Genomic DNA, 232,831 nt, shown 5'->3' with positions numbered 1-232,831 from the left:
TTCCCACGGGGGGGCCAGTACAGAAAATGAAATGTATGTAATGTAAGTCGCTCTGGATAAGAGCGTCTGCTAAATGACTAAAAAATGTAAAAATGTAAAAGCATTACATGTATAATCGCATTTGCGGTCACTTATAATAATAGTGTTTTCTGCTAATGGAACATTCACGCTTATAGCCTACTACCATGTGCGCATTGTTGCACTTATAATGTGAAGGAATAGTTTATCAACATTTTAAGCTTTTCATGTCCTGACCAGTAAAGGGGTTATTTGTTATTGTAGTTTGGTCAGGACGTGGCAGCGGGGTGTTTGTTTTATGTGGTTCGGGGTTTGTTGGGATATGTGTTTATGTAGAGGGGTGTTTGTTTAGAGTATTCCGGGGTTTTTGGTTATGTTCTATGTTTTGTATTTCTATGCTCTGTCTATGTTGTGTATTTCTTTGTGTTGGCCTGGTATGGCTCTCAATCAGGAACAGCTGTACATCGTTGTTGCTGATTGGGAGTCATACTTAGGTAGCCCTGTTTTCACCTGTCCTTTGTGGGAAGTTGTTTTTGCACTGCTGTGTTTAGCCTGTAATACTGTGCGCTCGTTCGTTTTCTTGTTTTGTTTCGTTAAGTGTTCTAATAAAAGTTAACATGAGCACTCAACCCGCTGCGCCTTGGTCCACTATATACGACGACTGTTACAAAGCTAAACGTTCTGATCTGTTGCGTCAGCCACATTGTGTAAAAAAGTGTTTTTGATGATAGTGGTTGTATTAATTTGGGATCTATCTCATCCCACAACTGTCCCAGACTATGTTTGGAATATTTATTTCTCACATAGAATAGGTGGACTTTTGTACTACTTTTGTACTAGGTGGACTTTTGTACTATGGGGGATAGTAGATTGACATAGGCTCGTGCTTTGCTGTTCGTTAGGCCTACTCATCTTGTTGGCTGACGAAAAGTAAATGTGGACAGTTCTTCCAATATCTTCAATGTGCACCTCGGAATTGGATAAGGACGAGCGCAGTTGCGTCCCCGATGTGCCTGTCTTCACTTGTAGCCTGTGAGAAAGACCTGATCACGTGACGGAGAGCTGTGTGAGTGAGAGATGCTTTGGATTAAGCAGCACACTCAGGGAGAAGGGCACAATGCAGCACTCCAGGCCGCAAAAGACATGGATTTTTTAAGGGTGCATTACAGCCATAAAGGGGATGCCGCCGTGAAATTCGAGGCATTATAGGCTTGTAAAGTTGTGAATGAGAGACTATTGAAGTGTGTACAGCCTGCGCCCAAAAAAAACAAAGCAAAGCTCATGCCTTTCACGTGACTTTTTCCAAATCATCATTAAGAGTCTCATCATGCAGCCTTACAAAGTATTACAAATCTAAACATATAGCCCAACGTTTGTAGAACAACTAAAGTTATATTAATAACTCTAAATTCAGCATATAGTAGTGCATATTTCATACTTAACCGCTCAAACAAATCGTTTGGAGAAAATATTTATATTTTATTCAGCTTTGTTCAGTTGTATTCTTCATACTGTAAAAATGCCATGGAATTCTAAGCAAATCTTGTCTGCTAAATGAACTAGTGTGCTCACAGCCATTTGGCACAGCCACATCAGGACCTAACATAAGGACATCTCAGAGTATGCTATTCTTTTCTTCTGAAATAGACTACATTTTCTTCATGTCCTGCTTCTTTAGACCTGTCTAAAATAAATAATGGATTTAATGTGAAGGTGTAGGCTATATTACATGGATTTATTAGACTTTTTAAAATGTAGATGAATGTGTGGAAGCCAGGAGATGCTAAACGTGTTTATGTTAATTAACGATCACTTACCGTGAGACCGACAGTTATTTGCTTGACAATTACTGGCTGACGAGATTTTGTGACCGCCACAGCCCTACATGTTACCAGACTAATAAACCATATGCATCGAGTGCATGGTAGGTAGGGCCTTAATGAACCCTACTCCACCAACACCACTCTGCTGCTTCCAGTCCCACACACAGGTACCGAACAGAAAATGGCAGCTGTGGTTCTAGTGCCGGTTTTAGACGGACAGTGATGATATAGGCCTACAGTACAGGGTGACTTCGTGCACAAACACACATCTACACATAATGGGGGGGTGGGGTGTTAACTGAGGTCGTGCACCCTTGAACACGTCCATTGTCAACAAACAGACGTCTATGAAACTTTTCTTCAATGGTCCTTCTGGACAGGGGCCTCTTAGACCACAGCAAACACACACGGTTCATTACACAATCAAACTCATGGTCTCTAACTAACAACTCTAACTCACTGTATGTGACAGATGAGTAGAAGTTTAAGGGGAACCTGTATGTGTGTGTGTGTGTGTGTGTGTGTGTGTGTGTGTGTGTGTGTGTGTGTGTGTGTGTGTGTGTGTGTGTGTGTGTGTGTGTGTGTGTGTGTGTTGGTGTGCAGCCTGACTTGCCTGTGGTCTCGTAGTGAGGAGTGAAGACCAACCGTAGCGTTTAACCCCAAAACTGCAGGGCAGCTATGTTCGACCCGTCACCACACATCTACCCCAAATACAGACTGACAGGCCTGGGTTTCATTTAACAAACACAGACCCAGACACACAGACACACACACAGCAGACCACCCCGGGTGCCTAACCCACCTACCCACTTTAGAGACCCCCTTCCAAAAACCTTCAATACACACACACACACACACCCACACCCCACCTGCCGACACAGACACACACACACACCCCTCGCTCTCTCCCTAAACCATGCAGCTTTCTCCTCTAGCCTCACTCCCCACAGAAACTCTTACCACAGGTCCCAATAAAATGAGACCACACTGTATCAACCCCAAAGAGCTCGTCATCCTTTAAACAACAAGCTCCATTCAGATTGAATTAAAGTCCCCTGCCTGCCTGGGAATACAGCCACCAATTGAAACCCATCAAATGAGGAGGGATTGAGGAAGGCAGTGAAGGCACCAGGTGGCCATTAACTGGATCAGTTGGATGGTTAAATAATGTTGGGATTTATTTTCCAATAGGAAGTGGTATGAACAGATGAGGCCCTGCAAAGGGAAGGAAAGTCCATGTTACATTAAAGTAACTTTAAAGGTGCACTATGCAGAAATTGATCTGCCATTTCCTGGTTGCTAAAATATGAATAGTTCGCATAATTTCAGTTTATGTGACAAAACAAGCAATGTATAGTGTAGAGAATCATTGTACAATCTAAACCGCTGTGAAATACCTTTCCATAAACCAAAAAATGGTGTTTTCAGCTGTTTGAAGATGGTGTACAAAACCAAAAGTAAAAGATGCAAAAACGAAACTTATGAACGGGAAGCATAGAAATAGCGCACATAGAATCGATCTACCGCGTCTTAGACTTGCTTTCAATGAGAACGACAGATCTATAACTCACATTTCTATGTGAATTTGTTTGGGTCGCCCAAAAAGTGACATATTGCAGCTTTAATCTGATTATTTAAAAGGACGTTGAACTGTTTTGACATTTTACTATGAGATATATATAGTCAGGGACGAAGGGTGACACCTTCGCTCCATCCCAACACCAACACACCCAATTAAAAGTGTGACACCAAGAAGGCCTCTCGAAGACCGGAGCTTCTGAACTTTGGAGCTCCTCTGTGGGGGTGCAGCAGTTGAGAGGAGAGGAGCAGCTCCTCTGTGGGGGTGCAGCAGTTGAGAGGAGAGGAGCAGGTCCTCTGTGGGGGTGCAGCAGTTGAGAGGAGAGGAGCAGGTCCTCTGTGGGGGTGCAGCAGTTGAGAGGAGAGGAGCAGGTCCTCTGTGGGGGTGCAGCAGTTGAGAGGAGAGGAGCAGGTCCTCTGTGGGGGTGCAGCAGTTGAGAGGAGAGGAGCAGGTCCTCTGTGGGGGTGCAGCAGTTGAGAGGAGAGGAGCAGGTCCTCTGTGGGAGTGCAGCAGTTGAGAGGAGAGGAGCAGGTCCTCTGTGGGGGTGCAGCAGTTGAGAGGAGAGGAGCAGGTCCTCTGTGGGGGTGCAGCAGTTGAGAGGAGAGGAGCAGGTCCTCTGTGGGGGTGCAGCAGTTGAGAGGAGAAGAGCAGGTCCTCTGTGGGGGTGCAGCAGTTGAGAGGAGAGGAGCAGGTCCTCTGTGGGGGTGCAGCAGTTGAGAGGAGAGGAGCAGGTCCTCTGTGGGGGTGCAGCAGTTGAGAGGAGAGGAGCAGGTCCTCTGTGGGGGTGCAGCAGTTGAGAGGAGAGGAGCAGGTCCTCTGTGGGGTCTGGGTCACATTTAGGAGACAGAACCAGGTGATGTGTGCATCTAAATGGAAGCAGCCCTGTGTCGCCTGACATAATCATTCATTCAATTGTAATGAAATGATGAAATTGAATCTGTGTTGAATCAAAAAAAGAATCAAATTGTCATTAAACTTCCACAGGGCTAGTACACTCCTATTCATCATATTTACTCTTACTAAAGTCTGTGGGAGAGGACATGTCAACAAATGTTATCTGCAAACACACACAGACTCTCACACACCAGACACACACACACCAGACACACACACGCCATAAAGTGTAAAGCAGATAATTGAGTTCAGTGGCAGGCACACACACATGTAAGAACACACACTGTCTGTCTGTCTGTCTGTCTGTCTGTCTGTCTGTCTGTCTGTCTGTCTGTCTGTCTGTCTGTCTGTCTGTCTGTCTGTCTGTCTGTCTGTCTGTCTGTCTGTCTGTCTGTCTGCCTGCCTGCCTGCCTGCCTGCCTGCCTGCCTGCTGCCTGCCTGCCTGCCTGCCTGTCTCGCTCTCTCTCACTTTCTGTCTCTCTCTTACTGTCTATCTTTCCCTCTCTCTCTGGTCATCAGGCCTCTTATCCATGACAACAGTAACATCAACAGCTCTCAGCTGCTCCTCTCATTATGTCATGAGCAACAAACTCCACCGCAAAACACCCACAGTGAATTAACAGTCTGTTAGTGTGTGTGGTCAATTTCCTGCTACCGTTATAGAGTGATGTTATAGAGAGCTGTTATAGTGACGTTATAGAGAGATGTTATAGAGTGATGTTATAGAGTGATGTTATAGAGTGACGTTATAGAGTGATGTTATAGAGTGACGTTATAGAGAGATGTTATAGAGTGATGTTATAGTGACGTTATAGAGAGATGTTATAGAGTGATGTTATAGAGTGACATTATAGAGAGATGTTATAGAGTGATGTTATAGAGTGACATTATAGAGAGATGTTATAGAGTGATGTTATAGAGTGATGTTATAGAGTGATGTTATAGAGTGACGTTATAGAGAGATGTTATAGAGTGATGTTATAGAGTGATGTTATAGAGTGACGTTATAGAGAGATGTTATAGAGTGATGTTATAGAGTGATGTTATAGAGTGATGTTATAGAGTGACATTATAGAGAGATGTTATAGTGACATTATAGAGAGATGTTATAGAGTGATGTTATAGTGATGTTATAGTGACGTTATAGAGAGATGTTATAGAGTGATGTTATAGAGTGATGTTATAGAGTGATGTTATAGAGTGACATTATAGAGAGATGTTATAGAGTGATGTTATAGAGAGATGTTATAGAGTGACATTATAGAGTGATGTTATAGTGACGTTATAGAGTGACGTTATACAGTGACATAGTGATGTTATAGAGAGATGTTATAGAGTGACATTATAGAGAGATGTTATAGAGTGACGTTATAGAGTGACATTATAGTGATGTTATAGAGAGATGTTATAGAGTGACGTTATAGAGAGATGTTATAGAGTGACGTTATAGAGTGACGTTATAGTGACGTTATAGAGTGACATTATAGAGAGATGTTATAGAGTGATGTTATAGAGTGATGTTATAGAGATATGTTATAGAGTGATGTTATAGAGTGATGTTATAGAGTGATGTTATAAAGAGATGTTATAGAGTGATGTTATAGAGAGATGTTATAGAGAGATGTTATAGAGTGATGTTATAGAGTGATGTTATAGAGTGATGTTATAGAGTGACATTATAGAGTGATGTTATAGAGTTATGTTATAGAGTGACGTTATAGAGAGATGTTATAGAGTGATGTTATAGAGAGATGTTATAGAGTGATGTTATAGAGTGATGTTATAGAGTGATGTTATAGATGACGCCTGATGCTTAATAGACATCAAACAGGCCTGCAATGAGTCATCCTGCCAATTACCACAGAGAGAGGATAGAGAGAGATGGAGAGATGGATAGAAAGTTGAAGAGAGAAGAGAGGGAGATGGATAGAAAGTGGAAGAGAGAAGAGAGGGGGATGGATAGAAAGTGGAAGAGAGAAGAGAGGGAGATGGATAGAAAGTGGAAGAGAGAAGAGAGGGAGATGGATAAAAAGTGGAAGAGAGAGGGAGATGGATAACAAGTGGAAGAGAGAGGAGAGGGAGATGGATAGAAAGTGGAAGAGAGAGGAGAGGGAGATGGATAGAAAGTGGAAGAGAGAAGAGAGGGAGATGGATAAAAAGTGGAAGAGAGAGGGAGATGGATAACAAGTGGAAGAGAGAGGAGAGGGAGATGGATAGAAAGTTGAAGAGAGAGGAGAGGGAGATGGATAAAAAGTGGAAGAGAGAGGAGAGGGAGATGGATAGAAAGTGGAAGAGAGAGGAGAGGGGGATGATAGAAAGTGGAAGAGAGGAGAGGGAGATGGATAGAAAGTGGAAGAGAGGAGAGGGAGATGGATAGAAAGTGGAAGAGAGAGGAGAGGGAGATGGATAGAAAGTCGAAGAGAGAAGAGAGGGAGATGGATAGAAAGTGGAAGGGAGAGGAGAGGGAGATGGATAGAAAGTGGAAGAGAGAGGAGAGGGAGATGGATAGAAAGTGGAAGAGAGAAGAGAGGGAGATGGATACAAAGTGGAAGAGAGAAGAGAGGGAGATGGATAGAAAGTTGAAGAGAGAGGAGAGGGAGATGGATAGAAAGTTGAAGGGAGAAGGGGGGGAGATGGATAGAAAGTGGAAGAGAGAGGAGAGGGAGATGGATAGAAAGTGGAAGAGCGAGGAGAGGGAGATGGATAGAAAGTGGAAGAGAGAGGAGAGGGGGATGGATAGAAAGTGGAAGAGCGAGGAGAGGGAGATGGATAGAAAGTGGAAGAGAGAAGGGAGGGAGATGGATAGAAAGTGGAAGAGAGAGGAGAGGGAGATGGATAGAAAGTGGAAGAGAGAGGAGAGGGAGATGGATAGAAAGTGGAAGAGAGAGGAGAGGGAGATGGATAGAAAGTGGAAGAGAGAAGGGAGGGAGATGGATAGAAAGTGGAAGAGAGAGGAGAGGGAGATGGATAGAAAGTTGAAGAGAGAGGAGAGGGAGATGGATAGAAAGTGGAAGAGAGAAGAGAGGGAGATGGATAGAAAGTGGAAGAGAGAGGAGAGGGAGATGGATAGAAAGTGGAAGAGAGAAGAGAGGGAGATGGATAGAAAGTGGAAGAGAGAGGAGAGGGAGATGGACATGGACATGATCAACGACACAGACAGACAGATGAGAGACCGCCTGGCCACGCCCGCCTGCCTCTCCTGGACATGCTCTCTCAACTCCATAGTCTCCAGAGACTAACCTGTCTCTCAGCCTGACAGGGCTTTAAATCCTCCCCCTTATCACAGTCAGAATAAATAAGCCCCCCAGGGACGTGGAGTGACGGGTGATCCCACTTCCTCTGATGTGGGGGGAGCTGGTACAATGAGTAGTCGGCTATTCAAAAGCTTTAACGATCAGAAGAGGCGATGTCAGTCAGCACTCAGCAGGGGTGTAACACCATCCAAAAAGCTTCACGAGGGCTCTGTTGCTAGGCACGAGGGGGGTCTGGTTGCTATGCAGACAGCGGAGTCGGGTGGTCGGATGGTTGGGTGGTTCGATGCTAATTTGCTAATGTGTGGCGGAGAGAGGAGGGTTAAAATAACTTAAGACCAGGGTAGATCTGCCTCTGTAGACACCCAGTCTGTCCATAAAGAGCGAGAGAGAGGAATTGTAGGAAAAATTCCCAGCAACAGGCCATGCCTTAAATAGCATAGATCATTAGATATAACGTGACACAAGAAACCATAGTTGCTTGGGGCATTCTGTTATTCCATGCATAAAAGCTGACTACACAATGGCTTAAGGATAAGGGTACCAAAGCATCTCACTCATACAGGAGATCACATGCAGCTCTGTTGTTGAGAGCAAGGTTACTCATGACCATGAACCAACCAAGTCAGTAGTGGGCGGAATGAATATAGGCCTAGGCTGCTGTACCCGTGCCCTGGTGGAATACTTAGCCTGTAAAATGCTTCCTTCCTCACTTCTGTGAGATAATCACTGATCTAAGCGGATTGCATGGGTCAAATCAAGTACTCAACCATCCAGTTTTCACCCATCCAGTTGTCACTGATCAGTAAAGTAAGTGACACAGGGAGGACTCTAAAATGATTCAAAGGTAATGTGTTGGATTAACATCTGGCTGACATGCCGTGCCTACTGAAGATGTCCAAAAGTGTGCGGGTTTTTTCTCTTTACTCATCTTATTATTACCGTACAACTGCAACAAAGACAGCTCAGATGTGCGAGTGCCTTTTGAACATCTTAACAAAATGTATCCAGTCTTCGATCAAGTGGTTGAACAGTTCCTACTCTACTTTGGACAAAACTCTGGTTGTTGACAGCTGATCACTGACAGACTGAGCCTCAGCCACCATAAGAATGGGAGGGCTATGCTGCTGCTGTACTTATCATGTGACTGGTCTCGTTTGGATAATCTGTTTACGGCCCCTTCTATTCTCCGGGGTGAAACCTGATAGCCCGGCTCAGCCTGCTTTAGCCACACGCTAATTAATCGACACCACCAAAGCCTATTAATAACGCCCAAGTGCCACAAACAAACTCAGATACCACTGTAATCTGTCTGGACAACATTTCAGAGGTCTGTATGAAATGTGTGACGATATTAGAGGGAGTGGGTGTAGGTTTGGGTCGTCTGGTGTTTTGTACTGTAGCGTAGTTGCTTTGAAAGAGAACAGGAGTATTGTCTATGTGTCTGATATCGATGGTGCTAGCCCGCAGCCAGCTGGTCTCCAGATGAAGCTTTTTTACGGTGTTCGTTCTGGCGATTTGAGGGGTTTTGTTCTCCTAATCCTCTCTGGCACACCATCCATCCTGCTTGAACAGAGGATGTGGGCCTCTCTCTCTCTCTCTCCCATATCACCTCTCTTTTAGCATATTTTTTTCCTTCCTTCTCTCTCTCTCTCAATTAAATTCAATTTAAGGGCTTTATTGGCATGGGAAACATATGTTAACATTGCCAAAGTAGATAATAAACAAAAGTGAAATAAACAATACAAATGTACAGTAAACATTACACTCACAAAAGTTCCAAAAGAATAAAGACATTTAAAATGTCATATTATGTGCAAATAGTTAAAGTAGAAAATGGAAAATAAATCAACATAAATATGGGTTGTATTTAAAATGGTGTTTGTTCTTCACTGGTTGCCCTTTTCTTGTAGCAACAGGTCACAAATCTTACTGCTGTGATCAGGGAAAGGGGGATACCTAGTCAGTTATATAGGGAAAGGGGGATACCTAGTCAGTTATATAGGGAAAGGGGGATACCTAGTCAGTTATATAGGGAAAGGGGATACCTAGTCAGTTATATAGGGAAAGGGGGATACCTAGTCAGTTATATAGGGAAAGGGGGATACCTAGTCAGTTATATAGGGAAAGGGGGATACCTAGTCAGTTGTATAGGGAAAGGGGGGTACCTAGTCAGTTGTATAGGGAAAGGGGGGTACCTAGTCAGTTGTATAGGGAAAGGGGGGTACCTAGTCAGTTGTATAGGGAAAGGGGGGTACCTAGTCAGTTATATAGGGAAAGGGGGGTACCTAGTCAGTTGTATAGGGAAAGGGGGTACCTAGTCTGTTGTATAGGGAAAGGGGGGTACCTAGTCAGTTGTATAGGGAAAGGGGGGTACCTAGTCAGTTGTATAGGGAAAGGGGGTACCTAGTCAGTTATATAGGGAAAGGGGGGTACCTAGTCAGTTATATAGGGAAAGGGGGATACCTAGTCAGTTGTATAGGGAAAGGGGGATACCTAGTCAGTTGTATAGGGAAAGGGGATACCTAGTCAGTTGTATAGGGAAAGGGGGATACCTAGTCAGTTGTATAGGGAAAGGGGGATACCTAGTCAGTTGTATAGGGAAAAGGGGATACCTAGTCAGTTGTATAGGGAAAGGGGATACCTAGTCAGTTGTATAGGGAAAGGGGGGTACCTAGTCAGTTGTATAGGGAAAGGGGGGTACCTAGTCAGTTGTATAGGGAAAGGGTGATACCTAGTCAGTTGTATAGGGAAAGGGGGATACCTAGTCAGTTGTATAGGGAAAGGGGGATACCTAGTCAGTTGTATAGGGAAAGGGGGATACCTAGTCAGTTGTATAGGGAAAGGGGATACCTAGTCAGTTGTATAGGGAAAGGGGGATACCTAGTCAGTTGTATAGGAAAGGGGGATACCTAGTCAGTTGTATAGGGAAAGGGGGATACCTAGTCAGTTGTATAGGGAAAGGGGATACCTAGTCAGTTGTATAGGGAAAGGGGGATACCTAGTCTGTTGTATAGGGAAAGGGGGATACCTAGTCAGTTGTATAGGGAAAAGGGGATACCTAGTCAGTTGTATAGGGAAAGGGGGATACCTAGTCAGTTATATAGGGAAAGGGGGGTACCTAGTCAGTTGTATAGGGAAAGGGGATACCTAGTCAGTTGTATAGGGAAAGGGGATACCTAGTCAGTTGTATAGGGAAAGGGGGATACCTAGTCAGTTGTATAGGGAAAGGGGGATACCTAGTCAGTTGTATAGGGAAAAGGGGTACCTAGTCAGTTGTATAGGGAAAGGGGGTACCTAGTCAGTTGTATAGGGAAAGGGGGATACCTAGTCAGTTGTATAGGGAAAAGGGGATACCTAGTCAGTTGTATAGGGAAAGGGGGATACCTAGTCAGTTGTATAGGGAAAGGGGGATACCTAGTCAGTTGTATAGGGAAAGGGGGATACCTAGTCAGTTGTATAGGGAAAGGGGATACCTAGTCAGTTGTATAGGGAAAGGGGATACCTAGTCAGTTGTATAGGGAAAGGGGGATACCTAGTCAGTTGTATAGGGAAAGGGGGATACCTAGTCAGTTGTATAGGGAAAGGGGGATACCTAGTCAGTTGTATAGGGAAAGGGGGATACCTAGTCAGTTGTATAGGGAAAGGGGGGTACCTAGTCAGTTGTATAGGGAAAGGGGGGTACCTAGTCAGTTGTATAGGGAAAGGGGGATACCTAGTCAGTTGTATAGGGAAAGGGGGATACCTAGTCAGTTGTATAGGGAAAGGGGGGATACCTAGTCAGTTGTATAGGGAAAGGGGGTACCTAGTCAGTTGTATAGGGAAAGGGGGTACCTAGTCAGTTGTATAGGGAAAGGGGGATACCTAGTCAGTTGTATAGGGAAAGGGGGATACCTAGTCAGTTGTATAGGGAAAGGGGGATACCTAGTCAGTTGTATAGGGAAAAGGGGGATACCTAGTCAGTTGTATAGGGAAAGGGGGATACCTAGTCAGTTGTATAGGGAAAGGGGGATACCTAGTCAGTTATATAGGGAAAGGGGATACCTAGTCAGTTGTATAGGGAAAGGGGGATACCTAGTCAGTTGTATAGGGAAAGGGGGGTACCTAGTCAGTTATATAGGGAAAGGGGATACCTAGTCAGTTGTATAGGGAAAGGGGGGTACCTAGTCAGTTGTATAGGGAAAGGGGGATACCTAGTCAGTTGTATAGGGAAAGGGGATACCTAGTCAGTTGTATAGGGAAAGGGGGATACCTAGTCAGTTGTATAGGGAAAGGGGGATACCTAGTCAGTTGTATAGAGAAAGGGGGATACCTAGTCAGTTATATAGGGAAAGGGGATACCTAGTCAGTTGTATAGGGAAAGGGGGATACCTAGTCAGTTGTATAGGGAAAGGGGGATACCTAGTCAGTTGTATAGGGAAAGGGGATACCTAGTCAGTTGTATAGGGAAAGGGGGATACCTAGTCAGTTGTATAGGGAAAGGGGGATACCTAGTCAGTTGTATAGGGAAAGGGGATACCTAGTCAGTTGTATAGGGAAAGGGGGATACCTAGTCAGTTGTATAGGGAAAGGGGGATACCTAGTCAGTTGTATAGGGAAAGGGGGATACCTAGTCAGTTGTATAGGGAAAGGGGGATACCTAGTCAGTTGTATAGGGAAAGGGGGATACCTAGTCAGTTGTATAGGGAAAGGGGATACCTAGTCAGTTGTATAGGGAAAGGGGGATACCTAGTCAGTTGTATAGGGAAAGGGGGATACCTAGTCAGTTGTATAGGGAAAGGGGGATACCTAGTCAGTTGTATAGGGAAAGGGGGATACCTAGTCAGTTGTATAGGGAAAGGGGGAAACCTAGTCAGTTGTATAGGGAAAGGGGGGTACCTAGTCAGTTGTATAGGGAAAGGGGGATACCTAGTCAGTTGTATAGGGAAAGGGGATACCTAGTCAGTTGTATAGGGAAAGGGGGGTACCTAGTCAGTTGTATAGGGAAAGGGGGATACCTAGTCAGTTGTATAGGGAAAGGGGGGTACCTAGTCAGTTGTATAGGGAAAGGGGGATACCTAGTCAGTTGTATAGGGAAAGGGGGATACCTAGTCAGTTGTATAGGGAAAGGGGATACCTAGTCAGTTGTATAGGGAAAGGGGGATACCTAGTCAGTTGTATAGAGAAAGGGGGAAACCTAGTCAGTTGTATAGGGAAAGGGGGATACCTAGTCAGTTGTATAGGGAAAGGGGGATACCTAGTCAGTTGTATAGGGAAAGGGGGAAACCTAGTCAGTTGTATAGGGAAAGGGGGATACCTAGTCAGTTGTATAGGGAAAGGGGGGTACCTAGTCAGTTGTATAGGGAAAGGGGGATACCTAGTCAGTTGTATAGGGAAAGGGGGATACCTAGTCAGTTGTATAGGGAAAGGGGGATACCTAGTCAGTTGTATAGGGAAAGGGGATACCTAGTCAGTTGTATAGGGAAAGGGGATACCTAGTCAGTTGTATAGGGAAAGGGGGGTACCTAGTCAGTTGTATAGGGAAAGGGGGGTACCTAGTCAGTTGTACAACTGAATGCATTCAATAAAAACGTGTCTTCCGCATTTAACCCAACGTCTCTGAATCAGAGAAATGCGCTGCCTTAATCAACGTCATAATCACAGTTGTTGTTAGGGGTTAACCTCCTTGCTCAAGAGAAGAATGGACAATTTTTCCACCTTGCCGGCTCAGCGATTCAAACCAGCGACCTTTCGGTGACTGGCCCAATGCTGTTAACCGCTAAGCTTCCTTATCTCAGAGAGAACATCAGGGTCTTTGTGTTTGGTACAGTCAAAACGGCAGTAAAGAGGGATTTATTTTGAGAGAGAGAGAGAGAGAGAGAGAGAATGAGTGAAAGGGATAGGGAGAGAGAGAGATAGTGAGAGATAGTGAGAGAGAGCGAGAGAGCGAGAGAGAGAATGAAAGGGAGAGAGAGATAGTGAGAGAGAGAGAGTGAGAGAGAATGAAAGGGATAGGGAGAGAGAGAGAGATAGTGAGAGAGAGCGAGAGAGAGAGAGAGAGAGAGAGAATGAAAGGGACAGGGAGAGAAACAGAGGGAATGAGAAATGGGTGTAGTATAATGTAGATCTAAACCAAGCACAGCTGCACAGCCTCTAAGGCAGGGTTTCCCAACTGGCGGCACGCGGGCGGAAACTTGGCCCCCCAAGTTTTCTGAGCTAAACAAAATGTCATTGTTGGGCATAAAAGACTGTCAAAACACCAGGAAATCTGTTCTTAAGTATTCACCAGCATTATAGAGAGACGTGTGATCGTACACAAATAATTAAAATGTATAATAATTGATTGGATTTATTTAGCACTTTTCTACCAACTGAGTCACTAAAAGCTCTTTAGGGGGAAACTCACCTCATCCACCATTAATGAGCTGCACCCACCTCAGTGATGCACGGACACCATTTTTGTGCCACAAGGCTCACCACACATCAGCTATCAGGTGGAGAGGTGAGGAGTGATATATGCCAATTAGGAATGAGGGGGATGATTAGGTGGCCATGATGGAATGTGGCCAGATTGGGAATTTAGCCAGGACACCGGGGTGAACACCCCTACTCCTACAATAAGCGGCATGGGATTTTGAATGACCACAGAGACAGGACTCGTTTTAACGTCCCATCCGAAAGACGGCAATCTACGCAGGACAATATTCCATATTGTAATCAAGGTTTGAAATTAATATGTTTTAGTCAAATATTATATCTGTTTAGGCTTCTTGTGGTCAATTGGCAGTCTAAAAATATATTTTTTCATTATGTACTGGTGTCACAGGGGTCGTATGAAGACACCAAGGCGCAGCGTGTTGAGTGCTCATCTTTTATTTTGAATGAAAGCACTTCACAATGAAAAACAAACGACAGCCAAACAGTTCTGTCAGGTATCCTCACATACTAAACAGAAAGCAACCACCCACAAAACCCAAAGGAAAACAGGCTGCCAAAGTATGGCTTCCAATCAGAGACAACGAAAGACATCTGCCTCTGATTGGAAACTATACTCGGCCAAACATGGAAAACGAAACAAAGAAATAGAAAACTAGAACAAATTCCCCTAGAACCAAAAAACCCCAAAACACACAAAACAACCTCCCTGACCATTCTGCTATGGCAAATGACCCTTTTCACTGGTCAGGACGTGACAACTGGCCCCCCGACCGTCTGCTCAATAAAAAATTGGCCCACGGCTGAATCTAGTTGATGATCCCTTCTCTAAGGCCAAGCAAGGAGAAGCAAGGAGCAAGGAGAAGCAAGGAGCAAGGAGAAGCAAGGAGCAAGGAGAAGCAAGGAGCAAGGAGAAGCAAGGAGCAAGGAGAAGCAAGGAGCAAGGAGAAGCAAGGAGCAAGGAGAAGCAAGGAGCAAGGAGAAGCAAGGAGCAAGGAGAAGCAAGGAGCAAGGAGAAGCAAGGAGCAAGGAGAAGAAAAAATAGAAAACACTGTTCAATGCCAGTCAGGTCGATAAGGACAAAGCACATTTTTTTTCCTCAAAGTGGCAACTTAAAGTGGAGCACTAGTGCTGATTCTGACCTAAATATAGCAGAGAGAGAGAGAGAGAGAGAGAGAGAGAGAGAGAGTGAAAGAGAGTGAAAGACAGTGAAAGAGAGAGAGAGAGATAGAGAGCGAGAGAGCGAGAGCGAGAGAGAGTGAGAGAGGAGGAGAGAGAGAGAGAGAGAGAGAGAGAGAGAGAGAGAGAGAGAGAGAGAGAGAGCGAGAGAGAGGAGGGGAGAGAGAGAAAGAGAGAGAGAGGAGGAGAGAGAGCGAGAGAGCGAGAAAGAGAGCGAGAGAGAGAGTGAGAGAGAGAGAGAGAGAGAGAGAGTCAGAGAGAGAGAGAGAGAGAGAGAGAGAGAGAGAGAGAGAGGAGGAGAGAGAGTGAGAGAGAGCGAGAAGGGAGAGAGAGAGAGAACGAGCGAGAGAGGGGAGAGAGAGAGAGAGCGAGAGAGAGCGAGAGAGAGCGAGAGAGCGAGAGAGAGCGAGAGAGCGAGAGAGAGCGAGAGAGCGAGAGAGAGAGTCTTGAAAGGTTGTTTCAGAAATAACTCGTTACTTAGCCCCGAGGAGGACAGCTAGTAACCTCAATGCAAACTGGCTCCACTTTAACCACATCATCGATCGTATCTGTACCACAACCTCATCCCTCATCCATCCACATACAGTAACCTTGTCATCCATAATGTAAAACCTCATCTGTTCACATAACCTCGTCCACATTATCTACATGCCATGATCTGAAATCTCATCCACGTTGAGAAAGTAGTGAGTGGCACACCTGCAGATCTGCTTAGTTCAACACTCATTACATGTTTACTACAGTGGGATGAAACATCTCACTGAGCTACAAGCCCTGTCTGAGGAATGCCACACGGCCACAATACCATTTCTAGTATAAACATGACAGAACTGTGTTAGAGCCACGTAGTTCAAAACACAACAATATGTGTACACATCTATCATCCATATCTCACACAAGTAAACACTGTAGTAGATGCTGAATACAAGTGTGTGTGTGTGTGTGTGTGTGTGTGTGTGTGTGTGTGTGTGTGTGTGTGTGTGTGTGTGTGTGTGTGTGTGTGTGTGTGTGTGTGTGTGTGTGTGTGTGTGTGTGTGTGTGTGTGTGTGTGTGGTCCAGACTCACCCTCAGGGCTTCTATGACCAGGTCCCGGGCCTCCAGCTCTCCCTCCATGATGCTGAGCAGAGTCAGGAGCTCCGGCTTGCTCAGATTATCCATGTTAAACTCACATTTCTACAACACACACACACACACACACACAAATAAATAAATCTTACTTATTAACAGTGAGAGATGTATTAAAAACGTTTTTTGAAATATAGCTGGGACACACATTTTTCTCCAGACAATATTATACTCTGTTTTTAGAAAACACTCATAAATATGCATGTTTGTAATCAAATCCAAGGGAAATGACAAATGTTTTGGCAAAGAAGGACATGAAACTTCAGAGCACCAACTTACTGCAAACTGCATCAACAGCAACAAAACAGTAGAGTTAGAAATGTGCATGATGACTAACAACACTCCTCAGATGGGTCTCATTAAGGCTTGTTAAAATGATGCTGAATGTCTGGCTGTACATTGAGGCCATTAAGGTCCAACTACATTTAGCCACATCATTAAAATCTGATTTGGCCATTTGGACCCACAGGGACAACGGATGGTTTGGGAAGTAGGATGGCGGTAATTGTGAGTGACCAGACCACTTTCTGCTTTTGCGTCATCAATCAATTAAAAGCTTTTCCAACCTCTCTGAGAAATGGCTGGCTATACATTCCTGGGTTTACCGGTAGAGTGTTTGGCGAGGAGAGAGAACATTGGAACGGTGGCTGCTTCTGGTTAGTCTACATTCCATGATAGAGACGACAGTATCAAACTGACTGACAGATGACAGACTGACGACTCATTGTTCTGATTGAATAAGACTAACTTGTCTGGTCATCCTCCTTCCACAACTTAAGATGATATTGGGAGCTTAACTAAATTCATATAGGTGTACAATGAAAATGATGCAACCTCACAGGCTGAAAGATGCACTGAGATAAGATTGGAGGTGATAAAGTTACTTGGCAAGAACATCTGCAGAGAAACCCTCTCTTATAGCACTAGATACAGGGGTGGGCAATTCCAGTCCTGGAGGGCCTGATTGGTGTCACACACCTGACTCCAATAATCACCTAATCATGATCTTCTGTTTAGAATGACATTTGATGAATCAGCTGTGTTTGTTAGGGATGGAGATAGAAGAACATCCAATTCCATTTTTCATTCTAATTTCTTTCAGCTGAGCTTTTGTTTTTGCTCAGCAATTTGTTCAATAAAACAATAAAGGAAAATAAAATCTGGAGAGGGAGGGAGACGAACTCCTAGCCTCTAGTCACAAGCATTCTATTTTATCTCTGCTAAGGCAGATGTGTTTGTACCTGTTCAATTTGGTGACGTTCAATCACCCTGCCACAGATACGTGATTGTCTATCATTCTTCTGAATCCCTGCCAATGTTTGTCCATGTTCATCATCGATCCAGCAGCCTCCTTCATAAAGATCCATTAAATCACAGACAGAATATATAACCTATGAAACCAGCCTGGTCTTTCAGCAGGCTGCTGGAGTTCAAAGTGTTCCTAAATACTAGGCATTCACATACTGTGTCTGGATGACAAGACATCGTAAGACTCTAGTGGCTTGAGATACCGGTATGTCAACTTTTGTGTAAATTATAGGCCAGAAATTGATACATGTTTTATTTAGTCTAATATAGATTTGTAAAATCATTTTAGTCGTGCAAGCAAGTAAACCAAGTTACAGTAAGATTGAAGCCCTTAGAAAGTATGGCACTCTATTTCCTTCAGAACAGCCCCAACCAAGCCAGGATGGGGTTAAAAGTGAAGAATCCAGCGATTGATTCACTCTGTTTCAAGCTTTCAAATGAATTCCCAACCCCTACGCAGCATTCTCCCCATGCTGTGCTGCTGCCAGTGAGCCATTTGGAGAATTGGAAGTCTTCGAAGGCTTGCATGACACTATCCCAACCAAAGCCTGTACACGCTGCTGTCAAGTGGGCCCCCGGTCTTCGTCAATGTACTCGGGTGGCATTTCTCCCTCCTGCATTTCTGCACAGTGAGCAGGTGAGGGAAGCTAAGGCTAATTTGTTCCATGAGCCGTGAGTTAAGTTCCAAATGGTAGCCTATTCCCTATATAGTGCACTACTTTTGACCAGAGCCCTTGTAGTTCACTACATAAGGAATAGGGGGTCATTTGGGAGGCAGACGTGGTGTGCTGTGCTGCCTGCAAAGGGCAGGAGCCTGGCTAGTATTCAGCTAACTCCTCACTGTACTGGAGTTAATCAGGACTATGTCACTTCCCATTGGGACACACTGAAGAGGACAAGACTGAAGACCAGCTTCAAGCTTTAAGGCCTCAAGTGTTTTTGTTACATTGGAAAATGTTACTGCATATGCTTAGAAACTAGGGCTGTGACGATACCAGTATTTTTATTTATTTATTTCACCTTTATTTAACCAGGTAGGCAAGTATCGCTGACCAGTGTGGCCCTACCACCACCATTCATCAACCTCTGACCCCTCTCTAAACCAAGTGAATCGGTCCTCAAGGGCCCTTCACAAAAGAAACTCCCTGACCAAGGGCCAACAAAAGAGGGTGTTGCAGGCAGGACTCTATAATGCGACTAAATATTTTGCTGTGCCACCAGGAGTTGTACTTTGGGAACACAATGAGCCTAGAAAAACTTATTCCAGATAATAATTGTTGTAATGATAAGGCTTCGCTATACCATTGTTTCCGAGTCCCTAGAGAAAAAGGAGAGTGCATATTCGTTAGCATCATGGTTGTACCATTACTACAGAGAAAACGGCTTCTAGCCCAAACAGGTCAAAAGATCTGACCCCTATTACTGGAGAGGACGGATAGTTGGTTGATGTGCTGTCCTCAAGGCACCTGTTCAGCTGAACGCTAAGTGTAAACTAGCCTCCGGGCCGTTAAAGCAAGGGAAGGAGTGCAGTGTGCACTGAACGCGCTCAGTAGAGCTGGGCTGGCTTGGCTGACACGGTACTCTGAGCTATGCCAACTGAATCACACGTCTCCGGTGTACATACCCCCTCCCCTTCTCCTTCTCTCACTCTGCTCTATCTCTGGCCTCCTTCCTTCCATCTCTCTCTTGCTTTCTTTCTGCCCCCTTCCATTACTTTCTTACTTTCTCTTGCTTTTCTTGCCTTCTGAGTCATTCCATGTCATTTCAGCAAGCCATGACACCCACCATCTCATATTGTTCTGAAATCGTTCCTGTGGTTGGAAACAGGTAAGATTGGCATTCCTGAAACATCATTTTGTTGAAATTTAAGCTAATTAATTACACCCAAATTGGCTATTTTAATTTATAGGATTCAGATCCTATTCAATAAATATATTACCCAACATCAGATTTGTACCAAACATCTTCCTACCAATGAGTAAGACATTTTTTGGTCAAAAACCACCAACGGACCCTCCACACCCCACGCCAATCCCACCCCAACAACCAGTATACAGTATCAACTCTCTATGTTTGACAAGTATAGTATAAAGCTGTGGCTTGGAGTATTGCTTCTTCATACTATGTAATATATTCCCCTGTGAATCAGGTGATGTTTTTTTCGCCCTGTTCAGAGACATTTTTCATTGAAGTTGCTTGCATTATTTACCATAAAGAAGTGTGGAAGTACCCGATTTTGACCACTGGATGCCTCTGTTCCTGCTATACCATCAAACTCTATTATCCATTTTAGTGTGCTACTTTGTATAGAAAACCAATAGATTTTACTCATGATGAAAATAAACTGTGTGGTCATCCTCACAAGTCAAGTCAGTCCTCCATGAAAGCAATTCAGTTTGTCCGTCTCTTAGCAACCTAATACTTAAACCCAACTCCCCTTGAATGGTCCAATAAGTGGCAGCTCTCAGAGGGCTATCACTTTGACTTTTCCTACAAGCCCAAAACTTTGATGGAGAAATGGGCTAGGGACTTCCCTAACAAAACGATACATTGCATGGCAGTATTGTGTTTTTCAACAAAAATAAATATCATGAATAAGCTCTATATACAGTATATATTATGATATTTACCATTAAACCCAACCCAATACCATTACCATTGTAAAACACTATACAGTGTGTGTTGGGACTTTTACCATTGAAGACCATAACATGGAAACCATTTTAACTGCTGTAGCCCAATGGTTTGCTTGTTCACCAGGAATAGTCTAACAGTAACTAATCCAGACCTTTTTTGATGGGAAAAAAACCATACACAAAGGGGACGTTTCTTGGACACAGATTAAAGGAAACTGTCAAATATTTTTCAACTTCATATTCATTATCTCCAGCGCAACTCCAACATCAACATAAACTCAGCAAAAAAAGAAACGTCCTCTCACTGTCAACTGCATTTATTTTCATCAAACTTAACATGTGTACATTTTTGTATGAACATAACAAGATTCAACAAACTGAGACATAAACTGAACAAGTTCCGCAGACGTGTGACTAACAGAAATTGAATAATGTGTCCCTGAACAAAGGCGGTGTCAAAATCAAAAGTAACAGTCAGTATCTGGTGTGGCCACCAGCTGCATTAAGTACTGCAGTGCATCTCCTCCTCATGGACTGCACCAGATTTGGTTGTTCTTGCCCACTCTTCTCAGAGTGGGCAACTTGCAGGAACTCACCTGCAAGTTCCCAGACATTTCTGGGGGGGGGAATGGCCCTAGCCCTCACCCTCCAATCCAACAGGTCCCAGACATGCTCAATGGGATTGAGATCTGGGTTCTTCGCTGGCCATGGCAGAACCCTAACCCTAACCCTCTTTAGTGTCCTAAGTTTTCATAACTGTGACCTTAACTGCCTATCGTCTGTAAGCTGTTAGTATCTTAACGACCGTTCCACAGGTGCATGTTCATTCATTGTTTATGGTTCATTGAACAAGCATGGGAAACAGTGTTTAAACCCTTTACAATGAAGATCTGCGAAGTTATTTGGATTTTTACGAATTATCTTCGAAAGACAGGGTCCTGAAAAGGGGACGTTTTTTTGTTGTTGCTGAGTTTATGTGAAAATTGCACGTTTCTATGTTAGATAGAGGAATATAAGTGTTTCCAATGAAATCATCGGTGTACATCATGTGATTTAAACCAATTATGAGTAGGCAATGCCTACTAATTGCCTAATAATTGTCTACTAATTTTCTACTAATTGGTTGATGATATCATTGGAAACACTTACCTTCCTCTATTTCGTTTACTACAAAACATAGAAACATGCCATTTTCACATATGTTGATGTTGGGGTGGTGCTGGAGATGAATATGAAGTTGGAAAAAATCATTATTTTAAAAGTGTAAGAGAAGGTCAAACTGAATTGCTTTCATGGAGGACTTGAATTGTGAGAGCGATCACACAATTTACTTTCATCATGTGCCAAATGTATTGGTTTTCGACCTAAAGTTGCAAAGGAAATGTTGCACTCTTAAGTGATAATGCCCGAGAAGCCGGTGTTTGGAGGATATATTGGCATGCGTGTTGTTAGGCCCAAGACGAATTCGAGGGCTGGCAAACTGTGCCAATATATCCTCCAAACACCGGCTTCGAGTGCATTATCACTTTTATACAACGGGTTAGCAACATATTCTAATAATTATTTAAAAATTTTCATTAAAAACGTTATTTGGATTAATTTATTCATACTATTTCATCCTTCCACAAGATATAGTCCTGACCCAAATCTGGGGGTCACGTCCTGACCAGTATAGGGGTTATTTTGTTATTGTAGTTTGGTCAGGACGTGGCAGGGGGTATTTGTTTTATATGGTTCGGGTTGTATGTGTATGTAGAGGGGTGTTTGGTTTATGTATTCCGGGGTTTTTTGTATTGTTCTATGTTAGTATAGTTCTATGTTCTGTCTAGTCTATTGTAGTTCTATGTTTAGTTTATTGGGGTTGGACCTTCAATTGGAAGCAGCTGGTAATCATTGCTTCTGATTGAAGGTCCTATAATTAGGAGTTTGTTTTCATGGGGGTTTTGTGGGAGGTTGTTCTTGTATTGCTGTATGTTGCCTTAAAGACTGTTTTTCGGCGTTCATCATTTTCTTGTTTTGTTGGTTATAAGTGTTCACATTACAAGTTTAATTATGAGCACTCAACCCGCTGCACCTTGGTCCATTCCTCACGACGAACGTTACACTAGGGTTGCTAGAGACGCAACCCAGTCGTTCAGTCTTTTTGTTCTGTATCTTTGGACGCGACCCAGTCGTTCAGTCTTTTTGTTCTGTATCTATGGACACAACCCAGTCGTTCAGTCTTTTTGTTCTGTATCTATGGACGCAACCCAGTCGTTCAGTCTTTTTGTTCTGTATCTATGGACGCAACCCAGTCGTTCAGTCTTTTTGTTCTGTATCTATGGACGCGACCCAGTCGTTCAGTCTTTTTGTTCTGTATCTATGGACGCGACCCAGTCGTTCAGTCTTTTTGTTCTGTATCTATGGACGCGACCAAGTCGTTCAGTCTTTTTGTTCTGTATCAATGGACATGATCCAGTGTTCGTGCTAAATGTTCTATTGCCATACTGGCTGGCAACGTTCTTATCCCTTGCTTGCTAGATAGCCAACTATGGCTAGCTTACAGTCATGTCAAAAAGTGCAGCCAGAATAACAGCAAAGTAGCTGCATTTGCATATGTTTAAGCTGTTTTCTAGTGACATTTATTTGGATACACCCATAACAATGAGTTAATGAGGTACAATTTTGCCTGGCATAGAAAATGTGCTCACTTGTCAGGACACTGTTGTTCTGAGGAGCTAGCCAACAACACAGCTACAGTAACACAACCACTTCAAACTCAAATCAAATCTTATTAGTCACATGTGCCGATTACAACAGTGAAATGCTTACTTACGAGCCCCCAACCAACAATGATGTTTAAAAAAATACGGCCAAGAATAAGAGATAAAAGTAACAAGTAATTAAAGCGCAGCAGTAAAATAACAATAGTGAGACTATATACAGGGGGGTACCGGTACAGAGTCAATGTGCGGGGGCACCGGTTAGTTGAGGTAGTATGTACATGTAGGTAGAGAATTTGAAGTGAGTATGCATAGATGACAACAACAACAGAGAGTAGCAGCGGTGTAAAGAGGGGGGTGGGGGGGTTAATGCAAATAGGCTGGGTAGCCATTTGATTAGATGTTCTGGAGTCTTATGGCTTGGGGGTAGAAGCTGTTTAAAAGCCTCTTGGACCAAGACTTGGCGCTCCGGTCCCGCTTCCCATGCGGTAGCAGAACTGAAAAGCTGGAAAGACTGTAAATTAGCTGCGTTTCGTTTTACCTTCTTTCAATAAATGTTTTTTGTATATATCCATTCAAATTATGCCAGCTGATTAATGATTTCGACTGGCTGAGAAACTCTGCCTGTCTGTCTCATCCTGACTCCCGACACGTTCATTACTATGGGACAGCAGGAGATTGAATTTGAATATTGAAACAATGTTGAAATGTCGGAGAGACAAACAGCAAGGTTTATACAAATCTCCGCTGTTGAAAACTAGATGTTAGACTAAAAGAAATGTGAGATAATGTCTAGATGCTTTTTATAGTGGAGATCAAGTTTATAAAGTACCTGGCTGGGCTGATGAGACAGTGGATTGGCAGTCTAATGGAACAGAGTAAATAGGCATTTTAACGTCATAGATTTAGCCGGTGGCAACTTGTGGAATAGACACCGTCTGGAATGCAGTTTTAACCAATCAGTATTCAGGATTAGACCCACCCGTTGTATAATATGTAATAAACACAAGGAGACCAGCAATATTGATAAAATGGTGAGGCGGTATAGCAGGAACAGCAAATCAAATCAAATTGTATTTGTCACATGCTTTGTAAACAACAGGTGTAGACTAACAGTGAAATGCTTACTTGCGGGCCCTTCCCAACAATGCAGAAAAAAGAGAAATAATATAAAAATAATAACACAAGGAATAAATACACAATGAGAAACAATAACTTGGCTATATACACGGGGTACCAGTACAGAGTCGATTTGTGCAGGGGTACAATTACATTACATAGTATGGAGAAGCAATACTCCAAACCACATCATCATACTACTTGTGAAACATACAGAACTGATACTGAATACTGCTTGTTAGGGTGGGAATGGCTACCCAGACTATTTGCATTGCCCCCCCCTGTATATATTCCTGCTATTGTTATTTACTCCTGCTCTTTAATTATTTGTTATTCTTATCTCTTATTTTTGGGGGGCATTTTCTTAAAACTGCATTATTGGTTAAGGGCTTGTAAGTAAGCATTTCACTGTAAGGTGAACTGTTGTATTCGGCGCATGTGACAAATACAATTTGATTCGATTTTGATTGGTGTGGGGTGTCCGTAGGTGGGTTTCATTTTTTTGTCTTACTCATTGGTAGGAAGAAGTTTGGTCCAAATCTGATGTTGGGTACTATATTTATTGAATATTATCTAAATCCTATAAATTAAAATGGCCAATTTGGGTGCAATAAAAAAAAAATACAAAAAATGTGCAACTAACAACACAACCGATTTCAGAACAATCTGAGATGGTAGGTGTGGAAACTCCTCTCTTATGTGCTTTTTGAGGTGGAACGACCCTTGTTCTTCTACCACCACCCACATCTCTTCTCTTCTTCCCATTTCAACAGCTACCTGCCTGTCTCGCTCCCCCACCCCAAGGGGATCTTCCGGTCAATATTTTCAATAGCCTTTGAACCTCAAACCCAGAACAGTTATTGTATTTCCTGTGCCCTATAAGAATATGCAAATGCTTTAGAAATGCTCAATTACATATAAACATATATAGAATAGGCGTAGTTCATGGTAAAGTCAAGTGGCTAATGGGAGACTGGCCAGCCCAGTGCCTATTCTGCATGAATTGACTGACTGGTCGATAGACAGCAATGGTCTGACTGAACAGAGCACATGGAACTATCCAAGCATACCACGAACAGGGAAAGGTTCCACGGACCCCTCCCGCGGGGCAAAATATTGATTAATTTGCACAGAGGGGTAGCAAGCTGCTGCCCTGGCACATATGTTGCAACCTGCCTGTCTGCAAGACGAGGGGCCAGTGTGAGAAGTCCCAGATAGATGAGTGTAAACAAGTGCAACTCAGCCTGATTAGTCAGGAGACTGCAGACAAACAAACACTCACTAAGATTCAACATTTCTAATACTGTTCTATTGGTCACAGGTCAAATCTAAAGTATTAGTAGGCCTACAGAATACGGAAAAGTTTTTTGACTGCAAATAGCCTATGCTTTATGTTCAGACAAGTGCTGCTGAATATTGGATTGTAGTGGTTTGGTTTGGGGGTCCTCATAGGATAGCTTTCTTTCTTTTCTAACCATAAAGGCAATATTTTTCAAACGCAAATTTGCATGTAGGCTACATCAGATAACAATATATTCACATTAAAGCCACAATGACACAAAGCACAAACCAACCATTAACATATTTTGTTTCAACTTAGAGCTTTGATGTATAGAGAAGAATTACAGCATTGTGCATTGAACAGCCATCTCAAAAGCAGCGCCCTATCTCGTAGCCTATTCAGAAGACGAGCCAGTGCAAACCTATAGCCTAAATTGTGTTTCAAATGTAAGTAGCCTACACATTGAAACCACAGTTGTAACCACATTGTAACAACTGTATTACAACACCGCAAATCAGTGCTTTATAGCCAACTACGCTTGCCCATATCGGCCGTGCCAACAGACTGAGCTTTTTGAGGTGTGAGAAATATATTAACCCAATTCCTTTGATTTTAATTCTCATAAGAGACTTGGATCATATGTATGTAGTCTATTTGGAGAAAAAAAATCTGAGAACCTTTGTTTTGCTGTTCGCTACATTATCACAAGAATAACATCTTGCTGTTGCTTCAAGATGAACACAGGTTCATTGAGAAATGCACCGTCTTTCTGTATTCATTGTTCCTGTGCCCGGTGCCTTTATTCCAAAACGAATCATGAAAATATAGAAACATATAGACCTGGCTATAATATAAAAAGGTCTTACCGCTTCGACACTTCCAAGCACTGTTGTTGCCAGTGTTTGTATCGGAGGACGCTGTTCCCCGCTCGCTCCCTCCGACGCCATCTTCCTACTGTAGCGGTCTGTTGGAGTGAGGGCAACACACAGAACATAAAACAACGCATTCGGTACCACTTTAACTACTACGCTGCTGAATGCAAATATCACATACGACTGAAGCCTCAAATTGTAAAAACACGCGAGAGAAAAATGTGTCTCCGCGGATGAGACAGTCTAGACTCGACCGGACCATGGCATTTCGGGGAGCGCAGGTTGGTTAAGGGCAGTAGGCGTGGACCTAGGCGTATTCCAGATGAGAATGCGTTCTCAGTTTGAAAGGAGGTGCGTTGCGCCGTGGCTAAAGAGAGACACAAATATATGTGGTGGGGACAAGTGTAGCCAAGGCTGTGTCCTATTTCTGCCTAAACCCATCGTGCCAAAGCATACAACCTAGGCTACCTATTACCCTTTCTATGACTGTGTGGAATCGGTGGATGTGTGTATAACATAAACTGATGAAGGATGGTCTTCATGTTGTGTTGTAATGAATTATATTAACATGCCGACAGTCAGAGTAACGGTTTCGGCCTATTGGGATAACGTATGCCTAAGAATGCACCACAGATACAGTAGCCTGTATCATTCACTGTTTTGTATAATTATATAATTATATCAAATATTCCAAGTGCATAATGTCAGCTAAAATATCCAGGATATACACCTTTTTTTACAGGTTATATTTTCCTGCAATTATTACCTCATAGCCTAAACGTTTTTGTTAAATGTAGGCCCAAAGACCTACAGGCTTGTAATCTAGATCTGCGGCCTGAGCTATGCCTTTGGATCGATAGATCATGTATCATTTCTGTCACCATTTATTTCAATGCTGTCAATAATGGCTCTCCATTCTCGACAGACGATCGACCATGGATGTGAATGGATTTTACTGGGGTTTCCAGATGTGCCATTTAGAATTACAGAGTTGATCCCTGCTGCCTGGTTATTTATTGCCTTGATACACTATTTGGGTGAAATAGCATTGTGATGATGTACAGTAGGCCTGCGATAATTACTGACGGGCGCTTGGGTTTGGACTGTTTTATAGCTGGTGCCATTGCTGCTTTAAATTACACGCACAGTGGAATATCTTGGTGACGTCACATCCACAGTGTGTCCCATTTCTCTGTTCCACAGACTCTCTTAGCTTCATACTGTATGTCATAGTTTGAATTAAGTATGTATAGTACAGCACTGTGTTGTCTCAATTACCACACCTACAGGCAGGGGCGGAAATCCCGGGGGGGGACGGGGGGGTACACGACCCCCCCATCCTGGGAAAAATATGATTTGTCCCCCCCAATATATCACTGAAACATAAATATGTAATTTAAATAATATTAATAATACGCAATGAAAGCAATTGTGCTGATTATAGACACTTCATAGCACGTTTTTAAGTTTCAAACTATTGCAACCCCCCAACCTTTGCCTCACAATGGTTTGATCCACTGCCAGTTCCTTAGTTGGCAAGGTAACAGAGGGGTCGTGTCTACTGTCTGAAAGGCACTCAATGAAAGTAACTGACGTGAGGTTAATCTAGTCAATCGCGCACACACACTAGCTGAATATGCAGAGCTAGCACGCAAATATTAACTATTAAGCTAGCTAGTACCTATTCCATTTATGTGGCGTCGTCAAAGATGGAATCTTTGCTATCGTCAATTTATTCCAAGATCAGCATGCAGATGATGTAAGTTAGTGCTTCAAAGTCCCTGTGATAAGGTTAGCGATAAACTGAAGTCCAAACTGAACAGAACTACACTCTCTTCTACCATTGTCTTAAATATATTTAACGGTCTCGTTGCAAAAGCTAAATTGTCGCAAGGGAACTTTTATATATTTATTTTATTTCATAAATCCATACCTTCAGGCTCTGATCAGGCCCTACACCCAAACAAGGGCACTGCGTTCATCCACCTCTGGCCTGCTGGCCCCCCTACCTCTGAGGAAGCACAGTTCCCGCTCAGCCCAGTCAAAACTGTTCGCTGCTCTGGCACCCCAATGGTGGAACAAGCTCCCTCACGACGCCAGGACAGCGGAGTCAATCACCACCTTCCGGAGACACCTGAAACCCCACCTCTTTAAGGAATACCTAGGATAGGATAAAGTAATCCTTCTAACCCCCCCCCCCCCCACCCCCTTAAAAGACGGACATCAGAGTATTTTTCAGTACACCAAAACGCATAGTAAGAACCCTAGTAGCCTAATATCTCAAAGACTAGTTGATAAAATGTTCATAAGAAAGAAATGAAATTCTAATGGAAATGTTTCACAATGATGTCAGTTGGCAACAGTTGGCACACAGACAGCAGAGTTGGGGACAGATATGCAGGGACAGACTGGCAGAGACAGGGAGTCTCAGGTAAGTTTGTTGAGTCTTTGTTTGGCAACATTATGAAAGGTTCTCAATTTTTTTTACTTGTAAAATAGGAACATAATTGGAAAATGCCATGGATACCCCCACTCTCAACTTAAACTGGTGACTGAACTAAGATTTGTTAAAGGCAATGGTATTGCTGTTGTGATTATTTGTGTAGTTTTGGGTACCGGTAGTTAGGAGTACGGCAAACACCTTATTTCTTTGGTTCCTCAATATAAATTTACCATATTACAATGTAGGCTATGTGTTACAGCACTACTTTTGGTGTCCCCCTCAGGAATTGCTCTTGAGAAAATTTCATGTAATTGTCCCCTCCAAAGTTGATATCAGATTTTCGCCCCTGCCTACAGGTGCAATCAAAGTGGACAGCTGCCAGTCAGTCTGTGCGCTGTTAATTTATGATGTGGCCCAAGCCCTTGGCTCGTAGACATAGCTTATTATTGTCCTGGCTCCTGTCATGCGTCAAATCCAAAACTCATGTCTAAATCAGATGCAGATCGCTGGACATTGCTGGAGATGTCATGCAGAGATAATCTTTTCCATGCATCCCTTTCTCAATCATGGTGCTGAAGGGAAACGTGTCATTAGTTGGGGATTATGGGGACTGTTTGGATGAAAGGGGCTCAGTGCCTTCACAAAGTATTTACACCCCTTGACTTTTCCACATTTTTGTGTTAAAGCCCGAATTCAAAATGTATTACATTTAGATTTTTTTTGTCACTGGCCTACACACAATACCCCATAATGTCAAAGTGGAATGATGTTTTTTCGAAACGTTTACAAATTAATTATAAATGAAAGCTGAAATGTATTGACAAAATAAGTATTCAACCCCTTTGTTATGGCAAGTCTAAATAAATTCAAGAGAAAAACTGTGCTTAATAAGTCACATAATAAGTTGCATGGACTCACTCCTTGTGCAATAATAGTGTTCAACCTCCTCTCTGTACCCCCACACATAAGGTCCTTCAGTCAAGCAGTGGATTTCAAACAGGAATTCAACCACAAAGACCAGGGAGGATTTCCAATGCCTCGCAAAGGGCACCTATTGGTAGATGTGGTAAAATTTTTAAAAAGCAGACATTGAATATCCCTTTGAGCATGGTGAAGTTACTAATTACACTTTGGAGGGTGTATCAGTACACCCCAGTCATTACAAAGATACAGGCATCCTTCCTAACTCATTTGCCAGAGAAGAAGGAGACCGCTCAGGGATTTCACCATGAGGTCAAGGGTGACTTTAAAACAGTTACAGAGTTTAATGGCTGTGATAGAAGAAAACTGAGGATGGATCAACAACATTGTGGTTACTCAGCAATACTAACCTACAGTAAATGACAGAGAGAAAAGAACCAAGCATTTACAGAATACAAATATTCCAAAACATGCATCCTGTTTGCAACAAGGCACTAAAGTAATACTGCAAAAAATGTGGCAAAGCAATTCACTTTTTGTCCTGAATACAGAGTGTTATGTTTCTGTCAAATCCAATACAACACATTACTGAGTACCACGCTCCATATTTTCAAGCACAGTGGTGGCTGCATCATGTTATGGTTATGCTTGAAATCGTTAAGGAATGGGGAGTTTTTCAGGACAAAAATAAATGAAATGGAGCTAAGCACAGGCAAAATCCTAGAAGAAAACCTGATTAAGTCTTCTTTCCACCAGACACTGGGATATTAATTCCCCTTTCAGCAGGACAATAACCTAAAACACAAGGCAAAATATACACTGGAGCTGCTTACCAAGAAGACAGTGAATATTCTTGAGTGGCCGATTTACAGTTGTCGTGTCTGGACTATCATTAAATGTCAAGACTTATTTATATCAAATCAGTTCGCTAGGTTTAATTATTATGTGATTAAACTAATCATGTAAACATTAATTAACTAGGAAGTCGGGGCACCACGGAAAATGTTGAGATTTACAGAGTTATAATTTTCCGAATATAACTCTTCAGATATTTAACATTTTATCAATTAGTCATTCTCATGAATGTATTATTATTACCTCATCAGTTCTCATTACTGAACGTCGCAAACCCTTGGATATCTGCATGAACCCTAGCCTAAATCATGAATCAGCAATATACAAATTGGCTTAATTATTTATTTACTAACTAACTAAATAATCACACAGAATTACATAACAAACAGACAGTAGATATTTGGGTTACTACATGATATAAATAAAAAGTCCCTAGTGGACAAAGCCGATATGACGGCTTGGTAGAAAAGGAAAGGGGTGGGGACTGAAAAATATAATCATTGAAATGTCGGTTGTCGGTATTCTCGTACTAGACTTATCTAATTTCTAGCTGCAGACTAGTAATTATACGTCTAAGATTTGCTCTTATTCTGTAGTGATCGATAGTCTCAGAGTTTAACTATTTCCAGCAGTGTAGCCAAAACTACAGCTGTATGGTCTAATGGTCTATAGAATTGTAGCCATTCCAACGTGGGGACTCGCTCACTGACTTAATGTATATTTTGTAGGAAGTGGGTTTTATACTCTGTGGAAAAATTGGCAGTTCTATGACGCCTAATGTTATGTCTGGGCTCACGGGGGTGTGGCCACTGACTAGTTAATCTTTGTATGAAAATCCAAACTCTCATTTAGAAGGTTAACATCACATTACATCTTTTCACAAGTAGTTTCATGTTTAATCACATACGTACGTTTCACAATATTTAGATGTAAACCTGACAGCTGGGAAATGTACACTGTAAGAGATACAGTTATGTGTGTTTCCTATCCTTCATGAGATCACCAAATGAACTTCAGTCGTCCCGACTGTCCCTTTAAGTGTCCACGAACCATTCCCACATTCTCAAAAGTAGAAACATTGTTTAAATCTCCCATTTTGGAGATTAAGAGTTTTGAACAAAGAGAAGCTCTTTGTTCTGGTAGACTCTCTCTCTCAATACTGCATGGCAGTTTCTACCAGGTATTTATGACCATTCTAAAACCTGACGTGCGAGAGAGAAGGAGAGACAAGGAGGGGGGGAGCCATGATATACACCAAAAGGCCACGTTATGACAGTCCCCCTCTGGTGGGTTTAATCTTGTGATTATCCTGCAAATTGCAAACCAACATAAAAATAATGACCACGTGATGTCCTGGTTGTGGATCATCGTTGCAGTCCCCCTCTGGTGGTTGACCTTGGTAGGCTCTCTGAAAGCGGAGCAGTCCACTACAAGGATGGGCAGTGGATGTCCGGCTGGTGATCGCCGTTGCAATCCCCCTCTAGTGGTTTACCTTGGTAGGTTTCCTGGAAGCTGCAAAGTACCACAAGAATGGCCAGGGGATGACCTGGTTGATGATCGCCGTTGCGGTCCCCCCTCTGGTGGTTTACCTTGGTAGGCTCTCTGAAAGTGGAGCAGTCCACCACAAAGATGGGCAGTGGATGTTCGGTTGGTGATGGCCGCTGCAGGCCCCCTCTGGTGGTCGACCTGGGTAGGATTTCTACAAGTGGAACAGGCTGCCACAAGGATGGGCAGCAGATGTCCGGATTTGGATTGCCGTTCCGGACCCGTCGTCTGGTTGTCCAGACTGGAAGATCTGGGCAGTAACTTAGGCAGATGCTAACAACGCACGCACACTCATGAAATATATAATTGCATTTCTTTCCAAATGAGCGGCGTTGTGGCACTAAGTAATGGTTGTATGGGGACTTTGTTTATGGCTCTATTGCTTCCTAAATGTCAAAGGAACTGAAACGAAAAGGAATGAAAGCATAAACAAAATATATGCAAAATATAGTTATCACAACAATCATCTAATTGGACTGTATTCTACATACGTTCAAGATCTTGGCAAAATGACCCTATCATGGCATTGTCTAATGACCAAAGTTGGGGCTGAAAATTTGTTCTCATTTGTTACTGACAGTTACCCTCTGTGTGTAACTTACTGTGTGTAAACTGTGGACACCGGCGCAGCTGTAAGCTACACAAACACAGCTATTTTTAAACCGCTGAAGGGGGCTACTGTTCCTGTTCACTCGGCCTAATTGAAAACTGACTCCGGGCCAAATCTGGCTAATCATATTTAGGCTAATTGGCCGTCCAGTGTTCCCAGGGCCAGGCGGAGGCTTGGCTTAGGTGGGGGCAAGGAGGGGGCCAGGAGCATCACAGCATAAACTATGGTTATGGGACTGGCCAGGTCTGGATAGTGGGGGTTAGGGAACAGTAGACCTGACCTGCATCCCAAATGGCTCATTATTCACTTTAGAGTGCACTACCTTTGAAATAGGAGGCCATTTGGGAGAAGTAGACCTGCCCTACCTCCCATGGAGGACCCCATATGAATGGTAATCTAACGAAGCCTTGTTTTAGAAAGTTGTTATGGGATGCTTATCATTTTTTGAAGAACAATATTATGATGGAGATAAATGCATCATAGGAAATGTGTTGTCGTACACGTTATATGCAGTAAACCAAAACAGGTCCTTAGGCCCCACAGGCTTTAAGCCTTGTGTAATTGATATCCTACCTAAAAGAGGTGATTAAAAGAAGTCCTCATGCATGCCCCTACATATTGACCCAAGATCAGTGTTGCGTTACTAAGGTAAGTATTCGAGGAGGGTAAATCTGATCCTAGATATGTTTCTAACACACAGTATAAGGAGTGTCTTCCCTGGGGGATGTGAGGACACTCAGGACAGCCCACAGAGGAAGTAGCAATCAGAAAGAGAGAGAGAGATAGGGAAAGAGAGAGATAGATAGAGAGGCCTCTGTAACTGGAGATGTGTGGACTGGACTGATAGTGATAGATGAGGCCAGCTATGGGGAACTGACCTGAGGCTAGGCTACATGCCCCTCTTCCTCTCTCCCCCCAGCCCTCTTTGGGGACTTGGCTCACAGTGACTCGCTCATTGTCGGGACACACAGCAGGCACAATAGTTTCCTGTTGGCGACGAGGTGGGAAGGAGTGGGAGGAGGGGTGGGCACTGGGCAGCAGGGCAACCATCACTAGGACCAGTGTGCTCGTGCGTTGGGTCATTCGGCAGACAGACCAGACGGCCCAGATAAAATTACTCTGTCCCGGATTAATTGCATGTCCTGGCGAGAGCTTCAAATGGGGAGACACAGAGGGTCCGGATAGTGACTAGTGACCAACAGAGAGAGAGAGAGAGAGAGAGAGAGAGAGAGAGAGAGAGAGAGAGAGAGAGAGAGAGAGAGAGAGAGAGAGAGAGAGAGAGAGAGAGAGAGAGAGAAAAGGAAGAGGGGATGTAGGGAGAAGAGGAGGAGGGGATGGAGAACGGAACTGGGCCACATCTCTTCCTGAGAAGAGCGGCCCGAGGCTGAACAAAAGTCACCACTGTCCTCCTCTCTGCCCGCACTTTTTCCTCTCTCTCTAAAGCTTTGGGCCAACATCTTCTGTTTGAGGAGCAGGAGGAGCAGGCGAAGCAGGAGGAGCAGGTGGATTAGGTCAAACAGATGGAGCAGGAGTGTGTTTACCCATAATAGGGCATTTTGTAAATAAGAAATGGTATTTATCATAGCAATTACCCATTGCAAGATCTACATATACTTCTACAGATCAAAACACAAACTGGTTTGAAATGATATGACAAACCACAAAGGAATAGAAAACGATGACAGGTTGCTAGGGAGATAAACGTGTAATACCCTTGTTTGAACTAGGTATTGAGTTTATTTGTTATAATTAATTGGTATTATATTTAAAAGATGATTGAATTTCTCCTAAACTGTAATGTTGTTAATGCATTATGCTTTTTGAAGAAATATTTATTTAATGTATAAGTGAACAGTTTGGTTTACTTTGAAGTTTAAGTTTTGACCAATAAGGTCGCTTGTTAAGCTGTGGCCAATGGGAGTTGACCTGGTTAATGGGAGGCCTGGGAAAAAAGGGAGTGAAAGAGACGTTGATAAAAGGTTTGACATTAGGACCGTTGGCGAAGAAAAATGATAAAAGAAGATGACGAAACTAGAACAAAACCCATACCTACTAAGGCATGAAGGAAAATACAAATTTTATTTTATAAAAGAGTTGTTATAATTTTGTTAAGACTTAGTATATTTTTGGGTGTTGTCATTTTTTTTTTGCTCCAACGCGCACCAACGATTTATTTAAGCAAACTTGAAATAATTAGGACACGGGTTGCGCACGACTCATTGGGGTTCATTATTTTTATTTCCTTTGATGTTGTGTCTGAAAATGTATTTGTGTTTGAAAATGTATTAATACACATATGGAACGTTATGTATGTTGCCTTGGTGGAGTCATTGATTGTTTTAATTTAATTTAATGCATGGGATAGTTTATCCTGATTCAATAACAGAAACCTATAATCATTTCATCTGAAGTTAATACCCTATTGTCATAACCCTAGATAGTTTACAATAGGAATTCTTATTGGAGATGTCCTTCTTACCTAACATCTCATGCTGTTGAGACACTATACATAAGTTAATATTGTGAGAGTCATATTCGAGCCTGGTGAGAGGGTTACAAACGTGAGGCATGCAGCAAGAAAATAAACAAGTCTGACTGTCAGGGAGAGATCCCAGCATATATTCTATTTGGAAGGAGGTGTGGAAAACGCTAGGTCTGCACAATGGCAAGTATGGGGTAAAAAAATATGCATGCTGTCACATTCACCAGATACGCCGATAGAACAATGAGCCAGATGTTTAATCGGATGTATAAATCTGAAGGATCCGGTTGGCATTTCCACGCACCACCAAATATGGTGATGAGAGGAAGCACAGGGGCCGGCAGTGGGAGAAGATGGAGGGAGATGGATTTTTTTCTGACATTCTGCAAATTTTCTCATCGATTAAACATTTTATCTCAATACAGTTTTCTGTTACCAAAACTAGAATCTGTTATGAACAGACTTGAACAAGTTTTGGACACCTTACCCTTTGCAAAAGTTTCCAAAAAAATTGTTTTTTTAGAAGTGCAAGGTCGAATTGAATTATTGCACAAGAGCACTTCACAGAGTAGGCGTTGCCTAACAGAAATATGCAAATAAATGCTAGAATGCGCCAATAGGATCTCGCTTGCTTGTGCTTGGCTCTGCCCACCTCCTTGCTTGGTCTGCCCACTATGATTAATTTTCTCTCATTGGAAACGACAGGCTGTGGTCTATCTTGGGTTAGTTATAAAAACCTTTGCCGGATAGGTGCGGTGAAATGTCATGTTTTACAGGGTCAACCATAGTAGTACGGCACCCCTGAAGAAAATTAGGCTTAAGTGCCTCACTCAAGGGCACATCAACAGATTTTCCAGTTACTGGGCCACAGCTCTAACTGCTAGGCTACCTGCCGTCCATACATGGACTTGAGAGGGTTTTCCGCCCCCTCCTTCGCCCCCCCCAACCACCCACTCAGGCTTTCAGGTTGACTCCTAGCCTAGGGGTTGTGACCCTGATACTGGCACCAAGCGTCAGAGAGAAAGACACCCTTGTTCAAAAACGGTCCCGATATCAGTTCAAATGGATGTAGAAACTTGATGACTTTAACACCGACATGGCATGGCAGTCAACCCTACCGGAAAGTTACATGTTACAGACAAACCCATTCAGGCGTTGGCCCACAAATACTATTGTGTAGATCAATGATCCTGAATAAAGTTATGTGTAACACTAATTTTATCAGATTTCAACTTTGACTCTATTTAGCATTTCAGAACAAACCTTTTGAATTAGAGTCTGTGTCTCTTTCTCAAGTAGACGGAAGAATGGAACAAATGTGTTTATGAAGAATGTCCGTTGGGATCCAAGTCAAAATGCAGACAGCCATCAAACTCTCATTTGTAATTACAGTAAGCCTATAACCTATACTTTCACAGCAAGTGATAACCTATATTTGGCTTAGGCAGGTAATGAAGATATACTGATCCATCTGGTCAGCTCTTCATCACAACCACACACTTACTGGTTAGTCTCTCTAGACATCCGCCTCCCACAATTTAAAAACGCTCGGGCCTAGGGTCTGGTTCTTACTGGTGGTGGTGTGTGCTTGAAGTGCAAACAACTCTATGCTTACATTAAGTAATACAGATAGTAGGTTCTCTTCCTTACAAACATTTAAACAGTTTGAGCACTTAAAATCAGGGATGGTGATGTGTTCTGTTGAATATATGTTATATTTATTTAACCTTTATTTAACTAGGCAAGTCAGTTATGAAAAAATTCTTATTTTACAATGACGGCCTACCCCGGCCAAACCCTCCCCTAACCCGGTCTATGCTGGGCCAATTGTGCGCCGCCCTATGGGACTCCCGATCAAGGCTAGTTGTGATGCAGCCCGGGATCTAACCAGGGTCTGTAGTGACACCTCTAGCACTGAGATGCAGTGCCTTAGACAGCTGTCACTCTGGAGCCTGGGAAAATAGTGTCTAAAATGTTCATGCATTGAAACATCATCTGGATTCAAATTCATTCTAATGTGGGAGATGGGGAGTCTGATGACACAGGAGTATACTCATCCATGGGATCAATAGTGGATGGCCGGGGTAGGCCGTCCACTGCAACCCGTCGATGAGAATGGGGGCGTGCTTGGTCTGCTTTTTCCTGTAGTCCACAATCAAGACAAAGGAGATGATTGTGGACTACAGGAAAAAGAGGACCGAGCACGCCCCCATTCTCATTGACGGGGCTGCAGTGGAGCAGGTTGAGAGCTTCAAGTTCCTTGGTGTTCACATCACCAAACAAACTAACATGGTCGAAGTACACCAAGACAGTCGTAAAGAAAGCACAACAAAACATATTCCCCTTCAGGAGACTGAAAAGACTTGTCATGGGTCCTCAGATCCTCAAGAGGTTCTACAGCTGCACTATTGAGAGCATCCTGACTGGTTGCATCACTGCTTGGTATGGCAACTGCTCGCACTACAGAGGGTAGTGCGAATGGCCCAGTACATCACTGGGGCCAAGCTTCCTGCCATCCAGGACCTCTATACAAGGCGGTGTCAGAGGAAGGCCCTAAAAATTGTCAAAGACTCCAGCCACCCTAGTCATAGACTGTTCTCTCTACTACCGCACGGCAAGCAGTACCGGAGGGCCAAGTCTAGGTCCAAGAGGCTTCTAAACAGTTTCTACCCCCAAGCCATAAGACTCCTGAACATCTAATCAAATGGCTACCCAGACTATCTGCATTGCCCCCCCCCCCCCCTCTCTCTTTTACACCGCAGCTACTCTCTGTTGTTATCATCTATGCATAGTCACTTTAATAACTCTACCTACATGTACATATTACCTCAACTAACCGGTACCCCCGCACATTGACTCTGTACCGGTACCCCCCTGTATATAGTCTCGCTTTTGTTATGTCCTGTTATGTCCCGTGTGGCTCAGTGGGTAGAGCATGGTGTTTGCAACGCCAGGGTTGTGGGTTTGATTCCCACGGGGGACCAGTACGGAGAAAACATTTATGAAATGTATGCATTCACTACTGTAAGTCGCTCTGGATAAGAGCATCTGCTAAATGACTAAAATGTTATTTTACTGCTGCTCTTTAATTACTTGTTACTGTTATTTTTTATTCTTATCCGTATTTTTGGAAACTGCATTGTTGGTTAGGGGCTCGTAAGCATTTTACTGTAAGGTCTACACCTGTTATATTCGATGCATTTTTGATTGGAAAGACAGTTACTGCCAAAGCTCTGTGGTAATGTGTCGCCCCCTTTTGGTCAGCATTGGGTCTGACTGCAGTTGGGACCTCAGCAGCCAAGTGATAGAGCAGGGCTAGTGTCCAACAGTTTGAATGGTGAAAACATCTGTATCTACCAGTCCTGGGTTCAAATACTATTTAAAATGTTTCAAATGCTTTGAGTGTTTTCTCTAGCCTCCCAACTGTCCCAGTTGGGCGGGGTTTACAGTTTCGAGACTATTTCATTGGTTCAATTGGGCCACGCATGCTCAATCAAGCCCAGGTAAAGTAGGCTATTTAATATGATTTCAAATAATATTTTAACCCAGGACTTTAATCCACACTGTAGAAAAATATATTAAGACTTTAAAATTATGAAACAAAAATACAGTATATTTTTACATGCCGATTTATTGAACTTTACTCTGTGCTTATATCAACACTGAGTCATTGACACAACCTTGTGAGAGAGGACAGAAACACAAGATGTCTGTTTAACAGTTGTACAGCCTGTTGAGACGGATGATGTCGCTCTGGCTCATCTGGGAGGCGTTGCCGATCTCCACGTTCTGGTTGGGGATGGGAACCATGGTGGGCTGGTTGTTCTTGGAGAAGGCGTACCTGCAATCACATCACACCATCATGAACACTTGGGATGAGTGGGGGTAGGCTTACTATATTATTATATTTTTGGGCATGGTTTTATGCTTATCTAGACAGGTTAGAAGTAGAGGGGGTCAGATAGACGAAAGGGACACAGTAGGAAGGGTGGATCTAAGAACATAAAGTTAAATTCCACATAAATAACATGTGCTAGGAGCCGGGTGTCTTACTGTTAGACCACAGGCTCTGTACAGAATTAGAATTCTATGAGGCTGCTTAGACAATTATTCAACTGACTAAGCATCTACTGGAGTGAAAGTGGTAAAACAATGGTGACTAACCTGTGGTACTGCATGACGGAGTTGTAGTCATAGGCCGTTCCCTGGTTCAGGGTGGCGATCTTGTTGAAGTTGTGCTCCATGCCTGGAAGAGAGAGAATATATTAGATTCACCTTGCCCTAATAAATAAATGCAACGGTTGGTGACCGATGCAACAGTGTGTGTGTTTGCCTGCATATGTACTGTACATGTTTGTGTGTGCATGTGGACATTCATAGAATATAATAGAGTGTATGTACATGGCTATATGGGGACATGTGAAAGGGATCCTACCGGACTGGACATTCTGGAGGAGAACACGGATGTGATTGTCACGGTCGCTGCGGGTCTGCTCGTGGTTGAAGCCCAGGGCATGGAGGAGCTCATGCTGGGTGGTGCCATGGTACACACAGCCGGAACGGCTCAGAGACACAACCTGGGCATTGCCAGAACGACCAACATAGGACCAGCACCTGCCATGAATGGGTTGGACAGAGTTGTAACAGTGCAATTAGTTTTAATTGTCTCTGTCAGACCCACACAAATGTACTTACACACACACACACACACACACACACACACACACACACTGTTACCAGAAGTGCGTCATGCCTTATAATGCAGTTTCATGTCTCACACTGAACTGTCCTAACCAATAATGTATATAAACCCTGGATGACTGACACTGGGTGTTGTATTGAAGGCCCCCGCAGCAATATTGATACTCGTCCTCCATTGTAATTACTTGGGGGAAAAAATAGAAATGCATTTATTAAAGGTGCAATATGCAGAAATGGCTCTGCCATTTCCTGGTTGCTAAAATTCTAATAGTTTGGCTTATTTCAGTTTGTGACAGAACAAGCACTCAGCGTGTAGAGAATCATTGTACCATCTAAACTGCTGTGACATACAGTGGGGGAAAAAAGTATTTGATCCCCTGCTGATTTTGTACGTTTGCCCACTGACAAAGAAAGGATCAGTCTATAATTTTAATGGTATATTTATTTGAACAGTGAGAGACAAACTCTCCACCATGGCCAAGACCAAAGAGCTCTCCAAGGATGTCAGGGACAAGATTGTAGACCTACACAAGGCTGGAATGGGCTACAAGACCATCGCCAAGCAGCTTGGTAAGAAGGTGACAACATTTGGTGCGATTATTCGCAAATGGAAGAAACACAAAAGAACTGTCAATATCACTCGGCCTGGGGCTCCATGCAAGATCTCACCTCGTCGAGTTGCAATGATCATGAGAATGGTGAGGAATCAGCCCAGAACTACACGGGAGGATCTTGTCAATGATCTCAAGGCAAGCTGGGACCATAGTCACCAAGGAAACAATTGGTAACACACTACGCCGTGAAGGACTGAAATCCTGCAGCGCCCGCAAGGTCCCCCTGCTCAAGAATACATATACATGCCCATCTGAAGTTTGCCAATGAACATCTGAATGACTCAGAGGACAACTGGTGAAAGTGTTGTGGTCAGATGAGACCAAAATGGAGCTCTTTGACATCAACTCAACTCGCCGTGTTTGGAGGAGGAGGAATGCTGCCTATGACCCCAAGAACACCATCTCCACCGTCAAACATGGAGGTGGAAACATTATGCTTTGGGGGTGTTTTTCTGCTAAGGGGACAGGACAATTTCACCGCATCAAAGGGACGATGGACCGGGCCATGTACTGTCAAATCTTGGGTGAGAACCTCCTTCCCTCAGCCAGGGCATTGAAAATGGGTCGTGGATGGGTATTCCAGCATGACAATGACCCAAAACACACGGCCAAGGCAACAAAGGAGTGGCTCAAGAAGAAGCACATTAAGGTCCTGGAGTGGCCTAGCCAGTCTCCAGACCTTAATCCCATAGAAAATCTGTGGTGGGAGCTGAAGGTTCGAGTTGCCAAACGTCAGCCTCGAAACCTTAATGACTTTGGAGAAGATCTGCAAAGAGGAGTGGGACAAAATCCCTCCTGAGATGTGTGCAAACCTGGTGGCCAACTACAAGAAACGTCTGACCTCTGTGATTGCCAACAAGGGTTTTGCCACCAAGTACTAAGTCATGTTTTGCAGAGGGGTCAAATACATATTTCCCTCATTAAAATGCAAATCATTTTATAACATTTTTGACGTGCGTTTTTCTGGATTTTTTTGTTGTTATTCTGTCTCTCACTGTTCAAATAAACCTACTATTAAAATTATAGACTGATCATTTCTTTGTAAGTGGGCAAATGTACAAAATCAGCAGGGGATCAAATACTTTTTCCCCCCATTGTATCTTTAATAAACAAAAATATTGTATTTTCAGCTGTTTAAAGCTGGTGTACAAAACTGAAAGGCGAAGCATAGAAATAGCACACATAGAATAGGTCTACCGCTTCTTAGTGTTTGCTTTCAACGAGAATGACTCAAATCTCTATGTGAATTTGGTCAGATTTCCCAAAAAGGTTTGACACATTTATTATTTTACAGACGGCTTAATGCATCATTTTTAATTATATTGTGTGAGCTAAATATACAAATATATACAAACATTTTGCTTAAAGTAGAGAGTGCTAATGTTACTGTCCCACTGCAAAAGAATACTTAAATACATGTAATTTTGTCGAAAGAGGAGGAAGGGAAGCGCTACTAAGGTACACAATAGTAAATGTTGGTAGACAGAAGGTGCTCTTTGGTAAAAGGGGTGAGTTGGTCATCAAAAAGAAAGGAGGACCAAGGCACTCTTCTTATAATTGATTAAAATGCCTTTATTAGTATGGCATGTTCAATGGAAACAATGTTTTTTTTTTTAAACGACGTGTTTTTCGGCTGCATGGCCTTCGTCAGGGAATACAAAGAAATAATACAATGTTCTCTTTTTAACAGCGTTTCCAAATTAACCCTAATTTGAAGAGGGAGTGGTTAAAATTGATTGGACAAACCTAGTAAGCAATACTATACACACATGTAATTTTGTCCTTGAAATATTTAACTGAAATACTGTAGAATTCTATCATTCCTATTGAGGACTGCTCTAACTGGGGAGGGCCAATATGGCCGACCAGTGGCTTCAAAGCTTCTCACTGGCCAACACATAGCATCTGCAGTCCAGGGTTCATATATATATATATATATATATATATATATATGATTGGTCCTAACTCAGCCTGGTTCTGTACGTCATAAAGATCCTCATGTAGAATAGTAGGACCTATGAATTATATGTAATTCCATAGTGCACGTACCCGTTCTGGGACTGGATGTGCAAGAAGTCTCTTTGGGTAGTGCGCTTGATGAAGTTGATGCAGGAGAAGCCTGCAAAGGACTGCAGACCACGCTCAATGACTTCCAGCTCCCTGGTGGCTGGCAGGACACAGATGGGACAAGAAAAACTACTGTTAAAAAACGACTACTGTATCATGAAACTTGCTACACAACACAGTTAATGGGGAATAATAGATTACATGTAATCCGTTACATGTAAGGGATTACAACAACCTGTATCTGTAATCCGTTACATTGCCAGCAAAAATGTTGTAGTCTGATTACAGATATTTTTGAAAAACCAAATGATTACTTCCAGGATTTCTTTAAATTCAGAAAGGATGTTTGCAAAAAAAAATCATTGACACTTCTCTGTTTTCTCAATGACATTCAAATCAGCATTGAAAAAAGGCGCAAGTTTAAATTTATTCCACCTGAGCGAGTCTGACCACAAATCAGAGACCACTATGATGACACAAAATCTGTTTGATGGATCACGAGAAAAGAGCAGGAATTGGCTTTGTAGGCTAAAGTCCAAGCTCTGTCTTCCAATGGTGCGATTGCTGTCGGCATCCAAATATTAGAGGTAAGGATGACAGCAGTGGTGTAGTCTACGGCGATACGGATATCCCTTATTATTCATATCTACATAGCGCATTGATGTGAATCACACTGCTGCTTTTTCATGTAGCTAAATGCGCCTTGCGGATTGTGGTTGTTGAGTATGGCTGTTCACAATTCTAAATATGTATTTGAACCCAATAATGGTTGAATTCAATAAGTTTACGCTGCCTATCAATCATTGTTTTTGAAACCAGTGAAAAATGCGCTCTTGCAACAGCTGCATAGTGCGGATCGCAGCCTATGGAATGAAGTGGGGCTTTTATTGCTCAATCTAATTCATGTTGATAAAAAAATCCATAGGCCTAATGGACACATGCTCAAACTCGCACACTTTTGATAGACTTAAAGAGGTAATCTGTAGTTGCTACATTATTCTTTTTAACATATAAATTCTATGTATGTATATATATCCATTGATTCTTGAAAAATATAACTTATAAATGCCGTATGAGCTTAGTTCAACTGTCACACTCCATGAGATCCCAAAATATAATCTTGTTTTTCTCCAATGTTTGTAAAAAATTCTAAATGTGAAGAAACACTGTATAGCCTCATAACATGGTTAAAACAGTAATTTTGATATCATGGATGGTCAGTCCTTGCATCCATAGCTCTGTCTATTAATCCGAGAGGTTACATTTCTCCAGGCCCATCCCTCAGCTTTTTACCAAAACATAGGCGGGGCGAACGTTTTGTTATTGTTTCATCTGTGGATTTCCCTTTAAACAGCTGCATATTATCAAGATAGAAAAGTGCCACCCACTAAAACATAAACCATAGGCCTACAGAAAATGCAGCATATTGCATTTATTTTTCACATGTAAATAGTACTTTTCAGTAGTGCTCAAAGCATGCCATTCCATGAGCGCAGCATTTATTTTTTTACTTGAATCAATGAGCCCAATCAGTCCTCCATAAAAACAAAAGCATAAACAACAGAGTAGGGCTTGCCAATAAGTCTTTCGTTTTGGGGTTATGCTCAGATAAAACAACATGGCTAATCTTTTATTTACATATTTCCAAGTCATATTCTTGAAGATCAAGGGGTACATCATGTATTGTAATGACTGGAATTCTGATAGACTTTCTTTTTAATGTAAAGATATCATTTAATCGTATTATTATATGTAGTAGAAAGCGATGGGTTAGAAGCCTACATAACCAACCCATAAAGTAAAATGTAACATCCATATATGGCCAGCTATGTAAACTTTAACATTGATTTAGCCTGCAATAGATGTTGTTCAACTGGTAACATACATTTTTGTCTTCTTCTAATGCCTCTTAAGGGGAAAGTAATCTAAAAGTAACTGAATGTAATCAGATTACAATACTGAGTGTTTGGGTAATCCAAAAATTACGTTACCGATTAGAATTTTGGACAGGTAATTAGTAACTGTAATGGATTACATTTAGAAAGTAACCTACCCAACCCTGGCCAGTAATGATTAGTTGTTACTTATACGGCCTACTTATATAGCTTTATACAGTAGTTTGGGACTCATGTACAGATGTAGGATCTTAATATGTATTGTAAAAGGGCTTCTGAAGTTTATAACTTACACTTTAAAATGTAAGACTTGATTTGCGCTTTTTTTTTATATCAAACCCTACAAAAGAAATTCCATTAATTACAATCCACATTTGCTGTTGCTGCAGGATTATTTTCCTGCTCTAGCAAACTAGCTGAAATTAATATCCAACATCGTTAAATAAGATATCATCATGACATGGTACTTACAGTACTGGTTGGCGATGACGTAGGGCACATAGACTCTGCCGTCGCTGGACTTGGGCCACATGCAGCCGCGAGATGTGCAGGGGTCGGCGTTCCTCTCAGCCTCGTTGACGTAGGCGATGTCATCCACAATCAAGGGCTCGTTGCGGGTATGCACTGGAGGGACGGGGACAGGACGTCAAAGTGTGACACCTTGGATCAGTTTCCCTGATACTGATTAAGCCTAGTCTTGGACTGAAAAGCAATGCGATAATGGATTGTTTTTTCTAATAAATCTTGATTTAATATTTCATATCACTCATAATGTAATCTGAAAGTGTTGGTGGGTATTGTATATCACAATTTAAAAACTGTCTTACCAACATTCCTGTTGGCTTTCTCCAGCAGCTCAGAGACAGAGAGCTCCTATGGCACCATGCAGCAAAGACAGAGAGAAAAAATGACTTTGACAAATCAGCAAACACCTTACTATGAATAGTTAGATTGTTTCACAAAATATGTATGCATACGTCCATACTTACATGGACGAACACACACACACATGCATGGATGCAGACACGCAACACATACAGTAGAACGTTTAGTAGAGTTTTACTCACCTCCTCGGCCCAGGCGGCCACTACAAGCAGGGCCAGAAGACCCAGAGAGTACTTCAATGCAGACATGTCAACAAACAACCTGCAGGGTTAGACACTGTCAATAACTCTGAATACCACCACAGAAAGTAATTGACTTACTGTAACCTTCCTGTAGTACAGGTGTAGGATCTTAATTTGATCACATTGTTGTTACAGGAAATGCAAACATGTAGTATTTTCAAGGCTTATAAGGCTTCTAAAGTGTGTAATTTCCACTTAAAAATGTTAGACTTGATTTGCTCTAACATAAAATGTATCAACTCCTACATACATGTCCATTAATTATAATCACCTTTCCTTTTGCTGCAGGATTATTTCCTGCTGTGAGAAACTGGTCAAATTAAGATCCTACACATGTAGCTTGCATGACATAGCTAGAGAATGCAAAGCACATGAACAACACTCTTACCTTTCGGGAAATGAAGTGAAGTTAGTTTACTGGTCCAGACACTGCACCTTATATAGTGGAATCTACCGGAACATTATCCATTTTTGGACAGTTTGGCAATGACATTGAAAACACCCCTTTCTGCTGATAAGATGCAGGTATGTTGTCTCGATGACATATGGCTAATTCTCACACCAATCAGAAAAGGTTAGAAAAGCCTTTCCTAACTTCTCTATTCCTTGAAAATGCTATTTAATATTTTGCAAATACCCATGGCCTGAGATATGTCACTAAGATAATCATGAAACCAATAATAATCATGAAACCCCTGTGGATTACTTGTTGGCTATTACTAGCAAAGCATCCAGGACTTCTATTTCTGTAAATAGCCTAAACGAAAAGCTTTGGCTATAATTTCTCTGGTTATTCAGCAAGTTTCCTCTATCAGCATCCAGCCCAATATCATTGTGAATAGGCTTAGAAGTTCTGAAAAAGGTGGCAGTACTCATTTTGGGTGCCAGGATTGTTTATATTTATGTGCAGGAGCTCCACAATACTTTTGAGCTAATATTCTATAAGAGGAACAGGAGCTCAAGCAGTAGAACTTTGAGGTGCCGGTACTCAGCTCCGGTGAGCTCCTGCCCAAGTCAAGCACTGCTCCTGAACTTATTTAGGCTTGCCATAACAAAGGGATGGAATACTTATTGACTCCCAAGACATTTCAGCTTTTCATTTTTTTGTAATTTCTAAAAATTTCTAAAATCATAATTTCCACTTTGGTTATTGTGTGTCAGCTAGTGACAAAAAAAATCTAAATGTAGTATGTTAATTTCAGGCTGTAACACAACAAAATGTGCAAAAAGTCAAGGGGTGTTAATACTTTCTGAAGGCACTGTAAGTAAGTAAGTAAGCCTTGTGCGAGCCAGAACTGCCCACAGTTTTACAGTACTGCTCAATAAAATTATTGATATGAGGTAAAATCAATTAAATGAATATACATTTAGGTTCATTAACCAATGTCAGCAAAGAGTTGAGCCTAATCTTTATCATTTGAAACTTTGACGTTATGACATTGTATAGACCTAGTATACTGTATATATATTCATATGATATGAGTCATTAGCCAAACTATGCATTTTTTTGATAAGCAGTCACAACTGTTTGCCCTTTACTGTGACAGATTTGACTGCACAACACTATGGAAGCCAGTTAATCTGCGACTTCAAGTTGTGTCTTGAATGTTGGCTAATGCTGTATATTTCATATACATAATATTACGTAATTTTTTACATTTATCTCAGATCAACAGATCAACAATATAATATGGCTCAAGGGTGGGTGGGAGGTGTGACCTTTTCTGTCCAATGAGGACATTTCTGTACAATATTAACTATTAGGGGAACCAATTAGACCCTTCTGACACATGCAGAAAATACTTGGATGTTGGTGTAAATGTCAGTGTGAAGCCAAAGGCTCAGAATCACACGACAATAACTTTTCTATTGTGAAGAATTGGGACATTTGAGTGTCCTAAATCACTATTATTTGTGAAATGTTTTTTAAATTCCTAATACTAGCTATACCTAGTATTATTTTTCTTATTTTACTGTAGCTAAATGAATAGGTCTTATATTTTATAAGAGCCAGAGAGGTTCTCTTTGGAGAAGCTAGCTAATACAGCTTTAAAATGTTGAAAGGCCAGAAGAGAAGGCGGTACATTTCCTTGTTAATCCCACAACGCGGTGCGGGGAAGATGGCGGCGGTTTTAGAAAGGAGTTTCATAGAAATAAGTGGGTTTGAGAGGGAAACCCTACCAACATTCCGGGAAATAACTGTAAACCTAGGTACATCTTCATGGATATTAAAAGAACGATCCGCTCTTTATTTGCTCAAATGAACGGTTTATATGACAAACTGTGTATAGAATGTGGTCGTGAGTGACTCACCATGCATGCTAACTATTGACATGTAGCTGGCGTGTGGCTAACAAGCTATATTGCTAGTTAGTATGATAACGGTGTCCTCTGCAGGTGCATTTTGTTACCCCCGAGCTCCAACCTAAACCAAAGTTAGCCAACCGTACTGTACGCCGCTTTAGCTACACCTTACGTCGAAATCATGATCAAGTATCGGTATCCTGGTGCATGAGTTGTTGTTAGCAGCTTTCCATAGTCTGCACGTTTTACAGCGTAGCATGAGTAGCGTTAGCTTCCAGTTCATGAAAGTCAATGCTAGACAATTGGTTTTATAGTGACATGCAATCTAACACAAATGATTTAACTCATTTATTGACAGCTGTCTTTTAGTTATCGGGCAAAGAGAGCGTTGTGATGGTGCAAACCTAACAAGTGGTCAACCACCTGTCAGACCTAAATAGTTTGAGACTGTCAACAAGCCAAGCCACCATGTGAAAGCTTCTATTGGAACTGACCAGAGGTCATGTGTGGTTTCTCGACAGGTCTGAATGCTCTTCCTGGCAGTGTGATATACCCAGACAGCGCAGGAGGCTTTCACTATGAGGGAAGTGGAAAACTCCTGTCCATCACAAGCAACAGATTCATACACTGGTGAGTTAAAAAAAATATACCTTTATTTAACTAGGCAAGTCAGTTAAGAACAAATTCTTATTTTCACTGACAGCCTAGGAACAGTGGGTTAACTGCCTTGTTCAGGGGCAGAAGGACAGATTTTTACATTGTCAGCTTGGGGATTCGATCTTGCAACCTTTCGGTTACTAGTCCAACGCTCGAACCACTAGGCTACCTGCAAGTTGTGCTTGGTATGTATGTATGTATGTATGTATGTATGTATGTATGTATGTATGTATGTATGTATGTATGTATGTATGTATGTATGTATGTATGTATGTATGTATGTATGTATGTATGTATGTATGTATGTATGTATGTATGTATGTATGTATGTATGTTATGTATGTTATGTATGTTCTTATATACCTTTGGTCATGTAGTGTATGTGGACACCTGCACGTTGAACATCTGATTCCAGATTCATGGGCAATTATGAGGTTGGTCCCCCCCTTTGCTGCTATAACAGCCTCCACTCTTCTGGGAAGGCTTTCCACTATATGTGGAACATTGCTGTGGGGACTTGCTTCCATTCAGCCGTGAGGATAAGCGAGGTCGGGCACTGATGTTGGGCGATTAGGCCTGGCTCGCGATCGGTGTAACCAATTCATCCCAAAGGTGTTCGATGGGGTTGAGGTCAGGGCTCTGTGCAGGCCAGGCAAGTTCTTCCACACCGATCTAGACAAACCATTTCTGTATGGACCTCACTTTGTGCACAGGGAAGGGCCTTCCCTAAACTGTTGCTACAAAGTTGGAAGCACAGAATCGTCTAGTACAGTGGTTCCCAAACTTTTTATAGTCCCGTACCCCTTCAAACACTCAACCTTCAGCTGCGTAACCCCATGCACCAGGGTCAGCGCACTCTCAAATGTTGTTTCGTATAATAACACACAGAAATATGAGCCTTAGGTCATTAATATGGTCAAATCCGGAAACTATAATTTTGAAAAGAAAACATTTATTCTTTCAGTGAAATACGGAACCGTTCCATATTTTATCTAACGGGTGGCATCCATAAGTCTAAATATTGCTGTTACATTGCACAACCTTCAATGTTATGTCATAATTACGTAAAATTATGGCAAATTAGATCGCAACGAGCCAGGCGGCCCAAACTGTTGCATATACCCTGACTCTGCGTGCAATGAACGCAAGAGAAGTGACACAATTTCCCTAGTTTAATATTGCCTGCTAACCTGAATTTCTTTTAACTAAATATGCAGATATAAAAATATACTTCTGTGTATTGATTTTAAGAAAGGCATTGATGTTTATGGTTAGGTACATTCGTGCAATGATTTTGTGCTTTTTTCGCAAATGAACTTTTGTTAAATCATCCCCCATTTGGCGAAGTTGGCTGTCTTTGTTAGGAAGAAATAGTCTTCACACAGTTTGCAACGAGCCAGGCTGCCCAAACTGCTGCATATACCCTGACTCTGTTGCACAGAACGCAAGAGAAGTGACACAATTTTCGTAGTTAAAAGAAATTCATGTTAGCAGGCAATATTAACAAAATATGTAGGTTTAAAAATATATACTTGTGTATTGATTTTAAGGAATGCGTTGATGTTTATGGTTAGGTACACATTGGTGCAACGACAGTGCTTTTTTCGCGAATGCGCATGTTAAATCACCCATTTGGCGAAGTAGGCTATGATTCCATGATAAATTAACAGGCACCGCATTGATTATATGCAACGCAAGACAAGCTAGATAAACTAGTAATATCATCAACCATGTGTAGTTAACTTTTTAGCGACAGGGGGCAATATTCGGAAATTCTGATGAATGACGTGCCCAAATTAAACTGCCTGCTACTCGGGCCCAGAAGGTAGGATATGCATATTATTAGTAGATTTGGATAGAAAACACTCTGAAGTTTCTAAAACTGTTTGAGTGATGTCTGTGTATAACAGAACTCATATGGCAGGCAAAAACCTGAGAAAAAATCCAACCAGGAAGTGGTTTGTAGTTTTTTTCAACTGATTGCCTTTCCAAACTACAGTGTCTGTGGGGTAATTTTGCACTTCCTAAGGCTTCCACTAGATGTCAACAGTCTTTAGAACCTTGTTTCTTGCTTCTACTGTTACTGGGCAGAGAATAAGAGCTGTCTCAAGCCTGGGACCAGTGAGTTGTTTACTGCGCACTCACACAAGCACGCCGCTCCTTCTTTTTCCACTGTAATGAATACGCTATTGTCCGGTTGGAATATTATCGAAGATTTATGTTAACCTGTTAGGGCTAGGGGGCAGCATTGACACGGCTGATAGAATACTTAGAATTTTATTGTCACGAATTGCGCCAAGCGCGTGACACTTCTTTACTATTTCGGATAGTGTCTGGAACGCATACGAACAAAACGCCGCTATTCAGATATAACGATGGATTATTTTGGACCAAACCAACATTTGTTATTGAAGTAGCTGTCCTGGGTGTGTATTCTGACGAAGACAACAAAAGGTAATGACATTTTTATAATAGTAAATATGATTATGGTGAGTGCTAAACTTGCCGGGTGTCTAAATAAGCGAGCCCGTGATGCCTGGGCTATGTACTTAGAATATTGCAAAATGTGCTTTCACCAAAAAGCTATTTTAAAATCGGACATATCGAGTGCATAGAGGAGGTCTGTATCTATAATTCTTAAAATAATTGTTATGCTTTTTGTGAACGTTTATCGTGAGTAATTTAGTAAAATGTTAGCGAATTCCCCGGAAGTTTGCGGGGGGTATGCTAGTTCTGAACGTCACATGCTAATGTAAAAAGCTGGTTTTTGATATAAATATGAACTTGATTGAACAAAACATGCATGTATTGTATAACATAATGTCCTAGGGTTGTCATCTGATGAAGATCATCAAAGGTGAGTGCTGCATTTAGCTGTCTTCTGGGTTTTGGTGACATTATATGCTTGCTTGAAAAATGGGTGTCTGATTATTTCTGGCTTGGTACTCTGCTGACATAATCTAATGTTTTGCTTTCGTTGTAAAGCCTTTTTGAAATCGGACAGTGTGGTTAGATTAACGAGAGTCTTGTCTTTAAATAGCTGTAAAATAGTCATATGTTTGAGAAATTGAAGTAATAGGATTTTTAAGGTTTTGAAAATCGCGCCACAGGATAGCCGTGGCTGTTACGTAGGTGGGACGAATTCGTCCCGCCTAGCCTAGAGAGGTTAAAAAGCCCCTAAGGATTGATTGTAAACATCGTTTGACATGTTTCTACGAACGGTAATGGAACTATTTGACTTTTCGTCTCGGGTTTTGCGCTCGCGCATTATGCCTTTGGATTAGTGATCTGAACGCACTAACAAAACGGAGGTATTTGGACATAAATATGGAGTTTATCGAACAAAACAAACATTTCTTGTGGGAGTCCTGGGAGTGCATTCCGACGATCAGCAAAGGTAAGTGAAGATTTATAATACTATTTCTGAGTTTAGTTGACTCCAGAACTTGGCGGGTAACTGTATAGCTTGCTTTGATGGCTGAGCTCTGTACTCAGAATATTGAACAATGTGCTTTTGCCGTAAAGCTATTTTGAAATCTGACACAGCGGTTGCATTAAGGAGAAGTGTATCTATAATTCTTTCAATAACTGTTGTAAATTTTATCAACGTTTATGATGAGTATTTTTGTAAATTGATGTGCTCATTCACCGGAAGTTTTGGAGGAAATACATTTTCTGAACATCACGCGCCAATGTAAAATGGGGTTTATGGATATAAATATGAACTTTATCGAACAAGACATACATGTATTGTGTAACATTGAGTCCTGGGAGTGTCATCTGATGAAGATCATCAAAGGTTAGTGATTTAATTTTAGCTGTATTTCTGGTTTTTGTATTTTAAATGTTTTCTTGTTTAGGCGCTGTCCTAACATAATCTAATGTTATGCTTTGCCGTAAAGCCTTTTTGAAATCGGAGAATGTGGTTGGATTAAGGAGAAGATTATCTTTAAAATGGGATATAATAGTTGTATGTTTGAGAATAGAATTGAGATTTTTGTTGTTTTGAATTTGGCGCCCTGCTATTTCACTGGCTGTTGGCAGTGTGTCCCGCGGGTGGGACGCTAGCGTTCCACATGTCCCAGAGAGGTTAACTAGTGATTATGTTAAGATTGATTGTTTTTTATAAGATGCGTTTAATGCTAGCTAGCACCTTACCTTGGCTCCTTGCTGCACTCGCATAACAGGTAGTCAGCCTGCCACGCAGTCTCCTTGTGGAGTGCAATGTAATCGTCCATGATCGGTGTCCAAAAATGCTGATTACCGATTGTTATGAAAACTTGAAATCGGCCCTAATTCATCGGCCATTCCGATTAATCGGTCGACGTCTAATGGAGAGAGCTGTGTTGTCCTTGTTAATGCAGACAGAGAAGCGCTCCAACTTCTTAATCGTAGCCTCAATTTTATCCCGCACATTGAATATAGTTGCGGAGAGTCCCTGTAATCCTAGATTCTGATCATTTAGGTGAGAAAGAAATCATTACCCAGATAGGCCAGTCGTGTGAGAAACTCATCATGCAAGTGGTCAGACAAGGGAAATTATGGTCAGTATTTGTAATTTTTTTTTATTGAACCTTTATTTAACTAGGCAAGTCAGTTTAGAACAAATTCTTATTTACAATGACGGCCTAGCAAAAGGCAAAAGACCTGCTTCGGGGACGGGGCTGGGATAAAAAATTATATATATACATGCATACATACATACAACGTCTAGCTGCTCGAGAGCACCCTTACCTGCTGATCTATAAATTATGTCTCCGTAATCTAGCATGGCAGGATGGTCATCTGAATCAGGGTTAGTTTGGCAGCTGTGGTAAAAGAGGAGCGATTACAATAGAGGAAACCAAGTCTAGATTTAACTTTGGCCTGCAGCTTTGATATGTGCTGAGAGAAGGACTGTATACTGTCTAGCCATACTCCCAAGTACTTGTATGAGGTGACTACCTCAAGCTCTAAACCCTCAGTGGTAGTAATCACACCTGTGGGGAGAGGGGCATTCTTCTTGCCAAACCACATGACCTTTGTTTTGAAGGTGTTTAGAGCAAGGTTAAGGGCAGAGAAAGCTTATTGGACACTAAGAAAGCTTTGTTGTAGAGCGTTTAACACAAAATCCAGGGAGGGGCCAGCTGAGTGTAAGACTATCGTCTGCATATAAATGGATGAGAGCGCTTCCTACTGCCTTAGCTATGTTGTTGATGTAAATTGAGAAGAGCGTGGGGCCTAGGGTTGATCCTTGGGGTATTCTGTTGGTGACAGGCTGTGGCTGAGACAGCAGATCTTCTGACTTTATACCCTGCACTCTTTGAGAGAGGTAGTTAGCAAACCAGGTCAAAGACCCCTCAGACACCAATACTCCTTAGCCGGCCCACAAGAATGGAATGGTCTACCGTATCAAAAGCTTTGGCCAAGTCAATAAAAATAGCAGCACGACATTGCTTAGAATCAAGGGCAATGGTGACATCATTAAGGACCTTTAAGGTTGCAGTGACACATACATAACCTGAGCGGAAACCAGATTGCATACCATAAAGAATACTATAGACATCAAGAAAGCCAGTCCGTTGATCATTGACAAGTTTTTCCAACACTTTTGATAAACAGGGCAAAATAGAAATAGGCCTATACCAGTTAGAATCGGCTTGATCTCCCCCTAAAAATAAAGGACGAACCATGGCTGCCTTCCACGCAATGGGAACCTCCCCAGAAAGGAGAGAGAGAGGCTGGTCGATGATAGGGGCAGAAACTTTAAAGAAGGGTCTAAACCATCTGACCCAGAGGTTCTTTTGGGGTCAAGTTTCAGGAGCTCCTCTAGCACCTCGAACTCAGTGACTGCCTGCAGGGAGAAACTTTGTAGCGGGGCAGGGGGAAAGAGGGAGAAGCATCGGGGATAGTCACATTAGAAGGGGTGGGAGATGAGGAAATGTTGGACGGGCAAGCAGGCATGTCTGAGTCAAATAGGAATCCTGACTTAATGAAGTGGTGATTAGAGCTCCGCCATGTGCTTCTTGTCAGTAACAACCACATCAACTTTAAGGGACATGGGCAGCTGTGAGGAGGAGGGTTTATTCTCCAGGTCTTTAACAGTTTCCAGAACTTCTTGGGGTTGCACCCACAGAGAGAGAGAAATGCTCCTTAAAGTAACTAACTTTGGCCTTCTGGATAGCCCGAGTGCACTTCTCATTTGCCTGAACGAGAGCCAGTCAGCCTGAGTATGTGTGTGCCGAGCCTTTCGCCAAATGCATTTCTTGAGGTGGAGTAACTGCAAGATCACGGTCGAACCAAGGGCTGAACCTGTTTTTAATTCTCATTTTCTTTATGGGGGCGTGTTTGTTAACAATACCACTGAAAATATAAAAAAAGAAGGTCCAAGCGTCTTCGACAGAGAGGATCAAGCTGATTCTATACCATTTTAGAGGCCAGTTCGTGAAGGAAGGTTCGCTCATTAAAGTTTTAGGTGTCTGACAAATCAGGACAGGTCATTTCACTGTGCAGCCATTACGAACACAGGCAGTAAAACAGTGATCACTAAGGTCATTACAGAAAACACCAGACTGATACCTATCTGGATTATTTGTGAGGATAACATCAAGAAGAATAGCCTTTTCTGGGTGTTTGGAGACATACCTTGTGGGATTGGTAATAATCTGAGGAAGATTTAGGGACTCCCATTGCTTTAGCACTTGGTCAGGTGGTTTAAGCATGTCCCAGTTTAGGTCACCTAGCAGGACAAATTCAGACTTAGTGTAAGGGGCCAAGAGAGAGCTTAGGGCAGGTAGGGTACAGGCCGGTGCTGACGGAGGACGATAGCACCCAGCAATAGTCAACAAAGACCTATTTGAAAGTTTAATACTTGAAACCAGCAAATCAAATTGTTTGGAGACAGACTTGGTGGAGACAACCGAGCACTGAAGGTGATCCTTGGTAAAGATTGGCACTCAAGATCTGTCTTGCCGAAAAAGGTTATAACCAGAAAGGTTAATATCAGTATTCAAAACACTTACTTAACCACGTCTCAGTAATGACCAACACATCTGGATTGGAGCTGTGAACCAACACTTTCAATTGATCCATTTTAGGTAATAAGTTTCTAGTGTTAACCTCTCTAGGGAACAGCCAGTGGAATCCTGTGGCGCGTTATTCAAATACCTTAGAAATGCTATTACTTCAATTTCTCAAACATATGACTATTTTACACCATTTTAAAGACAAGACTCTCGTTAATCTAACCACACTGTCCGATTTCAAAAAGGCTTTACAACGAAAGCAAAACATTAGATTATGTCAGCAGAGTACCCAGCCAGAAATAATCAGACACCCATTTTTCAAGCTAGCATATAATGTCACATAAACCCAAACCACAGCTAAATGCAGCACTAACCTTTGATGATCTTCATCAGATGACACGCCTAGGACATTATGTTATACAATACATGCATGTTTTGTTCAATCAAGTTCATATTTATATCAAAAACCAGCTTTTTACATTAGCATGTAACGTTCAGAACTAGCATACCACCCGCAAACTTCCGGTGAATTTACTAAATTACTCACGATAAACGTTCACAAAAAGCATAACAATTATTTTAAGAATTATAGATACAGAACTCCTCTATGCACTCGCTATGTCCGATTTCGGTGAAAGCACATTTTGCAATATTCTAAGTAGATAGCCCGGCATCACAGGGCTAGCTATTTAGACACCCACCAAGTTTAGCCCTCACCAAAGTCAGATTTACTATAAGAAAAATGTTATTACCTTTGCTGTTCTTCGTCAGAATGCACTCCCAGGATTGCTACTTCAATAACAAATGTTGGTTTGGTTCAAAATAATCCATAGTTATGTTAAAATATCCTCTGTTTTGTTCGTGCGTTCAAGACACTATCCGAAGTGTAAAGAAGGGTGACGCGCCCGACACGTTTCGTGACAAAAAAATTCTAAATATTCCATTACCGTACTTCAAAGCATGTCAACCGCTGTTTAAAATCAATTTTTATGCAATTTTTCTCGTAAAAAAGCGATAATATTCCGACCGGGAATCTGTGTTTTAGTACAAAGAGAGAGAAAATAAAAACATGGGGTCGCCTCGTGCACGCGCCTCAGTCTCATTGTCCTCTGATAGACCACTTACCAAAGGCGCTAATGTTTTTCAGCCAGGGGCCGCCTCGACATCATTCAGCTTTTTCCCGGGTTCTGAGAGCCTATGGGAGCCGTAGGAAGTGTCACGTTACAGCAAAGATCGTAAGTTTTCAATAAAAAGAGTCAAGAAGCCCAAGGAATGGTCAGAGAGGGCACTTCCTGTACAGAATCTTCTCAGGTTTTTGACTGCCATATGAGTTCTGTTATACTGACAGACACCATTCAAACAGTTTTAGAAACTTTAGGGTGTTTTCTATCCAAAGCCAATAATTATATGCATATTCTAGTTTCTGGGCAGTAGTAATAACCAGATTAAATCGGGTACGTTTTTTATCCGGCCGTGTAAATACTGCCCCCTAGCCCTAACAGGTTAACGTGCAGAAAACCCAGGCTTTTACGGGAACAGAAATCAGTGAAGCACATATCAGAGCACAAGTCAGAATTGGGGCTAGCAACAGTAGATGGGCAGGGTGTGCATGCACATTTCCAGATATCATCAACAGTAATACTATCCTCTCCTGTGCTGGTTTCCAGTGGTTTCCAGTGGTTTGCAGAAGAGGATGTCTTCCTTAATTGACCCCCCCATAAACGTAACAGACATATACCAGGAGCTGTGCCAGGCCCACCTTGTCTGTTGACTCATCCAGCTGTAACGCATAGAGTTCACTGGCTTGTATGCAAAGCAGTAATTGTTTCAAAATATCTCCTGCCATGTCACTGATGTGTTGTGAAACAGTGTTGTTTGATGAAGGCATTGTCTGTATAGTTTTTGGGCCTTTCCCCCCCAGCATTGTACCAGCCATATCCACGGCAGCAGGAAGAATTAAGTCCTCCACAATAGTATGGGGCTTGCCTGTCCTAGCCAGTTGGTAGCTCACCATAAAAGACTGTTCCAGCCCCTTCTCATTAAAGGTATCTGTTGATTTTAATCATGTCTTACTACTTGAAAGTTGTCTTAATTCTCGCTCAAAAAACTAATGTGGCTTATTTTTTGAATTGGCATGTTTTGTTTCTAAATGTCTGCGCAAGAGAGAAGGTTTCATCGAATTGTGAAATAGTACTTTTGCACTTATAACACACTGTGGCTGAGGAAAGGCACTACTCCCGAAATATGTGAACCCCAAATCAATGTAATTCTCATCATATTTGCGCCTCTTCGATGGTCCAACGTCCCTGTCTGTTGTTCGGTGCTTTCCCGGGTAAGGGGGCAGTAGCTCTTCGGCTGCATCAGATTCACAACTGTCAGTGTCCATGCTAGCTGCGCTAACAACAAATGTAGAATTACTGATGTTAGCGTTTGATGTGCTTGTGGAAGCAGAACAACTTGTGTCGTCAACATGTGCAGGTGTAGTACTGCTGGTAGTAACAGTACTACCAGTAGAGCTGGCATGTCTATGGACGCGGGCCTTACTAAATGCACTGTTTGAAAATGTGAAGAAAAAAAATATATATATATTTTTTATTAATCACATTTTTATGGGCCGTACCCCCGGGGTTAAATGTGGAAGACCCATTTCAGTTGAATACATTGTTGGACAACTGACTAGGTATCCTCCTTTCCCAATGGCGGCGAGCTTTACGCCACTCCAGCTGATGCTTGGCATTGCGCATGGTGATCTTAGGCTTGTGTGTGGCTGCTCGGCCATGGAAACCTATTTCATGAAGCTCCCAACGAACAGTTCTTGTGCTGACGTTGCTTCCAGAGGCAGTTTAGAACTTGGTGGTGAGTGTTGCAACCGAGGACAGACGATTTTTACGTGCTTCAGCACTCGGCGGTCCTGTTCTGTGAGCTTCTGTGGCCTACCACTTCGTGGCTGAGCCGTTGTTGTTGCTCCTAGACGTTTCTACTTCACAATAACAGCACTTACAGTTGACCGAGGCAGCTCTAGTAGGGCAGAAATTTGACAAACTGACTTGTTGGAAAGTCAGCACCGTCCTGACGTCCTATGACGGTGCCACGTTGAAAGTCACTGAGCTCTTCACTAAGGCCATTCTACTGCCACTGTTTGTCTGTGGAGATTGCATAGCTGTGTGCTCGATTTTATACACCTGTCAGCAACGGGTGTGGCTGAAATAGCCAAATCCACTAATTGGAAGGGGTGTCCACATACTTTTGTATATATAGCATACTTCTGATGTACTCTCTTTTGTTTCTGTTCTGTCTTTTTGTGTTTTTATCAACGCTGGCATGTTAAGTATTCATAGCCAGTCTCTGTTCTATGACATTAGTCTTCCAGACTGTCGTAGACCTGGACTAGTCATGAGGGACCACTGCTTTGAAGTAAACTGCTTAGCGATTTCGACGCCTGTCTCGAGGCTCCGGTATCAAACATAACATCACTATGTACTGTTAGGTTCTAATTCTGAGTAAAACACTCAACGGACATTATGAAAGCTTAACCAAGTTTATTCTTCCCAGAGGATCAATACAGCTGCATTAGACAAAACATGTTTCCACCACCACAAGTGTACATACTCCAATATAGGCCCTCCTCCTCCTCTCCAGTCCTAACATCAATTATGGTTCGACAGGAAGAGGGTAATAGGGTATTAAACCATCATTTCTCCCTTAAGGGGATTTGACCTGACCTCAACCCCTGATTTGCTTAATCCACAGATGTACACCCGTATCCCCTATAGCAATCCTATGACTTCCTCCCGTCCACCCAGCACATCCCAAAGCCATCTGGCTCCTACAGATAACCATTAACTTCTGATGTAAAAACCAGTCTCTAGGATAGCCATGTTCCAAGTTTAACCAAGAATCTAACAGTACCACTGTATGTGACACGGGTTCTATCACACAGCATCCAGACTGAGAATCCATACAATGCAGCTGGCACTGACCCAGGCTAGCTTTCATATGTCAATGCAGAATTGAGGCCTGAGGCCTTTATTGGGATTGACGTACTGTCTCATCTACGTCTTCTCTCCAGGTCCACCTCCGGGGACACAGTGCAGCTGGTGGAGCAGTCTCTGGACACCAACCTACTGAACAATGCTGTTAAACTCAAGATCACACACTGCCCTCTGCTGCCCGGAGGCGTACACGTCCAGGAGACCCTCAACAATGTCACCATCCTCATCGTCACCAACCAGACTGTGCACCGGTTGGTGCTGCCACACCCCACACGCATGTACCGCAGCGTAAGTCCCTCATTAGGATGCTTTTACACCAAAATGCATGAATCGTATGTCCGACGCAGTGGAGTGGGGAGAAATTATTTGTGTGAAACATTCTGTTTTTAATTGGTTGACGTAATCAACGTTCTTACTTTTCTGACAGACAGAGCAACACAACCTTTTCCCAGCACACTGTGCTGTATACAAAGATATTTTTTCTCCCTTACCTCTCTCCTACAGGAGCTGGTGACAGAGCTCCAGATGCAGTCCATATTTACAGACGTGGGGAAAATGAGTCTGCAGGACCCGGCCCACAGCGCAGTCATCCCCAGCCCTGTGGGCCAGACAGTAGGCCCCACCGCCTCAGCAGCCTGGCTCAGCCACCAGGGAGAGGCCCATTACGCCCTTGCATCACCTGCAGGGGGTATCCTGGTCGTCACACTGCCCCAACACGACACAAAGGCCAGCTTGACCATTCTGGAGCTGAAGACAAGCTCTGTGATGCAGAGACTGGCTGGCTGGATGCCAACTGCCATCAGGTTAGAAGACATGTTTTTTGCTTCATTAATAGATTGAGTCTGGGTCCATGTAATCACCCCGTTGTGTAAACCAACCCTGGTTCTTTTGTTCGTGTGTGTGTGTGTGTGTGTGTGTGTGTGTGTGTGTGTGTCCTGTCCAGAGGTGAGCAGAGCCCTGGGGACCTGGCCCTGAGTCTGGCTGTGAGGGAACTGGAGGACGACACCTTCATCTTGGCTCTGTGTCAGGACCATAAACTACGCATGTGGTCCTATAGGGTCAGTCCCATAGAGAGATTGTTCTATTGAATTCTGTTGTCAGAAGCATGGCATTTTGGGGTCCCGAGTGGTGCAGCGGTCTAAGACACTTCATCTCAGTGCTAGAGGCGTCACTAAAGACCCTGGTTCGATTCCAAGCTGTATTACAACCGGCCGTGATTGGGAGTCCCATAGGGTTGTCCGGGTTAAGCTTTGGCCGGGGTAGGCCGTCATTGTAAATAAGAATTTGTCTTAATTGACTTGCCTAGTTAAATGAAGGTTAAATAAAATAAACATCCTGTTAAAGCTGAGATCTGTGAAACAGTGCCACTGGTCTCCCCAAGAAACGTAGAACAAAATAAATGGTAGTACATACATACTCTGCCGTTTTATCCCATGTGCAATGATTTCTGAGGGAATAAGTGTTATTTTTTTGTTAAAGTGACGTCTCTGTTGTAATATCGCAAATGGACATAGCAGTTTCACCCCAATGGATTGCAACTTTATGTCCTTTAGAGGAAGGATGTTGAACTTTTTCATTTGGATCTAAAAGTAGGCCTAATTGATTAAATGATGAGGAATATTAACCTGGATATCAACAAAATAAATAATTTTAAAAAATCTAACTGAAACCGTTTTTTGCTAACATGGGAAGTCCCTCCTTCCCTCACCCTACAGGACCAGGCATGTCTGATGGAGGCTGACATGTTGGAGTACATGCCAGCGTGCCGGGGGGTGAAGCGTTCCTCAGGACAGGGCCATCGGCTGCGGCTAGCCTTCTCCTCCACGGGGCTGTGTCTGGCCATCTACCTGGCCGTACCTTCCAGGGGACAGTTCACTGTGCTGCAGCTGGTGGCCACAGACAACAACCGCTACAGCCTGGACCACATCTCCTCACTGTTTTCCACACAGGTAACTGAAGGAGAGGTCTGGAGGGTGTGGGTAGGGGTTGTCTTTGCGGAAGAATGTGTGTCGGTTTGGAATGTGTCTGGAATTTTGATATTGTGTGTTAGTTAGCGGAAAGTCTCATCTCAGTAATATAATGTTTTGTCAGCCTGACTCCTCTCCTGTGTGTCCTGGTGTGATTAGGAGACACTGGTGGACTTTGCTCTCACTTCTACGGACATCTGGGGCCTGTGGCTGGACGATACCAACCAAACCGTGGTGAAATACATCAACTTTGAACAGTGAGCATGACATGTTTCGATTATCCTTTGGATAGTATAATGGACTTGTATGCCTATATATCAAGAGATGATCTCTGTAACATTGTGAATTTAGTTTTCTGGGGGGAAATGAATATAATTTGGAGTGTTGTCCATTTCCTACTCTGCTTACCTCCATTGTGACGTTACAGTTCCACGGCAGGTCAGTGGAACCAGGTCTTTGTGCAGCCTGCCCCTGAGGAAGAGGTCCACATCGGAGCAGACCAGGACCCCAGGGTAAGACAGCACCACATCATTCATCACTGATATCAAATGGGATTTGAATTGATTAATCTGATTTCATTTATTAAATTAACGGATTAATCAGAACCTGATTTGATGACATCGCCCTCTATCCAAACATCATTGCAATTTATCAGTATCCTCCTATTCCATATTGTCACTATTGTGCCTACCCACATCAGAAAAAAACTCATATCTATTGTGTTATGACAGGAGACCTACCTGGACATGCTCTTCTCCCCCCTGAGATTCACTGCCTCTGCTCTAGTCAAAGCCCTACAGATTTACAGGAGAGGCACAGAGCGAATCACTGATCTCCCCTGGGAGACCCTCAAGAAAGAGGTGACGGTGGCTGTGGAGAAGGAGGTAAGCTAGACCAGGCTCCCTGCTTTCTGCGTATTCTCTCTCCATCTGACTCACACACACACACACCGTCTCATTCTGACTTTTTTCTCAGCTTGTTTCTGCTACGTTTCCTACATGTATGACTCTCTCCCGCTCTAGCTGCAGAGCAGTGTGACAGAGTTTGAGTTCAGCCAGGAGGAGTACAGGCAGCTACAGGTGGAGTTCTGGTCCAAGTTCTATACCTGCTGTCTACAGTACCAGGAGGCTCTGGCCACACCGCTGGGCCTGCTGCTCAACCCACATACACACATGGTCTGTGTGCTGAAGAAGGTACAGATTGGAAGAGCGACTACATTCTTGCATATGTTTAGTTGATTTGGGACCATGTGACCCAAAAGGGGACAAAGGAAACCTGGTCATTTAAAACATACTTTTTTCATGTTTCATATTAAAATAATTTTGCTGGATTGCAGTCAATAATTGACTGTGTTTGATCCAGGGCTTTGTGTCATTCCTGGTGCCCTGCTTTGCTGTGGAGCACCTGTACCTGTCTTTTGATGAGTACCTGTTCTCAGAGGAAGAGACACCCGTGGCTGAAGGTAAAGACCTCTCTCATTCATCTGTGTCTACTGAGAATGTATAGTAGCCATTTTAGATCCAGAGAGCTCTTTACCTACTGGGTTTTTGTCAAGTGTAGCCATTCTGGCTTTAAGTGGTTCAATGTGAATTTGTTTCTCCTTGTTGAAAAGGTAGACATTGTTTGCCATTTTGGCTCTGCAGGACTCCCTAACTCATCCCAGTTTCACCTCGTACCATGTTTCCCTATGTCCAGACCCGGAGGTTGGTCGTGACGTGCTGCAGCTGGTGCAGTGTCTGAGGCTGGTGAGTGACGCGGTGCCGGGGGACATGGCCTATGAGATGGAGAAAGCCCTGGAACATCTCCAGTCACCTGAGAGGGCTGCGGAGATGGTGCTGGAGAACTTACTGGCCAACGACAAGTCAGTACGCACACACCTCAACAGTTTTTGAAAATGACTATGTACTGTCTATGGAGGCCAGTTGAAAGTCAATTAATGATTTGGGAAAAAATTGTCATAGGAAAAATAATTTCAACCAACAAATGTTCTTGACCTCCTATGGGTCATTCACATGCAGGCATTGCCGTGCTATGTGGAGTTTCGTGACTGACTGTTATGCATATTTCATTCCCATCGTAGTGAGAATGTGATCGAGGACATCCATAACAAACTACAGGATGTCCGTAACCCTTTGGCAGCCATGGCCGTGCTGATCAGAGAGATGGACCTGGAGACTGACTCGGAGCCAGGAGAGGGGTCTCTCACCATAGGTAAGACCTATATAATATTATACCATGCTATACCTACCACACTATACCATGGCTAATATACAGTACCAGTCAAAAGTTGACACACCTACTCATTCCATGTTTTTTTTATTAAACATTTATTTTTTTTAAAAAAGATGACTGCTATGGTGTGTGGTCATCCACACCCCCTGCTATGGTGTGTGGTCATCCACACCCCCTGCTATGGTGTGTGGTCATCCACACCCCCTGCTATGGTGTGTGGTCATCCACACCCCCTGCTATGGTGTGTGGTCATCCACACGTGGAATCATGTAGTAACCAAAAAAGTGTTAAACAAATCAAAATATATTTCAGATTCTTCAAATTAGACACCCTTTGCTTTGATGACAGCTTTGCACACTCTTGGCATTCTCTCAACCAGCTTCATGAGGTAGGCACCTGGAATGCATGTCAATTAACAGGTGTGCCTTAAGTTAATTTGTGGAATTTCTTTCCTTAATGCATTTGAGCCAATCAGTTGTGAAATTAGCCCTATTTAGTAAAAGACCAAGTCCATATTATGGCAAGAACAACTCAAATAAGCAAAGAGAAATGACAGTCCATCATTACTTTAAGACATGGTCAGTCAATCCGGAACATTTCAAGAACTTTGAAAGTTTCTTCAAGTACATTTGCAAAAACCTTCAAGCGCTATGATGAAGCTGGCTCTCATGAGGACCGCCACAGGAAAGGAAGACCCAGAGTTACCTCAGCTGCAGAGGATAAGTTCATTTGAGTTATAAGCTTAAGAAATTGCAGCCCAAATATATGCTTCAGAGTTCAAGTAACAGACACATCTCAACATCAACTGTTCAGAGGAGACTGCATGAATCAGGCCTTCATGGTTGAATTGCTGCAAAGAAACCATTACTAAAGGACACCAATAAGAAGAGACTTGCTTGGGCCAAGAAACACGAGCAATGGACATTAGACAGGTGGAAATCTGTCCTTTGGTCTTGAGTCCAGATTGGAGATTTTTGGTTCCAACCGCCATGTCTTTGTGAGACGCAGTGTAGGTGAATGGATGATCTCTGCATGTGTTTTTCCCACCGTAAAGCATGGAGGAGGAGGTGTTATGGTGTGGGGGTGCTTTGCTGGTGACACTGTCAGTGATTGTATTAAGAATTCAAGGCACACTTAACCGGCATAGCTACCACAGAATTCTGTAGCGATACACCATCCCATCTGGTTTGGGCTTATCATTTGTTTTCAACAGGACAATGACCCAACACACCTCCAGGCTGTGTAAGGGCTATTTGAACAAGAAGGAGAGTGATGGAGTGCTGCATTAGATGACCTGGCCTCCACAATCCCCCCCAGCCTCAACCCAATTGGGATGAGTTGGACCGCAGAGTGACGAAAAAGCAGCCAATAAGTGCTCAGCATATGTGGGAACTCCTAAGACTGTTGGAAAAGCATTACAGGTGAAGCTGGTTGAGAGAAGGCCAAGAGTGTGCAAAGCTGTCAAGGCAAAGGGTGTCTTCTTTGAAGAATCTAAAATTATATTTTGATTTGTTTAACACTATTTGCTTACTTCATGATTCCATGTTATTTCATAGTTTTGATGTCTTCACTATTATTCTACAATGTAGAAAATTGTAAAAATAAATAAAAACCCTTGAATGAGTAGGTGTCCAAACTTATGACTGGTACTGTATATCAACACAGATTAGCCCTAGATAATGCTATATGGTGTCATTTATTGACTGGTAAGTTTAGTTTTTATTATTATTTGAGTAGGAACTTAAACTGAATGTTTGAGCTCAGTTTGTATGAAAATGGATCGGTTTAAACTGATGTGTGTGCCCCAGCAGGCCAGTCCCTGTCGTGGCGGATCAGTCTGTCCCAGCTGTATGGTAGCAGTGTGGCGGTGGCTGTGGTGTGTCAGGCTGTCTGTCAGATGGCCATGACCAGAGCCCTGTTCTGTAGGGACCTGCTCATACTGCAGCAGCTCTACCTACGTCAAGGAGACAATGTAAGTAGTAGTACACACACACTGAGACAGAAATACAAACGCATCACACTAGGGCTGACCCCAACAAAAACAAATCTTGGTTGACTGAGAGGAGACTGTTCTTTCGACCAATCGGAATTGTAAAACTTATTTTTGTAGACACAGCCTATGTGTTTTAATCAAATCAACTATATGCACTGAGCTTGTCTAATTCTAAGCGCACTGTTTGAAATAATTAAGACACATTAATGACCAGAGAGAGACTGACAGCAATTGCAGACTTGCTATGCTGTGTTAAAAGAATTAGTGAGTGACCGTGTGACTAGCACCCATTTGTCTCTCTCCTCCATGCTGCAGCGAACACTACAAAACTTTGTTTTATCACGCTGTCCATGTTGCTGAAGCTGCAACATAATTACAGCCATTTCTGACTGAATTTTTGTTACCGAAATCCCTCATTTGTTTAGGAAAAGCATTCCCTATTCCCTCAACCTTTGCTCTCTTTACTTGACACGTATGCATTGCATGCACGGGACCAATGGGGCCTGACCTATAGCATATCATAATCGCATCAATAAATTGGTTATAACAAACACAGAACACATGTGACAGCAAAATGAATACAAAGGACGTGACAGACCAACTCGAAACGAGGGAATCTTTACTGGTTGTTCAGGAGGTAAAGGGAAAGTTGGATGTGTGGAATAAATGACTAGTTGTGGAAAATACTGGATAAAGAAAAAGAAGGTAAGGAGCAAGCACTGCATGCATATTATGTGTGCCAAACAGGTGCTGTTAGATTACAATATCATTTTTCTGACCATTTGGAACAATGTAAACAACACAAAATAAATGATAAGAATACCAGAGTCTAAAGTTTTTGTAAAGCCTTTATTACAGTTAAGACTAAAAACAGTCTCATTCATTCATGAATGCAATTTCCAAAATGGAACGGTTTATTTATCGTTTACGCTAATTATTCATGTTGCTTTATTTTATTTTAAAACAAATTCTTGATTGCATTTAATCTCTTGAATGACTCATGCTGTGTGATGACATGAATGATTGATACAGTAGCCTATATAAGCATTGAAATTAGGGATGCATGATATCGGAATTGATGTGCAAAGCCGACGTCAAAGCTGACGTGCATACCTATATAACATAGGTACATGACGTAATGACCCCACGTAAAATTTTGCGCTACACATGCAACACAGCATTCCTAACCTAGCCCACAATGTCTGCTGTGTGGATCGAGCAGTCAACATGTTTACATTTTAGTCATTTAGCAGACGCTCTTATCCAGAGCGACTTACAGTAGAGTGCATACATTTTTACATACGGGCCCCCCGTGGGAATCGAACCCACAACCCTGGCGTTGCAAGCACCATGCTCTACCAACTGAGCTACAGTGGGACAGTCATTTGAAAGAGTAAGAACATTTCAGTGAGAGAACTCAAAAGACGAAATCCATTAACGCCAAGATAATGGAATACATTGCCCTTGACAATCAACCGTTCTCTGTCGTGGGTGATGTTGGCTTTCGCCATCTGGTCGAGCACCGGTACACACTACCAAGTGTGCTATTTTTCAGACGTTGCTCTACCGGAGTTGCCCAGTAATAGCGTTACTGCTATTAGCTTCACGACATACATACTATGGAACACCGTTTTGGGTCTTTGCATGCCAAAAAAAAGATACAGTAGCACTGTCAAAGCTGTACAAAAAAGTCTGCAAACACCGGCCATGAACGATGTGTTTTCAATACCACGTTGGTAATAAAGCATAATTTGTTTGACCAACTTCTGGAGTAGCTAGCTTTAGCTTGGTACCTTGCTAGCACCAATACAACCAGCCTGAAAACAATGACCAGTAGAAACTGCTGTCATTTTCATTATTCTTAGCAATGATTTAGGAATCCTTGTAAGTATTGTAGTTCGCTTATTGAAATTGAACTTCAGTTCATGAAAATAAATAGCTAGCCAGCTACTTAACCCTGTTGTCCAAAGCTAACGTTATAAGCAGCCAGCTAGCTTAGTCTGGCTAGTGAGGCTCGACCGGACCGGGTTATGTGTTGTGAAGCTAGCCACAATAAGGATTAGGCACAATAGTGGACTTTGCGGTTAGCCTTCAAAATAAGTGTCATTGACAGTGATGCAAATTAATACAAATAGTAGAATTATGCCATACGTTTATTTTGAAGGCTTACCGCAAAGTCCACTATTGTGGCTAATCCTTATTGTGGCTAGCTTCACATAGATGGGTCCGACCACCATTAATCAAATAAGAACTCTTATTAATTAGGGCTATTTTAGATGAGACCTAGCTATATAGTTAGGTAGCTACTGAAACAGATTGTCGTTTTGCTATGGTTTTGGGGAAGAACATTGTTTGCATTCATGAGCTAGCAATTATTATTTTTTTATGACCAGCACTGTAGGTGCGCAAGACAACTTTAACAGCATCATAGCATACGTATCGATGAATCGTTGTGACATATGAAATACAAGTGATTGTGTAATAACTACATTAAAAAAATTATGAACGCGTTAAATTGTGACGTGCAGCTATATTCAGGTCCTGATTGGTCAACAAGCTTAATTGACACGTTAAATAGTATATTTTGACACGCAAACGACATTCCATCGCAAAGATCCAAACGGCGTTCCATATAAATTCTGCTTGAGACTGAACAAATGAACAACGAAACAGCAAGTTGGTGAAAGAACTAGGTTGATTGTTTTACTGGTAATGGGGACCCTACGTAAACGCCAACAAAATAACTGTGTGTGTGTAACCTTTTATTTAACTAGGCAAGTCAGTTAAGAACAAATTCTTATTTACAATGACGGCCAAACCCGGACGACGCTGTGCCAATTGTGCGCCGCCCTATGGGACTCCCAATCACGGCCGGATGTGATAGACTGGATTTGAACCAGGGACTGAAGTGACGCCTCTTACACTGAGATGCAGTGCCTTAGACCGCTGCGTCCGTGTTAACTATTTAACTGTACTAGAATACTTAAAAGGCCGCTAAAATATTAAGTATCGTTTTTGTTTTGGCAAGGAAAATATCGGATATCGGTATTGGCCGAAAATGTCATATCGGTGCATCAATAATTGAAATATATGCTTAAGTTACAGTATTAAGACTAAACAGGATGCGCTCTTTGGCCTACAGCTCGATGGTTGTCATACAAGGCTGCTATACTAAGCCTATTGATGATAATGACATTACTTATTATAATGATGACAATAATATCAAGAAAAGGAGGGTTATTATAAATATTTTTTCAGACAATTTGGAAGTGTAAACAACACTAAATAAATTGTAAGTAATACCAGAGGCTGTTCTAATGGAAAAAAGTGTAAAGCCTTTATTACAGCATGGCAAAGATTTAAAAACAGCCACATTTGTGAAATTGTTTGACCGACATGTAGTGGCTGAGGCTTGGTGCTCACGGAATCAGTAGGCTATTAAACAAACACACAAAACCGTCTTATTTCGGTGTATATGTATGATTTATAAAGCCAGGCGCATTTAAGTTAAGCTATTCATTATAGACCTAATTAAGTTGGCGTTTCCTCTCACTTTTCTTCGAAAATTAAGGTAAGTGCTTTTTTCTCTTCTGCTAACTCCAACTGCTGTCTTCGTCGCATTGTTCTCAACACCAATATGCTGATTAACTTTGCTATTATGCACATAGCAACATGGTCTAGGAAAAGGCGCCAATTCAACAGCACATTGATGTTTCAGAACCGTGGACAGTGACCACTATCCAACGCGGGAGAAAGTGCATTTGTTCTAAAATATTTGTATTAGTGTTGCACCATTGTTCTTAGGTAATATAACCATATACAATTTCAATAGCGCATGTCTTAGTGATGGACTGCCATCCTCACGGCCTCCACAATAGATTAGTCCACAGACAGGCGCACAGACAGACAGGTGTCTTGTACACCATGAAATACGTTTTTTGTTACTGCTCGACTGAAGAAATCTTGGTCGACCAACAAACAATTGACCTGTCGACTAAATATGGTCCGCCCTACATCACACACACACGTCAGTCTGCTCTTTTGACTTAACTGTGTGTTCTCCAGGTGTTCCCGGGTGGAGGGTCTCAGCTACAACAGGACCTGATCCCCCGCTCCTCTCAGCTTCTCTCCTCCTACTATCTCCTCAAACACATCACCCAGAGCCTGACCACCACCGTGCCTCTTGACATCATGTACGCACACACACAAACACACACAACAGACACGCATTCCAACGCAAAGCAACACAACACACAGTATTGAATTCAGTGAATTCTGCCTGGTTGACGTTGTGTTCTCCCTCCAGAGATGCCAACCTGCAGCACCTGTCAGTCCTGGAGCTGTCTGATTCTCCAGCTATGGCCAGCAACAGATCAGGTCAGGTCCTATGTGTAGCCTCCGTGTTGACTTCAAGCCTCTCTCTAAGCGATTACTTTTTTTCCTGCTTTTCTGACATTGCCCTCTATTCATACATCATTGCAATATGCCTAGCTAACCCAAACCAATATCATACTTTTGTCTGAGTTTTCTTGATTGTCTATATTGTCCTGATCACATCCCTGTATCCAACTCCGTTTTCTTTCCCCCCTCAGTCCGGAGCCCCCAGACGGTGGTGGAGCTGTTCTACCAGAGCGTAGCGCGGAAGGCCATCATTACCCAAATCTACTCAAAGCAGCACAGCCTCTCCCCGGGCACAGCCCTGCTCCACTGGCCCCACATGGTCTCCAGCGTGGTCACCCTGCTGGCTCAGCAACTGTATCCTACTACACCTACACACACACACACGACTGTGCTTGGCTAAGCAAAAGTTGATGTTTCCCTAGGAAAGGTTATCTACACAGTTGGCATATTTTTAAGCTGGGCGAGCCCTAAAATTGATATTTAGGCAATGTTATTTCTGTCCTCATACACGGCTAGGCTAGACGAGGCTAGAGTTAATATGCTTTACGCAAGGTTATTACATACCACATGGCTAGCACATGCTATGCTATTAAAGCGAGGCAAAGCTACATTTGATGTGCTTTAGGCAACGATTTGACTATTAGTCTTAGAGGGTTGCAATGAGGTGTACTGTAAATAATGTCAAGGTTGGCCCTTAACACTATCTCGAAAGCTGGCCCAACAACCTTGGCTTCCAGTTCCCTGAGTGTCTGATGGGCAACTGCCAGTACGCACAACTACAGGTGAGACGCTTCCCACGGACTCAACAACCCTCTCACACACTATTTGTGTTGCATCATGTTTTTTTTTTACCTTGACTGCATAACCAATGTCCTAATTGGGACAATAAATATATGTATTTATTGATTGAAGCAGATTTAATTAAAAAGCCAACTGATGCATTTTTAAATAGAATATTTTCTTAAGCTCTCCTTTTCTCTCTCTTCAGGAGTATGTGCGTCTCATTGGGCCGTGGTGTCAGGTTAACGTGGGCTCCTGCCGCTTCATGCTGGGCCAATGTTACCTGGCCAATGGAGAGGGACAGAAGGTGTGTGTTTTAAAGTGGAACTGACAGCGTTTTAACTTATTTTCACATATGGAACAAACAGACAATCATATCAGTCAATATCAAATTCCCAATTTATGCTACAAACCTTTAAGATAAAAACAACAAAAAAAGGTTCTATTTGCCTCAACATTCCATAGGTAGGCCTAGACCCATCCACTTGGGAGCCAGGCCAAGCCAATCAGGAGTCTTTCCCCACGAAAGGGCTTTATTACAGACAGAAATACTGTTTTATCTGCTGTCCGGGTGGCTGGTCTCAAACGATCCCGCAGGTAAAGAATCCAGATGTGGAGGTCCTGGGCTGGCTTGGTTACATGTGGTCTGCGGTTGTGAGGCCGGTTCAATGTAGTGCCAAATTCTCTAAAACTACATTGGATGCGGCTTATGGTAGAGAAATGAATATTAAATTCTCTGGCAAAATGTCTGGTGGACAACTTGAGAAATCTGTGGCATTGTTGTGACAAAATGCACATATTAGTGGCCTTTTATTGCCCCCAGCACAAAGTGCACCTGTGTAATGATCATGCTGTTTAATCAGCTTCTTGATATGTCACACCTGTCAGGTGGATGGATTTTCTTGGCAAAGGAGAAATGCTCACTAACAGGGATGGAAACACATTTGTGCACAAAATTTGAGAGAAATGTTTTCTGTACGTATGGAACATTTCTGGTATCTTTTATTTCAGCTCATGAAACATGGGACCAACACTACATGTTGTGTTATTTTTGTTCAGTGTATATAATTCACCAGTACATTTCTTGGTAGTCAAAAATGATTGCTATCAGTGTAAATCACAGCTGGCCTGGTACAATGTTTGCTGCCTTCATTCAGGGATGCACTGTTTCAATGGCTCATCATTTTGTACAAAAACAGATGAATGTAACAAAGGTTGGGAATGACAATACAATCAAACTAGCAAGGGCGATGATCACAAGTCGGTCATAATGTGGCTAATAGGCTATCGTAGCTATATGTAACAGGCTCCGTGTTTTTAGCTTAACGTTAGATAGCTGCTAGGAAGATGTCATGTCACTGGAGGAGTGGGTCGAATTACTTTTTCCCCTCGTATCGTTTTCCGGTGGCTATACACAGCTAGAGATGCAGGTGTCATTTGGTTAGCTAGCAAGAACTTGAACGACTTATCCAGTTAGCATATCTCTTGCGTTTGCAAGTTCACTCTGGCTATCTACTCCAATTTCAGAGTACTCTCATCTGAGTATGCCAGAGCTCAGAATAACTGATGAATTTACGAACATCAACACCTGCTGAATGTGGCCGGTGTCAGTAAACATAGGCAAAGTAAGTTAGTCACGAACGTTCTGGATAACATGTAAACAGCCTAACCAGCTCTGCTAGGGTGAGTAAAATGGTCAAAGTAAGGCATTCTCTCATTTGTGTCTGGAGGTACAGTGAGGGGAAAAAGTATTTGATCCCCTGCTGATTTTGTACGTTTGCCCACTGGCAAAGAAATGATCAGTCTATAATTTTAATGGTAGGTTTATTTGAATAGTGAGAGGCAGAATAACAACAACAAAAAATCCTGAAAAACGCATGTCAAATATGTTATAAATTGATTTGCATTTTAATGAAGGAAATAAGCATTTGACCCCTCTGCAAAACATGACTTAGTACTTGGTGGCAAAACCCTTGTTGGCAATCAGTGGTCAGACGTTTCTTGTAGTTGGCCACCAGGTTTGCACACATCTCTGGAGGGATTTTGTCCCACTCCTCTTTGCAGATCTTCTCCAAGTCATTACGGTTTCGAGGCTGACGTTTGGCAACTCGGACCTTCAGCTCCCTCCACAGATTTTCTATGGGATTAAGGTCTGGAGACTGGCTAGGCCACTGCAGGACCTTAATGTGCTTCTTCTTGAGCCACTCCTTTGTTGCTTTGGCTGTGTGTTTTGGGTCATTGTCATGCTGGAATACCCATCCACGACCCATTTTCAATGCCCTGGCTGAGGGAAGGAGGTTCTCACCCAAGATTTGACGGTACATGACCCCGTCCATCGTCCCTTCGATGCGGTGAAGTTGTCATGTCCCCTTAGCAGAAAAACACCCCCAAAGCATGATGTTTCCACCTCCATGTTTGACGGTGGGGATGGTGTTCTTGGGGTCATAGGCAGCATTCCTCCTCCTCCAAACACGGCGAGTTGAGTTGATGCCAAAGAGCTCCATTTTGGTCTCATCTGACCACAACACTTTAACCCAGTTGTCTTCTGAATCATTCAGATGTTCATTGGCAAACTTCAAACTGGCATGTATATGTGCTTTCTTGAGCAGGGGGACCTTGCGGGCGCTGCAGGATTTGTCCTTCATGGCGTAGTGTGTTACCAATTGTTTTCTTGGTGACTATGGCCCCAGCTGCCTTGAGATCATTGACAAGATCCTCCCGTGTAGTTCTGGGCTGATTCCTCACCGTTCTCATGATCATTGCAACTCCACAAGGTGAGATCTTGCATGGAGCCCCAGGCCGAGGGAGAATGACAGTTCTTTTGTGTTTCTTCCATTTGCGAATAATCGCACCAACTGTTGTCACCAAACTGCTTGGCGATGGTCTTGTAGCCCATTCCAGCCTTGTATAGGTCTACAATCTTGTCCCTGACATACAGGTATACAGGTAACAAACTGAGATTAGGAGCACTCCCTTTAAGAGTGTGCTCCTAATCTCAGCTCGTTACCTGTATAAAAGACACCTGGTAGCCAGAAATCTTTCTAATTGAGAGGGGGTCAAATACTTATTTCCCTCATTAAAATGCAAATCAATTTATAACATTTTTGACATGTGTTTTTCTGGATTTTTTTGTTATTCTGTCTCTCACTGTTCAAATAAACCTACCATTAAAATTATAGACTGATAATTTCTTTGTCAGTGGGCAAACGTACAAAATCAGCAGGGGATCAAATACTTTTTTCCCTCACTGTAGCTAGCTAGCAAGCTAGCCAAATTATTGCTATCAGGTTGTAAATCACAGCTGTCCTGGTACAATGTTTGCTGCCTACATTCGGGATGCACTGTTTCAGTTTCAAAGGCTCAATATTTTGGATAAAAAAACGGACGACTGTAACAAAGGCTGGGAATGACAATACAATTGGTTAGCTTTGGGTGCTTGGTTGGGACAAGCATGCGTTGTTAGCAGGTAAGCTGCAGAAGAACGAAAAGGCAACAATTTCCTATCAATTATCAGTGCAATTTTGACGGCCAACTAGTTGAAGAAGTTTTGGTTTATCTAATGTTCCTTCGTTAGATGTTAGCTCATCTTTCTCTGGCTAGCATTAGTTGTTGATATTTTTGTTGATGTCCATAACTGAGGGAGAGAGGGCCTACCTTTTCATGTTTGTTTGTTTATTTGAATAGGACTGTCAAGTTCCCAAATGTAAGAGGACTCCCAAGTGGTATTGACATATTTGCAGAAATCCATGCAGGTGTATTTTGAGGCTTTTGGCGACTGCGTTCTAATGATCAAAAGTCATACTGTTGTAATTGCCTGTAAACACACAGTCCAGTTCATAGTGAATGATGCCAGGCCTGTGGCAAATAAAGGCCTACTGTAGCTCCGAATTGGCTATCGCGCACCAGTCTGGGTAAGCTCTGGTCCTGGACAAGAGAGATGTTATAGTTACTACAGTTAATTGTCCAAACGCATGGCTGCTTTCCCACTCTATATTGCTATAGAACTTTCACAAATGCCTTAGATATGGTCATTTTCAAGTTTACGTATACTAAGTGCTCGCTTGTCAGAAAATGTTTAAAAAAGTGTCATGCTTCCTGGGGGTTCACAATAACATATTTTAATAAGATATCATGTTGCTCAAATGCAGTCAGTTCCACTTTAAGAGTTGCGGTTGCATTTCAACGTGCCATTATGACTATGGGAAGAGTTGTTGCGGTAGTACAGAAGGTGTAGTGGCTGAAAGCATGAAATATGTAATATTTCTGAGTTGTTGCTTCACAGGTGTTTATTTTATTTTACCTTTGTGTTCTGAGTCAACTTACCTGGTAAAATATTCTCATTTACAGAAACGACCTGGGGAATAGTTTCAGGGGAGAGGAGGGGGATGAATGATCCAATTGTAAGCTGGGGATGATTAGGTGGCCGTGATGGTATGAGGGCCAGATTGGGAATTTAGCCAGGACACCAGGGTTAACACCCCTACTCTTACAATAAGTGCAATGGGATCTTTAATGACCTCAGAGAGTCAGGACACCCGTTTAACATCCCATCCGAAAGACGGCACCCTATACAGGGCATTGGGATATTTTTTGGACCAGAGGAAAGAGTGCCTCCTGGCCCTCCAACACCACTTCCAGCAGCATCTGGTCTCCCATCCAGGGACTGACCAGGACCAAACCTGCTTAGCTTCAGAAGCAAGTCAGCAGGGTGGTATGCTGCTGACGGTGGTGTGACAGAGCAGCACCAGTAGATGTTTTTTGACCCCCATTTGTGGCATGTTGTGTCCAGGCACTACAGTGTTTCCAGGAGGCGGCAGTGGAGGTGGAGAGGGAGGAGTTTCTTCTGAGATTGACAGGAGCCAAGGAGAAAGCTGCGGCTGCACCGAGACTACAGTACTACAACAAGGTTACTAAGGGAACCCGTTCTTTAAATAATATATTATTAGATTATTTATTAAATGTAGTCGGGTGCTCGTGCCCTACGAACCCTTTCAAACACAGTCTGGATGCACCTGTGTGGAATGAGATTTTTTATTTGTAATTTTTTTTGTACAGTGTTTTTACTTATTCTCAAGTGTGTGTTAGGTGCTGCGGTTGCTGGAGGACGTTGGTCTGCCAGAGCTGGTCATCCATCTAGCCACTCTGGCCATCACGGAGGCCGTCAATGACCCCAGGAGTCAGGCTGCCCTGTGGACCCGCATCTTCAAGCATCACCTGGACCTAGGACACAACAGCCAAGCCTACGAAGCCCTCACACAGAACCCTGACTCCAGCAGCCAGTTAGACTGTTTGCGTCAGCTTGTTGTGGTTCTGTGTGAGCGTTCTCAACTTCAGGACCTGGTCCAGTTCTCCTACGTCAACCTGCACGATGAGGTAGACACACATACAGTCGTGGCCAAAAGTTTTGAGAATGACATTAATTTTCAGTCTGCTGCCTCAGTTAGTATGATGACAATTTGCATATACTCCAGAATGTTATGAAGAGTGATCAGATGAATTGCAATTAATTACAAAGTCCCTCTTTACCATGCAAATTAACTGAATCCCCAAAAACATTTCCACTGCATTTCAGCCCTGCCACAAAAGGACCAGCTGACATGTCAGTGATTCTCTCGTTAACACAGGTGTGAGTATTGATGAGGACAAGGCTGGAGATCACTCTGTCATGCTGATTGAGTTCGAATATGACTGGAAGCTTCAAAAGGAGGGTGGTGCTTGGAATCATTTCTTCCTCTGTCAACCATGGTTACCTGCACGGAAACACGTGCCGTCATCATTGCTTTGCACAAAAAGGGCTTCACAGGCAAGGATATTGCTGCCAGTAAGATTGCATCTAAATTAACCATTTATCGGATCATCAAGAACTTCAAGGAGAGCGGTTCTATTGTTGTGAAGAAGGCTTCAGGGCGCCCAAGAAAGTCCAGCAAGCGCCAGGACCGTCTCATAAAGTTGAGGGATCGGGGCACCACCAGTATAGAGCTTGCTCAGGAATGGCAGCAGGCAGGTGTGAGTGCATCTGCACACACAGTGAGGCAAAGACTTTTGGAGGATGGCCTGGTGTCAAGAAGGGCAGCAAAGAAGCCACTTCTCTCCAGGAAAAACATCAGGGACAGACTGATACTCTGCAAAAGGTACAGGGTTTAGACTGGGGTAAAGTAATTTTCTCTGATGAATCCCCCTTTCCGATTGTTTGGGGCATCTGGAAAAAAATCTTGTCCGGAGAAGACAAGGTGAGCGCTACCATCAGTCCTGTGTCATGCCAACAGTAAAGCATCCTGAGACCATTCATGTGTGGGGTTGCTTCTCAGCCAAGGGAGTGGGCTCACTCACAACGAGAGCAACTTCTCCCAACCATCCAGGAACAGTTTGGTGACGAACAATGCCTTTTCCAGCATGATGGAGTACCTTGACATAAGGCAAAAGTGATAACTAAGTGGCTTGGGGAACAAAACATCGATATTTTGGGTCCATGGCCAGGAAACTCCCCAGACTTTAATCCCATTGAGAACGTGTGGTCAATCCTCAAGAGGTGGGTGGACAAACAAAAACCCACAAATTCTGACAAACTCCAAGCATTGATTATGCAAGAAATGGCTGCCATCAGTCAGGATGTGGCCCAGAAGTTAATTGACAACATGCCAGGGTGGATTGCAGAGGTCTTGAAAAAGAAGGGTCAACACTGCAAATATTGACTCTTTGCATCAACTTCATGTAATTGTCAATAAAAGCCTTTGACACTTATGAAATGCTTGTAATTATACTTCAGTTTTCCATAGTAACATCTGACAAAAATATCTAAAGACACTGAAGCAGCAAACTTTGTGACACAAATATTAATTTCCATTCTCAAAACTTTTGGCCACGACTGTACATTCTCTTTACATTTGGTTAGAGCGCATTATGGACTATATAATTGTATCAGATCAAGTGTTTGACCTTGTTTCTTTTCTGGCTGCAGGTGGTTAGCATCATAGAGTCCAGAGCCAGAGCAGTGGACCTGATGTCCCACAACTACTACGAGCTGCTCTACGCCTTCCACATCAACAGACACAACTACAGGAAAGGTGAGAGGAGCCTGGGACTCTGTCACATATTAGCACTTTGTTTAGAAATGTGGCTGGCGGTATTTCTTTTTACTCTCCATTTTGTGTGTTTTTATTTTGATGTGTTTGGCCCTATCTGTGTCCTCCAGCGGGTACGGTGATGTTTGAGTACGGCATGCGTCTGGGCCGGGAGGTGAGGACACAGCTGGGTCTACAGAAACAGGTCAACTGTTGCCTGGCCTCCCTCAACTGTCTACGGCTCATCAGATCTGACTACGCCTGGATTGTCCAACCCACCTCTGGAGCGGTGTATGTGAGGCCCGCTGCATCACCAAAGAGGAACTACGATGGAGAGTTTACTACTGGTCCAGGTGAGATACTATAGGCATAGGTAACGATTTGTGATTATTATAATTACCGCTATAAATGTTCCTTTTTGGTCATTACCATCTTTACACCACTATGTTTGGGACATGGTGGGAAATGTGTATGATGACATGCTCTTTAAATTCTACAGTATTGTAATTGTTTGTCCGTTAAGTTCATGTTTTAAGTATCCCTATATTCCTGTTATTACGGGGCTATTACTCTGTTATTAGTGTGCCGGTGTTTCGTAGTTGATGATCCTGGCCTGAGTGCAATGGCAACCGTGTATTGTGCTAATATGGTTGCGTAAACGTTGTTAAACTGGAACCTTGTCGTTGTGTCATTTGGAGTTAACATCCGTGTCCCTGCAGTGAGTGGTCAGATAGACATCCTGGAGCTGAAGGACCTTCAGAAGGAGTACGCCCTGGCTCGTAGCCGCCTCACCCTGGCTCAGCATCATCCACCCTCTGCTGCCATTGCAGGTACAAACAACACTGATAACATATTCTCAAAAGTGAATGGAAAGTAACTTGTCAGTAAGCCGTCACCAATGATGTTTTGCCTTGATACCTCTTAATGTGATCATTTAGAGGGGGGAACATTATTCCTGTAAGGAAACCCCTAATCGAACACCAGAAATGTAACACAGTTCTGTGTGTGGTGTTGCAGGCAGCGCCTCTGCAGTGGAGATGGTGTCCCTACTGGTCCAATCAGGACTGTTCGACTGTGCCCTCTCTCTCTGCCAGACCTTCAAACTCTCCCTCACTTCAGTCTTCGAGGGACTTGCCTTCAAGTAAGTAACAGGCTCAGTTAGGACAGAGTCAACTGCATAGAGTGACTTGAATTTCTACGCATATCTCTCGTTGACAATGCATGATTTACGTGAATTTCCTAGTTATGCATGCAGTTAGTATTCAGCCTGTAGTGATCACACCAAAGTAATCAGTCTTGCCTTGTCTGAACTAACATGTAGATACAGGGGTTTCCTTCCTGTGGGTTGATAGTGGTGTGGTGATGCTTGCCGTTTGTATTTCCAGGTGTATAAAGTTACAGTACGGTGGAGAGGAGGATCAGAATGAAGCCTGGAACTGGCTGGCTGCCAATCAGCTGTGTACCATCACAACCAAAGAGTCAAGGTTGGTTAAATGTATGAACTCTTCATGGTACAAATTGGCTAGTGAATACCACATTGTCCACCTTGTGGTGCAGTTGGGAATATTAAAAAGGTCAACTTGAACAATAAAAATAGAAGTGAAATCATGTAAAATATGACTTTCCGCCAGTGCGACAGATGAGGCGTGGCGCCTTCTGGCCTCTTACCTGGAGAAGCATCCTACTCAGAATGCTCAGCACCATCGCTGTGTCATCAACAAGCTGCTGTCACACGGTGTACCACTGCCCGACTGGCTGGTCAACGCCTACAAGGTGAGAGAGTGCAGTATTTGTGCATGTATTTATATTGCGCTAAATGCAAGGCATATTTTCTGAGAAGGACCCCTAGATATGAATTAAATGGACGAGTCCATAAATGTACCTTTCTGTAGTTGTATTTTCTCCCCATGTATAATAAAACAAGCTTGTTTTGTTTTTAGGGGGTAGATGCTGCAGCGTTGTTACGGCTCTACCTGAACTACGACCTGCTGGAGGCAGCAGCTGGGCTGGTGTTGGAGTATGTAGATGCCCTCCTGGGGAAGGGACACCAGTACTTTGGCATCGAGGTACACTATACACTGAGTGTACAAAATATTAGGAACACCTGCTCTTTACATGACAGACTGACCAGGTGAAAGCTATGATCCCTTATTGATGTCACTTGTTAAATCCACTTCAATCAGTGTAGATGAAGGGGAGGAAACAGGTTAAAGAAGGATTGTTAAGCCTTGAGACATGGAATATTTGTGTCCCATTTAGCGGGTGACTGGGCAGGACAAAAGAACGGTATGGTAGGTGTCAGGTGCACCTGTTTGTGTCAATAACTAAAACGCTGCTGGGTTTTTAACACTCAACAGTTTCCTGTGTATCAGTAATGGTCCACCACCCAAATGACATCCAGCCAACTTGACACAACTGTGGGAAGCATTGGAGTCAACATCGGCCAACATCCCTGTGGAACGCTTTCAACACCTTATAAAGTGCATGCCCCAACGAATTGAGGCTGTTGTGAGGGCAAAAGGGGATGCGACTCAATATTAGGAAGGTGTTCCGAATGTTTTGTACACTCGGTGTACGTCACTTCCCATGTTTGATGCATGGTTGTTTTACCCATCTTAGTTGAACACACTTGATTCTTATCTCTAGAGAAGGGTCTAAAATGTCAATATAATGGATTGAAAAGTCAAATGTTTGTCCTTTTTTAAATTGTTTCTCTCTGGTAATGGTGTGTTGTACAGAGGCCCCTCTCAGCCACAGCGCCGTTGGTGTGGCTCCCATACACATCCATCGACCAGCTCCTCCAGTCGCTCAACGAGACCCAGACCAACGCCAGAGTAAGTTGATTCGAAATACTATTTTTGAAATCGGTTTGACAACCTGTGCTGACATCAAACCTGACATGACTGTCCTCAGTTTAAAAGTTAACATGCACCACCACGCTCCTCATTACTTGTCCTCTCCATCTCAGATGTACAAGAAACTGCAGGACAAGCTGAATGACTACCACAAACTGGTGGACCAGACGACGAGGAGAAGGCTCCAGGCCCAGTAGAAGCACCGTCTGTCAGTCAAAACACAGCACTGCTTGCATCCAGATTCTACTCTGCTACCAAAGTGTGCACTTACACACTCAGTCATGGATTTCAAAGCATTGGATTGGTGTAAGAATTGGCTGGGGGATGTTTCCGCCATTGCTAATTCCATGACGGGGAAGATGGAGGTGCACACTTTAGGAGGTGGGTGAAGAATCGGGTACAGCATCGGGTAGAGCCTGGCCCCACTGCCCCTCCAGGTGCTGACTCACAATGTCCATGACTCTCTGGAACACAAAACAGACTCAATGGAAGAAGGGAAATGCATGTATTTTTGTACTAAGGGTAAATTAAACTGACTTATTCGTATGCACTTTGCCAGATTGTTTTGTGGCAGACATTTTGTGTTGTCTAATTTCTGGCAAACGTTGAGAGTGAGGGCTCAAGAATATGGAAAAGAGGAATGGGGAAAAAGTGTCCGTCTTACCTGCTTGTTGCATTTACATCTACTGTATACACTCACTGGCCAGTTTACTAGGTACACCCATCTAGTACTGGGTCAGACCACTCTTTGCCTCCAGAACAGCCTGAATTCTTTGGGCATGGATTCTACAAGGTTTCAAATGTTTGTTGCTCAGTTGGTCAAGGGACCTAACATGTGCCAGGAAAACATTCCCCACACTAGTACACCACTGCCAGCAGGATGGATTAATACTGTTTACGCCAAATCTTGACTGCCGTCAGCATGATGCAACGGGAACCAGGATTTTTTTTAGTGCCCAGTTGATAGGAGTGGGCGTCTGCTGCAATAGCCCATCCGTGACTAGGATCGACGAGTTGTGCGTTCCGAGATGCGACGTTATGTCTGTTTGTGGCCCTCCTGTTAGCTTGCACGATTCTTGCCCTTCTCTTTTAACATGTCTCATCAACAACCTGTTTTTCATCCACAGGCAGGACTGCTGCTGACTGGATGTTTTGTTTGTTGCACCATTCTCGGTAAACCCTAGACCCTGTCGTGCGTGAAAAGCCCAGGAGGTTGGCAGATACCGGATCCGGCACCAATGGTCATACTACGCTAAAAGTCACTTAGGTCACTTGTTTTGCCCATTCTAACGTTAAATCGAACAGTAACTGAATGCGTTGATGCCTCTGTGCCTGCTTAATATAGCAAGCCACGTGACTGGCTTTAGGAGCCATCAATTTTTGTGAACGGGTGGTGTACCTAATGAACTGGCCGTTGAGTGTAGATTGTGAGTTCCAACTAACAATTTTAATGTGTATTTTTTTATGGAGGTACATTGTGATAATTATTGAAACATGTTGTTTTGTACTTTACTGCCTGTGAACTTTTACAATGCAAGTAAAGTTTTCCTTAGTATTAAGAAGTTGTCCTGAAGGCAATTTTATTAGTACTTGAACAAACTAAAAAGGTAGACTTGGCAAAATTACATCATACACAACGAGGCAACTTCCTGCTTAAAATCAACAAGAACCCTGCACTCAAATACACAGGGAAGTATATTCAAGACTGACACTTGGCTTTCACCAAATGTAAGCAACTCTCAAGGAAAGGGAAAAATTGGGAAGACGAGCCAATAGTGTCAGCTTTTTTTGGCAGAGTTAAAGGGGAACTGCACCCGTGCATTTGGCCTCGTTTTTTGGCTTGCTCAAGAAATGCGGGTGGCCACCAAATTTATTCGCCATGCTTCGTAAACGACAAGTGAAATGCTTACTTGCGGACCCTTCCTAACAATGCAGAGCAAAAAATAAAGAACTAAAGCAAGGTAATAGATAATGAGTAATGATAACTTTGTATATAGCAAATGGTAACAGTACTGAGTGTATGAGCCTTCCTCTGACACCGCCTGGTATAGAGGTCCTGGATGGCAGAGTTAGGCCCCAGTGATGTACTGGGCCGTACGCACTACCCTTTGTAGTGCCTTGCGTTCAGATGCCAAGCAGTTGCCATACCAAGAGGTGATGCAGACAGTCAAGATGCTCTGTGGTGCAGCTGTAGAACTTAAGGATCTGAGAGCCCATGCCAAATCTTTTCAGTCTCCTGATGGGGAAGAGGCGTTGTGCCCTCTTTATGACTGTGTTGGTGTATTTGGACCATGATAGATCCTCAGTGATGTGGATACAGAGGAACTTGAAGCTCTCGACCCGCTCCACTACAGCCCCGTCGATGTGAATGGGGTCATGCTCAGCCCTCCGTTTCCTGTAGTCCATGATCAGCTCCTTTGTCTTGCTGATGTTGAGGGAGAGGTTGTTGTCCTGGCACCACACTGCCAGCTCTCTGACCTCCCTATAGGCGGTCTCGTCGTCGGTGATCAGACCTACCAGTGTCGTGTCGTCGGCCAACTTGTTTTTGGAGTCGTGTGTGGCCACGCAGTTGTGGGTGAACAGGGAGTACAGGAGGAGACTAAGCATGCACCCCTGAGGGGCCCCCGTGTTGAGGGTCAGCGTGGCAGATGTGTTGTTGCCTCACCATCTGTGGGTGTCCTGTCAAGGATCCAGTTGCAGAGGGTGTTCAGTCCCGGGGTCCTTAGCGTAGTGATGAGCTTGGAGGGCACTATAGTGTTGAATGCTGAGCTGCAGTCAATGAACAGCATTCTCACAGGTGTTCCTTTTGTCCAAGTGGCAAAGGGCAGTGTGGAGTGCAATAGAGATTGCAATCTGTTGGGTCGGTATGCGAGTGATGAGTAGTTGGACAAAATGAGTATCGTAACTGATATAGGAAATTTTCCTGATATGGTTGTCAGAGTATTGTTAGTAATTATCCGCTATCGTAAAGATATTTTCGGGGGGCCTCCCGAGTGGCATAGCGGTCTGCTACAGACCCGGGTTCATTCCCGGGCTGTGCCACAATTGGCCGTGGCCAGGAGTCCCATAGGACGGCGCACAATTTGCCCAGCGTCTGGGTTAGGGGTGGGCTTGACCAGGGGGGGCTTTACTTGGCCTCGCCCTAGCGACTCCTTGTGGCGGGCCGGGTGCCTCCCAGGCTGACCCCGGTTGTCTGTTGAATGGTGTTTCCTCCGACACATTGTTGCAGCTGGCTTCCGGGTTAAGCTGGCGGGTGTTAAGGAGCGCGGTTAGGCGGGTCCTGTTTCGGAGGACGCATGACTCCACCTTCACCTCTCCTTTGCCCGTTGGGAGTTGCACCCCCGTTGGGGTGGAAAATATTTTTGTGTGCCAGCTCACCTCTTTCAATAAAGTGTGAGGTGCTACGTGGTCTAACTAACTCAACTGGGTAGTTTGCTTGTCTGTAAAGAGAAGGGTGGGCTGTAAGTTGATCTTGCTGCTCTGATTGGATAGTGCAAAGGCGTATTTCTCGGTCTAGTCGCTTCATAATTTCACCCCATCACTTCTCGCATATTTCTGTCTGATCCTTTAGATTGCTGCTACCTCCTGTTAGCCTAGCAAGCTATCAATGTGCATACTATCTAACAAGTTGGGTGAGGGTTGGAAAAAATATTAACTACCGATGTGCATTATGACAGTGACAGCAAAGTTGTCTGACAGCTGAAAGTTAAGGACACACACCCCTTTGCACACTGCTCCTAATCTGCATCTTTTTTGGTCTATAAATGTGCAGGGAGGCGTTTTGACCTCGACTTAGGCATAAACATTTAGTATCATCCAATCCGACTATCAACTGTCGGATAACATCACGAGTATGGCCAGGTTGGCACACCCAGGTCCAGTGTGTCTGGGATGATGGTGTTTATCGTTCACTGTTGCTTGCTTAGAAGTGAGCATGGAAGGCATTTAGCTCGTCTGGTAGGCTCGTGTTGCTGGGCAGCTCATTGAGTGCCTCACTGGTACTTCTTGAGTTTTTGCTTGTAAACAGGAATTAGAAGGATGGAATTATGGTCAGATTTGCCAAATGGAGGGCGAAGAAGAGCTTTGTATGCGTGTGTGTGTGTGGGGTAAAGGTGATGAAGAGGTTGTTTTTTTTCCCACCTGTAGTTGCACAGGTGACATGCTGGTAGAAATGAGGTGTGACTGATTTCAGTATATCTGCATTAAAATCACCGGCCACTAGTAGTGCCGCCTCTGGATGAGCATTTTCTTGTTTGCTTATGGCCCTATACAGCTCATTGAGTGTGGTCTTAGTGCCAGCATCGGTTTGTGGTGGTAAATAGACAGTTACGAAAAATACAGATAAACTGTTGGTAAATAGTATGGTCATAGCTTATGAGGTATTCCAGCTCAGGCAAGCAACACCTAGACTTCCTTAATGGAAGCACACATTTTCAATAGTGCGCACCAGCTGTTAAGACACCACCCTCCTTGAGCTTACCACACGCTGCTGTTGTTCTGCCAATGTATAGAAAAAGCAGCTAGAATATTATCCATGTCCTTGTTCAATCAATTTTCCGAGAAATATAGGATATTAGTTCTTCAGGTCCCGTTGCTATGAGTCTGGAACAGAGCTCGTACAGTTTCATCTCCAATAGAACAGGCGGTTTATTTACTCGCCACTGTATTTTCATTAGGTTGCCCCTATATCACCATCTCTTACTTGTGTCGGGGATGAGGGCCTGGTCCGGGGTGAGCAGTATGTCCTACAGACTCATTGATGTAGAAATCTTCATCCAAATCTAGGTTAGTGATCACTGTTCTGATATCCATAAGCTCTTTTTGGTCATAGGAAACGATGGCAGAAACATTATGTACAAGAAAAGTTGAAGACAGAATAGCAGAATTGGTCAGGAGCCCGTAAAACGCCCGCTGAAGATTTGAGTCATTTAGCAGACGCTCTAATCCAGAACGATTTACAGAAGTGAGTGCCTACTTTTTCATACTGGTCCCCTGTGGGGATCAAACCCACAACTCTGACGTTGCAAGCACCATGCTCTACCATCTGAGTCACACAGGACTATACATTCCAGCACCAAGATAGAAGCCAAACATGAGTTGGTGTGGGGTGTGTCTTTGCCACCACCAAGACACACCCATCTGTCAGAACCTTTCCCAAAGTGGATTCTCCCCTCTCAATCACAACAAACCAACCTCAATAACTACAGGCAGATGTATGGTGAGATGCCGGAGGAAGCTTTGAATAGGTCCGTAGCCTACAGAGTAATATCAGAACGCAATTGCTGAATTTATGTAGATAATCTATACTAAGCGTTTTGATAACTTTCAAATGTAGAATAACCAACCCTTTACATAATACATTACATTACATTTAAGTCATTTAGCAGACGCTCTTATCCAGAGCGACATACAAAATGGTGCATTCACCTTATGATATCCAGTGGAACAACCACTTTACAATAGTGCATCTAAATCTTTTAAGGGGGGGGTTAGAAGGATTACTTTATCCTATCCCAGGTATTCCTTAAAGAGGTGGGGTTTCAGGTGTCTCCGGAAGGTGGTGATTGACTCCGCTGTCCTGGCGTCGTGAGGGAGCTTGTTCCACCATTGGGGTGCCAGAGCAGCGAACAGTTTTGACTGGGCTGAGCGGGAACTGTGCTTCCTCAGAGGTAGGGGGGCCAGCAGGCCAGTGGTGGTAATACCATAGAAGCAGTATTCTGCTAATATACCAATGTGCATCTTTCATCGTCATTCCCAGCCGATACAGATACTGTGACTATCGGCATTTTGTCTGGTGGTAATGGGGCTACCTTGACCAACGTCTGTGTGGTGTCCTGATCCGGTTACAGAATACACAGGGTTTCTACCTCCCCATATTGACTGATACCATTCAATTCAATATTTTTTCAAAGTCAGTAAAAGTTGTCTAGTAAAATGGTAATGCAGAGTGCCAGGTCTCTTTCCATTCAGAGAAATCAGTATCCAGACTGGACTTCATCTTGCAAGTCTCCATGTACTGGCGCCATACATGTTTCTGTGAACACACACAGTCACTATTCAATTCCCAATGGCAGGTTGGATAGCTAATGACACAAACCGGTACTATGGGCTCCCGAGTGGCGCAGCAATCTAAGGCACTGCACCTCAGTGCTAGAGGCGTCACTACAGACCCGGGTTCGATTCCAGGCTGTATCATAACCAGCCATGATTGGAAGTCCCATAGGGCCATGCACAATTGGCCCAGCGTCGTTAGTGTTTGGCCGGGGTAGGCCATCATTGTAAATAAGAGTTTGTTCTCAACTGACTTGCCTAGTTAAGGTTAAATGAATAAAAAAAATTGAGGTTTGAACAAGTCAAGACTGCACTTCACAATTACTACTAGTATCTGCTTGGCTGGGTAATTAACCTACTCTTATCAAGTCGGGTATTTTTTTAATGCAACTTTTCACATAACACATTTACCTGTTGACGAAGCCGTCTGTCAGAGGCCTTATGATGGTGTGTCCTTTTCATTGGAGTCGGGATACAAAGGAGGTGTCACAAGGGTACTTCTGAGGTCGTAACTGACAACCTTTTGAAAATAGCAAGTGAACAGTGAAGGAAATTGTTTTTGGCGGTCACTAAACCATTGCTGGACATTTTATGATATCCATCTTTTCTCTTTCTGGTAGGTCCCGGCCTCTGTTCATAACCAGGGGATCAGTCTGGCACTCAACTGTGCACTTTGTCTTAAATAAAAACTGGGTCAACAATTTGTCATTTAGGTTCAAGGTTGAATTGATTTGCATCAAAGAAAACACAAACGATATTAAAAAATAAACCATGTGCAGGTGTTAGTCCAAGAGCTGATATAAAAACCTCACCACAAAAATATAAAAATAAAAGGTTAGTTAAAACACACTAATCAAATGTACAAATGACCTGATAAACAATCACAAAATGTAACAAATATATGTTTTGTTTAAATGCGTGTGTGAGTTGGGCTATATGGAGATTACTGAGTAGTTTGGCTCATCAGGCTGACCCAGTCTTCGCTTGAAGTTATTGAGGGATGATGAGGTTTTGGCAATGTGAAGATAAGAATTCCAGAGTATGGTGCGGCAGTGGGGAGGGTGAATGTTATCGCAGTGTCTTGTGTTATATAGGGAATGGAAATGTCCCTTAATGTAATCCACCAACCCTCAATTATAAACATAGCTCGAGAAATAACGGAATCTCATTTGGAAGCTAGACTGATAGGCTCCAGGCCGGTGACGCCGTTACACTACGCAACCAACTGTGACATGTTTGAGTTTCTGCTGCTAGTTAGTAACGTTACACTGTTGTAGTCATACATGAGTTAGCTAGTACCACCAGCTGCAGACAATATTTATTTGTGCCCTAGACATGGATTGCACCTCGGAGGATAATGTAATAGTGGCATGGAAATACGATGACACTGCTAAATAATTAGTATCAAACAACTTTGCAATATTATGTCAAATTTACTGTCGAGTTACTGTTGCTAGCAATGCTAATGTTAACTAGCTAAAATATGGTGGTCCCCTGAATTTTAGTAAACTGGGTAAAGTTATAATGCATCTAAAGTCAATCTGGCAACATCACAATCACGACAAAAGGGTGTCCTACTAATGATTTGCCTTCTTTTGAAACGTCAATGTTTCCAAGCCAAATCGGAGTGGCATTGAGGCAGAATAACGTTAGACAGCTAGCTAGCGATAATGACCATATACATAACCATAGTCTATGGTCTAGCTACATGTATACAGTACTCACCACCACTGGGGACCAGCGAACTACAACCACATATTCCGCATGATAGCTTCCTTCGCAGGGCAGCGGTTTGTTCACCGACACCCGGGCGCTGAGCGGTCCGGCGGTGTCACAAACAACGTTTTAGAGGAGACTGACTGTCAAAAATGATCCCAGTTACAATTTGGACACTATAATACATGTTTCTGACTCGTTTAGATGCCACGTAGGTCGTTTTCAAATGGATGACTTGGTTTTGAGGGGCAGTGCCTCTGCTTGCTGAAGTGTTACAGATGTATGTAAAGGTAATTTCCGATTGAGCTGACATATGCTGCGTTAGCCTTAAATGCAGAAACATTGCTTTGAAGTTTCAATCACACTAACTTCGAACTTCCGCGATACAGATCGAATAGAGCCCTAAACAACGTTATATTGCTGAGTCTACCTTTTGTCAAAAACATTTTTAAAAAGGCACCCTGTTGTGCCTAGCTCCTTCACTATTGGTTACATCTTGAACAATCAGTTGGCTAGTGAGTTGACTGGCTCATCATTTCTTTTGTGATGGGACAGCTCCACTATGAATACCCACAAGAACCTTGTCGCTAGAAGAACATCATACATTGAAGGGCTGACAGCCAAATTAGAACTGCACGGATATCAGACGGAATAATCTGATTTGTTCAAATAGAATTAACAAGAGGGATATCGAACCACATCCAGTCATTTACACATCGAGTCGTACCCAATACCAAGTCTCAACACTGCATCAAAACTTTGGTTGCGTTCCCCGCTCAGACGCTGCATGCATCAACCAATGATGGCGTGCCACGTCATCTATCGTGCCGTCGTGCACCAGATTGTTAGAACATATGTGGTTTGCCAATATGTAAAATACCTATCCAGGCGATATAAGATCTGGCATGTGTCAGCAATGCCTAGACAGAGGGACATGCCATATCTAGTTTAGTACTAGATTCAGTGCTAGGTCATCTAGGACTAGAGTTGAGGGGGGGGTATTGATTGGTTGAATACATAAAAACAGAACAGACATTTATTGTGCCAGAATCTAGTGTACATTGTCAGAAACATGTAGTGTACCATGTAATCCTCAGATACTGAAATTACAGCAGCAATGCATGTAGTGAATCATATCATTCAAAAAGGCTAAATGGAATGCTTTGTTCAGTAATACTGATTTGTACCAGGGGTTGGGTGAGGAGGAATGCAGTCCAGTCTTATTAACATAATAAACAACCCAAATGCACTGTAGAATGAGTGAAGGAGAAGAGGTATTATATTACCATAGGAATAAATTGGTATATCGCAAGTAAGTACCTACTTTGGTAACCAACCACACACACACACACACACACACACACACACACACACACACACACACACACACACACACACACACACACACACACACACACACACACACACACAACAGAAAGTCTGTTTCAATCTAATTTAAGACCGATTTCTGGAGTCTCTTTGAATACATTTCCAATGTCTCCATGGCCTGTGTTTCTCTGTCTTTGTTTATTAAGAAAGTCCCCTGTGTAGACTGCCTTCACATTTTTTCATATTTCTTTTGAAAGGGGTTCATAGTAGAAACAGGTGCCAGAAGGATCCGTTCAGTCAGACAGTGCTTTTGGTGGGCAGCTCCGTGCTATTGTGCCGCGTTTTCCTCGACGTTCCGTCGTCGCGCGGCCGAGCCTTCTGCAGGCTTGACATGGCGGCGGTGCGCTCGATGTCAATGAAGGCATAGAGCTCGGTGCGGCGCGTGGGGGTGGTAGGCGGTAGTGGCGAGGTGGGGGTGCGGGGCGTGTGGGGGTTGCTGGTGTCCGAGGAGGCACCCTTGGCAGCTGCGGATGAAGAGGTGGTGGTAGATTCCATCTCCACCTCGATGTAGTTGAGCGTCTTGGGAGGCTCCTGACACAGCAGCCCCAACGGCCGCCGGAAGTCAAAGTTGAAGATGGTGGGTCCATCGGTGCGGCGGCGTACCATGTCGGGGGCACAGCGGGCGCTGAGAGGAGCCGTCACATTCTCTGTGTTGACGTAGTTGTGGGAGGGTTCCATGGGCGAAAGAGGGGGGTAGGCTGACAGGGGGTGGGAGTAGGAGTGGTGGAGGAGGCTGTGGTGGTGGTGGTTGTAGCCGTTGAGGGATGGCGTCTTCAGCCCCCCCTGGCCGCCTCCATTGTTCTCCACCTCCTCGTTGCTGGGCTTGCGGGTCTCCCAGACGGGCGGCAGGGCCGGGAGGTTCTCATAGTCCAAGAGGGCCGTGCGTCGCTGGGCTGAGTTGTTAACATTCTGCAGGGTGTCGGGGGGCGTGCGGTGGAGGCGGGGGGCTGTTATTGGGGCAGTAACCCCGACAGAGGTGCCGTTGGAGTGTGTGTGGGGCAGCTGAGGCTGGCCCTCCAGTAGGGCTGGGGCCTCTGTGGCACAGTGTGTGTCCGTGTGGCTGTTAGTCTCCCCCTTTCCAAGATCCGGGGACTCTGGGTCCTCCCCTGCCTCCTCTCCATCTCCACCCCCAGTAGACTGCTTCCCCTTGGTCATCTTCTTCTGCACAGGGGTGGGTCCCAGCACGAAGCGCACCCCCAGGGGCTCCAGTAGTACCTGGGGCTCTTCCTGGAGCTGGGGCATGGGGGGCAGAGGCTCTGGTCTGGCTACCCGTGGAGGGGGGGGTGTAGGGGGACACTGGGACTGGCCTGAGTCGGGGCTGTCCAGAGGGGCTGGAACAGTCAGAGGGCTAGGCTGGTCATCCAGCAGACCTGTGGTGTTCACATAGGTGTGGATCTGTAGACGGATCAGGAGACGAGGTTAATATAACATCGTCATCACACCAACTCGGCAGCTTTTACATAAACTCATTATTACCCATCAATGTCACAAGTGGCACAGTGGATGTTCTCTTTAGTCTAGGACAGGGTTCTCAATTTAAATGAATATTATTTTGGCCAAGGGATCCATGGAATAAGTTTAGAGGCATACACACAATCCATGTCTCAATTGTCTCAAGCCTTACAAATCCTTCTTTAACCTGTCTCCTCCCCTTCGTCTACACTGATTGAAGTGGATTTAACAAGTGACCTCAATAAAGGATCATAGTTTTCACCTGGATTCCCCTGGTCAGTCTCCGGCAGTAAAATGTTCCTTACCATGGCCTGAGCCTTGGTTCGTCCAGCCATGCACTGCCGGAGTAATAGTAAAACTCCTTATATGCCATTTTTATCTAACACAAGTTGTGTTCTGATTTTGAGGGAGTCCCTGTTCAATTTTCTTTCACAAAAAGGTGCCCCCAGACACAAAAGGTTTGAGAACCCCTGGTCTAGGATACCTCAAAATGTGCTCTGCCAAACAACTCCAACATTTCTATTGAGAGGTCTTGTTTCATCTACACTGTGTGGAAAACATGAGGAACATCCGTTCTTTCCATGACAGACTGACCAGGGGAATCCAGGTGAAAACTATGATCCCTTATTGATGTCACTTGTTAAATCCACTTCAATCAGTGTAGACGAAGGGGAGGAGACAGGTTAAAGAAGGATTTGTAAGACTTGAGACAATTGAGACATGGATTGTATGTGTGCCATTCAGAGGGTGAATGGGCAAGACAAAAGTTTTAAGTGCCTTTGAACGGGGTATGGTAGTAGGTGCCAAGCGCACCGGTTTGAGTGTATCAAGAACTTCAACACAGCTGGGTTTTTCACGCTCAACAGTTTCCCATGTGTATCAAGAATGGTCCACCACCCAAAGGACATCCAACCAACTTGACACAACTGTAGGAAGCATTGGCGTCAACATGGGCCAGCATCCCTGTGGAACACTTGACACCATGTAGAGTCTATGCCCCGACGAAGTGAGACTGTTGTGAGGGCAAAAAGGGATGCGACTCAGTATTAGGAAGATGTTCCTAATGTTTTGTACACTCAGTATATAAAGCTATAGGGGCTGGAGTATTTCAGTGTGCTGGCCTTATTCTATTTCCTCAGATCTTAATGTGTTTGAAGGGAGTTTTCTACCATTACATTTTTTGTGCGGGTTGCCTAAGCGTTATTTCAGGTCACTTAAGTCCAAACGGTGTAACAAAAATAATAAATCAATGACTAAACCCAGTTATAAAGTATGCAGAGAGATAATTAACCTATATATTTTTTATAATATCTTTGAGAATAAAAAGGGGCTCCAGAGTGGTGCAAGGCACTGAATCTCAGTGCTAGAGGCATCACTACAGACCCTGGATCGATTCCAGACTGTATCACACCCGGCTGAGATTGGCCCAACGTCGTTAGGGTTCATTTTTTTTATTTGACCTTTATTTAACGGGGTAGGCCAGTTGAGAACAAGTCCTCATTTACAATTGCAACCTGGCCAAGATAAAGAAAAGCAGTGCGACAAAAACAACAGAGTTACACATGGGATAAACAGACGTACAGTCAATAACACAATTAGAAAAATCTATATACAGTGTGAGCAAATGTAGTAAGATTAGGGAGATAAGGCAATAAATAGGCCATAGTGGCGAAATAATTACAATTTAGCATTAACACTGGAATGATAGGTGTGCAAGTAGAGATACTGGGGTGCAAAATGAGGTAGTTGGGTGGGTTATTTACAGATGGGCTGTGTACAGGTACAGTGATCGGTAACCTGCTCTGACAGCTGATGCTTAAAGTTAGTGAGGGAGATATGTCTCCAGCTTCAGTGATTTTTGCAATTCGTTCCAGTCATTGGCAGCAGAGAACTGGAAGGAAAGGCGGCCAAAGAAAGAGTTGGGGGTGACCAGTGAGCTGAGATAAGGCGGGGCTTTACCTAGCAAAGACTTATAGATGACCTGGAGCCAGTGGGTTTGGCGACGGATATGAAGCGAGGGCCAACCAACGAGAGCATACAGGTCGCAGTGGTGGGTAGTATATGGGGCTTTGGTGACAAAACAGATGGCACTGTGATAAACTACATCCAATTCGCTGAGCAGAGTGTTGGAGGCTATTTTGTAAATGACATCGCCTAAGTCAAGGATCGGTAGGATTTTTACGAGGGTAGCAGCAGCAGCAAGAGCGACATCATTGATATATACAGAGAAAAGAGTCGGCCGAGAATTTAACCCTGCGGCACCCCATAGAGACTGACAGAGGTCCGGACAACAGGCCCTCCGATTTGACACTGAACTCTGAGAAGTAGTTAGTGAACCAGGCGAGGCAGTCATTTGAGAAACCAAGGTTGTTGAGTCTGCCAATAAGAATGCGGTGATTGACAGAGTCGAACGCCTTGGCCAGGTCGATGAATACAGCTACACAGTATTGTCTTTTATCGATGGCGGTTATGATATCGTTTAGGACCTTGAGCGTAGCTGAGGTGCACCCATGACCAGCTCGGAAACCAGATTGCATAGCGGAGAAGGTATGGTGGGATTCTAAATGGTCGGTGATCTGTTTTGTTAACTTGGCTTTCGAATACTTTAGAAAGGCAGGGCAGGATGAATATACAGTTTAAGTCAGAAGTTTACATACACCTTAGCCAAATACATTTAAACTCATTTTCACAATTCCTGACATTTAATCCTAGTAAAAATTCCCTGTCTTAGGTCAGTTAGGATCACCACTTATTTTAAGAATGTGAAAAGAATAATAGTACAGAGAATGATTTATTTCAGCTTTTATTTTTTTCACCACATTCCCAGTGGGTCAGAAGTTTACATACCAAAAACTAATTGAGTGTAGCATTGCCTTTACAAGTGTTTAACTTGGGTCAAATGTTTCTGGGACCTTCCACAAGCTTCCCACTATAATTTGGGTGAATTTTGGCCCACTCTTCCTGACAAAGCTGGTGTAACAGTCAGGTTTGTAGGCCTCCTTGCTCGCACACACTTTTTCAGTTCTGCCCACACATTTTCTATAGGATTGAAGTAAGGGCTTTGTGATGGCCACTCCAATACCTTGACTTTGTTGTCCTTAAGCAATTTTGACAACTTTGGAAGTATGATTGGGGTCATTGTCCATTTGGAAGATCCATTTGCGACCAAGCTTTAACTTCCTGACTGATGTCTTGAGATATTGCTTCAATATATCCGCCTAATTTTCCTCCCTCATGATGCCATCTATTTAGTGAAGTGCACCAGTCCCTCCATCAGCAAAAGACCCTCACAACATGACGCTGCCACTGTTTCACGGTTGGGATGGTGTTCTTCGGCTTGCAAGCCTCCCCCTTTTTCCTCCAAACATAACGATGGCCAAACAATTCTATTTTTGTTTCATCAGACCAGAGGACATTTCTCCAAAAAGTACTCTTTGACCCCATGTGCAGTTGCAAACCGTAATCTGGCTTTTTAATATCGGTTTTGGAGCAGTGGCTTCTTCCTTGCTGAGCGGCCTTTCAGATTATGTCGATATAGGACTTGTATACTGTGGATATAGATACTTTTGTACCTGTTTCCTCCAGCATCTTCACAAGGGCTTTGCTGTTGTTCTGGGATTGATTTGCACTTTTCACACCAAAGTATGTTCGTCTCTAGGAGACATAACGCGTCTCCTTCCTGAGCGGTACGACGGCTGCGTGGTCCCATGGTGTTTATGCTTGCGTACTATTGTTTGTACAGAAGAACGTGGTACCTCCAGGCGTTTGGAAATTGCTCTCAAGGATGAACCAGATTTGTGGAGGTCTACAAATCTTTTTCTGAGGTCGTGGCTGATTTATTTTGATTTTCCCATGATGTCAAGCAAAGAGGCACTGAGTTTGAAGGTAGGCCTTGAAATACATCAACAGGTACTCCTCCAATTGACTTAAATGATGTCAATTAGCCTATCAGAAGCTTCTAAAGCCATGACATCATTTTCTGTAATTTTCCAAGCTGTTTAAAGGCACAGTCAACTTAGTGATGTAAACTTCTGACCCACTGGAATTATAAGCGAAATAATCTCTCTGTAAACAATTGTTGGAAAAATGACTTGTGTCATGCACAAAGTAGATGTCCTAACCGATTTGCCAAAACTATATTTTGTTAACAAAAGATTTGTGGAGTGGTTGAAAAACAAGTTTTAATGACTCCAACCTAAGTGTATGTAAACTTCCGACTTCAACTGTAGGTCTATAACAGTTTGGGTCTAGAGTGTCTCCCCCTTTGAAGAGGGGGATGACCGCGGCAGCTTTCCAATCTCTTGGGATCTCAGACGATATGAAAGTGAGGTTGAACAGGCTAGTAATTGCGGCTGCAACAATTGCGGCGGATAATTTTAGAAAGAGAGGGTTCAGATTGTCTAGCCCAGATGATTTGTAGGGGTCCACATTTTGCAGCTCTTTCAGAACATCAGCTATCTGGATTTGGGTGAAGGAGAAGCGGGTGGGGGCTTGTGCAAGTTGCTGCGGGGGGTGCAGAGCTGTTGGCCGGGGTAGGGGTAGCCAGGTGGAAAGCATGGCCAGCCCTACAAAAATGCTTATTGAAATTCTCGATTATCGTGGATTTATCAGTGGTGACATTGCTTCCTAGCCTCAGTGCAGTGGGCAGCTGGGAGGAGGTGCTCTTATTCTCCATGGACTTTACAGTGTCCCAGAACTTTTTGGAGTTTGTGCTACAAGATGCAAATTTCTGTTTGAAAAAGCTAGCCTTTGCTTTCCTAACTGACTGTGTATATTGGTTCCTAATGTCCCTGAAAAGTTGCATATCACGAGGGCTATTCGATGCTAATGCAGACCACCACAGGATGTTTTTGTGCTGGTCAAGGGCAGTCTGGAGTGAACCAAGGGCTATATCTGTTCTTAGTTCTACATTTTTTGAACGGGGCATGCTTATTGAAGATGGTGATGAAAGCACTTTTATAATAACCAGGCATCCTCTACTGACGGGATGAGGTCAATATCCTTCCAGGATACCCAGGCCAGGTTGATTAGAAAGGCCTGCTCGCTGAAGTGTTTTAGGGAGCGTTTGACAGTAATGAGGGGTGGTCGTTTGACCGCAGACCCATTACAGACGCAGGCAATGAGGCTGAGATCCTGGTTGAAGACAGCAGAGGTGTATTTAGAGGGCAGGTTGGTCAGTATGATATCTATGAGGGTGCCTGTGTTTACGGATTTGGGGTTGTACCTGGTAGGTTCATTGATAATTTGTGTGAGATTGGGGGCATCTACCTTAGATTGTAGGACGGCCGGGATGTTAAGCATATCCCAGTTTAGGTCACCTAACAGTACAAACTCTGAAGATAAATGGGGGGCAATCAATTCGCATATGGAGTCCAGGGCACAACTGGGGGCTGAGGGGAGTCTATAGCAAGTGGCAACGGTGAGAGACTTATTTCTGGAAAGGTGGATTTTTAGAAGTAGAAGCTCAAACTGTTTGGGCACAGACCTGGATAGCATAGCCTGCAGAGTTCTGTTATCTCTGCAGTAGATTGCGACCCCGCCCCCTTTGGCAGTTCTATCTTGGCAGAAAATGTTATAGTTAGGGATGGAAATTTCAGGATATTTGGTGGCCTTCCTAAGGATTCAGACACGGCTAGGACATCAGGGTTGGCGGAGTGTGCTAAAGCAGTGAGTAAAGCAAACTTAGGGAGGAGGCTTCTGATGTTAACATGCATGAGACCAAGGCTTTTATGGTTGCAGAAGTCAACAAATGATAGCGCCTGGGGAATAGGTGTGGTACTGGGGTCTACAGGGCCTGGGTTAACCTCTACATCACCAGAGCAACAGAGGAGAGTAGGATAAGGCTAGGGCTGAAGGCTATAAGAACTGGTCGTCTAATACATTGGGAACAGAGAATAAAAGGAGCAGATTTCTGGGCGTGGTAAAATAGATTCAGGGCATAATGTACAGACAAGGGTATGGTAGGATGTGAGTACAGTGTAGGTAAACCTAGGCGTTGAGTGACGATGAGAGAGGTTTCATCTCTGGTGGGACCAGTTAAGCCTGGTGAGGTCTCCGCATGTGTGGGGTGGGACAAAAGAGCTATCTAAGGCATGTTGAGCAGGACTGAGGGCTCTACAGTGAAATAAAACAATAAGGACTTACCGAGATAGCAGTAGACAAGGCATATTGACATTAGAGAGAGGCTTAAAGCAGTCACAGGTGTTGATCAGGAGAACTAAGACAACAACGGGTAAATGGCGATGAATGGGCAGAGCGGGTCAGTTAGGTACATACAGGACCTGAGTTCGAGGGTGGGGCCGACAGATAAACAAAATGGGGTACCATGAAGATGGGTCTTTGGCGACATCGCAAAGGAAAAGCCAGTTGAGACCACATCGGGCGACCACGTCAGCAGACAAGTCGTGATGGATCGGCGGGGCTCCGCATCGACAACAAAGGTCCAGGACAATTGGCAAAAGATGGATTGCTGCCCTAGAATTAGCTGGTATATGGGCCTAGCTCGTGGCTAGCTCAAGGCTAACTGGTGCTTGAGCGGCAGGAATCCGGTGACGTGGTAGGGAGAAGCAGTCCGATATGCTCTGGGTTGATATCGCACTGTGCAGACTGGCATGTATTGTCCGAGCTAAAGCTGGTGGTGTCCGAGCTAAAAGGTGAAGACCGCTAGCCGTGGCTAACAAAGACTAGTAGCTAGTTAGCTGACGGAGGTTTCAGTTATAAGGAATAAAAATAGCAGATCTGTACCACATTGGGTTGCAGGAAAGTATATTTTGTTCATAGATATAAAGTGAGATTAAAATGTATACGAAGAAAAAAAAAAAGGCTATTTACACGGGGTAAGACATGGGATAAGACAAAGACAATAACACACGACCGACTGCTACGCCATCTTGGAATGTAGAATTGTAAATAAGAATTTCTTCTTTACTGACTTGCCTAGTTAAATAAAAGGTATAAAAACATTTTTTTTTAAGATTTGAAAATTCCCAAAACAATGAATTTAGCAGTATAGATTTAGTTAAGTTTGAGCAAAAGAACACAGCATTAGCCATGACAAAATGCATATAATTGCAGGAAATGAGCTTACAAATGCAATAATGTATCTACACCGCCAAGATGGGGGCCTCTAAAATGTTCTTTAAAATTCAGCCGCACCTGCCAAGCCCCCGACCTCCACCTAAGCCCCTTTTTATCCCGAAAAAAAAAAAAACTCTAGTTTGGTGTTGAGTTGCTCTCTCACCGCATCATCAGCCACTAGCAGGGGGTGTGAGGACTCCTCTCCCACCGAGGGCAGGCGGGTGCTGGCCACAGACGGGTGGCGTGTGGAGGGGTGCGAGGGGGTGTCGCCCACCGAAGGGGTCCGGGTGACACCATTGGGCACGGTGGGGACAGAGTAGCCCAGAGCTAGATAGACATAGAGAAGGGAAGAACTGGGGGGGGTCAGTGGGGACAATGTCCCAGAGTCTATTTGGAATAGGCCATTTCTTTCTCGATAAGCTAAACTATAGAATAGGTAGCCTAAACGTTTCAACTACAGTAGATTGACATATGCTAGTGATTGGCTGAGGAAAAGTAAACGTGGACAGTTATTCTAACATGTTCAAAGAGCACATCAAAATTCGGTAAGAAGGACCGCACATTGTTGCATCCTCGACTTGCATGTTCTGATAATATGAATTACCATATTCTAAATTCTAAATGTGATTTCTGTCATTCTGAGCACTGCCGGGGGGGGCAGAATACCCTAATCAGGTTACGCACCCAATGCAGGTCCAGTAACACGGAAATCATATATATTTCCGTGTTGTGTGTATATATATGGCATTGGGCATTTCATGTCATTGCAAGTATGGGAAGAAGTATTCATAATTGGGCCAGTGCAAGTTCTAGTTGTAGGATGAATAAGGTCTTACCAGTCTGGTGGTTGGCCTCCAGCACGGCCTCCTCCACCACACTGATGCTGTGGCTGTGCATTACCTCCTGCAGCATATTGAAGATCTCCTCTGCCCGCGCACACTTGAAGGCAAAGATACCTAAAGACACACAAACAAACGCAAAGACAAGAAACAAATAAAACACAGTCAAACTGCAGTCAAATTGAAGTAAAAAAAAACTACTCAGGAATCACTTATGGGCGCACGACCGCAATACAGACTATTGAGACGCACAACCATTATCAACACTGCTTAGACCTTCATGTTTACAAAAGGTTTGTACATTTATCGGGTCTTTGAACCTATGCCTTTGTATACCTTGTGATCACTGGACTGGGTAGGGGAAGGCAACAGAGTGGTAGAGATAAAGGACAAAGAAAAGATAGCAAAATATCAAGAAGGAACACATTAGGCACTACCATAAGTACAGCATAACATTAGAAACAAACTAACACTGCATAATGCACAAAGAGAAAACACAGAACACACAGCTATGCTCTACTTGTGCAACAAACAAAATAAAAAGTCCCTCTCAAACACAGCACAACACCACACAGAGTCAGACACAGGCATCAATACTGTAACCACAGAAATAGAATCACTAAAATGGACATCCAATCCATACTTAGTCAATGATGTCATAATGATTCTATTTCTGACTAATATTTCTGGTAATCACAGTATTATGTCATTCATCATCACAGCATGAGGTGGGAACACAACGAGCCTGACTTACCGGAACCCATAGTAACCACCCCCCCCCCCTGTCCCAACCCCATCTCTCCCTCTCTCTCGCCACCAGACCTCATCCTTTTGAAAGCATGTATGGAGTCCAAAAATAACCACACAGACATTTTTGTCACTGGCATTGCAGCATAATCAATGACTGGTCCAAGTCAATATATCAATAACAAAGCTGATGTTGTTGGGGTCTACTGACTTAGTTGCAGATGTGATTCAATGTATTCTGATGTTTACCATGGTTCATGTTAGATCCACAACACTGTGTATAACATTTTCAACATTATTACACCGTTGTATGTATACTCCTGCCCAGGCAGCTGAGGCACCACATACGTTAGTTAACTTAGCTTAGCAACTAATAAAATAAGCTAAAACAATAATTGTGTGGAATGAAAATCTCTATTAGTTGACCTGGTCCCGTCTTGCAGCGGTGGCCGCTCTCGAAGGAGAAGAGGTTGGAGTCGTAGCCATAGCGACGCAGGCACATGTAAGGCCACCTAACATCGTCACGGCGATGGGTGTGGAGGACCAGCTCTGCCTCCGTCAGCTCCATCACGCCTGAGCCCAGCTCGTTCCCATCGTCATCCACGTTTATCACCTGACAACAGAACAATAACTTTAGACAACAGTCACTCTGTGTCAGTCAACACAAACATGTCTACACTGCAATGCACTGAAGATGGTATTCATTGCGAAACCAATATTTCCCAATAATTCAGGTGGAAAGTCTACAGATTGTTTTCGACATGTTGCGAAATCTGTCATACCTAGAATTTGGGTTGACTCAGCTCGGCAATGGCCCACCATTGAAGTAGGATTGTTGTTACAGATCAAGAGACCAACCTTAAATTTAGTTTGATGATTATCTGGGATTGACTCCTTCTCTGGACAGCTCAAGCAGCTTCCCATGGCTTCTTCAGAGCACCATCTGATGTCTGGGGGATAAGGAATGTGAAACCATAAGAGCCAATACAGTGTCAGTGAGTGAATGAACATCATGGAGTTGTAGTTAGCTACATTTGATTGATGTGAAAGAGACAAAGTGACCTTTACAAACTATTTATTAACTGAGGGTTTATTTCTTACCTAGATCCAGCCACCAGTATCCCTGGTTCTTTCCTCCGAGGCTGAGGAGGAGCAGTCATGATGCTTTATCTGCTATGCCAACATAAAATGTGGGCCTGCCCTGCACACATTTAGTTTACTGTCAGCCAAGTTAGGTAGCTAGCTGGACGAATACATTTGACATCTGATGATCTAGCAAGCTAGTTTGTGATACAATTGGAGTTAGCTAGCTAGTTAGCCTTTGTGTCTTCCAAGTAAAAAAATGTAACGTTCGCTAGCTAGGAAAGCTAATTAGCTAGCTACGGTGGCTAACTCCATTGTAGTAGCATGGGCCAAAGCTTTTTTTAAATGAGATCAGATTACAATGTTTTGACTTAGTTACCTTACTGATATGAAACGGTATGACTAATAAAATAGTTAATTTTATCTTCATCTATTGGTTAGACGTGGTGTGGACAAACTAGCGTAGCACCTTCATGTGTAGCTTTCTGGCTAATTAGCTAGTTAGCTAGCTCTCCGCACTCGAAGTCTGTGGTTAAGTCCTAACTTTACTAGCCAAGATAACTAACGTTAGCTAGCTAATTAGTAATTGGTCAAAAACAAATCTAAATCAAATGCATCTCTTTGCTAATACATTAACGGATACCTACGAGTCCCTGGCAAATGGATGGGGTAGTTCTTCCAAACGTTTCAGACACAAACGATCGCAACCAAGCTAGCTAGCTCTGCTATCGCATATTAAGCTAGCGTTAGCCTGTTGTGTTAGCTCAACTCTACCATCCTTCCTCTGGGTTGCTAAAGCGCAAAAAAACAATCACAACGTCTTCCGAAGGTGGCGACCATTCTTGTTTTCGAACGCAAAGTGATGTAATTCCATGTAAAATCCTTTATGTCTCGATATAGAGTGGAACAATAAAATAAGCTATTTTACCTTAGTGGCACCGTCTTTTAGCTAACGATATGTATGTAGCTGCTAGCTGGCCAGCTACATCACAGCAACTTGGCTAAACTTCCGAGAGTTTGAGGCAATCATTTTCGATGTGGTGAACTGCGCATGCGCGGGGTTTGTGACTCTTGTGGCCTCTGACCAGCATAAATCAATATTGACAATGAATCATAGATAAATGAATAATATGAATAAAAAATGATATCAATTATATTTTTTCAGTTATGTAAGTATTTTATTGAAACACTTGAAGAATATATTAATTCCCTCATTTTGATATGATTACAGGCCTACATTGATTGCAACATGGGAAAACTACATACAGTAACTACTATCATTTGTGTAACGATTCACAGAATCCAATCACTCACTCATATGATTACAGTCATGTTGACAATGTAGGGTTGTGGATTTGCAGATGTGTGATTTGTAGTTCCATGACATGATGATAAAATACATCATTCTTATTTTACATAGGCTACACACAAATGTGGATTACACAACATACACGGTGTGCTTTCATAACGCATATGATAATCCTTTTTTATATTCAAGCGATATATCACACTTATACAATATCTACAAATACATGTATAATGTGTTCATCTACATACATATATCATATATTTATGTATGTCCTCAGTGCTTATGAAAATAAGTGTAACTTCAAACAGAAATCATTTTTGTCTAACATTTTAGAAAAGTGACTTGTGAAAGTTACAGTAGCCTATACACTTATTGAATATGTGAATACTGTTATAGGAATTTGATTTATGTATTATCAGATTTTTTACAGTTTTTGGTGTATAATGTTTTTTGGTCTGTGCCACATAATAATGTGCAAATGATAGCTTAACAAAAAATAAGAAAAAACTGTGTACAAATGCCAATAATGCAAATGTAAAGCATATACACAAACACACAGATATAAGACATGTATATACAATTCAGTTAAACTTCATATTATCTGATATAATTAAATAGCTATACATTTTACTATATTTCATAATATCTGGAAAGAACAATCAACAAAAATAGTAGAAAAATAAAATTGCCACGTATCCCTGCAGTGCTATACTTGTGAAAGTACAAACTGTTTTCTTTTTTCTCCTTCAGTAGTCCTTACAATCTTTAATGCCTGGCATATACCATATCTGTAGGCAAAAAAACAAACAAAAAATATAATTTGTGATGACATCCAACTACCAAACCTCCTAGATATGTGCTACCGTAGCTGCATTGTGTGTTTGAAAGGGTTGCTCAAGTAACCTGGTCTTATGTATGTGTTGTAGCCATCTCTACTATCATCGCCATGTCATACACATTTGCTACACTAGGATAGTGGGTTTGATTCCTGGGACCACCCATACAAAAAATGTATTCAAGCATAACTGTAAGTCGCTTTGGATTAAAGCATTTGCTAAATGGCGTATATTATATTACTAACACAGACAGGAGTTGGCTAAGCACAAACAGACTAGACCATGCACCAAGCTAATATTTGAAAGAATAGATCATCTGTGATGTCTTCCAATGATGAACTACAATACAGAGAGTTCTAAGGAATGTGAGGGCTTACCTCGTTGGGGGTCAGGGTTCACATTCTCATAGATGGGGTAGAGGGGGTTCTCCTGCTCACTGCGAAGCTTCCTGGCTCGGAGGACGTCCCTCACACACTGGTGCAGGTAAGCATACTGGCACTGGAAAGAAAATTAACACATCCAGAAATATAACTGTTATTACAGGATATGTTATTACATAACATGGGTTCTGGGGTTCACACACACACACACACACACACACACACACACACACACACACACACACACACACACACACACACACACACACACACACACACACACACACACACACACACACACACACACACACACACACACACAGCCAGTGGACCCCCACAGACAGTCTCACCTCAGTCTGAACCATGTGTGAGCGGTGGAGGCGCAAGTCGAAGACAGCTCCGTAGATGTCCACTGTGTCCTTGGTGTCCAGCTGCTGCAGCACTCTGTCCAGGGATATGAAGGTGCCTGTGCGGCCCACGCCAGCACTGTCATAGGGAGGAGAGGGAGAGGGAGAGAAAGAAAGAGAGTGAGAGAGAGGGTCGGAGGCCAGATAAAATTTAGTCACACTACCCAAACGGAGAGGGTAAATATAATTTCACTACATAATTTCAGTCAATTTCTTTTGAACTGAAAGGGAACTGACCTCAACCCTGGTCATTACTGCATGCTGTAACTATAACTGTTTTTTCAGGGAAGACAACACACTATATCTCAGTGTGTCCTAGAGTGTTGTTTGTTGAATGGGGGAGCTAGGGAGTTGGGGACCCACCTGCAGTGAGCCACGGTAGCCCCAGACCCGGAGGTCCTGTTGATGTAGTCCCTGACAGTCCTGACAAACTGGATGAGTGACTGGGTGGTCTCTGGGACGCCGTGGTCAGGCCACACCGTGTAGTGGAACTGACGCACCACCCTGGAGTAGTTCAACTGGTCCTCCTGCATGGGAGACAGGACACAGCTGGAAAGAGAGACTTACTAGGGGCTGACTACACTCTTAGAAAAAAACCTAAAAGGGATCTTCAGCTGTCCCCATAGGATAACCCTTTGAAGAACCATTTTTGGCTCCAGGTAGAATCCTTTTGATTTCCACAGAGGGTTCTACATGGAACCCAAAAGAGTTCTACCTGGAACCAAATAGTGTTCTTCCTGGAACCAAAAAGGGCTCTCCTATGTGGATAGCCAAAGATCCCTTTTGGAACCCTTTTTTCTAAGAGTGTACACACAACTAGCTACTTATTCAACACCATAGTGCCCTCAAAGCTCATCAATAAGCTAAGGACCCTGGGACTAAACACCTCCCTCTGCAACGGGATCCTGGACTTCCTGATGGGCCGCCCCCAGGTGGTAAGGGTAGGTAACAACACATCCGCCACGCTGATCCTCAACACAGGGGCCCCTCAGGGGTGCGTGCTCAGCCCCCTCCTGTATTCCCTGTTCACTCATGACTGCACGGCCAACACCATCATTAAATTTGCCGATGACACAACAGAGGTTGGCCTGATCACCGACAACAATGAGACCGCCTATAGGGAGGAGGTCAGAGACCTGGCCGTGTGGTGCCAGGACAACAACCTCTCCCTCAACATGATCAAGACAAAGGAGATGATTGTGGACTACAGGAAAAAGAGGACCGAGCACGCCCCCATTCTCATCGACGGGGCTGCAGTGGAGCAGGTTGAGAGCTTCAAGTTCATTTGTGTCCACATCACCAACAAACTAACATGATCCAAGCACACCAAAACAGTCGTGAAGCGGACACAACAAAACCTATTCCCCCTCAGGAGACTGAAAAGATTTGGCATGGGTCCTCAGATCCTCAAAAGGTTCTGCAGCTGAACCATCGAGAGCATCCTGACTGGTTGCATCACTGCCTGGTATGGCAACCGCAAGGCACTACAGAGGGTAGTGCGAACGGCCCAGTACATCACTGGGGCCAAGCTTCCTGCCATCCAGGACCTCTATACCAGGCGGTGTCAGAGGAAGGCCCTAAAAATTGTCAAAGACTCCAGCCACCCTAGTCATAGACTGTTCTCTCTGCTACCGCACGGCAAGCGATACCGGAGCGCCAAGTCTAGGTCCAAGAGGCTTTTAAACAGCTTCTACTCCCAAGCCATAAGACTCCTGAACATCTAGTTAAATGGCTATCCAGACTATTTGCATTGCCCCCTCTCCCCTCTCCACACCACTGCCACCCTCTGTTGTCATCTATGCATAGTCACTTTAATAACTCTACCTATATGAACAAATTACCTCAACTAACCGGTGCCCCCGCACATTGACTCTGTACCGGCACACCCCTGTATATATTGTTATTTTTTTACTGCTGCTCTTTAATTACCTGTTAATTTTATCTCTTATTCTTATCCGTATTTTTTTGGAAACTGCACTGTTGGTTAGGGGCTCGTAAGTAAGCATTTCCTGTATTCTGCACATGTGACTAATAAAATTTGATTGGATTTTTGATTTGATTTACTATACTGTAGTCTGTCACATATGATATATCAAGACAGCATTAGCATTAGCATTAAGACAATTATGGTCATATTTCAATATGTTAAAATCCAATCACTACTATGTATGAAACTGTATATAAGGCCAACACACAATATATAACTTTCTAGATAACAACCTTATTTTGAAACCGTATTTTTAAAATCATTGAGTGTCATCCACACTCACGCTACAGATCTTGAATTCCCGGATAGTCCATTCTGGCAGCACAGATTCAGACAACATCTGAACTATGAGGTCTCCGTAATACAGAGGGTCCTGGTCGAAGGGCCAGTAGTGATCACATTTTACCTGGAAACACATGGATAGTAACATTGTAATTACACTAGTAACAATGTTGTAATAACACGTTGTTCAATAGAACATGATAGCAGCTACTCCCAAATGGACAACACTGGTCCGGACGAAGCAAAATGGCTGCTCCTTCAACACACCCTGCCTTTCTCCACACACTGGGTCACCATGACAACGTTATGGACGTTCTGCTCCCACACCATCTTCCAGAAGTCATCTTTGGTTCCAGGAAGTGGGCCCTGAGTGGCGATGTACTCCCTACGGAAGTTGTTCCCCTGAAAGAAGAAGAGATTTAATTTACATTTTGTTTTTCATCTGACCTTTATTACACTAGGTAAATTTGGGGAGAAGATGAAAAAGCTGCTTAGGACTGTAGGCCTGTTGTAGCCTTATGCTCGACAGGGAGCAAAGTAAGTAGTTCATCCCAGGTATACTAACTGAGGAATAAGGCTGAGAATTAATCAATCAATCCTGCCATGACTAACTGAGTTCATGCAGTACTGTCTTTGTTCACATTATACCCCACCACCTCCAGCGCCCCACCCCGACCCCCACCACCTCCAGCGCCCCACCCCCGACCCCCACCACCTCCAGCGCCCCACCCCGACCCCCACCACCTCCAGCGCCCCACCCCGACCCCCACCACCTCCAGCGCTCCACCCCGACCCCCACCACCTCCAGCGCTCCACCCCGACCCCCACCACCTCCAGCGCTCCACCCCGACCCCCACCACCTCCAGCGCCCCACCCCGACCCCCCACCACCTCCAGCGCCCCACCCCGACCCCCACCACCTCCAGCGCTCCACCCCGACCCCCACCACCTCCGGCGCCCCACCCCGACCCACACCACCTCCAGCGCTCCACCCCGACCCTCACCACCTCCAGCGCCCCACCCCGACCCCCCACCACCTCCAGCGCTCCACCCCCGACCCCAACCACCTCCAGCGCTCCACCTCCGACCCACACCACCTCCAGCGCTCCACCCCGACCCCCACCACCTCCAGCGCCCCACCCCCGACACCACGCAACAGAGGGGATTTGACCAGAGTGGCATTTGGTTCGGATTTGTCGGTGTGTTTGGATAACTTACAGGAATGTAGCTGGCGTTGATGTAGTCAGAGCACGGATCATCATCCACATAGGACAGCTTCACACGGGTCGAATCGTCTACACAACACAGGCCGTGCACAAAGACATCGAGTTGGCATTTTAGTATGACACAGTGGATGCTGCGGGGAGGACGGCTCATAATAATGGCTGGAATGGAGTAAATGGAATGGTATCAAACACGTGTTTAATACCATGCCGTTCACTCCATTCCAGCCATAAACTCCATTCTAGCCATTATTATGAGCCGTCCTCCCTCCAACAGCCTCCACTGTTATGACACATACATGACCATGTACATAACACATTTTAAAATAAGGTAAAAAGCATTACTACTGTACATGAGCCTTGCAGACAAAAACTCCTTGCAGACAAGAAATAAATCTCTCAATCCCCTTGTCTTTTGTCTATGTATTTGAACCCTATGAAATACCATGGTTTGTCTGACTCACAGGGCAGGATGTTGTTGTATCGGTTTTTCCCTCTGTTCTCTGGCAGCAGGGCTGTGTCCAGGGGCTGGTTCCTTCCTACGTCTTTCAGGTCCTTACACAGGAAGTGGCACGTTAGGGTTACCATAGATACCTACTGTACGTAAATACTGTATGCATTCCATAACATTTCACAATCAATCTACCATTTCACAATTTTAAATTAAAGGAGGGTTATCAGAAAATAAAAATAAATATACACATTTCTATATTGTTTTTCTTTATTAAAGTAAAGGTAATAGGAATATTCCGACTTTATCTAAATGTACTGTAATGCTAATATGTGTGATCGAGATTGCCCAACTGACAGTGAATGTGATCCAGTCTTACCTCATACTCCTCAGACAGTAGGTAATTGGAGTCATCCTGGAGTTTAATGTAGTGGGACTCAAAGTGCATGATCTTGATGGGGCTGCAGGATCAACAGATAAAACGTTTTGAGCAAAACAGAGTAGAGCAAAAGACAAACCAAAAAGGACTTACAGTAATTGGGTGAAACTAATAACAAAAGCATTTAAACATACCTTGAAATACGACGATTACTGTGGAAAAAAGGGAGATACATGTAAATGGCTGAAACTCATTAATGGTCATTTCTTTGTGAGTTTTTATCCTGCCAGAAAACACCTATTTTATTATATACACTGCTCAAAAAAATAAAGGGAACACTTAAACAACACAATGTAACTCCAAGTCAATCACACTTCTGTGAAATAAACTGTCCACTTAGGAAGCAACACTGATTGACAATAAATTTCACATGCTGTTGTGCAAATGGAATAGACAACAGGTGGAAATTATAGGCAATTAGCAAGACACCCCCAATAAAGGAGTGGTTCTGCAGGTGGGGACCACAGACCACTTCTCAGTTCCTATGCTTCCCTGGCGGATGTTTTGATCACTTTTGAATGCTGGCGGTGCTTTCACTCTAGTGGTAGCATGAGACGGAGTCTACAACCCACACAAGTGGCTCAGGTAGTGCATCTCATCCAGGATGGCACATCAATGCGAGCTGTGGCAAGAAGGTTTGCTGTGTCTGTCAGCGTAGTGTCCAGAGCATGGAGGCGCTACCAGGAGACAGGCCAGTACATCAGGAGACGTGGAGGAGGTCGTAGGAGGGCAACAACCCAGCAGCAGGACCGCTACCTCCGCCTTTGTGCAAGGAGGAGCAGGAGAAGCACTGCCAGAGCCCTGCAAAATGACCTCCAGCAGGCCACAAATGTGCATGTGTCTGCTCAAACGGTCAGAAACAGACTCCATGAGGGTGGTATGAGGGCCCGACGTCCACAGGTGGGGGTTGTGCTTACAGCCCAACACCGTGCAGGATGTTTGGCATTTGCCAGAGAACACCAAGATTGGCATATTCGCCACTGGCGCCCTGTGCTCTTCACAGATGAAAGCAGGTTCACACTGAGCACATGTGACAGACGTGACAGAGTCTGGAGACGCCGTGGAGAACGTTCTGCTGCCTGCAACATCCTCCAGCATGACCGGTTTGGCGGTGGGTCAGTCATGGTGTGGGGTGGCATTTCTTTGGGGGGCCGCACAGCCCTCCATGTGCTCGCCAGAGGTAGTCTGACTGCCATTAGGTACCGAGATGAGATCCTCAGACCCCTTGTGAGACCATATGCTGGTGTGGTTGGCCCTGGGTTCCTCCTAATGCAAGACAATGCTAGACTTCATGTGGCTGGAGTGTGTCAGCAGTTCCTGCAAGAGGAAGGCATTGATGCTATGGACTGGCCCGCCCATTCCCCAGACCTGAATCCAATTGAGCACATCTGGAACATCATGTCTCGCTCCATCCACCAACGCCACGTTGCACCACAGACTGTCCAGGAGTTGGCGGATGCTTTAGTCCAGGTCTGGGAGGAGATCCCTCAGGAGACCATCCGCCACCTCATCAGGAGCATGCCCAGGCGTTGTAGGGAGGTCATACAGGTACGTGGAGGCCACACACACTACTGAGCCTCATTTTGACTTGTTTTAAGGACATTACATCAAAGTTGGATCAGCCTGTAGTGTGGTTTTCCACTTTAATTTTGAGTGTGACTCCAAATCCAGACCTCCATGGGTTGATAAATTGGATTTCCATAGATTATTTTTGTGTGATTTTGTTGTCAGCACATTCAACTATATAAAGAAAAAAGTATTTAATAAAATTATTTCTTTCATTCAGATCTAGGATGTGTTGTTTAAGTGTTCCCTTTATTTTTTTGAGCAGTGTATATATAAGATATAAAAGCTCATTAGAACTGATCACATATGGCCTCTCCTCTTACCCCCTGACGCCCATGTGCACTCCTGAGGTGGGCCTCTCTCTCCTCATGCTCATTCGGACCACTGGCCCCTCCTGTACACTCCTGTCATCACAGTTTGGATGTCAGCATACAGGTGTAGTATGTAGAGTGCAAGCTAGAATGTAGTGTACATGACTAGATGGAACTATATTCCACATAAGGTAACTGAAGCAAGCAGTAGAATCAGATTGAATAAACAGATAAAACAGATAAAAATACACCTTACGGAACAGCGGGGACTGTGAAGAGACACACACACATACACACACACACACAGGCACAGACACACATGATAAGACACGCACTCTACACACACGTACACATGGATTTTGTATTGTAGATATGTGGTAGTAGAGTAGCGGCCTGAGGGAACACACTTAATGTATTGTGAAAAGTGTTATGAAATGTAATAAGTTCAATTGTATATAACTGCCTTAATGTTGCTGGACCCCAGGAAGAGTAGCTGCTGCCTTGGCAGGAACTAATGGGGATCCATAATAAATACAAAATACAAATACAGGCCAAGCCAGGGACATGCTAGCATGCAGCGTATAGGTCAAAGTATATGAGGCAAGGAGGGCCAGGAACTAACACTTTGCGAGCCTTCTGTCTGCAGATGAGCAGTGCAGTGACTCCCACCATCATGGCAATGAGGAACATACTGGCACTGATGCCCTCGATCACACCGCTCAGGGGCTCTGTGAGAGGAAGAAGTAACCAATCAATGGTGTTTCTCACAGAGGACCCATCACTCACCAGCATTTCTCACTAACTACCATTTCTCATCATTTCTCACTAACTACCATTTCTCATCAGCATCACACACCATAAACCAATCAGAGTGGTCTGTGAAAAGTGTCCCACCTGCTTCTGTTACCAGGGGAAGGGACAGGTAAGTGTCTGTGTAGAGGGGTGGGTTGTATCTGCTCTGCTCCTCGTCAAAGAGCTGGGTGAACGCACGCACACTGAGCCTAGAGAGAAGAGAGAGACAACCATGACATCTCATTATCGTCCCACTGCATGACAATACCAGAGTTGAATTACAGGTCCCACTTTATTTAGATAGTCCCATATAGATGATCTACAGATGGTCTTACTATCAACAAACTATCTGTTGATAATCAACTGCTTGCTAAGATTAGGGTTAGGATTAGGTTTAGAATGAGAGTTAGGGCTACGGTTAGGGTTAGTTACTGGATAGTTATTTGAAATGTTGTTGAGTTATTGAACATCTACTGAAAATCTGCATACCAACTACTTGGAACTATCCAAATAAAGTGTTACTGAATTACACTCTAAGGGCCCCATTCGATCAACTACAGATAAAGGAAAATTTCACTATGGGCAATATTATTTTTTATTTAACCTTTATTTAACTAGGCAAGTCAGTTAACAACAAATTCTTATTTACAATGACGGCCAACCCCGGCCAAACCCGGACGACGCTGGGCCAATTGTGCTCTGCCCTATGGGTCTCCCAATCACAGCCGGTTGTGATACAGCCTGGAATCGAACCAGGGTCTATAGTGACGCCTCTAGCACTGAGATGCAGTGCCTTAGACCGCTGCGGCACTCGGGAGAAGCGGTCTAACATCTAGCGGTCTAGCAGCGGTATGACATCATCATACACAACAGGGCGAAATCCTGCTGGCAGAAATCAGCAACAAAAAAACTACAGATCTGCCCAGACTGCGGGAGAATACTTGATTGATTTGGGCGGAACCCTGTACTCTACCTGTATGCAGTTTTGGGTTTGAGTGGGCCATCACAGAATGGGTTGTGGTCTCTGTGTGTGTCTGGGTTCTGCTCCCTGTCCTGGGCCTGTAGGTGGTCACAGCCACCCCCGAGGGTGTCCATGCCCGTACCCAGGCTGATCTCAAAGCTCTGAGTCCCGCTGCCTCCTGGCCCCTCTGTGCAGCGGCTAGGGAAGTAGCTGGTCTGGTAGGCCTTGATGGAACTGTTGGATTTGTAGTCCAGATAAGAGGGTAGAGGGTGGTGCTGCTCTGGTTGAAGGTTTTCATCGTCTGGAGGGAGAAAACACACATATGAGGAGGTTTAGTAACAGACTCAGATCTATTGCTGTGGAAAGTCCTCTTGAGGGAGAATAAACATCATCCACCCATCCATCCACTGACATACTGACTTGTACAATGACTTGTACAATGTTTGTTCTAACTTCAGTCCCCTTACCTTCAGACTCGGTCACCACCACTGTGAAGAACTTGACGGCTCCGTTGACATCACTGAACCAGCTGCAGTTAAACTTGAACAAGATGGTGTTTTTGGTGACAAGAGCAGCCCTGTCGTTAACCCGAGTGGTCAGGGAAGGAAGGGGTGGACCTAAAAGGACAAGTATCATGATTACAATCAGTCATGATGACAGTAGAATGACCACAGGGACAGACATACACACTGTAACAGCTCATCACACGGTCACCCTGACCACATGGCAATCACAAGTCCGTCGGTACTCACGGTCGATCATGGTGACCACACTGTCCTCGGCGGCCTCGCTGGTCATGCTGTCGGAGATGGCCTTGACGGAGACGGTGTAGCGCTTGTGTGGCTCCAGCTGGGTGATGTGGTAGAGGGTGCTGTCGCGGCCTGTCCGTTGGGAGTACACCAGGGCGTGGGAGTCCTGGAGGCACTCAATAGTGTATGAGTCAAAGTCGGCCTCCGGAGGGGCCCAGGAGCAGGAGATGGAGGTGGAGTTCTGGGGGCGGCAGTGCAGGTACTGGACACGCTCTGGCTCTATGGACGGGATAAACGGTAGAGGACGCCAGAGGTAAGAACAGAGATCGAAATGCCACAGTCACACTATATTCTCTCTAGTGCAGAGGTCAGAGCTGTACCGTGCACAGGATTTTGTTCCAGCCAAGCAACAACTTTAGCTACCTCGCCTCAGTCTTGCACTACTTGAACAATGTACAGTATAGCCTACTTGTTCGAATGCTCTTGTAGATGGGTGGGCTGTAGGCAGAGGTCCCACCTCCACCAACACCTCCACCAGCCCCACTGACAGTACGCAGGATGAAGTTGTACAGGCGTCCTGGGTATAGCCCCTTCAGGATGCGGCTCCCGGAGGTCCGGGTGTGGTAGGGGTTGAATACAGACAGGTGGTCCCTGGGGGCCCACTGCAGGTCAAAGTCGTCATAGTCGCTGCCTGCAGGACCACTCCAGGTCAGCTCCAGGGAGGTGTTGGTGACTCCACCGAATGATACAGAGGTAGGGGGTCTGGGGGCTGAGGAGGAGAAGATGGACACACAAAGGAAGGCAGATCAGCAACTTCAAGCAAATACTGTCGAACCCAGGCCCTATTTTAACTTAAAAACGATCCTCAAAACTGATTTTAGAATAGTGTATGTCGTAATTGTGTTGGAAACCATGTGTTTGATGTATTTGATACCATTCCACTAATTCCACAAGCCCGTTCTCCCCAATTAAGGTGCATGTGAAATGTCCATTGAATAAACATGACTTGTCCTAATGTCTTACCGGTACGTCCATGAGCGGTGGCCCTGTTGGTGAGCTCTCCGCTGCGTGTGAGGATGACAGCGTGGTAGAGACGCCCGGGGATCAGCGTGGGGAAGACGTGCTCCATGGCGTCTGGCCCTAACGTCTCCTCTGCCTGCTGGGAGCCATCTGGGTTGTAGAGGGACAGCAGGTAGCCGCTTAGCTCCCCCACCGCCCGCTTCCATGACACCCACAACATCTCCGACTGGTTACGACTCTGTGCCTGGAGGGAGGTCACTGCAGCCGGGACTGAGGAGGCGGAGCGGACAGTTGGACAGTGTCAAATCATGATGTAAAGTCAGTGAGACATACAGTTAGTTCTCCAGTTAGTTCTTTGTTACCACGTCATTTCTGTGAGAGAAACACATTATGCGTTATGTTTAGAGGACATTCAGTAGTGATCCAAATCAATTTCTCAAGTACACCCCCAACCTTCTCATACCCCTGTCCACAGCATCTCAGTAACCCCCAACATCTCTCATACCCCTGCCCACAGCATCTCAGTACCCCCCAACCCTTCTCATACCCCTGTCCACAGCATCTCAGTACCCCCCAACCCTTCTCATACCCCTGTCCACAGCATCCCAGTAACCCCCAACATCTTTCATACCCCTGTCCACAGCATCTCAGTATCCCCCAACCCTTCTCATACCCCTGTCCACAGCATCTCAGTATCCCCCAACCCTTCTCATACCCCTGCCCACAGCATCCCAGTAACCCCCAACATCTTTCATACCCCTGTCCACAGCATCTCAGTATCCCCCAACCCTTCTCATACCCCTGTCCACAGCATCTCAGTACCCCCCAACCCTTCTCATACCCCTGCCCACAGCATCTCAGTACCCCCCAACCCTTCTCATACCCCATGCCCACAGCATCAGTACCCCCCAACCCCTCTCATACCCCTGCCCACAGCATCAGTACCCCCCAACCCTTCTCATACCCCTGCCCACAGCATCAGTACCCCCAACCCTTCTCATACCCCTGTCCACAGCATCTCAGTAACCCCCAACATCTCAGTACCCCCAAACCCTTCTCATACCCCTGTCCACAGCATCTCAGTAACCCCCAACATCTTTCATACCCCTGCCCACAGCATCTCAGTACCCCACAACCCTTCTCATACCCCTGTCCACAGCATCTCAGTACCCCCAACCCTTCTCATACCCCTGTCCACAGCATCCCAGTAACCCCCAACATCTTTCATACCCCTGTCCACAGCATCTCAGTATCCCCCAACCCTTCTCATACCCCTGCACACAGCATCTCAGTACCCCCAACCCTTCTCATACCCCTGCCCACAGCATCAGTACCCCCCAACCCTTCTCATACCCCTGCCCACAGCATCTCAGTAACCCCCCAACATCTCAGTACCCCCAAACCCTTCTCATACCCCTGCCCACAGCAGCTCAGTAACCCCCAACATCTCTCATACCCCTGCCCACAGCATCTCAGTAACCCCCAACATCTCAGTACCCCCAAACCCTTCTCATACCCCTGCCCACAGCAGCTCAGTAACCCCCAACATCTCTCATACCCCTCTCCACAGCATCTCAGTACCCCAGGAGCAGTACAGCTCACTCACCAGTCCTGGCCCAGATAGCTGAGTCGTTGGTCTGCTCCCCGCTGCGTGTTAACACCACCATTCTGTAGGGGGCACCAGGCCTCAGGCCCTGGAAGGAGACCTGCAGTGTGCTGGGCTGGCCGCTGCGCCGGTCATACAGCGTGTCATCTCCGTTGTACAGGTAGAGGTCGTAACCTTCGAACTCTCCCTGCGGGGGAGACCAGTGGAAGGACAGGCTGCTGCTGCTGTTGGCCTGGATGGAGAGTTCGCTGACCGCCGCTGGACCTGGGAACACAACACTACTCAGGTCCACATATATATTCCTTCCATATTGCCTCTATACATCTTCATAGTGACTCTGATTCTCTATTCCTTGTTTTACTAAGACTTCCTGTATTATTTGTGTAATCTTACAATAAATACTACATAACCGATAGCTCTCCAGGAGGAGGGTTGGACAACCTGCACTACACATATTAATACCACTTGACAAACTTGTGTGGGACATAGTGAAGATGAATCCAAGCAGTCTTACGTGTACGTGCTTCAGCGGTGACGCCCTCGCTGTGGACCCCTCCGCTGGTGGTGTGAACCAGGACGCGGTACCTCTTCCCTGGGGTGAGGCCGTCGAAGCGATGCTGGAGTGGCATGGAGCCGGAGGATGCCTGGGAGCTGTTGGTTACGAAAATGAGTACTGTGTCGTTTGTGCATTATATTTGTTACACCTTTTTATGCACCGTTTTGTTACTGCAATTGAACCAATGGAATAGTCCCAAAATGGCAAACACTGCCCCTCTGGCCCTAGAGGTAGGAAGCTTAATCAAAACCTCAAAGTATTGACCATTAGAATCTGGGTGTGTTGGTGACCACAGGTGTGTTGGTGAACCAAGGTGTGTTGGTGAACCCAGGTGTGTTGGTGAACCCAGGTGTGTTGGTGAACCCAGGTGTGTTGGTGAACCCAGGTGTTGGTTACCTGTTGGTGACCAGGTGTCCCCTGTCGTCCAGGAGCTGCAGGCTGTATCCATCTGCCACGCCCCGGGCCTCCTGCCAGCTCACCTGTATACTGCAGGTGGTGTGTCTGTTGTCGGCCTGCAGCCCCATCACTGCAGAAGGGACTGAGGAGAGAGGGGACACAGAATTAGATAGAGCACACTATCATACAGTATTGTATCTCCATGGAGGGGACAATGTCACACGTCATTACACCAGCCAATCACTATCTGTTAATTAGGGTAAGAAAACAAAACAAATCAGTTCCGTCAAATATACTGATTTCAAACTGCAGATATATAATAAATTAGATTAAATTAAAATAAATTAAATAAAAGATATCCAGACACAGTGAGACTGAGCCCTATTCCTTCCCAGTCCCAAAACACCCAAATATAGAGTATGAAATGGCAATGCACTGCTTATGAATGCAGTATGTATGGGTTATGAATGTGTTATGAAGTCCTTATCTAGCCTCCTCACCGGTGCGTCCGCTGGCCGTGTTGTTATTCAACAGTATGCCACTGATAGATGTAACGGTCACACTGTACAGCTGCCCAGGCTGCAAGGAGCTGAACCCCAGCTCATTCTGGTGTTTGGGTATGGGCCGCGTCTCCAGCCTGCGTGCCTCTGGTCCACCCAGCAATAGGGACACGGAGTAGCTGTCCACGTCACCCTGCCCCGGGGTCCAGCTGATTTTCAGACTGCTGCTCTGGCCGTTGTTACTCACGTGGATATTCTTGACTTTGCTGGGGACTGTAGGCAGGAGAAGAAACGAAAAGAGGGAGAAATAGCAGGAGAGGGAGAAAGAGGGGTGGAAGTGGAACAGAAATTAATGCTGTTGTTAGTTTATGTTTTGTTTGTGTTAGATTCTGTGACATTTTGTTCTATTTTGCTACCCCAATTCAATGGAGAAGTTCCAAAAGTGCAAACAAATGCTGCCCATCGGGCACCCCAGTACTTGAAAGAAAACAAATGTAACCTAGTATTTGAACCCAGCAAGTCTGTTGGTTTGGTTTACCTGTCCTGCCCTCTATGAACTGGGCCCTCTGGTTGGGGCCGCTAAAGGTAGAAACATGGATCTTATAGAGGCGTCCCGGGGTGAGGGAGGAGAGGACACACACCCCCACGCTGCTGCCCAGGGTGATGGGCGGGAACACCTTCATAATAATAATACATAATACATTGATTGTACATAGATTATTAATACATTTTGCAAAATTCTATTAATACATTTTGCTTTTAAAAACACCCAAAGTCACAAATAGAAATAAAGCAACCATGAAATATAAAAAAATCACCCAAGAAAATATGAAGAATATAAAAGTACTGTAAACATGAAGACAGGCTAACCAGGTACTGGACTGGACCAGGAAGACTAACCTTCATGTCGTTGAAGAGGAGCTGCACCTCGTAGTGGTCAACGTCCCCCGGAGCAGCCAACCAGGTGACACGCAGGTCCTCCGTTCCCCGCCCAGCCAGGGCTAGTGACCTCACTGCCGCAGGGACTGTCACAGACATATTCCAGATAAGAATAGAAAAACGTTTATATTCTCAGAGAGGCTCTTAATTTTGCATACAAAGGAACAGAACGTAGGGAGACACAGGTTAAAAAGAAGCATGCACAAAGAACCTGTTTCACCACAACTAGTTATTACCTGAATGTAGCTAGCCAAATTATTATTACAGACAAATACCACTCTTGTATCCACATATTAGCATTGAAAACAACAGGAGAGATATAACAGAGTACTATTCGTATCACTCACAGGTCCTTCCATCCGTAGACACGCTGGTCTCATACTTCCCGCTCCAGGTGCTGACGATGACAGTGTACAGCCTCCCGGGCACCAGGCCGTTGAACACACACTCGTTCTGGCTCTTCATAACCGTCTTGTTCTGGTGGAAGATGTTGTTGTGTTTGATGACCACCTGGTAGTAGTCAAAGTCCCCAGCCGCATGGCGCCAGTACACCTTCAGGTAGTCATCCCTGGCCGAGTGGATCGCTGTCGGGTTCTGGACACTAGAGGGCTCTGGGGAGAGGAATTCAATTGAATTGAACTTTGAGACATTGACCAGTGTATTATCATGTCTAACTAGAGATTTCATGACTAAAACCACGGAATGGAAAACTAAAGCGGGAGAGCCCCATTTCAGACAGACAGACAGACAGACATGGTAGACCTACGTGTGCGTTCCTGTACGATGGTGTGATTCTCATAGGCACCACTCCTGGAGGTGATGGAGATGTTATAGAGCCGTCCAGACACCAGGGACTTGAACACACACTCTGGGCTGGATTTGGACACGGCCAGGGTGTGGACCGTCTTCTCCTGGTCCCCCAGACTGACCAGATAACTGTCCACGTCACCTTTGGCCGGACGCCATGACACGCTGAGGAAGTCCATACGACCGTTGTTGCTGACCGTCACCTCGCCTACAGCAGCAGGGACTGGAAGACGGAGAGAGAGAGCGAGAGAGAGAGCGAGAGAGAGAGAGGGGAACTGAGTCAGTCATTCTGTGTATCACTGTTCATATTTGCAGCTGGGAAGCCTGAATAAAAAATGTATGTGAATCAAATGAAAGTAAAACTTGTGTAAAAGCTTATTTTTCTTGTAAATACTGGAACATTTGTAACAGTTGTTCATGTTTTCTCTTCAGTAACACTGTGGGATATGTAAGGAACATAACTTAAAAGCTACAACACAACAGTAACTTGGTAGCGTGTGTTCAATGGATAGGTGACCCCAACAAGCTTGAGGCATTCATGTGCCATTCATAAGAAAGTTATTGAATAAATAAACGGCAAAGAAAGAAAGGGAGACCTAACGGAAATGGACTGAGTGTCATGAATGGAATGGAAGGTGACTCTGCACTGGTAGGCTATTCAGATTATTGTGAGGTGTAGGCAATGTTCTCTCAAAGTTTTTGGGGCACTGGGACAATTTTTTGGTCTTGTGAGCGGAAACTTGAACAATACAATACCAATGGAGCAAATCCCATTACATTTTAACATGGAAATAGCTTTTGATTTCTATGATATAGCCTACAGTGTGGTGTTCAATGCAGGCCTACATTGCATGAGACTTTAAAAAAAAAGTTTTTACATTATGAAGGGCTTGACATTAATTCATTATTTTTTTTACTTGGTCTTTAACACCATGGGCCAATATAGGCGACTGTAAATTGCATTGTATTGTGTGATGCAATAAACCATTTTACAAAATATAATGAATAATTATCACCATACAGAGAATTAGATAATGTAGGACTACCTTTCTGCCTATTCGCATATTCAAGCCTGTCTCAAAATACAACACTGCCCCTTGAATTAAGACAGCTTGAAATGTAGCCTACACGTTTTGTGCTCTTGTAGGAAGCAGTAACTCTCCACTGCTGACCTATACTTACCTTTCTATTAGTAGCGGTACATTTCCCAAGGATCTCAAAACAGCCCAGGTGGTTCCACTCCACAAGAAGAGCAGTAAAACAAATGTAGGAAACTACAGGCCTGTGTCAATCCTCAGCACCTTATCCAAAGTTGTTGAGAGATTTGTTTTTAATCAACTTGAGGGATACCTTCTTGAGCACAAACTTCTTTATGAACTACAATCTAGTTATAGAACAGCTCATTCCACTGATACTTGCCTTATCCACCTTTATGACCACATTAAGCAGGAAAGTGAGAAGGGGAACTATACAGGTATGGTCATGTTAGACTTGCACAAAGCTTTTGACACTGTGGACCATGATATTCTCCTGACGAAACTTTAATGCATGGGTCTAAATTATGTAGCAGTGAATTGGTTTAGGTCTTATCTGACCAACAGAACACAAGTATGTAATGTTGGTGATGTTCTGTCAGAGGCCAAAGAAATATCCTGTGGAGTACCGCAGGGATACATTTTAGGGCCTCTCTTATTTCTTATATACGTTAATGATATGCCAGATACAGTAAAGTGTAGACTCCTGCTTTATGCTGATGATTCAGCCATACTGTTATCAGGGAAGGATACAGTTTACATAGAGGAGACCCTGAGTAAGGAATTTAATTTTGTTAGAGATTGGTTGTCTGACAACAAATTGTCACTACATTTAGGAAAAACTGAATCGATTTTGTTTGAAACAAAACATAGATTGCTTAGGGCTGACAAGATAATGGTAAACTGTGCAGGCAAGGAGGAATGAATCTAAAACAAGTGTATCTTATATTGGTGTGTCCCTAGATCAATCCCTTTCTGGAGACCTGATTGCTGCTAAAATTCTTTTGGCAAACAAATAGATTTTTTACATCGTAACATTAGATATTTTAACATTAAAGTTAAGAAACTGCTTGTCTCAACCTTGTGTCACGTCCTGACCAGTAAAAGGGGTTGTTTGTTATTGTAGTTTGGTCAGGGCGTGGCAGGGGGTGTTTGTTTAGTGTGTTTCGGGGTTTTTGGTTGATGTTCTATGTTTTCTATTTCTATGTGGGTTTTCTAGTTTTTTTATGTCTATGTTACTTTTGTCAATGACCTCCAATCAGAGGCAGCTGTTTGTTGTTTTCTCTGATTGGAGGCCATATTTAAGTGTTTGTTTTCACTTATTTTTGTGGGTGGTTATTTCCTTGTATAGTCTGAGCACCTTACAGGACTGTTTTTCGGCGTTTGTTTTGTATGAGTATTCTTTTTCCCTTCTAAATAAAAAGAAGATGAGCACCTTAAACGCTGCATATTGGTCCGATGATTTCTCCTCCTCAGACGACGAACTTTATGACACCTTGATTCAGTGTCATTTTGATTATGCTTGCTCTGCTTGGTATAGTGGGTTATCAAAAAAGCTGAAAAAGATAATGCAGGTCATGCAAAATAATGTTATCAGGTATATGCTGAATGTCCCCCCTAGGACCCACATAGGGGTACAGGAGTTCCGGGAGGTGGGCTTGTTGCCTTTGGAGTCCAGAGTAGACCAACTTAAATTTAATCATATGTATGACATCTTAAATGATCGTGCCCCAGGTTACATGAAAAACCACATTAATATGGTCTATAACCAACACAGTCACAATACCAGAGCTAGTGTTATGTCTTCTAAAATCCCAAGAGTAAACAGTACTGCGAGGAGCACGTTTTTCCATACAGGCATGTGTCTATGGAATAGCCTCCCCTTGGAGATCAAGCAAATAAAACGTAAAAATAGCTTTAAAAGCAGGTAAAGTTTTTCATTTGGACCAGGTTGTCTAAGTAAGAGAAACCACTCCACTGCTCCTTGTGCCCCCCTACCGCTGGTCAGATGTATTATTTGAAGGATCGGTATGATGTGCAATTAATAGATTATTTTAATGTGAAATGAAAATGGTTGATTTTTAAGGTTAAGGTGAAGTGCAGAGAATAGTGCCACTTTTTAGGATGTCAATATAAATGAATGTATTTATCGTTGTTAGTAATTTTGTCTTGTCTTTTAATCATTATATGTGTTATTGTTTTTACCATCGAGGACCACTTTGGAAACAAGCGTTTTAATTAATACTTTCAAGTGATATCCTCTGGGTCCACATTGTACATTTTGTTGTATATGTCTGCTGCCCAAAATAAATAAAATAAAATTCAATTCAATAATTGGGCTAATAACTCACTAACTAGCAAAGAATATCAACAAATGTGAACTGATCTGAAAAGCGCATTCACTCACGGGTGATTGAAAGACCACTTGTGGCCTACCCCCGCCAATAAAATTGTACTCCCTTGCACTCTGGCTCTGACTACAATAAAATCACAGACTAAATCTTGCGAAGTTAGATTTGCTTTCATTTGTTGCATTGAAAAAGGGCTGATATAATGTTGATTTGATCACAGAAAAAACTTTGATCTATATAGTGCAAAGTAATGGGGCAAACTCAGTGAAGTTCAATCTCTTGCATCTCTGCACGGCCTGGCATTTCTTCTGCCTGGCAGTTTTGGTGGAGGAGCACGGCCACGCACATGCGCAGTTTAGAGGGAACATTGGGTGTAGACCTGCCACGCCCTGACCATAGAGAGCCCTTGGTTCTCTATGGTGTTTAGATCAGAGCATGACTAGGGGGGTGGTCTAGTTTTCCTATTTCTATGTTGGTGTGCTTGGTATGGTTCCCAATTAGAGGCAGCTGATTATCGTTGTCTCTAATTGGGGATCATATTTAAGTTCTCCATTGTTCCCACCTGGGTTGTGGGATATTGTTTGTGTTGGTGCTTGTGTCACCACGTAGTCATGTTGTGTTGCTTGTTTATTGTTTTGGTTAAAGAAATGTCACTTTAAATAAATATGTGGAACTCAACAAACGCTGAGCCTTGGTCCGTCTCTTACAACAACTGTGACAAGACCTATATCATTGGTTAGGCCTACCCTACAGCTGTGTGGACTAATAATTGTTGTGATGCCATAATAGGTATGCTCATAGAATTAAAATTTTCAAGGGATTCTAACTCTAAGGAGATACATTTTCATTGACTATCATGTGTTCAAAACAAAATTGTCATAATTGTAATTCTCATGATAGGGTCTAGATTCTAACCGTTGTGTTGGAGTGCAGATTAGGCTACTCATAAAAGACATGAAGCAAATGAATGATCCAACAAATGGATGATCAAACCGTTTGAATTATTTGCCATTTCATCTCTTGAATAAGTAAGTTCTATCTACAGTGCATTCGGAAAGTATTCAGACCCTTTGACATTTACCACATTTTGTTAGTTACAGCCTTATTTTAACTCTACACACCTCATAACTCTACACACAATACCCCATAATGACAAATTCCACAAATTAACTTTTAACAAGGCACATCTGTTAATTGAAATGCATTCCAGGTGACTACCTCATGAAGCTGGTTGAGAGAATGCCAAGAGTGTGCAATGCTGTCATCAAGGCAAAGGGTGGCTACTTTGAAGAATCTCAAATATAAAATATATTTTGATTTGTTTAACAGTTTTTGGGTTACTACATGATTCCATATGTGTTATTTCATAGTTTTGATGTCTTCACTATTATTCTACAATTTTAAAATAAAGAAAAACCCTGGACTGAGTCGATGTGTCCAAACTTTTGACTGGTACTGTATATTGCATTGATTGTTTTGCCTCACCAGGTTGTCCACATACAAGACAGTCATCATGGACTGTTTCTGTTTGCCTGGTCCAAAGAGACTAAAACTCCTTACTGTACTAAGAGCTTCATTTTTTATGCAACTTATTTTAGGTTTAATTAATTATTATGTATCCGTTTTATAAGCTCTGAGCATCATCATTGTTGTGCAATTTTATGCTACAATATTTGGTACTAGAGCATGGTTTCTTTATTTTCCTTTTGAACATGGTCTTCTCCTTCCATACATTAAACATTTTTCCTAGCCACCGTGCTTCTACATCTGCATTGTTGCTGTTTGGGGTTTTAGGCTGGGTTTCTGTATAGCACTTTGTGACATCTGCTGATGTAAAAAGGGCTTTATAAATAAATGTGATTGATTGATTGATAATCTTGTTCAGAGGCAGTCCAACAAGTCTCAGAATGAGGTTCTCCTAAGAGATAAGGTAACTCTGATGGGGAAGGCCATCAAAGTCCTCAAGAGTGACCAGGACACCATGATGGCCAGAAGAAACAGCAGAAGATGAGGAGCTGCAGCAGAACAGCCAATGGAAGCAGGAGAATGACAACCAGCATCTCTGTGTGGTCATTAGAAGGCTGGAGGACAAGGTGGACTTGGAGACCAAGGCACTCTGGACAGAGCTGAGGAGACTGGGAGAGTTCATTGAGGCAGTGAGATGACATTTCAAACAAAACTGAATGATAAGTCACGTTTATTTGACATTGGAAAAAGTTTATCCAACCCTGCTGAATTAAACTTTGGGACAATCGAAAGTGTGTTAGATGAATCAAACAGCTGATTAGTCCTATGCCATGTAACGGTATTTAACAAAACTGGAAATGGTTTACCATAATGCTGTCGTATCCCACAAAACAAGAATGGTGTGGAAAAAATGTACTCTTCAGGCTGCTTGAAACCTAATTGGGAATTCCCCATTCCAGTGCCCCCCACCGGCCAGCCTAGGCCCATGTCAGGACAGCACCAGCACTAAGCCCAACACCCTTGTGTCTACATGTCAGCTCTGCACCCAATCAGAGGGTGTCTCAGACAGGCAGCTCAGGTGTCCTCCAATCTGGCCAGAGACTTCACGGACGCTCTCCTGTCCTTCCTCCACTGGTTGATCCTCCCATGCCTATAACGCATTGGTTTCCTGATCTCTCTTCCTCCAAATGCCCCCTGCTGTTGCCACCTGCTATTCATGGGAGGCTCTACACAGACAGATCCTCAGACCCAGCCTTGAGACAGGAAAAGGACATTGATGAGATGATGAAAACAATAGAAGATGAGAGGGAAAAGGATAGGGTGGAGTTACTTGAGGAGGTGGAAAATGAGATGGAGAGGAAATGGAAGATGTTGCAGAGTCTCCAGCACATACAATCCAGAAAACAGAGCAGGAGAAGGTAAATATGATGAAGTCAATAGATGAGGAGAGGGAGAAGGATAGGATGGAGATACTTTTTTATTTCACCTTTATTTAACCAGGTTGGCCAGTTAAGAACAAGTTCTCATTTACAACTGCGACCTGGCCAAGATAAAACAAAGCAGTGCGACACAAACAACAACACAGAGTTACACATGGAATAAACAAACGTACAGTCAATAACACAATAGAAAAAATCTACATTGCAAATGAGGTAAGATTAGGGAGGTAAGGCAATAAATAGGCGGTAGTGGAGAAGTAATTACAATTTAGCAATTAAACACTGGAGTGATATATGTGCAGAAGATGAATGTGCAAGTAGAGATACTGGGGTGCAAAGGAGCAACAACAAAAAAATATCAATATGGGATGAGGCAGTTGGATGGGTTATTTACAGATGGGCTATGTACAGGTGCATTGATCGGTAAGCTGCTCTGACAGCTGATGCTTAAAGTTAGTGAGGGAGATATGACTCTCCAGCTTCAGTGATTTTTGCAATTTGTTCCAGTCATTGGCAGCAGAGAACTGGAAGGAAAGGCGGCCAAAGGAGGAATTGGCTTTGGGGGTGACCAGTGAAATATACCTCCTGGAGCGCGTGCTACAAGTGGGTGCTGCTATGGTGACCAGTGAGCTGAGATAAGGCGGGGCTTTACCTAGCAAAGAATTATAGATGACCTGGAGCCAGTGGGTCTGGCGACGGATATGAAGCGAGAGCCAGCCAACGAGAGCATAGAGGTCACAGTGGTGGGTAGTATATGGGGTTTTTGTGACAAAATGGATGGCACTGTGATAGACTGCAACCAATTTGCTGATTAGAGTGTTGGAGGATATTTTGTAAATGACATCGCCGAAGTCAAGGATTGGTAGGATATTCAGTTTTACGAGGGTATGTTTGGCAGCATGAGTGAAGGATGCTTGGTTGCGAAATAGGAAGCCGATTCTAGATTTAATTTTGGATTTGAGATGCTTAATGTGAGTCTGGAAGGAGAGTTTACAGTCTAACCAGACACCTAGATATTTGCAATTGTCCACATATTCTATGTCAGAACTGTAAAGAGTAGAGATGCTGGATGGGCGGGCAGGTGTGGGCAGCCATCGGTTGAAGAGCATGCATTAAGTTTTACTTGCATTTAAGAGCAGTTGGAGGCCACGGAAGGAGAGTTGTATGGCATTGAAGCTCGTCTGGAGGTTAGTTATCACAGTGTCCAAAGAAGGGCCAGAAGTATACAGAATGGTGTTGTCTGCGTAGAGATGGATCAGAGAATCACCAGCAGCAAAAGCGACATCATTGACGTATACAGAGAAAAGAGTCAGCCCGAGAATTGAACCCTGTGGCACCCCCATAGAGACTGCCAGAGGTCCGGACAACAGGCCCTCCGATTTGACACACTGAACGCTGTCTGAGAAGTAGTTGGTAAACCAGGCCAGGCAGTCATTTGAGAAACCAAGGCTGTTGAGTCTGCCAATAAGAATGTGGTGATTGACAGAGTCGAAAGCCTTGGCCAGGTCGATGAATACAGCTGCACAGTATTGTCTTTTATCGATGGCGGTTATGATATCGTTTAGGACCTTGAGTGTGGCTGTATGATAAGGGTACGGCTAAAGGCTATAAGAACTGGTCGCCTAGTGCGTTCGGAACAGAGAGTAAAAGGAGCAGGTTTCTGGGCGCGGAAGAATAGATTCAAGGCATAATGTACAGACAATGGTATGGTAGGATGTGAATACAGTGGAGGTGAACCTAGGCATTGAGTGACGATGAGAGAGGTTTTGTCTCTAGAGACATCATTTAGACCAGGTGAGGTCACTGCATGTGTGGAAGGTGAAACAAAAGGCCTAACTAAGGCATATTGAACAGGGCTGGAGGCTCTACAGTGAAATAAGACAATAAACACTAACCAAAACAGCAATGGACAAGACATATTGACATTAGGGAGAGGCATTCGTAGCCGAGTAATCATAGGGACCAGTGGGTAGCTGGGTGAGCTGGAGACATGGCGATTCGGACAGCTAGCGGGCTAGCAGAAGGGCCTTAGGGTGACGTCACGATGGAAGAAGTCTGTTGTAGCCCCCTTGGATGGTTACATCAGCAGACCAGTCGTGTTGGATCGGCAGGGCTCCGTGTAGGCAGTAAAAGGGTCCAGGCCTATTGTTAAAATAGGTATTGTAGCCCAAGAAATTGGCTGATGGTCCTCTTCAGCTAAAAGTCCGATATGCTCTAGCGCGCTAGCGGATGGGACTTCAGGGGATGTCGCGACGGAGGAGCCTGTTGAAACCCCTCGGGCATATTACATCGGTAGACCAGTCGTGATGGAATCGGCGGGGTTCTGTGTCTGCAGTAAAAGGGATCCAGGCCAATTGGCAAAATATGTATTGTAGCCCAAGGAGTGGCGGATGGACCTCTTCAGCTAGCCGGGAGATGGGCCTAGCACAAGGCTAGTTCCAGGCTCACTTGTGCTTGCTTCGGGACAGAGATCTTAGCCAGGGGGTAGCCACTCGGATAGCAGCTAGCTAGCTGCGATGATCCAGGTGAAAAGGTTAAGAGCTTGCTGTAGGAAACCGGAGATGTGGAGAACAAGTAGTCCGTTATCCGCTGGGTTGAATTGCGCTGTGCAGACTGACAGGAGTTGACCGGGTTAAGGTTAGCTGATGACCGCTAGCAGTGGCTAACTGACAACTAGCTAGTTAGCTAGCTAGCTTCTGTTGGGGGTTCCGGGTTCTAAAGTATAGAAAATAGCAGATCCATACCACATTGGGTGAGGCGGGTTGCAGGAAAGTATTTTAAAACTGAGGTTAAAAATATAAAAAATATATACTGCTCAAAAAAATAAAGGGAACACTTAAACAACACATCCTAGATCTGAATGTAATGAATAATCTTATTAAATACTTTTTTCTTTACATAGTTGAATGTGCTGACAACAAAATCACACAAAAATAATCAATGGAAATCCAATTTATCAACCCATGGAGGTCTGGATTTGGAGTCACACTCAAAATTAAAGTGGAAAACCACACTACAGGCTGATCCAACTTTGATGTAATGTCCTTAAAACAAGTCAAAATGAGGCTCAGTAGTGTGTGTGGACTCCACGTGCCTGTATGACCTCCCTACAACGCCTGGGCATGCTCCTGATGAGGTGGCGGATGGTCTCCTGAGGGATCTCCTCCCAGACCTGGACTAAAGCATCCGCCAACTCCTGGACAGTCTGTGGTGCAACCTGGCATTGGTGGATGGAGCGAGACATGATGTCCCAGATGTGCTCAATTGGATTCAGGTCTGGGGAACGGGCGGGCCAGTCCATAGCATCAATGCCTTCCTCTTGCAGAACTGCTGACACACTCCAGCCACATGAGGTCTAGCATTGTCTTGCATTAGGAGGAACCCAGGGCCAACTGCACCAGCATATGGTCTCACAAGGGGTCTGAGGATCTCATCTCGGTACCTAATGGCAGTCAGGCTACCTCTGGCAAGCACATGGAGGGCTGTGCGGCCCCCCAAAGAAATGCCACCCCACACCATGACTGACCCATCACCAAACCGGTCATGCTGGAGGATGTTGCAGGCAGCAGAACGTTCTCCACGGCGTCTCCAGACTCTGTCACGTCTGTCACGTTCTCAGTGTGAACCTGCTTTCATCTGTGAAGAGCACAGGGCGCCAGTGGCGAATTTGCCAATCTTGGTGTTTTCTGGCAAATGCCAAACGTCCTGCACGGTGTTGGGCTGTAAGCACAACCCCCACCTGTGGACGTCGGGCCCTCATACCACCCTCATGGAGTCTGTTTCTGACCGTTTGAGCAGACACATGCACATTTGTAGCCTGCTGGAGGTCATTTTGCAGGGCTCTGGCAGTGTTTCTCCTGCTCCTCCTTGCACAAAGGCGGAGGTAGCGGTCCTGCTGCTGGGTTGTTGCCCTCCTACGGCCTCCTCCACATCTCCTGATGTACTGGCCTGTCTCCTGGTAGTGCCTCCATGCTCTGGACACTACGCTGACAGACACAGCAAACCTTCTTGCCACAGCTCGCATTGATGTGCCATCCTGGATGAGCTGCACTACCTGAGCCACTTGTGTGGGTTGTAGACTCCGTCTCATGCTACCACTAGAGTGAAAGCACCGCCAGCATTCAAAAGTAACCAAAACATCAGCCAGGAAGCATAGGAACTGAGAAGTGGTCTGTGGTCCCCACCTGCAGAACCACTCCTTTATTGGGGGTGTCTTGCTAATTGCCTATAATTTCCACCTGTTGTCTATTCCATTTGCACAACAGCATGTGAAATGTATTGTCAATCAGTGTTGCTTCCTAAGTGGACAGTTTGATTTCACAGAAGTGTGATTGACTTGGAGTTACATTGTGTTGTTTAAGTGTTCCCTTTATTTTTTTGAGCAGTGTATATGAAATATATACAAAGGGGAAAAAATATATGTACACGGGATACGACAAGACAAAGACAAAGACGTCTGAACTGCTACGCCATTTTGTAAACATCATCACAACCTCATACTTGAATTGGATTTAAGATTGGTGGAGACATTTGACAAAGAGATAAAGAAAGGAAAAGAGAGGATGAAGATCCTGGAGAAGTTGGGGAAGGAAAAGAAAAGGTGGAAAAACTTAGGTTGGTGGAAGAAAAAAACTAAGAGAAAGAGATGATTAAGAACCTGGAGAAGGAGAGAAAATAAACAGAAAAGGAGGAGAAATGTAAATTGGAAGAAGAGAAAAAGGAGATATTGAAGATCCTTGAGAATGAGATTAAGGAACAACAACTTGAAGAGAAATGTAGGTTTGAAGCAGAAAAGGAGAGAATAAAGAACCTGGAGAAGGAGGAGAAATAAAAAGAAAAGGAGTAGAAACTTCAACCGGAGGAAGAGAAAAAGAAAGAATAGGAGAGGATAAAGAACCTGGAGAAGGAGAAGAGAAAGGGAAGAAAAGGTTGGCTGAAGCTGAGAAAAGATTATCTGATGCTGAGAAAAAGGTTCAAAAGCAGGAATAGAAAATAGCGGACTTGTGAGGCATCTGTTTCTCAAACTAGACACTCTAATGTACTTGTGCTCTTGCTCAGTTGTGCACCGGGGCCTCCCACTCCTCTTTCTATTCTGGTTAGAGCCAGTTTGAGCTGTTCTGTGACGGGAGTAGTACACAGCGTTGTACGAGATCTTCAAATACTTGGCAATTTCTCGTATGGAATAGCATTCATTTCTCAGAACAAGAATAGACTGACGAGTTTCAGAATAAAGTTCTTTGTTTCTGGCCATTTTGAGCCTGTAATCAAACCCACAAATGCTGATGCTCCAGAAACTCAACCAGTCTAAAGAAAGCCAGTTATTGTCACGACAGCTGTTGGCTGTCGTCAAAGCGTTGAAGACGTGGAGACATTGGCTTGAGGGGGCTAAACACCCTTTAATAATCTGGACTGACCACCGCAATCTGGAGTACATCCGGGCAGCGAGGAGACTGAATCCTCGTCAGGCAAGGTGGGCCATGTTTTTCACCCGTTTTGTTTTCACCCTTTCTTACAGACCAGGTTCCCAGAATGTGACGGCAGACGCACTGTCCCGGCTGTATGACACAGAGGAGCGGCCCATGGATCCTACCTCCATACTCCCGGCCTCCTGCCTGGTGGTGACGGTAGTGTGGGAGCTGGACGCGGACATTGAGCAGGCGTTACGTGCAGAGCCCGCTCCCCTCCAGTGTCCCGCTGGGCGTCTGTACGTTCCGTCTGCTGTCTGTGACCGGCTGATCTATTGGGCTCACACGTCCCCCTCCTCTGGTCATCCAGGGATCGGTCGGACAGTGCGCTGTTTGAGTGGGAAGTACTGGTGGTCCACCTTGGCTAAGGACGTGAGGGTTTATGTTTCCTCCTGCTCGGTGTGCACCCAGTGTAAGGCTCCTAGGCACCTGCCCAGAGGTAAGCTACACCCCTTACCCGTTCCACAACGGCCTTGGTCGCACCTGTCGATTGATTTTCTTACCGATCTCCTCCCTCACAGGGTAACACCACGATCCTGGTCGTTGTGGACCATTTCATGTCAAGTCCTGCCGTCTCCTCCCTCTGCCCGGTCTCCCTACGGCCCTACAGACTGCGGAGGCTTTGTTTACGCACGTCTTCCGGCACTACAGGGTGCCTGAGGATATAGTATCTGATCGAGGTCCCCAGTTCACTTCGAGGGTCTGGAGGGCGTTCATGGAACGTCTGGGGGTCTCGATCAGCCTCGGTTTCACCCCGAGAGTAATGGGCAGGTGGAGAGAGTGAACCAGGATGTGGGTAGGTTTCTGCGGTCTTATTGCCAGGACCAGCCAGGGGAGTGGGCGGCATTCGTGCCCTGGGCCGAGATGGCTCAGAGCTCGCTCCGCCACTACTCCACTAACCCTTCCCCCTTCCAGTGCGTACTGAGGTACCACCCGGTTCTGGCGCCTTGGCATCAGAGTCAGACCGAGGCTCCTGCGGTGGACGACTGATTCAGGCGCACGGAGGAGACATGGGACGCCGCCCATGTTCACCTCCAGCGGGCCGTGCTGCACCAGAAAACCAGCGCAGACCGTCACCGCAGTGAGGCCCCGGTGTTCGCACCGGGTCTGGCTCTCGACTCAAAACCTGCCCCTCCGCCTGCCCTGCCGGAAGCTGGGTCCGCGATTTGTGGGGCCATTTAAAGTCCTGAGGAGACTGAACGAGGTTAGTTACAGGTTACAGCTTCCCCCCGATTACCGTATTAACCCCTCGTTCCATGTGTCTCTCCTCAGGCCGGTGGTGGCTGGCCCGCTCCAGGAGTCTGAGGTGCGGGCGGTTCCTCCGCCCCCTCTGGACATCAAGGGGGCCCCGGCGTACTCCATTCGCTCCATACTGGATTTGAGGCGTCGGGCGAGGGGCCTTCAGTACCTCATGGAGTGGGAGGGGTACGGACCGGAGGAGAGGTGCTGGGTCCTGGTGGAGGACGTGTTGGACCCTTCAATGCTGCGGGAGTTCCACCGTCTCCGGCCGGATCGCCCTGCGCCTCGCCCTCCGGGTCGTCCCCGAGGCCAGTGTCGGCGCGCTGCTGGAGCCGCGCGTCAAGGGGGGGTAGTGTCATGACTTCCGCCGAGGTCGGTCCCTCTCCTTGTTCGGGCGGCGTTCGGCGGTCGACGTCACTGGTCTTCTAGCCATCGCCGATCCACCTTTCATTTTCCATTTGTTTTGTCTTGTTTTCCCACACACCTGGTTTGCATTCCCTCATTACTCGTCTTGCATATAACCCTCTGTTTCCCCCCATGTCTGTGTGTGGAATTGTTATGTGTAAATGTATGTGTACTCCAGGCTGGTTTGCGCCGGGTTATTGTAATTCGTGTGTGGTTAGTTTTCTGAGTGCCGTGTTTTGTTCGCCTCAATAAAGGGCTCCGTTTGCTACGCATTTCTGCTCTCCTGCGCCTGACTTCCCTGCAGCCAGTTATGCCCTCCTTTACAGTTATATTGCTTATTTAATCAGGATAACAGTTTTCAGTTGTGCTGCCATAATTGCAAAAGTGTTTTCTAATGAGCCTTTAAAAATGATCAACTTAGATTAGCTAACATAACGTGCCATTGGAACACAGGAGTGATGGTTGCTGATAATAGGCCTCTGTACGCCTATGTAGATATTCCATAACAAATCTGACGTTTCCAGCTACAATAGTCATTTACAACATTAACAATGTATTTCTGATCAATTTGATGTTATTTTAATGGACAAAAGACGTGCTTTTCTTTCAAAAAGAAGGACATTTCTAAGTGAGCCCAAACTTTTGAACGGTAGTGTATATATAAAGGATTAGATGCATCAGCAAAACCCACCATTATGCCCAGTGAGGAAGTATCTTTAAGAAATGTATATTCTTTATTCATTTAAATGAAAACGTTCTCAGATTAATGTAGCTGGAATTCAACAAGCCAAAAAAAGACCCCCATCCTTTTCCGTTCATGATGGGAAGTCTTTGAAAGGAAGACCTTGACATGTTTGTTGAGTAGTCGCTGTAAGGTTCTGTATTTATTTTCTTAGTCAACCTTGTGTTCTTTCGTTGTGTTCTTGAACGTAGCCCTATCTTTCATTTTTGTTCATTGATTTCACCTGTGTTAGTTACTCACAAGGTCTCATCAGCTCCTTATTTAGTTGAGTTCATTCTGTTTGTGCCTTTGTGAGGTATTGGTCGTTTTGACTCTACTAAGCCTTATCCTAGCTCGTTTGTGAGAACCAGTCCAGTCTTAGTTTTGATTTACCTGCCTGTTTGCCTACCTGTGTTTGACCATTGCCTGCCTGTGACCACGATTCCTGCCTTCTGCTTAATAAACACCTGCCGCGCTCTGCGCGTGAATCTACACCTTTTTCTTTCCTGAATATTCATGAGGCGGTGGTTCCTAGAAATTCCTGTCGCATCAGATAAAAGCTAAGAGTTCTGAATAATATCCTGTCAATCCTAAATATAATAAAATACATTATTTTGCATACTGGTGTTTGTCACACAAAAACAGTTAAAACTGTCAATGCCCTTTAACTGAATTCATGTGTGATAGCTAAACATTATTTTAAAATGTATCTATTTTAACATTATATATTTAAAGTAGGCTACATATGTCAGTAATCATAAAGTTGTCTACCTGTGCGTCCCTCTGCCACGCTCTGCCTGGAGGCTTGTCCTGCTCTGATGGTGGTTACTACCACCCTGTAGAGGGCTCCAGGCTTCAGGGCCAGGAAGCTGTAGGCCATGGTGTGGGCTGGGGCACTCTCGTTCTTGATCACGCTGCTGTCATGGATGAGCAGCACATGGTATGAGTCCAGCTCTCCGGCTGCCCGCTCCCACTGCGTCTGGAGGCTGTCCGTGCTGCCACTGTTGGTCACACGCAGACTGGTCACTTGCGCTGGGGCTGGGAGTAGAGAGAGAGAGAGAGAGAGAGAGGCCATCAGAGATGTGAGACATTACAGAGAAATTGAGATAATAAAGAGTCATTGAGTCAGAGACACAGCATCAGTTCTGTTAATGGGGGAAAGCTCATGATTATATGACTACAACAACTCTGTTACAGTATATGACTACAAAACCTGTATGGAGCAATGTTGTAGTGCAAAAATATTCAACTCTTACCCTACTAGGTCTGTTATACCTGATAATGAATTGCATTCACCTGGTCCCAGGTCTAAATCAGTCCCTGATTAGAGGGTAAGAATTTGGGCTCCCGAGTGGCACAGCGGTCTAAGGCACTGCATCTCAGTGCTAGAGGCATCACTAGGGGAAAGGGGGATACCTAGTCAGTGGTCCAACTGAATGTATTCAACTGAAATGTGTCTTCCGCATTTAACCCAATCCCTCTGAATCAGAGAGGTGCAGGGGGCTGCCTTAATGGTCATCCACGTCTTCGGTGCCAGGGGAACAGTGGGTTAACTGCTTTGCTCAGGGGCAGAACGACAGATTTTACCTTGTCAGCACGGGGATTCGATCCAGCAACCTAACCTTCCGTTTACTGGCTCAATGCTCTAACCACTAGGCTACCTGCCGCCCATACAGACCCTGGTTCGATTCCAGGCTGTACCACAACTGGCCGTGATTGGGAGTCCCATAGGGCGGCGCACAATTGGCCCAGCGTCGTCCGGGCTAGGGTTTGGCCGGGTTAGGCAGTCATTGTAAACAAGATTTTGTTCTTAACTGGCTTGCCTAGTAAAATAAATAAAATTAAAATAAGAAAGAAAGAAAAAACGCTGTGGAATTGACTTCGAGGTCCAGAGTTGAGTTTGAGAGTTCTAGTGTCTAGTCTAGAACATAAACATACTGGGGGAAAAAACATTATTCATATCCCTTTGGAACCGTGACTCACTGGTTCGTCCAATCACTGAAGTCGAGCTGTTTAGGCCCCCACTGTTAGTCGTGACAGCGATGGCGTACTGGCGTCCGGGTGTGAGGACGTTGAAGGTGCACTCCCTGGCATCACGGCACAGTGTCCTCTGGGACACGACGGTGTTCCCCTGTCTCAGGACCACAGTGTACCCGTCCCACTCCCCTACGGGGAGAGACCACTGCACGCTCAGAGACGTCTCATCACTGTGACAGACGACCAGCTGCTGGACAGGCCGAGGTGCTGAGAGAGAGGGAGAGAATTAGTCAAGTATTTTAAGAGCCATCCTACATGGTTTCGATATAATTTGACCCATAAAAACATTCCACATATACACCAAGCTTAGCATCAAAATATTTGTAATGTAACTTACCAAGCATTCCTTGGCAGTGAGAAATGTTGCCAAACGGGCCAGCCTCCACCATGATCTGAGCTGTGTAAAGCCTGCCAGGCACCAGCCCCAGGGAAGCCCCAGAGAAGGAGTACTGTCTCACTGGCCTGCTTAGTGTCTCATTGACCAGAGCCACTGTGGCATTCATTAGCAGGATGCGGTAGTTCTCCCATTCCCCTCTAGGTGGTGACCATGTCATCTTCAGAGTGCTGCCGTCACTGAGGCCCACCATGGTCAATTGAGACACCTTGTCTGGCACTGGGGAAGGGAGAGAGGAGGCAGTGTAAAGGGAGGAGGGAGAGAGGAGGCAGTGTAAAGGGAGGAGGGAGAGAGGAGGCAGTGTAAAGGGAGGAGGGAGAGAGGAGGCAGTGTAAAGGGAGGAGGGAGAGAGGAGGCAGTGTAAAGGGAGAAGGGAGAGAGGAGGCAGTGTAAAGGGAGGAGGGAGAGAGGAGGCAGTGTAAAGGGAGGAGGGAGAGAGGAGGCAGTGTAAAGGGAGGAGGGAGAGAGGAGGCAGTGTAAAGGGAGGAGGGAGAGAGGAGGCAGTGTAAAGGGAGAAGGGAGAGAGGAGGCAGTGTAAAGGGAGGAGGGAGAGAGGAGGCAGTGTAAAGGGAGGAGGGAGAGAGGAGGCAGTGTAAAGGGAGGAGGGAGAGAGGAGGCAGTGTAAAGGGAGGAGGGAGAGAGGAGGCAGTGTAAAGGGAGGAGGGAGAGAGGAGGCAGTGTAAAGGGGAGGAGGGAGAGAGGAGGCAGTGTAAAGGGAGGAGGGAGAGAGGAGGCAGTGTAAAGGGAGGAGGGAGAGAGGAGGCAGTGTAAAGGGAGGAGGGAGAGAGGAGGCAGTGTAAAGGGAGGAGGGAGAGAGGAGGCAGTGTAAAGGGAGGAGGGAGAGAGGAGGCAGTGTAAAGGGAGGAGGGAGAGAGGAGGCAGTGTAAAGGGAGGAGGGAGAGAGGAAGCAGTATAAAGGGAGGCGGGAGAGAGGAGGCAGTGTAAAGGGAGGAGGGAGAGAGGAGGCAGTGTAAAGGGAGAAGGGAGAGAGGAGGCAGTGTAAAGGGAGGAAGAAGAGAGGAGGCAGTGTAAAGGGAGGAGGGAGAGAGGGGGAAGTGTAAAGGGAGGAGGGAGAGAGGAGGCAGTGTAAAGGGAGGAGGGAGAGAGGAGGCAGTGTAAAGGGAGGAGGGAGAGAGGAGGCAGTGTAAAGGGAGGAGGGAGAGAGAGGTTAATAGAGGTGTTCAATCAGCCAGATCTTCATTGAAGATGCATATGTGAAGTTACGGATTGTGGTGCACATTAGTATTTCCTGGCTTTTGACCAGCCCTAAATTTTCACTTAAAACAGTTTTGATATGGAACTAGATAGACATAAACTTAATCTGAGGTATGACATTGACCCTCCAGAATAACTTACCAGTTCTGCCCATGGTCACAGCCTCAGTCATCTGCTCTCCGACCTTTGACCTTATAGACAACTGATAGGATCGTCCAGGGGTCAGGCCGCTGAAGACCACCTCTGTGGCATTGGGTGGCAGCGTCCTGTCCTGATCGGCTGAACCCAGGGTTGCAAGGGAGACCAGGTATGCATCCACGCTGCCCATAGCTGTGACCCAGGAGGCCCTCAATGAGTCCAGACTGCCGTTGTTCTCCAAGAGGAGGTCTGACACCGCCGCGGGGACTAGGGGAAGAAAAACAACACGTGACAGAGTCTGGTCTAGTGGGAGCACTGCTGACTGCGGGCGACACATCCCTCTTAGCCATTTCCATTTGAGGGGGAGTTTCAGAAACCTGAAAAGAGGGACTTTTTTATTCCGGTTTTTGAAGTTGATTGAGAGGGATGTATTAGAGGGAGGTGACAGCAGGTCTTTTTAGACACTGACACCTTTCGAGGACAATTGTTCCTGTCCAACTCGAAGGACCATAAAAAAATAAATATTCTAGCATTGTGTTCAGTGGCTGTGCAGTGTATTACTGGCTAGCCGTATTTGTATGGTGGGTTGGGAGTGGAAGGAAGGCCTTGATTGGCAAGCCAGCTGCAGACAGAGGAAGGGAAGGGTGGGATAGAGAAGCCTAAAATATCTTGGAAACAACGACAGACAGAGAGCATGGCCATGGTGGTGGTAGTGACTGTATAAAGAGAAGGGTGCAGTGTTGGAAAGTTAAACAAAGCCCTGCAAACTAAGCCAGATTAATGTGTGAGAAACATTCCACCCTGAACCTGTATTAAACTCAGTGACATTGAAGCCCTAGGAACTCTACTCCTCCTTGCTGCATAACAAAAGCTAAGCAGGAGTAGACTTGGTTAGTGGTTGGATGGGTGAACACTTCAACCAAAAGAATTATCAGTCTTACTATTCCAACAGGTGAATTTCAGAGTCCCTACCATAATATCTGTGAGGACTGTCACAACTTGTTACCTTACCCCCCAAACAGAACTAGCATGACATTTCCTCTGTGACTGCTACCTTACCTCCCAAACATAACTAGCATGACACATTTCCTCTGTGACTTTTACCTTACCTCCCAAACATAACTAGCATGACACATTTCCTCTGTGACTTTTACCTTACCTCCCAAACATAACTAGCATGACACATTTCCTCTGTGACTTCTACCTTACCTCCCAAACATAACTAGCATGACACATTTCCTCTGTGACTGCTACCTTACCTCCCAAACATAACTAGCATGACACATTTCCTCTGTGACTGCTACCTTACCTCCCAAACATAACTAGCATGACACATTTCCTCTGTGACTTCTACCTTACCTCCCAAACATAACTAGCATGACACATTTCCTCTGTGACTGCTACCTTACCTCCCAAACATAACTAGCATGACACATTTCCTCTGTGACTTCTACCTTACCTCCCAAACATAACTAGCATGACACATTTCCTCTGTGACTGCTACCTTACCTCCCAAACATAACTAGCATGACACATTTCCTCTGTGACTTCTACCTTACCTCCCAAACATAACTAGCATGACACATTTCCTCTGTGGCTGTTACCTTACCTCCCAAACATAACTAGCATGACACATTTCCTCTGTGACTGCTGTCTTACCTCCCAAACATAACTAGCATGACACATTTCCTCTGTGACTGCTGTCTTACCTCCCAAACATAACTAGCATGACACATTTCCTCTGTGGCTGTTACCTTACCTGTGACTGCTTGTTTGTAGACAGCGTTCTGAAGGCCTCCAGCCTCAGTCACCACAGTGACAGTGTACAGTGTCCCAGGCAAAAGGTCATTAAGGATGTGGGAGGTGACACTACTCTTCAGGGTGACGTTCCTGACCAGGCTGCCCTGCTGCTCCCTCAGCAGCACTCTGAAACGCTCTCTCCTGCCTGGACCGGGCTGCCAAGAAACACTCAGGCTGTTGGAGGAGGCCAAGAGCTGGAGGCTGCTGATGGCTGAAGGAGCTGGGGGAAAAATACAAAGTGGTCAATGCCAGTGAGCAGCTTGTTGATGTCTAACAAAGTAACAAAGTAGATCAGGGATTTCTATGTTATCCAAGTCCAACAAACATGGAGGCACTGAAGTGAGTATAGGAATAGGGGTATGGTAGAATGACAGTAGAATATCGTACACAATTTGTTTATTATAAATATCAGGTGGACGGCACATTGGGTGTAGAAGACCTGAAAATGACATGCAAATAGAGGACCAGTGAAACCACATAACAACAGCAAGATGGTCCCTCACCTGTGGTTGCAGTGGCCAGCACAGGTGGGGCAGTTTTATTCCCAGCTATTGCCACCAGGCTGAGGCCATAGAGGGTGCCAGGGGTGAGGGCGGTAAAGCCTGACTGAGGGACGGCAGTGCCCATGATGCGAGTATTGCGGGTTGCTCCTGTTTTAGTGTCCTGTAGTGTGAGCTCATACCAGTCGACCAGCCCGCGAGAGCGAGGCCAGGATACATGCAGGCCTGGGGAGCCACCATGACCCTGACTAGGACTCTTATACTGAGCTGCCTGGACCTGGTCTGGTAGGGCGTCCAACCTGGATGGACTAACCGGATCTGGGGGAAGGAGAGAGAGAGAGAGAGAGAGAGAGAGAGAGAGAGAGAAAGTGAAAGAAAGAGAGAGAGAAAGGGGGAGAGAGAATAGAGGAAGGAGAGAAAGACAGAGAAAAAGACAGAGAGAATGTGTTAGTATTTTTGCTCTAAATAATATGATAGACAACAAAGACATCCTTTAAACAAGTGGCCAAGGGGCCAGCATCTTGCCAATATTATATAAACCTCAATTAAACATCTTGATATTATACAACTAGGAGAAAAGTTAATGAAGAATATCTGTATCCTGTCTTTGTGCTTCACTGAAAGCCCGTGGTGGCTGCCTGCGATGGAGCAGAGCGATAAGATTGTTTTGGTTCTTTAAAGAATGTGACGATTCGCTGGGAGACCTGCGTGCATCTTGAGCGAGAGAGCGAGCTTTGACAGGAAACGACAAAAACAAAGACCAAATGGAGAGAGGAGCAGAACAGGGTAAGTGGTGCCCCCCACAGCTCAGCAAATAACTTTGACCCTTTCTTCATAATGCTTCCCCTCTGAGGGCCCTTCAGAGCAACCCCAGGAATCACATTGGCTAATCAGCAAAACCCCAAGGACATTTTCCGTCCAATCCTAGAGCCACACTGGGGCCCTTTACAAGACCACTACTGTATTACACAGTAACTACTTTGTATCTGTAAATATTTAAAAAATACTGGATAAAGTCCAAGTGATTTGGCAACCACTGAACTGTTAATCTTGAGGATTTCATCCTTCGTAGGCTACTGTCAAAAATTGAAATTTCAAGGTCCACACACACAAAGACCCAAGAAAAAAAATCTCGGCCACACTTTGAATGGAAAGTTCTGGAGTGCACTGTAGTCTAATCTATTTGTCCCATGAAAACAAAACATGGAGGCCTCCTGTATCCGTTAGTACAAAGAAACAATGCTTGGCGGGAAGTGGCTCTGGGGAGAAGGAGAGCTGTCTGGAAACAAACACTTAAGATTAGATGCTCTGCATTGTTACTGACCTCTACTGTTACAACCTTAGGTGATTGGAGCAGCAGTGTGTTCCAGAACTTCCCTGGTTCTAATCTAGAGCTGTGAGACCAATGACCAGAGGGGTTCTCTGGCTCCAAGTTCTTGGCAGGACATTCTAAGGTTGTGGCCTTGACAATGTTCAAAGGATTTTACAAAGGATAAAGTGTACTGGACTTCAGCGGTGTCGGCACAAGAGTTCTCTATGTTCTTCATTATCAAAGCGATGCACAGAATCTATTCAGTGCAACATGGTTCAATACTGGGCAGAACAAAGGCTCGACCACTGTAAGCATAAATCAAATAATACAAAAGGATATGATATCATGAATGAACATATACAATTTCAAGCCATTTCCCAATACATCAAATATTACAGTAAAATTATATGAAAGCTACATTCTAAATGTTGCTACATACAATTTAAGTATCAACTTTTGTGCAATAAAACACCAACAGAAAGACAACCAAAAGGAGCTGTTGGAATAAATGAGATGTTTACAATACATTACAACCTAAGATGTCCTAATATGATATCATATGTGTTAGATCTATTTAATGATGGCGAGTTTATGCTCTCAGTGGAGTCATGCCACTACTAACTGTTTGAAGTGGTTCTGACTGCCAAATTCGATATCTTTGAATTAATCAGGTGTAAAACGTAATCTTTAACGAAATATAATCATTCGAATATCATGATCAACAATAGAAATAGACTAAAATCAACAGAAAACATATATAGTGCATGATACTGGGGAGGGGGGGTTCTGATATTGTAGGACGTTTAAGATGAATTAAAGTCAATTTAACAGTCTAAAATACATTTAGAATAGAATAACATTAAATAGGTTAAAATATAACAGAAACGAATTTTGGTTTATAACACTTAGCTTACCTGTTCTCACTGATACGTTTCTCCTCTCTCCATCAGTCTTCGATATCACTTCAAAGTGGTGTAACGTCCCAGGTTCTAAATCCCTTATATCGCAGATATACACATTACTATACTCCCCATATTGATCACAATCCGTTATATCGGAACGACTATTCTCATAAAACACGGTGAAATTACAATCTTCTCCTGTTGTTAATAATTTGAGTGCAATAGAATCCGTCCTGGCGCTGGTCTCTGTCAGGTTGACTGAACATTTGACAGCGTTAGTGGTCTCGGCCTGAAACGAACAAAAAAGTGGCAACATGTAACCAAAAGATAGGCTAAGCAACAGTAGGCAACAAGAGGAAAATAATCAAGGTTAAATTGACTTTATCCATGACTCACCTCGACACAACACCACCATAAACAAACGATCAAAATAATAGTTGCACATCTGAACATTGCGGTCGTTGATTTAAATCCGTTAGGGCAATAAATAATATTCCAAAAAATTAAATATATACCAACATTGGTTGTCATAATCGGTCCATAAAATACAATGTATATTTATTTTCTGAATTTCACAATGGCATGTTGGAGGCGGCTACAGGGGTGGCACGTGCCTAACCAAGCATGGCATCTCGTTGTGATTTTGTGGTTGCCCAAAATCTGTGCAATGTAGACCACGCACAGTCTCTTCCCACGCTACCATCTCGTCACTTTCAATCTCTAGTCCACATTATTTTCCTACACCCTTCCTCAATGCTCAGGCTGCACCATCACCGGCGTCAGGTAGACAGACTGCTCAGGAAATTGATTCCATATCAGCATCTACTTCCGCCCACTATATACACTTTTTCTAACACCTACAGTAGCCTAAGTTCCTATCAAATAGTCTGTCTACTTGCTCACAGCCTTAACTTTCACTTGAGTCTGGACAGCAGCACCTTGAGCAGCCTCCTCTCCCTGTGATACCCCACCCTGCTTTCCTTCCTGCCTGCCTGCCTGCCTCTCTGCCTTCTCTGTCTGAACAACTTTAGGTCCACTTAAACAAACACCCATAGTATACAGTAGGTTAAAGGGGCATGGCATGGGTGTAATTCATAGCCTACTATTGTGATTGCAGAATTTTCTCTTTTGAAAGACTATTTGAATATGACTAATATATTCTATATTACTATTTGCCATTACTATAGCACTTCTTTCAGAAGGTCTGTTCCAAGCTTCACTGCCTTTAACGTCCCTTGTACAAATATGCATGCAAATATGATTTTGAGCATTCTTTATGGAATTTCACAAATTCAAAATCGATTGAAAAGTTAATTTCAAGTGACTGTCGTCATCACGCACCTGTGGGATGGAGGTGAACTCTGTGGTTGTAGTCGGTACTGTAGTAGTTGTTGTTGGAGCTGTAGTTGGTGTGGGTGTGGTTGTGGTAGTTGTGGATGTGGTTGTGGTACTTCTGGGTGGAGCTGTAGTAGTTGTGGATGTGGTTGTGGTAGTTGTAGGTGGGTTTGTTTTAGTTATGGGCGGTGTGGTATAGGTTGTGGGCGGGGAAGCTGTAGATGTGATTGGAGTGGTATTGGGTGGAGTTGAAGAGGCAGTAGGTGGGGCTGTAGAGGTTGTGGGCGGGGCTATTTTCATTGTGGGTTTTGCTATAGTCTTTACTGTTGAAAAGGTTGTGGGTGAAATTGAGGATGTTGTGAGCTGAGTTGAAAATGTTGTGGGTGGGGCTGTGGCAGCATTGGGTGGGGCTACTTTCCTTGTGAATTTGGCTGTAGTCTTTGTTGTTCTGACAACAGTAGGAGTTGTAGGGGCAGCGGTTGTTGTAGTCAGCACAGTTGTGGTTTTGGTTGTAGATGGAACCACAAACTTTCTGGGGGGTACTTTCCTAGTTGTGGGAAATGCTGTGGTACTGGTAGGTGTGATGGTAGCATCATATTTAGTGGTTGAAATAGAGGACGATATAGATAAAGCAGCAGAAGTTGTGACTTTAGCATCAGAGGTAACGACCACTACTGCAGAAGTAGCTGCTGAGTCTGTTTTAGAACTTGTGTTAGGCACTGAGGAAATTGTAGAGGAAACCACAGTCATAGTGGTAGCTGCAGTTGACACCATCTCATCTGCATTAGGTGTGGTGGAACTGGAAGTTGGTTGGTTTACTGATGGAGTCTTGGCTTCGTTCCTCGAGTCGAGGAGGGCATTTTCGGTGGCAGCACTCACCGTTTGGTCCATGGCAGAGTCAGTTGTGGACAAAGCAGGACTGGATGAGAGAACATCATGGCTGTGGTTGAGAACTGCCCCTGATGTTGTGACGGCCGTTGAGATGGAACTTGGAATGAGATCCATCGTGGCCGTCCTTCTTGTCCGAGGCTTGACGATGTCATTAGTGTGAGTCGCCACCACAGACTTATATGTCGCCACCCTATTGGTCGATGTGACCGGGACTCTTAATGTAGAGATCTGCCGGGTGGTCCTACTATGGGTCCTCATAGTGTTTGACGAGGAGTGTGTGTTTATTATTGTTATAGGGGCTGTTCTGATGGCGTGGGTGTATGCCAAAGGTTGGTGTGTGGATGAGCACATTGTGGGGGTTGGGGTTGAGATGGTGGTGGAACCTAGAAGAAAAAGGGGTTATTGTGACTAGACTTATACACATGGTTGTAATATGATTGGATAACATTGAAATAAATTGAAGATAATGTACGTGTTCCATAAGTAATAACTCTAACCCCAGCCCAGGTGTTCTTAAATGGGAAATGAAAGAATTTGACCCTAAGTCCCAGATAGCGCTGTGCTTTGATGTGGGTGTTTCCTCCTAAAAGAAACACACTGCATGCTCGCAACGCCTTATCAATATGTTAAGAACATGGTAATAGATAGTTTATTGTCATGTTATTCATCTTTTTAACAAAAAAGTTAAATTAGGTTAAATAAATAGCTGGGTATTGGTTTTATTGGTCCCACTTTATTTGGATAGTCCATCTGTAGATGCTGTACAGACAAACTATCTGTTGATAAGCAACTGACTATGTTTATAAGCAACTGCTTGCTAAGGTTATGGTTAGGGTAAGGGTAAGGGTTAAGGTTAGAGTTAGGGCTAGGGCTAGCGTTAGGGTAAGGGTTAAGGTTAGAGTTAGGGCTAGCGTTAGGGTAAGAGTTAAGGTTAGAGTTAGGGCTAGCGTTAGGGTAAGGGTTAAGGTTAGAGTTAGGGCTAGCGTTAGGGTAAGGGTTAAGGTTAGAGTTAGGGCTAGCGTTAGGGTAAGGGTTAAGGTTAGAGTTAGGGCTAGCGTTAGGGTAAGGGTTAAGGTTAGAGTTAGGGCTAGCGTTAGGGTAAGGGTTAAGGTTAGAGTTAGGGCTAGCGTTAGGGTAAGGGTTAAGGTTAGAGTTAGGGCTAGCGTTAGGGTAAGGGTTAAGGTTAGAGTTAGGGCTAGCGTTAGGGTAAGGGTTAAGGTTAGAGTTAGGGCTAGCGTTAGGGTAAGGGTTAACGTTAGAGTTAGGGCTAGTGTTAGGGTAAGGGTTAAGGTTAGAGTTAGGGCTAGTGTTAGGGTAAGGGTTAAGGTTAGAGTTAGGGCTAGCGTTAGGGTAAGGGTTAAGGTTAGAGTTAGGGCTAGCGTTAGGGTAAGGGTTAAGGTTAGAGTTAGGGCTAGCGTTAGGGTAAGGGTTAAAGTTTAAGTTACGGCTAGCGTTAGGGTAAGGGTTAAGTTTCGGGTTAGGATAAGGGTTAGGGTAAAGGTTAAGTTTCGGGTTATGATAAGGGTTAGGGTAAGGGTTAAGTTTCGGGTTAGGATAAGTGTTAGGGTAAGGGTTAAGTTTCGGGTCAGGATAAGGGTTAGGGTTAAGTTTCGGGTTAGGATAAGGGTTAGGGTAAGGGTTAAGTTTCGGGTCAGGATAAGGGTTAGGGTAAGGGTTAAGTTTCGGGTCAGGATAAGGGTTAGGGTAAGGGTTAAGTTTCGGGTTAGGATAAGGGTTAGGGTAAAGGTTAAGTTTCGGGTTATGATAAGAGTTAGGGTAAGGGTTAAGTTTCGGGTCAGGATAAGGGTTAGGGTAAGGGTTAAGTTTCGGGTCAGGATAAGGGTTAGGGTAAGGGTTAAGTTTCGGGTTAGGATAAGGGTTAGGGTAAGGGTTAAGTTTCGGGTTAGGATAAGGGTTAGGGTAAAGGTTAAGTTTCGGGTTATGATAAGGGTTAGGGTAAGGGTTAAGTTTCGGGTTAGGATAAGGGTTAGGGTAAGGGTTAAGTTTCGGGTCAGGATAAGGGTTAGGATAAGGGTTAGGGTTAGTAGATAGCTGAAATGTTACTGATTGTCTGTAGATCACCTACAGATGGACTATCAAAAAAATTAAGTGTTACCATTTTATTATATATGATAACAGGTGGCCTGAATACACTTTTAGTGTAAATTAACATTAAACAATATCAGTTAGGCTTACATTGTAGCAGGTGTAGTTTTTATTTTTCAAGTGTGACATCTTCTATGTCCCCTGTATGGCCATTAAGTTCACAGGAAGAACACTGCTGACGTTCTTCCTGACTGAGTGAGTGGGCTGATAAAACACTTGACAACAATGTGCAGGAAAGTCAGTATCAAGAGTGTCATCCTCTGCTTTCCTCAAGCATTCACACCATACCAGTGTCAGACAAGTCCAAAGTCGACACGGTGCAAGTCATTTAGATACAAATCTTATCTAGGTGATAATTCCGATTTTTTAAAATGACAATCCGTTGCATTACTGTAAACTAGGTAAATGATGTCATAACGAGTTTGTTGGGTCCATGTAGAGATACTGTGACTACTAATTCTGTAGTTGGGCCTTATCATTTTACAAGACGTTCTCTTATCAAACTTCAGAGGAGGAAAGACAAAATATCCATAAAGTTCAAGGCAACTATATAGGCATGCCTACTTATAATTGATGTATGGTAGTTGAATGCACAGAAATATATTATTATCTGAATGCAAACGAACAGAAGACATGCAGCCCAATTCCTCAGTACTCACCTTTACGCGGGCATAAATGGGTAATCACCTGTCTCCCTCCAGAGTAGATTTCCTCATACTTAGTCCAGTTGGAATACCCCTGGTCCCCTCGGATCACAACCCGTATACCTTGTTTCTTCAGGTACATGGGCTTCTCCGCTAAACCGAAAGTTCCTCGTTTGTCGTAGCATTTCCAAGCAGGTGCGCTGTCACAGTCTCTGATCGTGGCCAGGCGCGCGTGCCGTGGTATTGCACTGCTCGGGTTGGCCCAGAGACACTTGGCTGATTGTATGTGATGCAACTTCATATCTTTCGTCCATTCCCATTGTTGATAGGGACTGGTGACATTGCATTTGCCGAGGAACACAGTCGTTTTGTGGGTTGACAGGCACAGTTTCTTTGGTGTGTGAGCAATAAGGAAACCGTCTAAATGGGAGATACAAAGAGATGGTCAATAGTGGGGGACTAACAATCATCGAAAGGCTGAAGAACTAGTGCCAAATTATTCATATATTGAAAGCAATTTAGTAATGTAATGTTTTAAATGCACAAGGCCCAACATTTCTCAAATACCTACGGGCTACAAAAAGCTACAGGCTTACAGAAATAGGTTATAAACATTTACCATGATTATGTTAAATCAGTTCTCAAAAGGCAACAGTTTTATTCGATTACAACTAGTACTTTTCTTTGGTTGTAGCTGAATAAAATAGGTAAAATTTACGTTATTGTTATTAACGAATAATCCCTCATCTCAAACCTGAGTGAATGTATTAGGTTTAAGCCGTCCGTTAAATACGATCATGGTCAATATGAGGTAAAATAAAAATGTTATTTGACAAAGAATAAACTCTTTATTGTTACAGTGAGATAACCTACTCTTGTCATAATATTTGGAATAACCTCAATCAAAAAAATTCGTTGACTGACTGACCCTTCCCTGTATAGACAATGATGAACTAAAGTTTCCGTTGTTGACTATCTTCACGCACAAGAAATGTGGTTATTACACTACTCTAATAATCAGCAAGTTAATTAACCGACCTCTTCACACTTTAAAAGACATACTACTTACTTGTCGAATAGCATCGAAAAAGTATAAAGATAACGAAAAACAAAGTATCCATTTTAGTCTACAAGTTGTAACGGTTTAACGCGTCTGCTGGATTCAGATGAGTTGAGTCGTTGAAGGGAAGTTGCCTTCTGGGAAGGACAAAGTCAGTGACCAGCGCTTCCTTCTATTCAATTGTTTTTGTGGTTTCATATTAAAGTACCCTTCAGCACTGGACATCGACAGGGAAATGCTCTTCTATCGGAAATACCAAAGAACATCGCAGATGTTTAAGTGTTCAGATAGCAGGCAAACAGATGCAATGTTGGGACAGGTTTATATACCCTGGATAGATGGTATACGATGCAATGGCGGGACAGGTTTATATACCCTGGATAGGTGGTATACGATGCAATGGGCGTGATGCCTAGCTACCCAAGTTTGGAATACTGACAACATAAGAAAAAATGACAAGAACATTTTATGATATTTTTCAGTGTTGACATTTTATTATTTAGTGTAAAGCCAACAGCACATCACCAAACCCAGTTATTATCATATTCCAAATTCCCTTTCATATAGGTCAATTATTTGTTAATGTCACAATATCCAAAATGCTAAACTTAGACCTAATTCAAAACAAATCTGGAAGACAATTGGAGTTATTGTATTTTTAATGCATTGCAATATTGTTGCTGTAACATGTGTTCGAAGTCAACTTACCTGGTAAAGTAATTAACCGAGTAAATCATTACATAATACAGCTATTTACAACTGTAAATGTACCAGTTATTTTTCTGGTATGAGTGACAATGTCAAATGATTACCATCACTAGCTCAACCCAATGTGTCCACAGTGTTCCTTTGGCCTCCTCCAGCTGACAGACAGTGATGAACCTCATAGCTTCACAGACTTAAATCATGCCAGTCCTACACACAAACACAAACTAATACATATTACCATTGGCCTATGAGCATTAAAATACAAGGCAGTTGAAACATTGGTAAGGTATCTCTATGGGTGACAACACAAAACTGAGGAAACCAAACTGCATATGCTTCCATATTTTGTTTACATGCACAAAATAATTGATTATGAAAGGGTAATAGAGAAAGGGATGGACTGGGAAGTGGTAGAGAAAGAGCGAAAGAATGAGAAAGTCAGAATAAGGGCTACACTTGGAGAGCCCCAGAGAATCTCCTGGGCCAGCAGAGTTCAGGCTCTGCTCTTTTTTCCTGGTCTTATCTCCAGTAGGAGTGGGTCCTTTGTGGGACAGAGCCCTTAATCAACCCCCCCCCCCATCTCTTTCCCCTGGGGAACACTCTCCCCCCTCCCTAACATCCTGTGCTAGTCAGGGGAGAGATCTCTCTCTCTCTCTAAGCAGGACATCTCCTCCACCCTTCCTCTACATCCTCCTGTCAACCTCCATCAACCATACCTTCAACCTTCAAATGTCACCGACACATGAAGCACTAACCTGTCCTGGACCTTCACTCATTGGCACGTTGTTAGAAAGCTCACATTTGTTGAGTTTTTTTAATCTCATTTTGTATCCATGTATTGTTGCTTATTAAGGGGTCCAACACAGAAAAAGTTAGTAAGCAGTGATTCTTACAGAAACTACTGCTGTTACATATCTGAACTAAACCACAACAACCCACAGACACCCAGCACTGCAGTGCCGAATTCTGCTTCACAACTTTTTAAAAGAACCTAAGAAACTCAATCAGACCCGCTTTAGCCGACATCTGCATAGCGGTTGTTTTGGCGTGTCGGAGGTGGAACTGCGTTTAGAGCTGTCAAATCCACAAGCAGCTCCGTGCATTAAGGCCAGTTAAGGCTATCGTGGACACTGCCATTGGACGCAACAAAACCACACCCGACTATAATCCAACAAATCCAATGCAATCCCATGAAGTTTCAACACTGGAATTAGACTGACAGGCTACAATCCCCTCATCCAAATGAACATGAAAACATGCATTAGCCTCACATCAACGGTTTGACATTTGAGAGTCATTATTTCTACCATGGATAGAGCCAACACTGTCTAGTACCGTTTTGAACTTCTAGCTCAGGGGGGATAATAAGGAAGGGAGTGGTTTGTGACACAACACAGCAGCCGCTCCCCGATTCGTCAGCTCATACCACAGTTACACCTCCAACACCGTCAAAACATCAGCTATACGGGTCCGGCCAACGCTGGTTAGCGCTAGTTAACGCTCAATCTGATTGAATCCAGGCCTAAAGGCTGTCACTCCTCTAAAACAACATCCACAAACCTCTCATCCCATCTCATCTCCCTGTCTCATCCCATCTCATCTCCCTGTCTCATCCCATCTCATCTCCCTGTCTCATCCCTGTCTCATCCCTGTCTCATCTCTGTGTCTCATCCCTGTCCCCCCCAACACACAAAAAAACACCATTCTGCACTAACTGTAATTTTTATTCAGACATTTGGAACAACTCAAATAAATAATCATAACATTTAAAACTATATAAATAGAAATATATATACAAAAATAATACTCATAAGTATCAAAAATAAGTAACAAAGACAAATAGAAACAAATTGTAGTATATAAATACAAATAAAGAGAATCTAATTATTACACTTGGTGATAATTATTACACTAGGTGATAATTATTACACTAGGTGATAGTTTAATAATTCAATTCTCTTTATTTGTATTTATATACTACAATTTGTTTCTATTTGTCTTTGTTACTTATTTTTGATACTTATGAGTATTATTTTTGTATATATATTTCTATTCTATTTATTTTTAACAAAAAACACTAAATTTCACAAATCCTATATTACACAATACCCAAATAGAATAACACTTATAAAGAAGAGAACCTGATTATTACACTATTGCACTTCAAACAAGAAACACACAAACTATTTAGCACAACTAATTGCATTAGTACTGTACAAAGTTAGAGGTGCGCTATTTGTTATATTCCCCTGCCCCCCCTACCTTGGGCTTCCAGTGGGGAGACCTGAGGTCAACCTACCCCCGCCCCCCTCCCCATCTCGTACTTCTGAGTGGGAGACCTTCCCAGGAGGTAGCCTGCCTAGCTCACAAACTAGAATCAGGGCGCCCACTCCGACTAGATTAATTGACCCACAGTCCCACACAGTGACATGATATCACTGACGTGATGTGCAAATGAGCGATAGAAAATCGATGGCGCAAATGTCACCATTCAGAATATTTTTTACATAATTTAAAAAACAAAGATTATGCAGGCGCCCCATGCCGGCTCGGCAAGATGCCGCCCTGGGCGGCTGCCCATGTCGCCTATGCCTAAATCCGCCACTGCTTGTGTCTCATCCCTGTGTCTCATCTGTGTCCAGACTGACACAAAATCACCCCTCTGGCAGGTATGCAGCTCAGTTTAGTCGATCACAACATGCTGTTAATGACAGTGAGCTAGGCTGCAGTATTAGTTTCAATAGAGGGATGAGAGTACAGTAACAGAGAGAATGTTGTATGATAGCAAACCTTGACTCACGATGGTGATGCGTTTGTAAGGTACTCTTATCCGCCTATCCCTTATGCTGCAAAGGGAGAAGCACCTGTAAAAAATGAAATCATATGGTTATTTTTACAACTAAAGTCCTTTGTAAAACATATTTTCAAATGATTTCCAAAAGTAAGATAAAGCAACATACCTACTTCTTGAAGTGTGTCTTGACACAGTGGCTAGTGTGGGATATTGGCTGGTCTGGTCTCTCCAGGTCTCATGCTACTTGTCTCCTCCCTGTCGACCCATTGTGTTCTGCCTGGGAGAGCAGAGAGCTAAGAGGTCAAAGAGACTGTGGTGGGTCCCGGTCCCACGGGGCCAGATAAACGGAGGGAGAGGGTGGGGCCAGTGCAGTCCCTATGCTGAGCCAGTGCGGTCCCTGGGTGCCCCCCTCCTCCCTCCCTCCCTCCCTCTCCCTCTCTCTCTCTCTCTCTCTCTCTCTCTCTCTCTCTCTCTCTCTCTCTCTCGCTTCCTCTTTCTCTTTCTTTTCCCCTCTTCCTCTCTCTCTTTTGTACCCAGCCTTGCCAGTCTGTTCCTGCCACTCTAGTGCCAAGGTCTAGAGATAGGGCTGGATAATAGCATGCTGTTCCAGAGCCCAGAAGGCTGCAAGATATAAGCACAATGAGTTAGATTAAAATGACATGCTTTTATCCCGCTCAGTGTTGAAGCATGAGTAGAATTTCTATTCATCTTACTTCTCTAGCTAGGGCCCTTCACTACACACTCTCTGCACAAAATGGATGGGAAGATTTAGTACCATTTCGTGTAGAGTGAGCTTGTATACTTAACCCCACTAGAAATGACCCTGCTGCTGATTGATCTGAAGTTCCACCCTCTACAGGAAGACATGCTGTGTAACCCTGGTCTGTCTACATAGACCCCAGAGCTCTGGACTCTGGACTCACAGACCCCCAGAACACTAACTCGAAACAGACAGACAGACAGACAGACAGACAGACAGACAGACAGACAGACAGACAGACAGACAGACAGACAGACAGACAGACAGACAGACAGACAGACAGACAGACAGACAGACAGACAGACAGACAGACAGACAGACAGACAGACAGACAGACAGACAGACAGACTACACTGTTCAAGTTGTGTCTACAGTTTCCCAACTTGGTCCTCAACCCCCAGGTGTTGCACGTGTTAGATACCAGCACTAGGCCAGTGAGAGAAGCAGCTTGATACTCAGTGGACTAGTTGATACCAACACCAGGCCAGTGAGAGAAGCAGCTTGATGCTCAGTGGACTAGTTGATACCAGCACCAGGCCAGTGAGAGAAGCAGCTTGATGCTCAGTGGACTAGTTGATACCAACACCAGGCCAGTGAGAGAAGCAGCTTGATACTCAGTGGACTAGTTGATACCAGCACTAGGCCAGTGAGAGAAGCAGCTTGATGCTCAGTGGACTAGTTGATACCAGCACTAGGCCAGTGAGAGAAGCAGCTTGATACTCAGTGGACTAGTTGATACCAGCACTAGGCCAGTGAGAGAAGCAGCTTGATGCTCAGTGGACTAGTTGATACCAGCACCAGGCCAGTGAGAGAAGCAGCTTGATGCTCAGTGGACTAGTTGATACCAGCACTAGGCCAGTGAGAGAAGCAGCTTGATACTCAGTGGACTAGTTGATACCAGCACTAGGCCAGTGAGAGAAGCAGCTTGATACTCAGTGGACTAGTTGATACCAGCACTAGGCCAGTGAGAGAAGCAGCTTGATACTCAGTGGACTAGTTGATACCAGCACTAGGCCAGTGAGAGAAGCAGCTTGATGCTCAGTGAACTAATTGAATCAGGTATTACCAGGTGTGCTAGAATTATTTGTTCTATTCACCCGTTGAAACCTGGTGATTATGTCCAACAACTGGAGGTCCCTAAGGACTGGGATGGGAAACACTGGAAACACCGTCCACATACAATGCTATGGTGGTCCAATAACAAAACTGTCTGCAGCTGTCTGATTACATAAGTGATCAGGCTATCGGGGCCCTGTGATTGGGCAGACCGTCCCTTCTCACTCCATATTATTTCAACTAGTCCTCCTGAACTGGTGGGAAAGAAAACGAATCATATCCCATGTTAACCTTGACTCCAACTCCCTCGCAAACTCACCCGTGCATGCTCAATCACACACTCACATGCGCGCACGCACACTCGCACGCACGCACGCACTCACACGCACGCACGCACGCACGCACGCACGCACGCACGCACACACACACACACACACACACACACACACACACACACACACACACACACACACACACACACACACACACACACACACACACACACTCCCGTTTGCTTTAATGTGAGTCATAAAGTGCTTCCTCCTTGTCACTCAGTCCGGCCCAGGCAGGGTTTGGCTGCTAGCAGGAAATCTCCTTTCCTCTGCAATTAGCCATTTCCTGGTTTAATCAGAGCCTGGTGACCTTGTGCACACACCCTGACTTATGACCCCTGAGGGGGGCTGGAGAGAGATGGATGAACCAAACTGTCTGTCTCTGTGATGATGGGGCAGAGATCCCACATAGTACAGCTATACAGCCAGCTTGCTATGTCAGATACAAATGTGCCTTAGTTCTAATGATATTGTGTACATTGACTCATTCCAGGGTTTTTCTTTATTTTCACTATTTTCTACATTGTAGAATAATAGTGAAGACATCAAATCGATGAAATAACACATATGGATTCATGTAGTAACCAAAAAAGCGTTAAACAAATCAAAATATATTTTATATTTGAGATTCTTCAAATAGCCACCCTTTGCCTTGATGACAGCTTTGCACACTCTTGGCATTCTTTCAACCAGCTTCACCTAGAATGCTTTCCCAACAGTCTTGAAGGAGTTCCCACATATGCTGAGCACTTGTTGGCTGCTTTTCCTTCACTCTGCGGTCCGACTCATCCCAAACCATCTTAATTTGGTAGGCCAGTTGATCTGATGCAGCACTCCATCACTCTCTTTCTTGGTCAAATAGCCCTTACACAGCCTGGAGGTTTGTTGGGTCATTGTCCTGTTGAAAAGCAAATGATAGTCCCGCTAAGCCAAAACCAGATGGAATGGCATATCCCTGCATAATGCTGTGGTAGCCATGCTGATTAAGTGTGCCTTGAATTCTAAATAAATCACAGACAGTGTCACCAGCAAAGCACCCCCACACCATAACACCTCCTCCTTCATGCTTTACGGTGGGAAAAACACATGTAGAGATCATCCATTCACCCACACTGCATCGGCGGTTGGAACCAAAAATCTCGAATTTGGATTCCAGACCAAAGGACAGATTTCCACCGGTCTAATGTCCATTGCTCGTGTTTCTTGGCCCAAGCAAGTCCCTTCTTCTTATTGGTGTCCTTTAGTAGTGGTTTCTTTGCAGCAATTCAACCATGAAGGCCTGATTCACGCAGCCTCCTGTGAACAGTTGATGTTGAGATGTGTCTGTTACTTGAACTCTGAAGCATTTATTTGGGCTGCAATTTCTGAGGCTTGTAACTCTAATGAACTTATCCTCTGCAGCAGAGGTAACTCTGGGTCTTCCATTCCTGTGGCGTTCCTAATGAGAGCCAGCTTGATGGTTTTTGCGACTGCACTTGAAGAGACTTTCAAAGTTTCTCTTTGCTTATTTGAGCTGTTCTTGCCATAATATGGACTTGGTCTTTTACCAAGTAGGGCTATCTTCTGTATAACCCCCCTACCTTGTCACAACACAACTGATTGGCTCAAATGCATTAAGAAGGAAAGAAATTCCACAAATTAACTTTTAAGGAGGCACACCTGTTAATTTAAATGCATTCCAGGTGATTACGTCATGAAGCTGGTTGAGAGAATGCCAAGAATGTGCAAAGCTGTCATCAAGGCAAAGGGTGGCTATTTGAAGAATCTCATATATAAAATATAGTTTGATTTGTTTAACACTTTTTTGGTTACTACATGATTCCATATGTGTTATTTCATAGTTTTGATGTCTTCACTATTATTCTACAATGTATAACTTTTGACCGGTAGTGTATATTGCATTATAAGTGACCTGAGAATACAACTTCATTACTTGTCAATAAAACATTCCAGGTATTCTCTGTTGGTAGAAGAAGGGAGGGGAGAGGAGGAGGGAGGAGGTGGGGAGAGGGGACTGGGAAAGGAGGAGGTGACCCCTCTCCTCTGGCCAACCAGACTGATGACTGAAACAGAGCACACAGATCACACCTTATATCCTGGTCAGGAAACAACCTGACACGCACTCCTGTCCCAGCCTTTCCCCTTTTATAATCAGGCAGAATTGCCCTAGCATGTCTAGGGGTCCTGATAACATCCCTGTGAGTCTGCAGGTCATCCCTTGGTCCATATCTACTGTATTTATTTATTTTATTTATTTTGCTCCTTTGCACCATATTATTTATATTTTAACTTTGAACTTTCTTCAAACTACAAATCTACCATTCCAGTGTTTTACTTGCTATACTTTATTTACTTTGCCACCATGGCCTTTTTTGCCTTTACCTCCCTTATCTCACATCATTTGCTCACATTGTATATAGTCTTATTTTTTTCTACTGCATCATTGATTGTACGTTGTTTTACTCCATGTGTAACTCTGTGTTTTTGTATGTTGTTGAACTGCTTTGCTTTATCTTGGCCAGGTCGCAATTGTAAATGAGAACTTGTTCTCAACTGGCCTACCTGGTTAAATAAAGGTGAAATAAATAAATAAATAAATATCCACAGGCCAAATTTGCTTCCTCTTATTGACCATTCATGTGAAAGGTTGAGGTCTATCTTAATTTGTTATTTTTTTATTGAATATTAAAACATACAATCTACTTCTTGCAGTAAAGCCGCTCAACATTTACATTACATTCAGTCATCTAACAGACTCCCATCCATAGCGACCCATGGAAGCAACCAGGGTCAACACCCTGCTCAAGGGCACATTGACAGATCTCCCACAAGGTCAAAAATGGGGACCCAAATCAGCGACCAATCAGCCACTGGCCCAAGCACTTAACCTCCAGGCCACCAGCCCTCCAAGATCTCCCCCACCCCACAGTTCCCAGAGAGCTGCTTCTCAACCATCTGAGACCTCACCTCCACAGCCCCCCCCTCAGAAAAAAAAGTTATAAAATAAAATAAATCCATTCCCCACCCAAGACCCCACCCCCCAACAACCAAAAAAAATAACAAAAGAGAAAAAAGAGAAAGACAAAGGAAAACAGAAAACAACAATGCAAGAACTCCTTAGATATGACTAAGGAGTTCCTCAGTGCAATTTTTCCATAAATAGACAGGTTGAAGGATCTTGTCTATTTCTTCTAGTTTTCTATTTAAATTCATTGTGGAGAGCTCATTTATATATTTTCTGATATGAATACCAAGTATGTCTACTTCACCGTCAGCCCATTATATAGGTAAACTGCAGGGTAATGTAAAAGTTGTATTTTTTAAAGATCCAATACATAATATTGTACACTTATCATAATTAGGTTTAGGTCCAGAGAGTCCAGAAAAGTGATCTGGATCTTCAATGAGACATTGCAGGGATCTAGCTTGCAGACTTAATATAAAACTTGAGTTATCGGCATACATGGTCACCTTTGTTTTTAAGCCTTGGATTTCTAATCCTCTAATGTTGTTATTTGATCTGATTTTAATAGCTAGCATTTCAATGGCCATAATGAATAGATACGGTAACAGCGAACACCCTTGTTTAACTCCTTGTCACGTATACTCCCTCTCCAGCTTCTAGGTCATCAGGCTGCTGATTATCCTGCACACCTGTCACCATCGTCTCGCGCAGCTGCACCTCATGACACTCACCTGGACTCCATCACCTCCTTGATTATCTTCCCTATATATGTCACTTCCCTTGGTTCTTTCCTCAGGTGTTATTGACTCTGTTTTCATGTTGGTGTGTTGTTTGTGTTACGTGTTTGTTTCATTTATTTATTTATTTATTAAAACACTCACTCCCTGAACTTGCTTCCTGACTCTCAGCGCACTAGTTACACTCCTCTTGACAATTCAAACTCTCTGAGAAGTAGCCGTTATTTACTATTTTACACCTGGGGTTGCTTAACATTACTTTTACCCATTTTATAAGAGAGTCACCAAAGTCTTACTTTATCAAAGACCTTTTCAAAATCTGCTGTGAATACCAGACTGTTAGCATGCAAGGACAGAGAGGACAACTTCAGACAGTTCAGTGGAAAGACCAGCCCGAGGTAGACCACAGATTTAGGATCAAATTACTCAAATCCTAACCTTAACCATAAAGGCAAAGGATGGTAAATAAATACTGCACAAAAAGAGTTTGTTTTTATGTTATTTGATCAAGAAAAATATTTAATTTGATGTGGATGTTTTGTAGCTTGGCCCATAACTTTGCACCTTTTGATGTAAATGTTTGAGGACAGGGTTTTGTTCTTTCTAGATTCCATTAGAATGACAATTTTAGAGAAAGGGGCAGGGCAACAACTCCAACTATTGAATTCTGAAAGATACTGTTCTTAATTCTACAACTACCTTTTGGAGATGCTGGGAAAAAAATGTTTTTGCTGCGCTACAGAGTCTATATCGGTCCGCTAATACTAATAAAGGCCCAGTGCACTACTTTTGTGAAAAACTTAGATTTTCAAAAAATAAATGTATTTTTTATTCCGATTTTTTGGGGGGGGATTTTTCAGGGGGTACTGCAGCACCCTCAGCACCCCTACTTCCCGCAGCTATGGTGATGGGTGGCATTAGCTGCTGTAACATCACTTCCGGGGCGTCATGCACCCATTATTTTAAAGGGGGCACGAAGTACATGAGGATGGAGGGTCTGTATTGAGCTGTCTGTATCCTCCTGACTGGTGTTTCTTTTTTTTAAGAAGCTAATGCTTCTTTGCATCTCTGCAAAAATCTCGGTAAAAGATTGAAAGGAAAGTGAGTCTTATTCATGACATTTTGTAATTGCTAGGGGAAGTCTAGCAACCTTTTTGTTTTTGTCTAGATAGTTAGACAAGCTACTCTAACTTGATTGATAGCCTGAAATGGCTTGGTAGCTAGTTAAAATGTTGGGAAATTGGGAACCTAGCTAGCTGGCTAGCTAAAGCCAACGTTGTAAATGTGCTAGGTGGCTAGTATTACAGAGAAACAACAAAACATTTTTGTTTCAACCTAGTCCTTGTCAATGACAAGCATACCCATAACATGATGCAGCCACCACCATGCTTGAAAATGTGAAGAGATCACTCAGTGATGTGTTGTGTTGGATTTGCCCCAAACATTACATGTTGTATTCAAGACATAAAGGTCATTTCTTTGCCACATTTTTTGTAGTTTTACTTTAGTGCCTTATTACAAACAGGATGCATGTTTTGGAATATTTGTATTGCATAGAGGCTTCCTTCTTTACACTCTGCCATTTAGGTTAGTATTGTGGAGTAACTACAATATTGTCGATCCATCTTCAGTTCTTTCCTATCACAGCCATTCAACTATAACTGTTTTAAAGTCACCATTGGCCTCATGGTGAAATCCCTGAGCAGTTTCCTTCCTCTCCAGCAACTGAGTTAGGAAGGATGCCTGTATCTTTGTAGTGACTGGGTGTGTTGATACACCATCCAAAGTGTAATTAATAACTTCACCATGCTCAAAGGGACCTTACAGATAATGTGTGGCGTACAGAGATGAGGTAGTCATTCAAAAATAATTGCAAACACTATTATTGGACACAGAGTGAGTCCATGCAACTTATGTGACTTGTTAAGCACATTTTTAATCCTGAATTTATTTAGACTTGCCATAACAAAGGGGTTGAATACTTATTGATGCAAGTCATTTCAGCTTTTCATGTTTTATTATTTTTAAAAATATTAATAAAAACTTTGACATTATGGGGTATTGTATGTAGATCAGATACACAAAATCTAAATTTTTAGCAATTTAAAATTCTGGCTACAATGCAACAAAATGTGTGAAAAGTCAAGGGGTGTGAATACTTTCTGAAGGCACTTTAATCGGATTATAAAAAAATGTATAATCAGTTACATTATCAGCTAAAATATTGTAATCCGATTACAGATACTTTTGAAAAACAAGATGATTACTTCTAGCCTACTTTAAATTCAGAAAGCATGTTTGCGAAAAAAAAAATGCATTATGACACCGTTCAGTTTTTTTCAATAACATTCAATTCAGCACTGAATAAAGGCCACGTTTAGGTTTGTTCCACCGGAGAGTCTGACCATTATGATGACACCAAATCAAATGTTATTGGTCATATACACATATTTAGCAGATGTTATTGTGGGTGTAGCGAAATTATTGTGTTCCTAGCTCCAACCAAATGAGTTTGATGGATTAGTAACTGTAACGGATTACATTTAGAAAGTAACCTTGGTGCTGAAGAGGATGAAGAGTGCAATCTCAGACTCACCTCCAGGCAGCTCTGCTTCCATCAGGCTCTACAATTCTTTGAGAGAGAATGCCTGCATTAAGAGTGGGGTATTTGAATACACCACAAGATGGTAGCAATCTACAGAAGTCTACAGTAGCCCACACTGACACATGGTATTAATCCTGTATCGTAATAACAATACAATGTGGGCTCCTCCTCCCTACTCCGCCTTTTGCCCATATCTGTCTATTATTGAATGGACTTCGTCATGATGCGCCGTGCCATGAATGTTGCTTTACTCTACCCAGGCAAGCCATTGCAAAGAAACCAAGAGGGGACAAGTCCAACACTAGTTAAACAACTGCAGTGTTCTCTGAAAAACATTTCTGTGTATGGTTATTATGTGTTTTCTTGCAATTATTATGCTCACTTTTCTGCTTGGAGTGGCGGACTGCGCGGGCACAGAACGGACCGGGGTTCTTGACACCGACACCGACTGCCCGTCGCTTTGTAACTGTGAAGACGACGGCATGCTTCTGCGCGTGGACTGTGTGGACCTCGGTCTCGCGGAGTTGCCGTCAAAATTGAGCGTATTTACTTCCTACCTGTAAGTTTCAATTATATTCATAACTTGTTCGGGTGCTGGCAACTGTTGCGAGTGTAAAATTTACTGTATTATGGATGCTCTCCATACACGTTTGCACCTGTCTTTTCGGCAGGGGATAAAACACGAAATACCAACGCTAAAACAAGCAACCCTGCAGGTTCTCTCAGAAGTCTGTAGAGTTCTACTGTGAGGACACTCTGACCCTATCCGTGCCAGCCTTGAGTAGGATTACTGTAATGGTTCTTGACAAGAGTTGAAAGACCAAAGGACTGACCTCTTTCTGAGCCAGGTCACAGACATGACATCCAAATATCAGAACATTCACGACATACTTTTGATTGTTGATGTGTGTGTGTGTGTGTGTTTGTGTGTGTCAGTGGCGATTTTAGCATGTCATTTTTGGTGGGGCAAACACAAAACAATACATTAATTGAACTATAATGAAGACCAGGGGCAAAAATCTGATATCAACTTTGGAGGGGACAATTACATGAAATTTTCTCAAGAGCAATTCCTGAGGGGGACACCAAAAGTAGTGCTGTAACACATAGCCTACATTGTAATATGGTAAATGTATATTGAGGAAACAAAGAAATAAGGTGTTTGCCGTACTCCTAACTACCGGTACCCAAAACTACACAACTAATCACAACAGCAATACCATTGCCTTTAACAAATCTTAGTTCAGTCACCAGTTTAGGTTGAGAGTGGGGGTATCCATGGCATTTTCCTATTATGTTCCTATTTTACAAGTCAAAAAAATTGAGAACCTTTCATAATGTTGCCAAACAAAGACTCAACAAACTTACCTGAGACTCCCTGTCTCTGCCAGTCTGTCCCTGCATATCTGTCCCCAACTCTGCTGTCTGTGTGCCAACTGTTGCCTGCTCTGCCTAATGACATCATTGTGAAACATTTCCATTAGAATTTCATTTCTTTCTTATGAACATTTTATCAACTAGTCTTTGAGATATTAGGCTACTAGGGTTCTTACTTTGCGTTTAGCTGTACTGAAAAATACTCTGATGTCCGTCTTATTTTTCTGCCATTTTTCTACCTGGCTGGCTGGCTACACACACACACACACAGTGTGTAGGTTATTTACAGTAGGAGATGGGCTTCTATCATCTTATCTTTTATCATTCTATTTGGGCTTCGATCTAAAAGGTAGCTAGCAAATGTGAAACGGATTAAAATGACAAGAGTTGACAGCTGTATGAGTTCACCATTTACACAACATATGCTGCAACCTTTTGTAATTTTAATAGTTTGTTTCATATTGGCTGGCTTCCAACAATAGCTGAATTTGCAAAGCTAGCGAGCACCAATTCAGTTTCAGTGGTGTTTGCTATAATCTTTGCTACCCGGGTTAAATAAAGGTGAAATAAAATAAATAAATAAAAGTTCCCTTGCGACAATATAGCTTTTGCAACGAGACCATTAAATATATTTAAGACAATGGTAGAAGAGAGTGTAGTTCTGTTCAGTTTATCGCTAACCTTTATCACAGGGACTTTGAAGTACTAACTTACATCATCTGCATGCTGATCTTGGAATAAATTGACGATAGCAAAGATTCCATCTTTGACGACGCCACATAAATGTAATAGGTACTAGCTAGCTTAATAGTTCATATTTGCGCGCTAGCTCTGCATATTCAGCTAGTGTGTGTGCGCGATTGACTGGATTAACCTCACGTCAGTTACGTGCATTGAGTGCCTCTCAGACAGTAGATACGACCTCTCTGTTACCTAGCAAGTTAAGGAACTGGCAGTGGATCAAACCATTGTGAGGCAAAGGGTGGGGGGGTCGCAATCTTTTGAAACTTAAAAACGCGCTATTAAGTGTCTATAATCAGCACAATTGCTTTCATTGCGTATTATTAATATTAGTTAAATTGCATAGTTATGTTTCAGTGATAGATTGGGGGGGACAAATCATATTTTTCCCAGAATGGGGGGGTTGTGTGTCCCCCGTCCCCCCCGGGATTTCCGCCCCTGATGAAGACAGGTGGTGCCCACATAAAGCCGTCCCATTAGAGCTTTCTTTCCAGCACAATGGAGTGAATCCTTACCGCGACTACACCTGGCTATCAGCGGAGCCTTGTCGGGCAGCTAAACAATTCATTCAGCCTTGTTTATTGCCTTAAAAAAACAGCTGATATGGCTAACTTACTTAAACAAATGTGGTTTCTACTGACAATTGAGATGTACAAACTATGGCATAAGGTAATGATGAGCGGATAAGAGGCATTCCGTAATTTCGATTAAGACAATGAGCTAGCGACGATTCTGCTGCTCTTACAGTATTCACCCTGTACACCAAATCAAAACCATTGGATAAATAAAGGGGGCATATAAGCAGACAATGAAAAGCAGGCTACTAGTTGCTTTGCACTGCTTGCAGTTAGCCACTGATTCCTTCCAAACAACTCATTGTTGAATTTGCGATTTCCAAATTGTTGTGTAATCTTTATGTCCAATGGCCGATGAGCACCGATACGTTTTATCTATAATTTCTCTTCATTAGTTCTCTTCATATGACAAGGATTAAAAAGGATTTGCCAGTAGATTGTTGACTTGATTCATGATAATGACTGCTAGCTAAGACTTTGAAAGTAAGATGTTGACAGTCCAATCAAAGATACTGTACATATGACGTGATTTGAAGTCATTTTATCTGTGGCCAATGATTTTGAGCCTTATTGGAAGAGCACTTGTAATCTAACTCTATGGCAGCACCCAAAGGGCTGACATTTTGGATGTCTACCCTTACTAAGGACATAAACTTCGCAATGACATAGTGCCCCCATGAGTGACAGAACACTGAACCAATCACGGCGCAATGCTCCTATTTCTTGCTGGCTCACCCGACAACCACAGAAGCACTGAGCTAGGTTGAAACACCTGCATTTTGGGCCATGTGTTTATGCAGCTTTATTAACTCAAAGATATATATATATATACACTGCTCAAAAAAATAAATGGAACACTTAAACAACACAATGTAACTCCAAGTCAATCACACTTCTGTGAAATCAAACTGTCCACTTAGGAAGCAACACTGATTGACAATAAATTTCACATGCTGTTGTGCAAATGGAATAGACAACAGGTGGAAATTATAGGCAATTAGCAAGACACCCCCAATAAAGGAGTGGTTCTGCAGGTGGTAACCACAGACCACTTCTCAGTTCCTATGCTTCCTGGCTGATGTTTTGGTTACTTTTGAATGCTGGCGGTGCTTTCACTCTAGTGGTAGCATGAGACGGAGTCTACAACCCACACAAGTGGCTCAGGTAGTGCAGCTCATCCAGGATGGCACATCAATGCGAGCTGTGGCAAGAAGGTTTGCTGTGTCTGTCAGCGTAGTGTCCAGAGCATGGAGGCGCTACCAGGAGACAGGCCAGTACATCAGGAGACGTGGAGGAGGCCGTAGGAGGGCAACAACCCAGTAGCAGGAGCGCTACCTCCGCCTTTGTGCAAGGAGGAGCAGGAGAAGCACTGCCAGAGCCCTGCAAAATGACCTCCAGCAGCCCACAAATGTGCATGTGTCTGCTCAAACGGTCAGAAACAGACTCCATGAGGGTGGTATGAGGGCCCGATGTCCACATGTGGGGGTTGTGCTTACAGCCCAACACCGTGCAGGACGTTTGGCATTTGCCAGAGAACACCAAGATTGGCATATTCGCCACTGGCGCCCTGTGCTCTTCACAGATGAAAGCAGGTTCACACTGAGCATGTGACAGACGTGACAGAGTCTGGAGACGCCGTGGAGAACGTTCTGCTGCCTGCAACATCCTCCAGCATGACCGGTTTGGCGGTGGGTCAGTCATGGTGTGGGGTGGCATTTCTTTGGTGGGGCGCACAGCCCTCCATGTGCTCGCCAGAGGTAGCCTGACTGCCATTAGGTACTGAGATGAGATCCTCAGACCCCTTGTGAGACCATATGCTGGTGCGGTTGGCCCTGGGTTCCTCCTAATGCAAGACAATGCTAGACCTCATGTGGCTGGAGTGTGTCAGCAGTTCCTGCAAGAGGAAGGCATTGATGCTATGGACTGGCCCGCCCGTTCCCCAGACCTGAATCCAATTGAGCACATCTGGGACATCATGTCTCGCTCCATCCACAACGCCACGTTGTACCACAGACTGTCCAGGAGTTGGTGGATGCTTTAGTCCAGGTCTGGGAGGAGATCCCTCAGGAGACCATCCGCCACCTCATCAGGAGCATGCCCAGGCGTTGTAGGGAGGTCATACAGGCACGTGGAGGCCACACACACTACTGAGCCTCATTTTGACTTGTTTTAAGGACATTACATCAAAGTTGGATCAGCCTGTAGTGTGGTTTTCCACTTTAATTTTGAGTGTGACTCCAAATCCAAACCTCCATGGGTTGATAAATTGGATTTCCATTGATTATTTTTGTGTGATTTTGTTGTCAGCACATTCAACTATGTAAAGAAAAAAGTATTTATTAAGATTATTTCATTCATTCAGATCTAGGATGTGTTGTTTAAGTGTTCCCTTTATTTTTTTGAGCAGTATATATATATATATATATATATATTATTCATTTTTTTTATTTTATTACATTTATACATTTTTTTACATTGTTTGCAAACTGATATGTGACGTATATTAATGCCAAAATAACATGCAAAACAGTCAAGCCCCCCCCCAAATAATATTTGTATATATAAACATAACAAGATTCAACAACTGAGACATAAATTGAACAAGTTCCACAGACATGTGACTAACAGAAATGGAATAATGTGTCCCTGAACAAAGGGGGGGGGGGTCTAAATCAAAAGTAACAGTCAGTATCTGGTGTGGCCACCAGCTGCATTAGGTACTGCAGTGCATCTCCTCCTCATGGACTGCACCAGATTTACCAGTTCTTGCTGTGAGATGTTACCCCACTTTTCCACCAAGGCACCTGCAAGTTCCCGGACATTTCTGGGGGGAATGGCCCTAGCTCTCACTCTCCGATCCAACAGGTCCCAGACGTGCTCAATGGGATTGAGATCCGGGCTCTTCGCTGGCCATGGCAGAACACTGACATTCCTGTCTTGCAGGAAATCACACACAGAACGAGCAGTATGGCTGGTGGTATTGTCATGCTGGAGGGTCATGTCAGGATGAGCCTGCAGGAAGGGTACCACATGAGGGAGGAGGATGTCTTCCATGTAATGCACAGCGTTGAGATTGCCTGCAATAACAACAAGCTCAGTCCGATGATGCTGTGACACACCGCCCCAGACCGTGACGGACCCTTCACCTCCAAATCGATCCCGCTCCAGAGTACAGGCCTCAGTGTAACGCTCATTCCTTCGACGATAAACGCGAATCCGACCATCACCCCCGGTGAGACAAAACCGCGACTCGTCAGTGAAGAGCACTTTTTGCCATTCCAGTCTGGTCCAGCGATGGTGGATTTGTGCCCATAGGCGACGTTGTTGCCGGTGATGTCTGGTGAGGACCTGCCTTACAACAGGCCTACAAGCCCTCAGTCAAGCCTCTCTCAACCTATTGTGGACAGTCTGAGCACTGATGGAGGGATTGTGCGTTCCTGGTGTAACTCGGGCATTTGTTGTTGCCATCCTGTACCTGTCCCGCAGGTGTGATGTTCAGATGTACCGATCCTGTGCAGGTGTTGTTACACGTGGTCTGCCACTGCGCAGATGATCAGCTGTCCGTCCTGGCTCCCTGTAGTGCTGTCTTAGGCATCTCACAGTACGGACATTGTAATTTATTGCCCTGGCCACATTTGCAGTCCTCATGCTTCCTTGCAGCATGCATAAAGCACGTTCACTCAGATGAGCAGGGACCCTGGGCATCTTTCTTTTGGTGTTTTTCAGAGTCAGTAGAAAGGCCTCTTTAGTGTCCTAAGTTTTCATAACTGTGACCTTAATTGCCTACCATCTGTAAGCTGTTAGTGTCTTAAAGACCGTTCCACAGGTGCATGTTCATTAATTGTTTATGGTTCATTGAACAAGCATGGGAAACAGTGTTTAAACCCTTTACAATGAATATCTGTGAAGTTATTTGGATTTTTACGAACTATATTTGAAAGACAGGGTCATGAAAAGGGACGTTTCTTTTTTGATGAGTTTATATATATTATATGCCCCACCTGCCCTGAATGACGGGTCGCCACTGGTGTGTGTGTGTGTGTGTGTGTGTGTGTGTATGTGTGTGTGTGTAAATACACACATGCTGATCTGTATGTGCTGCTCATACATACTGTGCTTGTCCATAATAAAGGGATGAAAAAGAACAGGTCATTAACCCATTCCCTGCTGGAGACAGCCATGCAGGAGCTAGGGGATTTTCATAGGAAATGCTATGGATTCCTGACATATGTACAACATAGCAGATGGTTAACTGAAAGTTGAAGGCAAAGGGGGTCTATGTCAGGGACCAGAGCGAACTATGTAGAGAGAGAAGAGAGAGAAAGAAAGAGGGGGGAGAGAAATAGAGAGAGGAAAGAAAGAGAGAGGAGGGAGAGAGAGAGAGAAAGATAGAGAAAAGGGGAGAAAGAGAGAGAGAAAGAGAGAGAGAAAAGGAGAAAGACATAATCTTCCCCATGCCTCTCTGTCACCACTAAAAGCCTGCGAACAGAATGATTTTTTCAGTCATGTTGCCTGCTTCTCACATTTCACCCTCAGCAGCACTAATGCAATGTTCCTCCAGTGCACATCCAACCATTTTGATGTACAGTAGTTTAATTTATACAAATGTTACGCCATCAAGTTTAAGATTGAAGAATTACGTTCTTTCAGTTCAGACCTGTATAGAGTCTTGGTATATGATGTACATTTTTTACAGATACCTTGGCTTCTTAACATCGCACAGTACAACATTACATGTACGGCAGTGCCTAAAGCAGACAGGCTGTCACAGATAGATTATCTCTATCTAAATCGATCCATCCCCTCTGGTCCCAGACCATAAGTGTACTGGGGTACTGGCTCATTATGTTAGCTTTCTGGTTTTGGAATGTGCGCATGCATGATATTACATTTAAAGAACATTCTGGGTTTATGTGTTTTAGACTTGAGACTATTTGAAAAAGCTTGAAAAGAGATACATTGTAGTTCTAAAAGTTAGGTTCTAGACTTCTCTTTGGAAGATCTGAGAAGTCTAAAACGTTACAACTGTCTAGGGAGGAAGGGGTTAACAGGGACACGGTGGCACTGTAGTAGCAAGCTTTGCATCATGACACCCTTGCTGATGTCAGAGGGTCTTACTTGTGAAATGTTAAGGACTCCACACAGAATCAACGCCTCATCAACATCGTCCATCCTTTATCTAGAAAAGGGGGACAAATCCCTCAAATCTTTACACAGACACTGTCAGCCCTCATCCCCATGTCCAAATCTTTACAGATAGTATAGGCCTGCTGGACTGTAACTTCCAAAGAGCACTGGTGTTGCAGTGTTTTATTACAACACATTATAATACAAGGAATTGAACAGAGAACTTTCTTTCTGCTGACATTCCTCTGCAGTATCTACTATTTTCCTAAGTGGTCCCAATTTCTAGAGCTCGTTCCTTAAATACGCCATGGAAATATACATTTTTTTGACCAATTCTTACAAGATATTGACCAAATTATTCCATGAAATACATGAAAGAGGACACTGTGCAAATTGTCTTTAGAGGTCAGGGCCAAGGATCAAATCAAATCAAATTTATTTATATAGCCCTTCGTACATCAGCTGATATCTCAAAGTGCTGTACAGAAACCCAGCCTAAAACCCCAAACAGCAAGCAAAGCATGTGAAAGAAGCACGGTGGCTAGGAAAAACTCCCTAGGAAAAACTCCCTAGAAAGGCCAAAAACCTAGGAAGAAACCTAGAGAGGAACCAGGCTATGAGGGGTGGCCAGTCCTCTTCTGGCTGTGCAGGGTGGATATTATAACAGAACATGGTCAAGATGTTAAAATGTTCATAAATGACCAGCATGGTCAAATAATAATAATCATAGTAGTTGTCGAGGGTGCAACAAGCACGTCCGGTGAACAGGTCAGGGTTCCATAGCCGCAGGCAGAACAGTTGAAACTGGAGCAGCAGCACGGCCAGGTGGACTGGGGACAGCAAGGAGTCATCATACCAGGTAGTCCTGAGGCATGGTCCTAGGGCTCAGGTCCTCCGAGAGAAAGACAGAAAGAGAGAAAGAGAGAATTAGAGAGAGCATATTTAAATTCACACAGGACACCGGATAAGACAAGAGAAATACTCCAGATGTAACAGACTGACCCTAGCCCCCGACACATAAAATACTGCAGCATAAATACTGGAGGCTGAGACAGGAGGGATCAGAAGACACTGTGGCCCCATCCGATGATACCCCGGACAGGGCCAAACAGGCAGGATATAATCCCACCCACTTTGCCAAAGCACAGCCCCCCACACCACTAGAGGGATGTCTCCAACCACCAACTTACCGTCCTAAGACAAGGCCGAGTATAGCCCACAACGATCTCCGCCATGGCACAACCCAAGGGGGGCGCCAACCCAGACAGGAAGACCACGTCAGTGACTCAACCCACTCAAGTGACGCACCCCTCCCATGGACGGCATGGAAGAACACCAGTAAGCCAGTGACTCAGCCCCTGTAAAAGGGTTAGAGGCAGAGAATCCCAGTGGAAAGAGGGGAACCGGCAAGGCAGAGACAGCAAGGGCGGTTCGTTGCTCCAGCCTTTCCGTTCACCTTCACACTCCTGGGCCAGACTATACTTAATCATAGGACCTACTGAAGAGATAAGTCTTCAGTAAAGACTTAAAGGTTGAGACTGAGTCTGCGTCTCTCACAATGGTAGGCAGACCATTCCATAAAAATGGAGCTCTATAGGAGAAAGCCCTACCTCCAGCCGTTTGCTTAGAAATTCTAGGGACAATTAGGAGGCCTGCGTCTTGTGACCGTAGCGTACGTGTAGGTATGTACGGCAGGACCAAATCGGAAAGATAGGTAGGAGCAAGCCCATGTAATGCTTTGTAGGTTAGCCGTAAAACCTTGAAATCAGCCCTTGCCTTAACAGGAAGCCAGTGTAGGGAGGCTAGCACTGGAGTAATATGATCAAATTTGTTGGTTCTAGTCAGGATTCTAGCAGCCGTATTTAGCACTAACTGAAGTTTGTTTAGTGCTTTATCCGGGTAGCCGGAAAGTAGAGCATTGCAGTAGTCCAGCCTAGAAGTAACAAAAGCATGGATTAATTTTTCTGCGTCATTTTTGGACAGAAAGTTTCTGATTTTTGCAATGTTACGTAGATGGAAAAAAGCTGTCCTTGAAACAGTCTTGATATGTTCTTCAAAAGAGAGATCAGATCAAAATGTACAGCTGTGTGTCGTCCGCATAGCAGTGAAATTTAACATTATGTTTTCGAATGACATCCCCAAGAGGTAAAATATATAGTGAAAACAATAGTGGTCCTAAAACGGAACCTTGAGGAACACCGAAATTTACAATTGATTTGTCAGAGGACAAACCATTCACAGAGACAAACTGATATCTTTCCGACAGATAAGATCTAAACCAGGCCAGAACTTGTCCATGTAGACCAATTTGGGTTTCCAATCTCTCCAAAAGAATGTGGTGATCGATAGTATCAAAAGCGGCACTAAGATCAAGGAACACGAGGACAGATGCAGAGCCTCAGTCTGACGTCATTAAAAGGTCATTTACCACCTTCACAAGTGCAGTCTCAGTGCTATGATGGGGTCTAAAACCAGACTGAAGCGTTTCGTATACATTGTTTGTCTTCAGGAAGGCAGTGAGTTGCTGTGCAACAGCTTTTTCAAAATTTTTTGAGAGGAATGGAAGATTCGATATAGGCCGATAGTTTTTTATAATTTCTGGATCAAGATTCGGCTTTTTCAAGAGAGGCTTTATTACTGCCACTTTTAGTGAGCTTGGTACACATCCGGTGGATAGAGAGCCGTTTATTATGTTCAACATAGGAGGGCCAAGCACAGGAAGCAGCTCTTTCAGTAGTTTAGTTGGAATAGGGTCCAGTATGCAGCTTGAGGGTTTGGAGGCCATGATTATTTTCATCATTGTGTCAAGAGATATAGTACTAAAACACTTTAGTATCTCCCTTGATCCTAGGTCCTGGCAGAGTTGTGTAGACTCAGGACAATGGAGCTTTGGAGGAATACCCAGATTTAAAGAGGAGTCTGTAATTTGCTTTCTAATGATCATGATCTTTTCCTCAAAGAAGTTCATAAATGTATTACTGCTGAAGTGAAAGCCATCCTCCATTTGCGAAGGCTGCTTTTTAGTTAGCTTTGCGACAGTATCAAAAATAAATTTCGGACTGTTCTTATTTTCCTCAATTAAGTTGGAAAAATAGGATGATCGAGCAGCAGTGAGGGCTCTTCGATACTGCACGGTACTGTCTTTCCAAGCTAGTCGGAAGACTTCCAGTTTGGTGTGGCGCCATTTCCGTTCCAATTTTCTGGAAGCTTGCTTCAGAGCTCGTGTATTTTCTGTATACCAGGGAGCTAGTTTCTTATGACAGATGTTTTTAGTTTTTAGGGGTGCAACTGCATCTAGGGTATTGCACAAGGTTGAATTGAGTTCCTTGGTTAGGTGGTTAACTGATTTTTGTTCTCTGACGTCCTTGGGTAGGCAGAGGCAGTCTGGAAGGGCATCAAGGAATCTTTGGGTTGTCTGAGAATTTATAGCATGACTTTTAATGCTCCTTGGTTGGGGTCTGAGCAGATTATTTGTTGCGATTGCAAACGTAATAAAATGGTGGTCCGATAGTCCAGGATTATGAGGAAAAACATTAAGATCCACAACATTTATTCCATGGGACAAAACTAGGTCCAGAGTATGACTGTGGCAGTGAGTAGGTCCAGAGACATGTTGGACAAAACCCACTGAGTCGATGATGGCTCCGAAAGCCTTTTGGAGTGGGTCTGTGGACTTTTCCATGTGAATGTTAAAGTCACCAAAAATTAGAATATTATCTGCTATGACTACAAGATCCTGCATTGTCTTGGCTGTGTGCTTAGGGTTGTTGTCCTGTTGGAAGGTGAACCTTTGCCCCAGTCTGAGGTGTTGAATGCTCTGGAGCAGGTTTTCATCAAGGATCTCTGTACTTTGCTCTGTTCATCTTTCCCTCGATCCTGACTAGTCTCCCAGTCCCTGCCGCTGAATAACATCCCCACAGCATGATGGTGCCACTACCATGCTTCACCGTAGGGATGGTAATGGAAAGTTGATGAGTGGTGCCTGGTTTCCTCCAGACGTGACGCTTGGCATTCAGGCCAAAGAGTATAATCTTGGTTTCATCAGACCAGAGAATCTGGTTTCTCATGGTCTGAGAGTCCTTTAGGTGCCTTTTCACAAACTCCAAGTGGGCTGTCATGTGCCTTTACTGAGGAGTGGCTTCCATCTGGTCACTCTAACATAAATGCCTGATTGGTGGAGTGCTGCAGAGATGGTTGTCTTTCTGGATGGTTCTCCCATCTCCACAGAGGAACTCTGGAGCTCTGTTATCGGGTTCTTGGTCCCGTCCCTGACCATTGCCCTTCTCCCCCGATTGCTCAGTTTGGCCGGGCGGCCAGCTCTAGGAAGAGTCTTGGTGGATCCAAACTCCTTCCATTAAAGAATGATGGAGGCCACTGTGTTCTTGGGGACCTTCAATGCTGCAGAATTGTTTTGGTACCATTCCCCAGATCTGTGCCCCGACACAATCCTGTCTCGGAGCTCTACAGACCTCATGGCTTGGTCAACTGTGGTAACTTATATAGACAGGTATGTGCCTTTCCAAATCATGTCCAATCAATTGAATATACTACAGATGGACTCCAATCAAGTTGTAGAAACATCTCAAGGATGCTCAATGGAAACAGGATGTACCGGAGCTCAATTTCAAATCTCATAGTAAAGGGTCTGAATACTTATGTAAATAAGGTATCTGTTTTTTATTCACTTGCTAAAATTTCTCAACCTGTTTTCTCTTTGTCATTATGGGGTATTGTGTGTAGATTGCTGAGAATGTTTTTTTTAAAATAGATTTTAGAATACAGCTGTAACGTAACAGTGTTGAAAAAGTGAAGGTTTTTGAATACTTTCCGAATGCACTGTATCATATATATACTGCTCAAAAAAATAAAGGGAACACTTAAACAACACATCCTAGATCTGAATGAAAGAAATAATCTTATTAAATACTTTTTTCTTTACATAGTTGAATGTGCTGACAACAAAATCACACAAAAATAATCAATGGAAATCCAATTTATCAACCCATGGAGGTCTGGATTTGGAGTCACACTCAAAATTAAAGTGGAAAACCACACTACAGGCTGATCCAACTTTGATGTAATGTCCTTAAAACAAGTCAAAATGAGGCTCAGTAGTGTGTGTGGCCTCCACGTGCCTGTATGACCTCCCTACAACGCCTGGGCATGCTCCTGATGAGGTGGCGGATGGTCTCCTGAGGGATCTCCTCCCAGACCTGGACTAAAGCATCCGCCAACTCCTGGACAGTCTGTGGTGCAACGTGGCGTTGGTGGATGGAGCGAGACATGATGTCCCAGATGTGCTCAATTGGATTCAGGTCTGGGGAACGGGCGGGCCAGTCCATAGCATCAATGCCTTCCTCTTGCAGGAACTGCTGACACACTCCAGCCACATGAGGTCTAGCATTGTCTTGCATTAGGAGGAACCCAGGGCCAACCGCACCAGCATATGGTCTCACAAGGGGTCTGAGGATCTCATCTTGGTACCTAATGGCAGTCAGGCTACCTCTGGCGAGCACATGGAGGGCTGTGCGGCTCCCCAAAGAAATGCCACCCCACACCATGACTGACCCACCGCCAAACCGGTCATGCTGGAGGATGTTGCAGGCAGCAGAACATTCTCCACGGTGTCTCCAGACTCTGTCACGTCTGTCACGTGCTCAGTGTGAACCTGCTTTCATCTGTGAAGAGCACAGGGCGCCAGTGGCGAATTTGCCAATCTTGGTGTTCTCTGGCAAATGCCAAACGTCCTGCACGGTGTTGGGCTGTAAGCACAACCACCACCTGTGGACGTCGGGCCCTCATACCACCCTCATGGAGTCTGTTTCTGACCGTTTGAGCAGACACATGCACATTTGTGGCCTGCTGGAGGTCATTTTGCAGGGCTCTGGCAGTGCTTCTCCTGCTCCTCCTTGCACAAAGGCGGAGGTAGCGGTCCTGCTGCTGGGTTGTTGCCCTCCTACGGCCTCCTCCACGTCTCCTGATGTACTGGCCTGTCTCCTGGTAGCGCCTCCATGCTCTGGACACTACGCTGACAGACACAGCAAACCTTCTTGCCACAGCTCGCATTGATGTGCCATCCTGGATGAGCTGCACTACCTGAGCCACTTGTGTGGGTTGTAGACTCCGTTTCATGCTACCACTACAGTGAAAGCACCGCCAGCATTCAAAAGTGACCAAAACATCAGCCAGGAAGCATAGGAACTGAGAAGTGGTTTGTGGTCCCCACCTGCAGGACCACTCCTTTATTGGGGGTGTCTTGCTAATTGCCTATAATTTCCACCTGTTGTCTATTCCATTTGCACAACAGCATGTGAAATTTATTGTCAATCAGTGTTGCTTCCTAAGTGGACAGTTTGATTTCACAGAAGTGTGATTTTCTTGGAGTTACATTGTGTTGTTTAAGTGTTCCCTTTATTTTTTTGAGCAGTGTATATACATATTTTTTTTAATTACACATTTCAAAAGTGGTGTTGAACTTCAGATCAAGAATCCTTCATCAATAAGGGTTTTGAGAATGATGTATATGGTGGGGTATCCTAATGTTTTCTGTATGTCTCCCCCCTTCAGTCTTCCCATATCAGTCAGGAAGTATGATGGCTTTTACTATGTGTGGAATGGACAGCTGGAGAGCCCAGTTGTGGCGCTAACACACCCATTTCATGCTAACACACTGCTACTGTGTAACAAACAGCTACTGTTCTGTGTTCCTCCATCAGTGATCTGAGTATGAACAACCTCACCCTGCTGCCCAACAGAGCCCTTTCCAACCTACACTTCCTCCAAGAGCTGTGAGTATTAGTCTAGGACAGATGGCACCCCTCTTTAGTAGGAGTTTGAGAGTATAAGCTTTGTCCTTCCTGGAGATTAGATTTCTCTGTTGGAAAATGTATCTGGTCTGATGCTGACTGCTGAAGAGTATTTCACTGGTCCCCAAATTGTCTGTAATAAATCCCCAAGTAAAAAACCCAGAGTTAGAGTCTGTTCACTGCTGAAAACCCCCTCTCTAGTCTACATGTAGTATGAACCAGACAGTAAATATGGGGTAAGAGACAAACACAAAACAGAAGGATCAATGTGGCTCGATAGATGTACTAACAGAATGGGCCGGGAGCCAGAAGCAGTAATGATGTTAATATTAGACTCCATTCTCTTTACTTGCCCATGTATGAAACAGCTTTTTGACAGAGCTGTTGAAAGGGAGTCAGGAAATTGAAATTCAGCAACAGCAGGCTCAGGTTACATTTTATGGTGCCTGGTTGGCTTATTAATGAAATAAAAAATCTGTAATGCAGTACAGTGTGTGTGCACGTGTATTTCCCACACCCATATCATCATTTGTATCTTTCGTCTGCTTCTCACCCTGCAGACGACTAGCAGGAAATGACCTAACAGACATCCCTGAAGGGGCTTTCTCTGGCCTCTTCAATCTCAAAGTACTGTAAGTCATACATTACTAGCTCATACATGATCCATTTCTAAAAACCTGCATCTTTGTGAATTAATACCTTCTGTCTTTCTGAGCAGAATGCTACAGAACAATCACCTAAAGCAGATTCCCAGCAAGGCTCTTGAGAACCTGAGGAACCTACAGTCTCTGTGAGTATATCTGAACAACTGAACACATGCACTATTCATAAGCTACAAGATGACACTAGCTAATTCAAGACCCAGTTAGTTTTCTCTGTATGATGTCCACCTGAATATAGCCCCTCTGCAGCGCAGTTCGAGAAGGAGCTGAGCAGGGAATAGAGGAAGGAGAGGAGGAGAGAAATGCCTCCATATTGAGTCTCGACCATAGACATTGGACAGACATCGCATCATTGTCTGTGAGAGCACGGGCAGCGCCATTGAGGCCATCTCCATTTTTAAGTAGTCCATTTTCTTCTACTACTTCTATGAGTTTGCAAACAAACTGAAAGGGTGCACACTGCCACGTAGAGTGTGTTGTTTGAACAGGTATAAGCCATTTTTTAGCACCTGCCATTATGGAATGTTTCCTCATGAGTATAATTCATTGGCTGATCCCTCCTGGTGACCTGGATGGAATTATGTGATCGTTCCTTAACCCATAGGATGTCCCACCCAGTTGACGACTTAAATTGTCCTCAATGGTGCTGCCCATGCTAAAACTGTCCTCTAACTCTATAGTCTTGGTACATCTGTCCACAGTCTTAGCCTTCTCCAATAGCTTATTTTGTGTCATTCCATCTGAAAAAAGGGGCTCCTTGTATTTAGGAATTCTGACAGTCACTGATGATAGACAGACCTTATTTGACGCTAAGCTGAATTTTCAGGTTTATTTCATATGTTTTGTTTATGCTCTCACTGTTTGGAAGTATTATTCTCCAGAGGCAGGAAACACAATGCAACATTCAAGAAAAACATTTGTGGTTAAGGCCACTCAGAGAGCCACAAATGTAATTGTCCATGTCATTTGTAAACATGGCACAATGTTGGTGATGTGGGAATGTTTTTCACTCTGCCACACACATACACACCGACCTTCTGTTACACTTAATATTGAAAGTTCAGTAGCTTTAATATGTTATAATTGAAATCATATAGAACCATGAAAAGTCTAATGGATTATAGCCACACACACATTTTAGCAGATGCTCTTATCCAGAGCGACTAGGGTTAAGTGCCTCGCTCAAGGGTACATTGACAGATTTTTCACCTAGTTGGCTCGGGGATTTGAACCACCGACCTTTCAGTCACTGGCCTAATGCTCTTAACCGCTAGGCTACCTGCCGCCCCACACACACACGAAACTCACTCCGTCATTATCCTCTTACAAAATGAACGGTTGTTACACTGAGCCCTGAGGCATTCCTAAACATGTTTACCTGATCCTCTGTCCTCCACATCTCAATCAGGCTTGTGTTTGAACGCTCTGGCTGGAGTAAACAGCTATCCATGTTGTTTAGACATACCAATCTGAAGTTCACACGTTAGACAGACAGACAAAGGACGACCACAAGTAAGCTGTCTGCTTGTGGTGGTGCCAGGACCCTTTGTCAGAGAGCTAAGTCCCTACAGCAAATGTCAACACCAGAAATTACTACCATGCACCCAAAGAATGCACAGACCTCCCTGATCGAGGATGTCTCTCTGGAATAAAAAGCAGCTTGGAGATGCTGTTTAATATGAGAAATGAATTAAAGCACAAGGTCTACATTTATTTTGTGTTTTCCAAACAACTTTATTTTCTACCTTTCAATATAAATGTTTTACATTAATTTACTGGACATGCATGCGCCATGTAAAAGTATTTATTGAAGAAGTAGATGGTGCATGAATTTGTTTATGAAATGAATCTAAATGAACAGATAAATGTTAATGAATAAACATGTCCGCTCCAAAGAAATAACTTGATCATTCTTAAAAATGCACTTTGAATGTAATTGATTACTGTATTTTCAAGGAAAATCTGACTGAATGGGACACTGTCTCCGTCACTCTCCCTCTCTCTCTGTCAGGCGGTTGGATGCCAACCAAATTGCCAGTGTTCCTGAGAGCTCCTTTAGGGGCCTGGCATCCTTACGCCACCTGTGGCTGGATGATAATACCCTAACGGAGGTGCCCGTCCATGCACTGGCCATCCTGCCAACCCTGCAGGCAGTGACCCTGGCCCTCAACAGCATCACCCACATCCCAGACCACGCTTTCGCCAATCTCACCAGTCTGGTGGTCCTGTGAGTAGCACAGTTGGATTGGTTGTTACATCATTTGTATTTGTTGTTTAAGGGCCAGCCTTGCTCTCTCCATCTTTCAATGTTCTTTGTTTTCTACCTTCTCTCTCTTTTGCTCCTACGCATACCTACTTCCTTTCTACCAATGTGTAGAACCCTGCAGGGCGTTATTGGGTCTTCACACTTTTTTGAAATCTTTCCATGCATCTCTTCCTAGGCATCTCCATAACAACCAGATCCAGTCGTTGGGTGATAGGTGTTTTGATGGGCTTCTCAGCCTGGAGACTCTGTGAGTTCACCTCTACCTCAAATGTACCTTCATCACCTTATGACTTGATTGACACAATTTTTTACGGTACAGAAATGACCAGGTATTTACTGAGACATTAGATTATAAAAAGCTAATGAACTAATAACCTACTAATTAATTATTTGATTCAAGATGACACGCATCACTATGACATCATCATCATATGTTTTTGAAAGTCTGGGTGCCAGTCTCTCTTTGCTTCAGCCAACGTTTTGTTGTTGAACGCATAGACACTCAGGTACCCAGGCTAGACACTCAGGTACCCAGGCTAGACACTCAGGTACCCAGGCTAGACACTGAGGTACCCAGGCTAGACACTCAGGTACCCAGGCTAGACACTCAGGTACCCAGGCTAGACACTCAGGTACCCAGGCTAGACACTCAGGTACCCAGGCTAGACACTCAGGTACCCAGGCTAGACACTGAGGTACCCAGGCTAGACACTGAGGTACCCAGGCTAGACACTCAGGTACCCAGGCTAGACACTCAGGTACCCAGGCTAGACACTCAGGTACCCAGGCTAGACACTCAGGTACCCAGGCTAGACACTCAGGTACCCAGGCTAGACACTCAGGTACCCAGGCTAGACACTCAGGTACCCAGGCTAGACACTCAGGTACCCAGGCTAGACACTGAGGTACCCAGGCTAGACACTCAGGTACCCAGGCTAGACACTCAGGTACCCAGGCTAGACACTCAGGTACCCAGGCTAGACACTCAGGTACCCAGGCTAGACACTCAGGTACCCAGGCTAGACACTCAGGTACCCAGGCTAGACACTCAGGTACCCAGGCTAGACACTCAGGTACCCAGGCTAGACACTGAGGTACCCAGGCTAGACACTCAGGTACCCAGGCTAGACACTGAGGTACCCAGGCTAGACACTCAGGTACCCAGGCTAGACACTCAGGTACCCAGGCTAGACACTCAGGTACCCAGGCTAGACACTCAGGTACCCAGGCTAGACACTCAGGTACCCAGGCTAGACACTCAGGTACCCAGGCTAGACACTCAGGTACCCAGGCTAGACACTCAGGTACCCAGGCTAGACACTCAGGTACCCAGGCTAGACACTCAGGTACCCAGGCTAGACACTCAGGTACCCAGGCTAGACACTCAGGTACCCAGGCTAGACACTCAGGTACCCAGGCTAGACACTGAGGTACCCAGGCTAGACACTCAGGTACCCAGGCTAGACACTCAGGTACCCAGGCTAGACACTCAGGTACCCAGGCTAGACACTCAGGTACCCAGGCTAGACACTCAGGTACCCAGGCTAGACACTCAGGTACCCAGGCTAGACACTCAGGTACCCAGGCTAGACACTCAGGTACCCAGGCTAGACACTCAGGTACCCAGGCTAGACACTCAGGTACCCAGGCTAGACACTCAGGTACCCAGGCTAGACACTCAGGTACCCAGGCTAGACACTCAGGTACCCAGGCTAGACACTCAGGTACCCAGGCTAGACACTCAGGTACCCAGGCTAGACACTCAGGTACCCAGGCTAGACACTCAGGTACCCAGGCTAGACACTCAGGTACCCAGGCTAGACACTCAGGTACCCAGGCTAGACACTCAGGTACCCAGGCTAGACACTCAGGTACCCAGGCTAGACACTGAGGTACCCAGGCTGAACACTCAGGTACCCAGGCTAGACACTCAGGTACCCAGGCTAGACACTCAGGTACCCAGGCTAGACACTCAGGTACCCAGGCTAGACACTCAGGTACCCAGGCTGAACACTCAGGTACCCAGGCTAGACACTCAGGTACCCAGGCTAGACACTCAGGTACCCAGGCTAGACACTCAGGTACCCAGGCTAGACACTGAGGTACCCAGGCTAGACACTCAGGTACCCAGGCTAGACACTCAGGTACCCAGGCTAGACACTGAGGTACCCAGGCTAGACACTGAGGTACCCAGGCTAGACACTGAGGTACCCAGGCTAGACACTGAGGTACCCAGGCTAGACACTCAGGTACCCAGGCTAGACACTCAGGTACCCAGGCTAGACACTCAGGTACCTAGGCTAGACACTGAGGTACCCAAGCTAGACACTGAGGTACCCAGGCTAGACACTCAGGTACCCAGGCTAGACACTCAGGTACCCAGGCTAGACACTCAGGTACCCAGGCTAGACACTCAGGTACCCAGGCTAGACACTCAGGTACCCAGGCTAGACACTCAGGTACCCAGGCTAGACACTGAGGTACCCAGGCTAGACACTCAGGTACCCAGGCTAGACACTCAGGTACCCAGGCTAGACACTGAGGTACCCAGGCTAGACACTCAGGTACCCAGGCTAGACACTGAGGTACCCAGGCTAGACACTCAGGTACCCAGGCTAGACACTCAGGTACCCAGGCTAGACACTCAGGTACCCAGGCTAGACACTGAGGTACCCAGGCTAGACACTGAGGTACCCAGGCTAGACACTGAGGTACCCAGGCTAGACACTCAGGTACCCAGGCTAGACACTGACGTACCCAGGCTAGACACTCAGGTACCTAGGCTAGACACTGAGGTACCCAAGCTAGACACTGAGGTACCCAGGCTAGACACTCAGGTACCCAGGCTAGACACTCAGGTACCCAGGCTAGACACTCAGGTACCCAGGCTAGACACTCAGGTACCCAGGCTAGACACTCAGGTACCCAGGCTAGACACTCAGGTACCCAGGCTAGACACTCAGGTACCCAGGCTAGACACTCAGGTACCCAGGCTATGGATTTGCATGCCAGAACAGAACTCTGAATTTGCCTTTTTTTACAAGACGGCCACCACTGCAGTTCAAATGATCACTCAACGATTTGGTGCACCTCAGTGTGTGGTCGCATGATGCAGCACTCTACCAATTACCCTGAATCTAGCAGCACATGTTTCCTGAGTGTTAGCAGGGTAATAGCCAAACAACATCCAGGCTACCAGTACTGTATACTAACAACCCCCATTATACTACTGACCAGAGAAAACAGAGAGTCATGTTGGAAGATACAGCAGTAGTTCACAAGTTACTACTATCAAAAAGACAAACATTTTAAACATGATATGTATTTGCACTATATTTACAGTACTGACTACTGTATTTACAATGTGGGGGGTTGCTTTAAATGCGTCAGGCTGAGATCTGAAATATTGCTAGATTGGCCCATTATTGCAGCCTTATAACACAGAACCACTTGCGGTCTGTGCACACATGAGATGAGCCCTGTATGAGTCAACTGAAGTAAATACTGTACCACCGACTCTATAATGGCTGTAATGTACAGTACAAGAGCCCCAGACTGCTATTCTGTTGCAATATTTTGTTTGTAGTTATTTTTGTCTCCCCCAGTGCCTTCAGAAAGTATTCACACCCATTGACTTTTTCCACATTTTGTTGTGTTACAGCATGCATTTAAAATGGTTTACATTTAAATTTTGACAAATTAATTAAAAATAAAAAGCTGAAATGTCTTGCGTCAATAAGCATTCAACCCCTTTGTTATGACAAGCCTAAATAAGTTCAGGTGTAAAAATGTGCTTAAAAAGTCACATAATAAGTTGCATGGCCTGTTTGCAATAATAGTGTTTAACATGATTGTTGAATGACTACCTCATCTCTGTACCCCACACATACAATTATCTGTAAGGTCCCTCAGTCGAGCAGTGAACTTCAAACACAGATTCGTTGAGGGATTTCACCATGAGGCAAGGGTGACTTTAAAACAGTTCGAGTTTAATAGCTGTGAGAGGAGAAAACTGAGGATGGATCAACAACATTGTAGTTACTCCACAATACTAACCTACATGACAGAGTGAAAAGAAGGAATGGGGGGCCTGTACAAAATAACAAAATATTCCAAAACATGCATCCTGTTTGCAACAAGGCACTAAAGTAATACTGCAAAAAATGTGGCAAAGCAACTTTTTGAGCTGAATACAAAGTGTTATGTTTGGGGCAAATCCAACACAACACATTACTGAGTACCACGCTCCATATTTTCAAGCATAGTGGTAGTGGCATCATGTTAAGGGAATGCTTGTAATCGTTAAGGACTGGGGAGTTTTTCAGGATAAAAAGAAATGGAATGGAGCTAAGCACAAGCACCAACCTTTTCTGAGTTAAGATCACTTTCACAGTCAAAAAGCAAGCCACATTTTTTTTAACATGACTAAAATGTAACATTAACCTAATATAAACAGTTTTGTAGGAATGTGGTTTGTGCAGTAAGCCTAGTACTTTATCAGAGAATATTGGCTATATGCCTGGCCTGACAATATTTTTCTTCTCAGACCATTATATTTCAAGACTGGAGCTTTGATAACAAATCAGTTGGTGTGGCACTTGCGAGGCAGAGCTGAGCATACATTGAAATAATTCACTTTTTTATTTTACTGAACTGATGGTTCCTGCATCTAATGGTCATGGTGCTTTTAAGACAACTGGGAACTCTGAACGAGATCAAGTCATGACCAGTGGCGATTCTAGACCATTTCAACAGGGGGGGCCAAGCTGGGGCCAGTTGTACTGTTAGAGGGGCCAGTCACATTAGACGTTATTGTTGTCATATTAGACGTTATTGTTGTCAGAACGATAGCAAAAATTAGTTATGTAAAAATTATTTCATACTCCACATTTAGGGAGGCCACAAGGGGGTCCAAAATTGTTGTTGTCCCCCCCCTCCCAGAACCACCCCTGGTCATGACGTCAGTGATGTTCAGGTAGAGAAAGTAGGCGCTCTAGAAAGATGCCCGAGTTTCCGACTTGACTGAGATGGATGACCCTTCAAAATTATTTTTCCGAGTTTCCAGTTGTCATGAACGCACTGAAGTCGGAGATTTCCGAGTCCCCAGTTGTTTTGAACACGGCATTAGTCGCAGCGGAGGTAGGGAGAGAGCAGCAGAGGGTCCGCCCATCACGGTCCCTGCTCTCTCCTTCCTTTCCTCAGGTGAGACTGACCAGAGAGAGGGATTCGTGTTGTTCTCCTATGACCAGAGAAAGTTAAATATTCCTATATATTAAAATAGACACGACGAGCTGCTAATAATAATACAGTTAACTGATACACTTGGCTACTCATTCATTGCACCCGCAGCGCGAGTGGAACTAGGCTGAAGCGCGTTTTATGTTTTGTAATAAATAGTGTTGAATAAAAACAGTGTTGGCAGTGCTGAATAAATACTTAGACATCAACTGACTCATAAAAACAGAAGCACTTTGCTGTATTCTTTGACAGTCTCTCTGGTCGGTAATGGTTTTTAAAGTTATGAAATCTCAAGTAGACCAGAATCAAACTTTGATGTGGCCGGGGTCGGGGACGCTGTAGGCATAGTGATTTGAGCTATCCAATTGGCCAGTGCAGTAGGCGTACTCGATTTAGCCACAGACTTCCCGGTCCGCCGGGTAGGCGTATTTGTCTTTTCAGACAAATAAAATGGTTCAAAATGGGAACACTGTTCGCAACCGATGCACCGGGCTTCTGAATCAAGTGCACATACCGTCAACAGCGCAACACACACACACACAAAAGGAGCGCAAGCCTTTATGCCTTTATTGTTGGCTTTTCGAAATATTTGGTGATCGACTAGGAATGCCCTGTGGTCGACTGGTTGGTGACCATTGTCTTAGAGAAAAACTTGCTTCAGTCTGCTTTCCACCAGACACTGGGAGATAAATTCACCTTTCAACAGGACAATAACCTAAAACACAATGCCAAATCTACACTGGAGTTGCTTACCAAGAAGACAGTGAATGTTCCTGAGTGGCAGAGTTAGTTTTGATTTAAATCTACTTGAAAATCTATGACAAGACCTGAAAATGGTTGTCTAGCAATGATCAACAACCAATTTGACAGAGTTTGTAGAATTTCTAAAAGAATAATGGGAAAATGTTGCACAATCCAGTTGTTGAAAGCTCTTAGAGACTTACCCAGAAAGAGTCACAGCTGTAATCGCTGCCAAAGTTGCTTCTACAAAGTATTGACTCAGGTCTGTGAATACTTATGTAAATGAGATATTTCTGTATTTCATTTTCAATACATTTGCAAAAATATCAAAAAAATATGTTTTCCCTTTGTCATTATGGGGTATTAAAAAAGATAAAAAATCTATTTAATTCATTTTTAATTCAGGCTGTAAGACGACAAAATGTGGAATAAGTCAAGAGGTATGAGTACTTTCTGAGGGCACTTCATGTCTTCACATGGTTCCAGGAAACCCCCCCTGTACTTGATGTGTGTAAATCATGTTTAGCAGTACAATAGTCCCCTGCCCACGAAGGAGCAGGCAGGTTGTGAACTACTGTAAATCCTCCTCACGCTCGGCCTGGGAGGCAATCCAGACCTGACAGTTCTTAGCATAGACCTATAGGTTCCTAGGCATCTAGTTTGGACAAACAGGAAGCAGCCTCGTGAGAAAGAGGCTCTAATATAAATGGTGTAAACTCTGGACAGAGACAGAGGGTCTGAAACCTTTCTGTACCTCACTGCAGCCATGAATTCTTGACAGGAAAGTAGAGTAAGGGAAGTTACTGTATCAATGCAGACAACTGTAATAATTAATGTGTTCATTTTTTCCCCCGACCCTCAGAGATTTGAACTACAACGACCTTGCCATGTTTCCCACGGCCATCAGAGCCCTCCCTAACCTCAAAGAGCTGTGAGTGAAACTCATTACACTCCAGTGCTGCCACTTATAGAACAAATCACATTTTCAGTTATCTTAAATCTTAAATATTTGCCCCCAAGGAGTTTCCATAGCAACAACATCAGATCTGTCCCAGAGCAAGCCTTCGTGGGAAACCCGTCCCTCGTCACAATGTAGGTGCTTTTGCGTCAATGTCCTGATGTGAAGTTGATCTTGAATAAGTAATCAATCATGATCGATTCACAATGATTCGATGAGTGAGGTAATTTTGATCCCGCGGACAATCGTGCTCTATTTCCTCTCTAACAGATACTTCTACAATAATCCCATCCAGTTTGTAGGCAAATCAGCTTTCCAGCATTTGCCAGCGCTACGGATGCTGTAAGTCTCCATTATCCCTCTTCATTCTGTCCTACCTCATTTGAGAAGAAGTAGATGAAAATTGAAGAAGAAAGCTAAGCAGGTGTGATTTTCAATTTTTTGTCCGTCTTTTTTGTTATTGTATAGATCACTCAACGGAGCCACAGATATCACAGAGTTTCCAGACCTCACTGGCACAAACAGTTTGGAAACCCTGTAAGTCTCAGTCCTCAAAAGTTCCTAAATACACTGAATACACCCCAGCTCTCATGAATCAGATTCAGCACATTAGCTAGGTTTCCATCCAATTGCAGACAGATTTTCATGCGAATATTCCAGAATCCACATTAAAAAAAAGTGCAGTTTCCACCAAATGGACTTGTTGCGGATAAAAACGTCCATGAATTGTGCTAATGCTAGTTAGCATTGGCTTACAAAACTACCTCTAACTTCTTTCATACTGGACGCAGGGACATAAAAATGGTATCCATGAGTTCATCTGACTCTTGGGAAGCAGACAAAGGGCCTCCTTGCCAAAATCCCAAAGTATCCCTTTTAGTTTTAATGTACCAAATAAAAATTAAAAAGTTCAATGTATATCCATTTCTCACAAAAACTGTTGCGTTAAATAGCAAATGTGCCAACTCTGGTCTTGGCACGTGTGCTAACAGCTCGCAGATACAGTGCGGGTTGGCTAGTCTACATGAAGACATTTTTATGGATAAATGGCAGTCAAGCTTCGATCATCATGTCACCAGAATAAGACCCCCGAAAACCAGAACAGAAAATAGTAAAACAATAAATAAAAATACAAAAATGATAAGACCATCAATATTTATTGTAAAGGAGCGTCAAGCTCATCACTGTGCAAGTTCATCCTAACTTATTTAATCTTTAGCCTAATAAACTGCATGATTTCCCGAGTTGTAGTGGGAGGACCACACACCATATTATCGCGTGACTCCAAATTTACTTTGATGTGATGGCTATTATAGAAAAATGTGCGCATAAAGTCATGTCCACCGCCATTTCCCGCATAATTCATTTTACAGACATAAAAAATCTCACCATGTCGAATGAACAAATGATCTGTAGACATTTATAAAATTACACCGAAATGTCCTGTTCACATCACAGCTGTTTTTTTTAAATTCAATATGACTTTACTCGCATAAAAACTGTGGATGTAAACGTGGTTTGAGTCTGTCCTTTCTATGACCAAATTCTCTGTCTATTCAGAGCTGTCACAGGTACACACATCTCATCACTGCCAGGTACCCTCTGTGACCAGTTACCCAACCTGATACAGCTGTAAGTCCCTATACTGATTGACCAAATATCTCTTGATACTATAATATCTCTTGGTACTCTAATATCTCTTGGTTCAGTATCTTAGAAATGAGATGTTGTGTTATCCTAAACATCCTTTTAAATAAACAATAATGAACACTGTACCTGCAGGGATCTCTCCCATAACCTGATCCAGCATCTTCCCAGCTTCAGTGGCTGCAGAAAGATCCAGAAAATGTGAGTGGTTTCGTTACCATTATTGTTAGTCCTCAACCCAGCCATAAATACAATCCAGGGGACAGTTGTGATGTGTGTTGTTGTATTTAGTCACCTCCATCAAAACCATGTCCACAAGGTTCCAGCAGACACTTTCCTAGAGCTGACTGAACTCAGAACCCTGTGAGTAACCTTCATGAGGTTGCAATGCATTTCAATTAACAGGTGTGCCTTGTTAAAAGTTAATGTGGAATTTCTTTCCTTAATGCGTTTGAGCCAGTCAGTTGTGTTGTGACAAGGTAGGGGTGGTATACAGAAGATAGCCCTATATGGTAAAATACCAAGTCCATATTATGTCAAGAACAGCTCAAATAAGCAAAGAGAAACAACCGTCCATCATTACTTTAAGACATGAAGGTCAGTCAATCCGGAAAATTTCAAGAAATGTTTAAGTTTCTTCAAGTGCAGTCGCAAACACCATCAAGCGCTATGATGAAACTGTCTCTCATGAGGAACGCCACAGGAAAGGAAGATCCAGAGTTACCTCTGCTGCAGAGGATAAGTTCAATAGAGTTAACTGCACCTCAGATTGCAGACCAAATAAATGCTTCAGAGTTCAAGTAACAGACACATCTCAACATCAACTGTTCAGAGGAGACTGCGTGAATCAGGCCTTTGTGGTCGAATTGTTGTAAATAAACCAATACTAATGGACACCAATAAGAAGAAGAGACTTGCTTGGGCCAAGAAACACCAGCAATGGACATTAGACCGGTGGAAATCTGTCCTTTGGTCAGATGAGCCCAAATTTGCCGCCATGTCTTTGTGAGATGCAGAGTAGGTGAATGGAGGATCTCCGCATGTGTGGTTCCCACTGTGAAGCATGGAGGTGGTGGTGTGATGGTGCTTTGCTGGTGACACAGTCTGTGATTTATTTAGAATTCAAGGCACACTTAACCAGCATGGCTACCATAGCATTCGGCAACAATACGCCATCCCTGCTGGTTTGCATTTAGTGGCACTATCATTTGTTTTTCAACAGGACAATGACCCAAAACCCACCTCCAGGGTATCTAAGGGCAATTTGACCAAGAAGGAGAGTGATGCATCAATCAATCACATTTATTTATAAAGCCCTTTTTACATCAGCCGATGTCACAAAGTACTGTACAGAAACCCAGCGTAAAACCCCAAACAGCAAGCAATGCAGATGTAGAAGCATGGATGACCTGGCCTCCACAATCACCCGACCTCAACCCAAATGAGATGGTTTGGGATAAGTTGGACCGCAGAGTGAAGGAAAAGTAGCCAACAAGTGCTCAGCATATGTGGGAACTCCTTCAAGACTGTTGGAAAAGCATTCCAGGTGAAGCTGGTTGAGAGAATGCCAAGAGTGTGCAAGGCTGTCATCAAAGCAAAGGGTGGCTACTTTGAAGAATCTAAAATAGAAAATCTATTTTGTTTTGTTATTGTGAAGTGGAAACGTCTAGGAGCAACAACGGCTCAGCCGAAGGGGTAGGCCACACAAGCTCAAAGAACGGGACTGCCGAGTGCTGAAGCACATAAAAATCCTCTGTCCTCAGTTGCAATACTCACTACGAGTTCCAAACTGCATCTGGAAGCAGTGTCAGTGAAATAACTGCTCGTCAGGAGTTTCATGAAATGGGTTTCCATGGCCGAGCAGTCGCACACAAGCCTAAGATTACCATGCGTAATGCCAAGCGTCAGCTGGAGTGGTGTTAAGCTTGCCGCCATTGGACTCTGGAGCAGTGTAAATGCGTTCTCTGGAGTGATGAATTACACTTCACCATCTGGCAGTCTGACGGATTAATCTGGGTTTGGCGGATGCCAAAACGCAACAGCATACAATGACATTCTAGACAACTCTGTGCTTCCAACTTTGTGGCAACAGTTTGGGGAAGGCCCTTTCCTGTTTCAGCATGACAATGTCCCTGTGCACAAAGCAAGGTCCATACAGAAATGATTTGTCGAGATCGGTGTGAAAGAACTTGACTGGCCTGCACAGAGCTCGGACCTCAACCCCATTGAACACCTTTGTGATGAATTGGAACGCCGATTCCGAGTCAAGTCTAATTGCCCTACATCAGTGCCCAAACTCACTAATGCTCGTGGCTGAATGGAAGAAAATCCCCGCAGCAATGTTCCAACATCTAGTGGAAAGCCTTCACAGAAGAGTGGAGGCAGTAGAGTGCAGCAAAGGGGACCCCAGCTCCATATTAATGTCCATGATTTTTGAATGAGATGCTCGACGAGCAGATGTCCACATCATTTTGGTCATGTTTGATTGATCAAGATGGCACCGACAGAGATGGTCTCCTCGCTTTGAGTCCTAAGGAAACTACGCAGTTTTTTTTATTTTTATGTATTATTTCTTACATTGTAACCCCAGGATCAGCTGACGCTGATCTTAAGTCTTATTACATACAGCCGGGAAGAACTATTGGCTATAAGTGCGACGTCAATTTACCAACATTATGACCAGCAATACGACTTTCCCGAAACAGATCCTCTGTTTGGACAATGGATCTAATCCCAGAAGCCAACCCAAAACGATGACGCCGCAGAAGGGGGAGATGGAGCGGCCTCCTGGTCAGGCTCCATAGATGTGCACATCGCCCACCACTTCCAAGTATAGTACTCACCAATGTACAGTCTCTTGACAACAAGGTAGATGAAATTTGAGCAAGGGTAGCCTTCCAGAGACACATCAGAGATTATAACATCCTCTGTGTCACAGAAACATGGCTGTCTCTGGATATGTTGTCAGGAATCGGTTCAGCCACCGGGCTTCTCCATGCATCGCGCCGACAGAGATAAACACCTCTCTGGGAAGGGTGGTGGTGTACTCTTCAGGATTAATGACTCATGATGTATCATAACAACATACAGGAACTCAAGTCCTTCTGCTCATCCAACCTAGAATTACTCGCAATCAAATGCCGTCCATATTACCTCCCAAGAGAATAATCATCAGTTATCGTCACAACCGTGTAAATTCCCCCTCAAGCAGACACCACGATGACCCTCAAGGAACTTCACTGGACTCTATGTAAACTGGAAACCATGTATCCTGAGGCTGCATTTATTGTAGCTGGGGATTTTAACAAAGCAAATTAGAGGCTACCTAAATTCTATCAGCAGATTGATTGTAGTACTCACGGGGGTAATACACTCGATCACTACTACTCTGACTTCCGAGATGCATACAAAGACCTCCCCCGCCCTCCCTTTGGCAAATCCGACCACGATGTAATCTTGCTCCTACCGTCTTGTAGGCAGAAACTCAAACAGGATGTACCAGTGACTAGACCCATTCATTGCTAGTCTGACCAATCGGAATCTACGCTTCAAGATTGTTTTGATCACGTGGACTGGGATATGTTCCGGTCAGCCCCAGAGAACAACATCGATCTATACGCTGACTCGGTGAGGGAGTTTATAAGGAAGTGCATTGGAGATATTGTACCCACTGTGACTATTAAAACCTACCCTAACCAGAAACCGTGGATGGATGGCGGCATTCGTGCAAAACTGAAAGCGCGAACCACCGCATTTAACCATGGAAAGAAGTCTGGGTATACAGCTGAATATAAACAGTGTAGTTATTCCCTCTGCAAGGCAATCAAACAAGCAAAATGCCGGTTCAGGGACAAAGTGGAGTCGCAATTCAACGGCTCAAACATGAGACAAATGTGGCAGGGTCTACAGGAAATCACGGACTACAAAAAGAAAACCAGCCACGTCACGCTTCCAGACAAACTAAACTTTTTGCCCGCTTTGAGGATAATACAGTGCCACTGTCACACCCCGCTAACAAGGACTGCGCCCCCTCTCCCCGTGGCTGATGTGAGTAAAACATTTAAACGTGTTAATGCTTGCAAGGCTGCTGGCCCAGACGGCATCCCTTGCCGCGTCCTCAGAGCATGCGCAGACCAGCTGGCTGGTGTATTTACAGACAAGTTTAATAGCTCCCTATCCCAGTCTGATGTCCCCACATTCTTCAAGATGGCCACCATTGTTCCTGTCCCCTAGAAGGCCTTGATAACTGAACTAAATGACTACCGCCCCGTAGCAATCACTTCTGTCATCATGAAGTGCTTCGAGAGACTAGTCAAGGATCATATCACCTCCACCTTACCGGCCACCCTAGACCCACTTCAGTTTGCATACCGCCCCAACAGGTCCATAGACGATGCAATCACCATCACACTGCCCTAGCCCATCTGGACAAGAGGAATACTTATGTAAGAATGCTGTTAATTGACTACAGCTCAGCATTCAACACCGTAGTACCCTCCAAGCTCATCATCAAGCTGGAAGCCCTGGGTCTCAACCCCACCCTGTGTAATTGGGTCCTGGACTTTGACGGGCCACCCCCAGGTGGTGAAGGTAGGAAACAACATCTCCACTTCGCTGACCCTCACACCCCCAACTCAATCATCAAGTTTGCAGATGACACAACAGTAGTGGGATTGATTAACAACAATGACGAGACAGCCTACAGGGAGGAGGTGAGAGCACTCGGAGTGGGGTGCCAGGAAAACAACCTCTCACTTAACTTCAACAAAACAAAGGAGCTGATCGTGGACTTCAGGAAACAGCAGAGGGAGCACCCCCCTATCCACATCGAAGGGACAGCAGTGGAGAAGGTGGAAAGTTTTAAGTCCTCGGCGTACACATCACAGAAATGGTTCACCCACAAAGACAGTGTGGTGAAGAAGGCACAACAGCTTCAACCTCAAGAGGCTGAAGAAATTTGGCTTGTCACCCAAAACCCTGACAAACTTTTACTGATGCACAATCGAGAGCATCCTGTCAGGCTGTATCACAGCCTGGTACGGCAACTGCACCGCCCTCAACCGCAAAGCTCTCCAGAGGGTGGTGCGGTCTGCACAACGCATCACCGGGGGCAAACTACCTGCCCTCCATGACACCTACAGCATCCGATGTCACAGAAAGGCCAAAAAGATCATCAAGGACAACAACCACCCGAGCCACTGCGGGTGCACACCACTACCATACAGAAGGCGAGGTCAGTACAGGTGCATCAAAGCTGGGACCGAGAGAATGAAAAACAGCTTCTATCTTAAGGCCATCAGACTGCCTAACAGCAATCACTAACTCAGAGAGGCTGCTGCCTACATTGAGACTCTACATTGCTGGCCACTTTAATAAATAGATCACTAGTCACTTTAAGCAATACCACTTTAAATGTTTACATATCTTACATTACTCATCTCATATGTATATACTGTATTTTATACCATCTATTGCACCTTACCTGTGCTGCTCGGCTATTGCTCATCCATATATTTATATGTGCATATTCTCATTCACCCCTTTAGATTTGTGTGTATTAGGTAGTTGTTGGGGAATTGTTAAATTACTTGTTAGATATTACTGCACTGTCGGAACTAGAAGCACAAGCATTTCGCTACACTCGCATTGACATCTGCTAACCATGTGTATGTGACCAATAAAATTAGATTTGATATAGTGTATGTTCACCTGCCCAGGGACTGCAGATGTAAATGAACTGTCAGCTAAATCTGATGCAACACATCACTTATTCTGAGATTTGTTTTGTTGTACATTGTCCCTGACAAATAAACGTAATAGAATAAATACTACATTTTGCCTATTCAGCTCAAGCGAAACAATCCTGAACCACAGATTTCATATGCAGTGCAAGTTATGATAGATTGACTCTCAAATCCAAATACAAAATTGACTCTCAAATTAGCCTGGTTTGATGGTTTTCCATGTGAACAGCATCAACACTTATGATGTAGGACCATAATGAAAGACAGAATGAAATTATGTGGCCATTTTAATGTGAGATATTCCTCTCACAATGTACAGGCCAAACAGAATGGAATTTGGTGTATACATGAGGAGGTATTGGAGGGGTGTCATGATGTTATGTCAGTGTTATCATCATGACTAAACCAGTTGGACATTACATGCATCTATGCCTAATCTGAATCCAAAAGAAACCCACCCTTCTTAGCAGACCTCTTTTTCTACACTTGACATTTCTGACAAATTCTAGCTTGGCATGGCAACAGGACAATAATGAAAGCCAGAAAGAAATAATTAATGAGGCCTCTTTACTGTGTGATATTTCTTGCATTTCCATGACTGATCAAAACTTGTTTTATCATGGCTCTCTCTTGTCCCTCTGCAGCAGACATATAGTGAGCAAAATGTTTGTAACACCGAATCACAGTATCGAATTCGCAATACGTATAGTATCAACACCTAAGTATCGTGATATGGTATTGTGAGGTCCCTGGCAATTCCCCGAAGAATGTCATAACTTTTTCCCTATTACACATTTTTTGCAAGAACTGCTGTAAAAGATGGGCGTTGTTGTGTGTCTGTGTGTATTCCCATGTAAATGATATTAAAGAACAAAAGAACAGTCTTTAAAACAGCCAGAACACTACACAGCTGATGCGAACAATCTTTGATTATTTGAATCAGCTGTGTAATGCTAGGGCAAAAACCAAAATGTGCACCCATTGGGGTCCCCAGGACAGAGTTTGAGAAACTCTGACATAGACATGCAGACATACAATTGAAATAAAGTAATCTGTGTTTCTTAATCCATTCCCTCAGTGACCTCAGCTCTAACCTGCTGACCTCCGTCCCTATGGAAGGCTTTCAGGACCTCACACACCTCAGACTCGCTGGCAACACTGCCCTGAGACACGCACTACCTGTCCAGAGACTACCTAAACTCAGGTAGGAGACAGAGTTAACAATTAAACTGGGCCCCTTTAAAACTATTTCAACTCAAGGTGAGACAGCGTGTGAGTGAATGTAGTGCAGTAAGGGTTATGGGGTTGTGTGCAGCTGTCTTACCATAAGCTATGCATTGTTCTCAGGGTAGTGGAGATGCCCTACGCCTTCCAGTGCTGTGCCTTTGTACCTGGAGAAAACTCAAAGTCCCCCTACGTCTGGAAAACGGAGAACATCAGTAAAGATCTCGTCACTGGAAAGGAAATACACATCATAGCCAACCAAGGAACGTACCTTCAAAAACTATCCTTGAAATATGTTTTGTGTTTTGGTTGATGTATTAAGTGAAAGTAATGATTACTTACCATTTGCTTATAGAGGATGCTAGAGACCAGAATAACTTCCTGGTGGAGAGTGAGGTAGATGCCAGACCCCAGCACTCTGTCCACTGTTCCCCAGCCCAAGGTAGGTCTGTGATTGGTTCAATCAGGTGTGTTAATGTTAAGCTGGAACAAAAGCCTGCACACTCTGTACCTCTATAGGACCGTAGTGGATTCCATGTCCATACACACTCTGTACCTCTATAGGACCGTAGTGGATTCCATGTCCATACACACTCTGTACCTCTATAGGACCGTAGTGGATTCCATGTCCATACACACTCTGTACCTCTATAGGACCGTAGTGGATTCCATGTCCGTACACACTCTGTACCTCTATAGGACCGTAGTGGATTCCATGTCCGTACACACTCTGTACCTCTATAGGACCGTAGTGGATTCCATGTCCGTACACACTCTGTACCTCTATAGGACCGTAGTGGATTCCATGTCCGTACACACTCTGTACCTCTATAGGACCGTAGTGGATTCCATGTCCATACACACTCTGTACCTCTATAGGACCGTAGTGGATTCCATGTCCGTACACACTCTGTACCTCTATAGGACCGTAGTGGATTCCATGTCCGTACACACTCTGTACCTCTATAGGACCGTAGTGGATTCCATGTCCGTACATACTTCATTTAACACTGTCACAAATCTAATACTTGGGTAGTTGATTGACAACAGTTTGTCCCCAGGTCCGTTCCAGTCATGTCAGAGTTTATTTGGGAGCTGGCTGGTGCGAGTCGCTGTTTGGATTATTGTCATCCTTTCCTTGGTGTCCAACTCCCTGGTCCTGCTATCCATCGCCCTCTCCTCGAAGTCCCCGACCTCTCCTACCCAGCATCTACTGGGAGTCCTGGCCTGGGTCCACCTCCTCAATGGCGTCTCTAGCGCCGCCCTGGCTGTACTAGATGGCATTTCATTTGACCACTATACTGATTATGGTGCATGGTGGGAGGGTGGGCCAGGTTGCTGGATCTTTGACTTTTTGTCGGTCTTCTCCTCAGAGGCCAGTGTCTTCCTGTTGACGGCAGTTGTCTTAGATCGTGGATGTACTGTCCGTGACTCACAGTGGTCTGAAACTGAGGCCAGGAGGATTCCATTGGGGTGGGGGTGTGCTCAAGGTATCTCAGCTCTGTGTTGCTTCCTGGCTGGAGCCATTGCCGCCTTACCTCCCCTCACTATGGGTGAGTATGGGGTCTCCTCTCTCTGCGTGGCCTCTCCCTACGGACACTCTTCCCGTTTTGGCTTCAGCTACGCCACGGCCCTGGTGCTGCTCAACTCCCTGTGTTACCTCCTGATGACAGCCATCTATACCAGACACTACTGCCACATGGACAGAGACACAGCAGACAAAGAGGGAGTCACTGTCCAGGACTACTCTGTGACCAAACTTATGGCCTGCCTCCTCTTCACCAACTGCCTCCTCTCTTTCCCTGTGACACTTCCCTCCTTCTCCTCCCTCCTCCAGCTCTCCAGCCCTAAGGTGGCTAAGGCCATCCTGCTGTTCGTGGGGCCCCTGCCCTCCTGTCTGGACCCCTTGCTCTACATGCTCCTCAGCCCTCATTTCAGGGAGGATCTCAGCAGGCTTCTCTATTGGACAACACACAGGCTAAAGAAAGGGCAGCGCCGCACCAGTTTGTTCTCAGTGAACTCCGAAGACATGGAGAAAAAGTCATGTGACTCCATGCAAGCCCTCGTCTCTCTCACACTGTAAGTGGAAGAGGACGCCTAACTCCTTGCTGGTGCTAGTCCCCCTGCCCACTCCCATGTGTAGTACACCTCTCTCCAGACTAACCCAGGTGGCAAGCAGTGTCACATCAGCACCAGCCTCAGGGGGACCCACAGTGAAACAGTGATGGTGGTTATAGTGACACTGTTGACAGGTTGGGGGATGGATAAGTCATGAGGTATAGATAACATTGAGGTGACCCTCAGAAACATACACATGGAAGTGGTCTGTAACAGTGTTATTTTTAAGCAACTCAAGTACTTGAAATATCAGTACACGCACAGTAACCATCACCGTACTTCAACAATTATATGAACTATGTGGAATAGTTTGTAATGAATTATATTTTTGTTGCATCCCTTTGTAGGTGAAAATATAAGTATTTAGAAAGATGGGACCGACTAGTTGATCTATGGTTTGTGAATCATCAGTTGGCCTATGTAGGAAATGTAATATTGTCAAGTCATTTACCCAAAATAATATAAAGCAAACACTAACGTAAGAACGTTTGTTTATTGCTACAAGTTGAATGTTATGATCTTACTGTGACATTTGGTCATAAGTTTTAAATGTTGAGTGTTTGAAATGTGGAACGTATAAAGCTAATTATTTGGATCATGTTTGTTATTTATGGTCTGACTCCTATGTGCTTGATGGAACATATTCAACATCTGTTTTCACTCCAGTTGACAAGGTTCCCTCTTTGCCCAAACCCAACCAAATCTTACAAAGCAAATGAAGACAGAACAGAATAAATTAGAAAATAATTTAATATAAACACATTCAATTTCAACATACAAAAACAGTTGAAATACTTTCATCCTTGGCTCCTCTCAAATACTCAACCATTATAATATATTTTTACAAAAACAAAATTGCACATGAGAACATTTAAACTAGTAAATGTTTGACTATCCTCGCCTAGTGATGCGTTTAAAGGATCTTCCCCGCTGGTCGACTGGCGGAGAGGAGATCACAGCATTCAGCAGTCTGTGGCTGGCAGTCTCAAAAATAAACGTGTCAATGATGATAGAGGCCAAATAGAAATACTTATGCAGGCAGCCATCTTGTTGTCACCATGGCTGGCCATTTCATGTGGTTACTTTTTTGTTTTTAATCACTTAAAACAAATATGGAAATAAAGGAGTCATTTCTCTCTTCCCTGGGAAGACACTAGAGAACAAAGTTACACACTAGATAGAGGCAGCGAGCGTTACTATTGGGGGAAAACATCCTTTAAAAAACACTCTAGACAGACGTACGTCAACATCCCTGTCAGGATGTCAGTCTGTCAACTCCTCCAACCCCGTACATAAAGGTCAAAATAAAGCCAAATTAAAATTGACAGTAAGAAGAAAAAAAATAACATGTAAATTAAAAACAGAACAGCAAAGATGTCACTTAGTTAGCAGGTCTATACTTACGTACATGATGTTAGGTGATAGAACCCTGAGTGCGTGGCCCAGAGTTTGGACAGGGAGGAGGGAGTTCATTCATTGGCTTCAGGGATGACCGGACACCTCCCGACCGCCCAGGGAGAGTGCTACTGCGGGAGGGCTGCTAAGACAGCTAGCAGCAGTCTGCCCTTATCTGGCTAAACTAGGCAGTGGTCTGGTCTGATAGATTGAATCTAGTTTTTTTGATCCTCAGTGCTCCTCTCCCTCCGTTTTGCTCGAGCATAAATTTAGGGGCTCACTTAGACTCACTCCCACCTCTTGACACTTGTCAACAAGTTTCCTCAGTTGATCAGTTTTACCTCCCTCCGTAGCTTCAAACAGCAGGCGCTGGAAAGGGACAGAGAGGAGAGGGAAGGGGAGAGAGAGGAGAGGGAAGGGGAGAGAGAGGAGAGGGAAGGGGACAGAGAGGAGAGGGAAGGGGACAGAGAGGAGAGGGAAGGGGACAGAGAGGAGAGGGAAGGGGACAGAGAGGAGAGGGAAGGGGACAGAGAGGAGAGGGAAGGGGACAGAGAGGAGAGGGAAGGGGACAGAGAGGAGAGGGAAGGGGACAGAGAGGAGAGGGAAGGGGACAGAGAGGAGAGGGAAGGGGACAGAGAGGAGAGGGAAGGGGACAGAGAGGAGAGGGAAGGGGACAGAGAGGAGAGGGAAGGGGAAGGATGGGTAGTTGAACATGCGTGTATTATCTGCCAGGTGGAACAAAAAAGTAAAAACGTTTTTGTTGTTGCTGCGGTGTGTGTGTTAGAGAGATAGTAACTGAATGGGGAATTACATCTTTCCATAGGGTGGCACACAGTGGAAGGTTTTGCAGGGCTTGCTGATAAAGAAGCCGGACCTACAACAAAGGAAAACACCAAACAGGGGAGCCACATGTCAGTTTAGCGGAGGACAAGGACAAAACAGGAGAAAGAGCATGGAATAAGGTCAGTGGTTTTAGTGACTAGTATAGTTTATACTCTCTAATACACCAAACAACATCCAACCATTCCATTTTGTCACCGTGGTCAGATGGAAGCCGTTTAACTGTCATACATTACATTGTGGCGAACACTGATAATAGCCTGTAGGGAAGAAATAGATTACAACAAAATGAAGGGAAGATCATGGGACAGCTGGGTCAAGGTAAATATGCAAAGTGAAACACCGACACACAAGAGGTTGTGACAGCAACACAGAATCATCAACAGACCAACATGCATCATTTACTTTCCAAACCAGGCCCTGCTGATTTACAGTCCTCCCTCCCTCCATGTCAATATTCCTCTCCTAAACTATTACCTTCACCCATCCACTCCTTTAGCAGTCTATTACTCAACCGTCTCACTGCCCCTACTCCTTTCATTCCCCCCTGCCCACCCACCCCTACTAACTCACCTCGGAGCGCTCCTTTAGTTCCCTCTCCACAGCGATCACTCTGCCGAAAAACACACAGCACAAAAGCCTGTCAGCACTTGAATAGCAGGAATTGCCTGCTATTCAAGTGCCCGTGCAGCAGCTTTTCAAAGCTGCGATTGAAGTCGGACAGAAGCCACATTTTGTATTTGATAAGTGCATTAGAACAGTGAGAATCCATCTAGAAAAAAATATTCACCTTGTTGCCATACCAGCAGCACAAGTGCTCTTCAGCGAAGAGGAGAGAGTTGGACTTACATTTTCCAGTTGGCCAGACAGTTTGGAACGCTACTGCTCAACATTCTGGCTTGGAATTTCAGATGTTCTATGTTTCCATCCTGCCATTCTTGATGCAGCAACCTATAGAACAACAAATCAAACCGTCTGCACATTACAGGCTGAAGACAAGAAATATTACACCCAGCCATAACACTAACAGATAACTGCAGACATAACCATAGTGACTAATATACCCAGCAGTCTACAGTTTAACAATAACAATTCGCCAAAACATCATTCCAACTGGAATAGATTTCAACCTCCTATAACCCTCTGTCCATGTCCAAGCAAGCAGAACTAGTTAGCTACAATTGGCTCCTAGTTAGTGTGCTGTGTCTATCGGGTGCTTTGGGTACCTCAGGGCAAGTTCAGCATTGGTGGGCATGGTGTATCGTAGTCTCTCCAGGACATGAGGGTGCTGGGTATGAGGCAGACAGCTCAGGTAGTGGGAGACAACCTGCCGAGCACAAGTCTAGAGGTTTGAAAATATGAACACGTTTAAATTAAAGACGCAAACAATGCCACTAACCGACAAAAGTGAAACGCTATCAATTCAAGGAGAGTCAATTCCTGACAAACACAGGATCTGAGGGGTTAGCTGGATTTCTGGCAATAGAAGCTGGGGGGGGCGACTATAGAACAGGCTCATTGTCATGTCTGGAATGGAATCAACGGAACAGATGTGGTTTCCATATGTTTCATACCATTCCATTCTAGTCATTACAATGAGCATATCCTCCTATAGCTCCTCCCACCAACCTCCACTGATTTCTGCCATCTGGAGTGATCTGGTCCATGGCATACGGTTAATGTAGGTGGACAAGTACGGGGAAGACAACGCCCATAGGCAAACTTTGCAGATCGAAATGAGCTGACATGATTGCTTATTTTACATTTCAGAGAGGCATGTTTGTTCTACATTATACACCGAGTGTACAAAACATTAGGAACACCTTTCTAATAGTTACATTTTGCCCTTAAAACAGTCTCAATTCATCAGGGCATGGACTCTACAAGGTGTCACGCGTTCTACAGGGATGCTGGCTTATGTTGACTCCACTGCATCCCACAGTTGTGTCAAGTTGGCTGGATGTCCTTTGGGTGGTGGACCATTACTGATACACACGGGAAACGGTTGTGTGAAAAACCCAGCAGCGTTGCAGTTCTTTACACACTCAAACCGGTGCGCCTGGCACCTACTACCATACCCCGTTCAAAGGCACTTAAAACTTTTGTCTTGCCCATTCACCCTCTGAATGGCACACTTACAATCCATGTCTCAATTGTCTCAAGGCTCACAAATCATTCTTTAACCTGTCTCCTCCCATTCACCTACACTGACTGAAGGTTACATCAACAAGAGATCATAGCTTTCACCTGGTCAGTCTGTCATGAAAATATCTTTTGTACACTGTGTATATTTCTATCAGAACGTTCACAATGTTATTCCCTGCTGAACATGACCCAGTTACCTACCTTGTTGTGAAATCTGAAGCAGTTCCAGTACTGGGCCGAGCTGAACGGAACCTCAAGCCTAGACGGGACAGTTACTAGACAACGCTGAACCAGGTCTGATAACACCCGGAGCTCTCTGCTGTTGGAGGGGCTCCCAGCTAGCTTACTGCTGGTAAAGAGGAGATAACTGGAGAGAGAACAGTTAGACTGTTAGTTAGGTTATGTGTCTGGGCCTCCTCCACCTGGATGTGTGGACATGACATTCCTATGGCAGCCCCTCAGAGGCTAGCTGCTAACCAACCACACTGTGGTCTGCTCAGATTAAATGTCATCCTGATTAAAGCTTGTACTACCTCGAGGACCTTTTATTTTATATGTGCCTATCATCATTGCTATAAGGATCTTCCAATCTGGCTTGTTATGTATGGTTAGACCCTCTTCAGACGTGTCCCGTTCACCCCATGGGATGATAGTACTATCCTTATGGATGACAATGGTGGGTGAGAGGCTGAATGCAACGGACGCATGCTGAGGACTTGTTGTAAGACAAGACTCACTCTAACCACAGCTTGTGAAGAACATCTAGCTGCATTACGGCTCCGAGGGCTCTCTCAAACGCATCCATCGCCTCCCCAACGTTACCGTGCACCCACTGCCACAGACTGCAAGACAAGACACCAAAAAGTCAAATATTGTCTAACTGTAAAAAATTATTATGATCAGGAAGCCCAACTGTCATTGTGTCTTTCTACATTTTTAATCATCTAATTATAAATGTTAACGACGGTACATTGAACTGCCATAGAAGAATAAGAGCTGGGCTTCCGTGTAGTGCAGGGTCAGCTGGCATATCACGTCACAATACTTACCAATACACGAGGTTTAGGTAAGGCATCTGGTGGCTAAGCTGCTCTTTAAGTTGTTTTTTGATAACTGGGCCTCTTAGGATATCCTCTGTTGGAATACCAAGGATGTACCTTGAAAAGAAGTGGAGATCACATTAATTCATGGAACATTCAACCGTATACCACTATAGAAAGGAAGCAACTTCATTTACAAAAAGTCAGGTTGTTTCTGACGTTTTAGGAGTTAGGACATTCATTTCTGCTTAAGTTGGAGGATAAAATGACTAACCGTAGCACATCCACAGGTTGCTGGTCACTTCTCTCCTCGTCACAGAAAGACAGGACGAACCCCCGGAACAGAGAAGCGATGCAACTGGACTTCTCCTGTTCAGAGATACATGAGACAGGCTAGCTACAGCGAGGTAAGAAAGTATTTGATCCCCTGCTGATTTTGTACATTTGCCCACTGACAAAGAAATGATCAGTCTATAATTTTAATGGTAGGTTGATTTTAACAGTGAGAGACAGAATAACAACAAAAGAATCCAGAAAAACACGTCAAAAATGTTATAAATTGATTTGCATTTTAATGAGGGAAATAAGTATTTGACCCCCTCTCAATCAGAAAGATTTCTGGCTCCCAGGTGTCTTTTATACAGGTAACGAGCTGAGATTAGGAGCACACTCTTAAAGGGAGTGCTCCTAATCTCAGCTTGTTACCTGTATAAAAAGACACCTGTCCACAGAAACAATCAATCAGATTCCAAACTCTCCACCATGGCCAAGACCAAAGAGCTCTCCAAGGATGTCAAGGACAACATTGTAGACATACACAAGGCTGGAATGGGCTACAAGACCGTCGCCAAGCAGCTTGGTGAGAAGGTGACAACAGTTGGTGCGATTATTCGCAAACGGAAGAGAAACAAAAGAACTGTCAATCTCCCTCGGCCTGGGGCTCCATGCAAGATCTCACCTCGTGGAGTTGCAATGATCATGAGAACGGTGAGGAATCAGCCCAGAACTACACAGGAGGATCTTGTCAATGATCAAGGCAGCTGGGACCATAGTCACCAAGAAAACAATTGGTAACACACTACGCCGTGAAGGACTGAAATCCTGCAGCGCCCGCAAGGTCCCCCTGCTCAAGAAAGCACATATACATGTCCGTCTGAAGTTTGCCAATGAACATCTGAATGATTCAGAGGACAACTGGGTGAAAGTGTTGTGGTCAGATGAGACCAAAATGGAGCTCTTTGGCATCAACTCAACTCGCCGTGTTTGGAGGAGGAGGAATGCTGCCTATGACCCCAAGAACACCATCCCCACCGTCAAACATGGAGGTGGAAACATTATGCTTTGGGGGTGTTTTTCTGCTAAGGGGACAGGACAACTTCACAGCATCAAAGGAACGATGTACGGGGCCACGTACCGTCAAATCTTGGGTGAGAACCTCCTTCCCTCAGCCAGGGCATTGAAAATGGGTTGTGGATGGGTATTCCAGCATGACAACGACCCAAAACACACGGCCAAGGCAACAAAAGAGTGGCTCAAGAAGAAGCACATTAAGGTCCTGCCGTGGCCTAGCCAGTCTCCAGACCTTAATCCCATAGAAAATCTGTGGAGGGAGCTGAAGGTTCGAGTTGCCAAACGTCAGCCTTGAAACCTTAATGACTTGGAGAAGATCTGCAAAGAGGAGTGGGACAAAATCCCTCCAGAGATGTGTGCAAACCTGGTGGCCAACTACAAGAAACGTCTGACCACTGATTGCCAACAAGGGTTTTGCCACCAAGTACTACGTCATGTTTTGCAGAGGGGTCAAATGCTTATTTCCTTCATTAAAATGCAAATCAATTTCTAACATTTTTGACATGCGTTTTTCTGGATTTTTTTGTTGTTATTCTGTCTCTCACTGTTCAAATAAACCTACCATTAAAATTATAGACTGATCATTTCTTTGTCAGTGGGCAAACGTACAAAATCCGCAGGGGATCAAAAACTTTTTTCCCCTCACTGTAAGTCATGCTAGAAACTGTGTAAAAGCAACATGAGACATTTGAGCGAAAAATGGAAAGGATTCAGCTCTTAAATAGTACGGTAAAATGTCTTGTCATTTCAAAAATCTTCTGTGAATCCTGTCGAGAATGTTAGTTGAGAAGACACAGAATGACAGTTAAATGTAAATGGACTATGCCTTGCTTAATTGGCCCTAAGGGGATGGATACATAAAGTTGTATTAAAGTTGTATTAAAAAGGAGATCCACACAGCACACTGACAGGGAAACTGACCTGAGCCATGAGGAACTTGCAGGTGTGGTAGAAGACCTCTGCGTTGTGTGGACACTGGGACAGTGCCCGTAGCCACACCCCAACACCCTGCTCACCATCCCCCTTCCCCACGTACAGGCCTGACAGGGCATCTAACAGGGCACATGAATGCGGGCACAGTGCCAACAGGGACTCACACAGTTCCAGGCCTGCATCGTACCTACAGGGTGCAAGTCAGTTTGATTACGTTTCTGTTAAGACTAGCAGAAACATTAGTAGAGTTCAACGACAACCACAAAAACCCACACTAACCTTATACACTCGTTGGAATTTGCCTATATGGATAGTGGTAAATTGAAATGTTTCTTACAGAAGAAATATGAGCAATTGAAAGAGAACAGTTTGGAGCTATTGGGAAAATGATTAGACCAAAAGGTGAGTACACAGTTTGCCTGACAAGACTGAATCCAAATATAACAATTGATTTTATGAGCATTTTAAAAGCATGCACTTTTTGCCACATTTGTTGATAACAAAATCAGAAAATACTCTGGATACATTCATTAACATAAGGATATTCCTGGAGAATGTGGGGTAGGTGCAGCATAACAACATGACAAGGTTGAGGGAGAGGACTAACTGGTGTCTACAAGTGGCCACACACCTCTCCAAAGTATTCACAGTTCCTAAGCAATTTCAATGCACATATGACAAAGAGTCATTACACGATAAGGTGCTTTGATGAGCTTGCCTAGCCGTGCCATTGAGGAACTAGAACAAGCCATCACAATTACTGTCGTTTACGCAATCCAAAAACGCTCCATTGTAAATCGCAATCTTGGTCAGGTGGGCGTGGTTTCAAAGCCAGTATGATTTCTATTTTGTCCCATCGCTGCAACTCCCGTACGGACTCGGGAGAGGCGAATGTTGAGAGCCGTGAGTCCTCCAAAACACAACCCCGCCAAGCCCCACTGCTTCTTGACACAAAGCACGCTTAACCCAGAAGCCAGCCACACCAATGTGTCAGAGGAAACACCGTACACCTGGCGACCGTGTCAGCGTGCATGTGCGCAATGGGAGAAGGACATCCCGGCTGGCCAAACCCTCCCCTGCGTCGCCTCATGGCTGTGTTTGTGTCCCCAGTCGCGGCCGGCTGCGACAGCCCAATATCGAACCAGGATCTGTAGCGATGCAGTGCTTTAGACCGCTGCGCTACTCGGGAGGCCAATATGACTTTTATAAGTTATAAAATACTATGATGCAATGTTAGGCTTTCAGAGAAACAGATCGCAATTCTGGTGCGCAAAGAAATGAGTCCTGAGCTCATTCAGGTACGTGTGCCGTGGAAAATGTTCATCACAATAAACAAACAAGCTTATTCTGTTCAGAACAACTCAGGGTATGACGCCATGTCATCTTGTAACTGTACATCAAACATAGTGATCATAAACGTTGACACTATATGACATGAGTTTTATGATTTGGAAATGTGAAGTGCACATTTGGACTCCCGGGTGTTTGGCTTGCTTGTATGACAAAGTGGTATTTATTATAATCCTCAACATCTCATCTTTCAAAATACATAGTCCTCTTAATTTACAGCATTTCACTCAGACAACCATTTTTTTCCTAAAGTTGCCAAATTAGCCGGAGTGATGGGGGAAACTTCTTGTCGTGTGCGGTGCTCAAGTTCAGAACGGTGAAGCACAGAGGCTGAGCTCTGATGTCATTTATAGCATGTTACTGTACAGCCACTACGTTCCAATTTAGCCACTTGTTAGTGCCCAGATCTGCCTTTTTTAACCTGTATACAGGTACGAATGTAAAGGGTTAACACCTTGCATGCCCAAACACACAAGCCTGATTTTATTGGGTTCGGCACACACACACACAGCTAGCAGAATGCCAGCGTTGAGCTTACCTTCCCAGCAGGCTATAGGCAGTGATGAGGTTAGTGTGTAGAGGCAGACAGGCCAGGGTTCTTTCACTGGGAGGCAGAGTCTGGTCTGTGCACTGACGCAGTGCATCTAAAGGGTAGAACAAACCAGTATGAAATCAATGCCCCTCGCTCTCAGCTGTCCACTACATTTACAGATCTACTGTGCCAGAGAAACTGAAGCCTAGTGACTGAGCGGAAATAGCACACCTGGAAGAATAATAGTTCTATGTCCAAATAACCTACAAACTGCCATGAGCAACTGTGGAAAAAGTCAACATAATTGTGTGAAAAGGCTAAGTAGGAGACCTGGAAAAGCATTGACAGTTTCCACGTGGGTGTAGTTGAACCCCATGTCGATGGTGACGGCTCACCTTCGAACAAAGCGATTAGTGTGTCAGGCTCTGTGCGGACATCGAGCGGTGTTCTCCAGGGGAGGGCGAAGGCCTCGATGCTGACCACCCTGGAGGGGTTAGAGTTAGCCGGGTCGTACAGACTGGCCGGCAGGCGGTCAAACTCCGTCAGGTGGATGAAGGACAGCCAGACCAGGCAACGGTCACTTATGGTCAGGTAATCAGCAATGCACCGCTCAGTAACTGACTTCAAGGCATTCTGAAATGAACAGGTTATCGTTCACCCTTGAGCATCTTGGGAACATTGTGCATTTTGTATAGCAGCAGCTAATCTAAGAGGTATGAGTTTGTTTGGCCTGATTGTAGCAGTAAGGTGTCATATGGCTTGGAACCGAATACTGATGTATGCAGCTATATTGGTGGCGCTCAAGACTGGCTTTTTTGCAGTCTCTTACCTGTAGGATGGCCAGGGCATTCTGTAGCCGGCCTGTGAACACACTGAGTTGGACCCTGTAGAGTAGAGACTCCAAAAGCTGGAAGGACAGCCTCTCAGAGAGACCACTAGTCCCCGTACAGTCCAGCAGGCACTGCAGCAGACGACCACACACATAGTCCTTCCCCTCAAACAAGCTCTCCGTGGTTAGGTACTAGGGAAGGGGAAAAGACAGCGGTTACATCCAGTCCTGCTGATATTCCTCTGTGCTATTTAACAAGGGACTCACTTCTACCTGGGAGACCAGATGTGTGGTCATCTTCAGCCAATCAATAACATCAAGTGTCCAAGGGAAATAAAAAGCATCAGGACTGTGAAACCAAAGGTCCTGAATTATGTGCTCTACAGCCAGGCCTCAGAGACGGACACACAAAGGTCCTGAATTATGTGCTCTACAGCCAGGCCTCAGAGACGGACACACAAAGGTCCTGAATTATGTGCTCTACAGCCAGGCCTCAGAGACGGACACACAAAGGTCCTGAATTATGTGCTCTACAGCCAGGCCTCAGAGACGGACACACAAAGGTCCTGAATTATGTGCTCTACAGCCAGGCCTCAGAGACGGACACACAAAGCCCTGTAGAGGAAAAGCCCCACAGTAGGTGGTCAGAGGGTTGGTTGGACATGAGAACTTACACTCCACCAGACTTGGTAGTCGGGGGCGTGCTCCACAGCCATCTCACACATCTCCTGCACCTCATCCCTCTTCCCTCGGCGGGAGAACAGAGACAGGTAATAGCACCAGATCTCTGGGTTGTCTCGGTTGTCTTCCAGGGCCCGAGACAGAGTGTTCAACGAAGCGTCCAGGCACTCAGCCGCTGACCTACAAGGAAGCAACATAACACATTATATTGCATATCACATCATATATGCATGTCAATCTCTCCTGGCTGAAAGTGGAGGAGAGATTGACTTCATCACTACTTGTATTTATGAGAGGTATTGTCATGTTGAATGCACCGAGCTGTCTGTCTAAACTACTGGCACACAGCTCTGACACCCATGCATACCCCACAAGACATGCCACCAGAGGTCTCTTCACAGTCCCCAGAACAGACTATGGGAAGCACACAGAGCCATGACTACATGGAACTCTATTCCGCATCAAGTAACTGTCGCAAGCAGTAAAATTAGATTTTAAAAAACGGATAATAAAAAATAAAAAAACACGCCTTATGGAACAGCGGGGACTGTGAAGCAACAAACATTGGCACATGCATACACACACACACGATAACATACGCACTATACATACATGGATTTAGTACTGTAGATATGTGGTAGTGGAGTAGGGACCTGAGGGCACAGTGTGTTGTGAAATCTGTGAATGTATTGTAATGTTTTTAAAATTGTATAAACTGCCTTCATTTTGCTGGACCCCAGGAAGAGTAGCTGCTGCTTTGGCAGCTAATGGGGATCCATAATAAATACAAATACACATCCATTTGCATTTTCCATTCAGCCTAAACCAGGTTAAAAATACACTCAGTGACGCAACTTAACACACCAGAGGGTCTGTATTTGAGGGGCATCCACTTACGCTTCCTTCTGGCTGAGGTATTTGAAGGCCAGTTTGATCCAGAGCTGTGCGTTGCGCGGGCTCTCCAGGACACTGGTCTCCAGGTTGGATATGTCGTCAGTCTCACTAATGAAGTAGCGCTTGTCGTCTGGGGTCACACACACATCCAGGGCAGCAGACAGACTTCTCTTGGAACAACCATCTGTGACAAGGAAGGAAACAGACAAACAGCAGGGGTTAAAGGTCAGATCTCCAGTTCTGCACAACTGAAGAGAAGCGATCACTGTTAGTGCTGCTTCCATTATTTACACTGTGCTTCAGATGAGTTGTAATTCTGCTTGGAAGACTGGCTTGTTGCTAGATGAGCCTACTGACTAACCAGTTCTCACCGTATTTGACTGGACCAGTGTCTCTACTCTCATCCCAGCTGTCGTCCCCTGTGTTTGGGCTTGCCTGGTGAGCGGGCTGAGGCCTCCACCTCCTGAGATCCTTACACGTGGTGAAGGGAGGGACTAGACAAAACACAAGTTGAACAAGTCAGAAGGGTTCTATTCTTGAACATTTTCTAAAAGAGATCAACTGCTCAATAGTGTGTTCAACCCTAACTGCTGAGTGTAACGATAGAGTAGGAACGTTATGGAAATCTCACCATGTCTTTTGCTTTCGTTCACTTTGCTGACAAGTAGAACAGCCTTCTGGTCCATCCCCATGCGATCGTTGTTAGCCCCAAAGAGCTGTTTTATATACTTCTCTGAAAATAGGACAACCAGTCAGTAAAAGCCTCATGTATTTAACATGAAATAGTGAACTTTTTGGAATCTATCAATCACCAATACATACATTCTAAGCTCAGTGGTATTTAAATATTGCCAGGTGGCAGTGTGGTTCTATTACCTGTGGCAACATTGATGACATCAGTAGTACTGCTCTCAGAGCAGCCAATCAGGGCCAGGTTGTACGACAGGATATCCTGGAACAGCTGGTTTCCACCAAAAGTGCAGTTTCTCATGTGCTGCCTAGAAACATAGATCAGATCACCCAAAGGGAGAGGTTGGTTATAATGAAACAGACATGAGTCTATATTCACATGCCTGTTTACACACACACACACACACACACACACACACACACACACACACACACACACACACACACACACACACACACACACACACACACACTAGGAGGAATGACTTACCACTGGCAGTCATCGTCATTGCATGTGCCCGTGAGGTCAAAGCGACAGAAACACTTTTTGGGCACTACAACATTACTGTATGACACAGAACTGAGTGATAACTTCTCCTTGGTCCGAAAGTATGGACTGAACCTGAAGAAAGGGACAAGATGAAAAGGTTTGATTGATGGCAGGGTGTTGTTCTTGACACTAGTAATTGGGAGCAACCCTAGCAGTGAACCAGCCACCTACCGATAAGACTTGAAGACCAGGAGAGGGCTGCGATATGGTCCAAACGGGACAGGCTTCAGCTCGGCACGGCCTGATTGGGCGACCACGGTGTCCACATCCTCCGATATCCCCTGCACATCAAAGTAATGAACAAACATTTCAGTCTCTCAACCATGGAGAATAAATGAAAAACATAGTTTGACCCAACAAGTGTGCTGTATGCTACAGTAACTGCACATATCAACCAAATAAGAAAACTGTCAAGACAGCATTTTTTAAACCACAACGAAAGGGAATTTGAATTCAGTGTTTGTGGGGCCAGTTAAAGTGATATATTATGGTTTACCTTCCCAGAAGGGGGTTTCTCCACAGTGCCTCCTAGCGCCCGTAGTTCCCCCAGCAGCAGCTCTCCCAGCCTGGCCTGCTGCTGGTCCCTCCTCTGCAGGGCCTCCACCTCTAGCCCCAGGAACAGCTCCCCGGGACCCGAGGCCTTAACCCTGACTGGCTTGGCTGGACTATCCTTGACCAGCCCAGTCCCACCAGAGTCCAGCTTAGGCTTGGTGAAGGAGCCGGTCTCTCTGAAGGAGCGTCTACGAACACTCTGGGCCGAGGGCCTGGCTGTGGCGGCAGGGTCCAAGTCGCTCTCCTCCGTCTCGGTGGGGTCTTCGCTGCTGAACAGGGTGAGTTTATCCTGGGTGAGGTCATGCAGGGAGGGCTGGGGCAGGGGGAAGGGGCTGGTGGGGGGAATGCTGGGGTGGCGAGCCCTGGGGAGAGGGGTGGAGGCGGCCTGGGGTGGAGGGGGTTCAGGGACCGCCCCTCTGTTGTGGAGGGCCTGGGCCTCCTTTAGTTTCTGGATCTTGAGGGCGTATTCTGACTCCAGCTGCTGCAGACGCTGCTTCTGGGCAAGGAGGTCTGCAAAGTGCCTTTCTGAGCCGCGGGGAGCGACAGAGACTTCCACACACAGACGTTTCACAGGCTAAAGAATGGAGGGTGGGCAGAAAGATGGATTAGAGAACTCCGGCCTTTACTTACAGCTGGTTGGCGTTTGGTAGAAAGGAAATGGGAATATACATTTTGAAACAGAGGAAGTGTTAGAACAATAAGTCCAATAAGAGTCATTTTCCGCTTCAAAGCAATTTATGATGTTCCCTAGTCGACATGTCCTTGTTGAACACATTTCTGTGTTTATCAATCAACAAGGGCCCTGTCATGATATAGTGCGGGTCGGTAAGGTGTGGTACGGTGCTCACCGAGGAGTGGCTGATGTCCGTGCGTCGTTTCTGACCGCCTGGCTTTCTGCCTGCGGCGGCCTGGGCTTGGACCAGCACCTCCTCCAGCTTCAGGCTGTGGTTCTTCTTCACTGACACGCGGTGCTGAACACGATGAACCTACAGGGTGGGAACATACATGACAGACTTTAACAAATGAGACATACACATACCTCATCAGAACCTTGGTTAGCTGAATCAGGTGTTGAATGAAAGCCAGCACACCGAGTATCTCTCCAAGGAGGAGGGTTGGCATGACCACACCTGCTATATACACTTCCAAAGGCAACAGAAAAAAGAACTGAATGAAATGTCTTGTCCTTTACAGACATTCCTTTAGCTTGGCATTTTCCCCAAACATTACCAGGAGAAACAACTCCTATTCATCACTCAGCTTCCACTCTCAGCCATCTGACTCATTGCTATAAACATGGCCACCCAGGCGCAAATACCTCAGCTAGGAATTTACTTCACAGCTCATTCCCATTGAGTTTCATTCCCTCTGGGTTCCTTCCTGGCTCTTAACTCCCACCTGTTCCTGGAGTCTGTTGAGGAGGGTCTTGTTGGCACTGACTATCTTCTCTGAGGCCAGGAGCTGTTCTTTGAGCTTGGCCACTTTGGCCTCAGCTGCCTTCAATGCCTCCTCCTTCTTCTGCTCCTGCTGTAAGAGCTGCCTCAGGATGGCCTCATCCTTCAGGAGCAGGTTCCTGAGAGGAGGAGGGGTAGAGTGAGCGGAAGGGAGAGAGATGGAAAACCATAAGTCCAAGTAATTCCCTAATATGAGACAATGACTTAAAATACCATTGTGTTTGGGTATCAGACTTCATCTAGGTGTTTTTTCCCCTTCTGGTGTTTGAGGGCCTCACCCGTGTTTGGTCAGCCTAGTCTCTGCCTCGGTCAGCTGCAGCTCGACCGCTGCCTTGGCAGCGAAGTCCACATCGGGATCAGAGCCTGCAGGAGAGGGCAGACCTCGGGGACTGTGGTCCTTCAGAATCTTCTGCTTCTCCCTACTTACATCAGACAACAAATAAAACAGATTGTTTACATTTCAGTGAATGTAGTCCACTCTGTTCCATCAGTGACATTTTAAAGAAATACCCTCTCACTTTGGTGCCATTAATATTGCACTGAATGTTAATGAATTGTTAATTAATTTTATACCCATAGACGATGCCCGAGTGGAAAAACTACATCTCACTTTGTCAGACCATCCTCTTTAAAAAATATACCTGGCTATTTGTTCTTTGAGCAGCCGATACTCCGTCTTCTTCTCTTCAGATAGAGCCTCTGGGGTTCTGCCTGGCTTGTTCTCCTTCTCAGGTCCTGAAGTCGGTTTGGGCTTCGCTGCCTGGAAGTTGAGAGAGAAAGAGAATTACAGCCCATCACCCTTTAACCACATACAATTTATACATCTCAAATTAGGATTCTGCTATTCATATATAAATTGAGAGGTCGTCCTCAGAGGCCAAACTGTTGGGACACACACACACACACGCACACACGCACGCACGCACGTACCTCTGCGTTCCTGCGTGCCTCCTTGATCATGAACTCCAGGCCTCCAAAGACAGACGGTGTCTGTGTAGAGCTGCTGCAGGCCTCCATGTCGGAGTCACTGTCGTCTGAACCGTTCAGTTGTACCACCACCGCCTTGTGCCGTGGGAGCTGGGGAAACAAAACGTATGATTTGAGTTGGCACCGACTTCACAACTCAAAATCAATTCATCTCAAAATAGGAGTGCCAATCTAGGATCAGGTCACCTCTGTGTTATTATGATCTGAAAGGCAAAATGTATCCTATATCAGCCCTCCTACGATGAGAAGCTTTGTGAATACGGACACTGGGATACAGTCTAAGGTGAGCTTATTGTTCATGGGTGAGAAACCAGAGCGCTCTGGGAACATAGCTGAGGCCGGGTGTCATTGGGCACACGTGCTGCTGTAATGTACTGTCTTAGGGACCCACCCGTGTTGCCTATGGCAGTATCAGAGTGAGTGCCAACTCATTGTTCTCATAAGACGACACTACATGGAGTTACTGAGCACAAAGATACCCATGGCCTCAAATCCCTGTTTTACACAGTTCAGCTGAAAAAAGTAGAATGTCATTGTTGGAAAATATGACTGTGAAGTTAAAATCTTTCAAAAGAGCATATTTTAAAAGATGTTTTCAGCACATGCAAGACAAGACAGTTTTCCCATTCAGAGAAGAATCATTCACAAATCCACTGACATTTTCTGCATATTTCCATGAGTGTTTGAAACAGTTTGGAATATAGGTCAACAAATGGCACCAAATGAACTCTTTTCCAGAAAATTGTGGTTGAAAGAGTGAAAGCTCTTCAGGACATTAAGGAACGTGAACTATTTGGATCTCTAAGGTTTCTTCGCCTGGCTAGGAGGGCAGATATGTGGCCATCACTCAATGTTTAGATTTCCTCCTATGGTATTATCCTTACCATCAGTGGTAGCCTGGGAAGGTGGTGTCCTCGGCTCAACTTGTTGCTCCAAGGCTGGGGTGCCGTGTTGAGGCTGACCACACTAGGATTGCTCCTGGGCACTGGTTGGACCAGACTGACCAGGAGGGAGGGAGAGGGGGGCCTGCTGTCAAGGGTCATATCCTACAGGGGAGAAATACATTTTTAGAGCCAGATTCACCAAGTTCACTGTTCAAAGACAAAGTGTTGCTGTAGAACTGGACAATGACATGACTGAGTTTCCCATCTGATATATCAGGGTACCGAGATAAGTTTCAACATTGTTTAACACTTGTAAATTAACAGAAGAGTGAAAAATATGCATCTTCTGATGAGACTAATTAACTTTCCAGAGGATGACTAGGACTTAATGGAACCCTCCTCTACTCCTAACACAATACAGATAACACAGGCATGGCACTTTGTCCTCCTGTGGAGCCATCTATAGTGTTATACCTCGGGCAGTGGAACCTTCTTGTTGGCCATGGACATGAGGCAGGTCTCTCTGAGCAACATCTCCTCTTCCTCTTCCTCGTCAGCAAAAGGCGGCTTTGGGGGAGGCTCCAGCTCATCTGGGGGTGGGGGCATTGGGGGTAAGGGTGGTGGGGGCGCAGACGGAATGACGGACAGGAAACGCGGCTGTCCCAAATCCTGGAAAGAAAGAGGAAGCTTGTTAGTTACCCCTATAAGAAATGCATAAAACAGTCCTTGTTTAGAGTTTGGGGTGGAACATACCATTCTGCATTGAGTGGGGGAATCCATACGGAAAGGCATGGGCATGTGACTGAAGCATCCTGGGACCTCAAATGGATCATGTACTGGAGAAGACGCTGAAAGAGAAAATAACTGAATATTAGACAATCAGACTCAGCCATAGAAATAAAACTGACAAACATTGCAATAAGAGGCCTGGATTGATGGCCATGTCCTTCGCTATAAACAATCCTTTCACCATATTGGATGGGTTCTATAAAATCACTTCAGATATGTTCAATAGTGCAGTGAGTGCATTGGCAGGTGAGCTGGTTGCTCACCTGGGGAATTGGTCTCACTATCAGTATCCATGGCAACCTCATCGTAGTTGTCGTACTGGTAGAGGTTCCCTGAGGTGTCCAATCCCTGTTTACCAGAAGACTTCCTGGTGTGATCACTGTCCTTGGACTGAGATAGACAAATGACACATTTCAGTCTCTCACATGTTCTCTTCTTCAATCGTGTTGCATGTTCATGCTACTGACAGTAATGTAGGAGAGCTCTATTCCAATAGAGTTAAGAGAAAGAACCCCACATAACACATTGCAGGTGTTAAGCAGAGACTATACAGTTTAAAAAAGGTTCACATATAATTGAAGGAATCAGATAACCTAAAAGGAAATGCCTTGGGAGTGGGGCAAGGTCTTTCTCTCCCCGTCCGTCTTACCTTGCTCCGGTTGCGCGGTGGCTTGGACCCGCCCACCAGCTTCATGAAGCGGTTGTACTGCTCGTCCTGATTGGAAAGGTCCCGGATCTTGCGGATCTCTTCCTCCCTCCGGCGGCGTTCCTCCTCCTCCTGTCTACGCTGCTCCTCCTGGTCTCTCTCCTGTTGGAGCTTCCATGTCCTTAGCTGCTGCTTTCGGAACGCCTGCTTGGCTGCTGAGCCTAGGGGATCAAAACCCATTTACTTTACTTAATGGCAATCACTTTAGATCACTAAAATACATAAATATTTACAGAGATAAAATGCATTATTAAAATACACAAGCAGCAAGATGTGACCAACATTTCCAAAACCAGAATGTCATTGTGATGGAACGCTTGGTACCAACATTGAGGACAGTTTGGATCTGAATAAGCAGAAAGACCCTGCTCACCTGGGCTGACTGTCTTCCTCCCTGGATACCCCTTAACTGGAGCTTTGCCCTTCTCCGCTGGAGGCTTTGCCCCAGCCTTGGTCTTCTCCTGGGGCTTGTTGGCCAGAGCTTTGGCCTTCTCCGAGGCAGCAGAGGCAGACCTGGTGGTGACTCTGCCCCTCTCTGGTGGTTTGGCACTGGAGGTCTTCTCCTGGGAGGGCTTGGCCTTGGTGATCTTATCTTTGCTCTCCTTCATCACTTGCTGTTCTTTCTGCTGCCACTTCCTGCTGGCTGACTGCAGGGCCAGGAGACGCAGCTGCAGCTCAGACAGGTCCTCATCTTCATTACTCCCCTTCACTTCAGGCTGCAGGGAGACAGGAGGAGGGCCGGATGACCCAGATTCTAACTTGACATACACACAACTCAAACATTGTGTCAATCGACATTTGGACAAACGTTCAAAAGCGCTGCAAACACACATCTCAAGTTAATATTAGTGCCTTGAATCACTTACTCTTGATCCATGCCTTAAGGGGATAGTTCGAGATTTTGGCTATGAAGCCATTGTTTTTTTTTATTTATATAGTTTTGTTTTTAACTTACCTAGAGTCAGATGAACTCATTAACCACGTTTCCATTCACAGTTTTTATGCGAGTAAAGTCATACTATATCAAAAACACTATCACGACAGCTGTAATGGAAACAGGAAGTGTTGGTCCAATTTTTAAAATGACGACAGATAAGTTGTTTGTTCAACATGGTAGGATTTATGTTGGTAAAATGTATTTAGCAAGAAATGGCAGTGGAAACGCCTATTTGCACAAATATTGATATAATAACCATCCTATCGAAGTCAACATGGAGTCACACGATGATATGGCGTGAGGCCCTCCCATTACATCTGGGAAACCATGCAGTTTATTAGGCTACAGATTAAATTCATTAGAATTGGGTGGTGAAAGTGCACACTGATCTTGACGCTCCTTTCCAATAAATATCGATGGTATTATTCTGGTGACATGATGACCGATGCTTGACTGCCGTTTGACACACTCACTCTTATCCATAATAATCTCATCATGTAGACTATCCTACCCACAATGTATCTGTGAGCTGTTGGCTAGAGCGCAGGTGCCAAGACCAGAGTAGGCACATTTGCTATTTAACACAAATGTTTGTGACAAAACTATCAGTAGAGTTGAAAATGCAATGGAAACACATTGAACTTTACATTTTTATTCAGTACATGAAAACTTAAGCGAGAAAGTACATTTGGTGTTCACTATGTCATCACACACAGATTTTTATCTGCAACAAGTCAGCTTGGTGAAAACACTACCGGTGGGAAAATGAACATATTTTCTTTGAGGATTTTAGAATAGTCACATGAAAATCTGTCACCAATTGGATGGAAACCTAGCTACAGACACCATTTTTCTACCTCTGTGTGTAGTTTGAAGGAAGTTGAAGTTAGTTTCTGGAATTACTAACTAGCTTTAGCGCAATAACTGTAAGTCTATGGGATCTACTGGCGTTAGCACAATCAGCTAGCTGATCCCATAGACTTCCAGTCATTGCACTAACGCTACTTAACAATGGCTCCAGAAACTAACCTCAACTTAATTCAAACTGTATGCAGAGACATAAAAATGGTATCCACAAGTTCACTTGACTCTGGGTAAGTAGAAAAAGTATTTGCCTTTTATAATAGGTTCATACCTTGACAGGGGATTTAGCGGAGTCCTCTGATGATTTGCTGCAGCACACACAGCACACTTTTGTATCCTTCTCACCTTCTTTCTTCAGGTAACCTGATTCCCTGCCACAGCACAAACATATTTTTGCATCCTTCTCCCCCTCTTGTTTGTCTGCCTCTTTCTCCAGACCATCTTTTTCCTCCTCTCCTGAAAGACAGAACACAACACACACAGGGTGTTAACACTGTGGCTAATAAAACAATACATTATTGATTATAGTCGAGTCAAATCTGCTTCACGGTGTTGCCACAGTTTGTGTTACCACATTGCTGCAGTGTTGTGTTATATAGTGGTTGTTACACACCTTTGGGAGTAGCAGCCGGGATAGCATCTGGTTCAACTTGACCTTTTTCCATGTCACTGTCTTCCTTCTCTGAATCTTTCTTTTCCGTTTTTGTTTTGAGCGCGTCAATTTCTGCAGGAGTGAGGAGTTTCTGACGTAGAGGTTTGAGATTGAACGCCTGAAAACCCCGTTTCTCCTCCGTCTTCTCTGGGCCTGGAGGGTCCTCTGCAGCGGCTTCATTGGGAATACTGTTAGCGTCGAGTAATGGCTCGGTTTGGGGAATACTTGCAGAGACCTCAGACTGGTTCTGAGCAGGCAGGTCTTTGGGCTTCAGAACCAGGTTCTCTTCTTTTCTAATACATTCCAGCTCCAGCTGAATCTGCTTGTACTTGGTGAGCAGATCCTCAAAACTCTCGTCAAGCCCATTCTCGATTTTGGCAACATTGTTGTTGTGCATCATCTGTTGGTTTCTTACCTGATTCCTCCCCATCATTACCTTCTCTATGGCCGGGGAGTGAAGGAAAGGCACCATTATGAGTTTGATGACATGGGTAGACTACAGACTTTGACCCTAATAGCAAAATGTATTTCAATCCAAAACCCATTTCCAGCTCAATAACACTGGGTATTTTGTTTTTGATTAATAAAAAAAAACGATTAATCAATTAAGCCTTGATGATAGGGAGGGGAATGCTGTCTGATGATCAAAAGTCATGGCAAAAATGGCAGATCTATTGTTAGTTAGATGCATTATGACTACACTGAAATCGAAGGCCTTTATGACTACACTTAAATCAAGGCCTATTCAAGGCTAGAAGCTACAACCATCCAAACAAATGTTACAATGTGTAGTTACAATGTTAAGGTAAAAGCCTAACAAATGTATCACACTTTACAATCACATAGATGTCGTGAGATGAATGCCAAAGGATACGTTTGTTTCTCAAGGGAGATTCTTTCTTGTTACTGTGATTCTCCCCGGGCCCATAACGACCAGGGGGAGGCCTACCAGCCTCTCTCCCTCCCCCACACCCGTCTCCCCAGCCTCCTCGTCCCCAATCCCCGCGACCATCATCTAGTTTCCCCCGGTGCCTCAATCGATCCAGGGCTGTGTGACTTCGTTCCCAGAAGCTGGAACGCGGGCTCTGGTCACAGCGTGGTCCCAGTGGCGGCCGGTCGGGTCCACTTGGTCCGCCTTGCTGTCTGTGGTTTGCGGTAAATCCGGAACTGTGCGAATGAGGTCCGCGATTGTATGGAATTAAAAGTCGAAAATCTGTAGTCTGGCTACCCACGACAGGTATTAAAGTTCGTGTCGGTTGTTTCGATTTTCGTGTATTCCGTGAGGAGTTGCTGTTATTCATGCTACTAGGCCTCTTTTTACCCTGCTGCTGCGCAAACACCTTTTCCTCAGTGTCATCATCGCAGATCTCTCCGTCTTCGAGCTCCCCTTCTCTCGGAGACCTATTGATTGACTTTGAATCCATTGTGTAGTGTAATCGAGTGTGACAGTAGTTCGACTAATACTTAGACTCTCAGCATGTTTATAATAACAAAATTGGATTTATAAATCGGATGTTATGTAAATATTAACGAATATAAAGCTTGTTCGCTAACTAGCTACGCTCTTCCGCTTTCCCCTTCTGCCCCGCTGATCTCGCGATACTTCCTATTCCACTTGAACAAAGATTCTTCTTCTTCTATGAGAACATTGCAGTCCACAAACAATCATTTATGTGCATGCCGCCACCTATTGTCCTGGAAAGTACGATCAATTATGATCTGCCCAATTCTGTTCTACCATGAGAATAAAAAAATAAATCCATACTAACTTCTACCACATCCTCAAAACCCTCCCCAACAATTGGCCGAGCGTCGCCCGGGTTAGGCGCCATTGTAAATAAGAATTTGTTCTTAACTGATTTGCCTAGTTAAATAAAAGGTAAAAAAAAACAAAAAAAACTACCCCATTAAACTTTATCTACATGCTGAAACACTCCATCCTTAGGATTGTCAACAACCATTTCAATAGTAAATTTTTTTTGTTTTACCTTTATCTAACTAGGCAAGTCTTATTTACAATGACCCCAGCCAAACCCAGACGACGCTAGGCCAATTGTGCGCCGCCCTATGGGACTTCCAATCGCTGCCAGTTGTGATACAGCCTGGAATCAAACCAGGGTCTGAAGTGACGCCTCAAGCACTGAGATGCGGTGCCTTAGACCGCTGCGCCACTTGGGAGCCCATCTGTTACCCCCAATATCTCTTTTGCTGTCTCAGTGGAGGCTCCTCAAAGGAGGAAGGGGAGGAATAAAAATGGTAAAACATTTAAAGTTATCCTTTTCAGATTAAACTATACTAAATATAAATCACATGGCACCAAATAAATAATTAAAATACACTACTTTGCAAAGGTCTACAGTAGCCTCAACAGCACTCAGCAGGGTAGCGCCATGGTGTAGCCGAAGAACAGCCAGCTTCCGTCCTCCTCTGTGTACATTGACTTCAAATTAAAACCTAGGAGGCTCATGGTTCTCACCCCATACCATAGACTTACACAGTAATTATGACAACTTACGGAGGACGTCCTCCAACATATCAGAGCTCTTGCAGCGGGAACTGACATGTTGTCCACCCAATCAAAGGATCAGTTGTTTAGTTAATTTTCATGCCAATCTCCTTTGCATTAGCGTAGCCTCTCCTGTAGCCTATCAACTATGTGTCGGTCTATCCCTGTTCTCTCCTCTCTGCACAGGCCATACAAACGCTTCACATCGCGTGGCCGCTGCCACTCTAACCTGGTGGTCCCAGCGCACACGACCCACGTGGAGTTCCAGGTCTCCGGCAGCCTCTGGAACTGCCAGTCTGCGGCCAACAAGGCAGAGTTCATCTCAGCCTATGCTACCCTCCAGTCCCTCGACTTCTTGGCGCTGACGGAAACATGGATTACCACAGAAAACACTGCTACTCTTACTGCTCTCTCCTCGTCTGACCACGTGTTCTCGCACACCCCGAGAGCATCTGGTCAGCGGGGTGGTGGCACTGGAATCCTCATCTCTCCCAAGTGGACATTCTCTCTTTCTCCCCTGACCCATCTGTCCATCTCCTCCTTTGAATTCCATGCTGTCACAATCACTAGCCCATTCAAGCTTAACATCCTTACCATTTATCGCCCTCCAGGTTCCCTTGGAGAGTTCATCAATGAGCTTGACGCCTTGATAAGTTCCTTTCCTGAGGATGGCTCACCCCTCACAGTTCTGGGTGACTTTAACCTCCCTACGTCTACCTTTGACTCATTTCTCTCTGCCTCCTTCTTTCCACTCCTCTCCTCTTTTGACATCACACTCTCACTGTCTCCCCCTACTCACAAGGCAGGCAATACGCTTGACCTCATCTTCACTAGATGCTGTTCTTCTACTAATCTCACTGCAACTCCCCTCCAAGTCTCCGATCACTACCTTGTATCCTTTTCCCTCTCGCTCGCTCTCCAACACTACTCACTCTGCCCCTACTCAGATGGTATTGCGCCGTCGCAACCTTCGCTCTCTCTCTCCTGCTACTCTCTCCTCTTCCATCCTATCATCTCTTCCCTCTGCTCAATCCTTCTCCAACCAATCTCCTGATTCTGCCTCCTCAACCCTCCTCTCCTCCCTTTCTGCATCCTTTGACTCTCTATGTCCCCTATCCTCCCGACCGGCTCGGTCCTCCCCTCCTGCTCCGTGGCTTGACGACTCATTGCGAGCTCACAGAACAGGGCTCCGAGCAGCCGAGCGGAAATGGAGGAAAACTAGCCTCCCTGCGGACCTGGCATCTTTTCACTCCCTCCTCTCTACATTTTCCTCCTCTGTTTCTGCTGCTAAAGCCACTTTCTACCACTAACTTCCTAGCATCTGCCTCTAACCCTAGGAAGCTCTTTGCCACTTTCTCCTCCCTCCTGAATCCTCCTCCCCCTCCCCCCTCCTCCCTCTCTGCGGATGACTTCGTCAACCATTTTGAAAAGAAGGTCGACGACATCCGATCCTCGTTTGTTAAGTCAAACGACACCGCTGGTCCTGCTCACATTGCCCTACCCAATGCTTTGACCTCTTTCTCCCCTCTCTCTCCAGATGAAATCTTGCGTCTTGTGACGGCCGGCCGCCCAACAACCTGCCCGCTTGACCCTATCCCCTCCTCTCTTCTCCAGACCATTTCCGGAGACCTTCTCCCTTACCTCACCTCGCTCATCAACTCATCCTTGACCGCTGGCTACGTCCCTTCCGTCTTCAAGAGAGCGAGAGTTGCACCCCTTCTCAAAAAACCTACACTCGATCCCTCCGATGTCAACAACTACAGACAAGTATCCCTTCTTTCTTTTCTCTCCAAAACTCTTGAACGTGCCGTCCTTGGCCAGCTCTCCTGCTATCTCTCTCAGAATGACCTTCTTGATCCAAATCAGTCAGGTTTCAAGGCTGGTCATTCAACTGAGAGTGCTCTTCTCTGTGTCACGGAGGCTCTCCGCACTGCTAATGCTAACTCTCTCTCCTCTGCTCTCATCCTTCTAGACTTATCTGCCGCCTTTGATACTGTGAACCATCAGATCCTCCTCTCCACCCTCTCCGAGTTGGGCATCTCCGGCGCGGCTCACTCTTGGATTGCGTCCTACCTGACAGGTCGCTCCTACCAGGTTGCGTGGCGAGAATCCGTCTCCGCACCACGTGCTCTCACCACTGGTGTCCCCCAGGGCTCAGTTCTAGTCCCTCTCCTATTCTCGCTATACACCAAGTCACTTGGCTCTGTCATATCCTCACATGGTCTCTCCTATCATTGCTACGCAGACGACACACAATTAATATTCTCCTTTCCCCCTTCTGATAACCAGGTGGTGAATCGCATCTCTGCATGTCTGGCAGACATATCAGTGTGGATGACGGATCACCACCTCAAGCTGAACCTCGGCAAGACGGAGCTGCTATTCCTCCCGGGGAAGGACTGCCCTTTCCATGATCTCGCCATCACGGTGGACAACTCCACTGTGTCCTCCTCCCAGAGTGCTAAGAGCCTCGGCGTGACCCTGGACAACACCCTGTCGTTCTCCGCTAACATCAAGGTGGTGACCCGATCCTGTAGGTTCATGCTCTACAGCATTCACAGAGTATGACCCTGCCTTACACAGGAAGCGGCGCAGGTCCTAATCCAGGCACTTGTCATCTCCCGTCTGGATTACTGCAACTCCCTGTTGGGGGGGCTCCCTGCCTGTGCCATTAAACCCCTACAACTCATCCAGAACGCCGCAGCCCATCTGGTGTTCAACCTTCCCAAGTTCTCTCACGTCACCCCGCTCCTCCGCACACTCCACTGGCTTCCAGTTGAAGCTCGCATCTGCTACAAGACCATGGTGCTTGCCTATGGAGCTGTGAGGGGAACGGCACCTCCGTACCTTCAGGCTCTGATCAGGCCCTACACCCAAACAAGGGCACTGCGTTCATCCACCTCTGGCCTGCTGGCCCCCCTACCTCTGCGGAAGCACAGTTCCCGCTCAGCCCAGTCAAAACTGTTTGCTGCTCTGGCACCCCAATGGTGGAACAAGCTCCCTCACGACGCCAGGACAGCGGAGTCAATCACCACCTTCCGTAGACACCTGAAACCCCACCTCTTTAAGGAATACCTGGGATAGGATAAAGTAATCATTCTAACCCCCCCCCCCAAAAAAAAGATATAGATGTACTATTGTAAAGTGGTTGTTCCACTGGTATCATAAGGTGAATGCACCAATTTGTAAGTCGCTCTGGATAAGAGCGTCTGCTAAATGACGTAAATGTAAATGTAAATGTAATCAGAGAATACATCTAGTACTGAAATGCATAAGCTACAGCTAGCTAACACTGCAGTGTGAAAAAGGTTGTTGAGTAGTTGACTCAAAGACAGTAGTTGAACAATTTTATTTATTAAAAAATGAAGGAGAAGCAAGAGAGAAATAAAATGTAATTTTTTTTCACTTTCAGTTTGATTTACTTAGCTAGCAAATGCAGCTAGCTAACTTAGCCTACTGAAAACCCCTGCTCAAACAGAGGGATGCTATGTTAGCTAGCTGGCTATGAATTTCCAACACAACACTGGAACTCTTCCAAGTCAAGGTAAGCTTTTGGTTTGACTCATTTTTCTGCCACCGGGGCCCAGGGGCGAAAATCTGATATCAACTTTGGAGGGGACAATTACATGAAATTTTCTCAAGAGCAATTCCTGAGGGGTCACCAAAAGTAGTGCTGTAACACATAGCCTACATTGTAATATGGTAAATGTATATTGAGGAACCAAAGAAATAAGGTGTTTGCCGTACTCCTAACTACCGGTACCCAAAACTACACAACTAATCACAACAGCAATACCATTGCCTTTAACAAATCTTAGTTCAGTCACCAGTTTAAGTTGAGAGTGGGGGTATCCATGGCATTTTCCAATTGTGTTCCTATTTTACAAGTCAAACAAATTGAGAACCTTTCATAATGTTGCCAAACAAAGACTCAACAAACTTACCTGAGACTCCCTGTCTCTGCCAGTCTGTCCCTGCATATCTGTCCCCAACTCTGCTGTCTGTGTGCCATCTGTTGCCTGCTCTGCCTAATGACATCATTGTGAAACATTTCCATTAGAATTTCATTGCTTTCTTATAAACATTTTATCAACTAGTCTTTGAGATATTAGGCTACTAGGGTTCTTACTATGCATTTTGGTGTATTGAAAAATACTCTGATGTCCGTCTTTTATTTTTCTGCCATTTTTCTACCTGGCTGGCTGGCTGGCTACACACACAGTGTGTAGGTTATTTACAGTAGGAGATGGGCTTCTATCATCTTCAATCATTCTATTTGGGCTTCGATCTAAAAGGTAGCTAGCAAATGTGAAACGGATTAAAATGACAAGAGTTGACAGCTGTATGAGTTCACCATTTACACAACATATGCTGCAACCTTTTGTAATTTTAATAGTTTAATAGTTTAATAGTTTGGCTGGCTTCCAACAATAGCTGAATTTGCAAAGCTAGCGGGCACCAATTCCGTTTCAGTGGTGTTTGCTATAATCTTTGCTACCCGGGTTAAATAAAGGTGAAATAAAATAAATAAATAAAAGTTGCCTTGCGACAATTTAGCTTTTGCAACGAGACCATTAAATATATTTAAGACAATGGTAGAAGAGAGTGTAGTTCTGTTCAGTTTGGACTTCAGTTTATCGCTAACCTTATCACAGGGACTTTGAAGCACTAACTTACCTCATCTGCATGCTGATCTTGGAATAAATTGACGATAGCAAAGATTCCATCTTTGACGAGGCCACATAAATGGAATAATTACTAGCTAGCGTAATAGTTAATATTTACCCGCTAGCTCTGCATATTCAGCTAGTGTGTGTGCGCGATTGACTGGATTAACCTCACGTCAGTTACGTTCATTGAGTGCCTTTCAGACAGTGGATACCACCCCTCTGTTACCTTGCCAACTAAGTAACTGGCAGTGGATCAAACCATTGTGAGGCAAAGGGTGGGGGGGGTCGCAATCTTTTGAAACTTAAAAACGCGCTATTAAGTGTCTATAATCAGCACAATTGCTTTCATTGCGTATTATTAATATTATTTAAATTACATAGTTATGTTTCAGTGATATATTGGGGGGGACAAATCATATTTTTCCCAGGATGGGAAAAATGTGTCCCCCCCGTCCCCCCCGGGATTTCCGCCCCTGCCGGGGCCCACCGGTGTAACTGCTTACTGACTGTACACTAACATTACTGCATGACTGTAGCAGGTTTACTAACGAGTTAGTTCTATTAGCTATGATGACTATGACGTTACTTTAGCTAATATGGTGACAACGATGTAGGCTGTGTGTAGCGGTTTGGCTTTTTCGCCTGGTCACATACAGCTGATGTGTTGTGCATTGAAGTCCACAAGTGAAGGGACAAGGTGAGAGGAGGAGAGCGCATATATGCGAGAAGTAAAACAACGTGGCTGCTATGAAAGTGAACTGTGTTAACACGTGATCAGGGGTGTATTCATTCCTCCGATTCTGTTGAAAACATTTCTTAAATGGAAGCAAACGGAACAAAACAGGGATAAACATACCTGAATTTGTCCAATAGAAACTTGTTTGCAAATGTTGGACTAATGATAGGGAAAATTGAGAATCATGTAGTAGCCTAAACTTATCGCTTTTACATTGAACTGGGTGAATGAAATATGAATCCAATATGCAGTAATAGAAATAAGGCCATGCTCATGAAAAAAAAAAGTTTGTCTTCCCTCATCTTAAACGGCACTGACCACCACTGGTCTCCACAATAACCTTCAACCTGGCATTTCTGCTTTCCACAACCCGAGTAATATTGTTAACACCAGCCTGACATTAGGTCCACTTACTACAGGAGCAGCCATGGAAGCTCCATCATTCCACACTGTAGTTCCACCAATCTGTCTTACAGCCTCTGCATACGATACATCATGTATTACGTCTCAGGAAAAGACCCAGATGCAGACAGTTCAAATAATGGACGATTATTATATAAACAGGGGGCAGGCAAAGGACAGGTCAAGGGCAGGCAGGGGTCGGTAGTCCAGGGCAGAGTCCCTAAGGTACAGAGCGGCAGGCAGGCTCAGGGGCAGGCAGAGGTCAGTAATCCAGGGCAGTGGCAAAAGGTACAGAACGGCAGGCAGGTTCAGGACAGGCAGAAAGATCAAAACCGGGACAACTACGAAACAGGAGTACGAAATACACGCTGGTAGGCTTGACAAGACGAACTGGCAACAGACAAACAGAGAACACAGGTATAAATGCACAGGGGATAATGGGGAATATGGGGCGACAAGCACAAAGACAGGTGAAACAGACCAGGGTGTGACATGATTAATTCTATACCTCTGAGCCTCTCTCTGCTCCTGGCATCCACCAAACGCTGCACTATGTCCCCCCCACAATTACAATACCTTCACATTGCTCCCACATTCACCATAATCATGTTACCCTCCACACTTGGCACATATTTTCCTTTACATTGAACAGCTACATGTCCCATTATTTGGCATTTAGAACGCTGCAATGGGGATGGGACAAATTCTCTGACATTGAAAGTAAGGAATCCTACCTGTACTTTCCCAGACATAGCCTTCTCAAACCTCAGCAGCACTGATAGGCTTTCACTTATTTGACCTTCTTTCCTACTGATCAACCTTTTGGCCTCAATCCCTATTCCTCCCTTCACATGTTCTTCAATATCATCTATGGACATAGATGTGTCTATAGTGATGACTCCCCTCAATCTAACATATCCACCAGGGAACTGGCTTTTAAGCGTTTTCATTTTCATTATCTTCTCTTGCTGAGTCTGGCTACCACAAAATATTAACAATATACCATTTCCAATGAACCAAGCTAATTTGACTTCACCTACCTCCTTCTCTACGGCATTAGTTAGTCGGACAGGGTCTAAGTAAGGACCTGTGGTCTCATTAAACACTAACACCCCTTTCCACTCCAACACATCATTGCTCTTGCCTCCGGGATGACCAGGGATGTTCTCTTTTTAAGTGCGTGAATGGAACATTTTCCTGTTCAAAATGTAACAAGTACTTTTGCATGTCAGGGAAAGTATATAGAGTAAAAAGTACACTATTTTCTTTAGGAATGTATTAAAGTAGTCAGAACTATAAATAGTAAAGTACAGACACCTCAAAAAACGACTTAAGGTTTGGGTATTTTTACACCACTGTTCATTTAGAAGTGCAACAATTTATGTAGCAGCTGCTGATTGCTACTTTAAACCATTTTCAGTTTTGTTAAATGTCGTTAATTAGCATATTGCGCGGAGTAGTGCGGATGAAAAGGAGAAAAGGTTGGTGAAGCAACAGCTGTGCTGGAATGCGAACAATATGGGTGTCAGTTCTGATAGTATGGAGCGGGAGGGTGAGGGTCAAGGAACCGAATGGTCGGTAGTGGAAAGACGGGAAGAAGAGAGATTGTGATACAGAAAGCAGTGGAGCGTCTAGTAAAGAAAGCATAAAGAGGGCCAAGGTAGGAAGCTCTGATCTGGCGGATCACTAAACATATGCTTCATTTGTAAATTGTGTCTGAGTGTTCCCCTGACTATCCGTAAATAAAATAAAAACAAGAAAATGGCACTGTCTGGTTTGCTTAATATAAGGAATTTGAAATGAGTTATACTTTTACTTTTGATACTTAAGTATATTTAAAACCAAAGACTTTGAGACTTTTACTCAAAAAAAGTATTTTACTTTCATTTTCTATTAAGATATCTTTACTTAAGTATGACAATTGGGTACTTTTTCCACCACTGTAAATTAATGATATATATCCATTGATTCTTGAAGAATATAACTTATAAATGTCTCATGAGCTTAGTTCAACTGTCGTACCACATCATAACCCAAAATATAAGCTTGTTTTACTCCAATGTTCGTAGACAAAATACATGTAAACAAACACTTATAACCTCAAAACATGGTTAAAACTATAATTTTGATATAATGTATGGTCAGGCTTTGCATCCATAGCTCTGTCTATGAATTTGAAAAGTGGTTACATTTCTCCAGCCCCATGCCTTAGCTTTTTACCGAAACAGGGGTAGGGAGTATGTTTTGTTTTTGTTTCTACTGCTGATTGCCACTTTAACCATAATGCTCTCTTATCTCACAGAACAATAATGATGTAGAGATAAGTGACTCCTCAGGCTTCTTGAAACCTAATTGGGAATTCCCCATTACAGTGCCTCCCACCAGTCAGCCTAGGCCCATGTCAGGACAGCACCATCACTACGCCCAACACCCTTGTGTCCTACAGCCAGCTCTGGATAAGTTGGAGATACTTGAGGCAGTGGAAAAAGAGATGGAGAGGAAATGGAAGGAGTTGCAGAGGAAGTCTCCAGCACATACTGTGCCTTTGGAAAGTATTCAGACCCCTTGACTTTTCCCATATTTTGTTAGATTACAGTCTTATTCTAAAATTGATTCAATTGTTTTTTTCCTCATCGAACTACACACAATACCCAATAATGGCAAAACATTTTTTGCAAATGTATTACAAATAGTAAACTGAAATATGACATTTACATAAGTATTCAGACCCTTTAATCAGTACTTTGTTGAAGCACCTTTGGCAGTGATTACAGCCTTGAGTATGACGCTACAAGCTTGGCACACCTGTATTTGGGGAGTTTTTCCAATTCTTCTCTGCAGATCCTCCCAAGCTCTGTCAGGTTGGATGGGGAACATTGCTGCACAGCTATTTTCAGGTCTCTCCAGAGATGTTCGATCAGTTTAAGTCCGGGCTCTGGCTGGGCGACTCATTCAGAGACTTGTCCCGAAGCCACTACTGTTTTGTCTTGGCTGTGTGCTTAGGGTTGTTGTCCTGTTGGAAGGTGAACCTTAACCCCAGTCTGAGGTCCTGAGAGCTCTGGAGCAGGTTTTCATTAAGGATATCTCTGTACTTTGCTCCGTTCATCTTTGCTTCAATCCTAACTAATCTCCCAGTACCTGCCGCTGAAACACATCCCCACAGCATGATTCTGCCACCACCATGCTTCACCGTAAGGATGGTGCCAGGTTTCCTCCAGACGTGACACTTGGCATTCAGGCCAAAGAGTCCAATATTGGTTTCATCAGACCAGAGAATCTTCTTTTCCATGGCCTGAGAGTCTTTAGGTGCCTTTTGGCAAACTCCAAGCAAGCTGTAATGTGCCTTTTACTGAGGAGTGGCTGCCGTCTGACCACTCTGCCATAAAGGCCTGATTGGTGGAGTGCTGCAGAGATGGTTGTCCTTCTGGAAGTTTCTCCCATCTCCACAGAGGAACTGCAGAGCTCTGTCAGAGTGACCCTTGGGTTCTTGTTCACCTCCCTGACCAAGGCCCTTCTCCCCCGATTGCTCAGTTTGGCCGGGCAGCCAGCTCTAGGAAGAGTCTTGGTGGTTCCAAACATCTTCAATTTAAGAATGATGGAGGCCACTGTGTTCTTGGGAACCTTCAATGCTGCAGAAATGTTTTGGTACCCTTCCCCGGATCTGTGCCTAGACACAATCCTGTCTCAGAGCTCTACGTACAATTCCTTCGACCTCATGGCATGGTTTTTGTTCTGACATGCACTGTCAATTGTGTGATCTTATTTAGACAGGTGTGTGCCTCCAATCAAGTTGTAGAAATATCTCAAGGATGCTCAATGGAAACAGGATGCACCTGAGTACTTATGTAAATAAGTTATTTCTGTTTAGAATTTCTGCGCAAAATTTTCTCAAAAGCTGTTTTCGCTTTGTAAATATGAGGTATTGTGTGTAGATTGCTGAGGAAATGTTTTTATTTAATCAATTTTAGAATAAGGCTGTAATGTAACAAAATGCGGAAAAAGTCAAGGGGTCTGAATATTTTCCGAAGGCACTGTATAATCCAGAAAATGGAGCAGGAGATGTTAATGATGATGAAGACAATAAATGAGGAGAGGGAGAACCACAGGGTCAGGATACTTGAAACTGTGGAAAAAATTTACAAAGATGCAGAGCGCAGGTGAGAAGGGATATAACAGTGAGGAGCAATTGACAGAAATTAGTTATCAAGGAAGAGAAAAACAGGGAAGAACAGGAAGAGAACAAATTGATAGAACAGATGAAAGAAAGTCAGAAATGTCTAGATGAAATGAAGATAAAACAGGCTGAGGGATTTAAGATTGGCAGAGATAAAGAAAGGAAAATAGGGGATGAAGATGTTGGGGAAGGAAAAGAAAAGGAGGAAAAACTCAGGTTGGATGGAAGAAAAAAGAAAGAGAAAGAGAAGATTAAGAACCTAGAGAAGGAGAGGAAATAAACAGAAAAGGAGGAGAAATGTGAATTGAAAGAAGAGAAAAAAAAGAGAAAAGGAGATATTGAAGATCCTTGAGAATGAGATTAAGGAACAACAACTGGATGAGAAACCTAGGTTTGAAGCAGAGAATAAAGAACCTGGAGAAATTAAAAGAAAAGGATAAGAAAAGTTTGGCTGAAGCAGAGAAAAAAAGAGAAGATGAGAAGAAGCGCCTGGAGAAAGAGAAGAAGAATAACAAAAAAGCTGAGAAAAGGTTGGCTGAAGCTGAGAAAAGGTAAGCTGATAAGCGTCTTAGAACCAAAGCTAACTGCTGTGTTTGTGTTACAGTGATTTGGACTGAACTTCCCAGAAATGTTGGATGATGTCGCAAGGAGAAAAGTAAATAAGAAGGCAGAGGGGGAGAAAAGTAAATAAGAGGAATAAATGGTGGGATGTGGGGGGTGCAGGGGGAAGAACATTTTTAAAGAAGAACCTAGGGGATTCAGAGGGAATAAAAAATAAAAAAGGACAACCACCACCCGTTCATGTCATTGGCTCGTTGCTTTCTTCTATACATATTCTCATTTAGTTTGATGCCAAGTTTCACGGTTATTTGCCATCAGCTTCCAATGGCTATTCTGCTGCAGCTCCTCATCCTTCTGCTGTTTCTTCTGTCTCTTTTTGAGCTGAACCATCTTGGCTTCCTGGACACTCTTGAGGACTTTGATGGCATTGTCCATCAGAGTCACTTTCTCTCTGAGGAGAACCACATTCTGAGATTCGGTGGGTGCCACTGAACAGGATGTATGGAAGGAGATGACCTTGTCAAAAAGTAAAATAAATAAACTTTTGAACCAAATATTGTTACATACAATTGCACAATGATGATGAAGCTCAGAGCTTATGAAATGTATATATAGTAATTCATTCTACATCAAATTAAGTTCTGTGAAAAATTAAGTTCCTACTGACAGTAAGGAGTCCTTGGACCAGGCATACACTCTCCTTGGACCAGGTCGTCCTGTATGTGGACATCCTGTTGAGGCAAAATAAAACAATCAATATATAGCCAAAATCATTTACTTTACAATATATTAGACAGATTTTGTTTGAGACAAAGCATCTAAAGATTTAACTTACTTAAAATATTAAATGGCAAATAATTCACACATTTCACAGTTAGTTATACTTCTTGAACAGCTGTATGCAGGGCCGGCCCTAGCCTTTTGGGAGCCCAAAGCAAACATTATAGTGGCCCCCCTCTTGACAGCGGAGAGAAAAACAAATACGTTTTAGAGTTAATTTCCTGCAATTCTACACATTTTTCCATGACTTTCCCAGTGTAATATGATATCTGAGTGAGTGTTAATTAACCAAATTTATAGGGGCCCCCTGGCGGTCAGGACCCCTGGGCACATACCCTGTGTGCCCGGTCGGTAATTAGACCATGATTACTACAAGTTTAGATAGCTGGCTAGACTAATTTACCAATCTAAAATGTTTTTGCTGACATGGGCCAATTGAGTGACTGTCAGTGACTGACATACATGTAACAAGATAGAAACTGCTGATGCACACCCACATTTCAAAATTTTACTTGATGTATTCTACTATTATAACTCTCAACAGTAAGTTGAGACCCCAACTGAGCTCCCCCCCCCAAAAAAATACAAAATGTTAAAAAATATGGTCGGGCACGTGGGGCCCCAAGTGGTCGCTTATGTTGCTTATGCCTAGGGCCGGTCCTGGCTGTGCTACAGCTACTTTTCTTCTGAAAAGTCTAATCTTTTTGCAATCCAACACAACATGCTCCTCTATGATGGAACAGGATCATGTTGATTATTTGTGTCCTTTTATTATGACAGGACACAAATACACGGAACAAAAATATAAACGCAACATGCAACAATATCAAAGATTTTACTGAGTTACAGTTCATATAAGGAATAAGTAAATTGAAATAAATTGTTGATCAGGCTGTTGATTGTGGCCTGTGGAATGTTGTCCCACTCCTCTTCAATGGCTGAGCGAAGTTGTTGGACATTGACGGGAACTGGAACACGCTGTCATACACGCCGATCCAGAGCATCCCAAACATGCTCAAATCAAATCAAAGTTTATTTGTAGATCTTACAGTGAAATACTTACTTATAAGCCCTAACCAACAGTGCAATGTTTAAGAAAAAAATAGGTATTAGGTAAACAATAGATAAGTAAAGAAATAAAAAAAAAACTGTAAAATGACAGTGAAATTAACAGTAGCGAGGCTATATACTGGTGGTACTGGTACAGAGTGAATGTGCGGGTGCACCGGTTAGTCGGGCTAATTGAGGTAATATGCCTTGCAAAAGTATTCATCTCCCCTTGGTGTTCTTTCTATTTTGTTGCATTACAACCTGTAATTTAAATTGATTTATATTTGGATTTCATGTAATGGATATACACAAAATAGTCAACATTTGTGAAGTGAAAAAAATGTATTGTTTAAAAAAATTCCAAAAAGAACAAATGTAAAAGTGGTGTGTGCACATGTATTCACCCCCTTTGCTATGAAGCCCCTAAATAAGATCAATTACCTTCAGAAGTCACATAATTAGTTCAATAAAGTCCACCTGTGTGCAATCTAAGTGTCACATAATGTATCACATGATCTCAGTTTATATACACCTGTTCTGAAAGGCCCCAGAGTCTGCAACACCACTAAGCAAGGGGCACCATCAAGCAAGCAGCACCATGAAGACCAAGGAGCTCGCCAAACATGTCAGAGACAAAGTCGTGGAGAAGTACAGATCAGGGTTGGGTTATAAAAAAATATCAGAAATGTTGAAAATCCCACAGAGCACCATTAAATCCATTATTAAAAAAATGGAAAGAATATGGCACCACAACAAACCTGCCAAGAGAGGGCCGCCCACCAAAACTCACAGACCAGGCAAGGAGGGCATTAATCAGAGAGGCAACAAAGAGACCAAAGAAAACCCTGAAGGAGCTGCAAAGCTCCACAGAGGAGATTGGAGTATCTGTCCATAGAACCACTTTAAGCCGCACACTCCACAGAGCTGAGCTTTACGGAAGAGTGGCCAGAAAAAAAGCAATTTCTTAAAGAAAAAAAATAAGCAAACACATTTGCTGTTGGCCAAAAGGCATGTGGGAGACTCCCCAAACATATGGAAGAAGGTACTCTGGTCAGATAAGACTAAAATGTTGCTTTTTGGCCATCAAGGAAAACTTTATGTATGGTGCAAACCCAGTACCTCTCATCACCCCGAGAACCCAGTGAAGCATGGTGGTGGCAGCATCATGCTGTGGAGATGTTTTTCGTCGGCAGGGACTGGGAAACTGGTTAGAATTGAAGGAATGATGGATGGCGCTAAATACAGGGAAATTCTTGAGGGAAACCTGTTTGTCTTCGAGAGATTTGAGGCTGGGACGGAGGTTCACCTTCCAGCAAGACAATGACCCTAAGCATACTGCTACAGCAACACTTGAGTGGTTTAAGGGGAAACATTTAAATGTCTTGGAATGGCCTAGTAAAATGCCAGACCTCAATCCAATTGAGAATCTGTAGTATGACTTAAAGATTGCTGTACACCAGCAGAACCCATCGAACTTGAAGGAGCTGGAGCAGTTTTGCCTTGAAGAATGGGCAAAAATCCCAGTGGCTAGATGTGCCAAGCTTATACAGACATACCCCAAGAGACATGCAGCTGTAATTGCTGCAAAAGGTGGCTCTACAAAGTATTTACTTTAGGGGGGTGAATAGTTATGCACGCTCAAGTTCAGTTTTTTTGTGTTATTTCTTGTTTGTTTCACAGTAAAACATATTTTGCATCTTCAAAGTGGTAGGCATGTTGTGTAAATCAAATGATACAACCCCCCCCAAAAATCTATTTTAATTCCAGGTTGTAAGCCAACAAAATAGCAAAAATGCCAAGGGGGGTGAATACTTTCGCAAGCCACTGTATAGGTAAAGTGACTATGCATAGATGAATAACAGAGAGTAGCAGCAGCATAAAAGAGGGGGTTGGCGGGACACAATGCAAATAGTCCGGGTAGCCAATGTGCGGGGGCACCGATTAGTGGGTGACACATCTGGTGAGTATGCAGGCCATGGAAGAACTGGGACATTTTCAGCTTACAGGAATTGTGTACAGACATGGGGCTGTGTATTATCATGCTGAAACATGAGGTGATAGCGGGTGAATGGCACGACAACGGGCCTCAGGATCTCATCACGGTATCTCTGTGCATTCAAATTGCCATCGATAAAATGCAACTGTGTTCGTCGTCCTAGCTTACGCCTGCCAATACCATAACCCCACCGCTACCATAGGGCACTCTGTTCATAACGTTGACATCAGTAAACCGCTCACCCACATGATGCCATTCACGCTGTCTGCCATCTGCCCGGTACAGTTGAAACCGGGATTTAATCTTGAAGAGCAAACTTCTCCAGTGTGCCAGTTGTCATCGAAGGTGAGCATTTGCCCACTGAAGTCGGTTACGATACCGAACTGCAGTCAGGTTAAGACCCTGGTGAGAACGATGGACACGCAGATGAGCTTCCCTGAGACGGTTTTTCGGTTGTGCAAACCCACAGCTGTCTGGGTGGCTGGTTTCAGATGATCCCGCAGGTGAAGAAGCCGGATGTGGAGGTCCTGGGCTGTCGTAGTTACACATGGTCTGCGGTTGTGAGGCCGGTTGGATGTACAGTCAAATTCTCTAAAACGACGTTGGAGGTAACTTGTGGTAGAGAAATTAACATTCAATTCTTTGGCAACAGCTCTGGTAGCCATTCCTGCAGTCAGCATGCCAATTG

The 232,831-nt window shown here is 44.2% G+C and overlaps 7 protein-coding genes across 19 annotated transcripts in view; 2 read left to right on the top strand and 5 right to left on the bottom strand.

The window, feature by feature from the left end:
• Positions 1-26,579, bottom strand: part of LOC106561548 (cortactin-binding protein 2) — a 111,935-nt gene extending 85,356 nt beyond the window's left edge. Inside the window, 2 exon segments of the mRNA XM_014125626.2 lie at positions 16,224-16,331; positions 26,197-26,579. Of these exon segments, the coding sequence (XP_013981101.2) occupies positions 16,224-16,331; positions 26,197-26,277 (189 nt within the window). The 5' untranslated portion in view covers positions 26,278-26,579.
• Positions 26,580-38,671: 12,092 nt separating this feature from the next.
• LOC106561547 (high choriolytic enzyme 2) lies at positions 38,672-45,922 on the bottom strand. The gene is made up of 8 exons (XM_014125625.2): positions 45,851-45,922; positions 45,403-45,481; positions 45,163-45,208; positions 44,807-44,959; positions 42,423-42,540; positions 39,494-39,672; positions 39,223-39,304; positions 38,672-38,899 (listed from the first exon to the last, which is right to left on the bottom strand). Exons 2-8 carry the CDS (start codon positions 45,466-45,468, stop codon positions 38,773-38,775), a joined length of 771 nt encoding a protein of 256 aa, XP_013981100.1. The 5' UTR covers positions 45,469-45,481; positions 45,851-45,922; the 3' UTR covers positions 38,672-38,772.
• Positions 45,923-47,376: 1,454 nt separating this feature from the next.
• Positions 47,377-81,254, top strand: LOC106561546 (nuclear pore complex protein Nup160). 2 transcript variants are annotated; one of them, XM_014125623.2, is made up of 30 exons: positions 47,377-47,673; positions 48,288-48,396; positions 59,497-59,707; positions 59,924-60,222; positions 60,363-60,477; positions 61,135-61,368; positions 61,546-61,643; positions 61,814-61,898; positions 62,118-62,270; positions 62,409-62,579; positions 62,749-62,848; positions 63,082-63,247; positions 63,467-63,597; positions 65,427-65,590; positions 69,677-69,804; positions 69,918-69,988; positions 70,204-70,366; positions 70,725-70,794; positions 71,001-71,099; positions 75,582-75,698; positions 75,878-76,165; positions 77,751-77,856; positions 77,985-78,206; positions 78,573-78,683; positions 78,871-78,994; positions 79,239-79,337; positions 79,485-79,626; positions 79,794-79,919; positions 80,592-80,687; positions 80,822-81,254. In XM_014125623.2, the coding sequence occupies exons 1-30, from the start codon at positions 47,517-47,519 to the stop codon at positions 80,903-80,905; spliced, it is 4,239 nt and encodes a 1,412-aa protein (XP_013981098.2). In that variant the 5' UTR covers positions 47,377-47,516; the 3' UTR covers positions 80,906-81,254. The 2 variants fall into 2 exon arrangements, with proteins under 2 accessions (XP_013981098.2, XP_013981099.2); XM_014125624.2 differs by having other exon boundaries at positions 47,378-47,673; positions 65,430-65,590.
• An 8,243-nt stretch (positions 81,255-89,497) lies between these two features.
• LOC106561545 (fibroblast growth factor receptor substrate 2) lies at positions 89,498-102,114 on the bottom strand. Of its 4 annotated transcripts, none has more exons than XM_014125618.2 (7): positions 101,991-102,114; positions 101,081-101,180; positions 100,838-100,929; positions 100,406-100,592; positions 99,230-99,349; positions 98,557-98,720; positions 89,498-91,259 (listed from the first exon to the last, which is right to left on the bottom strand). In XM_014125618.2, the coding sequence occupies exons 3-7, from the start codon at positions 100,901-100,903 to the stop codon at positions 90,102-90,104; spliced, it is 1,695 nt and encodes a 564-aa protein (XP_013981093.1). In that variant the 5' UTR covers positions 100,904-100,929; positions 101,081-101,180; positions 101,991-102,114; the 3' UTR covers positions 89,498-90,101. The 4 variants fall into 4 exon arrangements, with proteins under 4 accessions (XP_013981093.1, XP_013981094.1, XP_013981095.1 ...); XM_014125619.2 differs by having other exon boundaries at positions 101,706-102,078; XM_014125620.2 differs by having other exon boundaries at positions 101,710-102,078.
• A 102-nt stretch (positions 102,115-102,216) lies between these two features.
• On the bottom strand, positions 102,217-150,844 carry LOC100380677 (receptor-type tyrosine-protein phosphatase beta). Of its 7 annotated transcripts, none has more exons than XM_045688434.1 (38): positions 150,702-150,844; positions 150,542-150,605; positions 147,846-147,948; positions 145,989-146,393; positions 142,339-143,606; positions 141,010-141,286; positions 138,787-139,101; positions 138,243-138,503; positions 136,487-136,750; positions 135,074-135,349; positions 134,683-134,943; positions 133,471-133,737; positions 118,538-118,801; positions 118,119-118,382; positions 117,733-117,857; positions 117,371-117,509; positions 116,833-117,105; positions 116,333-116,474; positions 115,895-116,031; positions 115,381-115,644; positions 113,778-114,044; positions 113,224-113,523; positions 112,758-113,033; positions 112,473-112,622; positions 112,018-112,306; positions 111,147-111,253; positions 110,875-110,980; positions 110,265-110,345; positions 108,510-108,527; positions 108,316-108,397; positions 107,950-108,040; positions 107,481-107,557; positions 106,531-106,665; positions 106,265-106,387; positions 104,358-104,521; positions 103,938-104,073; positions 103,585-103,705; positions 102,217-103,159 (listed from the first exon to the last, which is right to left on the bottom strand). In XM_045688434.1, exons 4-38 carry the CDS (start codon positions 146,272-146,274, stop codon positions 103,137-103,139), a joined length of 7,629 nt encoding a protein of 2,542 aa, XP_045544390.1. In that variant the 5' UTR covers positions 146,275-146,393; positions 147,846-147,948; positions 150,542-150,605; positions 150,702-150,844; the 3' UTR covers positions 102,217-103,136. The 7 variants fall into 7 exon arrangements, with proteins under 7 accessions (XP_045544390.1, XP_045544391.1, XP_045544393.1 ...); XM_045688435.1 differs by having other exon boundaries at positions 150,532-150,605; positions 150,702-150,842; XM_045688437.1 differs by having other exon boundaries at positions 150,706-150,841.
• An 8,365-nt stretch (positions 150,845-159,209) lies between these two features.
• Positions 159,210-194,809, top strand: LOC106561543 (leucine-rich repeat-containing G-protein coupled receptor 5). Its single transcript, XM_014125616.1, has 16 exons — positions 159,210-159,549; positions 173,527-173,598; positions 174,177-174,248; positions 174,335-174,406; positions 176,290-176,505; positions 176,720-176,791; positions 183,386-183,454; positions 183,544-183,615; positions 183,752-183,823; positions 183,950-184,018; positions 185,042-185,113; positions 185,264-185,329; positions 191,951-192,076; positions 192,220-192,359; positions 192,452-192,538; positions 193,158-194,809. The coding sequence occupies exons 1-16, from the start codon at positions 159,335-159,337 to the stop codon at positions 194,177-194,179; spliced, it is 2,514 nt and encodes an 837-aa protein (XP_013981091.1). The 5' UTR covers positions 159,210-159,334; the 3' UTR covers positions 194,180-194,809.
• Positions 194,810-194,946: 137 nt separating this feature from the next.
• On the bottom strand, positions 194,947-216,876 carry LOC106561542 (zinc finger C3H1 domain-containing protein). 3 transcript variants are annotated; one of them, XM_014125612.2, is made up of 35 exons: positions 216,143-216,876; positions 215,230-215,709; positions 214,888-215,072; positions 213,189-213,531; positions 212,759-212,976; positions 212,373-212,499; positions 212,074-212,168; positions 211,795-211,989; positions 211,321-211,482; positions 210,380-210,526; positions 210,091-210,209; positions 209,728-209,871; positions 209,394-209,568; positions 208,844-208,981; positions 207,940-208,569; positions 207,615-207,724; positions 207,384-207,515; positions 207,080-207,201; positions 206,835-206,936; positions 206,575-206,697; positions 206,207-206,387; positions 205,303-205,489; positions 204,629-204,820; positions 204,195-204,432; positions 203,806-203,911; positions 201,906-202,104; positions 199,909-200,003; positions 199,644-199,751; positions 199,332-199,436; positions 198,796-198,961; positions 197,676-197,776; positions 197,299-197,400; positions 197,023-197,062; positions 196,421-196,483; positions 194,947-195,978 (listed from the first exon to the last, which is right to left on the bottom strand). In XM_014125612.2, exons 1-35 carry the CDS (start codon positions 216,690-216,692, stop codon positions 195,841-195,843), a joined length of 6,318 nt encoding a protein of 2,105 aa, XP_013981087.2. In that variant the 5' UTR covers positions 216,693-216,876; the 3' UTR covers positions 194,947-195,840. The 3 variants fall into 3 exon arrangements, with proteins under 3 accessions (XP_013981087.2, XP_013981088.2, XP_013981089.2); XM_014125613.2 differs by having other exon boundaries at positions 209,728-209,868; XM_014125614.2 differs by having other exon boundaries at positions 212,391-212,499.
• Positions 216,877-232,831: the final 15,955 nt, after the last annotated feature.

This window comes from Salmo salar, chromosome ssa10 (genome assembly GCF_905237065.1).
Source record: "Salmo salar chromosome ssa10, Ssal_v3.1, whole genome shotgun sequence".
In the NCBI taxonomy this organism is placed as follows: Eukaryota; Metazoa; Chordata; class Actinopteri; order Salmoniformes; family Salmonidae; genus Salmo; species Salmo salar.
Note: the sequence above shows the minus strand (reverse complement) of the source record. Positions and strands in the feature narration are given on the sequence as shown.

Excerpts from the sequence above, each read along its gene's own strand:
- LOC106561547 (XM_014125625.2), bottom strand. The coding sequence starts at position 45,468 with ATGTCTGCATTGAAGTACTCTCTGGGTCTTCTGGCCCTGCTTGTAGTG. Across the intron at positions 45,209-45,402 it reads TGGCCGCCTGGGCCGAGGAG|GAGCTCTCTGTCTCTGAGCT; the intron begins GTGAGTAAAACT and ends ATGGTGCCATAG. Across the intron at positions 44,960-45,162 it reads GAAAGCCAACAGGAATGTTG|TGCATACCCGCAACGAGCCC; the intron begins GTAAGACAGTTT and ends CCGTCCCTCCAG.
- LOC106561546 (XM_014125623.2), top strand. The coding sequence starts at position 47,517 with ATGTTGAAAGGCCAGAAGAGAAGGCGGTACATTTCCTTGTTAATCCCA. Across the intron at positions 71,100-75,581 it reads CCAATGGAGAGGGACAGAAG|GCACTACAGTGTTTCCAGGA; the intron begins GTGTGTGTTTTA and ends TGTTGTGTCCAG. Across the intron at positions 78,207-78,572 it reads AGAGTTTACTACTGGTCCAG|TGAGTGGTCAGATAGACATC; the intron begins GTGAGATACTAT and ends GTGTCCCTGCAG.
- LOC106561545 (XM_014125618.2), bottom strand. The coding sequence starts at position 100,903 with ATGGGAAGCTGCTTGAGCTGTCCAGAGAAGGAGTCAATCCCAGATAAT. Across the intron at positions 98,721-99,229 it reads GGAGGCCAACCACCAGACTG|CTCTGGGCTACTCTGTCCCC; the intron begins GTAAGACCTTAT and ends ATGTCTATCTAG. Across the intron at positions 91,260-98,556 it reads TGCTAGTGGCTGATGATGCG|ATCCACACCTATGTGAACAC; the intron begins GTGAGAGAGCAA and ends ATCCGTCTACAG.
- LOC100380677 (XM_045688433.1), bottom strand. The coding sequence starts at position 147,094 with ATGGATACTTTGTTTTTCGTTATCTTTATACTTTTTCGATGCTATTCG. Across the intron at positions 112,307-112,472 it reads GGTGGTGACCGAGTCTGAAG|ACGATGAAAACCTTCAACCA; the intron begins GTAAGGGGACTG and ends TTCTCCCTCCAG. Across the intron at positions 106,666-107,480 it reads TCAACGCCAGCTACATTCCT|GGGAACAACTTCCGTAGGGA; the intron begins GTAAGTTATCCA and ends TTCTTCTTTCAG.
- LOC106561543 (XM_014125616.1), top strand. The coding sequence starts at position 159,335 with ATGGTTATTATGTGTTTTCTTGCAATTATTATGCTCACTTTTCTGCTT. Across the intron at positions 159,550-173,526 it reads AGCGTATTTACTTCCTACCT|TGATCTGAGTATGAACAACC; the intron begins GTAAGTTTCAAT and ends TTCCTCCATCAG. Across the intron at positions 192,077-192,219 it reads CAGAGACTACCTAAACTCAG|GGTAGTGGAGATGCCCTACG; the intron begins GTAGGAGACAGA and ends CATTGTTCTCAG.
- LOC106561542 (XM_014125612.2), bottom strand. The coding sequence starts at position 216,692 with ATGGATTCAAAGTCAATCAATAGGTCTCCGAGAGAAGGGGAGCTCGAA. Across the intron at positions 210,210-210,379 it reads AGGCACGCAGGAACGCAGAG|GCAGCGAAGCCCAAACCGAC; the intron begins GTACGTGCGTGC and ends CTCAACTTCCAG. Across the intron at positions 208,982-209,393 it reads TCAACAGACTCCAGGAACAG|GTTCATCGTGTTCAGCACCG; the intron begins GTGGGAGTTAAG and ends CCCACCCTGTAG.